Source organism: Bubalus bubalis, chromosome 8 (genome assembly GCF_019923935.1).
Source record: "Bubalus bubalis isolate 160015118507 breed Murrah chromosome 8, NDDB_SH_1, whole genome shotgun sequence".
Classification (NCBI taxonomy): Eukaryota; Metazoa; Chordata; class Mammalia; order Artiodactyla; family Bovidae; genus Bubalus; species Bubalus bubalis.
Genome location: NC_059164.1, coordinates 49,446,637 through 49,672,389, shown reverse-complemented (window position 1 = coordinate 49,672,389; position 225,753 = coordinate 49,446,637). Strand labels below are relative to the sequence as shown.

The 225,753-nt window shown below is 38.6% G+C and overlaps 1 protein-coding gene, 1 long non-coding RNA gene, 2 other non-coding genes and 1 pseudogene across 10 annotated transcripts; 3 read left to right on the top strand and 2 right to left on the bottom strand.

The window, feature by feature from the left end:
* Positions 1 to 6,279: 6,279 nt before the first annotated feature.
* Positions 6,280 to 67,134, bottom strand: STARD3NL (STARD3 N-terminal like). 5 transcript variants are annotated; one of them, XM_044946622.2, is made up of 11 exons: positions 66,950 to 67,132; positions 62,295 to 62,356; positions 62,068 to 62,199; positions 30,101 to 30,383; positions 22,094 to 22,171; positions 19,396 to 19,473; positions 17,430 to 17,483; positions 17,210 to 17,327; positions 14,520 to 14,615; positions 7,953 to 8,028; positions 6,280 to 6,774 (listed from the first exon to the last, which is right to left on the bottom strand). In XM_044946622.2, exons 4-10 carry the CDS (start codon positions 30,323 to 30,325, stop codon positions 7,970 to 7,972), a joined length of 708 nt encoding a protein of 235 aa, XP_044802557.1. In that variant the 5' UTR covers positions 30,326 to 30,383; positions 62,068 to 62,199; positions 62,295 to 62,356; positions 66,950 to 67,132; the 3' UTR covers positions 6,280 to 6,774; positions 7,953 to 7,969. The 5 variants fall into 5 exon arrangements, with proteins under 5 accessions (XP_044802557.1, XP_025146910.1, XP_006071545.1 ...); XM_025291125.3 differs by lacking the exon at positions 62,068 to 62,199; XM_006071483.4 differs by lacking the exons at positions 62,068 to 62,199; positions 62,295 to 62,356 and having other exon boundaries at positions 66,950 to 67,131.
* TRNAS-GGA lies at positions 54,256 to 54,328 on the bottom strand. The gene has a single exon. It is a non-coding gene; the product is annotated as a tRNA-Ser (tRNA).
* On the top strand, positions 67,115 to 208,381 carry LOC112586485. 3 transcript variants are annotated; one of them, XR_006552752.2, is made up of 5 exons: positions 67,121 to 67,243; positions 71,235 to 71,366; positions 153,869 to 153,942; positions 167,612 to 167,658; positions 206,825 to 208,381. It is a non-coding gene; the product is annotated as an uncharacterized LOC112586485 (long non-coding RNA). The 3 variants fall into 3 exon arrangements; XR_006641312.1 differs by lacking the exon at positions 206,825 to 208,381 and adding an exon at positions 178,799 to 178,931; XR_006641313.1 differs by lacking the exon at positions 71,235 to 71,366 and having other exon boundaries at positions 67,115 to 67,243.
* On the top strand, positions 192,215 to 193,513 carry LOC123334702 (annotated as a pseudogene).
* Positions 208,382 to 215,069: 6,688 nt separating the features above from the next.
* On the top strand, positions 215,070 to 215,141 carry TRNAS-GGA. The gene has a single exon. It is a non-coding gene; the product is annotated as a tRNA-Ser (tRNA).
* The last annotated feature ends 10,612 nt before the right edge of the window (positions 215,142 to 225,753 follow it).

Below are 225,753 nucleotides of genomic sequence, written 5' to 3'. Positions count from 1 at the left end.
CTGCTCCCTCTGTTACCAACACTATGGATATCAACTATCAACACTATGTTATCAACACCATGGAAACTCTGCCTGACTCTGTGAGTGTGAGTCGTAGTAACTGCTCTTTCAGGAGTATAATGAACTGGACTGAGAGTCTCAGACCAAGCAAGACAGTGGATGGTACTCTGAACATCCTGACACCCCAGCTCCTGCCCTAGACTCAGCAGACGCCAGGGTCCTCAGAATCCATGTGGAAGCCTGTTAGGTGCCCAGGTGCATTTCTGAGGTGGGAGGAAGGCATACATCAGTTTGGTCCAGTCCTTTTCCACTATAGCACAGCTACCATGTGGTATAGGGGAACACTGGACCAGAGGGCCACCATGCTCCTCAAGAGTTAGAACTTTCACTTCCTGGTCTGTTCTAACCAACTGTATCGTGTCTCCTTGACCACATCATGTTGCCTAAGTTTACCCATATTTAGAATCAGGTGTTCAAATTAAGTCATTTCAGATTTCCATAGCAATTTACAAATTCAGTGATTAGTAACCCAATGAAGTAATAACAGCAAAGGCTTTCTGCTTCTTGTCTTAGCATCTGTTAACTTACTGAACTCTCAGAAGACATATGCAATGATCTCTGTTTTATAAATGAGGAAACTGAGGCAGAGAGGAGATAAGGAGGGTTCCCAGAGTTAGACCCTCCTTGTCTCCTCTCTGCCTCAGCTTCCTCATTTATAGAACAGAGTCTAGAGAATCCCCTGGACAGAGGAGCCTGATGGGCTACAGTCTTTGCAACGGGAGTTGCAAAGAGTCAGACATGACTAAAGTGACTTAGCACACACGCACACACACACACACACACACCAGAGTTAAACAGCTAAGAAAGAGACTTAGGATTTGAACCCAAGCAGCCTGGTTACTGGAACTCTGCTCCTAACTTTTACATTAGTTGCTGCTAGAATAGATGTTTACTTTTACTTTCAATTGGAGGTTCATATTAGCAAGACAGAAATAGAGACACAGAAGTAGAGAACAAACATATGGATACCAAGGGGGAAAGGAAGGTGGGATGGATTAGGAGATTGCAATTGACAGACACGTACTATTGATATTATGTATAAGATAGATGACTAATGGGAACTTATTGTATGACTCTGGGGACTCTACTCAGTGCTCTGTGGTGACCTAAATGGGAACAAAATTCAAAAAGAAGGGATATATGTATACATAAAGCTTACTCACTTTGCTGTACAACAGAAACTAACACAACATTGTAAAGCAACTATATTCCAATAAAAACTAGAAAGATAATAAATCCACTTATCAAAAAAAAAAAAAAAAAAGGAAAATTTCCTTCCTCACTAGGCTAAGAGCAGGTGAAGAGAATTGCCTTTTATCTGTTTCTTCTCCTTGTGCCTAGGCTGGGTGTGCAATTAGAGGGTCATAGGTCAACCCATCCCCAAATTTTTCATGCTGGAAAGGCTTTTATACACTGAATTTCCATCTGGTAATAGGACCTCTGTGGCTAAAGTCCATGACCCTTGGTTGGATAAAATAAATATCTCAAGAGCAGTCTGCATCTGCAGGTGTGCAATGGAAAAGTGAGGCAAGGATGAGTACAGTTCCACATGAAAACCCTCATATCTCAATAGTCTTTACAGAATTGGAGCACTTTATACACTTCTCAAGAGTAAAAAAGGGAAACTCCAAGGCAATAATTCTCAAAGTCTTTCCCACTATGAATTCTCTCTACTATTTTGGAATGCTTTCCCTCGTGGACTTCAGTTTTTGAAAGCTCGTTGTCAATCAAGCGGGTCACGATTAAGTAATGCAGGATTTCCCACTTTATTCAAAGTCTTATATAACAGTCAATTAGAAATTGAGTAAAAAAAGATAACTAGAGATACTACCGGAGAAGGCAATGGCACCCCACTCCAGTACTTTTGCCTGGAAAATCCCATGGACAGAGGAGCCTGGTAGGCTGCAGTCGATGGGGTCGCTAGAGTTGGACATGACTGAGCGACTTCACTTTCACTTTTCACTTTAATGCATTGGAGAAGGAAATGGCAACCCAATCCAGTGTTCTTGCCTGGAGAATCCCAAGGATGGGGAAGCCTGGTGGGCTGCCGTTTATGGGGTTGCACAGAGTTGGACACGACTGAAGCGACTTAGCAGCAGCAACAGCAGAGATACTACACCAACCTGGTAAAACTCAGCCGACAAGCTAGAAATTCAGTTATTTCTATTCATCGTGAGAACCAATCTGGGTAAATGCATGCTCCCTGTACTGTGCTCTTGGTCCCTGTAATGTGCTCTTAGGCTACTTCCTGTATGTTTGCTTTCTTTAGTTTTCTTTGAATTACAGGAAGTACCTACCACTTAGTTAGCATCAGTTCTGCTGGGAAGTTTGCTTGCTTCACGTCTGATGTTTTCACTAAAATACAGATCAGGTATGACTCATTTCGCTGATGAGAACACCAGGTCCCAGAGAAACTAAGAAATGTACTCCAAGTTAACATGGAGCAGTGCCAGAGTCCACATGGGCCATGTCTGCCTGACCTAAGTCCTGCTGCTTTATCCATTATAATAGCTGATATCTTTGGGGGAACCTATGGTATGTGAATTATAACTCAAAATAAATGGAAGGAAGGAAGGACAGAGAAAAGGAAGGAAGAGAAGGAAGAACCACTGAGATCCAGACTTCATTACAGGCCAGGCATCATACTTTAAAAATTTTTCTTTCAGTAATTTGAATGTGCAGCTGGCTGAGGCAGCAAGTGGTTGAAACAGTTCCAACGTTGCCAGCTCAGATCTCAGGCAGCAAGGAACCATCATAGGGCTTATTATAGTGTAGAACTTGCTTCCCTGGAAAGTGTTCTGACCACTGACACATCAATTTCCTAAGGAAATAAAATATATGTACTAAGACCTAGGTGCCAAGATGTTGGTTCACTATAGCACCATTTACAGAAATCCAAATTAATCCAAATGCCCAATTAGAAACTAAAAAATAAAGGATGTCATATGACAGACTACTTATGCGTCTTCCCCGAAAATGTAAGTTATTTAAAGAAAAGGAAAATTAAGAAGTGTACTTGAAAACTATTATGCCTAGGAAACCCCAGTTAAATCATTAGATTATACCATCACATGAATCAAAATCAACAAACACTAAAAACTGCATTAAAATATCTTGCTTCAACCACTGTTATGTACCTCCCTACCTCTTACAGATTACACTTCTACTTCCTCTCCATCATTCTAGTTTTTATTTATTTAGCAAATTCAAATGAACATACAAATAGTAAATAAATAAAACACAAATGTATATGCATGAATACATACTCTAATTTCCTGCTTCATACACAAAGGTAGTAAACAATATACATTATTCTGCACCTCTTTGCATTTACACAGCATAGGGTTCTTTTATGTTAGTCTCTAGGGATACATAGAAAGCTGTGTGATATTTCACTGGTGAATATACAATACTTTACAAAATTCCCCCGTGATATATTATTGGCTTTTTTCCACTCTTTCGCTATTACAAAAAATGTTGAAATTATAACAGTGTTTTGTGTTATTTTGACTATGTGTATCGGGTCATTTTGACAGCAATGGCCAACTTTCCTATGATGGTTGCTGTTATTCAGTTGCTCAGTTGTGTCCAACTCTTTGCAACCCCATGAACTGCAGCACCCCAGGCCCATCACTATATCCCTGAGCTTGCCAAACTCATGTCTATTGAGTCAGTGATGCCATCTCATCTTCTGTCGCCCGCTTCACCTCTTGCCCTTAATCTTTCCCGGCATCAGGGTTTTTTCCACTGGGTCAGTTCTTTGCATCAGGTGGCCAAAGTATTGGAGTTTCAGCTTCAACATCAGTCCTTCCAATGAATATTCAGGGTTGATTTCCTTTAGGATGGCCTGTGATGGACACAGCACCAACCCACACCTATACCACAAGGTAGGTTAATGCCAGGAGAGTGGTGTCATAGGACAGGATTTTGCTGATTTGTCAGGTGAAAAATAATATCTCATTTATCTCACTGTGGTTTTAATTTGCTTTTCTCTTCCTGTGAGTGAGGATAAGCATCTCTTCATATATTTAAAGTCAATTCAGATTTCCTTTCCTCTGCAGTATTTATTCATGTCCTTTGATCACTTTTTCTATCGAGTAATAATAGTAACACATATTATAACCATGCTCATTTATACAAGTGTCTATTTCTATAGGTACAGACAAAACAAAAAGTTCACTGCATGGTGCGTGGGTGAAAAAAGTAAGTGATTCGAAAATCCTTTCAGTGTATTAGAAAAAGCATTGTCTCCTTTAAAATTGGGAAGGTGTTTTTGTTTGTTTGCTTACAATCTGCTTCAGCTTCCGTGAAACCAGTTCTTTTGAAAACCAAATAGAAGTTCAGATCTCGAAACAAAAGAAGAGCAACCAGATACAAGAAAGAAGAAATCTAATTTAGTCTTCTTGGTTCTGAAGAATGTGATCAGACATCCTTAGCCCAAATACCTGGCCATCCTCTTAGCAATCTGAAACTATTTCTGCATTGGGAGAGCACAGAAGGCAAGATGGAAAAACTGCAAATCACTGAAAGTTCTGTGCAGCTGATTTCCCTGCCGGGGCCCCAAGGACAGTGCTGGGTAGTTTCCAACTTCTCAGCAACTTCCTGCCTCTCTCGCCCTGGGCAGCCCTGGCCTGGGAGGTGCAGAAGAGGGAGGGCAGTGGGGGTGGGGAGACAGCCTGAGTGGCAGCAGGAGGGCGCTGGTGCGGTTGGTGGGGTTTCACCCTCTCAGGTTTCAATTTTGTTCACGTGCTCTGTCAAGTGTGGTTGATTCGTGGAAAACGCTCAAAGTCAAACTGGCCTTGACTGGCTGGATCTCTGCAAAGTGTAGCTGGGGTGTCACAAAAAAATAACAGTTAAACCACAACCAACTTTGCTCACTTTCAAAGGGTCACAGCTAATGGAATAAAAGGTCCTTCTGCAGTCTTGCGATTGTTATCACACATACTCTGGGCTGGGGGTTCAGGTTCCCCACTTTTATAGACAGAATTCATCCAATGAGCTCCTCTCAGGATGTTGAAATGCTGCACCTCAAGACCCTGAAGGAAAGGGCAGACATGACTCCTTGGAACACAGGACTCCTTCCACCAACCACCTGTGCTCTTCTATGATCTGTGAGGCTGATATGTCTTGGTTTTATTTTCTCAGTGTAGACCCGGTGACATGAGACCCAATCCCCGAACCCAGTGACATAGAAAGACTGCAGATGTGCTTTCTCCCTCACGAGAAACAAGATACAGAAGGCCCTGGGGTCACCTAGCTCTGCAACTGAGTATCATATATACTAGTCACCCAAGCCCCCTAAAGGGACAAAATGACTTCAGAGTCAATCTGAGCAAGGCTTTTCAGATGGTAAATCAGATGATAGTGTGAAAGGTGAATAGCAGAGGGCTGCTCAGCAACATGAGCATGAAGAGCAGGTGGCCTCCTTCCCAACCCAGCAGGTCCAGAGCAGGGGTCCAGGCCCTGCAGTCCATCCGTCCGGCTCCAGAGGGAAGCAGGGCTCTACGGCTGAGGTCAAGGCTTCAGCTGTCACAGTCTGAACTTGCAGCACAGTCAAGTCACATCCTTCCTTCCTCTTGTCTTTTCTCTGAGAGCCAACATCTGGGGTCCCTGCCCTCCCCAGGAGGACTGGCCACATCCTACTAGTCCACCCTGAGTGTAGGGGGAGAGCTCCTTCCTAGGTTAAAGTCACACACTGATGTCCGGCTCAGGCCCCGTTGCGGTCGTGGTGTAGACGCGGGTCCACTCCCGGGACAGGACGTTCTCACTGTGATGACACCATTGAAGTCTGCAGGTTTTAGTCCACAGCCTGACCCTGGAGCTCCCCCTTTCTCCACATAAGGTGCTCCTTCGGGTGAGGCCCCAGGCTCCCAGGGAGCTCCAGCTGCACTTCTGTTCTTAAATGACATAATGAATACTGACAGGAAACTGACAGACATGCTGCTTCCCATGAAGCACTGAGTTGAATATTTCTTTTTAACAAAAACAGCTCACAATAGAATTGAGTTCATTTTGATTCAAGCTAACTAAACACAAGGGGAAATAATTTCATAGAAAGGGTTTAAAGAAGGGTATTCAGACTATTTTAGATCATTCCTCTAAGAGAAAGATTCTATCTCTGGTGACCTTCTATATGTATTCACAATCCCTCAGGTTCCCCTTTTGTAATTCTAACACTTTAGGCCAAATACATAATGCAAACAGGAAAAATAAAACTAATCATTTTGATATGTTGGAGTTTATTACCTTTTAAAATTGTACAAATAGCGCATGTGCATGAGTTAAAAAACATAAGGGAAATGTAGGGAGTTAAAAAAGAAATACAAAAGAAATTCAAAACATGAGACAAAAAAATTCCATTCTGCAAATCAAAATAAAAAGATATTTTACATACTAAAAAAGTGTTATTCCAATATATTAAGAAGTCTTTTTGATTAGGAACACAGCACAAGACTTTCTGCAACTATTCATTGACAGGTCAGATCCAGTCTCACTGAATATAGGGTGGACCACGACATTATCTTACCAGCCACAGGCAGGTGACATAAATGGACGTGGGTATGGTACCATGTCTGTGAGGTATTACAATAAATAAATGCTTTACTAGCCGTTCAATAATGTCAGCAGTGGATGTCACCATTTCAACCTTCAATAGGGAGACCCCATCTCCAGTTCCTTTTTCTTTCTGGTGACTTTCAATGAAGGTTTTTCACACTTAGAAGAAGAGAGAACACAACAATGTTTGAGATGCAGTGTAAAAAGGCAAAATGCTACACTTGAAAAACCACGGGTGGGGCGACACAAGAACTTAAAGCCTTTTAGAAAAGGATCTACTATTCACATGCCCATGATTTTGTCTTAGGTCTGAACACTGTTGTAGGAAAAGGGCCCGAAGCACAGTGGATACCACTGACGCAGGGCCTTCAATACCAGGACTCCGGCTGCCTCTGCCGGCGTATCTGACTCTGTGCCAACTGCCCACCTTCTGTGAATCAGTGCACTGCTTCTTCCTGCTTTAAAATTTTATTTCATTATTTTTTATTGAGATATAATTGATAAATAACATTTTATTAGTTTAAGTTATATCACATAATGACTCTATATTTGTATATATTTTGAAATGGTCACCACAATAAGTCTACATAAGTTAACATCCTTCACTATACATAGTTAACAGATTATTTTTTTATCAGATGAAGTTTTAAGATCTATTCTTTTCCTTCTGTGGTTAAATACTTAAGCAGAAATACAGCTTTTACAATTGACTGTTTATTCGCTCATATTCGTGAGGTTGAAATGTTTCCTTTGATGATTTGAAGGGATTGAACAATGTGCCCTGACCTGGAGGCACGTGGAGCCCGACTGCTGTGACTGGACCACACCTGTCATCTCAGAAGCTCCAACACACTCCAGAGACGACCATCCTGTGCGGACCAGGGTGGATGGTGGTACAGACGGGGCGCCTGAGTCCTGGCTCTGCCCCTGCCAGCTGTGGGACTCTGGATCAGTCATTCACCCTCAGTCTTCCCTGCCAGTGGAGACAAGGACAGTACTACCTCCCGGGACTGCTGCCCTTGCCGCCCTCAGAAGTTAGGGTTTATCATTAAATCATGCCTGACATGGAGACACTCTGGCTACAATAAACAAAAATGAACTAAGTCACCCTTATTCAGAAATGTGGGACTCTTACGTAGTTTTCATCCTCTGCCAATTTATACCTAGAAAATGTTAAGAGATTTTACATAATAAAATGTGCCTGACAAATTCACGTAATTAGGAGAAATATAACTATAATCACTCTCACATTTTCTGAATTTAACTTTGAATCTACTTGAAGGAAGGCTCCATATTTAACTACTTCACTATTAACAGTTTCATTTTCAAAGACTTACTTTAACAAAAGTCTTACTCATAGTTCTAAAAGTGGTTTTTCACTGTCCTGCTTTTCTTCAGCTTCATTTTCAGATCCTAGATGGTAGAGAAGGGGAAGGAGAAAAAGTACCACATTCAATTACAGTAACAAATGATTTCTTTAACATTTAATATATGTGCATAAAATTTTAAATGAGAGCTACATGTGTTTAATCCACAAGAGATTTGAGTTAATGAAACTGTAAAATAGTTTTACGTTATATCTTATAGAAGGAAAACCTTTCAATATCATTCACACTAATCTGTGCAATGGATTTCATGTATGTTCTCCTAAAAATATTCATATAGACCAAGAACTATTATCCACTGCTCCTCCTTGTCTGCTTCTTTGCTGAAACGCTTACCTGGTTTTCTAGTGAAAATCTCTTTGGTATAAATAACTTAATATATGTATTTGACAAATGGCTGTATTCAGTGAGTGAGAGAGGGAGTCTAAAGTATGGGGCAAGCTGATAGTCACCACTGTGTGCTGTTTCAGCAACCATAGTTACAACCATTCTGAGTCAATGTTGCATGCTGCTGCTGCTGCTGCTAAGTCACTTCAGTTGTGTCTGACTCCGTGTGACCCCAGAGATGGCAGCTCACCAGGCTCCCCCGTCCCTGGGATTCTCCAGGCAAGAACACTGGAGTAGGTTGCCATTTCCTTCTCCAATGCATGAAAGTGAAAAGTGAAAGTGAAGTCGCTCAGTCATGTCTGACCCTCAGCGATCCCATGGACTGCAGCCTTCCAGGCTCCTCTGTCCATGGGATTTTCCAGGCAAGAGTACTGGAGTAGGGTGCCATTGCCTTCTCTTCTATTATTGTTTCTTTTAAGAACATACTTTATTTTTCAATTCTTATTTTTATTCATTTTTTGGCCACAACATGCAGGATGTGGGATCTTAGTTCCCCAACCAGGGACTGAAACCATGCCCTCTACATTGGAAGCATGGAGTCTTAACCACTGGATCACCAGGGAAGCTTCTACCTTCTACTATTCTTGAATTTGACCCAGTCATTATTCTGGGATGATATTCTTAGGATATATCCTTGAGGAAATAACACTTTTTTCCATTATGAGACTTTCCCCCTAAAAATGAGAAGAAAAATCTAATGTCTGAGTGTAGAAAATTATTATATTATTATATTTCATGGAAATATAATTCTATAGTACATAACAACATGGGAAATGTATATGCAATAAAAGTAAAAGCAAATATATAACAAGAAATACAGTATAAGATCATATTTGATAAAAACTTATAACTTTATATATTAGCATGAATCAGTAAGACTAGGGGAAAAAAAGACCAGGTGACTTGTGTACATTTCTGGATATTCCAAAATTTCTACAATAAACTTAAAGTAACTTTATAACTTTTTAAAAAGGATATAAATAATATAGACAGTATAGCCAACACACATTACGTAAATTACAAACACAAAAGTAGAAAGAAACAAACTGTCAATACTAATGTTGCTGAATAGTCTGAAGGACAGTCATCTTCTACTTTTGTTCTTTTCACATTTTTATAGCAATTACACATTCCCCTCATACTTAGGGAAGGGAACTAAAGACGGTGGTGAGGAGACCAAGGGGGCAGGCTAGGATGTTACCTACTCACCTACAAGAGAGCCTGCCTCACTGTCACTTTACTCTTATCACATAATACAGTTCAAAAAGGACACTTTCACCAGGAGGGAAATTGGGGGGCAGGATAAATCGGGAAAGTGGGACTGATACAGACACAATACTATATACAAAATAGATAACTTATAAGGACCTACTATATAGCATCCAGAACTCTACTCAGTACTCTATAATGACCTATAAGGGAAAAGAATCTTTAAAAGGGTGGATATTACATATGTGTATAATTGATGCACTTTGCTATGCAACTGAAACTAACACCACATTGTAAATCAACTATATTCCAATAATTTTATTTTTTTTTAAAAAGGGAACTTTTTGGAGAATGTCTGCCTGGATTATAGCCAAGAACAAATCTGGCACAGAAGAATGAACCCCCAAAGAAGCTTAAGAAAAGTCTGTGTCCCACACCTAAACCTCACAAATGTCATGTCGTTCAGATTAGGTTTGTGGTAAAACAAATACATAAAGATACAGTGGCAGGAAGGCTTCACTTCCCAGCTCATTACACTGCCGGAAATCTTAGAGACTCCAGGGTGGTTTAACTGCCATCTCACTTGCAAGGAGTCTAAGGAAGGTGGTCACATGGAGTCTTCCTGTTTCCGGGCTCACTTTCCACCTGTGAGGGTAACGGCATTCAAGCCACAATAAACTGACATGCTTTAGAACTATTGGGAAGTCCTGCTGCTGCTGCTGCTGCTAAGTCGCTTCAGTCATGTTCGACTCTGTGCGACCCCATAAACAGCAGCCCATTAGGCTCCACCGTCCCTGGGATTCTCCAGGCAAGAACACTGGAGTGGGTTGCCATTTCCTTCTCCAATGTATGAAAGTGAAAAGTGAAAGTGAAGTCGCTCAGTCTTGTCTGACTCTTAGCGACCCCACGGACTGCAGCCCACCAGGCTCCTCTGTCCATGGGATTTTCCAGGCAAGAGTACTGGAGTGGGGTGCCACTGCCTTCTCCATTGGGAAGTCCTAAATAGAGTCAAATTTTTAAAACACAATAATACATATGCTTTCCCTAATCTCAAAGTGAAAGCTGCTAAGGTGTTCTGGCTATTGTCAAAGAACGAGTTCAACCAGTCTTCTCCAAAAAGGGACTATAAAAACTAATGAACCAAACAGCAAATTCAGTGCTAGGGAGGCAACCTAAGGCTTGAAACTTTGTGAGAAGTGCTTGAAAAACTGCAGAACTGAGAGAACAATATTGTTCCTCCACCTCCCATCACTCAGCTTCATGGTATGAAGGTTCTTCCACGTATGGCAGGCTGTAAGGACTGGCAGCAGATTTACACAGTTGAAGGAGCTCCTTTCATTTGAGGTGAGGAGTGCAGTGGTGCAACAGTTGTGTGTGAGCATAAGGCCCAGAGTCTTTGCTGGTTTGAGGTGATGGTCAAGGCTGCAGCGAGCATATGCTTGCCTGAAGCTGGGTACAAACTCAACGGAAACCCAAGAGAACCCGTGCTAGACCAGGCGACTTTGAGGCTGTAAACATGTGCAGAGGAGATGCAAAAATATTCAGCAAAAAGCACAAGCAGAAGAAGACTCGAAAAGACCTGAAATTCAAATGTGCTATCCAATACATACAAATGGCCATCTGGCCGAGGATGCAAGTCTTAACCAAGGTGACTGATCACAAAACCTGTCCAATCACTGGTTAGCACTGTACTGTATGGACACAAGGGCAACTCCTAAGAACTCAGGCTTAAAAATGAAAGAATTTACAACAACTGAGAAGACACATCTGCAGCCACATCACAGGCGACATAATTTCACAGGCAGCCCACCTGCTGCTGCTGCTAAGTTGCTTCAGTCGTGTCCGACTCTGTGCGACCCCATAGACAGCAGCCCACCAGGCTCCCTCGTCCCTGGGATTCTCCAGGCAAGAACACTGGAGTGGGTTGCCATTTCCTTCTCTACCACACCAGCATGGATGGTGCTAAACAAGTCTAGATGGAGGCACTGAAAATTTAATTTTGGCATCAAATTAAATTTTCAGTGCCTCCATCTAGACTTGTTTAGCACAGATGACGGGATGCAACTGAGTTATTCTTTAAGTCAACCATTCAATGATTCAGGATGTGACAAATTACCTTTTATCCAACATCACAACTGGTTCATTTAAATTATCTGAGCACATAAGAACTTCACCCTGACCATCTGAGAGAGAACTGGGCTTCCTCCTTCTTTCAACTTAATACACAGGCAAACAGGATATGGCTAAAGCAGCAAGGAAATCTGTGAACAAACCACCTTATATCCTTTAAAATACATCCACTAAAATGTGCTAATTTTCCAAGGCTCTGTGACTCTAAAATTCAAGCCATTCCTTTACAAGGAAAAATGCTAACATTTAAATTTCTGGTGCCTCCAATTTCTTTCTTCCTCTCTTTATTCATTCCTTCAAAAGTTCTAAGTTTACTATGTACCAGGCACTCAACTTGGTACTAGAGAAAGACAGACAACAGGCAAGGCAGGCCCCAGCTGTCCTCTTAATGACTAGGGGCCAATCAGGAGGGTGCCAGGATAAAAAACTTATAACTTTTGATGCTGAAAACTATTTAATATTTGTCCAGTGACCTAACAAGAAAGTTTTAAAGTAAAATCTTTTCTGGGCACATTAATTCCAAGAATAGTTTTTAATCTTAATTCTTTCCTAAATTGAACACAGACAATGAAAATAAACAGTAAAGAAAGTCACCTTGAACACTCCTCTGCCCACTACTAATCTGGTCTTTGTCTTAAACAATGCAGCCACCCAGTGGAATGCTTACAGTGTTGTTTTTGTTTAGCTTCATAATTCTATAACGTTGTAATGCTTTCAAATGCCACTAGGGGGTGGTAAAAGTCAAAGGAGGAAGCCCATGGCTTGCTTGATGAAAAATGCCTGAGGAGGTATTCCTCACATTATTATCCTGCTTTTCTGAACTTCTGATTAAAAAAAAAAGTACACATAGGTGCTGAGAAATTCTACTAATCTCAGGAAAAAGGTACACAAAATGATGAACTTTAATGTAAAAAAAAAAAAAGATTGAGTCCTCTGACATACAAAAATCTCAAGGAAATCATCCTTATAACGAGGTAATGAAAAGTTTAATACTCATCCTAGTGTCTGTTGACTGAGAAATGGCTTTTCTGCTCAATCATATCTTTATTTCATCTGACTCTATGATTCTGTTGTTTTTTAAGATTTACTTATTTATTTTATTTTTTAGCTGGGCTGGGTCTTCGTTGCTACCTGCAGGCTTTACTGTTTGTTGCTGTACATGGGCTTCTCATTGCAGTGTCTGCTCTTGTTGCAGAGTGCAGGCTCTAGGTGCACGGGCTTCAGTAGTTGCAATGCATGGGCTCAGCAGTTGCAGCTCCTGGGCTTTAGAGCTCAGGCTCAGTAGTTGTGGCACATGGGCTTAGTTGCTATGTGGCATGTTGGATCTTCCTGGACCAGGGACCAAACCAGTGTCCTTTGCATTGAAAGGCAGATTCTTAATCACTGCACCACAAGGGAAGCCCTATGATTTTCTTTTATATTGCTTTTAAATTCAACACCAATAGTCCAGAGTATCAAGTTACTTCAAGTTCCCCTGACTCCCTATGTCACAATAGGATGTCTTTGATCTTCACATAGCTCTTTCTGCCTGGAGTTTGTTTTACTCTTTTGTGTGTGTGTGTATGTGTGTGTGTGTGTGTTTAAAATATTCACTATGTGTAATGTGAGAATAAAATAATGTAGTCTCTAACTCAAGTTTATATCCCAATAACAGAAACAGGCCAAGTCACTGCCAAAGTCAGTGCAGTCAACCCAGGATGCCAGTGCTGTGGAAGGGATCTTATGAACATGAGGCAAAAGATGCCCTACCTACGACTGATGGGATCAGGCGGCATGGTGCGGGTGGGGTTAGGAAGAAGGCTTCTCAACATCTGAGTGGACACTGGGACCACAGAGGTATATCAAGGATAGAACAAGCAAGATGCACAATGGCTTGGGGGCTCTGGTGTATTTTCAGAAATTTAAGACGGGCACATAGGAGCATAATGAGAGGAGAGTGTGGCCTGTGGTGGGTGGACATACAGGTGCTTTCTGCCAAGCTTAGGATCCAATCACTTTCTTAATCTTTTGTGTTACTGAAGGCTTTTAGGCAAGGGAATAATAACATGGTCAATTTTGCTAGTATTGAAAAATACATAAAATTTGCATATATTAGCTGTGATCATAGATGCTAGCCCTGGAGCTGGGGTTCAAGTCCAAGCTCCACTCTCTTACTCCTTTTGTAATATTGGATGAACTATCTCACCTCTCTGTGCCTCAACTTACTGATCTCTAAAACAGGGATAATGAGACTTTAACCTCCTTAGAGAGGTTATGAGGAACCCTTAGAACAATGCAGTCATTCTATCTAACATGGTATTATGGTGGCTGCTTTGGGAGAAGGCAACTGAGGAGGAGGCTGTTGCAGAAACAGAAGTGATGACAATTTAAATGAAATCAAGGAGGTAGCAACAAAGAGGTTCAAAATGGCATGGTGAACGATGGGCCGGGAGCCATAGGAAAGGGGTGGAGTCCCCAGTGAGGCTCTGGGGCTCATGAGCAACGGGGTGGGTGGTGCTCTCAGACATGGGAGATTCTGGAGGAAGGTCAATCAGGGGGTGACAGATAACAGAGAGCATCAGGACTCTCCCCTGTCCACATAGTGGTGTATAAGGCCCTCTATCATGTTTATCTTTGCATCTCTGCATCTCATCATGGGTTGCACATCAAGACCATGTCTTATTTATATTCACATCCTAACTGTCTGGTATGTTAAATGTTTGCTAAGCGTATTGAGAAGTACAGGGGGTTAGGTGAGGGGGGAAAGCTTTTGAATGATAGACAAAAACATAAATGATAAATCAAATTTTCTACCTGCTTCAGATTCAGGAGGAGAATAAAACTGACCATCAGAAAGACCCCCAGGAATCAGCGCCGCCCTCTCCGAGGCATCCTGAACTATCAAGAGTCCTGGAAGAGAAGAAATTCAGATGCTGGGAATGATGCCACTGTTCTGGTAGCTTTGTGGCCAGGTTAACCAAAATAAAAGTGTTATTATTACATTTTTAAAACTCTTAGTAGGAAAGGGTACTTTGAAAAATCTTTCAACCAAAAACTAAGTGTTAATAGAATCTTCCCATCTGGAAATACCTACTTTCCTATAGAAATCAACAACATCAAAACCAAAGCACAAAGCCAAACAAAAAAAAAGAACTCATGAGGTTGTACAAATGGCCTCCAGTCTACATCTGCCAGCAGATGAATGCAGAGAAATGCCAGCATAAAAGCAAAAAAACACTAGCAGAGAAGCTGTCGACAATGCATTCTTCTGGCTGAAGCTGAGTTACACCGAGATAAAGCTGGAGGAAGCACCAGGCCAAACAGCAGGTGCCAGGTGTGCATGTAACACTGGTGACAGTGAAAATAAATGCTGTTTTCAATGTTTTCACTGATTATGTGCTTTGCTTTATTAGTGACTTTAATCACATAGGCATGCAAGCCTCAGTCACACGAACAGTTGACATACTTTCACTAAAGTTCAGTCTGATGTTCATATACAACTGAAACAATTTTTATTTTTTTACTTTTGGTCAGGCCTGGCAGCACGAGGGATCTTAGTTCCCTAACTAGGGTCTGAACCCACACCCCCTGTAGTGGAAGCCCAGAGTCCCAACCACTGAACTACCATGGAATTCTTTTTAACAAGTGCGTTCGTTTAGCTTTACTTGTCCCTTTTCCACAATACAGTTTCATAAAAGAAGAGAGGGCACAGGATAGAAGATGGATCTTAGTCTGATTAATGTGTTTTAAAATCTATTCTTGAATGATAATTCTTTTCTCATCGATTTCATCTTTGTATATGAACTTTTGAAAAATAAAACCACTTACAAGGTTATTTTTCCTTCTACTATATCTTGAGGTTATAATCATGTTTAACTTTCTGTAAGACATAAGAAATTTTTTTTTTTGCCTATTAGGTGGGGCAAATCCAGCCAGATGACTGAGAGAACATAAAAACAGCAAGTTTTACAACTGTCTGAGTCTCTGCTTTGAACTTTGATTATATGTGTCTGAGGGGACAGGTGGAATGTGTGTGCTTCCACTAAGGCCATCACGCAGAGAATTCCCGTCTAAAGTTCAATCACTTGGATTTCCAGTGAACATGCCGTGATGCTCAAAGCCACACAAGGAGATGATAACAACTTTAACAGGATTCATGACCACACATTGCCAGCTCTCATCCTCTACTCAGAGGAGGATGAGAAGCCTGAGACGGGTGAACATTTCTCTGGCTGGCTAACTTCCTCCTCTCCTTTCCATCTCCATCAGCAACCCGTCAACAGTCCCCCTTCAGGCGCTCAGTTATTCACATGGCAGCCCAAAGGCACCGCCTGTGGGATGGACAGTGATAGGAGACTCTGGAGAATCAAGAACTTCTATGTAGCTAGAACTGCTACCTTGGCACCAAATGCTCCGTGACCTCTAGCTATTATCAACAGGGAGCAAAGGTCAACCTGTCTGAGGAGAAGGAGGCGTTGGCTACTGTTGTTGCTGCTGGAATGTCTTTTTCACCAGTATTCACACTTCCTTCCAGGGAAGTCTGCCCTAACAGCTGGAGTGAGGGGCCACATCCTGTTCCTGTCCCTTCATCCAACTTTTCCTGCAGTGTCTCCTGCAGCCTGCAGGATGGAGACCCCAGATCTGCCTGACTCCACCCACAGCTTCATGCAAAGCCAGATCTCAGAACCCTCCTACACTTTGGGTGGGAATGTAAATTGTCCCAGCCACGATGGAGAACAGTATGGAGTATAAAAAACTAAAAATAAAGCTACCATGTGGTCCAGCAATCCCACTCCTGGGCATGTATCTGGAGAACACCATAGTTCAAAAACATACATGGACCCCAGTGTTCACTGCAGCACTATTTACAACAGCCAGGACATAGAAGCAACCTAAATGTCCACTGACAGATGAATGAACAAAGAAGAATGGTACATATATACAATGAAATATTACTCAGCCTTAAAAGAAGTATGAAATAATGCCATTTGCTGCAACATGGCTGGACCTAGGGATCCTCATACTAAGTGAAACAAGTTAGACCAAGATAAATATGATAATTACTTATACATGGAATCTAAAAATCGATACAAATGAACTCATTAACAAAACAGAAATGGACTCATAGGCTTAGAAAACAAATTTATGGTTACCAAAAGGGAAAGGTGGGAGAGGAAGGGATGAATTAGGAAGTAATCCCAATTACATATATACACTAATATATATAAGATAAATCATCAACAAGGACCTACTGTATAGCATAGGGAACTCTATTCAATACTCTGTAACCTGTATGGGAAAAGAATCTGGAAAGAAATAAATATATGTATATGAACAACTAAATCACTTTGTTATACATGTGAAACTAACAAACACTGTAAATCAACTATACTCCAGTATAAAATAAAATTAAAAAACTAAAAAAAAAAAAAAAAAGCCAGAACTCTGCAGCCCCTCCCCGCTACCTGGCTACTCTCAGGAGGTAAACTCGGAGAGAAACTTACTGTTTTCTTCTTCTGCCTCTTGAGGTAACACTTTGAAGTCCAGGAACCATGTCTCGATCCAGGCAAGGATGAAGGAAATGATGGGCAGCACATAGCCAAAAGCCCCTTGTGAGAAAAGCTGGAAGAACAGACGTGACCAGGAGAGACACAGTTACTATGAGCTCATTCTAGAGAACAAGACATCAGTACAGTCATGGCACAAAAAAGCAGAAAGCCATACCTTTGAGAGGATCACTTTTGCTAATAAAAAGGCACTGGTCACTGCTGTTGTCAACTGAAAGACACATAATCCGGCAACATTCAAATTAGATATGTGACACTGGAAAGGCATCGCTGTCATGCAGGAGAACCATCTGAGTCAGAATCAGGTAACGCTTGAAAAGGCCCTGGCACGCCTGGCTTCCTCCCATGTCACTCTTCCTCTGTCCCCTAAACCAGATGGGGGCAAAGAGGACTTCTACATGGCACAGATGACCTGTGTGGCAGCTTGATGTTTCCCTTTACCCACAGGCTGGTATGTTGGGAAACTCAATTTTGTCCACTGGAGGGTACAAAATGTAAAGATGCTGTCTGCATAGAAGGGACCAGTGAAAATGAGGCAGGGCTCCCCCAGGGCTCAGGAAGCCCAGAGATTATTCCCACAGGACCTGGGCCTTGTGTCTTCATCCTCTAACTAATATATGCAGCAATAAGAAACCTAACCAACATGAATGCCAACAGGAGTCCTGACTGACAAAATGGAGGTCAAGAAATACCAGGTGTCATGCTTGGTCACTATTAACAAAGTTGCAGAGTCAGTTTTGTTAGCAAAACACAACACACACACACACACACTCATGTACATATACATGTTAATACATACACACACAGATACCCCAGCATTGGTAGAGGAGGCATCTTACATTCTGATACTAATTAATTTTACAGGCTGACACTAAGTACTTTTCAGGAACCAGCTGACTCCTTTCAGCTGCCTGGCCCCCTCTCTGTAAATATTTTTAGAAACAAGAATCAGAAACAATAAAATGGATGTGCTTAAAGTGATCCTTGGATAATTTCAAGCTAGAGATTGAAGAAGGTTTCTTAAAGCTCAGTGCACAGTCAACCACTTTCTGAAACAAACATTGAGACCGATTTTCTGAAAGATACCAGTGCACATCATGGAAACTGAACAGAATGTCCCAAATTGGGATGGCTGGAGAAAATGGACAAGCAACAACCATCACAGCTGTTTGGGATGAGCAAGAGCGTACATTCAGGAAAGGGAGCTGAGTCTGACTGAAACTGATGGCCTCCATCCATGAAATGTGAACTTGGGGTTCGATGGATGGTTTGACAGCAGCCCAGGGTTCTGTGGATGCTCAGAAGAGATGGTGCAGGCAGACAAGGCACATGGTGGATGCCCTCTTAGGACAGCACACAACTCCATGCCCAGCTGGACAAGCCCATGCCAGGCCCACACAGACCAAGGTCCCACACAGTTTAGTCCTGCCCAAGTCTTCCAGTCTGAGGAGCTTCCCCCATATACCTGTTTTGTTTAGAGCTCTCAACAAGGTGACTGTTCAGAGGCCCATGGAAATGGCAAAAATAATTCAGGCAGAATTGCTTATAATTCTTCTTTCAGCCAATGAGTATTTATTGAGAAGAGCTTGTGCCAAAGCTCTGGGCTGGATGCCAGGGAATGGAGGTGAGTAAAAGATGCCACTGCCTTCAAGAAATCTGAAGGCAGCAATAAAAGGGAACTTTTACCTTTAAGACTGGAGGGAGGCGGGTAACACAGGGAGGAAGGCAGGGATCAAAATCAGCAGAGACCAAATGGTGAAAAATCACCAAGAAGTTTCAACCCAAGAGGAAATGGTCCAAACTGCTTTGAGACAGAGGGACTGAACTCAGTTCTCATTTGCAAAATGAGGTAGAGGTTGGGCTGGTGCTTGGACCACAATCACTGCTAGGCCCCTGAAATCCTCATTTGCCTCAGTTTCTATAGCAATAAAGATAGTTACTCATCACCTCTGGAGAGAAGCCCTGGAGAACGAAACCTACTGAGGTGTGAAGGACAGGGATTCAGGAGAAGCCAGGGGGATTCAACTCATATGGAAGCCACCCGTGCCCCCAGCTCAGGCCTCTTGTGAGCAGGCCTTGGCCACCAGCACTGGAGGGGGGAACCACTCACCAGGCATACTCACCGCTATGGCCCACCAATGGCGCAGTCTGCACACTGCATATGCAAGTATTAACACTTTAAATCGAAAAACTGCCAAAAGCTGTATTAAAAAAAAAAATACAAGTTTTCAGGAATATACACAAAAGTATACATTAAGTTTTATGAAGAACCCACCAAAGTGTTTTCATTATTCTGATTTAGTTGAAAACTGTCACAGACAGGTACTGGTCTATAGATCAGTTTGGGATCTCTGCTCTAGAATTCGTGGAATATTGTGTAGACAGGGACTCAAATTAACTTCCCATTATCAACAAAAGAATATATAGTGAGGTGTTTCTTTTATCTTTCTATTTGAGTCCACAGAGATTCTGATATCCTTTTAAGGTTGGAGACAATGTTTTGAAAGTCGACTTTCCACTCCAAGCACCTTTCCGCTCACTTTTGATACTGGATTCTTAGTGAAGTCCTCTGGAAAGCTCTGAGTTACTGAGGTGTTGCTAGAGTTCTGCAATCCCAGGAGCTGCCCTCTGATTGTTCACCATGGTTTAGGGACTTTTGTGAAATGCTTTATGTGTATCACTGTCCCACATAATCCCCAACCCCAGCAATTCCATGAGTCAGCAACTATTATGATGGATACAGAAACTGTCCAAGGCCACACAGTATTAGGAGGAAGCCAGGATTGAACCCAGGTAGCCTGATTTCAAAGATCAGGCTCTTAGCCACTATTCCAATTGTCTTAGTAATTCTCATTTACTAAGGAATAGACATAGAATAAAATTTTACCTATTTTACTTGAAAAATACGCTTATTCTGAGTAGTAAGAAGTCAGGTAGGTGGCTCTTGAGTAATGCCTCAGGGTAGGGGTCTGCCAACTGTTCCTTACTAATCAAAACTGCTGAAGGGCTGCAAGCTGACAACTTCATTGCTATCATTGACTGTGTGACCTCACTCAAGACCCTTTCATGTAAATGAAGTTTGCAGCTATATTTGTTTTAATTTGCAACTTTCATTAAAAATGGGTTTACCAGTAATATGCTCATCATTTAGTTTCTTTATTTATCCTACTCCTATCTCTGCATTCTGGACTTGGCAAAAGCATAAATCTTTATTCCTTTATCTCAGTCTCCCAGATCCCAGGGTTTCCTGGAGGCTGTGTCCATTTCCAAGGCCAGGCGTGACAGTCTTTCCAAGCTGAGCTAATAGGTCCCACCTAATTGTCCAATATCATTAACTCTCTAAGCAGAGTTCAGACAACCCTTGGAGATCTGGCCAGAGGATTAACTTGGCTTCCTAAGAATTCCTGGCTCAGACTACTTAAGACAAATTCATCAGAGGAAATAAAAGGAAAGAGAGAAGTCAATTTTGTTATTAAATGTTAATAGCTTTACAGAAAAAAATTATCAAGAGATTTAGGATCTAACATGCTCTGCCACAAGTTCAGTGATGTGGGGTAGGTCAAAACACTGACCCATGAGACTCAATGTCTTTCTCTGGAAAATCAGATTAAATTATATCAGTGGTTTTCCAAATACTCTGTGGCAGCCAAACACTTTTTCAAAACAATCTTACTGGAACACTAACATACTGTACAGATGAAAATGGAATCTACTCAGATTGCAAGGGGGTGATGACAAGGAACCTGGATCTCTATTTACTGGGAATCCCATCTCTTTCCTGCTACCACTTCAGCAGGGTAACTCAGAAAAACAAAACAAAGCTAGACTTTTTAGAGCAGTTCAAAAGCCACTAGAAAATATAACCATTAATATTCTCAACCAAAACTAATGATGATGATAACAATGATTGGAGATAAATCTCTGAGCTTCTGAGACACCTTTCACTGGGCTAAGTGTTTTCTGGGTATTATTTTATTTATGTTTCAGAACTGTGATGATTTCATTTCACATAGGAGCAAACTAAAGTTTAGACTTAATATATACAAAGATATACAATTAGTGACTGTGTTGTGAATAAAACCCAGGTTTTGCTGACTGTAAGGGTCTTAATCGTTGTGCACACAGCTTCTCAGGATAGTGAATAAAGTAGTTAAAGTGAATTTGGGGAAATTTTTAATGAATTTTAATTGCCTATACTGTGTAACACAATGCTGAGACCTGACTTATTCACACTATCACCTGTAAAAACATACCATGGAGATCTATCAAACCCATTCAAAGTCACAGTGTATCCTAGAAAGATACTGCAAATATTCCTTTGAATAAAATGAACACCTCATCTACAAATAACTGCATCTATACAATTTTACAACTGACTAATGTTGCCCAAGATTGTCAATATATCAGTTTTCTCAAAAACTCCTATTATGGAAAAATGAAACAGAATTATTATTAAAAAATACTCTCAGAAATCTACCGCAAGACAGAAAAGGAATGGCATTTTCACTGTGCGATTATATAAACAGGTAAATTTTCCTTTTTAGTACCTGCTGATGGCTTCTATCTCAGCTACTTTTGAAAGAATAAAGGAAAATCTGAATAGCTTCTTCTTCTGTGCTCCCTTATTTTTCATTAATCTTTTCTTTCCTTGAAATGACCAAAGAGAGCACTGAATGGTCCAGGGATAAAGGTAAAGGAAAGATAATGTTTAAAAGAGGAAAAAAGAATTGCATAGAAAGGTCTACTGAGATGAAATTTGCCTTTTGGTTAGTTTCATTATGTCCAAAATATACAACAGAGAATATACAACAGAATACTTACAAATATATCAAAATAAGAAGAGTAGTAGTCATACTGCACCACCTCTTTCTCTAACGTGTTCTCAATACCTCCATTCACCTGGGATGGACAGGAAGAAATGAAAATGAGAGTGTTATGTGCGAAAATAAAACAGGAGAACGTACAAGTAAGGTTTTACAAACACTTTTCTATCTTCTTCAGAAGACAGAGAACAACCACCAGAAATTTTAAAACATGTAAGAACCCTCATATTTCGAACAGAAAAATGGTGAAGGGCATTTCCCACTTCAATTCTGAATTCAACAAATAGATAATGGCAAACAATGCCTTGTTATAGCTTATATTTTGGCACAATAAAATGTTAAACATGATTTTTTTCTCTTATAAGAGAATGTCTTTAATCATACAAACATGTATTTTTATGGAAGACAATTAACATTTATCCAGGGTTCCCCTCACTTTCTGATCACTCTTCACTATTTTAAGTCTTGGAAGGCCAAGCTGTCCCTTAATCACTTAGCAAACATCCGTGACAACAGTTATCATGACACAGAAGAGAAATGTAAAAAATCTCCCTGGTTGTTCCTATTTGCTCCTAGCATTTTAAAATTCTGTACTCGTGAACAGATAACAGACTGAAGGCTAAGCTAGACCTACAATCATATGTGACAGTTACAGCAGATGATATAAAGTAAACCTATTATGACAAATTTTCTGTCCTCTCCCAATTCTATCAAGATGAATTTTAAATGATCAAGTTTAAAATTCTGCATATCAAACTACAAAGAATACTACTTAAAGAATACTACTTTTTAAAAAGTAGTATTCTTTAAAAAAAAAAAAAATCAGAAAGGAACATATGTCTGATAGCTAGGAAAGGGCCTAAGCAGACCCTCTATAACTGTGAGGACCCGTGAAGTAGCTGATAATAGGGAACATGATGTACAATAGCAAATTCAAGTTTCCAATCTGTAGTACAGACACTGTTGGTCTTGACAAACCAGTGCACTTGTCTGAGGACAAATTAGAGGACAATTAACCAGAGATCTGGGTAAAAGAAAAAAGGGGAAAAAGTGAATAAGGAATACCTTTGTATGATTTACGTGTGTGTGTGTGTGAAAGTTGCTCAGTTGTGTCCGACTCTGCAACCCCATAGACTATAGCCCACCAGGCTCCTCTGTCCATAGGGATTCTCCAGGCAAGAATACTAGAGTGGGTTGCCATGCTCTCCTCCAGGGGATCTTTCCAACCCAAGGATTGAACCCAGGTCTCCTGCATTGCAGGCAGATTCTTTACCATCTGAGCCAACAGTGAAGCCCAAGAATACTGGAGTGGGTAGCCTATCCCTTCTCCAGCAGATCTTCTCAATCCAGGAATTGAATCAGGGTCTCCTGCACTGCAAGTGATTTCTTTACCAGCTGAGCTACCAGGGATTTACTACGATTTACTAATCGGTCGTATTAGAGTAAAAGTTGACACGAGGAAAGAATCCTCTTGGCTTAGATACCTTTTCAAGTACAGTTGACCCTTGAGCAACAGGGATTTGAACTGTACGGGTCCACTTACAGGTGGCTATATTTCAATTTTAAATATTATAGCCCTACATAGTCCACAGTTGATTGAATCCACGGGTGTGGGGGAATCATGGATATGGAGGGCTGGCTATAGATTATACAATATATCCCCTCCCCTGCACTGTCCAAGGTCAACTGCACCTGTTATAAAAATGGAAGATACAACGAACACTATTTTGTACCTTAAATCCTTAAGGAGGCTTAGATTTCTGTGTAATTTGTGCAGAAGAGCTACAGACTTGACTATAAGCCTTTACCAATGAATAGAATTAAAAACCTGAGAGCAAGGATAAATAATTGAAAGCCAACCAACCATCTAGTTTCACTGCTGTGTCTCTCTAGACCAAGGAAACTTAATATCCAAAATATTCTAAAAAATGATTATTCCAAGTAGACTATGGCAAAGAGGCATTCTCTACCACACAGAAACCAACCCTCCTGACTGTGAGAACAGGAATTAAGGCTGCTGATACAGTTCTGCAATAACAAGCCAGTAGAAAGAGGTTCTCCTCAGTATCCATAAACTTTAAAATAAACTGTCATTTCATGTTGCCTTTCAATAGAGAAAGGGCTTCCCCAGTGGCTCAGTGGTGAAGAATCCAACTGCCAATGCAGGAGACACAGGAGACGTGGGTCGGGAAGATCCCTTGGAGTAGGAAATGGCAACCCACTCCAGTATTCTTGCCTGGAATATTCCATGGACAGAGCCTGGTGGGCTACAGTCCATGGGGTCACAAAGAGTCAGACACAACTGAGCATGCGCACAAAAGAAGAACTTAAATAGAGTAAAATCTGTATCTCTAACCCCAACTTACACTCAAAATTACTTCAAAATCTTGGCCCCTAGTACAAGATGTCCCAAACAGATTCATCTTTAATTTCACATAGACCCCACCCCCCTTCCCAATCATGGTTCTGTCAGAACTGGTACTGTTATTCTAGATTCTGTCCTTAGAAATCCTAAGAGTCATCTTTGGATACTGGGGTGATAAAATCAGCTTATCAACAAATCATTATATTTCTTCCTTTAGTATGTCTCTCAAGTTAGCTGTTCATTTTCTACTTCCACAACCTTCCAAGGAGTTCCTCCAAAACTTCTGAGTTAACGTTCTTACTATCAATCTGCCTGGAATTTAAACTAATCTGCAAACCACTGCTATGAACTTGATCCATTCACCAAGTATTTGCTGAGCACCTAGTGAGTGCCAAGGACTATTCTACACACAGGAAATACTTCAGTCAAGAAATGAATATCTATGTCTTTGTGGAACTAACATGCTAGCAAGTGCAGAGAGACGACACATAAGAAAATCAGAAAAAAAGGAAAAAAGAAAATCAGTGCTACAAAAGACAGAAGCAGGACAGTGTGGCGGAATAACCGTTGACTCCTTTGTGGTGGGTGGTCATGGAAATCTTCCCTTGGTGACTGGTTCAAATGAGTTAAATCAGTTGAAATGACTGATACTAGCATAGTAAGACAAAATCTACATCAAGATGAAGGAAATGAACCAATTCATGTAGAAGAATGGGTCTAAGACAGAAGAGAGCTTGTTCCATTCTGTGAATAGAAGTCTGGCTGACCTGGGTGAGCCAGGAACAAAGGGTGGGAAAGGAAATTGGGGTTGGCTTCTTGGGGGCTTTGGATTTTAAGTGCTCTGATAGGTCAGTGAAAAGTTTTAAACAGAAAATGTTATCTGATTTATATTTCTACTTATTCTACTTTTAAAAGTCACTCTGGCTTCTATCAAGAGAATGGATTTGGGGAGGGCAAGAGTGGAATCCAGGACTTCCCTGGTGGCTCAAATGGTAAAGAATGTGCTTGCAAAGCAGGAGACCCAGGTTCGATCCCTGGGTTGGGAAGATCCCCTGGATAAGGGACTAGCTACCCACTCCAGTATTCTTGACTAGAGAATCCTATGGACAGAGGAGCTTGGTGAGCTACAGTCCATGGGTCACAAAGAGTTGGACATGACTGAGCCACTAACACACACACACACACAAGCATGGAAGCAGGTAAACCGGTCAGGCCCAGACAGGGTGCAGTAGTTTGGATGAGTGGCTTGGTCAAGGGTGGTATTAGTAGAAATGGAAAGAGGTCATGTTATGAGTGTGTTTTATAGGCGGATTTGACAGGCCTTACTTTTAAGGATAGGAGGCATGAGAAAGACAAAATAAACCAAGCAAATCAATCAAGGATGAGTCTTAACCTTTGGCCTGAGCATCTGGGTATCATTTCTTGATAAAAAACAAAGCGAAGGAAAGCAGGGATGTGTGTGTCATTGGGGAGCACATCACGTTAAGCATCCAAACAAAAATAGCAGGTAGGTCATGATGTGATGTGGAGTATGAGTCATTAGCTCTGGAAGATCTCAAAACTGTGTTCCAGTCTGCTCTAGAATCTATCTCAGCTCACAACTGCAGTAACTCCAACACTTCTCTGTAGCTGTTTTAAGATTTTCAATAGTCTGGAACCAACTTACCTAGGCAATTTTGTTTCCTATGGGAACCTTATTTCTAGCCAGGCTAATATTTTCTGTCTGCCCCTGTTCCCCCCGCAAACCATACACACACACACACACACACACACACACAAGCACACTCTTGCCTCAGTGCTTTTGTTCACCTCCTTCACCAAACTGTCTCCCCACTGGTCCCACCATCTGATCCTACATCATTCTTCTATCCCCAGTTCCTTCTACCCACACATAATTCCTTCCATACACAATTCAGTTCATCTCCTCCACTCACTCCTCAGATACTTCCAATCCACTGAACTCTACCGGTGAATTTCTGTTATCATTGGTGATCACAGTTTAACCACAGAACATAGTGACAGTGAAATAATAAAATCAGAATCAGTAGGATAATAAACACCTGAAACGTAAGTGTAACAGTAATGAGAGAATAATAAGCAACTTATTTCTGTTTCTGGGTACAACTTACTTTTAGTGTGTGTGGGCTCAGTCGTGTCCTGACTCTGCAATCCTATGGACCCTATGGCCTGATAGCCTTCTCTGTTCATGGAATTTTCCAGGCAAGAGTACTGGAGTGGATTGTCATTTACTACTTACAGGGGCTCTTCCTGACCCGAGGATCAAACCCATGTCTCTTGCATCTTCTGCACTGGCAGGCAGATTCTTTACCACTGTACAACCCAGAAAGCCCTAAAATTTACTTTAGCTAACAATAAATTACATAATCTATAGTTATATAGAGCTTCATAACTGCCAAGGGGCTGTGGTATATATCTTATTATTTGATTCTCACAAGAAGTCACAAGGAAGGCAAGACAGGTATCAGCTCAGTTACCTGACTGAGAAACCAAGGTTCAGAGAATTTAAATGGCTTGCCTGAGGCCACAGAGCTGGTCATGATGGCTCCAAGACAAACCAGAAGCATCCTGGTTCTTTCAAATACATCAGTTGGAAAATACAGTAAGACAGGCAATAAGCACTGATAATGGCCTTTCTTGATCTATAATCTTAACCCAGGTATCAAAAGCTGAGAAAGAAAAATGATTTCTCTTCTGCTGCCATTTTGATCCCTGTCCCTGTCAGTCTAAGAGTCTAGGGGAAAAGAGAAATAGAATCTTCAGGCAAACCAAGCCAATGGTGAATTCTAGATCTAATTTGAGAAATCAGTCTACTCAGGTATGTACCAAAAGGTCTGACACAGAACCAGAACCATCCCTTCAACTGGACCCAAAGAAATCAGCCACCCCAAGGTCTCTGAAGAGGAAAATTCACCACGGTGCTCTTAGGCTGCTCCAGCTCGCCCAGGCCGTGTGCTCCAGGCTGGGTTGGTGCCAGTCAGCTCCCTGGAGCCAGGAGGGAAGTGGCCAACTTGGAAATTGTATGTGAAGGCAAAGTATTTTGGTTATTGCTATGATTGCTTAGAATATCTGGGCCCCCATATTCCTTTGAAGGCCTAAGTTCCCTTTATGCTGTTTCTTTCCTCTTTTAAAGATTAACACCAGGAGGCAATATAAGATACCTGTTATATCTCCTCAGCTAAACTTTAAATCTGTAGCTTTCTGTGACGCCTGCAACACCTCAATCAGAATCTTGTGTCTTGGCACTCAGTAAATGTATAAGCATGTAAAAATAACAATGGACCTGAGTGATTAGAGGTTTATAGAAACAGACAACAAAAGAAAAGGGATGGTACAGTGTGTAATGAAAAACCCAGGTCAGGGCTGACAATTTTAAACAAACAGAACTAGAAAATTAAATGTGCCTTTAGAGAAAAAAAAAAAATAGCCTCGCTAAGCAAGTCAAGATATACTATTTTAGAGATCATATACTCTTTTATGATCTTTTTACAAATCAGGAAACTGGCAGTCAGAGGAAAAGTGAGGATAAAAACACACTTCTCAATTGCTAGGCCTGGTGATTTTTCATTTATAACAAGCTGCATGCAGATGGAAACAGGTCCCTCGTGATGAATGAAACAGGGTGCATCCCACTTACCTCACTTCCATTCTCATTTCCTCAAAGCAGGAAGGAAGGAAGTGAGAAGTGTAACCCCATGACCCACCACAGCCCCAAACCACAGCTTCTCTTACTTAAAACGCACTCAGTGTGGTCGTATCAGTGGCAAACCAACAAACGCCTTGATTTTGTGCTATCACTATAATAATGTTAAGTGTGCTTCCTTAAAACTGTCTTCTTTCTTTTTCATCTCTCATTCCACAGCTGACTGTTTTGAAAATATTCTTTTAATTATATCAATTGAAATATATTCTTTGATGCAACACATAGTAAAAAGAGACACTTGAAATCACTGTTGTCATATCACTGGCTTTTCTGGCTTTAAATAATAATAGGGCACACCCACAGAGTTAGATTAAAAGAAAGAAAATCTGTGAACAGAAACCTAACAGTAGATTCATATTGCACATGACCTTGATTCTAGAACCAATCTTCTCTTTTTTTTAAAAAAAAAAAAAAAAAAGCTTTTTATTTTCTAATATAAGTATATATCTGCTTTCAAAAAGAGCTTTATTCCTCTATTAGAATTTATGATGAAATTAAATTACTCCAATGATGCTAATTATTAAGAGTCTAAAATCTAAAACAAATTCATGGTATGAATCAGAATGCTAATCAGTTTAGATTAAGACACTCACTCTATTTATGAGGTAAAATTAAAAATAATTTCCCAACAGGAATCTGAGCATCCTTTCATATTCTCTATATTTTAATAAATTTCTTATAAAGCACCTAGCACCATGCCTGCAAAGAGTAATCTCTTAATAATAAACAATAGCTAATAACTATTGCTACCCAGGCTTTAGCAAATATTTCTTTGAAATAAATGAATCGCTGAAAGTAAAGGAAACGGACAATTTTTGCCTGAGAGGAAAGCATTCTGAAAGAGTTCACCCATGTGCTTCTAAGAAATATAAATGGTCAAAGGCATGGTTTTCAAGAAAACAGATATATTGGGTAAATAAAATATATTACTAAAGTGAGTATCACCTGTTTATTTTTACTTTTATGAAACGTAGCAACTAGAGAACTTAAAATTACATATAAGGCTTGCATTGTATTTCACTAGGACAATTGAAAAGACCCTGATGCTGGTTAGACTGAGGGCAAGAGGAGAAGGGGGCAACGCAGAGGATGAGACGGTTGGATGGCATCACTGACCGTGCACATGAGTCTGAGCAAACTCAAGGAGACAGTGAGAGACAGGGAACCTGGTGTGCTGCAGTTCATGGGGTCACAGAGAGTCAGACACGACTGAGCGCCCGAACGAGGACAGTACTGGTCTAGACAATTATTTGGCAATATAACCACAGAAAGCTGACAAATCAGACAAACCTCCACATGTCTCGAGGATTTCTTTTGGATAAAATATGAATAGTCTCTGAAAAAAGATAAAAAATAAGTGCATGCAAAAATCTTAAATGTAGGAACTACAAAGTAGATGTAACATTAAAACATATTCCAGAAGCATGCTACATTTTTTGAAGCAAGGACCAGCACTTGTTTTTTTCTTTAAAAGGCCAGGGGATAAAGAATTTTCCCTTTGTGGCCAAATGGACTTTGTCAAAACTAGTCAACTCAACCACTCAGTACAAAAGTCAGCCACAGAAAATATGTAAACAGATGGGCAGGGCTATGTTGTAATAAAACTTTATTTATAAAACCAGGCCACCTGAATTTGGTTCTCAGACTGCAGTTTGCCAACTCCTGTTATAAAATAAAACCCCATGAATTCAACTTTCATAACAACAAAATACATTTTAAACTAACCAGGTTTGTTTTAAACAATAACAGTAAAAAACAAGGAAAGTTCAAATCAACTGGAGAAGATCAAGAATGCCTCATTTGAAAGAAAGGTGGAATTCACGAAAGTGAGACAGAAATGATGAGAAAAATAAGAAACAACTTTGTCTCTGGAAACAATTCATATAATGTCACAGAAAACAAAAACAAAACTCACTTACATTTAACTCTATTATCCACAGTAATGTTACAAATAAGAGGTCAAAGGTGACAAACAAACAGAAAGTCCTCCTGACATCAGATATGCCCTTCTTCTCCCTTCCTTCATAGGACTCGATCCTGGCCATGAGCTGCGTGGGGTTGATGGAGTGGATGTCGCGCACAGAAGCGTGTGAGCTCTGACTCCCCGTGAGAGTATTCTCCATGTCTTCTGGCAGGGGGTTCATCCTGCAGGAGGGTTAAAGGAGCCTCTCTCCAACTTCACCATCCCTCAAGGGAAGAGATCTTTGGGGAACAGAAGAGAGACACCACATTAAATCAGAGCCCAGCTGATACTGCAATGTGACCCCCATCCCCATGCAACAGTCCATCTGTCTGAGCATCAGGGTGTCTGAACTGAAGACATTTCTGTCCTGATGAAGGCAGAGTGAGAAAATGAAATGAGAAGCAATTCTTGATGTTATCCATCAATACTACTCCAAAAAAACCTGTTATGGAAAAAACTGTCAATAAAGAAGAATACAATACAGTAAATGGCAAAGACAGGTTGTTAATCACAACAAAAATGTGTGCCTGGAACCTGGAGCATGCCTCTGGGTGAGCAAGCCAAGGCAGCTCCCTTGCTGCGCCAGGCAGAAAACTACAATTCTGTCAGTGTCATTCATTCCCTGTGGACCAGGAAACATTTACTGAACAGCTTCACTGAGAGCATGTAACTAAAACACGTAAATCAGCTATGAAAAAATGTACTTCCTATAGAGGAACTGCTTTCCACCACAGGTATCTAATTAACCAAATTTGCATTTCCATTACCTGTTAATAAGTCCGTTTCTGTACCTCTCCTTAGAAAAGAACTATGCCCACCCTAAGAAGTTTACCATATGCAAACACCCCACTGATAACTGCAACAATCACTGACCCAAATGGAGACACAGGATCCCTCCCCTCAAGGCCAGCACATGCTTCTTAAATAAATAAAAGATTGGGAATCTGATTGACCTGATCTCCCCAAGGATGGGGCAAAGTCAGCAAACAGGGAGTATTACGATGGATGGCATTTTTCTTTGCTAACTATTCTGGTTTCCTTTCCTACATTAGCTCTCCCTGAGGGAGGATTATACGCCCCTGGTTCTGCTGAACCTGGTGCCTTCCTTTGGCCAGTGTAATGCGTGTCATTTATGTCCAGAGCTTAACCAGCACAAGGCTCCCATGCTCTCCTTTCTGCCACAATGGGGTGACTGGCAAAGTCCAGAGAAAGAAGAACATTTTTCAGGTGGGCAAAATACCACTTCAAAACATTGCAGGAATTTCCCTAAAGTCTATCTTTACCCTTGGCTTTTCATTTCTCTCCTTCCCCACACTCAGGAACAAAAGTGCTTCCCACATTTTCATAAAGTATAGTGATTTAATGACAAAACATTTTTGAAAGCAATTTGGTTATATGAACTATGATACTTTAAAATATTTGTATTTCTTGATCCTGTAACCCTACTTCTGGTAATCTAAAGGAACTTAACTGTAGACCTTCAAGGCAAAAGTTGATCCGTGTCATTAGAGGCTGGGTCAGTGATTACTCCCAAGCAAAAGGAAGGAAAAAGTTACTAGAGGGCACAAGCGTGGTCTTGGTCTGAGTAGGGCTAATAGGGCTGTACTTGTTTTTTTAATAATTTATTGTCATATCATTGGCTCAAATCCACTAAACTGTACAGAAAATCTAAAGAAGTCACAATTCAAATAGAGGACTGTTTTTAGGAAGAAAACCATTTGCAAGGTAATTAGATCATTTTCTTAGTCTTACTCATTCTCCTTTCCCCTCATCAATGAAAAAGGACAGCAAACACCAATAGCCGAGAAACCTGAGGCTATTTCCAACTAAAAACTGACATCATTCAACGTTGTACACACCTGACTTGGGAAATGAGAATCATTACCTTATTTTTCATACATGTGTTTATATAACTGCTAATTAGCTAGAATGCTTAGATGCTATTTGCAATGGCTTTAGTAGTAAAGTTACCCACGGCACAGAATGCTCTGAGAAGCTTGACTCTTTATCAGATGGACCTCTGTCTGGGACAGATTGAAATTTTAAAAGGGAGCGAAAGCTTCCTTTTAATGAATAAAGTGGAAGATATTTCTAAAGCCTCTTTTCTGCTCTACAACTGCAGGACTTCACCTTAACCATGTCCTTCAGAAAGATTCAGTTCAAGTGTCAATTCCTTCAGGAAGACTTCTCTGAAGTACTTCCTACATTCCTATCCCCAGGCAAGGCCAAGTACATCTCCTCCCTTAAGCTTGTGGATATGCCACTTACGATAATGCTTACCACACTGCCTTAATTACCCACTTAACTCTTCCATCTCTCCTACTAGCTGGAGTGTTCCTTGAAGCCCTTCAATTTGATTTGCACACCCTTGTGTCCTTAGGGACCACCTCAGCACATGTGCAGCAGAAACAAAACAGATATTGACTGGATAAATCCTGCCTAGCATCTAGCCCACACAATAATGCAGAGTGGGCTCTCGGAAACCTCTACTTCTCATTTTTGAGGAAGAGCTTGGATATTTTCCCAGATACAATGCAGAAAGTATTAAACACCCAGTTCTTGTACTGAGTCCTCTCTGGAGTTGGCTTGAGGAAAGCTGCTGCTGCTGCTGCTAAGTCGGTTCAGTCATGTCCGACTCTGTGCGACCCCATAGACGGCAGCCCACCAGGCTCCCCAGTCCCTGGGATTCTCCAGGCAAGAACACTGGAGTGGGTTGCCATTTCCTTCTCCAATGCATGAAAGTGAAAAGTGAAAGTGAAGTCGCTCAGTTGCATACAACTCCTAGCGACCCCATGGTCTGCAGCCTACCAGGCTCCTCCGTCCATGGGATTTTCCAGGCAAGAGTACTGGAGTGGGTTGCCTCTCTAAAGAGGTGTTAAGTACTGATCAGCTGTACATATGGTGGCCTGAATCTACAAAGCAGGGTTTATTCCAACGATGGAAGGAGCACGGGAAAGGGGGCAGGTGAGGAAGAGCTGAGTGGAGGGTTATAAAGAAAAACATCACCTTATTTTTCTCTGGAATTTGTGTGAGGAGATGAGAATCCTCTTTTGTTGTTTTGGTTTTTGAAAAAGAGATTCATATCTTAATTGTTTTATCTGGATAGGTAAGGCTCCTCCTCTGTGTTGGCTATTTTGACAGTCAAGCTGTGTTCACAAACCACTCCCAAATTCTGAGGCTTAAAACAATCTACATTTATTCCCAGGTTCATGGGTCTAGTTCAGTTCACCTGGTCTAGTCTGAGCCCAGCTGGCAACTCTGCTTCAGGCGATGCGATGCGTAGAAGAGTTTGGCTTCAAACTATGTGTTGGGTCTAAGTCTGTCTTAGACTGTCCTGTCTGTCTTTCCCCTTGGTCCAAGACGACCTGGGGCATGTTCTCTTCATGGCAAATGGCAAGAGCACAGGAGACAAGCTCAACCATGTAAGCACAGTGGAATCTCTGTACACATCATGTTTGCTCATATTCTATCGGTTAAAGCCCAAAGGGCATGGAGCTGAGATGTATACACTCCATCCAAACAGGAGAAGAAGGTAAGTGAGTATTTGTTGACAAATATTCCAATCTATCACAGATGTCAATGTTCTAAACTAGGAGTCAACAAACTGTAGCCTGTAGGTCAAATGTGGCAGGCTACTTGTTTCTGAATGCAGAGGTTTTATTAGAATACCACCACACCCATTCCTGTGGTTGGTATCGATTGCTATGGATACTTTCACATGAAGAAAGAGGAAGGGAATAGCCGCAACCGAGATTATATGGTTCACAAAGCCTAAAATACTTCCTTTATTATTTGCAATTTTCTAAAAAGGGGGACTGTTGCTTCCATCACCTTCTCAAAGGGGAGCTAGCTGAAATTCAGAGTTACTGTGTTGTAATCAGCAAAAAGTAGGCTAATTGATGAATATTAATTTTTCCAATGCATGCTCTGATTCTTCAATGAGGAAAAACTTATAATTCCTTCTCTTTATTTTTCCATAGGTAGCCCTTGTGACACAGCACAGCTCAGGCACAGGTGGTCTTGTCTCATGCTGGCTTACCTGAGGGCCACTTCAGCAGTACTTTTAGCCCAATACTCGGCTCTCTGCCTTATTTTATTCCCTTAATCCCACATTACTAGAGCTGGAGAAAAATGCTGTCCCATCTATACTGGTAGCCTCCTAAACGATAATACCCTTCACACTTGGAGAAAAACAAAAATCTGAGATCCTTTTGCTTCCAGAAAGAAGAGCTTACATCTTCGAGCAGCTGTATCTTTGAGATGTCCCCAGGCTGGCTGTAAAACTGGCTGGCCAAAACTTCAGCTCCATCTGCGTCGACACAGAATTGATATACTACCCAGATGGCAAACAGCAGCTGCTCTGGGGCAGTAGCCACCACAGCAAGCATTTTGCACAAGTCCCACAGTCTCCTGGGAGAAAAGGAAAGGGCCTCTGGGCACCTAGCGGTGGCAGTCAAATCAAGTCTCTCAACCCAGGGTCCCAGCCTTCTTCTCTGTATTACTTCCGGCCACAGCAACACACCGTATGTTCTACTCCGAGAGAGAATGTGAGGATAACAGACACTAAAAACACTTAACTCAGCAAGACCTTAGTCATCAACTTATCCAGAGGCCTGGGGAGCAGATTTGGCTTACAGACATGTTTTGCTTGGTCTTGTACAGGATTTCTAAAGATTTTGAACTAATTGCTAACATTTTAAATAATGATCTTTCAAGTAAAATTCCAGATGTCTAGCTTCTCTGGAAAAGTTAAAAGACACAGAATGGCCAGGCCTGCATTCCCTTACCATGAGAACAAAGCCAAGAAACTGCTGAGCTCTTCAGATGGAGCCCACACTCTCCACTTGGCCTCAGCCTCGACCTTGCCTGGGGGCATCTGAGTCCACCACTCTGATCTACTCCCCCTCCCTTGCTTGACAGGCAGAGAGTCCTACAACTGAAGGTTGTGTCTCAAGGTGCTATTTCACAGCTTTCCTTATGCTTGTTATTGAAATTATTCTTGCCTAGAAAGGTTTGCTTACAGATGGAGCAAACAAAAAAGTAGCAGCTGAGGCCTACATGGATTATGAGGGTTCACCCATCCGAAAGATATTTCAAGACATATTTGAGGATTAAGACCTCCACTTCCTTCCTCTCTGTCAGATTCCTGGAAGGAAACAGGAGGGACATAAGGTGTTCAAACGGCCCTTGGGATACAGTGACTGGACTTGTCCCTAGAGACCAGAGCTGCTTCAGGGGTGCCCACTCTGTCCCAGGACTGAGTTTCTCAGGGGGCAGGAAGCACCTAGAGTTGGCTCTCCTCTTGCAAGGCCCACCACGTGTTATGAGACCCAGTAGATGATGGTTTTTTTAAAGTCCTGTTTAGAGCCGAAAGTTTCCAAAATGAAACAGCTAGAAGTGGAGAACGGGAATAACATGGGACTAACCTGACATTTACAAGCATAATGTGCCAGTATGAGAAAAAGGCATGATAGCTAAAAAAACACAGATGCTTTTAGAGTAAGCATGCACAGAGAAGACAGTGCTGTGGAAAGGAAGCTAATCCAGAGTATCAGAAAAACATAATAGACAACCTTCCTATTCTAAAGGTATCACTGTGAGATGAGGAAAGTTCTGCATGCCTAAGAAGACCTGGGGAGTCTACATGTCAGAATTCAACTAACTATTCAAACTTTCAAAAAATTAAAACTTCTATTTAGTGTCTGTTTAGATGAGCTGCTTATATTTTTAGAATATCCCAAAGTTGCTTTGCAGTAAAGACATTCTAAGCAACAACAACAACACATGATTCATTGTCCTGCGCTTCCTGATTCTAATGCTCTAGTATGTCCATTCTACCTTGGAAAGTAAAGAAAGACCTGGTAGAACTCTGATGACCGTGGCTTTACTAGAAAGTCTGGCTTCCCAGGTTAGGAAGCTAATGAATTTGTGTTACATTCCAGCTTCTGGGCTAGAGGATTATCACGATGAAGAACTACAGGAAGTTTAACAAAATCAAGATCAAACAAACCTGTCTTTGGCAAATATCCACTACCATTATGCTCACATTTCAAAACAGCCCTGGCTTACTTTATACCTTATATACTGCAAGTTAAATACAATGTCTAGAAATGCAGTACTAAAATCTAGACAATTGGATTGAAATTTAAAACACCTTCACATCACTTTCAAATTAGCAGCTGTAGTAATAGGAAATTACTGTACAGAGAAGTCTGGAAAATAAAGTTATTTTAAGTTAATAAGTAAAAAAAAAAAAATTTAAGCATCGAAATAAAATCACTCACCAACTGTTCGATATATATTTTAAAATCTTTCTAGAATCAAGGAGTCAAATTTTTCCAGCAGATCCCTATTAATTTTCCAACTGAAAATGAGTGAAATACTTAGAAGAAGAAAAAAAAAATCTATGTGCATGTATGAAACTCTACTGGGCGTTTTGTAGATTTGCCTATATCACCAGGACTATAACGGGACATTAAGATAATACTGTCCTCTGAAATTTAAACCATAAAATCAATACATAGTGAATCAGAGTAGATGTGCTCTGTCCTTAAAGACACAAAATGGCTCATGGGCCAAGAAACAAGAACAAGGTGACTGGACATATGTTCAAAGGTGGGAACACGCCCACCAGAAAGGGGGGTGGTCAGTCCGCAAAACAGGAGAAACAGGGTCACGAACAAATGGCAGCTGTGCCCAGCCTGGCACCCTTCAAATAGGGGCACCTTGTCTGTTGGATTTTAAGTCTTCAACACACTGACTAGATGATTCCTACGATTACTATGATGGCATAGGGCATCATTAGTGTCTTTTGTTACTGAACAGTTTAATAATTCCCGACATACCTCCTACAACCTGTCATACTTCTGTGCTCCTTATTAAGGTATGACAGGGCAACAGCACACCAGTTAGCCTGAGATTAAACAGCCTACACGGCAGTTATGTTGTTAACTGCAGATTCTGAGATGTGAGTTTACCTGTGTGAGGAAGTGCCCCTTCTCACAGGGCTCTGGACACAGAGGCTGACAAAATCAAGTTTCGCAGTCAACAAGAAAGACGGCTGGACTCAAAGCTAACAAAGTCATGAATTTGATACCACTGAAAAGCTTTTTTGGGGAGGTAAATGTCAAGATGTCTCCTGATGACCCTCAGTGGTATCATCATGCAAAACTGCTCTTGAGTGGCTCCTAGAGATATCACCCAGAGACCATGTTAGTGATGGTTAGCCACCATAAAAATTAGCATATCCTATATATAGTATGCAAGTGGGAATATTGCAAAAGAGAATTATAGAAAGGTTGTATCATCACTCCAGTATTCTGCCAATATCTCTTCATAAGCTTACATGTAATAATCATTTTCTTAATAATCATTTAATAAGTAGACTTATTAAATGAATGAGTTACCAAGCTCAACCCAAAGCTGTAATAACTGAACTTGACTATATGATGGTGATACCATATTTGCTTATTCTCAATCTGACTTGCATTTAGGTATGATTACAAATTCATACTCAATAAAAAGCCAAGGAGGGTATATAGTTCAGTTAGAGATTTTTAATAAGTACACAAAAACTTAAAAAACTCAAGATGCATAAAGTTCTGAAGATACTCTGAAGTTACATACTCTTAACCTAAGCAACTAGGAGAAGGCAATGGCACCCCACTCCAGTACTACTGCCTGGAAAATCCATGGACGGAGGAGCCTGGTAGGCTGCAGTCCATGAGGTCCCTAACAGTCAGACACTACTGGGCAACTTCACTTTCACTTTTCACTTTCATGCATTGGAGAAGGAAATGGCAACCCACTCCAGTGTTCTTGTCTGGAGAATCCCAGGGACGGGGGAGCCTGGTGGGCTGCCATCTATGGGATCGCACAGAGTTGGACATGACTGAAGCGACTTAGCAGCAGCAACCTAAGCAGCTATAGCTACAATCTGATAGTAGTCTAATATATTTGAAGGGCTTCCCAGATGGCGCCAGTGGTAAAGTATCTGCCTGCCAATGCAGGAGACATGGGTTTGATCCTGGGGTCAGGAAGATGCCCTGGAGGAGAGCATGGCAACCTACTCTAGTATTCTTGACTGGAGAATTCCATGGACAGAGGAGCCTGATGGGCTACGGTCCTTAGAGTTGCAAAGAGCCAGACATGACTGAAGCAACTTAGCACACATGCTCACACACACAATATAATTGAAATCAGGTTTAAGACTTACCAATCAGTATCCATGTGCTTCTTATGAGAAAGAACAGAAATACAAAATGCATCTTTAAAAACTAAGAAAATGCGAAAGCTTACTTAGTGATAGATTATAATCAAAATGGGAAGTTTTAGTTTACTTTTTATATCTATTTAGTATGTTAAAGACACAAAGGGATATAGATTATTCAAACACTGTAAGTTTTAACACTGTAAGTTTATTAAACACTGTATTTTTTCAACCCTACAACCCTACATACATATATGCTATTTTAAGGATATAATATGCCATGTTCTAAATATTGATCATAAAGCTAGACTATTAAAAATATATAATTTGGCAAGCCTTGCAATTAGGTGCAAAATACAGAATAAATAATAAATAAGTTTTCTAAAATAACTACTGAGATAAAAATAGTTAAAAATTAAAACAGACTATTTAGAAAATACAGTGGTATGCTGTCAAAGTTAGGCTTATTATCAAATTCACTTCTTTAAAGTGCTCATGAAATTAAAAGACGCTTATTCCTTGGAAGGAAAGTTATGACCAACCTAGAGAGCATATTCAAAAGCAGAGACATTACTTTGCCAACAAAGGTCCGTCTAGTCAAGGCTATGGTTTTCCTGTGGTCAGGTATGGAAGTGAGAGTTGGACTGTGAAGAAAGCTGAGTGCCGAAGAATTGATGCTTTTGAATTGTTGTGTTGGAGAAGACTCTTGAGAGTCCCTTGTACTGCAAGGAAATCCAACCAGTCCATCCTAAAGGAGATCAGTCCTGGGTGTTCATTGGAAGGACTAATGCTGAAGCTGAAACTCCAATACTTTGGCCACCTCATGCAAAGAGCTGACTCCTTGGAAAAGATCCTGATGCTGGGAGGTATTGGGGGCAAGAGGAGAAGGGGATGACAGAGGATGAGATGGCTGGATGGCATCACTGACTCGATGGACATGAGTCTGAGTGAACTCCAGGAGTTGGTGATGGACAGGGAGGCCTGGTGTGCTGCGATTCATGGGGTCGCAAAGTCGGACATGACTGAGTGACTGAACTGAACTGAACTGAACTGAAAGTGCTCTAATTACTTTTTCAATATAGTATAAGATTAAAGAATTAGGCATTTAAACAATAAAGTTATAAAAGCTCTAAGTATCCATGGGGAAAAAATTTAAAAATGAAAAACAATGGTACAATTAATAAATAAATTCAAATGAAGAATGATAATTGCTCCAATCTGAGTGATGGCTACAATGTAATTCATTATATTAAACCCCCTACTTTCGTACATGAATGAATATTTCCACAAATTTAAATTACATACATAGCCACCCACCCCCCAAATCAAAATCTAGTTTGGGGAGAGGAGATTAAGAAAGGAATACACAGGTCATAATATAAATAGGAGAGGCTATTTTTCAAAGTGTAAGTGATACTTTATATGCATCACATTTAAATATCATAAATAAGTCAATACAAAAGAAATATATATGATGCATCAAGAAGACATAGATGGCTTGGATAAAATGAATCATCGTAAAAAAGAACAGTGAAAAAAAGTTGACACAGAATCACCTAGAGTCAGAGTATGTATGATAGAAGTTTCAAATTTTGAAATAAAAGATAAACAAACATTAAAAAGAAAGAAAAACTGTCTCATCATTAAACAAAGTTAGCACAATCCTAACATAATCTGACCAAAACACACAAGAACAAAAGAACACAAGTATAAACCTATCCCACCTATTAACTATCATTATATTATGTAAGAGTGGATGCCTTATATTAACATAATAAAATCCTTCCCTGAGACTGAGTCAGGCACAATTCTGAGTACTTAACACACATTATGCCATTTAAGTTTCACAACAGCTCCCACAAGTAGGTCCCACGTATTAGAATGTACTCCTGAAACATCACAAAAGTAAGTCAAAATTCATATGAAAGAAAAAAACAAAACCTAACTGGAAGGCACATATTTCTGTTTACACATTAAACTGTTTAACTGCATTTTGAAACCATGCATGCATACAACATAAATTTATGTGGGCTGAAGAACTTTGAAATTATGTATGTTTTGACTGGTTTCAAATCTTGGAGGGGGGGAACCCTTCCTTTCCACAAAGATATCCACCATCTTCCACTTTTTTTAAACTATGGCTCTCTCAAATCTCTTATTCTCCACGTTTTGAAACATATGTGATAATGAGAAAAGCTGAAGGAAAATCACTGTAAGCTGAAGGAAAATCAGTGTAAGCAACTGACAATCAGTGTCAGGAGACAAGGAAAAACTTGTAAATGAGAGACATGTGTGCCCAGTCTTACAGGGTCAAACGTGTGGAAATAGAGGTCACAAGATTATTCATCAGTAGAAGCCAGAAACATGGACTCTAAGAGCAAATTTCTCAAATATTAAGCATTAGTTCAATTAAATCAATGATAAGCATACTGATGGTCAAGGAAAACTCATTACAGACAAGCCACTGTGTGGCCTGTACTTCCCTAAGCTTTTCTGTAGGGAAAAACTGGCGTAAACCAAAAAATACCTACAGATGATAAAGATACCATCAAAATTTAGTTGCAAAAGAAAGCTATTAATCAGTTGTTCAAGTACATGGAGAAAGAAATCTATGCATCAAAATATATTGAAGACTTTACTAAAAAGTTAACAAAACAAAATCATTACTATGGTTTATGCAGCAGAAGAAATTGTGCTAAATAAACCATGATTTCGGGATGAGGAATTCCTTCTTAGAAAATCTACAATGGAAAACAGAACTGAATACATAAAAATCAAGTTTTTATTCAAAAACATTAGAAGCTAAACAAGAATATTGCAAGACAGGTTGTGAAATCTTAAAATTCAGCTTGAAAAATGGGCAAAGCACATCAAGGCACAAAAGAAAACTACATTTGTTAATAAACTAATATAAATCTCACCCAATACCTATTCAGTTTTTAGGGAAGCAAATTAAATTCACAAGATTATTTATTAAATTACCTTCCTGGGACCTTCAGATAGAGGTCAAATTTCTTAATCTTGCCTAACCTAACACATGGCTTACTTCCTCCAACCTCTCCAGAACCACTTCAGCACACCACAAATCACAAGCTTGCCTTCCCTAGAAGAATTACCTGGGTCACACAGCCTGTGGCATAAGCCTTCTTGGAGGAGGTCACCATTAACCCCACCACAGAGCCGCCTAGCAGACAACCCACGAACTGAAGAACAATTATACCAAAGAAATTCTCGTACTGTTAAGAAAGTTCTAGGACCCACAACAGATTTCCCAACCTTGGGATCTGGCAAAGGGACTGAGAACCCCCAGGGAATTTGTCTTTGGAGGCCAGGGGGATTTGGTTACAGAATTTACATAGGACTGGGGAAACACTCTTGGAGGGCACAAACAAAACCTTGTGCACACCAGGACTCAGGAGGAGGGAGCAGTGACCCCACAAGAGACTGACCCAGACTTGCCTGTGAGTGCCCAGGAGTTTCCAGCAGAGGCCGGGGTTGGCAGTGGCCTGCGGCAGGGTCTGGGGCACTGAGTGCAGCAGTGCATGCAGGAGACCTTTTGAAGGAGGTCACTGTTATCTTCATTACCTCCACCAAGGTTTGGTCTCAGATCAGACAACAGGGAGGGGACACAGTCCCGCCCATCAACAGAGAATTGGGTTAAAGATTTACTGAGTATGGCCTCACCCATCAGAACAAGACCCAGTTTGCCCCACAAGCAGTCTCTCCCATCAGGAAGTTTCCATAAGCCTCTTATCCTTATCCTTCAGAGGGCAGACAGACTGAAAACCAGAATCACAGAAAACTAATCAAACTAATCACATGGACCACAGCCTTGTCTAACTCAATGGAACTATGAGACATGCTGTGAAGGGCCACCCAAAACAGGTCATGGTGGAAAGTTCTGACAAAACGTGGCCCACTAGAGAAGGGAATGGCAAACCACATCAGTATTCTTGCCTTGAGAACCCCATGAACAGTAAGAAAAGGCAAAAAGATATGACACTGAAAGGTGAACTCCCCAGGTCGGTAGGTGCCCAATATGCTACTGGAGAAGAGTGGAGAAATAACTCCAGAAAGAATGAAGAAACAGAGCCAAAGCGAAAACAACTCCCAGTTGTGGATGTGACTGGTGTTAGAAGTTAAGTCCAATGCTGTAAACAATATTACATCAGTTCAGTTCAGTCCAGTCACTCAGTCATGTCCAACTCTTTGCGACCCCATGAATCGCAGCAGCCAGGCCTCCCTGTCCATCACCAACTCCCGGACTTCACTCAGACTCATGTCCATTGAGTCAGTGATGCCATCCAGCCATCTCATCCTCTGTTGTCCCCTTCTCCTCCTGCCCCCAATCCCTTCCAGCATCAGAGGCTTTTCCAATGAGTCAACTCTTTGCATGAGGTGGCCGAAGTACTGGAGTTTCAGCTTTAGCATCATTCCCTCCAAAGAAATCCCAGGGCTGATCTCCTTCAGAATGGACTGGTTGGATCGCCTTGCAGCCCAAGGGACTCTCAAGAGTCTTCTCCAACACCACAGTTCAAAAGCATCAATTATCGGCACTCAGCCTTCTTCACAGTCCAACTCTCACATCCATACATGATCACTGGAAAAACCAAGCCTTGACTAGATGGACCTTTGTTGGCAAAGTAATGTCTCTGCTTTTGAATATGCTCTCTAGGTTGGTCATAACTTTCCTTCCAAGGAGTAAGCGTCTTTTAATGTCATGGCTGCCACCATTTGCAGTGATTTTGGAGCCCAAAAAAAGAAAGTCTGACACTGTTTCCACTGTTTCCCCATCTATTTGCCATGAAGTGATGGGCCCAGATGCCATGATCTTCGTTTTCTGAATGTTGAGCTTTAAGCCAACTTTTCCCTCTCCTCTTTCACTTTCATCAAGACGCTTTTTAGTTCCTCTTCACTTTCTGCCATAAGGGTGGTGTCATCTGCATATCTCAGGTTATTGATATTTCTCCCGGCAATCTTGATTCCAGCTTGTGCTTCTTCCAGTCCAGCGTTTCTCATGATGTACTCTGCATAGAAGTTAAATAAGCAGGGTGACAATATACAGCCTTGACGGACTCCTTTTCCTATTTGGAACCAGTCTGTTGTTCCATGTCCAGTTCTAAGTGTTGCTTCCTGACCTGCATACAAATTTCTCAAGAGGCAGATCAGGTGGTCTGGTATTCCCATCTCTTTCAGAATTTTCCACAGTTTATTGTGATCCACACAGTCAAAGGCTTTGGCCGAGTCAATAAAGCAGAAATAGATGCTTTTCTGGAACTCTCTTGCTTTTTCCATGATCCAGCGGATGTTGGCAGTTTGATCTCTGGTTCCTCTGCCTTTTCTAAAACCAGCTTGAACATCAGGAAGTTCACGGTTCACATATTGCTGAAGCCTGGCTTGGAGAATTTTGAGCATTACTTTACTAGCGTGTGAGATGACTGCAATTGTGTGGTAGTTTGAGCATTCTTTGGCATTACCTTTCTTTGGGATTGGAATGCAAACTGACCTATTCCAGTCCTATGGCCACTGCTGAGTTTTCCAAATGTGCTGGCATATTGAGTGCAGCACTTTCACAGCATCATCTTTCAGGATTTGAAAGAGCTCAACTGGAATTCCATCACCTCCACTAGCTTTTTTTGCAGTGATGCTTTCTAAGGCCCACTTGACTTCACATTCCAGGATGTCTGGCTCTAGGTCAGTGATCACACCATCGTGATTATCTGGGTCATGAACATCTTTTTTGTACAGTTCTTCTGTGTATCCTTGCCACCTCTTCTTAGTATCTTCTGCTTTGGTTAGGTCCATACCATTTCTGTCCTTTATTGAGCCCATCTTTGCATGAAATGTTCCCTTGGTATCTCTAATTTTCTTGACGAGATCTCTAGTCTTTCCCATTCTGTTGTTTTCCTCTATTTCTTTGCATTGATCACTGAGGAAGGCTTTCTTATCTTTTCTTGCTATTCTTTGGAACTCTGCATTCAGATGCTTATATCTTTCCTTTTCTCCTTTGCTTTTCACTTCTCTTCTTTTCACAGCTATTTGTAAGGCCTCCCCAGACAGCCATCTTGCTTTTTTGCATTTCTTTTCCATGGGGATGGTCTTGATCCCTGTTTCCTGTACAATGTCACAAACCTCATTCCATAGTTCATCAGGCACTCTTACCTATCATATCTAGTCCCTTAAATCTTATTTTTCACTTCCACTGTATAATCATAAGGGATTTGATTTAGGTCACACCTGAATGGTCTAGTGGTTTTCCCTACTTGCATAGGAAACTGGAATGTTAGGTCCATGAATCAAGGTAAATTGGAACCGGTCAAACAGGAGATGGCAAGAGTGAACACTGACATTTTGAGAATCAGTGAACTAAAATGGACTGGAATGGGCGAATTAAATTCAGATGACCATTATATCTACGACTCTGGGCAAGAACCTCTTAGAAGAAATGGAGTAGACCTCATAGTAAACAAAAGAGTCTGAAATGCAGTACTTGGGTACAATCTCAAAAACGACAGAATGATCTCTGCTCGTTACCAAGTCAAATCGTTCAATATCACAGTAATCCAAGTCTATGCCCCAACCAGTAATGCTGAAGAAGCTGAAGTTGAATGGTTCTATGAAGATCTATAAGGCCTTCTAGAACTAACACCCCCAAAAGATGTCCTTTTCATTATAGGGGACTGGAATGCAAAAGTAGGAAGTCAAGAAATACCTGGAATAACAAGCAAATTTGGCCTTGGAGTACAAAATAAAGCAGGGCAAAGGCTACCATAGTTTGCCAAGAGATGCACTGGTCATAGCAAACACCCTCTTTGAACAACACAAGAGAAGACACTACATGTGGACATCACCAGATGGTTAATATCAAAATCAGACTGATTATATTCTTTGCAGCCAAAGATGGAGAAACTCTACACAGTCAGCAAAAACAAAACCAGGAGCTGACTGTGGCTCAGATCATGAACTTCTTATTGCAAAATTCAGACTTAAATTGAAGAAAGTAGGGAAAACCATTAGACCATTCAGGTATGACCTAAATCAAATCCATTATGATTATACAGTGGAAGTGAGAAATAGATTCAAGGGATTAGATCTGGTAGACACAGTGAATAAATAACTATGGATGGCGGTACATGACATTGTACAGGAGGCAGTGATCAACCATCCCCAAGAAAAAGAAATGCAAAAAGCCAAAATGGTTATCCTAGGAGGCCTTACAAATAGCTAAGAAAAGAAGAGAAGCTAAGGGCAAAGGAGAAAGGAAAGATTTACCCAACTGAATGCAGAGTTCCAAAGAATAGCAAGGAGAGATAAAAAAGCCTTTCTCGGTGATCAATGCAAATAGAGGAAAACAATAGAATGGGAAAGCCTACAAATCTCCTCAAGAAAATTAGAGATACCAAGGGAACAAAATATGGGCTCAATAAAGGAAAGAAATGGTATGGACTTAACAGAAGCAGAAGATATTAAGAAGAGGTGGCAAGAATACACAGAAGAATTATGCAAAAAAGATCTTCATGATTCAGATAACCACGATGGTGTGATCACTCACCTAGAGCCAGATATCCTGGAATGCAAAGTCAAGAGGGCCTTAGGAAGCATCACTAAGAATAAAGCTAGTGGAGGTGATAGAATTCCAGCAGAACTATTTCAAATCCTAAAGATAATGCTGTGAAAGTGCTACAGTACATATGCCAGCAAATTTGGAAAACTCAGCAGTAGCCACAGGACTGGAAAAGGTCAGTTTTCATTTCAATCCCAAAGAAAGGCAATGCCAAAGAATGTTCAAACTACTGCACAATTGCACTCATTTCATACTCTAGTAAAGTAATGCTCAAAATTCTCCAAGTCAGGCTTCAACAGTATGGGAACTATGAACTTCTGGATGTTCGAGCTGGATTAACAAAAGGCAGAGGAACCAGAGATCATCAAAAAAGCAAGAGAGTTCCAGCACAACATCTACTTCTGATTTATTGACTATGCCAAAGCCTTTGAGTGTGTGGATCACAACAAACTATGAAAAACTCTTAAAGACATGGGGATACCAGACCACCGTACCTGCCTCCTGAGAAATCTGTGTGCAGGTCAAGAAGCAACAGTTTAGAACTGGACATGGAACAACAGACCGATTTCAAATAGGGAACGGAGTACGTCAAGGTAGTGTACTGTAACCCTGCTTCTTTAACTTATATGCAGAGTACATCATGAGAAACGCTGGGCTGGATGAAGCACAAGCTGGAATCAAGATTGCCAGGAGAAATATCAATAACCTCAGATACACAGATGGCACCACCCTTATGGCAGAAAGTGAAGAGGAACTAAAAAGCCTCTTGATGAAAGTGAAAGAGGAGAGTGAAAAGGCTGGCTTAAAACTCAACATTCAGAAAACTAAGATCATGGTATCTAGTCCCATCACTTCATGACAAACAGATGGGGAAACAGTGAGAGACTTTACTTTTGGGGGCTTCAAAATCCCTGCAGATGGTGACTGCAGCCATGAAATTAAAAGATGCTTGCTCCTTGGAAGAAAAGCTATGACTAACCTAGACAGAATATTAAAAAGCAGAGATATTACTTTGCCAACAAAGGTCCATCTAGTCAAAGCTACAGTTTTTCCAGTAGTCATGTAGTCCAGTAGTTATCTGAACTGAATAGGAATCACATTCTCACCAACCTCAGCTTGTACTTTCCACCCTACCCTGAGAGCAACTTTCCTTTATCTCTAAGACTCTTCAGTTCAGTTCAGTTGCCCAGTTGTGTCTGACTCTTTGTGACCCCATGAACTGCAGCATGCCAGGCCTCCCTGTCCATCACCAACTCCTGGAGTTATCCAAACTCATGTCCATTGAGTCGGTGACACCATCCAACCATCTCATCCTCTGTCACCCACTTCTCCTCCTGCCTTCAATCTTTCCCAGTATCAGGGTCTTATCAAATGAGTCAGCTCTTCCCATCAGGTGGCCAAAGTATTGGAGTATCAGCTTCAACATCAGTCCTTCCAATGAATATTCAGGACTGATTTCCTTTAGGATGGACTGGTTGGATCTCCTTGCAGTCCACAGGACTCTCAAGAGTCTTCTCCAACACCACAGTTCAAAACATCAACTCTTCGCCACTCAGCTTTCTTTATAGTCCAACTTTCACGTCCATACATGACTACTGGAAAAACCACAGCCTTGAATAGTGGGCCTTGTTGGCAGAGTAATGTCTCTGCTTTTTAATATACTATCTAGATTGGTCATAACTTTTCTTCTAAGGAGTAAGCGTCTTTTAATTTCAAGGCTGCAATCACCATCTGCAGTGATTTTGGATCTCCAAAAAATAAAGTCTGTCACTGTTTCCACTGTTTCCCCATCTTTTTGCCATAAAGAGATGGGACCAGATGCCATTATCTTAGTTTTCTGAATGTTGCGCTTTAAGCCAACTTTTTCACTCTCCTCCTTCACTTTCATCCAGGGGCTCTTTAGTTCTTTGATTTCTGCCATAAGGGTGGTGTCATCTGCATATCTGCAGTTATTGATATTTCTCCCAGCAATCTTGATTCCAGCTTGTGCTTCATCCAGCCCAGCATTTCTCATGATGTACTCTGCATATGAGTTAAATAAGCAGGGTGACAATATACAGCCTTGACGTATTCCTTTCCCAATTGGGAACCAGTCTGTTGTTCCATGTCCAGTTCTAACTGTTGCTTCTTGACCTGCACACAGATTTCTCAGGAGGCAGGTAAGGCAGTCTGGTATCCCCATCTCTTTAAGAATTTTTCACAATTTGTTGTGATCCACACACTCAAAGGCTTTGACATAGTCAATAAAGCAGAAGTAGATGTTGTTCTGGAACTCTCTTGCTTTTTTGATGAGCCAATGGATGTTGGCAATTTGATCTCTGGTTCCTCTGCTTTTTCTAAAACCAGCTTGAACATCTGGAAGTTGTTCTGCTACTGTTGAAGCCTGACTGAGAATTTTAAGCATTACTTTACTAGAGTGTGAAATGAGTGCAATTGTGCAGTAGTTTGAACATTCTTTTGCATTGCCTTTCTTTGGGATTGGAATGAAAACTGACCTTTTCCAGTCCTGGGGGCACTCCTGAGTTTTCCAAATTTGCTGGCATATGGACTATAGCACTTTCACAGTATCATTTTTTAGGATTTGAAATAGTTTCACTGGAATTTCATCATCTCCATTAGCTTTGTTCATTGTGATGCTTTCTAAGGCCCTCTTGACTTCACATTCCAGGATGTCTGGCTCTAGGTGAGTGATCATACCATCGTAATTATCCAAGGAGCGGTGGCTGCACGGGCACAGGAGGGCCTAGAGGAGCTATTCCACATTCAAGGTTAGGAGGGGTGGTGGTGAGGAGATAACCCTCGTCCAAGGTAAGGAGCAGCGGCTGCGCTTTGCTGGAGCAGCCGTGAAGAGATACCCCACGTCCAAGGTAAGAGAAACCCAAGTAAGACGGTAGGTGTTGCAAGAGGGCATCAGAGGGCAGACACACTGAAACCATACTCACAGAAAACTAGTCAATCTAACCACACTAGGACCACAGCCTTGTCTAACTCAATGAAACTAAGCCATGCCCTGTGGGGCCACCCAAGATGGGCGGGTCATGGTGGACAGGTCTGACAGAATGTGGTCCACTGGAGAAGGGAATGGCAAACCACTTCAGTATTCTTGCCTTGAGATCCCCATGAACAGTATGAAACGGCAAAATGATAGGATACTGAAAGAGGAACTCCCCAGGTCAGTAGGTGCCCAATATGCTACTGGAGATCAGTGGAGAAATAACTCCAGAAAGAATGAAGGGATGGAGCCAAAGCAAAAACAATAACCAGCTGTGGATGTGACTGGTGATAGAAGCAAGGTCTGATGCTGTAAAGAGCAATATTGCATAGGAACCTGGAATGTTAGGTCCGTAAATCAAGGCAAACTGGAAGTGGTCAAACAGGAGATGGCAAGATTCTAGGAATCAACATTCTAGGAATCAACATTCTAGAATGTCAACATTCTAGGAATCAGTGAACTAAAATGGATTGGAATGGGTGAATTTAACTCAGATGACCATTATATCTACTACTGCAGGCAGGAATCCCTTAGAAGAAATGCAGTAGCCATCAAGGTCAACAAAAGAGTCCAAAATGCAGTACTTGGATGCAATCTCAAAAACGACAGAATAATCTCTGTTTGTTTCTAAGGCAAACCATTCAATATCACAGTAATCCAAGTCTATGCCCCAACCAGTAACACTGAAGAAGCTGAAGTTGAACGGTTCTATGAAGACCTACAAGACCTTTTAGAACTAACACCCAGAAGATGTCCTTTTCATTATAGGGGACTGGAATGCAAAAGTAGGAAGTCAAGAAACACCTAGAGTAACAGGCAAATTTGGCCTTGGAATACGGAATGAAGCAATGCAAAGTCTAACAGAGTTTTGCCAAGAAAATGCACTGGTCATAGCAAACACCCTCTTCCAACAACACAAGAGAAGACTCTACACATGGACATCACCAGATGGTCAACACCGAAATCAGACTGATTATATTCTTTGCAGCCAAAGATGGAGAAGCTCTACACAGTCAACAAAAACAAGACCAGGAGCTGACTGTGGCTCAGATCATGAACTCCTTATTGCCAAGTTTAGACTTAAGCTGAAGAAAGTAGGGAAAACCACTAGACCATTCAGGTATGACCTAAATCAAATCCCTTATGATTATACAGTGGAAGTGAGAAATAGATTTAAGGAACTAGATCTGATAGATAGAGTGCCTGATGAACTATGGACGGAGGTTTGTGACATTGTACAGGAGACTTTAGACAAAACAAACTAATAAAAAAGATTAGCTTATCAGGATGTTGTGATTCACCTGTTTACCAATCCTCCATTCTGGGCAGCTAGGAGTAGGAATAAATGAGGAGGGGCTACAGTGCAGTTAAAATGGCATCAAAAACATAAAACACTAAGAAAAAAACTTAAAATATATGCAAGCTCCCAACACTGAAAACTGTAAAACACTGTTGAAAAAAATCAAAGAAGATGAAAACAGACAGGCAGCTGATCAGGTTTACGGATTGGCAGGAATCATGGTTAATATTTCTATTCTTCCCAAATTGATCTAGAGATTCAACTCAATCTCAACCATAATCTTATCAAGCTTTTTTGGTAGAAACTGACAAGCTAAATTTAAAATGTATATAGAAATGCAAAGAAATGAGAATGTCCAAAGCAATCTTGAAAAAGAGCAAAACTGGAAAACACACTACTTAAAGACCTTCTGCAACACTTCAGTAATGAAGACAGTGTAGCACTAGCAAAAAGATCAACAGACAGACCAGTTGAACATAAGGGAGAGTCTAGAAAGAGATCTGCACTTCTGTGATCATTTTACTTTTGACAAAGATGTCAAAGCAATCCAACTGGAAAAAGAATGTATGATGCTGAGACAACCAGATATCAAAACTGAAAAAAAAAACAAAACAATGAACTTCAAACCCTAACAAACACTATGTAAAAAATAATTCAAGATGGATCATAGATCTAAACATAAAAACTAAAAAGATAAAGCTGTTATAAAAATTTGCAGGAGAATATTTTTAAAACCTCTTTGTAGGCAAGTTTTCTTAAAAGACACAAAAAGCCAAAATCATTTTTTTTTTTAATGTGTAGGCTGTCATGAGGTGTTTCCATTGGCCAGATGCAGTGACTTGAATATAAAAATGAATAATGACTGTAAAGTTGGAATTTATGTTGGAAAAATTAAGAAGTTTCATGAGTCTACAGTAATACTGCAAAAGAGGGAGAGGGTAGTTCTCTTTTACAAGAAACAAACGTTAGATTAAAACGCAGAAGAAATGATAAAATAAGATATATCAACAGTTTGTAATCCCCAGCTGGAGTAACTAATTCAGACAAGGATCTTTACTGGATGCCTAAAATTATTAAAACATTGTTGAAGAATAGATATTCAAAGTCTCAAAGTGTCTTAGATTATATAATAATTTCATTAGGAATATACCTTTATAGTAGAGAGATCTGGCAGTCTCCACCTGTACCAACTAATCAAACAGCATTACCAGTACTAGAGCAAGTTGACGCTATGTGCCTTTTAAAGTGATACAATCAGAAGTCTGTAACATCAATTATAATGTTCCTGTGCAAAAAAAGTTTAACCTAAATTCCATAAGGATACAATCAAACACAGTATGTGGGATATTCTACAAGACAGTTATCCTGAATCTTGAGCAAAGTCAACATGATGAAAAACAAAACAAAAACAAAAGGTAAGAAAGCGGTGTGGACACTCTTCAAACTTAAAAAGTAAAAAGAGCCACAACCATCAAAAGTAATGCACAAGCCTAGACTGAATCCTGAATAAAACAAAAACTAAAAACCCAAAAGATAAAGCTACAAAAAACAACTGAAAAACTGATTATAGTTTAGTATTCTGGTTATGAAATTCTTAACCTCTGAATAATTCAGAAAAACAAGGAGAGAAGGATGTTTTGGGATGGGGCTGCTCTATCAGTCCACCTAGTATATACAAACACAATGGCACCCCACTCCAGTACTTTTGCCTGGAAAATCCCACGGATGGAGGAGCCTGGTAGGCTGCAGCCCATGGGGTCCCTAAGAGTCGGACACGACTGAGCAACTTCACTTTCACTTTTCACTTTCATGCATTGGAGAAGGAAATTTCGGTAACCCATCCAGTGTTCTCGCTTGGAGAATCCCAGGGACGGGGGAGCCTGGTGGGCTGCCGCCTATGGGGTTGTACAGAGTCGGACACGACTAAAGCGACTTAGCACATACATATGTGTGTGTTCATATGTGAATAAAAGTAAATTCTCACTGTGAAAAATCATTAAATTAACTTTAAGTATGAGCTACCTCTGAGAGCAGAATAAGGAACTGGAATGATCCTAGAAAAGTTCTTAAATTGTTTTACAAAAGAGAACAAACACATGGAGATTTTGTAAACACATCTTTGTACCACAGGGTGGCTAAGAGTTGGACAGAACTGAAGCTACTGAGCACGCACACATACGACAACTTAGACCCATTAACAGACTCAAAGGAAAACCTACGTAAGATTTCTGGGCATCCAAGTCATTCTGCCCCTAATAAAAATACTGAATTTCCAAGACACAAACGGAGATGGCTGAAGACTTCTAAAATGCGTGTGACTGAAGATAGGAGTCATCCTATCTGGATTTTTGAGCCAATACCGAATATCTAATAATTGTCTTTTTTTTTAATCATCATCATCAACAAGGCTTTATTAAATGAAACAATAAAGTGCACATCACGCAGTGGTTTGGGGTCTAAAGTTTGATCTGATCTTTAGTGAAAATGTACACAAGCCATTACTCTATCGTAAGCTTTTAAAAAGTCAAATGTACCCTTCATTTGTTCCATCCATTAGTACTCACACTCTTCCCAGACACTGAGGAGAGACAGGTCTACCACAGCATCATGTACCACGTGTTTTACTCATGCAGCTGACTTATTCCACTGGGACCTACATTTCAACTGCACTTCCTTCTTTTTCTTACTTTTCTTCAAGAATTAGAAGTCCAACTCCATAGTAATATCCCTATATACTCACTCCACGGTTGTATTCTGAATACTGTACTTATGTTCCAGATGTCCTATTTTCTAGAGTTGTTAACACTGAGAAGTAAGAAAAGCTTTTATTCCATCCTGATAAGTCTGCTCACCATTTGCTGCTATGCGTTCTGCTCTCTTCCCCCTTCCACACATTCAAGGCTCTCCATTCAAATTCTGTGTCATTTCGTGCAGTCTCATCTCATTTAATAATTTCTTTTAATATCAACACATTAAAGTAATTGTGTATGTATAACGAGAATTTTACTTTTTGACAATCTGTTTCAAGACAAAAATTTATTTAGAATTTAGCATCAATGACTTGGAAAAAGTAAAGCAGAAAACAAGTATATTTTGAAGTTTTTAAGTCACTCCTCTCACTGATACTAACTGATCTCCCAAGAACAAACCTGTTCTTATGGCAATCACTTCCATACCAATATTAAAAATATCAGTGAACTTTTATTTGACATATAACACAGAAAGAAATATTAAGATTTAAAGACAGCTGGGCAAATATATATTGTTTTCATAATTTATGAGGCAAATCTAAAGCATTTATTAAGAAACTGAATCTGGATATATACTATAAGATTTAAGAGTTGTACCTGTTAAGTTTTGAAAATTCAGCGTCTGCCAAGAATATACCTCATCTACTTCATTTACTCCACAAGCACACTTTTAATACCAAAAATATGTCAAGTCCTCCTCTGAGCACTGGGGATGTGGCAATGAATAAAACTGAAAGAATGCTCTCCTCTAACAGAGTTTACTGTCTAGAGGGCAGGGACAGAGGATAAAGAAGCAGTAACCTGAACCCAACTGTAAACAGCTTGCTTGGTCAGGATGACGTCACTGAAGCCATTACAGGTGAACAAAGGTGGAGCAGAGACTAGTAAGAGATAAGGAAGAGATGCCACATAGGTATCAGGAAAAAGAGCAGGGCTACTGGAGGGAAGAGGATGGGTGAGGCCGTGAGGAGGGGCAGAGCTGGCCAGGCAGGAGTTCAGCCAGGTCATCAGCTTCCAGATTTGCAAGAACTGACAGGAGAGGAGCAGGAGGTGCTGAGAAGTTAACAACCTGGGGGAGCCTTGGAGGACCTCACAGGCCACAGTAAAGACAGTGAATGAGGTGGGAAAACACCAGAAGCTTTTCAGAAGAAGAGAGTTAAGTGAAGTGAAGTGAAGTGGCTCAGTCGTGTCCAACTCTTTGCAACCCCATGGACTGTAGCCTACCAGGCTCCTCCCTCCATGGGATTCTCCAGGCAAGAGTACTAGAGTGGGTTGCCATTTCCTTCTCCAGGGGATCTTCCTGACCCAGGGATCGAACCCGGGTCTCCTGCATTCCAGGCAGATGCTTTAACCTCTGAGCCACCAGGGAAGCCCAAAAGCCTGATGCAACTTAAGCTTTAGGAGGCTCTCTGAGAGAGGCAAAGAAGCAGGGAGCCTACTTAGGGGACTATGGTGGCTGTAATTCAGGAGACCGAAGATGTAGTGCCTTAGTAGACAAGGGTGGTGATGGTGGTTGGTTCCAAATACAGAGCCAAATTAGTAAAGGGATAGATTGGGCATGGGATACAGGACAAGGAGAGGACTAGAAGTCAGCTGCCAGACTTACAGCCTGAGAAGATGGAGGGAGGGACTCGCTATTTACTGCAAGGGAGAAGCTGGAGGAAGGGCGACTCTGAGGGAGAACATCACTGCAGTTTGGACACAGCAAGTATAAGATACTTATTCATATCTAAGTGAAAATAAAAGCAAGCAGTAAGGTATGAGTCAGGAGTTCAGGGGAGAGGTCTGAGTTAGAAATAGAAATTTGGGAGTCAACAGCATGTAGATGGAGGCTATTAACAGTCATGAGATGTAACAGAAATTAGAATAGTCTCCCTTCTCTCCATAAAAGAAGAGGGGGAGGGATAAAAAAAAAAAAAAAGAAAGTGCATGTATTTGTAGAACAGAAAATAATTATGAGGTGCTGCTAAGTCACTTCAGTCGTGTCTGACTCTGTGCAACCCCATAGATGGCAGCCCACCAGGCTCCCCCATCCCTGGGATTCTCCAGGCAAGAACACTGGAATGGGTTGCCATTTCCTTCTCCAATGCATGAAAGTGAAAAGTGAAAGTGAAGTCACTCAGTCATGTCTGACCCTCAGCGACCCCATGAGCTGCAGCCTTCCAGGCTCCTCCGTCCATGGGATTTTCCAGGTAAGAGTACTGGAGTGGGGTGCCATTGCCTTCTCCAAATTATGAGGTGGGCCCTATGTAAATCCTCTAGTTCAGTTCGGTCGCTCAGTTGTGTCTGACTCTTTGAGATCCCATGAACTGCAGCACACCAGGCTTTCCTGTCCATCACCAACTCCCGGAGCTTGCTCAAACTCATGTCCATCATGTCGGTGAAGCCATCCAACCATCTCATCCTCTTTTTAAATCCTCGTTTAAATTGTAATTTAAATCCTTTAAGAGTTCTCATTTTCTTAAATTATAATCATCGAACACCTACAAAATGTAAAACTCCCAAAAGGTAATGCAATTTTTCTCTGCTCTCAGAAAAAGTTCCAAATAGTCACAGAGTGCAGGTGTGCGTGCTGTCACTTCAGTCGTGTCTGACTCTTTGCTACCCTATGGACTAAAGCCCACCAGGGTCTTTTATCCGTGGGATTCTCCAGGCAAGAATATTGGAGTGGCTTGCCATGTCCTCCTCCAGGGGATCTTCCTGAGTCAGGGATTGAACCTGCATCTGTTATGTCTTCTGCGTTGCAGGTGGATTCTTTACCCACTGAGCCACCTGGGAAGCCCCAGTCAAGGAGGCAGATATATAAGTATTACAAGGGGGTGATCGAAGAGAAGGGAAAGAAATCAAGTATATACTCTTGATAATAAACATGTCACTAGGATGTTGCTTGGTCCATGGGAGGATGAGTCAGCTGGACAGAGGAAGGTCTTTGATGATGTGTATCTGTTCTACTACGGATCACAGGTTGACAAAGTTGCACTATTCCACACAGTAATCAAAGTCACGTTGGGTGGCCTATGTTGTCGGCTCACCAGCCTGCAGGGCTCAACAACTCAATAGTCAGTCACATCACCAGCACTGGCTGAGTCAGATGGCTGGAATGTTATAGCTATATCTCATCACTTTTCAAAGGTTGAGAGAGACAGAGAGAGAGAGAAACAAGAATATTATTTTATTTTTCTCTCATTTTTTTCAGAAGCTGCTATCAAGTGGCCCAGAATAACTGGAACAAAAAAGTCACCATAACCGCCTTCTTCCAGCTTCTACTGTCTCTCTTCAACATCTGGTTCTCCTCCTTATAAATCCCTGCTGGTGCTCAAACTGACTTTACAGCTTGTTCCCCTTTTTGAGATTGAGTTCTAACTTCTACATTTAAATATTTTTTCCAGAGCTGATCCAGAAACTCGTCTGTCTTAATCTTCCTAATTACAGAAGTTATACATAACCTCATTTTTCTTCATCAGTTAGTCATTTCCACAAGTCAAAATACTGCTGATTTTTTTTTTTTTTTGGTTGATGATTACCTATCATTTTCCAAAACTTTTTCTTCTCCCAAAAGAATTAAGTCTACTTTAACCTTTCCCCCCAAAATTACAATAGATCAGTTATAAAATATCTAATGATTATTATGGAGTTACCACTATTTTCCCCAATTTTGACCTCATTATTACTGTCAACCATCAATCACCAGCAGACTGTAATTCAGAGGAAACATGTTGCTCCTTAGTGCATATATTCTCAAAAATATATAAAGCTTCCTCTTAGGGATGTGTTGCCAGCTTTGGCAATAATGGAATCAACAGTCATATTACTGTCTAGACAAATGAAGGTCCTTCAGTTAAGAAACTTGAAATATACTGCAATGCATACAAGGACATTTTTGTGCTTTGTAATGCCACTTAAGTACTTATTATAAGCAATTTTCAAACAAATGCTTTCAGTTCTCAGAGTGGAACTCATGATCTTACTAATCTAGATCTGAAAATCAGTATCTCAAGGCACTGAGTTTACTGCTATCCTAGGAGTCATAGGAAGGCAGCTAAAGATATAAATTTGTTTTAGTAACCGTCTTTCTTAATCTCAAAGACTAGAATCAAAAATGTGTTCATCACACATTCTTCATAAGCCTTCTCAAAGGCAGAGAAAACAAAAGCTAAATTCCATGTAGCCAGCTGATGATCAGACAGCAAAGTCAAGGTGGATATTTAGAAGCAAGCTGCATTTCCTCTTTACTCAATGACACAAGACTCCTCTGGAAGGGTAAGGGTTCCCACAGGTGTCACTCTAGCTTTCAGAGCCATCTTCTACTCACTGCTCCTGTAGTGGCTACAGCTGGTAGAAATGACACACTAACAGCAATACTAGGAAAGATGTAACAGCCACTGTCCCTGGAGTTATCCAAGGCCAACTTCCCATCTCACAAACTATACCAAGTCAATAAAAGGCAGTGCCGCTTATAAGCTTGCCCAGGAATATCTACCAATAGGCAGAAGTTACATACGTTATTTCCTATACTTTGATACACGGGTAAACATAGTTCTTTAAAAAATTACTCATCTCTGCTATAAGTCAAGATCTGAGGTTCAAAGCTTGGGTGCATGTGACTTATAAGGACATTCAATCTCAAATCTTGATAGCGAGATTTAAAAAAACACCAGCAGCCTTTCCTCTTTCTTCATCAGACTTTTTAGGAGGTCACAAAGGAAAATAGAGCCTTAAGAGATCAGCATCAGATGACTTTATCAACCTAGCCCATGCTTCAGAAAACAGGATCACATAAACAAAGACCACTAATTATAAGACTCAATACAACAACTAGCTGATACAGCAATAAAACAATTTGAACTGCAGCCTAATGGTAAGAGTGGGCTGGGAGCATATGTTACAGAGAGAGAGGACATCACTAAAGTAAGACCTCTTTAAGCTCACAAGGTTCTCAATAAAGGTCTGAAACTACCATGTCTCAAAACAAAATTTGCTCTCAAATAATTTAAAAAGATAAACAATTACAAAATCAAAAAGAAAAATTTAAGAATGACTTAAAAATATTGATATTGATGTATAATATATATACACATTATATATATTATACATATGTATATATATGTACATATATACATATATATACACATCTTATACATTACATGTATATATTATATATATAATGTATATGTATAATATATATATTATACACACACACACACCTGTAAATACAAAAAAAATGCTTAAGGTAAGAAAAATTCAGTAAGATCTCATACTTAAGCTTTCATAATTAAGAGACCGTGTTAAACTTGATTCTTCTGCTGGCTCCATCTTTCAAACATTACATTCTTAACTGATGACCATGTCATTCCCCCCAATAGCTCTCATCAGTCTATTCCATGGTTTTCCCAGTCAGCGTTTATCCACATTACTCCAGTAATTCAGTCTACTTGTCTCCAAAACATTCTCTATACTGGGATCATGCTAGTTTTTCTAAAACGAAAGCCTGAAGGAACCACTTCCTCCCTCTGCTCAAAACTCCATTTCCTCACACCCAGAGCTCTAGACGGACTAACTGATGGGTGGTTTCCCTGTACACGAGGTGGTTCGCACTATCACTGTCTTTGTCCTAATACTCCAGCCTGGAGTGCCTTTTCCTGCAACTGCCAAACAATCAACAGCAATGAAAGCCTACTCATTGTTCAAGGAAGCTTAAGTACCACTTCCTCAATGAAATCTTCTCTGATCCCACTGGGAGATTATCTGTCTTTACCAGTACTTCCAATCTTTCATACAATTTTACATATTGTTTACATGTCTTATTCTCAGTATTATACCAAAGGTCCCAGAAGACACTTCTGTATCCTTAGCACCTAGGGAAACACCTGGCCATGTGTTTGTTAGGCATTCGTTTGTTATTATAAATTTGTTTAATAATAAATATTATTATATTTAATAATATAAATTATATTTATATATTTTATAAATTATATTTATATAATTATAAATAAATAATAATAAATATTGCTGTATAAAAGGATGGAGTCTGGGTACTCGCTACCTAAAGTTAGCCAACTTTATACAGATGTCTGGAGTTCCAACATCAATAAACGAAGAATATTTCATCTCTGATTACTAGCATTGACAATGAAATTAATAAAAATGGTCCAATCTTCCCAAATTAATTTGGTCATCACTTCTTCGTTCCTACTTTGAATTCTATTTAGTGAAGTCACTCTAACAACACACTACATAAACTGATACAAATATACAGGGAAAAAAGGAAGAAATCACTATATGAGTGGGAACCTACCAGGACCCCGTGAATAAACTGAAATGTATGAAGCATCTACCCCATGGAAACACTCTGCTAGATGCTGTGGGGAAAAGTGAGATGGGAAAGGCTGATCCTCAAGGAAAATATAATTTTATAGAGGAGGTAAAGCGGTTATACAAATAATTAGAAATCAAAGTCTAAGATGGTTGTTAACACTAAAGGACAGAATTGTAGGTTCTTACGGCCAGAAAAAAACTTGATTAAAAACAAAAGCTGGCCTAAAAGAAAACGTATGGCTTCAAAAGAAATGAAAAGGTGACATCCAGCAAGGAAGAGGCAGACTAAATTAAAAACAGAGGAGAAGCAGGAACACGTCCAGGAGACTGGGCTGCCCACAGCCTCAGGGGCCCACGTGAGGAGGCGCAGGGCAGATCCCAAGGCCACGCACAGACAGTGTGAGAGCGGGAGGCCGCTTTCACACCTAGAGCAGGGGTACGAAGGCACACGGGCTCACGGAAAAGGCTACAAAACGTAGAGAAGTCCACCTGTTACTGACACAGGTAGAGAGCCTGGTCTTTTCCTACAGGGTTAAACTGGACTCCATTGGTTACTGGCTGTCAAAAGACTGAGGTATGGCTGTGGTTCACTTCTCCAAGATATTGAATTCCAGAATTTATGTCTCCTGGTTGTCCTATATGATATTGCCTTTAGCACCAGTACAGGCAGAGGTCATAAAAAAAAAAAGTTATTGGTGACGCTGCTGAAGGACAAAATACAGAACTTTCAAACTGAGTCTCTGCTGAGCAGCAGAGCATTAAAATTTCAAAGTGTGATGGATAGTCAGCCTAATTCTCACACTTTTTTGGCTTAAAAAAAAAGACAACTACCTCTAGTCTAGAAGCACCACCCCACCAATCTATTTCCAGAGACTTCCAAGAAGTGAAAACTTTTGCCCTCCACATAGAATCTATACCTGTGCTTTTAATCAAATGAATATACAATTCTCTGTGATTATCACAATGCTGCAAAGTCTCCACAAAAAGGACTACAATCTGATGGCCTGGGACCAAACCTTGTCCCAGTAAGTGATACTGCTTGTCTGTCTACTGGCTTGCATGGTGTTTTTAGTCACTAGATTAATTGCCAATATTAAAAGATAAACATTTTTCACACAACTAAAATCCAGATCTCTAGCTTCTCCTGAAAAAGAGGCAATTCTGGCAATGCTCCCCAGTTCACTCAGGCACCTCACTGATAGCCCTGTTTGATCCTGCTGGCTTTTGTTTTGTCCCCTGATTTACCTCCAATACTTTGGCCACCTGATACAAAGAAGTGACTCATCTGAAAAGACCCTGATGCCAGGAAAGATTGAAGGCGGGAGGACAAGGGGATGACAGAGGATGAGATAGTTGGATGCATCACTGACTCAATGGACATGAGTTTGAGTAAACTCTGGGAGTTGGTGATGGACAGGGAGGCCTGGCATGCTACAGTGCATGGGGTTGCAAAGAGTCAGACACGACTGAGTGACTGAACTGAACTTACATAGTCTTTGGGTCCCTAACAGTTTGTGGCCAGTCTGCTGGCTACACAGGGCCAGAGTTTACAAAGAACACTGGCAAGTTTCACATCCAGTATGACTGCTTACTACTTGTGTAATCCCAAACAAGTCACTTAACCCTCTCCACGCCTCAGATTCTCCTTGCACAAAATGAAGATAATACGACCCATCTTAAAGGGCTGTTGAGAGGAATAAGTAGGTTTAGTAAAGCAGTGATTCGTTACGTGTCTATGGAGGGAAGGACTCTGCTCATGCACTCCAGGACATGTGGCAAAGACTGGAGACATTTTTGGTTGTCACAACTGGGGGGAGTGGGGAATGGTATCCAGGGAGGGTAGAGCCTAGGTATGCTGCTAAACCCCTTACAACTCATAGGACAGTCCCCACCACAAAAAATTATCCAACCTAAAATGTCAACAGTACTCAGGATACCAAATCCTAACATAAAGCATTTAAAAGGAATGCTTAACACAGAGGAAGCCCTCTCAGTTATTAACAGTAATAACAGAAGCAAGCCCTAGCTGGTGCTCCCACCTCAGCTGGAGAAAACTCTTAATTTCTCAAGAGCTCCTTCTGCTACCTTGGAGGAATTTAACAAATAGGGAAATGTACTTGAAATTCCCTGGTTCTATGTCATTCATTCAGCAGGTCATTAATCAATTAAAGAACCATGAGAATATATTTTCCTAAAACAAAAAGCAAACAAGAACATCCTCTAGTGAGCAACAATGCACAGTGTCAGAAAAGTAAACTGTCCTGGAAAACATGGGACACAGAAACTGGTGATTACTGCAACTTAGAAGGCACCAGACTGAATTTCCTCCAGCTCCTAGTTTAATACAGAGGATGCCCATTAATCCCAAGATATTTTTTAGAAAACTGTGATGAGAGGGGAAGTAAAAGAGAAAGGTTTTGCTCTTTCATTTTATTAATTAATTTTTACCTTTTTTGGCTGCCCTGAGCAGCATGTGGGATCTTAGTTCCCCAACCAGGGATTGAACCCATGTCTCCTACCAGTGAAGCTCCAAGTCTTGACCACTGGATCACCAGGAAAGCCCCAAGAAATAGGCTTTAAACTAAAGAGCCTACCAAACCGGATACCAGTCACCGCTTGCCCAGGAAGATCCCGTGGGCTTAAACAGCTCAGTTGGGGATCCTTGGGGAGAGTTCCTGCTTTGAGTTGGAGTCACAACAAGAGGTGTCTTCCAGATGTACGGCAGCTCAGTAGCAAGCAAGTCAAACAATCTGGAAAGGCCTCAGCCATGCTAAAATACACTTAAGAGGCTACCAGGAATTCTGCAGCAGGACATCAGAACGAGTGCCAGCCCCTGCTGCCGTGAACCAGGAGTGCTGATCAAGCTCCGTAGCCCAGCACTGCAGAAATCTCTGACTCGTCCTCTGGCTTCAGTTTTCTCAGTCACTATTAAAAAGTGGAACGGCTGTTATTTTTTTCCCAAAACCATAAACACAGAGAACACTGATTTTTATTTGCAACAATGTGCCTTCAATACTTACAGCACAAACATCTGAGTTCCTCTCAAGGGACCCCTTGGTAACTGTAGCAGTCAGACCCTTAACTGTAACAGGAAAGAAGTTCTGCTGAATCAAGGCCAAGAAAAGCATTAAAGATGCTTCTAGCAAAGGTGAGGTAATAACAGTTCTACAAATGTAAAAAGGCTAAACTAAAGGGCTCTATCATTTATTTAAAAAAAAAAAAAAACACTTTTCAAGTCTAAAACAAATTGTTAAATCTCTTTTAAGCTCAAGTTAACATATATTTGAACACCCACGTACAATATAGTATGCTACCAAAGATATCCAGATTGGCAAACTGCATCACAGAGCAAGACTACCAGAAGTGCTGTCAAAGAGAAGGCTTCCACTAAAGAGACAGAGGAAACAGCTCATTGAGAAAGGGGCAAAGACGGACACAGTGGCACTGGTAGAACTTTGGCTGCAACTGTTTATGTAGAACACATTTCAGGCTGCAGGCAGAGCACAAGCAATGGCACTAAAGCTGGAACGGCCAGGAATCCAGTTTGGGGCACTGGGTTCATGGTGGAAGGACAGCACTGTAATCTGAGGCCAAATCATGACAGCTTGGACCTTCAGAAGGTGTAAGTCCGCTGCACAAACTAATTCCAGTAACATTATTCTGATTTGACTAATAGAAAAGTTGATCACCATTAAGTTATTGTGCTATGCTTAGTCACTCAGTCATGTCCAACTCTTTGTGATCCCAAAGTCACTCAGTCATGTCCAACTCCTGGCTCCTCTGTCCATAGGATTCTCCAGGCAAGAATACTGGAGTGGGTTGCCATGCCCTCCTCCAGGGGGTCTTCCCAACTCAGGGATCGAACTCAGGTCTCCATCATTGCAGGCAGATTTTTTACCATCTGAGTCACTTACAGGAGAGTCAAAAAGCTATCAGAAAGTAAATTCAGCTATTTGTTAATTTACTATAATTCATCAATATCTCAATCATAATTAATAAAATAAGCAAATGTTAGAAATAAAGAAGAAGGAAGAAGGAAATGGCAACCCACTCCAGTGTTCTTGCCTGGAGAATCCCAGGGACGGGGGAGCCTGGTGGGCTGCCGTCTATGGGGTCGCACAGAGTCAGACACGGCTGAAGCGACTTAGCAGCAGAAATAAAGAATGGGTATTTTTAAATTGTAGAAGGAAAGTGACCCCCTTTTCAATAATACAATTTAGAAATGAATTTTGACTCATTTTCAAAAATGATAATGCATTACTAAGAAGGAGAAGTTGTCTCCCTGAGCTGGCTCAACAGCTTCCTCAATTATAGGAAGAAACCATACTTGCCAACAGAAACTATGAACCAGCAAATGCTCAGCGATGTTCCCGTACTTGTAAGGAAATGGTTAAAGCTGGGACAACAACACATTGTAAACTCCCTAAAAAGATTTGTGAAGTTGAAATGTAAATTTTAAAGTCATTTTGAAGCCACTTTCTACTAAGAAAACCAAGGTTCACAAAGAAAGTTTACATTTGCTCACTGCTGTAAAGAGAATTAAAATACAGTACAGGGCTGTTTTGGGGCTTCCCTCAGAGCTCAGTCGGTAAAGAATCTGCCTTCAATTCCTGGGTTCAGAAGATCCCCTTGAGAAGGAAATGGCAACCCACTCCAGTATTCTTGCCTGGAGAATCCCATGGACAGAGGAGCCTGGTGGGCTACAGTCCACGGGGTCTCAAGAGTCAGACATGACTTAGCGACTAAACCACCATCATCACCACCAAGGGGCTATTTTAGCCCAAGTAGCAGCACTGTCTCATCTTTTTAAAAGATGCCTTGTATGAGTTTATTTAAAACTGCCTTGTATGAGTTTATGGACAATAAATTCATGATGTTGAAATATTATATTTCTCTATATACCAAAACCCCTTGTGATGGACCATCCATGAAGTTTAAGTAAGCAGAAAAAACATTAGGCTGAAAATTAGTAGGATGAGAATCTGATGCCAGTTCTGTCTCGAAAAGCACTGAAGAGGCTTCCCCAGTCTCACCTTTAAACTACGAGGATTGAATCATGATGTCTAAAGTGCTATTTCATAAAATATTAGTTTCATAGTACAGAGTTGTTGTAATACACTCAGGGAGGTAGTGTATCACGGATCAAGCTTCAGTGACAGACTAACTGGAGTGTTCAAACCTGGGCTTCCTCAGTACCAGGTGGTAGCCTTATGCAGAAGTTTCCTCTTCTATCAAGAAAGGATAACATTTACCTTTGCAACAGGAAAGAAGAATCAGAAAGTATATAATGCATCTGGTATACTGCAGGCGCTAAATAAAGGCAGTCATTAAGTCTCTGGCCAGTAAGATAAGTTCTAATGGAGAAGAAGAATCCACTTGACAAAGCAGTTTCCTAGAACTCAGCCTGGAGAACAGCAGGGACTGAATGCCTGGCACATAAATACTGGGGAGGACTCACAGTTAGGAGTGCTGCTGCTGCTGCTGCTAAGTCGCTTTAGTCGTGTCCGACTCTGTGCGACCCCATAGATGGCAGCCCACCAGGCTCCCCCGTCCCTGGGATTCTCCAGGCAAGAACACTGGAATGGGGTGCCATTTCCTTCTCCAATGCATGAAAGTAAAAAGGGAAAGTGAAGTCGCTCAGTCGTGTCCGCCTCTTAGCGACCCCATGGACTGCAGCCTACCAGGCTCTTCCATCCATGGGATTTTCCAGGCAAGAGTACTGGAGTGGGGTGCCAATGCCTTCTCCGACAGTTGGGAGTAAGAAGGATCAAAGCAGGAAGTAGAAGATAAGCAAAGGCTCAGAGTACTGCAGATAGTAACAACGAACAGGAAAGAAACAGCGTGGGACACAGTGCTTGAGGGAAGAAGACATTTTTTCCATTAAGAATGAGGACCACTGGTAAAAAAACATATATAGTGATTTACTACAATGATTTCATAACCAATATAAAGCAGAAAGCGGGGTTAGCATTATAAGAATGTCACTAAGAAAAATGAAGAGAGCTTTGACAATTCTTTGCCTGCAATTCCCACACGGATTGAGATGATCGCAATCCTGCCCACCTCTGAGTGCCACTTCCCCCACTACTGTCTTCCCACCTCACTCTCCCCTAGGTATACCCCACTCCAGCCACACAGCTTCTCTTCTATCTCTGGAACATATCAAGCTTCTTTTTGCTTTAGCTCCTTTGCATTGTTACTTCTGCTTGGAAACTTCCAGCAGATCTTCCCATGGCTGACTCATTCTAAACATTCAGATTTCCTCCAAACTTCCTCAAGGAAATCTTTCCTGACCACCCATATCTAAATTTCCCCCCACATCCCAGTTATGCTCCAGCCCCTGGTAATGTCTATTCTAGCATTTATCATTATCTAAAATTGTCATTCTTGTTTATATATTTATAGCATCTCCATCAAAATGGAAGGTCTTGAGGGCAAGACTATTATTTAAATGTTCCACATTCAATCATCAACATCTAAAATAAAGCATGAGATGAGGCAGAGATGAGGCGATCATCAGAAAAATTTGTTCAAAGACTAAAGTCAAATGATAATAACCATCCTTCTGTGAACCTTAGTAAGGAAAAGTCCCCGGAAGCGGTTTTAATTTCATTTCTGTAATGCAGTTTTATGCAATAATGCAGTCTTAAAGGTCAATGTCTGAGACAGATTTAAAAAGAATGAATTCTTCATGACAATACAAAACATTATATATGGATACATATATTATACAGTACACATTTTTACTTTATGAGCATGAATTATGCCCCACCTTATTAGAACCCATAAATAAAGCATCTTAGGTATCCCAAGATGTTTTGTTTCATGAGGATGTATGGGTAGATGGAATATATATATGTGAATTATCTTTCAGAACTCTTCTCCACAAAGAATTCTGAGATAAACTGAACTAATTCCAGTATTAGTATGGAAAGGTTTGACCTGTTATTTTGTTACCTAGCTAAGCTTATCCAAACTATTACTGAGTCAAGTGATGAATTCAGTAACTCCAGCTATGAAACAGAAGAAAAATCAATTGGCACTTTAAGAGAATAAGAAAAGTTTCACAATGTTAACTCATGTTTGAATTTAAAAAAATCCCTCTCTAATCCTAAACCAAAAAATAAGCATGCTACTGAGATTTCAAAATATGACCATGAGTGAGCAAAGCAGTGAACTGAAACCAGAGCCAGGACATTCGTGATTTGTGCTTTAATTTTTAAATTTTGGTTGGAACACAGCTTTCCTTGATGGGGAGTTGGGGGGGGGGGGGAGGTCAGTAAGCGACCTTGTTCCTATAACCCACGCATCAACCTAGTCACCATTCTTGGTCACTATGGAGGGCCCAAGGGGCCAGCAGAGGGCTTGATTTCACCGAGGGCTCCGCAGGATGAAGGAATGGAGACCTCTCTACTAGCATCCATCCCCTGAATGCCCACTCAAACCTTGGATGAAAAGGGGCGCCGCAATCTGCAACTTCACTTCTGTACCCATCATAAACAAGCCCGCCAAGCCCCTCCTCCTCTCCAGAGGGCGGCGAGGGCCGTACAAACAAGCCGGGATGCTCGGTTCTGGCCTCCGTTCGCGGGTCTCCAGTGAGCCCCGGGCAAATCATCTGATCCCGATGACTCAGTTTTCCAATCTGTCAAATAGGGTGACTAGAAACCCAGCCTACCTCATCGGGTGGTTCCGGGCCGGCCGCCCCAGGCTGGCCGGGAGACCGCGGATCTGTGGCTGCGCCCGCGGCAGTCTCCGCCGGCGGAGGGGCGGGGCTCGGCGGGGCGGGACCAGGAATCTAGTCCTGCAGAAGTCGCGCAGCCCACCGCCCGCGTACTATCGCCCCAGGACCTCCTAGAGTACCCGGCCTATGACGTCAGCACGCTGACGTCGACGCACAGAGGTCGCATCTCGCCCCAGGGACCAAAGACCCGGTAAGGGCCAGAGAGCCCCTATAGCAGAGCGGCGATTGGTGAGTGACTCTGTCAGTCATATACTGTCCAGTAAGCGTTGCGGGAAGGAGCGAGGGGCGGTCCGGCCGGCCCTTGAGGCGAGAGTGGGAGTATGAAACTCCGGCTGACTTAATTTTCGCGAATCCGGTTCCGCACGGTTTTCTGGTGCGTTCCTTCGCTCTCCTGATAGATTCTTCTGGCGGAATTCCCCCAGTCTTTTGGTGGCAATTTAGGGTCCAACTCTGGGAAATAATCATGGGACTGGATTTCAGGGCCCTTGGGCGCTCCAGAAGTGAAAACGTAGTACATTCAATTTCCCTGTTCAAGAGTTACCTCAGCTTTTGAATTCTCATCGGCCCCAGCCCCACCTCCACCCTGACTTAGGATACTCTCTCAGCGCTCTTAGCGCATAACACTTCAGTTTTAATAGTGGTGGTGGTGGTGGTTTAGTTGCTAAGTCGTGTCCGACTCTTGCGACACCATGGACTGTAGCCCGCCAGGCCCCTCTGTCAGTAGGATTTTCCAGCAAGAATGATGAAGTGGGTTGCCATTTCCAGGGGATCTTCCCAATCAGTTTTAATAGCAGTCAACTTTTTTTTTTTTTGTATAGGTTTTCGCTCGAAATTGACCTCCTTTATTTGACTTCAGATTATATTTTAATGAAACTACTTTTCCTATAGATCCTACAGTTAGACCGTTCAAATATATGAAGGACTAGAGAGTTACATCGGAGAAGGCAATGGCAATCCACTCCAGGACTCTTGCCTGGAAAATCCCAGAGACGGAGGGGCCTGGTGGGCTGCAGTCCTTGGGGTCACTAGGAGTCGGACACGACTGAGCGACTTCACTTTATTTTTTCACTTTCATGCATTAGGGAAGGAAATGGCAACCCATTCCAGTGTTCTTGCCTGGAGAATCCCAGGGACGTGGGAGCCTGGTGGGCTGCCGTCTATGGGGTCGTACAGAGTCAGACATGACTGAACCGACTTAGCAGCAGCAGCAGCGAGTTACATAGAGGGAATTCCGCTTCCAGGTCCTCAGGCACTCGGTTCGCCTATTGAAGTCAATAATTTGAGTGTTGCTGATTTTTGGGGTATCCTTCCAAAGATATAAGTGCTATTATTCATGTTAAATTACATATAACCATAAATTTAAACGTCACACATTAGCTAATCGTTTTCAGGGAGTAATTAAAAACCAGTCACTATATGGTGACTTCCGGGCTTCCCTTGTGGCTCAGCTGGTACAGAATCCGCCTGCAATGCGGGAGACCAGGGTTCGATCCCTGGGTTGGGAAGATCCCCTGGGGAAGGGAACGGATACGCACTCGAGTATTCTGGCCTGAAGAATTTAATGGCCTGTATAGTTCGTGGTGAAGAAGGCTGAGCGCCGAAGAATTGATGCTTTTGAACTGTGGTGTTGGAGAAGACTCTTGAGAGTCCCTTGGACTGCAAGGAGATCCAACCAGTCCATTCTGAAGGAGATCAGCCCTGGGATTTCTTTGGAAGGAATGATGCTAAAGCTGAAACTCCAGTACTTTGGCCACCTCATGCGAAGAGTTGACTCATTGGAAAAGACTTTGATGCTGGGAGGGATTGGGGGCAGGAGGAGAAGGGGACGACAGAGGATGAGATGGCTGGATGGCATCACTGACTCGATGGACGTGAGTCTGAGTCAACTCGGAGAGTTGGTGATGGACAGGGAGGCCTGGCGTGCTGCGATTCATGGGGTCGCAAAGAATCGGACACGACTGAGCGACTGAACTGAACTGATAGTTTGTGGTGTCGCAAAGACTGGGACACGACTGAATGACTTTCACATGTGGTGACTTCTAGTTCTCTGCATTTACATACCTGTAGATGTTTGTTTTCCCCCCAGTCATCCTTGAGATCTTTCTATACACACACACACACACACACACACACACACACACACACACACATTTACCTCTTTCTTTTAAAATACTACATGGTAGTTCTCAGAACCAATAGATTTAACTTATGATTCCCTTTCCCTCGGACATGTTTGTTTCTTTTCTGGTTTTTTAGTTAGAAATGTTGCAACCTTCAACGTGTGTTTGTGCCTTTTTGCACGTATATCCAAGTGTTCTCTAGGGAAAGATACTAATATGTGGAAGTGCTGGATGGAGCACATTTTAAATCTCAGTAGTAGATTCCTTCCTTGTACTCCTTTAAGTAGCTGCTACAACTGACATTTGTACACTAAATATACGAGTACCCCTTGCACTATGCCTTTGCCAAAAATTAATGAAATACAATTTAAAAAATTTTCTTAATGGATGTGTGTGAAAAATTGTTAAGAGATGGCATATGTACAAAAGTGCAATAATCCCTAGTGTGTATCTTGGTAACAAAATGAATGAACTTGTGTTACCATCTCCTACATCAAGATTTTTAGATGTTTACCATAAATATAAAAGATCTTATACTCCATATGAATCATCAGAACCCACACAACAGTTGCCACTATTTTGAATTTTATAACCAGAATTAGCTTTGCCTGCTTTTGAATGGTTATAAATGACCACACATAGTATATTCCCTTGTGTGGCTCTTTTCACTCAATAAAAATTTGTAAGATTGATACATATTAAAGAATATAGTAGTAGTTTATTCATTTTTATGTAATTCCAAAAATTTATTTGTCTAGTCTAATATTGCTTAACATTGAGTTGTTTAAAGTTTGGAGTGAGTAAAAATGATGCTGCTAAGAATATTTTTGTACCTTTAGATGCACATAGTTATACATTTGATTTTGATATATACCTAGTATATACCAGAAAATGTATGTATATTCAGTACTAGTAGCCACAGGATGTACATATATTCAGTATTAGTAGATACTGCCAAATAGATTTCTGGTCTTAGCAATTTATAGTCCACTAGCAGTGAATGAAAATTCCAGTTTCTTCATGTATTTGCCACCACTTGAAATTCTCAGTTTTGCATTCATCTTTTTTTATTTTTTTAAACTTTACTGAAACAATATACAAAAGTTGCAAGTATTTAATGTATACATTTTAATGATTTTGGACCCTGTGATACCATTACCACAAACAAGGTAATAAACATATCCATTGACAAACCTCTGATTTGAAAAGATCCATATGCTTATATGTTCCTAGCAGCTCTATTTACAATAGCCAAGATACAAAAATTACCCAGAAGTCCATTGACAGATGAAGGACAAAGATGTGGCACATATTTACAATGGAATACTACTTAGCCATAAAAAAGAAAGAATGCCATTTGCAGCAACACAGATGGACCTAAAAATTATCATACTAAGTGAAGTAAATCGAAGAGAAAGACAGAATAGCATATAATACCACTTATATGTGGAATCTAAAATATGATAGAACTCAACTTATCTATGAAACAGAAATTACTCACAGACATAAAGAACAGATTTGTAGTTGCCAAGGCACAGAGGAGGGGGGAAGGATGGATTGGGAGTCTGGGATTAGCAGATGTAGACTATTTTATATGGAATGGATAAACAACAAGGCCCTACTGTATAGCACAGGGAACTATATTCAATATCTTATAATAAACCATAATAGAAAAGAATATTAAACAGAATTTATATATATAACTAAATCACTTTCTGTACACCAGAAACCAACACAACATTGTAAATCAACTATACTTAAATAAAGTAAAATTAAAAAAAATACTCATCACCACTAAAAGATTTCTTGTGTCCCCTTGCACTTTTTTTAATGGTAAGAACACGTAGCAAGAGAACTACTGTCTTTAAGTGAACAACTTATGTTAACTATGTGCCCTATGTTGTACAGCTAATCTCTAGAGTTTATTAATCTTATATATAACTGTAACTTTATAACCACTGAAAAATCCCTAGTTTTATCCTCCCCCATCTTCTGGCAACCACCATTCTGTTGTTGGCATCTGTGAGTTTAACTATACTAAATACTTCATTTAAATGGAATCGTGCAATATTTGTAATTTATGACTGACTTATTTCCAGACATAATATTTTCCATGGCAATGCTGCATCTCCAGCTCTTCCCTATGAACTTCATGTGAGCCATGAGCTAAGCTGGACATTGATGTCTACCTTTCAGATGGTTGGTGCCATAAAAGGAACACATGCATGCAGGTAGGAAATGCTGCTACAACTGTAGATTGCCCTCTCCCCTCCCCCAAGTACAGTTCAAATTAGCCCTCACCTCACACTCCTCCAGACCAAGGTACCTGAGCCACAAAACTTCTCTGCCCCTTCCAAGTTTGGGTTCTGGGACCACACAACTGCTGAAATAGCCCATGAGAGGTATTAGGTCTGAATTTTGTATTCCAGAAATCTCTGAGAATTGACTAGAAAAAACAGATGCTATAAAGAAAAAGTGATGATTGAACCAAATGAAGCAATGTCGGAGTAAGAAGGTGTCTCTGGTTGCGTAGCTGATTTATATAACGTGCCTTTTAAGCAATTAGAACTAGATGATGCAATTATTTGTTACCTGATTGTATTTAAAAGGCAAGAAATACATGGAGTAGCACTTTAGCTTTTGCTTCAGTCAAAAAAAAAAAAAAAAAAAAAAACAGCTGTTACTTAGATAAAAGAGCATTTAAAATGAAAAATGAATTTTTTTTATAAAAAAGTAGAGATATAGATGGACTTCCTGGTGGCTCAGTGGTAAAGAATCCACCTGCAATACAGAAACCACAGAAAATGTGGATTTGGTCCTGGGGTCAGGAAGATCCCCTGAAGGAGGGCATGGCAACCCACTCCAGTATTCTTGCCTGGAGAATCCCAAGGACAGAAGAGCCTGACATTCTACAGTCCATGGGGTCGAAAAGAGTTGGACATGGCTAAAGCAACTTAGCACACACAAAAATATACATAATATTTACTCCTGGGCCCATCCGTGATATCCCAAATGGTAGGATTTCCTTTTATAAAAATGCTGAATAACATTCCATTGTGTGCATATTCCACATTTTCTTTATCCATTCATCTGTTGTTGGAAGTGTGGGTTGTTTCCAGATCTTGACTGTTGTAAATTATGCTGCAATAAACATGGTAAATGAGCTTCCCCCATGAGTTAGAGAGTAAAGAATCCGCCTGCAATGCAGGAGACACGGGTTTGATCTCTGGGTCAGGAAGATCCCCTGGAGGAGGGCATGGCAACCCACTCCAGTATTCTTGCCTGGAGAATCCCAAGGACAGAGGAGCCTGACATTCTACAGTCCATGGGGTCGAAAAGAGTTGGACATGGCTAAAGCAACTTAGCACACACAAAAATATACATAATATTTACTCCTGGGCCCATCCGTGATATCCCAAATGGTAGGATTTCCTTTTATAAAAATGCTGAATAACATTCCATTGTGTGCATATTCCACATTTTCTTTATCCATTCATCTGTTGTTGGAAGTGTGGGTTGTTTCCAGATCTTGACTGTTGTAAATTATGCTGCAATAAACATGGTAAATGAGCTTCCCCCATGAGTTAGAGAGTAAAGAATCCGCCTGCAATGCAGGAGACACGGGTTTGATCTCTGGGTCAGGAAGATCCCCTGGAGGAGGGCATGGCAACCCACTCCAGTATTCTTGCCTGGAGAACCCCATTGAGAGAGGAGCCTGGCAGGCTACTGTCCATGGGGTTGCAAAAAGTCAGGTACTACTGAAGCAACTGAGAATGCACACAAAACATGGTAATGAAGATATATGTTTAAGATCCTGATTTCACTTCTTTTGAATATATATCCAGGAGTAGAATTACTGGATCAAATGGTAAAAGTTATAGAAAATATAAACAGACTAATAACAAATTAGGAAATTGAATTAGTAGTCAAAAATCTTCAAACAAGAAAAGCCAGGACTAGATGGCTTCACTGGTGAATTCTACTAAACATTTAAGGAAGAATCAGCACCAGTCTTTCTCAGACTTCTCCAAAAATTCAAAGAGGAGGCAGCATTTCCAAATCCATTTTATCAGGCCTCTATTGCCTTGATAACAAAACCATAAAAACGCATTTCAAGAAAAGAAAATTGCAGCTCCATATCCCTGGTGAATGTATACCCAAAAATTTATAACAAAAATTCTAGCAAACAGAATTCAAGAGTATATGGACTTCTCAGATGACTCAGTAGTAAAGATCCACCTGCCAATGTAGAAGCCTGAGGAGATGCAGGTTTGTTCCCTGTGTCGGGAAGATCTCTTGGAGGAGGAAATGGCAGCCCACTCCAGTATCCTTGCCATGATAATCCTCTGGACTCAGAAGCTACAGTCCACAGGGTAACAAAGAGTCAGACATGACTGAGTGACTGAGAACACACGTCTATGCCATAATCAAATGGAATTTATTTATGGAATGGCAGGATGGTTCAACATAATCAAATAAATCAGTATGATTCACTACATTAGCAAATGAAGGATGAAAATCATATGATCATCTCAACAGATGCAGAGAAAACATTTGACAATATTAAACTTTCCTTCCTGATAAAAGCTCTTAGCAAATTAAGTATAGACAGAAGGCACCTCAACACAATAAAGATCAGATATGAGAAGCCCACAGTTAACGTATTCAATGGTGAAAAATTGAAAGCTTTCCTTCTAAGATCAGGAACAAAGCAAGGGTACCCACTCTTACCATTTATGTGCAACTTATAGGCAGTCCTAGACAGAGCAGCTAGTCAAGAAAAATAAATAAAAAGCCATCCAAGGTATTTCCTGGCAGTCCAGTGGTTAGTCCAAGCCTGCACTGCTGAGGGCCTAGGTTCAGTCCCTGTCTGGGGAACTAAGATCCCACAGGTTATGTGGCATAGCCAAAAAAAGAAAAGTATTAAATAATCTTTAAAAAATTTTAAGGCATCCATATTGAAAAGGAAAGAAAATTGTCCCTATTTGTAGATGACATGATCTCATATATAGACAACTCTAAAGATGGCATCACCGACTCAATGGACATGGGTTTAGGTGAACTCCGGGAGTTGGTGATGGACAGGGAGGCCTGGCGTGCTACGATTTGTGGGATCACAAAGAGTCGGACATGACTGAGTGACTGAATTGAACTGAAAGATTATACACACACACAATCCTATCCAGTTAGTTCAGTCACTCAGTCATGTCCGACTCTTTGTGACCCCATGGACTGCAGCATCCCAGGCTTCACTGTCCATCACCAACTACCAGAGCCTCCTCAAACTTATGTACATCACATAGGTGATGCCATCCAACCATTTCATCCTCTGTCGTCCCCTTCTCCCGCCTTCAATCTTTCCCAGCATCAGGGTCTTTTCCATTGAGTCAGTTCTTCACATCAGGTGGCCAAAGTATTAGAGTTTCAGCTTCAGCATCAGGCCTTCCAACAAGTATAATAGGACTGATCTCCTTCAGAATGGACTGGTTGGATCTCCTTGCAGGCCAAGGAACTCTCAAGAGTCTTCTCCAACACCACAGTTCAAAAACATCAATTCTTCAGCACTCATACTCTCACATCCATACATGACTACTGGAAAAACCATAGCTTTGACTAGATGGACCTTTGTTGACAAAGTAATGTCTCTGCTTTTTAATATGCTGTCTAGGTTGGTCATAGCTTGTTTTCCAAGTAGCAAGCGTCTTTTCGTTTCATGGCTGCAGTCACCATCTGCAGTGATTTTGGAGCCCCAAAAAGTAAAACTTGTCACTGTTTCCATTGTTTCCCCATCTGTTTGTCATGAAGTGATGGGACTGGATGCCATGATCTTAGTTTTCTGAATGTTGACTTTTAAGCCAACTTTTTCACCCTCCTCTTTCACTTTCATCAAGAGGCTCTTTAGTTCTTCACTTTCTGCCATAAGGGTGGTGTCATCTGAGTATCTGAGGTTATTGATATTTTTTCCAGCAATCTTGATTCGAGCTTGTGCTTCATCCAGCCCGGTGTTTCACATGATGTACTCGGCATATTAGTTACATAAGCAGGGTGACAATATATAGCCTTGACGTACTCCTTTCCTGATTTGGAATCAGTCTGTTGTTCCATGTTCAGTTCTAACTATGCCAGCAAATCTGGAAAACTCAGCAGTGGCCGTAGGACTGGAAAAGGTCAGTTTTCATTTCAATCCCAAAGAAAGGCAATGCCAAAGAATGCTCAAACTACCACAAAATTGCACTCATCTCACACGCTAGCAAAGTAATGCTCAAAATTCTCCAAGCCAGGCTTCAATAGTACATGAATAGTGCACTTCCAGATGTTCAAGCTGGATTTAGAAAAGGCAGAGGAACCAGAGGTCAAATTACTAACATCTGCCAGATCATTGAAAAAGCAAGAGAGTTCCAGAAAAATATCTACTTTTGTTTTATTGACTACACCAAAGCCTTTGAGTGTGCGGATTACAACAAACTCTGAAAAACTCTTAAAGAATTGGAAATACCAGATCACCTTACCTGTGTCCTAAGAAATCTGTGTGCAGGCCAAGAAGCAACAGATAGAACTGGACATGGAACAATCCTATTAGAACTAATAAACAATCCGGGAAAGTTTCAGGATACAAAATCAATATACAAAATTCAGTTGCATTTTCATACACTAATAATGAACCACCAAAGAAAAGAAATGGTAAGACAGTCTCATTTTCAATAGCATCAAAATCAATAGAATGTTTAAGGATAAGTTTAACAATGAACATGAAACTGCAATACACTGATGAAAGATATTAAAACACAAATAAATGGAAAGACATCTTGTGTTCATAGATTGGAAGACTTAATATTATTAAAATGTTCAGACTACCAAAAGGAATGTATATATTCAATGCTGTTTCCATTAAAATTCCACTGGCATTTTTAAAACAAATATGAAATAATTCTAAAATTCATATAGAACACTAAAAGCCCCAGAATACCCAAAGTGACCTTAAGAAAGAAGAACAAATCTGAGAACATCACACTTCCTGATTTCAAATATATTACAAAGCTGCCATAATTAAGGCAGTGTGATAATGGGATAAAGATAGACATACAGACCAATAGGACAGAATAAAGAGCCCAGAAATAAACCCCCACACATATAGGCAGCTGATTGTCAACAAGGGTGCCAAGAATACACAGTGGGGAAAGGATCATCTCTTCAGGAAATGGTGTTTGGAACACTGAATATTCACATGTAAAGGAATGAAAATAAACCCCTATCTTAGAACATATACAAAAATCGTTCAAAATGGATTAAAGATTTAAACCTAAGACCTGAAACTGTAAAACCCAAACCCCTAGAAAAAAAATGGGAAAAGCTTCATGAGAGTAGTCTTGGCAATGATTTCATGGATGTGACACCAAAAATACAGGCAGCAAAAGCAAAAAATAGACAAGTGGGACTACATCAAACCATAAGGTTCTGCACAGTAAATGAAAAAATCAACAGAGGGAACAGGAAACCTAAAAATAGAAGAAAGCATTTGCAAACTGTGAATTTAACAAAGCATAACTTCCTAAAAAATATAAGGAACTCCTACAATTCTTTAGCAAAAAAAAAACAAAAAATAAAACTAAAAAAATGGGTGAAGGATTTAGACATTCTCCAAAGAAGACATACAAATGACCAACAGATGAATGAAAAAGTGCTTTATGTCACTGATTATCAGAGAAATGCAAATCAAACCACCGTAAGATATCACTTCACATTAGTTAAGAAGGATATTAACAAAATAACAGGTGTTAGCAAGGATATGGAAAAATTGGAACCCTTGTACCCTATTGGTCGGAATGTAAAATGGTGCAGCCATTATGGAAAACAGCATGGTGGATTTTTGGTAATGTTATACATTCTGATGCATCTGTAGGTTATCACATTATGGATTTAATATGCATTTTGTGAATGACAAAAAATTTTAGCATCTTTTCACATGTTTGTATATCATTTGGATATTATCTTGTGAAATGCCTATTCAAGTATTTTGCCCTTTTTAAAATTAGATTATCTGTGTTTTTCTTACTGATTTTTAGTTAGTTTGCTGTATTCTAGATATGATTCTTTGTCAGATAATTGTTTTATAGATATTTTATATTTTATAGATAGTTGCAGGATATAAAATCAACACACAGAAATCCCTTGCATTCCTGTACACTAATAATGAGAAAACAGAAAGAGAAATTAAGGAAACAATTCGATTCACCATTGCAACGGAAAGAATAAAATACTTAGGAATATATCTACCTAAAGAAACTAAAGACCTATATATAGAAAACTATAAAACACTGGTGAAAGAAATCAAAGAGGACACTAACAGATGGAGAAATATACCATGTTCATGGATTGGAAGAATCAATATGGTGAAAATGAGTATACTACCCAAAGCAATTTATAGATTCAATGCAATCCCTATCAAGCTACCAACAGTATTCTTCACAGAGCTAGAACAAATAATTTCGCAATTTGTATGGAAATACAAAAAACCTCGAATAGCCAAAGCGATCTTGAGAAAGAAGAATGGAACTGGAGGAATCAACCTACCTGACTTCAGGCTCTACTACAAAGCCACAGTTATCAAGACAGTATGGTACTGGCACAAAGACAGAAAGATAGATCAATGGAACAAAATAGAAAGCCCAGAGATAAATCCACACACATATGGACACCTTATCTTTGACAAAGGAGGCAAGAATATACAATGGATTAAAGACAATCTCTTTAACAAGTGGTGCTGGGAAATCCGGTCAACCACTTGTAAAAGAATGAAACCAGAACACTTTCTAACACCATACACAAAAATAAACTCAAAATGGATTAAAGATCTCAACGTAAGACCAGAAACTATAAAACTCCTAGAGGAGAACATAGGCAAAACACTCTCTGACATACATCACAGCAGGATCCTCTATGACCCACCTCCCAGAATATTGGAAATAAAAGCAAAAATAACAAATGGGACCTAATTAACCTTAAAAGCTTCTGCACATCAAAGGAAACTATTAGCAAGGTGAAAAGACAGCCTTCAGAATGGGAGAAGATAATAGCAAATGAAGCAACTGACAAACAACTAATCTCGAGAATATACAAGCAACTCCTACAGCTCAACTCCAGAAAAATAAATGACCCAATCAAAAAATGGACCAAAGAACTAAATAGACATTTCTCCAAAGAAGACATACAGATGGCTAACAAACACATGAAAAGATGCTCAACATCACTCATTATCAGAGAAATGCAAATCAAAACCACTATGAGGTACCATTTCACACCAGTCAGAATGGCTGCGATCCAAAAATCTACAAGTAATAACTGCTAGAGAGGGTGTGGAGAAAAGGGAACCCTCTTACACTGTTGGTGGGAATGCAAACTAGTACAGCCACTATGGAGAACAGTGTGGAGATTCCTTAAAAAACTGGAAATAGAACTGCCTTATGATCCAGCAATCCCACTGCTGGGCATACACACTGAGGAAACCAGAAGGGAAAGAGACACGTGTACCCCAATGTTCATCGCAGCACTGTTTATAACAGCCAGGACATGGAAGCAACCTAGATGTCCATCAGCAGATGAATGGATAAGAGAGCTGTGGTACATATACACAATGGAGTATTACTCAGCCATTAAAAAGAATGCATTTGAATCAGTTCTGATGAGGTGGATGAAACTGGAGCCTATTATACAGAGTGAAGTAAGCCAGAAAGAAAAACACCAATACAGTATACTAACGCATATATATGGAATTTAGAAAGATGGTAACAATAACCCTGTGTACAAGACAGCAAGGGAGACACTGATGTATAGAACAGTCTTGTGGACTCTGTGAGAGAGGGAGAGGGTGGGAAGATTTGGGAGAATGGCATTGAAACATGTAAAATATCATGTATGAAACGAGTTGCCAGTCCAGGTTCGATGCACGATACTGGATGCTTGGGGCTGGTGCACTGGGCCGACCCAGAGGGATGGAATGGGGATGGAGGAGGGAGGAGGGTTCAGGATGGGGAACACATGTATACCTGTGGCGGATTCATTTTGATATTTTGCAAAACTAATACAATTATGTAAAGTTTAAAAATAAAATTAAAAAAAAATATCCATGGGGAAAAAAATAAATAAAATAAAATAAAATAAAATAAAGTCAGAACTGTAGATACCCAAAAAAATAAATAAATAAATAAAATAAAATTAGATTATCTGTGTTTTTCTTACTGATTTTTAGTTAGTTTGCTATATTCTAGATATGATTCTTTGTCAGATAATTGTTTTATAGATATTTTTCTTATTCTTTGACTTTTTCATTACAAAATGAATCTTTGACTTATTAGACTCTTCTGCAAATTAATACTTTTATTTAGCTTCTGCATAATGCAAGGACTTTGAAACTTTAATTTCATTTACTCAATTTCCAATTCTTATACAGTTGGTGCTTAGTTTAATTGTATTTAATCATTTTAAAACCCAACAAAATATTATTTATTTTAAATGGACAATATTAGTTTAGATCTATAGTGTCTTATTTTGCTTTCATTGTGTGTGTGTGCTAAGTCACTTCAATTGTGTCTGACTCTTTGTGACCCTATGGACTGTTGCCCTCTCGGCTCGTCTGTCTATTGAATTCTCTAGGCAAGAATACTAGTGTGGGTTGCCATGCCCTCCTCCAGAGGATCTTCCTGACCCAGGGATTGAACCCACATCTCTTAGGTCTCCTGCATTGGCAGGCAGGTTCTTTACCATTAGCACCACCTGGGAAGTGCTTGCTTTTCATTACTTTTTGCTTTTCTGAGATTAAATTTGAAATAATTTCTTTCTTTATTAAGTTTTAGAGTATATCTCCTGGTGACAAAATTTTACTACCAGGCTATCTAAGATGAGGTACTTAAGCTAGCTTTCCTAACTGCTTTCCATACTCTCAAATGCAACTGTTTCCTTTTCATACTTCATCCAACATTGAACTTATTCATGGTGAGAAGTTGGTCTGATACCATATACTCAATTATAGCTCAAAAAGAATTGAGCATGTTGATTGGTGTCATTAATATTTTAGTGTCCCTTAGCCTAGTATAGTGCTGTCCTCCACAAGAAAAATGTTTTAGAATGTCAGTGGTGAAAACAGTAGAGTAGGCACCTTCAGTGGTCTATTCCCCTACAGAACAATTGAAAAATTAAGCAGAAACAGTCAGAATAAAATTTGCTGGAGTCAGGAAAGCAGATAAAGTTTCAAACAACCAAGCACGTGCTGAATCAAGACAAGGCAACTTTATAATGGTAGAAGTATTTGGGGTGTTTTGACTTGCCCTTGACCAGCCCCCTCCAAGATACTGCAGCCATCTTAAAAATATGAGAATATTTACTTAAAAAGATAAATTGTACTTTGGAATTTTAAGGATGTAAGTTATATAAAGCAGTAAGAAAGTAAGTGGAAGATGAAGGACAAGAATTATAGGAAAAGCAATGGTGGTAATAATGTTTTAATAACCTCGGGGGTAGCCATGATTGAATGGTGAATACATGAAACTATAGGCCCCTGAATTATCTTAACTGATAAATCATTTTAGATTCTGAGAGGACCTGTGATTGGTCATATGATGAAAGAAGAGGTTAACACATTTTTCCTAACATTTTTCTTATATTAACATTCCCTTTATTACTAGTTTGCAACTAAAATAATCTTAGAAGTTTGTCTAAAAGGGACAGTCCTTTTAGTAATTTAATAATTAGACATATTGTTACCAAACCAAACTTGAATCTCTTTGCCCAATGCACAGCAAAGCTGATGCTTTGACACTAGGTTGTAGTGAAGGAAAATGCAATATTTATTGCAAGGAAAATGTGCAGCTTGTGCTAAAAAATTGGAACTCCCCAGTGGCTTTCAGAGAAGGGTTTTTAAAGATAGCATGAGGGAAAGGATTGCAGTATGTGATCAACTTGACCACAATTCTCTGATTGGTTGATGATAAGATAACAAAATACTGTTTGGGGAACTGAAATCATCTACCTCTGATTCCAGCTGGTCTAGTTTTGACATGTTGCTGGTCAGCACACAGTTAACTTCTCCTGGCTGGTGCGGATTTTAGTATCTGTAAAACAACTCAAGGATATGGCTCAGGATATTACCTATCTATTATCAACCTAGACAGCATATTAAAAAGCAGAGACATTACTTTGCCAACAAAGGTCCGTCTAGTCAAGGCTATGGTTTTTCCAGTGGTCATGTATGGATGTGAGAGTTGGACTATAAAGAAAGCTGAGTGCTGAAGGATTGATGCTTTTGAACTGTGGTGTTGGAGAAGACTCTTGAGAGTCCCTTGGGCTGCAAGGAGATCCAACCAGTCCATCCTAAAGGAGATCAGTCCTAGGTGTTCATTGTAATGGTGTTGAAGCTGAAACTCCAATACTTTGGACACCTGATGTGAAGAGCTGACTCATTGGAAAGACCCTGATGCTGGGAAAGATTGAGGGCAGGAGGAAAAGGGGACGACAGAGGATGAGATGGCTGGATGGCATCACCGACTTGATGGACATGGGTTTGGGTGGACTCCGGGAGTTGGTGATGGACAGGGAGGCCTGGCGTGCTGCAGTTCATGGGGTCGCAAAGAGTCGGACATGACTGAGGGACTAAACTGAACTGAACTAATTATCTATGGCCTTTAAGGAGGAATGAAAGGTCTTTGATCTTGTTTTATGGGTAAACTATAATTATTTTGTCTTGCTTGACTGTCTTTGTTTGTTCATTTGTTTCAGCGTTTTCTCACCTCTCTGGTTAAATTTGCCCTTTAGAACTTGATAAAGGCCTAGGAAGCTAAAGCTTTTCTATGGACGGGAGGTGGGGTACAGGTAGGGATCTGTCCTCAAGAAAGCCCAGCAAGGTCCTGCTTGGTTCCAAAATCACTGATGTACATTGCAATTTAGTTCCCAGTAAGTATTACTATTAAATATATAAATAATGATTTTTTTTAATTTAAATTTATTTATTTTAATTGGAGGCTAATTACTTTACAATATTGTATTGGTTCTGCCACATATCAACATGAATCCGCCACAGGCGTACACATGTTCCCCATCCTGAACCCCCCTCCCACCTCCCTCCCCGTACCATCCCTTCAGGTCATCCCAGTGCACCAGCCCCAAGGATCCTGTATCAAACCTGGACTGGCAATTTTGACTTAAAAAAAGAAAAACACACCAACCCTGGAGAAGAATAAAATAATGGATACCTGTTAGGAAGAGTAGTATCCATACCATCTAAAAAGACATGAGTTCTGAGACAAGTTGGGATATTTGGGTCTGATCCAAGATAGACTTTAAATACTAATTTACTCTTAAACAGAATATAAATTTCTATAGAATTTATTGAAGATACAACTTCAGTTGCAGCAGTTTAAGTATTAGAAGTCTAAAAGACTAAGTAAAACTTGACTTATGGGACCAGAGCTAATGTTAGAACTTCGTAGAAGTTTGCCAACCCAAAACATCAGTGAATTTGGTCATTCTCATCCTGTTCTCTCCTAATTTGAGGGATTTAGTTGCATTTTGGTGAGTCTGTTTAGCTCACCATGGTCTCTCACGTAATACAGGACCACAATCCCAATGAGCATCCCCTTCTGCTCCAGAGTGAGTCAAGACAGCCAGGAAGGAGGTTTTCTTCTGCCACTGTGACTCACAGAGCATGAGACTGAGTTGGTGCTCTGGAGTAGGGAACCACTGCACCCTCCCCTGCATGTGGACCTGTTGTTAGCCAAGGCTGGTCAAACCACCAAATCCACATATCAAATTAGGCCTCCATATTGCAAAGTTGCTAAGAAGTCATACAGAGGTCATTGGTCTATTCTTCCCAGCTATGTTTGTAAAGTTTCACACAATGCTTATGTTGGCAGGAGGCAGCTCCTATAAGATTCTAGTGGTAACATGTGAGGAAGGGCCAAAATAATGGCAGAATATCCAGGAAAACAATGTTTGTCATTATCATTAGTTATTTTCAAAGAAAGTTTTCCACATCTCTTTTTTGACTTTTTGGGGTTTTGTTAGTCTTTTTGTAAGCCTCTGTAGTCTGATGTTCTTTCTATGTTAAAAAAGGAATTCAAGTAAAAAGCACTGTTAGTAATCCTTAACTTTTGGAAGCACTATGTGCTTGATGTAAGATTTCTCCATAAAACTATGCTATCCATAAAAACTTTTTTGTTGTTTTTTTTTTAAGTAAAAGAATACAGGCAGCACTATAACACTGTGTTTAGTCTTGGTGAACTCGTTCACTATTACCAGGAACTGATAGAGTTTGTGAGTTATTTTTTCTGTTTAGAAAATTAGTTTGTTTAAAATTTATAATTTTAATTTTGACCCTGCTGGAATTGGAGCTAAAGGGGTGGGGAATGGGGAAGAAGGAGAGATGGAATGGAATACAAGTAGGAAAGGGGTAGAGAATGGAGAAGAAAGAGAGAGAGGATGGGAGGCAGGTAGGAAATGTAACTTACATTATATTACATTAATTGTAATTTTGTAAGATGGTGCTGTGATTTCTGGGCCTGGAAGTTTTGTATGATTTTAACTGTTTTTTAAAAACATGTAAGACAAAAATTACTTTCTTAACTATTTTTAATTATAGTCGTAACTATATGCACATTGCTATGAATGTTAATTATATTCAGTAGTGTTAACTATATTCACACTGTTGTACAGCTCTTTGCTGCTGCTGCTGCTGCTGCTAAGTCGCTTCAGTCGTGTCCGACTCTGTTCAACCCCATAGGTGGCAGCCAACCAGGCTCCGCCATCCCTGGAATTCTCCAGGCAAGAACACTGGAGTGGGTTGCCATTTCCTTCTGCAATGCATGAAAGTGAAAAGTGAAGGTGAAGTCACTCAGTCATGTTTGACTCTCAGTGATCCCATGGACTGCAGCCTACCAGGCTTCTCTGTCCATGGAATTTTCCAGGCAAGAGTACAGCTCTCTAGAGCTTTTTTATCTTGCAGAACTATAACTCTGTACCCATGGAACAACAGCTCCCTATCTCCCCCTCGCTCCAAATCATGGCATCTACTATTCTAATTTGTTTCTATGTATTTTACTACTTTAGATACCTCATATAAGTGGAATCATATACTATTTGTCTTTTTGTGAATAACTTATTTCGTTTCACTTAACATGATGTCCTTAAGATTCATCCATGTTATAGCATATGACAGGATTTCCTTCTTTTTTAAGGATGAATAATATTCCATTGTACATATTTACCACATTTTCTTTTATCTATTCATTTTTCCATGGGCATTTAGATTGCTTCCACCTCTTGGGTATTAGGCATAATACTAAAATAAATATGGTGATGCAAAATATCTTCCATCCTACTTTCAATTTTTTTGGTTGAATACCCAAAAGTGGGATTGCTGGATCATATAATAATTCTATGTTTATGGTTTTGAGAAACCTCCATATAGTTTTCCATAGTGATACATCATTTTGCATTCTCACCAACAGTGCACAAATTTCAAGTTTCTCCACATCCTCACCAATACTTGCCATTTTCTAAGTCTATCTGTGTCTATCTGTGTGTGTCTATGTGTGTGTGATATCTCATTGCATTTTTCTAATGATTAGTAATGATAAACCATCTTTTCATATGCTTTTTGGCTGTTTGTATATTTTCTACTCAAGTCCTTTGCACATTTTAAAATTGGTTTTTTATTGTTGCTGAGTTTAGTTCACTATTTTGGACATTAACCCTTTATCATATATATGATTTTGCAGATATTTTCTCCTATTCTGTAGGTTGCTTTTTCACTTATTGATTATCTTCTTTGATGTGCAGAGGTTTTTAAGTTTGTCTCTTTCAATGCCAAATCCATTTTCATGAAGCTCTTTTCCTGTTTTCTTTTCCAGATTTAGATCTTATGTGTAGGCCTTTAACTGTTACCATTTTGTGTTATTTTTTGTATATGGTGTAAGATAAAGCTCCAACTTCATTCTTTTGCATGTCAATACCCAGTTTTGCCAGCTCCATTTGTTGAAGATACTGTCCTTTTCCCATTTTGTGAGCTTAATACCTTTGTCCAAGATCATATAACCATATGTGTGAGTGTTTATTTCTGTTCTGTTCAGTTAGTCTATATGTCTATCTTTATGCAGTACCACACTGTTATAATTACTGTATCTGTAATGATTTGAAATCAAGTTTGAGGCCTCCAACTTTGTCTTTTCTCAAGATTTATTTGGGATCTCTTGAGATTCCATATGAATTGTAGAATGACTTTTCAATTTCTCCAAAAATATCTTTGGGTTTTTCATAGTAAGTGTTAAGTGCTAGTTGCTTAGTCGTGCCCAACTCTTTGCGATCCAATGGCCTACAGCCCACCAGGCTCCTCTGTCCATGAGATTTTCCAGGCAAAGATACTGGAGTGGGTTGCCATTTCCTTCTCTAGGGGATTCTCCCAACCCAGGGTTCAAACCCAGGTCTCCTGCACTGCAGGCAGATTCTTTACCGACCAAGCTACAAGGGAAACCCCCCCTGTTTCATAGGGTTTGTATTAAATGTATAGATTGGTTTGAATAGTATGGACATTTCAGCAATATAAAATTTTCCAGTCCATGAACATAGGGTGTCTTTTCATTTATTTGCATTGTCTTTATTTCATATAGCAGGGTTTTATAGTTTTTAGTATAGAAGTCTTGTTCCTTCTTAAGTGAATTTATTCCTAAGTATTTTGTTCCTTTTAATGTTATTGTAAATTAAATTGTTTCCTTAATTTCCTTTTAAGAAACACAACTGATTTCTACCTTTTGTTTTTGTATCCTGAAACTTGCTGAATTTATTAGTTCTGACAGTTGTGTGTGGGTTAAGGTGTGTAATGTTTAGTTGTGTTTGTATAAGAATATGTCATCTGAGAACAGAGGTAATCTTTCTTTCTTTCCAAATTGGATCCCTGTTTTTCTTAACTAATTGCTCTGGTTAAGACTTCCAGTATTATTTAAATAGAAGTGATGAGTGGGCATCCTTGCCTTATTCCTGATCGAAGAGGAAAAGATTTCAGTTTTTCTATGTTGAGTATAATGTTAGCTGCAGGCTTTTCATATATAGTCTTAATTATGTTGAACTGTTTTTCTTCTATTCCTAGTTTGTTGCATGTTTTTATCATGAAAAGTTATTGAATTTTGTTAATGTTTTTTCTGCATCAGTTGAGATAATTATTTAATTTTTGTTCTTTATTCTGTTAATGTGGTGTGTGAAATTGATTGCTTTTCATGCATTCAACCATCCTTGTATCCCAGGAATAAAACTCATTTGGTCATGCTGGGATGCTTTTAAGATGCTATTGAATTTAGTTTTTATTATTTTGATGAATATTTTTATATCACTATTCACCAGAAGTATTTGTCTGTAATTTTCTTTTATTGCAGCATATTTTTCTAGCTGTGGGATCATGGTAATACTGGCCTCATAAAATGTGATTGGGAATGTGCTTCTTCTTTAATATTTTGGAAGAATTTAAAGAGAATTGGTAACTTCCTCTTTAACATGTTAGTAGAATTATCCAGAGAAGCAATCTGGTCCTAGGTTTTCTTTGCTGTGAAGTTTTTGATTACTGATTCAGTTTCCTCACTGATTATAGATCTGTTTAGATTTTTAATTTCCTCATGATTCAGTCTTGTTAGGTTCTATGCTTCTAGAAATTTGTCTGTTTCTTATAGATTATGTAGTTTATTGTGTAAAATTGTTCATAATAGTCTCTTTTTTATTTTTATTTTTTACATAGCAGTCTCTTATAATCCTTTCTGTTTCTGCAAAATCAGTTGTAATAGCTCCTCTTTCACTTTAAGGGCCCTCTCTTTTTTTCTGATTTTATTTATATGTGTTCTCTCTTTTTTTTTCTTAGTCTAACTAAGGATTTGTCAATTTTGTTGATTAAAAAAAAATTCATAAGTTTTGTTGACTTTTTTTCTATTCTTTGCTTCATTTATTTTTGCTTTATTATTTTCTTCCTTCTGCTAAATTTATACTTAGTTTGTTATTTTCTATATCTTTGAGATATAAAGCTAGGTTATTAATGTGAACCCTTCCTTGTTTTTTCAGTGTTTACTGCCATAAACTCCCTTTTAGTACTGCTTTCACTGTATTCCATAAGTTTTGGTATGTTGGGTTTTTTTCATCTTTATTTTCCTGAAGATATTGTTTGTTTCTTTTTTGACTCATTTATTCTTTAAGAGTGTGTTGTTTGAATTCTACATATTTGTGAATATTCCAGTTTTCCTTTTGCTATTGATTTCCAGTTTCATCCCACTGTGGCCAGAAAAGATACTTGGTATGATTTCAATCTTCTTAAATTTGTTAAAACTTAATTTTGTGATCTAACATGTGGTCTATCTTGGAAAATGTTCCATGTACAGTTAAAAAGAATGTGTATTCTGCTCTGTTAGATGGAATGTTCTCTATGTCTGTTAAGTCTAATTGGTTTATAGCATTGTTCAACTCTTCTGTTTCCTTACTGAACTTCTGTCTAGTTGTTCTATCCATTATTAAAACTGGACTATTGAAATCTCTTACTATTGTTGGGTTGCTGTATATTTCAGTCTTCAGTTCTGTAATTCTATCAATATTTGCTTCATATATTGGGATTTCTGATATTAGGTGCCTATATATTTATAATTGTTATATCTCTGTGGTTAATTGACACTTTTATCATTATAAAATATCCTTTGTCTCTTGTGACAGATTTTGACTTAAAGACTGTTTTGTCTATTATAATTATGGCCACACCTGCTGTATTTCAGTTATTACTTGCATGGTGTGTCTTTTTTCATTCTTTCACTTTCAGCATACATATGCTCTTAATTTAGTCTCTTACAGATAGCATATGGATGGATCTGTTTGGGTTTTTCTCTAATATATTTAACAAATCTTTGGGAATTTTGATCTATTTACATTTTAAAGTAATTATTTATAGAGGAGGACCTACTATTGCCATTTATTAATAGTTTTCCATATGTCTTGCAGCTATTCTGTCTCTTTTTCTCTCTTGCTACCTTCCTTGTAAGTAATATACTTTGACGCTTATGGCAGAAAGTGAAGAAGAACTAAAGAGCCTCTTGATGAAAGTGAAAGAGGAGAGTGAAAAAGTTGGCTTAAAGCTCAACATTCAGAAAACTAAGATCATGGCATCCGGTCCCGTCACTTCATGGCAAATAGATGGGGAAACAGTGGAAACAGTGGCTGACTTTATTTTGGGGGCTCCAAAACCACTGCAGATGGTGATTGCAGCCATGAAATTAAAAGACACTTACTCCTTGGAAGGAAAGTTATGACCAACCTAGACAGCATGTTAAAAAGCAGAGACATTACTTGGTCAACAAAGGTCTGTCTAATCAAGGCTATGGTTTTTCCAGTAGTCATGTATGGATATGAGAGTTGGACTATAAAGAAAGCTGAGCACTGAAGAATTGATGCTTTTGAACTGTGGTGTTGGAGAAGACTCTTGAGAGTCCCTTGGACTGCAAGGAGATCCAACCAGTCCCTCCTAAAGGAGATCAGTCCTGGGTGTTCATTGGAAGGACTGATGTTGAAGCTGAAACTCCAATACTTTGGCCACCTGATGCGAAGAGCTGACTCATTGGAAAAGACCCTGATGCTGGGAAAGACTGAGGGCAGGAGGAAAAAGGGATGACAGAGGACGAGATGGTTGGATGGCATCACCGACTCAATGGACATGAGTTTGGGTAAACTCCGGGAGTTGGTGATGGATAGGGAGGCCTGGCATGCTGTTGTTCATGGGGTTGCAAAGAGTCGGATACGGCTGAGTGACTGAACCGAACTTTGACTCCTTTCTCATTTCCTCTTATACATCTTCTATATGTCTTATTTGTGGTTACTACTGAGATTACATAAAATATTTTAAAGTTATAGCGATCTGTTTTAGACTGATAACAAATTGCATATTAAAATGCTGCTTCTTTACCCTTACCTACCCCCCAGCTTTATTTTATTGATGTCACAAATTACATGTTTTATATTGTGTATCTAGTAACATAGATTTATAGTTATTTAAAATTCTTTTGCTACTTAAATTATATTCCAGGACTAATAGTGATTCATGTGCTAACATTATAAATACTTGAGTATTTTATAATTGTCTGTATATTTACCTTTTCCAGAGAGTTTTCTATTTTCATTTCATTTTTGTATACTTTCATGTTACTGTCTAGCATCTTTTCTGTCGAAATACAGTTAATGTTGTGTTAGTTTTAAGTGTACAGCAAAGTGATTAAGTTTTATTTATTCTTTTACAGATTATTTTCCATTATAGATTATTATAAGATATTGAGTATAGTTCCCCATGCTATATAGTAGGTACTTGTTGTTTACCTATTTCAAACAAAGTAGTGTATATATATATATATATATATATATATGCTAATCTCAAACTTCTAACATGTCTCTCCTTCTGCCCCTATTATCCCCTTTGGTAACTGTGAATTTGTTTTCTATTTCTGTGAGTCTATTTCTGTTTTGTAAAGAAGTTCATTTGTATCATTTTTTTTTTAGATTCCGCATATAAGTGATAGCATAGAATGTTTGTCTTTTTCTATCTGACTTATTTAACTCAATATGATAATATCTTATTTCCTAAATTTGTTTTTCTGGTATTTTTGTATTAGTGTATAGAAATGCAACAGATTTCTGTATATTAATTTTGTATCTAGCAACTTTACCAAGTTCATTGATAGGCTCTAGTAGTTTTCTGGTAGCATCTTTAGGATTTTCTATATAGCATCATGTCATCTGTAAACAGTGACAGTTCTACCTCTTTTTTTAATGAATTTTTTTCCCCTAATTGCTGTGGCTAAGATTCTAAAGCTGTGTTGAGTAAAAATGGTGAGAGTGGCATGCTTATCTTGTTCCTGATCTTAGACATAATGCTTTCCCTCTGAGTATGATCTTGGCTTGGTTTGTTAGCTAGATTTGTCATATATGGCTTTTATAATGTTCCCCCTATGCTCACTTTCTGAAGAGTTTTAATCATGAATGGATGTTAAATTTTATGTAAAACGTTTTCTTCATCTATTGAGATAATCATATGGTTTTTATTTTATAATTTGTTAATGTGGTATATCACAGTGATTGATTTACAGATATTGAAAAAGCCTTGCATCCCTGGAATAAATCCCACTTGATCATGATGTATGATCATTTTACTGTGTTGTTGGAGTCAGTTTGCTAATGTTTTGTTAAGGAATTTTACATCTATGTTCATCAGTGCTGTTGGCCTGTAATTTTCTTTCTTTGTGATATTTTTGTCTGGTTTTGGTATCTCAGTGATGGTGGCCTTGTAAAATGAGTTCAAAAGTTCCTTCACCTGAGAAGCCATCTGGTCCTGGACTTTTGCTTATTGGGAGTTTTTAAATTGCTCATTCAATTTCAGTACTACTAATTGGTCTGTTCATATTTTCTGTCTTCCTGGTTCAGTCTTGAGAGATTGTACCTTTCTTATAATTTGACCGTTCCTTCTAGGTTGTCCATTTTATTGGCCTATATTTGCTTGTGGTAGTCTCTTATGACCCTTTGTATTTCTGTGAGGTTGGTTGTAACTTCTTTTTCATTTCTGATTTTGTTGATTTGGGACCTTTCTCTTTTTCTTCCTTAAGGAATCTGGTTAAAAGTTTATCAATTTTGTTTATCTTTCCAAAGAACCAGCTTTTAATTTCATAAACTTTTCTATTGTTTTTAGTCTCTATTTCAGCTCTGAACTTTATGATTTCTTTCCTTCTACTATGTTTTGTTTGTCCCCTCTCTAGTTGCTTTAGGTTGTTTATTTGAGATTTTTCTTGTTTCCTGAAGTAAGCTTGATTTGCTGTAATCTTCCCTCTGAGAACTGTTTTGATGATTTGCATAGGTTTTGGATTGTTGTGTTTTCATTTTCATTTATCTGTAGGTATTTTTTTATTTCCTTTTTGATTTCTTCAGTGATCCATTGGTCATTTCGTAGTAAATTGTTTAACCTCCGCATGTTTGTGTGTTTTTTTTTTTCTTTCTTTCTTGTAGTTGATTTCTAGTTTCATAGCTTTGTGGTCAGAAAAGATGCTTGATATGATTTCAGTTTTCTGAAATTTATCAATGCCTGCTTTATGGCTCAGCATGGATCTATCCTGGAGAGTGTTTCACGTATATTTGAAAAGAATGTGTATTCTGCTTTCAGATGGAATCCTCTATAAATATCAATTAAGTTCATATGGTCTAATGTGTCGTTTAAGGCCTTTGTTTCCTTTTTGAGTTGCTATCTGAATGATCTGTCTGTTGATGTAAGTGGAGTGTTAAACTCCCCTACTATTATTGTGTTATTGTCAGTTTCTTGTTTTATGCCTGTTGCAGATGACACCACCCTTTTGGCAGAAAGTGAAGAAGAACTAAAGAGCCTCTTGATGAAAGTGAAAGAGGAGAGTGAAAAAGTTGGCTTAAAGCTCTACATTCAGAAAACTAAGATCATGGCATCCGGTCCCATCACTTCATGGCAAATAGATGGGGAAACAGTGGAAACAGTGGCTGACTTTATTTTGGGGGGCTCCAAAACCACTGCAGATGGTGATTGCAGCCATGAAATTAAAGGACCCTTACTCCTTGGAAGGAAAGTTATGACCAACCTAGACAGCATATTAAAAAGCAGAGACATTACTTTGTTAACAAAGGTCCGTCTAGTCAAGGCTATGGTTTTTCCAGTAGTCATGTATGGATGTGAGAGTTGGACTATAAAGAAAGCTGAATGCCGAAGAATTGATGCTTTTGAACTATGGTGTTGGAGAAGACTCTTGAGAGTCCCTTGGACTGCAAGGAGATCCAACCAGTCCCTCCTAAAGGAGATCAGTCCTGGGTGTTCATTGGAAGGACTGATGTTGAAGCTGAAACTCCAATACTTTGGCCACCTGATGCGAAGAACTGAATCATTGGAAAAGACCCTGATGCCTGGAAAGATTGAGGGCAGGAGGAGAAAGGGATGACAGAGGATGAGATGGTTGGATGGCATCACCAACTCAATGGACATGAGTTTGGGTAAACTCTGGGAGTTGGTGATGGACAGGGAGGCCTGGTGTGCTGTGGTTCACGGGGTCGCAAAGAGTTGGACACAACTGAGCGACTAAACTGTACTGAACTGAACATTTGCCTTGTATGTTGGGGTGCTCCTATGTTGAATGAATATATATTTACAATTTTATATCTTCCTCTTGGATTGATCCTTTGATCATTATGTAGTGTCCTTCTTTGTCTCTTTTGCATTCTTTATTTTAAAGTTTATTTTGTCTGATATAAGAATTGCAACTCCAACTTCCTTTTGATTTCCATTTGCATGGAATACCTTTTGCCATCTCATCACTTTCAGTCTGTATATGTCTCTAGATCTGAAATGACTCTTGTAGACAGCAAATACACAGCTCTTGTTTTTGTATCCATTCAGTCAGTATGTATTTTGGTTGGAGCATTTAGTCTGATTAGCAAAGTAAAAGAAAAATATGTTGATACATGGTTAGTCACTGTTGTAATATTTTATAGGACTTAGAATTTGTCTGAGTAGAACAAGACAAGAGTAGAACTTATTTCTGCTGTGGAATTTGTTAGATAATTGGAGGACAAAATCATGTGGAAATTGTAGAAAGAATATTTTAACAAGTATATGTCTAGTATATATACAAATGTGAGCTTTTAACCCAAATTCCATTAGTTAATGGGTGTTCTGAGGTGTGTAATGGGAAGTAAGCATAGTCACTACTAATACTAAGAAATTGTCTATAACAATTTGTCTATAACATTTCTGGAAAGAAAGTGACAAGAAGACTGTCTTAGTTTTAGGGCTTCTTTCACTGTGTACCACAAACTAAGTGACTTTAAACAACAGAAACGTATGGTCTCACGTTTCTAGAGGTTAGGAGTGTCAGCAGGACTACGTTGTCTCTGAAAGCTTTAGCAGATATTTTTCTTTCCCTTTATATAGCTTCTGATGGTGGCCACAATCCCTGCCAGTTCTTGGCTTGTAGCTGCATCACTCCATTCTCGGCCTCTGTCATCACATGGTGTTCTCTGTGTGTGTCTGTCCTTGTCCTTGGTTGTCTTCCTTTTGTTATAAGGGCACTAGTCAGATTAAGTGCCTGTCCTACTCATCTAATTACATCTGCAACAACCCTGTTCCCAAATAAAATCACATTTGAAAGTGATACATTTGCGGTATCGGGGGTTATGACTTCAGTGTATTTCTGTAAGGTACACAATTCAACCAATAACATTGACTAAACCCAGTTGAAGTGGTACTAGAATAGTAGTGATCAGATTACCTAGAAATGTTATAAAGAACAAAGAATAAGACAGAAGTTCAGTAATGAGAATCAGAACAAAGGTCAGAATGTAACTAAGATCAATGAAACTAAGAAACTAACTTACTGCCAAAGCAGTCTATTAGCAAAAAGAAATAAGGAATTATAACTAAGGTTAAGATTTCTTCTTGAACTATAATATTGGGGTCAGATGTAGAGAGGGGGGTTATGGAAATTGGAAGTCAGATAAGTACAGATAATCATTAACATCTGTATTTCACATTTAGTGCTGTGAATTAATTTGAATAGCCCTTTAAAGTTTTTCAAATCATCTTTTATGTACCACGTCCTCTGCCAAGTCGCTAGACACGTACAGTGATAGTAGATACAGTGTCTCCTTTAGGGCTATCTAGTATTTTGCCCATATACACATATGGCATTGACAGTTAACCCTTGAATAATGTAGGGGTCAGTGGTACTGACCCCAGTGCAGTAAAAAAATTCATGTATAAATCCAGTCTGCTCTCCATATCTGAAGTTCCGTATCTGTGGATTCAACAAACAGTGGATTATGTAGTATTGTAGTGTGTATTTATTGGAAAAAATCCATATATAAGTGGACCTGCACAGTTCAAGCCCATGTTATTCAAAGGTCAACTGTATACACATATGTTACTGATATGAGGCAATCAGGTTGAAATTGATGCATAAAGTGGGTTATTAAATGGAGGGAAGACATGAATTGATTTTGACAAAGAGGATATATGTTTCTGTCCATCAGCCCACCACTCCTTTTCCCCATCTGCTTTTGGTTTCTGCCTTCCTCACTTCTTTCTATGTTGATCTGATCTTTGCAAGCGCATCTTCCAACCTTACTGACATTGCTATAGACCAAATATCTGTGTCCTCCCCAAAATTCATGTTGAAACCTAATGCCCAATATGATGGTATTAGGAGGTAAGACCTTTGGGAGATGCTTTCATCATGACAGTGGAGCCCTCACTGAGTGTGATTAGTGTCCTTATAAATAACATCCCATCAACCTCCCTGGTACCTTCTGCCATGTAAGGTTATAGTAAGAAGATGACTATCTATGAGGAAGGAGCTGTCACCATATATCAAATCTGCTGGTGCCTTGATCTTGGACTTCTAGTCTCCAGAACTGAGAGACAGAAATTTCTGTCATTTATAAGTCATCTAGTCTATGGTATTTTGTTTTAGCAGTCCATGTGTACTAAGACAGCTTCTTTCAGTCTTTATTTCTGCTTTGGTGTTTGATAGATAGAAGGAAAGAAAGAAGGAAGGTGGCAAGGAAGAACAGAGATCCTCAGTGTACCAGAGAGAAAGTGGGTGGGGAGGAAATTATTTGGAAAACACACAGATTAATGCTGAAATATAAAGTGAAAGTGAAAGTCACTCAGTCGTATCTGACTCTTTGTGACCCCATGGACTGTAGCCTGCCAGGCTCCTCTGTCCATGGAATTCTCCAGGCCAGAATATTGGAGTGGGTAGCTGTTCCCTTCTCCAGGGGATCTTTCCAACCCAGGGACTGAACCTGGGTCTCCCACATTGAAGGCAGATATTTTACTGTCTGAGCCACCAGGGAAGCCCACTGAAATATAATCCTGGCTCGAAAAGGCTGTTCAGCAAAATCACCTTCTCACCCTTGACTATAATTAACTTTTTAGTCCTTCAGGTTACTAACCAGCCGCTAACTCTGAGAGAAAAATGATTGAATTTAAGCATGTTATGACTTAGGAAAAAATATAATTTTAGTGGTTGACTTGCATGTATATACTTTTTCCCTATCAGTAAAGTGGATAGATCAGCTGATGCACCTTTTTCTATACTTGTCTTATCATAAGAACCACCTGAGGCAATAGTTGAATGTCCAGATTTCTGCCCCAGCCCCTATGCATCAGCCTCTCCAGGGGAGGGGCTCTGAACATCTATTCTTAAGAAAAGCCTCTTGATCAGGCAAGTTTGGAACCATTTAGCAAATATGGGGAAATATTTCTGAGAAGGAAAACAATAGAGCACTGATAACTATCATAACATATATTTGGAAATAACTACCCAATTGACTAAATACACTTTTTAAGCGAGGAATAGCCAAGTGAGATCACAAGTCTTTTCAGAGTTTGAGGAGAATGATTTTTCAGATTTACAACCCTGAGACTTCACCTCTGCCTCATCTTCTATAATAATAACATCATCACAATGAATTGCCCAATCAGCATCTTTTAACTAAATGAGAATTCTAAGTAATTGCTTATGAAACACTGTGTTATTTGTTTTTAAAAAACAGTTCTATAGAAATAAAAGAAAAATTAACCTGCCTCTTATAGAAGGGAGGAAATGGTATTGTTTTGAGCACTTATCAAGAATTTTATGCCATTGTGCCATACAATTTTTCAAATCTGAACACAGTTTCTATTTTACTTATGAAGAAGTAGATTTAGAAAAGCAGAGAGGCTTTCCCATGACCACAGAGTATACAGTGGGCCAGTATAACAATCCAGATAATTTCTTAGGAAAGCTAGATCAGTAACTAAGCAGAGATAAAAAGTTTGAGAATTCATGTTGTATTTCAAAAATAAATATTCCATAACCCATAGAAGAAAGGAAAAGCTTATAAGTGCTTATTTTAACTCCAAGAAAATGCACACTGCTTTTGCATTGGCAGTTGTATTGTTTATAGAACATTGGTGAAGTCACAGGCAGTGGATTGAATTCCATCATCCACAAGGGTGATGAGTAAGTTTTAACTATAGCAAACAAATAATGAATCAACACCGTTCCCACAAAATAATACAAAAAGCAAATCTGTAGGAAAATTTCTTGAGAAACAAACTCTCAATTTTTTATGTCAAAATATAGTATAAAGGGACTTAAATATTCTTCAGTGGTTTATCTGGTCCAAGCTTGTTTGGTGCTTGCCAGTAGGATTCACTTCTTCACCAGCCTCTGGTGGTTGGCTAAAGGTCACACCCAGTTCCTTGTCATGTGGGTCTCTCAGACATGTCGTTTAGGCTCACAATAGAGTCTAGCAACAATACAGAAGTCACAATTTTATAACCTAATCAATGGAAGTATTTTACTCATTAGATCCAAATCATTAGGCCCAACCCACACTCAAGGGGAGAACATTACACAGGGTGTGGCACCAACCTAATTCTTAGCAGAAATCCTCACCACTTATTCTTTTTTTTTTTTTTTAATTGTTTCTCACCACTCAGTCTTGCTAGGCACAGATACTACTGCTGCCTGCTCAAATGGTGTAGATCCATCTCCATGAGTTACTGGGGCTGGGTCCCTAAGGAAGTGCAAATGCCTCTCAGAATTATCCTTCCAGCGAGCAGTAGTAGAAGTGATCATCCATCAGTTCCTGACCCCCATTAGTTCAGAGTTCCCCGACTGGTTACTAAAGCTCCAGAGCTTCTGAGCTGCAAATGCAGGCATGCAGAGTTGTTGTGTCCTGTGCTATAGCAACAAGAAGCTTTGGATAGAAGATGTAGGCACTTGAAGTGTTAGTTATGTTAGTAAGACACAATACAAAGTCTTTAGAGGCTTTTGCCACAGCCACAGAAGCAAGAATAAGACTGAGATGGTCTGTTCAGTTCAGTTCAGTTGCTCAGTCATGTCCGACTCTTTGCTACCCCATGAATTGCAGCATGCCAGGCCTCCCTGTCCATCACCAACTCCCGGAGTTCACTCAAACTCATGTCCGTTAAGTCAGTGATGCCATCCACCCATCTCATCTTCTGTCGTCCCTTCTCCTCCTGCCCCCAATCTCTCCCTGAGACAGGTACTAATGGCATGTGATACAGAAAAGGAGGTAGGAAGTTTCAGACAAAAGATGTTAGACAGACTCCTTCCAGAGTCATGATCCCTATGAGACATAAGAGAAACTTAATAAAAGGAAAGACAGATCCAACTTGAAGTTACCTGTTATCTGGTTCTACAAAGACAATGACATATTCAAGTGAACCCCAGTTCAGTTCACTTCAGTCACTCAGTTGTGTCTGACTCTTTGCAACCCCATGGACTGCAGCACACCAGGCTTCCCTGTCCATCAACAACTCCCAGAGCTTGCTCAAACTCATGTCCATCAAGTCAGTGATGCCATTCAACCATCTCATCCCCTGTTGTCCCCTTCTCTTCCCACCTTCAATCTTTCCTAGCATCAGGGTCTTTTTTAATGAGTCAGTTCTTCACATCAGGTGGCCAAAGTATTGGCACTTTGGCTTCAGCATCAGTCCTAATGAATATTTAGGATTGAAAATGAGCCCCAGGTGACACCAGCTCCTCACAACACTTCAGACTTGGTTGAAAGAATATGTTTAGATCAAGATGTATAAACATTACCCCAAACCCTCTTCCCATTGCCACTTTTTGACATTGGCTCCTAATTTCACAATGCACCCAACACTGTAATCATTCACAACATGGCAGTGGGAAAGTAGACCATCAGAGGCTGATGTGAGGGTCACTAGTAGCACATGCTACTACAGCAGAGATGTTTGTCCTTGGAAATCTGCCATAGTTTCCTTTAGTTCTTTACTCCTTGTAATTTTTATCATCTTTCCACAAATAATAAAGGATCTGGACTTTACCAGACATCTCAGAACAGCTGAACAACTTCATTTTCTAGAAAAAGATAACAGAGTAAAAGAGGGATTGTATATAATTGAATCCTGGAGGACAAAATTAAGGAAAGTTATCAGAGGAGACTTACTTCTCATTCCTACTATTTATTAAAAGCTTCCACAATCACAATTTCTACCAGATACTCCCCCTATAAACCTTTCATTTCAAAAACAAAAAAGGAAAAAGATATCACATGAACAAAGGCAACAAGGGGAGAAACAGTTTCAAGAATCTGGGAAAGACCATCTGTTTGATGTTGCCGTAGTGATATCAAGTTTGAGGCAGGGGATCATGACATTTATAACTGAAGGGGTAGTGAGTGTTAGATCATGAAGAAGTAACATAATTAGTTGCCCAGGCATTACTCTATAGATAACAATCGGTGGGTATTAAACATAAGCATGATGTAACCAGTGTTAAATCTAAGAAAAGTGATTGTAAGCTTTGTGGAGAATGAATTCAGAGGGACAAAAATCACATCAGAGAATTTATGTAATCATCTTCTGTATCTCCAAGAGGGTTATGACGACACCCTGATGCCTGGAAGTTTTAGTGCAGATGAAGAAGAAGGTTCCAGAAACCAGAACATTTGAGATATAACCAATGATTAAGTTAAGGGTATGATACAAAACAGTGAGGGAGTAGGGAGCTAAAGTAAGTAAGTAATTCTTTGTGACCCCATGGACTGTAGCCTGCCAGGCTCCTCTGTCCATGGGATTCTCCAGGCATGAATACTGGAGTGGGATGCCACTTTCTCCTCCAAGGGATCTTTGTGACCCAAGGATCGAACCCATGTTTCTTGCATCTTGTGCATTGCAGGCAGATTCTTTACCCCCTGAGTCACCTGGGAAGCAAATTCGAAGGGTTTGGGTTACTGTGAACCCGGAACTGCAGTTGAGTTCAGTAGCTCAGTTGTGTCTGACTCTTTGTGACCCTATGGACTGCAGCACACCAGGCCTCCCTGTCCATCACCAACTTCCATTAGCTAACAAGAGTGCAGATAGGAGGTGCCCAGGTCTTATGAAACCATGCCTCAAAGTGTGATTTCATCAATTTGCAGACTTGTGTGCCTCAGCCCCTGCGACAAGTAGGAGAAAAGGTGGATTATTCCTTGTCTTTTATCCAGAGGTCAGGGAACATGCATACTGGGTATAGCAGGAGGATAGAGTGTAAGTAAACTGAGGTGCTGGTGAGAAGGTAGAGAGCAGACCAAGCCTGAGGTTTGGAGTAGGTAGTCAAGTTGCTGGTGTGAGGGCACATACACTTGAGAGAGGGGAGATGAGGAACTAAGGAGGGAGGTCTGTGGGATAAAGGCGAGGAGATCTTTGGAAAAGTGGAAGGTCAGGAGGTTGTGGTGAGGGTCTGGAATATTGGAATCTATGTTTCGGAGGCCTAAACACATTCTTGAGGCCAAAATGGAACCACACTCGTCTTTGGGCTTAAGGACAGAAGATGAAGACCCAAAGGATTACTTCTATCACATATAACTATCTCTTCATCAATGCCCCACATCATTACTAGGGTAAAAAGCAGCACAGTGGTTATTAATTCACAATTTTTCTGACTCCCGCCCCTTTTATCTTATTATTTAAGGGAAATCTGATTAAAAGCAGCTATCTCTGGGAGCCTGGGGTGAGCTGACTATGCAGAAAAATGGGAAAGCTAATCTATTAGACAGGCCCTCAATTACCATTCAAACATATGTGATGATGCGCAACCACTGGTGGAGATATTTGCAAGGTGGGAATATTGTACCACAGGAAATATCATATTATATACTTGCTTCAGTATATTTTAACAAAATGCTATGTGATGGAATAATCTGATACTAGGTGCAGTGTTTAAAGATACGTCAAAGAGAGGATGACTTAGCTTAGAGGTTTTGAAGCACTATGGAAAAAATGGAAATCTTGGCCTATTCTAATTAGCTACTGTGGATAACCACTGTATTTCCCAATCTGCCAAGTATGCAAATTGTGGAATATTCATGAAAAGGTCTTTGGAAAGTGGCAATAAGAAAACAGATAAATGATTTTTCTTCTAGAGCGGACTATTAGAGCTTACCTTGGTTTTCCATTGTAGCCTTAAATATTATTACCTACAACTCTCCCAGAAGCTAGAGTACACTGTACTTGGTTTCTGTTTTGGTTACATGTCTGTTATCTTTGAAACCTTTATGAACTTTTTTCAACCCTAAAAGCATGTGACCTTTGGATCCCAAAAGAGTAGGAGTTATGGTAGTGTTCTTTTATTCTTGGATCACTTTATAATATCATTAGGATTTTCTAGGCTTTTCCTTCAGGACTGATGCTCTAAACTTAGGGTAAAATAAGGTGAAAGTTTAACTGAAACAAGATCCATTGCCAGTCTAAGTGATTTTTTAACATATCTTGAACTGGGCTGGTGAAGTTCAATAATAGCATCATAAACACATCATTTTCTTTGCTGGCTTAGAGTGTTAATGTACTCTATGCATCTAAGTAAGCTTTTAAAAAAGTCAACCTTATACTTAAATTTTCTATCCTATTGGCAAAGTTTAGCTGATTTGGACCTAAAATATGCCTTCTGATAGAATGAGGCATCCTCCAAATTATTGACACCAAACTCTGTCGCTCAAATCAATGGTGTGTACTTTTAGAGAAACGATACTATGTGACCAGTCAGATGTAAATGTTTAATAATTCAGAAACAAAAAGCACAGCTTGCTTTGATTTTTTCCACAACTTTTCAGCTCCAACAAGACCTCAGGCAACTATGTAATAGAAATTCTAGCCAAATTAAATATTTGTGTGTTTTTTTTAAGAATAAGGGAAAATAAAGATTGAAAATTTTAAAGTTAAGTTGAAATCCTTCTCAGCATCTTAACCATCTCAGGATCACAGAATGATGGAAAGACAACCAGTAGAATGGTGACAAGATGAACCCAAACCAACAGGGTGGTAACAGGAATTGACTGGAATGCTGGGATAAACTTTTAGAACTCTTGTCTGCGTATGTTAGTTAACTCCACACACAATAAATTCCTTTATTTTGATTTTTCTGATTCCAGAATTCTAGTTTTGCTCAGTTTATTTTTTCTAGTTTTCAAAGGACACCTTCATTTTATATTCTGTACCACACCTTGAAGTCACTTAGGCTAAGTCTGAATACCTCTCTGCCCATTCAGTTCCCACAACCAAAGATAACTTGATAATACAGTTACCATTCAAAGAAGGGAGGACATTCAATGAAAGAAGCTATAAAATGTACATTTCCCCAGTTCTGAAACTCAGTCAGGTGTCTTCCTAGTAAAATCCCATGCGCAATTCATCCAGTGAGACAGAGCTATTGGGCATAGTGAGCACTGAGGCAGAAATGTTTGTTTCTGAAGGAAAGTCCTCTCCTCAGACTAATTCAGAAAGAGAGGGAGAGCTCTAATGTTTCTCTGTGGTTTTGTTCTGCTTTACTGCACTTTGTAATAAGCACTCTGGCCAAAAGACCAAGTTCTGATGAAGTGGCACAAAACTGCGTGTCATCCCACAGCCTCAGAAAGGAGGTCTCTCTGTTTTTATTTGAAGTATACCATAACATGGGATCCCATCACAGTCTTTGAGAACTGAAATATAACAACACACAACTGATATTTGGATTGCCTCTAAACCACAAGAGAATAGCCACAATTCCAGCAACTTTCCTTCTAAGCTCCAGCCAAGTGTTCTAAAAGCTGTATCCTGGAATTATAATGTGGAATATCATTGGGTTTCTGTGGTGGGGGGATGGGGGTGGAGGGGTGGTTTTAAAAGACAGTGACTGATTAGTTCTAATTCAATATGGGGTAACAGAAAGTGCCTTAGATAGGAATTTTAGCTTTTTTTTTTTTTTTCTCTCACCCAAGTAACTAACTCTTCAATTGAGGTCAAATCACTTGGAGCCCTTCATTTAACAGATGAGAGGATTAATGTTGAATGCAATGAGCTTCCTTATATGTAAGTAAAAATACCAAAAGCTTGAATCTCATGACCTGTAGACCTTTCTATAATTCTAAACTTTTCCTTTTTGCTTTGGAATGGATTCCATCATTGATGTAAAAAATATTACTTACTTAACACCTTCTATTTTAAAGATAAATAGCCTCTCACGAAATCATATTTTTTAATTAATAGAGAAATTAATTGATATTGTACTAATTTAAAAACTGCTTTCCTGGCTAATTACCTCTAGGACTGATTGACAATAAAGGATATGCAATTCTACCTCCTGGAAGATTTTAGACACTAAAATACAGGCACTTTTCAATCACCCTGGGATAGAGTAAATCAAATCCCTAACTAGCTACGGTAACAATGCAACAGGACTCAGAAGTTAGGTAATGGCTGTTATTTGTTGCCACTGATGTTCACTAGAACACCCTTCCCACTCCCATAGAGGGCCAGAGCAGCCATGGCAGGTTTAGATGAATCAGAACCAACCCAGGGAAGGCTGCTTACAGGATGGTGGAAGTCAGGCCATTGGGAAGCAATAGAAGATGATGCTTAGTTTATTTCACCTTATCTGGGTTATTTGTGAATTTCTCTCTTCTCTGGTTGCTTGAGAGTTGACTGCATGTCTATAATACTATATGACCAGAACTTAATGGACAATTTTTCAGTGTCATTTCTTGTGCGATCATGTCATAATCCTCAAATACATCTTCAACATTCTCTTGATGTTTATTCTTCATCTCAAATCTCTACTTAAAGATATAGAAAATTAAAAAGAACATTGGTATACAGTAGAATTAAAAGACAAATTTTTTACTGAATTGGAAACTTTGGATATCATTTGTTGTTCAGTTGCGTGCATCCCTAGCATAATAATGACACCAGTTATTTTCTAGCAAGAAGGGATTTGGAGGATCCATTGTCTTGATGTGAGCTGCTGAGTATGCGTCACACAGTCGGTCCACATCCAAGTGTCTGAAACCAAAATGTTCTGCCCTAATCCTACAGAGTAATCTAATCCATTCAGAGTAATTCTCTGAGTGTAGAAAGATTTTCAGGGATTTACAATGTAGCTTGCTTTTGTGGCAAGGTTAGGTGTTATCATGCATGCTCAATTGCTCAGTCATGTCCGACTCTTTGTGACCCCATGGACTGTAGTTTGTCAGGCTTATCTGTCCTTGGCATTCTCCAGGCAAGAGTACTGAAGTTATCATAAAGGGTATTCTTCATTGAATAAAAATGGAGATGGTCATTGAGTCAGAAATGGAGAGGAAGTTCTTACACATTAGAGATTGGTTAAAGAAAATGGGAGGGAAGAGGGGTAATTCTGAGCAATTACATGGCCGAGACTGAAAATCCTTCTAAATTCAACTACTCTGGGGATTAAGCATGGATCTTGTAAAAATGGCTTTAATTGTAGACTCAAATAATCTCTTGAAAGTGAAAGACACTCAGTTGTGTCTGACTCTTTGTGACCCCATGGACTATACAGTCCATGGAATTCTGCAGGCCAGAATACTGGAGTGGGTAGCCTTTCCCCTCTCCAGGGGATCTTCCCAACCCAGGGATCAAACCCAAGTCTCCCACATTGCAAGCACATTCTTTTCCAGTTAGACCAGTTTTGTGAGGGGTTCACGCCTGCATAGAACTATCACAGTTGACAGTGACACTAAGGAGAGATTCCTTCTTCCTGTGGAGAAACTGCTGACAGATAAACGATGAATGGCGGCAGTGCTTGTAGGTCACCAAGATTTTCTGCAGTGGTCACCAGACGCAGTATTGGCCTGAGGCTCAGTGTGCAGCAGGGACTCTACCTGGGTGGCTGTGTTCCCTGTGTTTCAACAGCGACACCGTGTGGCAGCAACTGTGAAAAAGAAAGGCCTTCACCACTGAGGAAGCAGGTTTTCTGGTTCTCTGTGGATGAACTAAGCAGCGCTGGGAGATTAGGGGTCTTAGAGGAAGGAGAATCCTTCAAAGAGAAGAGCAAGGATGACTGCAATCTGTATTAACCAAGGCACTGTCTGAGAGGGAACCAGTACTTCCCTTCTGGTCACAATGGAGAAGGAGGAGATGTGCTCATCTACTGTCTCCAGGCAGGAGTTATCTTCTCACTCAACAGGGAAAATTAGGACTAGTCAGCTTGAGGGCTCAGGAAGATTTGATAAGAGCTGGCAAAGCAAACCTAACTACATCTCAAGCCAGTCACCAAATAATCTTTCTGCAGCAAGAGCCTTATTAGAGTAGATGGTAAAATCTTGGACTTTGCCTTGAACTCCCTAGAGTTAAACACAGTCATGCCACTTACTGTCTGTGACTTCAGAACTTATTCAACTCTGGGTCTCACTTTTCTTGTCTTTGTGTAATAGGAGGGAAGCAACACACCTCATAGAATGATTTTGAGAATTTAATGCATGAATCTGCAGAGAGTGTTTAATCCACTGGTAGACCCAGTCAGCTGACATTTGCTGGGCATTTTTTTTTTTTTAATCTCTTTATACTATCTTGCTGCTTATCTTGCTCTAAGGCTCCTTTATTTCATTACTTCAAGAATTTGTTCTATAATACAGAAACCAGATCCTGATTCCTGTTGTATTTCTTCTCTTTTAACTTTACATCTATATTTCTAAAATACATTTAAGTGTTAAATTATATTTTTCCAACTGAAACAAAAAATACAGCTTTATAATGTGAAATTCTGTAATCTTAAACATTAACCAGTAATAGAAAATTTGGAAAACATGATTAGCCAATCAAAACACATGTGGGCCAGAGTCAGACCCTCTCAGTTTGCAACCTCTCTGTCACCATCCTCCTGCTAAGCTGCTGCTAAGTCGCTTCAGTCGTGTCTGACTCTGTGTGACCCCATAGATGGAAGCCCACCAGGCTCCCCTGTCCCTGGGATTCTCCAGGCAAGAACACTGGAGTGGGTTGCCGTTTCTTTCTCCAATGCATGAAAGTGAAAAGTGAAAGGGAAGTCGCTCAGTCATGTCCGACTCTTAGCGACCCCATGGACTGCAGCCCACCAGGCTCCTGCGTCCATGGGATTTTCCAGGCAAGAGTACTGGAGTGGGGTGCCATTGCTGTCACCATCCTGGGTAGATACAATTTAAGATGTGTGCCACCTAGTGGTACAAATTACAATTAAGTAATAATAAACTACTTTGCATACTATTTTAGTTTATGATTATAATATTAAAGTATAAAAGGTGATTGGTATCTTTTAATCATTTCCTATATAATTATTCATAAATGCTAGTGGGATCAGTTATTTTGAGAAAGCTAAGCAGTGATCCCATACTCTTATCTCACTCTCATAGCAAAAGTGGCTACAGAAGAATTGCTCCAATAATGTAGCTATAACATCACTTCCATTCCATCCTGCAGTTTCCAGGGATTCTATTCTCATAAACTCTGGATCATCTGCTATCTGAAATCACTCTTTCAAGCCTAGGTTTTAATTTTTACCTTGTCTAGAAGAAGTATAAGGTGGAATGAGGGGTAAACGAAGTATGGGTTAATGATGGATAATAAAAAAATCAAATTATCTACCATCTTTGTCCAATTCCTTCTCTATTTTTTCTGAATACCTATTCAAGCTTCTGAGATTGACTTTTCCTGCAAAATCATGATGTCCTGATTTATCATTGTATCTTATTTATTTGCACATCGATTAGGCCCATGATTATGACCTTTCAATAGAACAAAAATCAGCAAACTATGGCCTGTTGGTCAAATATAGCATGCCAACTATTTCTGTGAATAAAGTTTTCTTACAGTGTATATATGTGTATTTGTTTACATATTATCTGTGATAGCTTTCTTGCTACAATGACAGAATTCAGTAGCTGTGACATATTTCCCCAAATATATATTTTCTGGCCCTTTACAGAAAGATTTTGCTGAAAGTGAAAGTCACTCAGTCATGTCCAAGTCTTTATGACCCTGTGAACTATACAGTCCATGGGATTCTCCAGGCCAGAATACTGGAGTGGGGAGCCTTTCCCTTTTGCAGGGGATCTTCCAAACCCAGGGATCAAACCCAGGTCTTCTGCATTGCAGGTGGATTCTTCACCAGCCTAGCCACCAGGGAAGCCCAAGAATACTGGAGTGGGTAGCCTATCCCTTTTCCAGCAGATCTCCCGACCCAGGAATCGAACTGGGGCCTCCTGCATTGCAAGTGGATTCTTTACAAACTGAGCTATCAGGGAAGCCCTGACCACTGCAATAAAACATTTTTCAGATTATGGCATGTGTAGGAAATATTTTACTTTCCATTGGCTTGTAATCTTTCTGTATGCTTATGTTTTAAGTATGTCTTTTTAAAACAGAGTATTGCTGCATTTTACTTAAACCAAGCTTAATTTTTAATTTACTCTCAGATTCAGTTAAACTGATGCATTCATCATCCATTTTTGCCATCCTGTCTTGTGACTTTTGTTTATCCTGTTTTTTCCCATACCCCATTTTCCCCCTCCATTCAAACTTTTAGTAGATTGAGTTTTATTTAAAAATCCTATTGCTCCAATAATATTTTGAAAGTTTTGTGTTCTCATTCTTTTCTTTAAACAGTCTTAAATTTTAAAAACACACATTACTTTGAAAAGTCCAGTGTTAATCAATATGCTTATTCATCACCTGAAACATACAAATTCTTAAAATACTTAAATATCATATTTCCTCAGATCTAATGTTTCCCTCTTTAGTTCTAACTTATTTATATATGCTTCAAATAAGTTTTAAATAACAATTATAATATTTTATGTAATAAATTCTTATTTGTTTGTACCCTGATGTTTGTCATTTGTCAGTTCCTTTAGCTATCACTGTGTCTTGTTTTGCAATTTTTCCTTTAGGTTGCATTTCAGTTTCTGGAAGCACACCTTTTAAAACATGTTTCAGTGAAGGTCTACTATATAAAAAATTGGGGTTCCCACAAGGGAAGAAGACAGAGAATGGGTCAATTTGGGGAGAAATGACAAATTTGTAAAGTGTTAAACTTTCCAGTCCATTAACATGGTATACTCTTAAATTGGGCTTCCCAGGTGGCCCTACTGGTAAAGAACCTGCCTGCCAATGCAGGAGATGTAAGAGATGCAGGTTCAATCCCTGAGTTGGGAAGATCCTCCGGAGGAGGGCATGGCAACCCATTCCAGTATTCTTGCCTGAAGAATCCCATGGACAGAGGAGCCTGGCAGGCTACAGTCCACAGGGTTGCACAGAGCAGACATGATTGAAGCAACTTAGCACTCATGCACTCTTAATTTATGTCTTATCTGTTTTCTCTAAATAATGTGTTTCTCTGTAGAGATGTTGCACATCGTTCATTATTTTTAGACATTTGATATTTTAAATTGTATGTTTTCAAAAACTTCATCTTCTATTTGTTGGTATATGGCAACAGTTTTTTGTTTTTTTGTGTTTTTAAAGGGGATGGGACATAATCACATTTGATATTTAGAACAAAATTTGTTGACCATAGAGAAGAGCATTAGAAGAGGATCAAGCTTGGGGAACAAGACAATTTAGTAGGCTTATGCATAGTACATGTGCTATTGCCTAAAATTGTGGCTATGGCCAAAAAAAAAAAAGATATAAAATAGTCTTGTATGTATTCTGAGAGAAAGGAAAGAATTAGTGATTACTTTGACATCTGGAGGCATTATAGTATTGTTCACAAAGACAGAGAAAGAAAGAGTGGGGCTTCGATGAAGAAAGCCAAGCCTAAAGCTGAACTCATTCTGTCAGATACAGAACCATGGATATATCAATATTTAAGAGATACCCAGATAAGTTTGAGTTGAAGGCTAAGGGATAGGATAAAGCAGTAAGAAGAAATCTAAAAAGAAAAATATAAGCCAAGTGAGTAAAGATCAGAGGCAAATGTTGCAGAAATCTAGTTTCAGAAGAGTTGAAAAGCTTAAAAAGTCTTTTGAGTTATAACCAAGAAGTCATCATGACCTGGGAGAACATTTCTAGTATCTTAGACAGGAAAGCCTTTCTAAAGATGGTGATTTTTAGTCTTTTCTGCAACCCACTATGAACAATGCCTTCAAAGAACTTTTTTGTGAAAGGGCAAAGAAAGATGGAATAAAAACAGAGAGGGGAAGAGTCACAAGTTATTTTGAACAAGTGAGTAGTAAGCATGCAGAAAAGATAGCATATCACACTGGTTCTCAAAATTTATCATGCAATAAGTATTGTCGAATACATTCAGATAAGGAAGACTCCTGAGTTGTGCCTTACAGAGCTACTGATTAGGGTAGGTTTGAGTGGATCTGTGTTTACCAAGTTCCCCAGGTGAATGTAAGGTAGGTAATGCAAAGACCACAGTTTAGAAATACTGCAGTAAGCAAGAGGAAATAAGCAAGGATAAAACTGAGAAAACCTGGCCCATAAAAGTAGGGAGGCTATGGGGTCTAGAGAATAGGTGGTAGAATGAGTATTATAAAGGAAGAATACACTTGCCCTACTCTACCCTTAGAAGAAATGGAGTAGCCATCATGGTCAACAAAAGAGTCCGAAATGCAGTACTTGGATGCAATCTCAAAAACAACAGAATGATCTCTGTTCATTTCCAAGGCAACCCATTCAATATCACAGTAATCCAAGTCTATGCCCCAACCAGTAACACTGAAGAAACTTAAGTTGAACAGTTCTATGAAGACCTATAAGACCTTTTAGAACTAACACCCAAAAAAGATATCCTTTTCATTATAGGGGACTGGAATGCAAAAGTAGGAAGTCAAGAAACACCTGGAGTAATAGGCAAATTTGACCTAGCAATACGGAATGAAGCAGGGCAAAGGCTAATAGAGTTTTGCCAAGAAAATGCACTGGTCATAGCAAACACCCTCTTCCAACAACACAAGAGAAGACTCTACACATGGACATCACCAGATGGTCAACACTGAAATCAGATTGATTATATTCTTTGCAGCCAAAGATGGAGAAGCTCTATGCAGTCAGCAAAAACAAGACCAGGAGCTGACTGTGGCTCAGACCATGAGCTCCTTATTGCCAAATTCAGACTTAAATTGAAGAAAGTAGGGAAAACCACTAGACCATTCAGGTATGACCTAAATCAAATCCCTTATGATTATACAGTGGAAGTGAGAAATAAGATTTAAGGGACTAGATCTGATAGACCTGATGAACTATGATGTACCTGATGAACTATGGACGGAGATTCGTGACATTGTACAGGAGACAGGGATCAAGACCATCCCCATGGAAAAGAAATGCAAAAAAGCAAAATGGCTGTCTGGGGAGGCCTTACAAATAGCTGTGAAAAGAAGAGAAGTGAAAAGCAAAGGAGAAAAGGAAAGATATAAGCATCTGCATTCAGAGTTCCAAAGAATAGCAAGAAGAGATAAGAAAGCCTTCCTCAATGATCAATGCAAAGAAATAGAGGAAAACAACAGAATGGGAAAGACTAGAGATCTCTTCAAGAAAATTAGAGATACCAAGGGAACATTTCATGCAAAGATGGGCTCGATAAAGGACAGAAATGGTATGGACCTAACCAAAGCAGAAGATATTAAGAAGAGGTGGCAAGAATACACAGAACTGTACAAAAAAGATCTTCACAACCAAGATAATCACGATGGTGTGATCACTGACCTAGAGCCAGACATCCTGGAATGTGAAGTCAAGTGGGCCTTAGAAAGCATCACTACGAACAAAGCTAGTGGAGGTGATGGAATTCCAGTTGAGCTCTTTCAAATCCTGAAAGATGATGCTGTGAAAGTGCTGCACTCAATATGCCAGCACATTTGGAAAACTCAGCAGTGGCCACAGGACTGGAAAAGGACAGTTTTCATTCCAATCCCAAAGAAAGGCAATGCCAAAGAATGCTCAAACTACCACACAATTGCACTCATCCCACACGCTAGTAAAGTAATGCTCAAAATTCTCCAAGCCAGGCTTCAGCAATACGTGAACCATGAACTTCCAGATGTTCAAGCTGGTTTTAGAAAAGGCCGAGGAACCAGGGATCAAATTTCCAACATCTGCTGGACCATGGATAAAGCAAGAGAGTTCCAGAAAAACATCTATTTCTGCTTTATTGACTATGCCAAAGCCTTTGACTGTGTGGATCACAATAAACTGTGGACAATTCTTCAAGAGATGGGAATACCAGACCACCTGACCTGCCTCTTGAGAAACCTATATGCAGGTCAGGAAGCAACAGTTAGAACTGGACATGGAACAACAGACTGGTTCCAAATAGGAAAAGGAGTCCGTCAAGGCTGTATATTGTCACCCTGCTTATTTAATTTCTATGCAGAATACATCATGAGAAACGCTGGGCTGGAAGAAGCACAAGCTGGAATCAAGATTGGTGGGAGAAATCTCAATAACCTCAGATATGCAGATGACACCACCCTTATGGCAGAAAGTGAAGAGGAACTAAAAAGCCTCTTGATGAAAGTGAAAGTGGAGAGTGAAAAAGTTGGCTTAAAGCTCAACATTCAGAAAACAAAGATCATGGCATCTGGTCCCATCACTTCATGGCAAATAGAAGGGGAAACAGTGGAAACAGTGTCAGACTTTCTTTTTTTGGGTTCCAAAATCACTGCAGATGGTGATTACGGCCATGAAATTAAAAGACGCTTACCCCTTGGAAGGAAAGTTATGACCAACCTAGAGAGCATATTCAAAAGCAGAGACATTACTTTGCCAACAAAGGTCCGTCTAGTCAAGACTGTGGTTTTTTCAGTAGTCATGTATGAATGTGCGAATTGGACTGTGAAGAAAGCTGAGTACCGAAGAATTGATGCTTTTGAACTGTGGTGTTGGAGAAGACTCTTGAGAGTCCCTTGGACTGCATGGAGATCCAACCAGTCCATTCTAAAGGAGATCAGTCCTGGATGTTCTTTGGAAGGAATGATGCTAAAGCTGAAATTTCAATACTTTGGCCACCTCTTGCGAAGAGTTGACTCATTAGAAAAGACTCTGATGCTGGAAGGGATTGGGGGGCAGGAGGAGAAGGGGACAACAGAGGATGAGATGGCCGGAGGGCATCACCAACTCGATGGACGTGAGTTTGAGTGAACTCTGGGAGTTGGTGATGGACAGGGAGGGAGGCCTGGCATGCTGCAGTTCATGGGGTTGCAAAGAATTGGACATGACTGAGTGACTTAACTAACTAACTAACTCTGATAGGAGGGAAGGGGCTCTAGGTGAACATATATTTGTAGTAGTTACACAAAAATGAATGAGTTTTATTCTAAAGGTTTCTTTTATTCTCTTTAAAATAAGCAGCAAAATAATTTGCTAAAAATATACTAAAGAGTAGAGAACTGAAGAAATAATTTTTAAATGGATATTTTTAGGGAATGTAGAATAGGTAGATGGTCTTGAACATGACAGTATTATTGTATAGCTAAGGACCAGGTGAAACGAGATACTATTAATCTGAGGTGACAATGACCTATGAAGCAGTGATTTTCCTCCCTCTCTTCCAGCAATCTTTTTGTGCTGGGTGTTGGATATCTCTAAAGTTAGAGTTTTTGTTACAGTTGTAGGAGAAAAGGGGGGTAAGTTAATTATAGTGTGTGTGTGTGTGTGTGTGCATGCTCAGTTGTATCTGACTCTTTGCGACCCTATGAATGGTAGCCTGCAAGTCTCCTCTGTTCATGGAATTTTCCAGGGCAGAATGCTAGAGTGGGTTGCCATTTCCTACTCTAGGGGATCTTCCAGACCCAGGATTTGAACCTGCATCTCTTGCGTCTCCTGCATTGGCAGGTGGATTCTTTACCACTGTGCCACCTGGGAAGCCAAGTTAATTATGCCAGTTGTCAATTGTCTCTCAACTCCAAATCCACCCTTCTTTCCCTGCTTTGCAGTACTGGAGATGGACCTTGTAAACATTTCTTCTAGCCAGTTGACACAATATTAAGACTTGTCAGTAGAGAGTGCTGGAGGGACACTGTAAGAGGAGAGGACTTCTTTTCCTTGTGGTGGTGCTTTTCTTCTTGATTCTGTGGTGCATCTGCCAGAGGCTGGCTTCCTTGTTGGGAAGCTGTGCTGGGGAGTAGTGATGTGAACCTCAGTGGGTGGCCTTCTGGCAGGTCTAGTCAGTACTTATGCAGGCATGCTTTTCCTAGTCTGTACCTTTCTTGAGTGTTCTCTCACAACCTGCTGCCCCTTACATCCACTTATTCCTTAGCATTCTCTTTACTTCTCTTTGTGTTTTATCCCATTAGTCATTAGTAGTTCTGTTACCGAGTCCAAGCTTAGTCTGCTTGATGCACAACAGGCCATTTAACCAAGAGATGATGTGTTGAGGCAAGGACTACAACTTTATTTGGAAAGCTGGCTGACCAAGAAGATGGCAGACTGATGTCTCAAAATAACCTTTTTGTCTGGATGCCAGATTCTTTTACAGGACAGAGAAGGGGAGGAGTTGAGGAAGAATTAAGAAATTAAGAGGGGGAAAAGTTGATTATCTTGCAAATCTCCTGGAATAGCCAACCTCAGGGGATGTGGGTTCAATCCCTGGTCAGGGAACAAGATCCCATGTGCCTCAGAGCAACTAAGCCTGAATGCCACAACTACTGAGCCCACATACCACAACTAGGAAGTCCATCTGCCACAGAGAGGATCCTGTGTGCTGCAACTAAGACCCGAGGCAGCCAAATAAATAAATACATATTTTAGAAAATAATAAAAGAAGATCATTACCTTTAAAAAAGAAACTGATGATAGGAGTCCTACACTAGTGACAAATATGCTACTTCTCATTTCCTTTTGTGGACATGCATTGGAAGAGTTAAAGGAAAGGCTCATCAATAATTATAGTGATTTTGTGGTTATTTCTAATGCCATAACTGGGCAACTATACCTCTGAACATTTTAGTCAACAATATTCTAAGTCTCATTAAAAAGTAATGTGAGTCTTTATTTCTTGACAACCTTCCATCAACTTTCTGATAGGCTTTTTAATGTCAGCACCAAAACTTAAAGAGCACATGTCAGGAACTTGGAAGAAAAGCCTGGAGATAGGAGGGGAGCACTCTTTTAAATATCTGATGTGACTGCATCTCCTGATGCCCCCAAGGTAGTATCATGGGGGAACACTTGGGCATCAACACCTCTGATTCATAAAAATTGAACTCTGGGAAGAAATTTTAGACTATTAAGCCCCTAATATTTTACTAACTTTTTCTTTTAATAAAAGCATGATAGTTATATAATAAAAATCTAGGTCTATATATGTCTAAAAGAGCTCTTTGAATGACTATAAAATAAAGACATAAGATGACTCAGTTGGCAACTTTTTCCTTCTGATGATATATAAAACAATGATACATTTTACAATCAATAATATTATAAATGTGGTTCATAAAATTTGCCACATAAAGTGGCAACTTAAAAAGTATGAAGTGTTTTTTCTTTGCTATGGATTTGGAAGCTATTAACATGTTACTAAACATCAATTAACTTGCAATCTTTGGGAAAAATCAGGTATTATTTTACTGAGGACTTAGTGGTAAATTCTGGAGAAGGAAATGGCAACCCACTCCAGTATTCTTGACTGGAGAACCCCATGGACAGAGGAGCCTAGTAGGCTGCCGTCTATGGGGTCGCACAGAGTTGGACACGACTGAAGCGACTTAGCAGCAGCAGCAGCAACAGTGATAAATTCCTCTATTTCCAACCTCTCATTTCTGCAAGCATGTGAGTTCCACATACATCGTCTTATAAGCAGAGCAGCTGGACTGAGACTATAGTGCTGAAAGATTAAAAAAATTCTATAATTTACATTGTTGGTTGACTATTCTGGAATTTCTGGTAAATTTGTCATACTTCTATGCAATAACCTCTATTAAATTCTGCCATATGTCTCATTCCTTGAGTAGGGAGTAAGGATTGAGAAGAGAGAGAGAGTCTCTTGCAGACTGTGCCAGAATAGGATTAAGTCAGTTCATAATAATGTAGCTCTCCCACTTTAAAGTGGCAAGAAGAAAGATTTCAATGATGCTTACAGGATATCTGATATAATGAATACCTGTATTTGCAGTGCTAGAGAGGTTGTGTAGAAGACCAGTTCCTTTGGACCCAGCAGTATGGCTGTCATAGAAGAATAGATCAGGTTATAAACCTAACAGTTTTGGTTTTCTATAGTTCTAAACCAATGTTTCATTCTTCTGTCCTTGTTTATTTTACCCTCATTAGGTTCACCCAGAGTTTAAATTTATTCCCCACCCAAAAACCCACAGGAATCAAGCAAATGTGTTTTGATGGATTTCTGTAGTTTCCTTTCAGACCCAGATGTTGGACAGCAGCCATCTTAGTAAAAACACTTGCTAGATGAGGCAGGTTAAAAAGGAAAGGAAATCTGAAAAAGAAATCAATTGGGAAAAGATATCTTCAGCATATCCATAAGTAAGAAATCTAGTTTACCTCAAAGATTTGAAGTCTGTAATCCCTGGAAATAGCATGGACTTTCACTCACTAAGGCCAACCTGGCTACAGCCAATGCTGAGTGCCCAACTGACCAGTTTGATAAACTACCAGTTAGTTTCCTTAGGTTGCCATAACATATTATCACAAACTGCTTGGCTTAAAAACAGTAGAAGTGTATCCTCTCACAGTTATTAAGGCCAGAAGTTTGAAATAAATGTGTTAGCAGGGTCACATTCCTTCACATTCCCCTCTTAAGACTCTAGGGTAGAATTCTAGTTTGCTCTTTAGCTTCTGGAGGCTGCAGGCATTCCTTGGCTGGTAGCAGTTTCAATCTCTGCTTTTTTCTTCACATGACATTCTTCTTTCTGTGTGTCCGAGTCCTCTTCTTGCAAAGACACTCATCATTAGATTTAGAGCCCACTGATCTCAGCCTTCACTTAATTACATCTGCAAAGACTTTTTTTTTCCAAATAAGGTTCTCGATAATTCATTCAAGAACCCAAATATTCGTGCGTTCTCAAGGTTAAGGTTTAGACATATAATTTTAGGGGCTAGCATGAAAGATGATGAGTTATCTTTCATAACTCAGAATCCTTTCTAACTGATTTAGTGTTCACTAAAATTTCACATATTTGGAATTTTGAGAAACATAGAGTGGGGTGTAGTTTTGCAGTCAAACTGCTATGTAGCTATAAGAGAAGAAAAGAACAAAGATCATAATTTCCATGCCATACTTTTGTTGGAAAACACTTTGGTTATATCCTACTGAGGCAAAACAAAAGCAAAAACTTGTGTGGTAGATTGTAAAGTTGGCTATCAGTGATTACTCCCATACCTTAAAAAGTCTCTTTTTCTTCCCCTTGAGACTCACTTTGATCAGCCAAATGTGGTTGAAATTATTTTATATGACTCAAGGAAATAGGTCTTAGGTTTTTGAAGCATCCATTTTTACCCTTTTGGCACCCCACTCCAATACCCTTTGCCTGGAAAATCCCATGGACGGAGGAGCCTGGTAGGCTCCAGTCCATGGGGTCGCTAAGAGTCGGACACGACTGAGTGACTTCCCTTTCACTTTTCACTTTCATGAATTGGAGAAGGAAATGGCAACCACTCCAGTGTTCTTGCCTGGAGAATCCCAGGGACAGAGGAGCCTGGTGAGCTGCCGTCTATGGGGTCGCACAGAGTCGGACATGACTGAAGCGACTTAGCAGTAGCAGCAGTATCTTGTAAGAAAAAGTCAAGTATACTGTAAAAGAAAGAAGCCATGTTGACAGAAAGAGGCACTGGAAGAAGAGTGATTACAAACATAAAAAGGGAAAGATGGTGCCCTTCTAACCACCCTAGTTGGAATCATGTGACTTATACTCTGGCTAAGCTACCGTTGTCAAAATTACATGGAACCAAGAGGAGATATCACTGCCAAGCTCTGCTCAAGTTGAAAAATTATAATCAAATAAATTATTGCTTTTAACTCACAAAGCTTTTTGAGGAGGGGTCTTTGTTATGCAGCAGTAAATAATTGAAATGGCTATTTTAAATTTAAACAATCAATACATAGTTCTTAATGAAACTAGTATTTCTTAGTGAGGGTATAGAGAAAAAGAAAATTTCTTTTATTGTAAGAAAATTCATCCTGCTTTTTATTGTTAATAATTTTTCCGTAAGTATGAAAATATATGCCTTCTGATTTTCTAGTCATTTCTATCAAAGTTGTTTTGCCATGAGCTGAAGTGATAAGATTTGAAAGGGTCAGAAGATAACTTGGTGGGAAGGAGGAAACAGGGAGGTTGTTATTATTTATTTCTACCTTTTTGCTTTTGCTAGGAATGGCTAAGAGACTGTAAATGTGTTGCAGATAAAGAAATACATGAAAATAAAGTTGTAAGGACATTGAGCCTAGTTTAGAACATTGAATTTCAATCCAAGGATTTTTAACTAAGGAGTAAAGACAGATTTTCACAATATGTTAGAAAAATTGAGTCTTTCACCATCTTTTATCTTTCAGTTAATGTCTTCCCACTACCCACCAATTAATCTATTTACATCAGACTGCTCTAAATATCTGTGTCAAGGAATGGAGGTGAGAGTACCTAGTGGGAGGCTGTCTCTGTGGTCAAATATGAAGATGGACACTAGAGATACAATGGCAGTAAAGAACCAATGAACTATACCTTCTTGCTCATTTTCTCATTAAAATGGGTTTCCTATTGCTTGTAGGCATCATGAGCAGCAAACCTTGATGGTAATGGAGAATAGCAATGGAGGCTGCAGATGCTAGTAAGCCAGTTCAGGAACAGCTATAAAGGCTAGTTTTGATCTTATTGAATTTAATGTGGCATCTAAATATTAGCAAGTGATTATGGAAGGAAAAAGGCAAAAGATATATGTATATAGTTCGAGGTCTGTATTGTGTTTAATGAGCTTCCCTGGTGGTTCAGATGGTAAAGAATCTTCCTGCAATGCAGAAGACATGGGTTCGATCCCTGGGTTGGGAGGATCCACTGGAAAAGGGAATGGCAACCCGTTCCAGTATTCTTGCCTAGGAAATCCCATGGATAGAGGCGCCTCATGGTCTATGATCCATAGTGTCACAAAGAGTAAGGCATGCCTGTTTAATATAGCAGGATGGTTTAGAAAATGAGATCTGGGAATTCCTTGGCAGTCCAGTGATTAGGACTTGGCTCTTTCACTGTCAAGGACCCAGGTTCAATGCCTGGTCAGGGAACTAAGATTTCACAGCTGAGCAGCACAGCCAAAAGAGAGAAAGAGAAAAAATGAGATCTGAAAGATAACCAGGTTTTAAATGGCTCTAATATTTAGTAAGTGTGAGAAATTAAAAGAATTAGTATTTGTTATTTCAATCAGCTTTCTTCCATTTTCTTTGCCATGAAGTGATGAGACCAGAGGAAGAAGGGGAAAAGGTGGAAACAGTGATGGACTTTCTCTTCTTGGGCTCCAAAATCACTGCAGATGTTGACTGCAGCTATGAAATTAGAAGACACTTGCGTCTTGGAAGGAAAGCTGTGACAAACCTAGATAGTGTATTAAAAAGCAGAGACATCACTTTGGCAACAAAGTGTGGTTGTAATCAAAGCTGTGGTTTTTCCAGTAGTCATGTATGGATGTGAGAGCTGGACCATAAAGAAAGCTGAGCGCTGAAGAATTGATGCTTTGAAATTGTGATGCCAGAGAAGACTCTTGAGAGCCCCCTGGACAGCACAGAGATCAAATTAGTCAATCCTAAAGGAAATCAACCCTGAATACTCATTGGAAGGACTGATGCTAAAGCTGAAGCTCTGATACTTTGGCTACCTGATGCAAAGAGCTGACTCAATGGAAAAGACCCGACTCATTGAAAAAGACCCTGATGCTGGGAAAGATTGAAGGCCAAAGGAGAAGAGGGTAGCAGAAGATGAAATGGTTGGATAGCATTATCGATTCAATGGACATGAACTTGGACAAGCTCCAGGAGATAATGAGGGACAGGGAGGCCTGGCATGCTGCAGTCCATGGGCTCAGAAAGAGTAGGACACAATTTAGTGACTGAACAACAACAACACAGCTTTCTCATCTGTTCAATGGAGATAATAAAGGCACTTATTCTCTAAGATTTTCATGATTAAACAAACTCTTATTAATATATATATATATATGGAATTTATAATAGTATCTGGTACATAATACCTGCTATATAAATGCTAACAAGGTAACAAATGCCAGTTACCTTGCTGATTTTTCACTGTGTCCTTCTTTCTTAGTAACAGAAACCTTCAGTTGTTAGGGATGGCAATGTTCTCAGCTGAAAGAAAAACTACATTTCCAAATCTCCCTAATTGATGTGGCTGGCAAATGATCTATAAATGTAAGTTTTTAGATATAGTTTATGAGAGTTCTTTGAAAGGGATGATTTGGCTAGTTGGAATGCTTTTTCTTTTCTTTTCCTCCTTCTCCTTTCATAGAATAAAGTCATCATGACTGGAGCTACAGGAACCCTCATGGATCCTGAGGGAAAGAGCAAAAGTAGAGAAGACCCCTTGATTCTGATATATTTGAGTTACTGAATCATGCCAGAAAACATTGCAAACCTTGTTAGACTTCTCATCACACATACACAAAAATAAATAAACATAAGCCTTTATGTGTTTAAGCCACTGCAAACAGATCTTCATTATTGTCTAGCATAATTCTTAATTGATAATATTCTATTATTGTTGTGAATGAAATTTCCAATTAATAAACAGTTGCTATTAGAGAAAGAAAATAAATAGATTGAAAAGCACTTTATAATGAATGCCAAAAAAGGACAATATTTCCAAAAGGAGGGATTTGTCTTAAAAAACTTCTAGTACCCTAGGGAAACAATGAAGAAAATAGCTAAAAATATACACAGAAAGAGAAATGAGAGATCAAAAGAATAAGAAAAAGATCTAATGTAAAATAAGGCACCATTGGCGGATTTAATCACAAAAAGATATAAGACATATAGATCATAAATAGCAAAATAACAGTCCTTTGTCTATAATCACTCTGAATGCAAATAGATTAAACTCACCAATTAAAAGACAGCGATTAAAAGAATAAATTAAAAAAAATAATTTTTGTGGATGGAGATACAAAATGTACTGTTTACAGAGATTCACTTTAGATCCAATGACATAAGTAAGTTGAAAATTAAAGGGTGTAAAAATGTATCTCATACAAATAGTACCCAAAAGAAAGCTATGGTATGCTAATAACAGGGGAAAAGACTTTAAATAAAAATTGTTACAAGAGATAAAGATATTATCAATTAACTAAAAGTTCATTTCATCAAGAAGACATAAAATTATATATGCACCAAACAATAAGGTCTCAAAATACATAAAGAAAAATGTGATTATTGAAGGGAGAAACAGTTCTACAATATTAGTTGGAGACTCCTTACCTCATTTCCAATAATGGATAGAAATAGTGGACAGAAATGTACAGTTACCAAAACTAACATAATAAGAAAGAAATAAAAATCTGGAAAGACCAATATCAAGCAAACAGACTGAAGGAGTAATCAAAACTTTGAAACAAAGAAAAGCCCAGGATTAGCTGGTTTCACTGGTGACTTCTACCAAACATTTAAAGAATTAACACCTTCTCAAAATTAAATCCTTCTGAAACTCTTCCAAAATATAGAAGAGAAAGAACACCTCCTAACTTGTTCTGTGAGGCCAAAATTATTCTAAAACTAAACTCAAAGATATTACAAAAAAGAAAGTACAAAGTACCAATGATCCTTATGAATATAGATGGCAAAATCAAATATAGATTCCAAATTACTATACTAACAGATTGAATTCAACAGCATATTGAAAGAAACCATAGCCAAGGGGGACTTATTCCGGGAATGCAAAGACATACCAATATAAGGAAATCAGTGTAATGTATACCTACATAAATATAACAAAGAGGAAAAACTAGATGATCATTTCAATTGATGCATAAAAATATTTGACACAATTCAACACCTTTTCATGATTAAAAAACAAAACAGAGAACTAGGAATAAAAAGGAAATTCTTCATTGCAATAAAGAGCACTTACGAAAAACCCACAGCTGACATCATACTTTATGGTGAAAGACTGAAAATTTTCTCCTAAGATCAAGAACAGGAAAAGAATGCCTACTTTCACCATTGCTATTCACAATTGTACATGGAGTTCTAGCCAGAAAAATTGGGCAAGAAAAGAAATAAAAGTCATCCAAATTGGAAAGGAAGCAGTAAAACTATATTTGTAAGTGACAAGACATGCACAAAATACTAGAGCTAATTAAAGAATTCAGGAAAATTGCAGCCTAAAGGATCAACATTAAAATCAGTTTTATTTCTATAAGCTACAAGTGAAAAATCTGAAAAGGAAATTAAGAAAACAATTCTATTTACAATGGCATCGAAGAGAATAAATTCTTAGGAATAAATTTAACTAAGGAGGTGAAAGTCTCGTACACTAAAAACTACAACATTGCTGAAGGAAATTGAAAACACAAATTAAAGGAAATATATCCCTTGTTCATTTACTGACAGACTTAATATTGGTAAGATGGCAATAATATGCAAAGCCGCCTATAAAGTCAGTGCAAAAATTATCAAAATTCCAATGGTCTTCTTTTGCAGAAATGGCAAAGTCCAAACTCAGATTCATATGTAATTTCAAGGAGCCCTCAATAACCAAGACATTATTGAAAAAGAAGGGATTATATTTCACAATTTCAAAACTTGCTACAAAACTTCAGTAATCAAGACAGTGTGGTACTGGCAGAGTGCGTGCTCTCTTGTGTCCGACTCTTTGTGACCCCATGTACTGTAACCTTCCAGGCTCCTCTGTCCATGGGATTCTCCAGGAATGAATACCAGAGTGGATTGCCATTTCCTCCTCCAGGGGATCTTCCTGACCCAGGGATTGAACCCACATCTCTTAAGTCTCCTGCATTGGCAAGTGGATTCTTTACCACTAGTGCCATCTGGGAAGCCCAAGCCTATGGAGTTGGACATGACTGAGCAACTGAGCATGCACACTCAGATGACATTGCAGTGCACATTTTTAAATGGTTAATTTTAAAATCAGAATTTCACCTCAATTTTAAAACCAAATAAATAATTTTTTTGATTAGAGATAGAGCCACTAGGGAAGCCCTAAAAATATCAACTGCTGCTGCTGCTGCTAAGTCGCTTCAGTCGTGTCTGACTCTGTGCGACCCCATAGACGGCAGCCCACCAAGCTCCCCCATCCCTGGGATTCTCCAGGCAAGAACACTAGAGTGGGTTGCCACTCTTCTCCAGTCCTTCTCCAATGCATGAAAGTGAAAAGTGAAAATGAAGTCGCTCAGTCGTGTCCGACCCTCAGTGACCCCATGGACTGCAGCCTTCCAGGCTCCTCCGTCCATGGGATTTTCCAGGCAAGAGTACTGGAGTGGGGTGCCATTGCCATCTCCGAAGAATATCAGCTAGGGGGCTACAAAAAATAATAAATTCAAGTAGCTGGAATGACTTCATTTTAAAAATGTATAGTAATGATTTCATCTTTGTTGCCCGTTCTAATATGCTATTCAGTTCAGTTCAGTTCAGTGGCTCAGTCGCGTCCAACTCTTTGCGACCCCATGAATTGCAGCACGCTAGGCCTCCTGTCCATCACCAATTCCCGGAGTTCACTCAAACTCACGTCCATCAAGTCGGTGATGCCATCCAGCCATCTCATCCTCTGTCGTCCCCTTCTCCTCCTGCCCCCAGTCCCTCCTAGCATCAGGGTCTTTTCCAATGAGTCAACTCTTCTCAAGAGGTGGCCAAAGTACTGGAGTTTCAGCTATCGCATCATTCCTTCCAAAGAACACCCAGGACTGATCTCCTTTAGAATGGACTGGTTGGATCTCCTTGCAGTCCAAGGGACTCTCAAGAGTCTTCTCCAACACCACAGTTCAAAAGCATCAATTCTTTGGTGCTCAGCTTTCTTCACAGTCCAAGTCTCACATCCATACATGACCACTGGAAAAACCATAGCCTTGACAGACCTTTGTTGGCAAAGTAATGTCTCTGCTTTTGAATATGCTATCTAGGTTGGTCATAACTTTCCTTCCAAGGAGTAAGCGTCTTTTAATTTCATGGCTGTAATCACCATCTGCAGTGATTTTGGAGCCCAAAAAAAGAAAGTCTGACACTGTTTCCACTGTTTCCTCATCTATTTCCCATGAAGTGATGGGACCAGATGCCATGATCTGTGTCTTCTGAATGCTGAGCTTTAAGCCAACTTGTTCACTCTCCTCTTTCACTTTCATCAAGAGGCTTTTTAGTTCCTCTTCACTTTCTGCCATAAGGGTGGTGTCATCTGCATGTCTGAGGTTATTGATATTTCTCCCAGCAATCTTGATTCCAGCTTGTGCTTCTTAGAGCACAGCGTTTCTCATGATGTACTCTGCACAGAAGTTAAATAAGCAGGGTGACAATATACAGCCTTGACGGACTCCTCTTCCTATTTGGAACCAGTCTGTTGTTCCATGTCCAGTTCTAAATGTTGCTTCCTGTCCTGCATATAGGTTTCTCAAGAGGCAGGTCAGGTGGTCTGGTATTCCCATCTCTTGAAGAATTGTCCACAGTTTATTGTGATCCACACAGTCAAAGGCTTTGGCATAGTCAATAAAGCAGAAATAGATGTTTTTCTGGAACTCTCTTGCTTTTTCCATGATCCAACGGATGTTGGCAAGTTGATCCCTGGTTCCTCGGCCTTTTCTAAAACCAGCTTGAACATCTGGAAGTTCACGGTTCATGTTTTGCTGAAGTCTGGCTTGGAGAATTTTGAGCATTACTTTACTAGCGTGTGGGATGAGTGCAATTGTGTGGTAGTTTGAGCATTCTTTGGCATTGCCTTTCTTTGGGATTGGAATGAAAACTGTCCTTTTCCAGTCCTGTGGCCACTGCTGAGTTTTCCAAATTTGCTGGCATATTGAGTGCAGCACTTTCACAGCATCATCTTTCAGGATTTGAAAGAGCTCAACTGGAATTCCATCACCTCCACTAGCTTTGTCATAATATGCTATCAGATTACTATAATATGTTATTAGATACATATAAATAATGCTTGCCTTGAACTGAAGGGGAATGAGTGAAAAGGAAATAGAATCAGAGGATTCTTTTCTAAAACCAGACAAGAACCCCAAGTTTTCCCCAAGACACTTCTACAAGCACAAACCTACAATGTGTATTAAAAGAAGCGTATCTGATCTTGTACTGACAATCCACACGTATTATCTTTTCTCAATTCCAAAGATACCACCTCAAATTGTTATGATTTTCATTGCTTGTAGTTCATTCTCTAACATACTAGTTAAATAGTGTAAGTATTTAGAAGAAGTATCTGTACTTCTTCATAAGTACAGAAGCATATCAGAAAACTTAATTTTTATGTGTGAAGTTGCCTTGATGCTGTGGTAATGTCCAAGTTACTATCAGGCTACTCCAGAGTCTCATAGGCTAGATTAAGATGCTTGAATCATTCAGTTTACTAAACCAATTTAAAATACACAAAAAGAGGAAAAAGTAGTAAGTTACTACATTACGTATAATTATAAGCAGAGCATAAGTACCACACTACCTAGATCCTCATTTAAGAAATGTTTATATGGCTTGCCTCTCCCTTTGCTTCATTAGCAGTCCTTGTTGATCCTGGAATTATGAGGATCTGAATAAAGGTTAAACAAAGGGATTAAGCAGATGGAAGATGCCCAGATTAAACAGTGTTAATTCACATCATTACCTAATGGCCTTACTTCTCTAACACAGGATCTGATACTATCCAAATTCTCTGGCAAGTAATCTGGGGAGTCTTCAGAGTGTCCCAGATGCACTCACAATCAGCCTACTTCGTATTTGTACTGTACTCTACTTGTATTTCAGGAGTAGAATATACATACCTTCCAGGTGGCTCCAGAGGTAAAGAACCCACCTGCCAATGCAGGAGACATAAGAGACGTGGTTTCAATCCAGTATTTCCAATATTCTTGCCTGGAAAATCCCATGGACAGAGAAGCCTGGTGGGCTACAGTCCATAGGGTTGCAAAGAGTCGGACACGACTGAAGCAACTTAGCATGCTAGAAGATACATGGGACAGCAGAAACTTATTTCCTGTTGTCATTTAGAGTTTATTTTGAATTTTCTTCCTTCATCTCAGAGATTATTTCTGAGATTTGAGTTCAATATGGGAGCTATGTTTCAGTGATTCTAAATGATTAGAAAATTGTAGTGGTCTTGAGTCTGCCCTATGGGATCACGTTCATTATTTTTGAAGCATCCTTTAAGAATCTTTTAAGGCACTGTGGTCCTGCTTCAGTGGGTTTCTTGTGGTCCTATCCCACATATTCATCAGGAGCAATCATACATACATGTAAGTCTCTGACTCAAGCCAAGATGCCCCACACCCACACATATATCACTCATTTATTTTTCCAAATCTTTTTAACAAATTTGAATGACAGGTACCATCACAGTGGAAGAACTTGAGATTCCATAGAGGTAAAGCAGCTTACCCAAAGATAACAGTCCCTGCCTTGGCCTGTCACGCTTAATTGCTCTTAGGTTTTGTCATAACTGTAGGTGACTGTTCATATGCTTATATTGTCTCATGATGACTAAGGATAGAGAGGATTTGTCATTATTAACATCAAAGCTAGATGACCGTTGTGGGGAAATAAGTTAACCCTGCTGGTTAACTATAGGTGTTGGGGCTTTTACTGAGGTGTAATTATACACGTCTTATTTCTTTATGCTGATGGTACCAGTACAAGTTGTTATTAGGTTAGTGAGTGAAAACTGTACAGATGATCAATCTAATATTAGTCTCATGGATTCTCCTCCATGTCTTCTATGAACCTGGGCAATAAAGGACATGGAAATTATTTCAAGGTCTTATAAATATTGCATTTTCTGTCCTATCATTCCAAATTACAATCTGGTGATTGGAATGTTATACTCAAAGACCATGTCTCTGAGTAACAGAAATCTTAGGGTTACAGGAGGAACTCTTAAACAGCAGCCCCTTCATGAAAATTTAGCCACTTGGGTCTGGTATTTTGGAGGCTGAAAGCTTATCTACTTTCTTTAAGGAAAAATTTGGACCAAGAGGCAATATTTAAGCAGATCCCTGGAACTCAAAGTCAATGGCATATTTCAAAACAATCAAATTTAATATGGTTTGAGGTTTTGCAATAAAATCTCATATGATCCTAAGCAAGAATGAAACTCCCTTTCCAGAGCCCAGGAAAAAAAACTTAAACTGATGATACTAAAAAATAGGTTAAACCAAACCAAAGGAAACAGACGGTAGAATGGAAGGCTCTGCCAACACAGGGTGGACTGGAACAGATAGTCACATACATTATCATTTTCCAAAACATCCTTTCTCCTGGAAGCCAGTGTTACCACTTGGCCTGCCAAAGGCCATGTGACCAGCCATTAATAACAAACTCAGATCAACCATATCCTATGAAATGCTTAACCCTTTAATCTTATAACAGTACTGTTTTGAAGATGCATTGGTATATTTCTGAGTTGAAGGAATTTGAATATTTGAGGTATCCCAAAAGAAGATGCCTAATGGGACATTTTTCTCTCAGAAGTTACTTAGTGTGTTCTTTTGCTAAGGATTGTAAAAGATGACAGTTAAAATTGTGCCTAACATTTTAATCCAATCACAACAATTTATAGGAAATTATTTTGTGTTTGTCCCTGGCAACCACCATTCAACTCTGTGATTTTTAATACTCTAGGTATCTCATGTAAGTGAAAGCAGATAGTATTTGTCTTCTTGTGACTGGTTTATTTCACTTAGCATAATGTCCTCAGGGTTCATCTATGTTGTAGTTCGTGCCAGAAATTCCTTCCTTTTTATTTTATTTTTTTTCCTTCCTTTTTAAAGTTGAATAATATTCCATTGTGGGCATACATGACATGTTGTTTTTATAGTCATCTCTGTGCAGATACTTGTTTTGCTTCCTTGTTTTAGATACATGGTAGTTTGGCTATCTCTTCAACACCACACTTTCAGTTCTTTTGGGTATATGCCCAAAAGTGAAATTGTTGGATGGAATAGTAATTCTAGGGCTTCCTCAGTGGCTCAGTGGTAGAAGAATCAGCCTACAGTGCAGGAGATGCAGAAGAAGCTGCAGGTTCGATCCCTGGTTGAAGAAGATCCCCGGAGAGGGAAATGGCAACCCACTCCAGTATTTTTGCCTGGAAAATCCCATGGACAGAGGAGCCTGGTGGGCTGTAGTCCATGGGGTCGAAAAGAGTCAGACATGACTTAGTGACTAAACAACAATTACAATAGTAATTCTAACTTTAATTTTTTAAAGAAGCACCATATTCTTTTTCACAGCAGCTGTACAGTTTTGTGCATGGGTTCCAGTTTTTCCACATTCTTGCCAACATCAGTTGTTTTCTCTTTTTTGATAGTAACCATCTTAATAGATAGATAGCATATTCAAAAACAGAGGCATTACTTTGCCAACAAAAGTCCGTCTACTCAAGGCTATGGTTTTTCCTGTGGTCATGTATGGATGTGAGAGTTGGACTGTGAAGAAGGCTGAGCGCCGAAGAATTGATGCTTTTGAACTGTGGTGTTGGAGAAGACTCTTGAGAGTCTCTTGGACTGCAAGGAGATCTAACCAGTCCATTCTGAAGGAGATCAGCCCTGGGATTTCTTTGGAAGGAATGATGCTGAAACTCCAGTACTTTGGCCACCTCATGCGAAGGGTTGACTCATTGGAAAAGACTGTGATGCTGGGAAGGACTGGGGGCAGGAGGAGAAGGGGACAACAGAGGATGAGATGGCTGGATGGCATCACTGACTTGATGGACGTGAGTCTGAGTGAACTCCAAGAGTTGGTGATGGACAGGGAGGCCTGGCGTGCTGCGATTCATGGGGTTGCAAGGAGTCGGATACGATTGAGCGACTGATCTAATCTGATCTGATCTGATCTTAATGGGTGGGAGATGGTATCACACTGTGGTTACAATTTACATTTTCCTAGTTATTAGTAACAGAGCATGTTTTCATAGATACTTGAAAATAGACTTGGTCATGATGTACAATTATTTTAATATAATGCTGAATTAAGTTTCCTAATATTTTGTTGAAGATTCTTTTTGTTTCCAGTAAAATTTTATTTCAATTTTGTTGACTAGGAAGGGACATATTTGCATAGTATTCACTGTTTAAACAAGTTTCAGTACGGTTGATTTTGTCTCTGTATTGAGTAGAAATAATTTAAAAAACACCTTCCTTCACTTACACAGGAAATCCAAGTGAACTCTTGGAGTTCACTCAGACTCACGTCCATCAAGTCAGTGATGCCATCCAGCCATCTCATCCTCTGTCGTCCCCTTCTCCTCCTGCCCCCAATCCCTCCCAGCATCACAGTCCTTTCCAATGAGTCAACTCTTCACATGACGTGGCCAAAGTATTGGAGTTTCAGCTTCAGCATCAGTCCTTTCAAAGAACACCCAGGACTGATCTCCTTTAGAATGGACTGGTTGGGTCTCCTTGCAGTCCAAGGGACTCTCAAGAGTCTTCTCCAACACCACAGTTCAAAAGCATCAATTCTTCGGCGCTCAGCTTTCTTCACAGTCCAACTCTCACATCCATACATGACCACTGGAAAAACCATAGCCTTGACTAGATGGACCTTTGTTGGCAAAGTAATGTCTCTGTTTTTCAATATGCTCTCTAGGTTGGTCATAACTTTCCTTCCAAGGAGTAAGAGTGTTTTAATTTCATGGCTGCAATCACCATCTGCAGTGATTTTTGGAGCCCCCCAAAATAAAGTCTGACACTGTTTGCACTGTTTCCCCATCTATTTCCCATGAAGTGATGGGACCAGATGCCATGATCTTCATTTTCTGAATGTTTAGCCCAACTTTTTCACTCTCCTCTTTCACTTTCATCAAGAGGCTCTTTAGTTCCTCTTCACTTTCTGCCATAAGGGTGGTGTCATCTGCATATCTGAGGTTATTGATATTTCTCCCGACAATCTTGATTCCAGCTTGTGCTTCTTCCAGCACAGCATTTCTCATGATGTACTCTGCACAGAAGTTAAATAAGCAGGGTGACAATATACAGCCTAAACGGACTCCTTTTCCTATTTGGAACCAGTCTGTTGTTCCATGTCCAGTTCTAACTGTTGCTTCCTGATCTGCATATAGGTTTCTCAAGAGGCAGGTCAGGTGGTCTGGTATTCCCATCTCTTGAAGAATTGTCCACAGTTTATTATGATCCACACAGTCAAAGGCTTTGGCATAGTCAATAAAGCAGAAATAGATATTTTTCTGGAACTCTCTTGCTTTTTGATGATCCAGCGGATGTTGGCAAGTTGATCTCTGGTTCCTCTGCCTTTTCTAAAACCGGCTTGAACATCAGGAAGTTCACAGTTCACGTTTTGCTGAAGCCTGGCTTGGAGAATTTGAGCATTACTTTACTAGCGTGTGGGATGAGTGCAATTGTGTGGTAGTTTGAGCATTCTTTGGCATTGCCTTTCCTTGGGATTGGAATGATATACATCCCCACTTTTTTGGATTTCCTTTCCATTGTGGTCTTATTGTGGTTCAGCCACTCATTGTGTCCAACTCTTTGCGACCCCATGGACTGCAGAACGCCAGGCTTCCCTGTCCTTCAGTATCTCCTAGAATTTGCTCAAACTCATGTCCGTTGCTTCGATGATGCCTTCCAACCGTCTCATCCTCTGTCACTCCTTCTCCTTGTGCCTTCAATCTTTCCCAGCATCAGAGTCTTTTCCAATGAAGTGGCCCTTTGCATCATGTGGCCAAAGTATTGGAGCTTCAGTTTCAGCATCATTTCTTCCCATGCATATTCAGGGTTGATTTCCTTTAGGACTGACTGGTTGGATCTCCTGGCAGTCTAAGGGACTCTCAAGAGTCTTCTCCAACACTACAGTTTGAAAGCATCAATTCTTTGGCACTCAGCCTTCTTTACGGTCCAACTCTCACATCCATACATGACTATTGGAAAAACCATAGCTTTGACTAGACGGAGCTTTGTTGGCAAAATGATGTCTCTGCTTTTTAATACACTGTCTAGTTTGTCATAGCTTTTCTTCCAAGAAGCAAGCATCTTTTAATTCCATGGCTGCAATCACCATATGCAGTGATTTTGGAGCCCTAGAAAATATTTTTTCCCCATCTATTTGCCATGAAGTGATGGGGCCAGGTGCCATTATCTTCGTTTTTTGAATGTTGAGTTTTAAGTCAGCTTTCTTACTCTCCTCTTTCACCTTCATCAAAAAGCTCTTTAGTTCATCTTTGCTTTCTGCCATTAGGTTGGTGTCATCTGCATATCTGAGGTTATTGATATTTCTCCCAGCAATATTGATTCCAGCTTGAGCTTCTTCCAGCCCAACATTTCCCGTGATGTACTCTGCATAGAAGTTAAATAAGCAGGGTGATAATACGCAGCCTTGATGTACTTCTTTCCCAATTTTGAGCCAGTTTGATGTTCGTTCCATGTCCAGTTCTAACTGCTAATTCTTGATCTGTATACAGGTTTCTCAGGAGGCAGGTAAGGGGGTCTGGTATTTCCATCTCTTTAAGAATTTTCCACAGTTTGTTGTGATCCACACAAAAGCTTTAGCATAATCAGTGAAGCAGAAGTAGATTTTCTCTGAAATTCCCTTAGTTTGTCTGTGATCCAGCAGATGTTGGCAATTTGATCTCTGGTTCCTCTGCCTTTTCTAAATTCAGGTTGAACATCTGGAAGTTCTCTGTTTACGTACCGTTGAAGCCTAGCTTGAAGGATTTTGAGCATTACCTTGCCCCAGTTTCATTTCTGATTTTAGTACCTTGAGTTTTCTTTTTTTTTCCATAGTCAGTCTAACTGAAGTTTGACAATTTGGTTGATCTTTCTGAAGATCATTGATTTCCTCTATTTTGTTCCTGTTTTCTATTTTATTTATTTCTTCTCTAATGTTTATTATTCCCTTCCTTCTGCTAGACCAGAACTTGATTTATTTTTTCTTTTACTGGGGCCTTAGTTTGTACATTTAGGTTGATGATTTAGGATCTTTCTTCTTTTTTTAAATGCCAACATTTATAGCTGTAAATTTCCTATTAGCACTGCTTTCACTGAATTCTATGTTTTGGTATGTTAGCTTTCATTTTTATTAATATCTTAGTATTTTCAAATTTCCCTTGTGATTTCTTCTTTTATTCATTTTTTTTTAGAATGTGTTATTTAATTTTGACAAATTTGTGAAATTTTAAGTTTTCCTTCTGTTTCTGATCCTTGTAATTGGAGAAGATATTTTATATGATCTCTACCTTTCAAAACTTACTGAGATTTAATTTGTGTCCTAATATATGGTCTATCCTGGGAATGTTCTGTGTAGAACTGAGAAGAATGTGTTGTTGATAGAGTTTGGTATATGTCTGTTAGATCTAATTGGTTTATTGTATTCAGATTATCTCTTTCCTTATCTTTGTCTGATTTTTCTATCCATTATTGATAGTGGGATATTCAGTTATTATTGTAGAAATATTTATTTCTTCTATTTATCCCTTCGGTTCTATCAATTTTTATTTTATACATTTGTTAGTTTGTATTGGGTGTATAAATGTTTAATATTGTGATACTTTCTGAATTGAAGTTGTTTTTTAAATATATTATGTCCTTCTTTGTCTTTTATAAACTGTTTTGATTTAAAGCTTGCCTTGTCTGACACTAGTATATGACCACATACTTTATTTTTTAATGTGTATTATAAATGTTTGAAAATGTATAAACATAAACATAATAATTTACATATGTAATTAAAATTTGAAAATTACAAATATAGTATATATATACAGTAGTTTTAGTAGTTATACAGTGTTTTGTTTCTAGAAAGTTTACAGCTATTTCTACTGCCATCATCAATATTTTTTCAATTATTTATCTTTTCTTTGTTAGAGCTCATTTTCTAAAATATTGTAGCTATTAATCTTTGAAATGTCATTATATGACTTTTAAAATCTTATCTTTGGTTTTATGGTCATAAAATTGTAATATTGAAAGTGCAAATATGTATTCTTAATAGTTTCTGGGTTTCCAATATTTAACTCCAATAGGGGAGTTCAGATCTCCCCTGCCTTAGATTGAACACATAGTCTCAATTGTACAGTTGTACATAATTGTATTGTAAAGCAATTACTATTGTATTTATTTTTACTGCATCTAGAAGATTTCTTTTAATGGTTAAGAGTAGGATCCAATTTTATTTTCTCCTATTTTGATAGCTAGGAGGGACTTCCAGGTGCCACTAGTGGTAAAGAACCACCTGTGAATGTAGGAGATGTAAGAGATGAAAGTTCACACCCTGGGTTGGGAAGATCCCCTGGAGGATTGGCAACCCACTCCAGTATTCTTGCTTGGAGGATCCCATGGACAAAGGGTCCTGGCAGGCTATATTCCATAGGGTTGCAAAGAGTTGTGTGCAACTGAAGTGACTTAGCACACATGCACGCAGTAATAGCACCTGCATTAAATTACTTGCCTTTTTACACTTGTAAAACCAAAATTTTAGCCAAGTATTAAAACTATCTTATTTACTAGAATCTATTTCTGTACTCTGTGACCTGCTCCATTGAGTAAAGTCATGCCATAGCTATGCCAATATCATATTTTTTTCCCCAGTCTCTTTGTGATAAGTTCTGATAACCTGAGAAGCAAGTCTCCCCTTCTTTGTTCTTTTTTTTATAACTGTCATGACTATTCTATATGAACCTTTTTTCCACATAAAAAAGGTTTTTTTCCTTAAGCTAACTTAATCTAATTCCAACAGGAAATTATTAGAATTCTAATGAAAATTTGGTACATTTCATATTTAACGAGATTAGCATTTCTATGATGGCAGTTCTTCCATTCCGAGAATATATTCATATGCTCAAATCTTGACATGTCTTTTACTAATATACTATGGTTTTCTGCATATTGATTGCATCACTTTTTATTATGTTTGTTTTTAACATTTTTATAGTTATTTCTGTTAAAAGTGGAATATTTCTCCCTGGTTTCATTTATAGGTGCTAATTGCTAAAATAGAGTAAATCTAATGATAAAATATACTTAGCTTTCATTTAGCTATGTTGTTAATATTCTCACAGACCTTTTTTTTTCTATTGTAACTATAAGGTCCTTGAAAATTCTAGTTGTATAATCATATTATTTGAAAATTTAATAGTTTTATCACTTTATTTCAAATAACAGAACCAGTCATTTAAATTTTATGTTATTACATTCACTACCCCTAACTAGATACTGATTTTTAAATAAAATATTTTCATGTTTTGCTAATGGATTTTCGGTAAAGAGTTCATCATATTTAAGTTTTTCCATGCATCCTAATTTTACACAGAGTTTCTATGAGAAATGACTGTTGAATGTTACTATTTTCACCATCAGTTATTATATTATAATATAATATATTATATTGGTTATTATGTTCACATCAGTTATTATAGTCACATGATCTTTCCCTTTTAACCTGTTAATATAATAAAATATATTGATCAAAATCTAGCAATGTATCAAAATAATAGTAAATGTAAATTAAGTACAATTTATTTTAGGACTACGCTGGTAGTTCCATGTTAAAAAAGACTTATTTTTTAATATATGGTGCAATTTATGTATCTATCTAAATAAGTGAAATCAATCTATATCTTTTTTTGGATACTGTATCAGGTTTTAAGGTTATCCTGGGTTCATAAAATTATTTGGAAACTGTTCCAATTTTACATTGGCCTGTAATAATAGATATTTTTAAAATACATAGTACAGTTCTAAAGCAAGAAATGAAAAATTTTAGGTGCCTGAACCAAAAATGGAAACACAAAGTTAGAGTGATGAGTAGGAGTTTAAGCCAGAACTGAATTTCCTACATAAACATGAGGTTCATGCTGGCCATCTCTTTCAAGTGCTAAGGTTTAGAAGAATTTTACCTTATTTAACCTGAGAAACTGCAATATTCTTATCAGCTTCCCAAAGCCTTGAAAACAAGTAAAAGTGTTAGTCGCTCCGTTGTACGACTGACTAAAACGTCTTTGCGACCCTTTGGACTGTAGCCTGCCAGGTCCATGGAATTCTCCAGGCAAGGATACTGGAGTGGGTAGCCATTCCTTTCTCCAGAGGATCTTCCTGACCCAGGGATTGACCCTGGGTCTCCTGCACTGCATGCAGATTCTTTACCATCTGAGCCACTAGGGAAGGCCGTGGAATAAACATTCACCTTAAGACAATAAAACACCAAATCTGTGCCATGCTAGGGTGTTGAGTACAAAAATACTTTACCTATATAAACTCAAACCAAAAAGTTAACATTGAAATACACTAAAACTATTTGACCTATTGTTATTGTTCTTTAGTTGCTAAGTGTGTCTGACTCTTCTGCACTTGACCTACAGGGGATCCCAATAAAAACAATGACTTTTGAGAGTACCTCCAAAACCTATGGAACAACCTCTGCTGGAGAGGTTCTCAGTCCAAAATTAGAAACTACATTTGGAAACACATCACCATGAAGGAGATTCAATAAATGCAACAGGAGAATGAACAATTGAAAACTAAAATTCCAAAATACAGTAATTGAAATAAAAATATTCAGTGGAATAATTAAATAGATGAGACAAGCTAAAGAGAATTGATACACTGGAAGACTGATTAATAGCAAACATAAAAAGGATATGAATAAATACAAATAATGGAATAGGAGGCATCAGTTCAGTCGCTCAGTCATGTCCAACTCTTTGCGACCCCATGAACCACAGCACGCCAGGCCTCCCTGTCCATCACCAACTCCCGGAGTCTACCGAAACCCATGTCCATTGAGTCGGTGATGCCAACCAACCATCTCATCCTCTGTCATCCCTTTCTCCTCCTGCCCTCAATCTTTCCCAACATCAGGGTCTTTTCCAATGAGTCAGCTCTTCGCATCAGGTGGCCAGAGTATTTCATGAGGAAAGAATAGGAAGGATGCTATACCCTGTATACAAAAGGTTATTTAAGGAGAAATTTCCAGAATAAAGGCATGAATTTTTGGAATAAAAGATTTTGCTGAGGCTCAAATGTGACAAAACAAACCACAACTGGGTAAATCATATTAAAGCAAAACTGACATTCAGAGTTTAAAAATCATTTAAAAACATTTTTCAATAGTATAACTTCTCCATATATTGTGTCCTTAACCTTCATACATACCTCTTCCACCAACCACTCCATTCCTTCCTTGCCTTAACTAAATCTTTCTCTCACCTCAGAACTCTGCTTCAGCAAACATTTCATTCCAGATCCCAAAAGATTTGGGTGATCTAGTTTCATAAGAACACCTAAAAACTATTGTTTTTCCTTTTTTTTTTTTTTGGTAAAAATCCATTCTCTGAGATTTTTGCCTCTTATTATAGCATACTTTCTCCCTCTCACCACTGTTGTCATTGATTTTCCTGGTTATTTATCATTAATTTATAGATTCATGGACAGGAAGTTCAATGAAATGGAAAAATTTTCTAACTCTGAAGAATAGTCTCTTATGATGTTCATCTAGATGGTCAACTGACATTAGTCTGTTTCAGTCACAATCTGGCCATCTGTCACTTACCCCATATTGCTATATATTTTGAAACACATCTAATTCAGTAGTACATATCAGACTTCATAATCTGTTACATAAATTACCTTGCTAACATTTTCAGTTACCTCACTTACTAATCCTTTTTCTCCAAAATCTGTACTTTAGGTCAACACAAATGTCTACAATTGGTAATTATATACTTAGACTAATGACTCTACCTGTTTAAAAATAATCCATACAGAGTAGTGCTCAGTTCAGGGTCTCTGTGGTCATCTGGGGTCTCAATATTGTCTGCCATTTCTTCCACATTTATCCAGTTAATTATTTCTTCTCATATTCACAATAATTATTTTATATGCTCACCTTTGAGTTTTTTTACTCATTAAGTTCAGTTCAGTTCAGTTCAGTTCAGTAGCTCAGTCATGTCCGACTCTGCGACCCCATGAATTGCAGCACACCAGGCCTCCCTGTCCATCACAAACTCCCGGAGTTCACTCAGACTCACATCCATCGAGTCAGTGATGCCATCCAGCCATCTCATCCTCTGTCGTTCCCTTCTCCTCCTGCCCCCAATCCCTCCCAGCATCACAGTCTTTTCCAATGAGTCAACTCTTCTCATGAGGTGGCTAAAGTACTGGAGTTTCAGCTTTAGCATAATTCCCTCCAAAGAAATCCCAGGGCTGATCTCCTTCAGAATGGACTGGTTGAATCTCCTTGCAGTCCAAGGGACTCTCAAGAGTCTTCTCCAACACCACAGTTCAAAAGCATCAATTCTTCGGCGCTCAGCCTTCTTCACAGTCCAACTCTCACATCCATACATGACCACTGGAAAAACCATAGCCTTGACTAGACGGACCTTTGTTGACAAAGTAATGTCTCTGCTTTTGAGTATGCTATCTAGGTTGGTCATAACTTTCCTTCCAAGGAGTAAGCATCTTTAGGCTCTATGTTTATCCATTATTTCATAGAAAATAGATACTCAGATGAGTTGACTATATGAAATGTTCTTCATATGGAAGAAGAGCACATTGAAAACTAAAATGTAAATGAAACTGGAAAAAAATTTGTAATATTCATAAGACAATTTCTTATGTGTAATATAAAGGAAACAGACATAAATAATAAAAAGATAAATATTATTGTTTAAAAACAGACAAGGAACATGGACATCCATAGGACTGGCTAGATAAGATGTCATGTTTTCATCCATCAATCTACCCAACACTGGGCATGGACGGGACCTGCTTAACAAGTATGCAAGAAAATTGCTATTATCTTGAAGAGGTGGGAAGCAACAGGTTATACCAGCCAATTATACCAATTTAGTTACATATTACCAGAATTTAAATTTTGATTCCACTCTTTGAAACCCATCCAAATTTTGGAACTGACTTTTTCTCCTAATGTTGTAAGAAAAAGTTTTGTTCTTCAGTCACTAAGTCATGTCTGACTCTTTGTGACCCCATGGACCGAAGCATACCAGTCTTCCCTGTCCTTCACTATCTCCTAAAGTTTGCTCAAACTCATGTCCATTGAGTCAGTGATGTCATCCAGCCATCTCATCCTCTGCTGTCCTCTTCTCCTTTTGCCTTCAATCTTTCCCAGCATCAGCATCTTTTCCAATGAGTTGGCTCTTTGCATCAGGTGGCCGAAGCATTGGAGCTTCAACTTCAGCATCAGTCCTTCCAGTGAATATTCAAGGTTAATTTCCTTTAGGATTGACTGGTTTGATCTCCTTGCTATCCAAGGGACTCTCAAGTGTCTTCTCTAGGACCACAGTTTGAAAGCATCAAGACTAAAGTTTGAGTGATAACTATTTATAGGGTCTGAAATAAATGAAACGAGCCAGTCAAGAGAGAAAAGAGACTTTCAGAGAAGTAGAAGGATAACTAGAAGGTATAATATCAATAAAATCAGAGAGGAAATGAAATTCCAGCAAGATGTCAACTCTGTCAACTTCCACAGAGAATCAATGAACATAATTTTCAAATGGATGAAATGGGCTGACCCCTTTGAAAGCTGATATTAAAATACTGTAGAGAACTTGTTTCACAATTAATATCATTTTTGGATATTGTAAAATACACCTATTGCTCAGCAACTGGTTATACCTCCAAGAGAAGTAAATATATAGACACATTCACTGTTGTTGCCTTTAAAAAATCTCTTGTATTCAAGTCAAAACCAAAAGACATAGACATAGAGTTTGAATCCCAGGCTTTTCACGAGACAATGTTGCATTATTTTGCTCTACACCATCAAAATAAAAACTATTCAAGAAGTCAGCAGCTGCTATAAAAGTCATCTGGAAAGTCCAGGGAAGGGCCCTTAGCTGCTGCTGGGAAAGGGAAATTGTCCTCTGGCCCGTGAGCTGGCGTGTTTGTCTGCTGAGTGGCTTTAGCGGTTTCATCTGTTGCTGAAAGAGCCAAGAGAAAGGGGTAAAACAGGACTGTAATCCACACCACAATGAGTGGGACCAGCAGCCAAGTGAATGTTTTGTTTTTGTGCTGCCTCTTCTGGCACACCGAATCGTTGCACAGATTGCATGGGCTTTTAAATATAAGTGATCGAACCTTGGCATTAATTGTCTTTCTATACAGCTTGCTGATCACCCAAAGGTGCTAGCACATACCACTCCAAGTTATGATTTTTCAAAACATAGTGATACCATGATAAGAAGCGTAAATGCCTCCCATAGTCTTATATTCAGTGCACATTCTTTGGGTGTTCACAGAGAGAAAAGACTATATAGAAAAACCTAGAAATTGATTTTTGCATTCATTCAGACAATCTCTGATTGAACACGGCATCCATTTCAAACCACAAAAATAGGTTTCAGGCAAATTTCTTTTTGGATCTCTGAGATTCAGATTGTTAGTTCAACACTGGGTGTTGAACAGTCTCTCTTCTTTTTTGAGTCCTTTTCTCCTTGATTCTGAAATGCTGAGGAAGAAAGCCAAAAAAAAAATTATAACAATATTCCATTAATGTTATAAAAATTTTAAGCAAAGATGGAAAAAGAACAAAATGCAATCTTTATGGAAATCTTAAAAGGAAATATGAAGTAAATGTCTTCTATTTAATAAGAGAAAATTGTCCCAAGTCTTCTGGATGAAAATAGGACCCAAATCCTTAATTCTTTATTGACTTAGCAACTGTGCTCATAGGATTTTGTCCTCAGGATCTATTAAGAGTCTAAGTATCTACATATAAGGATAGTTGTATTATAGCTTATTCTGCAAAGTTTTAAATAGCCTAAATGTTCAGCGGTGAGCGAATTGTATTCCATTTTACAGATGTTGATTTAATCAGTCCTTAAAAATATTGTGAAAGCATATTTGACACAGAAACGTGTTATGTAGTCTTTTATCTCAGTAACACTTTAATATGAAAAAGTTTCAAACGTACAGAAAAGTTAAGCAAATTGTACAGATAACACACATGTAACTACTACTGGGTGCTATAATTTACATTTCACTATGCTTTCTTTATAACTCATCTATTCACCTATCCCTCCTTGTTTCCAACTGTCTTTTTTTTAAATTAATTTCAAAGTAAGATGCAGACACCAGTTCACTTCCCCCAAATACTTTAGCATGCACACTATTAACTAGAGTTTGATACTTGCTATTCTTAAGATTTGTGTAAAATGAAATGTATGTAATCTTAAGTGGACCATTTGATGAGTTTTGACACATGCATACACCTGTGTAACTCAAATTCCTATCAAGAAGTAGAACATTACAACCACCCTCATTCTTATCCCTTCCTTACTACCTGCCTCAAGTTTTGTCAAGGCAACCACTTTTCTGATTTTTTTCCTCTTAAGTGAGCTTTGCCTGTTCTAAAACGTCATATGATATTTGGCAAAACTAATACAATTATGTAAAGTTTAAAAATAAAATAAAACGTCATATGAATCAGTTCAGTTCAGTCACTCAGTCGTGTCTGACGCTTTGTGACCCCATGAATCACAGCACGCCAGGCCTCCCTGTCTATCACCAACTTCCAGAGTTCACCCAGACTCACGTCCATCGAGTCAGTGATGCCATCCAGCCATCTCATCCTCTGTCGTCCCCTTCTCCTCCTGCCCCCAATCCCTCCCAGCATCAGAGTCTTTTCCAATGAGTCAACTCTTTGCATGAGGTGGCCAAAGTACTGGAGTTTCAGCTTCAGCATCATTCCTTCCAAAGAACACACAGGGCTGATCTCCTTCAGAATGGACTGGTTGGATCTCCTTGCAGTCCAAGGGACTCTCAAGAGTCTTCTCCAACACCGCAGTTCAAAAGCATCAATTCTTCAGCCCTCAGCTTTCTTCACAGTCCAACTCACATCCATACATGACCACTGGAAAAACCATAGCCTTGACTAGACAGACCTTTGTTGGCAAAGTAATGTCTCTGCTTTTGACTCATACAATACATACTGCTTTGGGTAAAGCTTCTTTCATCCAGTATTATTTTTGAGATTCATTCATATTTTTATGTGTATACATGGTTCATTCCTTTTTTATTGCTGAATACTATTCCATTCTGTAAGTGCACCATAGTTTATCTTGTCTCATGTTTTATGGTCACCTGAGTTAGGAAACATATGATGTTCTCTCAAACAAACAAACCTGCAAAACAAAGTAGTTCATATGGTTTCGTATTTGTAAAAAATGTAGACACTCAAAAAATACATATATATACACATATATGTCACAAAGATATATCACAGTATGGATCTCTGAGATTATGTTGTTGGTTATATATACATAACCACTTTTAATATATTTCTATAAACACTTTATAGTATATATGTTCTTTATATTGATATGTACACACACACATATGAAGGCTACCTTGGTGATTCAGACAATAAAGAATCTGCCTGCAATGCAGCAGACTTGGGTTCAATACCTATGTCAGGAAGATCCTCTGGAGAAGAGAATGGCTACCCACTCCAGTATTCTTGCCTGGAGAATTTCATGGACAGAGAACCTGGCTGGCTATAGTCCATGGGGTCACAAAGAGTTGGACACATCTGAGCAATTAACACTTTCACTTTCACACACACACACACACATACAGTAAATATAACCACTAAGTACTAGCTACATAGAAATTTATCTAAGTGGGTAGTCACCAACAGTGTAACAGTCTGTGGCAGAATTTGGATGATTAACTTTTTACACATTCATAGTTTCTGGCTGCTATATAATCAACATTCAAGAACTAAAAATTTACCCTTTTTTATTATTAGACTGCATGTGATGGGACTGTAAGGAGCTGAGATTGAAAAGAAAACACTGAGCTATAACATGAACCTCCTTCCCTGAAATCAAAGGGAAGAACAGAAATGTAACTGTTTGGCTGGAAGAGCCAGGACGTGATTGTCTCCCCACAGAGATTGGTTACAGAGAGGTTTGGTTACTGTAAAGTGACCAAAGTGCCGTCTGTGGAGAAATAGCCTGTGAAAAACTCCTCTCTAAACAAAGACTCAGACTGGAGTCCTGTGCCTGGATTAGAAAGCCACCTCGTAAAATCCCCCAAAGTTATTTTTTCTCTACTTTACAAAGATTCTGAATTAACCTCTTATTGTTTCCAAGGGAGAACAGGGTAAAGAAAAGTGGAATATTTTACTAAAGGCAATTGAGAATAAAGAGTGCTGAGAGAGGAAAAACCTGAGTTTATGTGAAACGATAACTAACTAAATGCCGCATGTCATAGCATCTTTAAAGTCACATGAAATATACTGGATAAATTTTAGTTTCACTGGAATAATTAAGTGACATGACTGCAAAAATCATGAAAGTGGTAGTTTAGAACCCTTGTTCAGTTCAGTTCAGTTGCTCAGTCATGTCTGACTCTTTGCGACCCCATGGACTTCAGCACGCCAGGCTTCCTTGTCCACCATCAACTCCCGGAGCCTATTCAAACTCATCTCCATCGTGTTGGTTATGCCATCCAACCATCTCATCCTCTGTTGATCCCCTTCTCCTGCCTTAAGTCTTTCCCAGCATCAGGGTCTTTTCCAGTGACTCAGTTCTTCGCATCAGGTGGCCAAAGTATTGGAGTTTCAGCTTCAGCATCAGTCCTTCCAATGAATATTCAGGACTGATTTCCTTTAGGATTGACAGGTTTGATCTCCTTGCAGTCCAAGGGACTCTCAAAAGTCTTCTCAAACACCACACTTCAAAAGCATCAATCCTTTGGCACTCAGCTTTTTTTATAGTCCAGCTCTCACATCCATACTGGAAAAAGCATAGCTTTGACCACACAAACCTTTGTTGATAAAGTAATGTCTCTGCTTTTTAATAAGCTATCTAGGTTGGTCATAACTTTCCTTCCAAGGAGCAAGCGTCTTTTAATTTCATGGCTGCAGTCACCATCTGCAATGACTTTGGAGCCCCCCAAAATAAAGTCTCTCACTGTTTCCATTGTTTCCACATCTATTTGCCATGAATTGATGGGACTGGGTGCCATGATCTTTGTTTTCTGAATGTTGAGCTTTAAGCCAACTTTTTCACTCTCTTCTTTCACTTTCATCAAGAGGCTCTTTAGTTCTTCTTTGCTTTCTGCCATAAGGGTGGTGTCATCTGCGTATCTGAGGTCATTGATCTTTCTCCCAGGAATCTTGATTCCAGCTTATGCTTTATCCAGCCCAGCATTTCGCATGATGTACTCTGCATAGAAGTTAAATAAGCAGGGTGACAATATACAGGCTTGACGTACTCCTTTTCCTATTTGCCAGTCTGTTGTTCCATATCCAGTTCTAACTGTTGCTTCCTGACCTGCATACAGATTTCTCAGGAGGCAGGTCAGGTGGTCTGGTATCCCAATCTCTTGAAGAATTTTCCACAGTTTGTTGTGATCCATACAGTCAAAGGCTTTGGCGTGGTCAATAAAGCAAAAGTAGATGTTTTTCTGGTATTCTCTTGTTTTTTTGATGATCCAGTGGATGTTGGCATTTTGATCTCTGGTTCCTCTGCCTTTTCTAAATCCAACTTGAACATCTGGAAGTTCACAGTTAGCATACTGTTGAAGCCTGGCTTGGAGAATTTTGAGCATTACTTTGCTAGCGTGTGAGATGAGTGCAATTGTGAGGTAGTTTGAACTTCATGGGGTTCTCAAGGCAAGAATACTGAAGTGGTTTGCCATTCCCTTCTCCAGAACCCTTGTACTCCTATTCATAAACCAAACCTCTCCCTATTATTTCTGTTGAAGACCCTTAACAGTTACTGTATTTAAAACATTTTTGAAAAGTTATATCTTAATTCTAAGTGTGGTGGGATTTGTTATTAAGACCAAAAGGTGAAGTGAAAAGTGAAAGTGAAGTCATTCAGTCTTGTCCGACTCTTTGTGACCCCATGGACTGTAGCCCACCAGGCTCATCCATCCATGGGATTTTCTAGGCAAGAATACTGGAGTGGGTTGCCATTTCCTTCCCCAGGGAATCTTCCCAATCCAGGGATTGAACCCGGGTCTCCCACATTGCGGGCAGATGCTTTACTGTCTGAGCCACCAGTAATCCCCCAAAAGGTGAAGAAGTGTTCTGAATAGACAACTACCTCTTTGGTCTTCAGGAGGATCCCAAGAGGAGAAAGAGCACCTCACCTGCTGTGCTCAGGCCTTCCTGAGGGAACCCATGTAGTTCAGCTCCTGGTTCTTAGAAAACAGGATTGGAGACTAAGAGCCAGCCCTAATTTTTCTCTCCCTTTTTGTACACAGAAGGGAAGTGATTCAATAGCACAGGATTCTTGGTGACACGGGAAGAGAACCTAGCCTTGACAATTTTTGATTTGAGAGTCAAGCTATTAATGAATAAAGCTAGGCAGGGCCATCTGAGGGCCAGCAAACACCTCGGTTCCATGGGTATCACACATCTCCCTCCGCATTTATTCTTGGCTGTGCAAAAAAAATCCAGTGAGGTCCCTTGCTGATCCACTCATATGACAGCCTCAGAGAACTTTTGCAGCTACAAGAGGACCAAGTGATCCAATTGTGCAGTTCCAAGGGTGAGTAGAAAGATCACTTGGCAAGGTAGGCAGTGACCTGAATATGGAGTCAGATAATTTTGAATCCTGGCTCCAACCAAAAAGTCAGGGTTCTTAAACTCTCTTTTCCTAATGTGGGTGGAAAATGTATTAAATAAAATACTTAACATATTGAAGCACTTTACTTAACATCCCCAATTAGAATAATGAACTTGGATTTTTTTTTTTATTAATCATTCATTTATTTAATGCTGTTTTAAGCACTGATGACTGTGTAAAGACAATTTCATGATTTAATGATTGGAAGCCTAGACTTCAGAATTACATTAACTCAATTTGAATTTCTGTTCCATAGCTGACTACTGGCAAGATATTCGAAGGTTATTTAACCTCTCTGCTCAGTTTTCTCCTCTCCAAAAGGAGAATGATAAAAGTATCTTCCTCACAGGGTTACTGCGAGCATTAAATAACTTAATATAACCAGCTAAGAATATTACTTCCCAAAGAAATATAAGGAAGCTACTAATCTGTTTATGCTTACTGGTCTTAGCTGATACAGTGTCCTGTGGTGGAATATGATTGACTAGGGCTATGGAGTTCCTAAAATGATCTCTTCAATTCTGACAGTCAATACTAGTAGCAGTTTGAGGGGAGTGGGCTGGGGAAGGGTCACAAGGAAGGGGCTGTTAGCTCTTTACGGGTAACTCTGGGGCAAACTTATTGAGCCCAGTCCAGCTGTCTGTATAATCCTCCCTCTTCTCAGAAGCATAGCAGTCTGTGCTGACCTTTTCCATTGCACCTCCCTATCCTTTCCCCCAGATTTATTTCTCCCAAGGGAGAGATTAGGAAGAATAAAATAATTGCACAACATTTCCCCTTTCTGCCTTTGCTAAAATTATACTGATGTACTGGCCACAAAACACCAGCAGCTCTAAAATAGGAGTCTGACAGGAGTTGTTGCTGAGATAGAGAACACACACTAGGACCAGTTCGAAAGGCAGGTCAAAAATAAGAAGGCCAGTCAGAGTCAGAGACCAGCTGTCAGTACAGAAATTGCTAGGAGCTGCTGGGATGAATATGTGAAATCAGAGACAAGAAGAACAGAGGAAGGGAAGTAAAAGCAGTAATGAGCAGAGGCAAAAGGTGGTAGTGGAAGGATTACTGAATTATTTCTATGTAATATTTTAAAGAAATAGAATCATCTTTTTGAAAAATAGAGTCAGGCTACATTCACAGTTATCCTGTGGGATGTCTTAAAGACACCAATTAGCTGAGTTTCACAGAAAGTTTTTTTACACTACTTACTTTTGGGAGGAAAGTTATATAGACTCCCAAGAAAGAATTAAAAAACAAGCTGGTATTCTCAAGGGAGATAGAAATGCTCAGATTTGTTTGTTTGTTTGACCTAAATGCAGTTAACCACTTATACAGCAAAAATAGTCCATGTAGAGAAACCCAAGGAACCATGAGTTGAATCAAGAAGCTTGGTGAGGTGATGGATGTCTGGAGGCAGTATGAAAGATCTTCTGTAGATGGAGCATGGAGTTTCATCTCTCTCTTGGCTCAGATGTACATCTGGAGCTCATTCTTTTTAGCATCACACATGTACAATTGCAGAGGTGTTCCTCTCCCAACATCCTCTGTTCTTGATGTCAAGGATTCAGCCTCTTCTTAAAGAGTCTTATGGCTGTCTTGAACCATCTAAAAGAGGGAAGTCCTACTGAGGACACTTCAGTTAAGACTGTATCAACTCAGAGCACAGACACTTCTTCCTGCTGAAGGATCAACAGGTGATAGGCAGGCATCTCCAAACGGAAGGTTTCCATGTATGATAACCAGGAGAACAACCAATGTACTCAATTAGAATGGTGTGTACAGCTGTCTCAAATGTAGTGGGCTCTGTAGTTGTTGGCTCAGCCCAAGATAAATGATGATTTCTTTTTACACAGGCCAGGCCAGCTCTTAACTCATATGCATCTTCTGTTCCCCTTCAGGTGCCTCCTCTAAGCAGGGCTCTACTGTCCTCCTCCTGGGTCATGTTTTCTCCTATTCTTGGCCATATTTCCTCATGGGAAGTTCTGGTTTTTCATATATTCCCCTTTTAAGTTCTTTCACAATCTTTATCCTTGATCCCTCCAGAGCTTAGTTCTTTTTACTCTCTAAGTTCATGTTGACAGTGTTCTTTAAAAAAAAAAAAAAAAAAAAAAAAACTTGATTTTTTTTTTTTTTGCTATTTGTCAAGCTGGCTGACTGATACTTTCACTTCATCTTCATTTCTGTTCTTCAATCCAATACCCACATCCCCCCTGCCATGAATTCCAGATATATCAGAACTTGTGCTGCTTTTGGTTTTTTTCATGCATCTCACCTTGCACACATACACTGAGGTCTGATAAAAATGACCTCCTATCAGAAGTTCAGGTATAGCCTTCCTAGAAAATAGCTCCTGGGGACAGACAACCATATAAAGTTCAATCAAGTTCCACATGCTTAGAATTCAAATTTTTGGATTTACAATTATTTTAAATATATATATATATATAGCATACCCAAATATTTCAGCCTCTGTCTCAATGTCACCAAAGTCATATCTTTGCCTTTTCTTATTTCCAGCCCCAATTCAAAAGAAGTAAGGCAAACTCTCCTACCACAGATCCCCAAACTGCCATGGCACTCCCAACTTCTGATAGAGTCAACATTTGAGGATTTAAAGAAGTTAGGAAGTAGAGAATAAAATGAAAAGGTAAACAAGGAGACTTCAAAAGGACTTGTTGCTACTTAGAGGATGAACAAACAGGATTATCAATAGAAGTCCACACATCAGCCGTCTTAAATCTGTGCTGGAGTGAGTGTGAACATGGGGAACAGAAGAAAAGGCATCCTTCTGGTTTTCGGGCCATTGCCTCTCTCTTACTGCTCATTCTCCCTTTCATCAGCTTAAGTATCCTCAATGACCTCCTTCATGTAGGCAAATAAGAATCTTAAAGTTCCTTCTTCATGTTTGGAGGCCCTGACACTGGCTTATCCACTAAGAAACTGAACAGGGTAGAAAGTTCTTTAATTCCTCACATCTAGGGCCTATGCAGATATTTCAAGTCCCAGCTTTATTATGTAAACTTCTGCTCTCAGAGAATATTTTTAAAGGATTCAACTGCTATGGATGATTATGGCTTGGTGCATGTCAGATCCTTGCTCTAACTGCTCTGGGATACGGCCAGAGGCCTCAGTCAGAAAAAGCCCAAAAGCCCATGTTTTTTTAGGTTCATTCCAGGGCCCACTTAGAAACATAGTAGTTGTGATTTGTCAAATCATTTTATAAACATGTTTTTTTTTCTTTTTTAAAAAATTTTAGCTAAGCATTAAATGCACTACATATGAGAGACCCTGATCTGTGAACTCAATGGATATATGCTTTTCCCAAAGCAGTGGGAAAAATTCTTTAGCACATACCTCCTTTTGATGTTGACCCAATGTGAGCATGATATAACACATCCCATATTTAGACCAGTGATGTTTATATAAGCTACTGACTATTTACCAAGTTTAGTTACTCAGTTAAGAGAAGAGTCCAGATTCAAGTGAGGGTACTTGTTTTAGCACTTTAAACACCAGGGTAACAATGTGTTTACATTCCCATTATAAACTATTGCTCAAGCAAACATTTGGAGTTTCACATCTGTAAATTAAGGTGTACCTAGAAAAGGAATAAAGGCATTCCCAAATTTTGGAATGGAAGGGAAACTTCTAAATAAAGAAACTGAACCATAAAACAAGGTTAGACTAAAAGATTCACCATCATATGTATCAAATAACAGAACACATTCTGATTTCTATTTTTCCCTCTGTAAGTTATGAAATCTTTTGAATACATAAAAATGTAGAACATGATTCATAATTCTTGATATAAAGTTTTACCATATTTTAGTCAACAACTATTTAATCTGAATTTTAAAACTCTGTACACTCTTCACTGATCCTACTTCTGTCTCCTTCCTCAGAGTTATCCATTCTTCTCATTTGCTATTCACCATTTCCATGTTTTAATGTTTTAAAATTGTGTTTAATTATCCCAAGTGTATGTGTAATATACTTTGTACATTCAAGCTTTTTTGTTGTAATTTTTATCTTTGTATTTTCTGCAATGTTGGAATTCAGTATTATGAAGAACATGAAAAATAATGCTGAAGACCAGCCACAGACTAAGAGAAAATATTTGCCAAAGACACATCTGATGAAGCACTATTATTCAAAATATACGAAGAACCGTTAAAATTCAACAATAAAGCAAACAACTTGGCTTGAAAATGGGCCAAGGTCATCGACAGACATCTCTCCAAAGAATATGTACAGATGTCAAGTTAGCAAATGAAAAGATGCTCTACATCATATGCCATCAGGGAAATGCAAAGTAAAACAATGAGATACTGCCGCATAAGCACAGCTGCCTACCATGGTCAATGTCCAGAACACTGACAACGTGCTGGTGATGATGTAGAGCAACAGGAACTCTTCTTAATTGCTGGAGGAATTGCAAAATGGTATGACATCTTTGAAAGACAGTTTGGTGGTTTCTTATAAAACTAAACATACTCTTACCATAGGATCCAATAATCACACTTATTGGTATTTACCTAAAGGAGTTGAAGACTTAATGTCCACATAAAAATCTACACACAAATGTTTATAGAAGCTTAATTTATAATTGTCAAAACTTGGAAACAAGATGTCCTTCTGTACCTCGATACATAAATAAATGTGGTATAGTCAGACATTGGAAATTATTCAATACTTAAAAATAAATGCACTATCAGGCCATGAAAAGATATAGAGGAACTTTAAATGCATATTATTAACTGAAAGAGGCCAATTTGAAAATGCTACATACTGTGTGATTTCAACTATATGACATGATTGAAAAGGTAAAACTATGGAGACAGTAAAAAGATCAGTGTTTGGCAGGGTTTGGCAGGTAGGAGGGTGCATAGGCAGAGCACAGGAGATTTTTGGAGCAGTGAAAATATTGTGTATGATACTATAATGATGGATATTTGTCATTATAAATTTGTTCAAATCCATAGAGTATAAAACACCAAAAGTGAAACATAAGGTAAATGATGGACTTTGGGTGATTATAATGTGTCAGTGTAGCTCATCAGTTGTAACAAGTGGGCCAATCTGGTGAGGAATGTTGATGGAAGGCTATACATGTGGAGGGGCAAAGTGTATATGGAAGTTTTCTTACCTTCCTCTTGATGTTGCTTTGATCCTAAAATGACTCTAAAAATTTAAAGTCTTAATTTTTTAAGTCTTTTAAAAAGTTAAGCTTGATTAGCAAAAAGAAAATACTAATAATCAAACTGATATTGTATATTTATATTGAAGTATTAATGATGTATAAGTCACTTATCACTTTTATTTTCTAGCATGAGCCACTAGGTAGATAAGATGTAAGATATGGTCCTAAGATACGAGATTTACAAAAAGTGAATGTGAATATCAACATTTAAGAGATGGATGGAACAGATTACAAAAAAGAACAGAAAGACAGAAGGAAAATGGAAGAATATGATGTTATCATAGAGCATCATCAAAGTATTGGAGTAGTTAGCAGTGTTAAAGGAGAAGGCAATGGCAACCCACTCCAGTACTCTTGCCTGGAAAATCCCATGGACGGAGGGGCCTGGTAGGCTGAAGTCCATGGGGTCGCTAAGAGTCGGACACAACTGAGCGACTTCACTTTCACTTTTCACTTTCATGCACTGGAGAAGGAAATGGCAACCCACTCCAGTGTTCTTGCCTGGAGAATCCCAGGGACGGAGAGCCTGGTGGGCTGCCGTCTATGGGGTCGCACTGAGTCGGATACAACTGAAGCGACTTAGCAGCAGCAGCAGTGTTAAAAGTGACAGACACTGTTTTAGGGACTATTATGAGAACACTGAGTTTTTACAAAGGAAGGAATGAAGGGAACAGAAGAATTTATTTTACCACAAGTCATGCAAGTGTTCAACCCTTTGTTTAGCCCACAGTCCTGAAGTTAAGTTTTTTCATTTAGGGAAACTTATGTGAGAGTATCTAGAATAAAATAATTTCAGATTTTATAATTTTTCACATAAGGAATAATCTCTATAAAATGGTTCAGAGTACAGTTTTTCTTGATTTTATTTCTTCTATGAGAATATCACTTGAAAACATTGTTTATCAAAACTGACACTGTAAAATTCTTACCCAATTTGTTACCTTTCCTTCTCCAAAAGAAACTTGAAATTTTGAGTTTTGAGCCCTTTGGAATGCCCTCATCAGCACTTATCAGCAGTGTATCATTGGCCAAATCACTTAACCAACATAAGCTTCAGTTTTCTTTTTCTTAAGTAGAAGTTATTGGGTTTTTTTCAGGATATGTTAGATATTGCATGTGGTAAGTGCTTATCAAGCTACATTAATACTAAGACTTTCATGTGTGTGTGCTCAGTCATTCCTCTGTGACTCCATGGACTGTAGCCCACCAGGCTCCTCTGTCCGTGGGATTTTCCAGTCAAGAATACTGGAGTGCGTTGCTGTTTCCTACTTCAGCAGATCTTGCTGACCCAGGAATCGAACCTGTGTCTCCTACATTGGCAAGGAGATTATTTAGCACTGCACCACCTGGGAATCCCATGGCTCTCACAACATATTATAAAATGCCTTCACTTTGCTTTGGTAACTCTTCCTCTCAGGTCTTTTGTCTTTGAAAAATACCTTGTAACTTATTCTCTGATCTACCTACTCTCATTTATAAGTGCTATTGTATAAGCAATGTGACGTTCGTTGACAAAATTGAGCTCCTGGCCTTCACAGAATGTTTTAATATTTAATCCTCAGCACTCAGTGGTATTTGGCTGCTAGTAATATGTTACATTAACTAACTGAAGGACAAAATCATGACAATTTCAACAGATGCAGTAAAAATGTACATAATGATGAAAACATACATCATTCATTTATGATAAAAAATACTCAGCAAATGGGGTTCGAACAGGCAATTCAGTAATCTAATAATGAATATCTACAACAAACAAAATGACAAAACATCAGCAAATACTTAGTGATGAAACAATGAAATTATTTTCTTTGAAATTGGGAATAAGGCAAAGATGTCATCCCTCTTATTCAACAGTTGCTCAAGTTCATAGTAAATACAGCAGGTAACCAAAAAAGACAGAAAAGGTCTAATGTTTAGAAATAAAAAATAAACATAAACTTCTATTTTCAGATACTGTGAAATATATAAACATTTAAAAAATAATTCATAGTTAAATCATAAGACTTAAAGAAATTTTTGCAAGATTTCTGTGCATGAAACCAATATTTAAAAATCAGTTCATTTTTATATATCAAAAAAGGTTAGGAAACAAAATTTAGTATATACTTTTATAATAGCATCATAATGTTATGTACCTAGGAATGAATCTAAATAAAATCCTGCTAGACTTCTATACAAAAAAAACGTGGCAAACATTAAGAGAAATTAAGAAAGCCTAAATCTAAGTTGGGAGAAGGAAATGGCAACCCACTCCAGTATTCTTGCCTGGAGAATCCCAGGGATAGGGGAGCCTGGTGGGCTGCCATCTATGGGGTCACACAGAGTCAGACATGACTGAAGCGACTTAGCAGCAAATCTAAATTGTGTTATGAAATTTGAATGGATTGGAAAACTCAATCTTATTGTCTATGAAATGCTGCAATCTAAACTCTTACGGATTTTTTTTTTTTAATTTGACAAGCTGATAGTAAAGTTTATAAGGAAATGCAAAGGACTTAAGATTGCCAAGACTTTCTTAAAGAAGAAATGTGAGATGAGAAGACTTATTCTCAGATGCCAGAACTTATAAAGCTACATTAATTGAGATAGTGTAGTGTTGGTCATGAATAGGCAAATAGACAAATGTAGATCTGAAAGAGACCAAGGGAATCAGAAATCATCTGCTGCATATGGGAACAGTTGCTGCTGCAAAATGTAGCTCTAAGATCTGCCAGGACTGCACTTTGCATGGACAGATTCTTGATCAGGGGCTCTGGGGGCCAGGGGAAGCTGTGCTGTGATAACACCACACTTCTGGGTAATGTGGCCACCTAGTTTCCATTAAGTTTTAGTGCCTTTCTCTAGAAACTTAATTTATTATAGCTCATCTGACACTTGTTTCAGACGTTTTGGGGGTGAAAACCAAACTAGAACTGGGGACAAATGCCAAGATTCTCAAAGAGAGAAAGGGGACCAAAGTATGTTGTGTTTAGACACAACAGCCCAACAACAAAAAGCTGTTGGATCTTTAGAGGTGCTTTTTATGGGCAATCATGTAAGTTGAATCTGTCTACTAAACCCCTAATTTCAAATGGTAGGGCTTTAGGAATAAAGAGAGGTAATGTGATACATGCAGTAGATAGATTCCCTGTAGCTCCCAGTCCTGGTAGCCGAGTACTAGGAACGTAAGCCAACCAATTTGTAAGAATGATTAAAGTCATCACAGGCAGTTGAAATAGCAAAGGGAGAAAAAAAAATAGCAAAGGGAGGACAAAACTGTGGTCCAAGTGTCACAAGTGGAAGTTCCACCTCTGGGAACCTGCCTAGTAGCATGATAACATTGGGAAGAAGGAAGGTCTGAACCTCTCTCAAGTGCCTACCAGACTAGCAGTGGTGACTTTTCAATTAGAAATTAAATCATCTTTCTCTGGGCTTTCTATTTTGTTCCATTGATCTATATTTCTGTCTTTGTGCCAGTACCATACTGTCTTGATGACTGTGGCTTTGTAGTAGAGCCTGAAGTCAGGCAGGTTGATTCCTCCAGTTCCATTCTTCTTTCTCAAGATTGCTTTGGCTATTCGAGGTTTGGGGAGGGAGGAGGGCAGAGGGTTCAGGATGGGGAACACGTGTATACCTGTGGCGGATTCATGTTGATATATGGCAAAACCAATACAATATTGTAAAGTTAAAAAACAAAAAAAAAAATAAAAAAAGAAATTAAATCAGTGCCAGAAGTATGGATGCAGAAAGATGAGAGAATGGAGCTTCCCTGACCCAATTCTGTGTGGAAGGGGCTAAAAATACAGAGGCTGAATACAAGTTAAGCAGAATTTATAGTGCCTATGTTAAAGCTCTTAATTTAGAAAAATTCTGCTTTTACATGCAGGTTAATCATTTTTATTCTTACAAATAGCTCTTCTGCCTTCTGAAAACAGCTAGACCAGTAGCTAGAAAGTCTACTGTATTCTGTATTCAGGATACAGTGTACTACTGTATTCTGAGTTCTTTGAGTTTTTTCTCAAAAATTATATTAAAATGATAAGATCTCAAATAATTTTATGCTTGGAAAGATACTTTTAAAGTAGAGCATTAAGGATATGTAATAGAGACATAGGTCATTTATTAGTTAATTATAAAAAAATTATTTGGGACCTATTTTTTTAAGGAAAATATTACTCTGTTGGCTGAGAGCTGAGGAAAAACAATGGAGGGAGATATGCTGGGGGGAAAATGGACTTAAAAAAGTTTTCCACTAAACAGTATAGATAGCAGCTTCAGGTATAGCTGGATTGTGATGACCAGAAAACTATCTGTATTGATCTTTTATTTCTGAGTTTCTTTGCATTATCTTCATTCTTTGAAAGACTCTTCCCACCTAGGGGTAAAGATGGACAGAAATAACTCAGTCCTCATGCTTATCACCTTCATAACTCTACCCAAAGGAAATGCATACCTTTTCTGATGGCATTATTCAAAATCTTTGGATCAACTCTAGTCCAGAGTTGGGGACTAGAATTGGGGTTGGAGCCAGTCTAACCTAAGTCACACAGACAAAAATGTGGAAGGGAGTTTCCCCAAAGTGGTACCGTGTTGATGAAAATTTTTTTCACTGCCAAATCTATTGCTTAGGAAGTATTTGCCATGCTTCTGACATCACTGGTCTTGCTAATATGCCTGCCTAGCTTTTAGAAGACAGTCAGGTTGTCTTTACTAGTGAAGTCTGCTTCCTTTTAGCTGTTCACACTTCCAGGTGGGCAGAGACCACTGGACCCTGTGGTATACCATGTTTTTTCCCCATAGGAATTTTAGTGATTTAAAAGCAGTGGTATTTTTCAAGTCATTGTTTTTCCATTTAACAAAGTACTTAATATATATGAGGGAGAAGGCAATGGCACCCCACTCCAGTACTGTTGCCCAGAAAATCCCATGGATGGAGGAGCCTGGTAGGCTGCAGTCCATGGGGTCGCTAAGAGTCAGACACGACAGAGTGACTTCACTTTCACTTTCCACTTTCATGCATTGGAGAAGGAAATGGCAACCCACTCCAGTGTTCTTGCTTGGAGAATCCCAGGGACGGAGAAGCCTGGTAGGCTGCAGTCCATGGGGTCACACAGAGTCGGACATGGCTGAAGTGACTTAGCAGCAGCAGCAGCAATATATATGAATTTAAAAGATGTGGTCTATAATTATTTGGCTCATATTTTGAGACACTTCTATCCCCACCAGTATTCTTAATGAGATATCTAAATTCCAAAAGTAAACTTCCTCCCACTAAGTCATTCAACAGCCATTTATTACGTGCCTGCCGGTTATACTCTATTTAGGCATGTGTGTGATATGCACGTGTGCTCAGTTGTGTCTGACTCTTTTGCAACCCCATGGACTGTAGCCCACCAGCCTCCTCTGTCCACGGGATTTTCCAGGCAAGAATACTGGAGTGGGTTGCCATTTCCTGCTCCAGGGGATCTTCCCGTTTCAGGGATTGAACCCGTGTCTCCTGTGTCTCCTATATTGGCAGGCAGATTCTTTACCACTGAGCCACCTGGAAAGCCCCATTTAGGCACAAGGAATATCAGTTAACAAGTAAATTAGGATCTCTGTCCACAAGATCCAGCATAATGAATCTAATTTGCCCAAATTTAAATCTCTTCTCTCTCTAATCTGAGCTTAGACTTGCCCTATGTAACAAACTACATTTTTTTCAACAAAAGCTTGATATTTCATGTAAAGCAAAGCTATATTTGAAGGGATATTCCAATAAGTGTTGTTTGGTACAAATGATGCCATTCATAGCAAATAGTAACAAGCCAGCTGCAGTTTGAGTCATGTTTCAGTAAATAAAATATGCGTATGAACTCTGACCCTCAGGCAAGGTTTCTGCAAAAAATAAAATAGGAATGTGATAAACTTCTGAAAACTAGCTTATATGTCAGAAGCTCTAGCCAAAGTGGTATTGCCAGACAGTGTTCTTGAAGCAACATATAATAAAAGAAAAACTTTTTTTTTTCTCTTATCCCTCTTTTTTAGGAAAAAACTAAAGGAGATTTAGTGAATTGAGGAGACAACTGCAGGTGATTTAAAAGGAAGGAGTGCAAAGAAAGGTAAGTAGAAATTGTAGGAAATAGCTTTATTTTCTCCCTTGGTCCCTGGTGTCACTGGCTTAGGCTTTTGGTGGCAGCCATTGTAGTTTAGTTATCTGAAGGGCAAGAAAGCTCGAAGACAAACTGGAAGAATCCAAGTCACATAATCTGAAATATAGAGTTGTGATCATAAATACCAACACAGTCAAGACCTCCTCCAAGTGCTGGCATTTCTGAAAGCAATTGCAGCCATGTGCCAAGCCTGGCAGGGGGCATGTGGGTGACAGCCCAGACTGACCTCTGTGCGGGTGGTCAGTTCTGTCCACTGATGCACATCTTACTTCAAGGATGAGATTTCCTTTGAGGACTCTGGGTGAACTCTTGGAGCTGCCTAACTGGCTGACCTGGGAAACCCACACCAAGTGCCAAAGGCACCAGAGGGGATCAGGTTTAGACTTTTGGCCATCTGCATGCAATCTCCGCCTCGTTCTGGGAAGCAGGCAAAAGGCTCATCCCTTTGCAAAGCTGAGAGAAGATTTTCCAAGGAAACACAAAAGCCAAGGTCAATTTAGATTCAGAAAGTCACTGCACCAAAGATTCCATGAACCTCTCCCTGCAAAATGAGAGGCGGTTCTGGGTCAAGCTAGATCTTAACACATGTGCAAAATGGACCACCCAAGAGGTTGCTCTTCCTGAGAAAAATGGCTTGCCTTCCTTCTGCCTTCCTGTGTTTGCAACAGTGAGCCCAGGAGCAAGCTGATGACACCAGTCTAGGGACATAGAGGACCATTCCTAGTCACTGTGAACATCAAAGACAGCAGGAGAGAAAACTATTCCAAGCCTTCAACAGTGGCTATTACATGCAGAACACTTCCAATGGAAAAGTGTAGGAAAGGGTTTAACAAATGAAAACAGCCAACTCTATAATGGATTTTTTACTCACCTTCCTTTCACACTTGCACAATATGACAAATTCAGGCAGAGGTGCCCTGGGGATATCTTAGAATAATTCATAACCAACTGGTTTTGCTATTATATCACTACTCCTGATGGCCCACAGTCTAAGCCTCCCTTTTCATATAATATCCTTTGTATTGTTTATTCTTTCTATTATGTGATTTGCCTTTTCAGCTCTCTTTTCCAAATAAGACAGTTTAGCTTAGGCTTTGACATCTACTAATACACAAGATCTTCTTCAGGTAGTAGTATACTTATTAGTGTTTTCACTTAGATGTGAAGTTTTGTATCCTATCCTATCAGCTGGTTATATGAAAGAATCTTTAAAGGCTGGGCCCAAAATAACCTCAGCCAAGTTCACCAATTTGCAGACTCCAGACTAAATCTGGCCTGCAGATATTTTGTTTGGCTGGGCCAGTGATTTTTGTTTTGTCTTGGTTTTGTTTGGTCTTGTTTTGTAATTGAATTTGAATGACTTTTGGCAGAAGCTTGTCTTTCAAATTCCATAGATCCCTCCTTTCTCTGTCATCATAACCCTTATAGGCATTTGGATTTGTGATGCCTGCTCTATACAGTAAGTGGTGATAGTAAGCATCCATGTCTCATTCCCAATCCTATGATAAAAGCTTGAAATTTTACCTCTAAATTTGAAATGATTTTTTTGTATTTGTACTATTTGTATTCTTTTGAGATGCTTATCATTAGATAAATATCTTTCTATTTCTAGAGTATTTTAAGTTATTATCATGAACAAGTATTGAATTTTACCAAATGCTTTTCCTGCCTCTATTGTAAGCCATATTTTTTTTCCTTTTCTCTGTTAATTACTAAATTACATTGCCCGATTACCAAATGTTAATTCAACATCATATTCTCAGAATAAATCCTTCTTGGTTGTGATATATGATCCTTTCTGTATAGAGCTTGAATTATGTTTGCAATTATTTTCTTTAGAATTTTTACCTAGTTTGAAGAGAGAGTTTAGTTTCTAGCTTTCCTTTTTGGAAAAGGAAATGCCCTTGCTGAGTTGTGGAGGTCAAGGAAGTGCTCAGCTCATTATAGAAGTCAGCAGGGATTTCCTCTTCTCTAATCTTTGGAAGACCTTGAGTAAAATGTATGTTATTTAAAGTTCCGGGGAGGTTGGAATTTCAAGTTCAATTTCTTTAATAGATGTAGAACTATTCATATCTTCTTTTTCTTTAAGTGGCACTTTGGTAATTTGAGATTTTCTAGAAATCTGACCTTTTTTACAAATAAGTTTTCAAGGTAATTATTGTAATGTTCTAAATCAGGGGTCCCCAACCTTCAGGCTGTGGACCAGTACATCCTGTCAGATCAGTGGTGGCATTAGATTAGGGCTTCCCAGGTGCTGCAGTGGTAAAGAATCTGCCTGCCAGTACAGAAGAAACAGGAGATGTGGGTTTGACCCCTGGGCTGGGAAGATCTCCTGGATTATGAAACTCACTCCAGTATTCTTGCCTGGGAAGTCCCATGGACAGAGGAGCCTGGTGGGCTACAGTCCACGGGGTTGTAAAGAGTCAGACAGGACTGAGCGACTGAGCACACAGGCATAATAAATTTAATGAGTTTGAGTCATCATGAAGCCATCACCCCCGTTTCTTAATCCATGGAAAACTGTCTGGTCCTTGGTTGCCAAAAAGATTGGGAACCACAGTTCTAAATAGTATCTTATTATTACCTTCTCAATGCCTGTGTAATTTCTAGTGATGTCTCCTTTTTTCATTTCTGATATTGGTAGTTTGAGACTTTTCTCTTTTTCATTAATCTTGCTAGGAGTTTATTTATTTTATTAATCTTTTTTCATAGCTAACTTTTGGCTTTATTTGTTTTCTTTATAGCAACTGAACAATAATAACAGTTATAAGTTTGTTTTAGTTTAATTAGTTTTAATTCTTAACAACTCAGATATGACTGTATCATCAGACAATCAAGTATCCCAGTGTTGGCAACTAGGTGTAGAATCTATGTGAATGTGATAGCTATAGACTCTAACAGTCCAGGTATGTTATATAGGTGGCCCAAATATCATTAGCAGCATTACTCTCAGGGATGTGGTTTTCTGAGATGGTGAATGCCTCACGGAATCATTCTAATCAAGTCAAATACCTCCTCAATTTACAGTCTTTATTACAATATTCAATGTATATTAGAACAGCACATAATTTTTTTGTGTTCTCTATAAAAGGAATTAGGCTCTAGATAGATTATTTCTTCTTCTATATAAATATCCAGTGAGACAATTGGGGAGTTGTGCAGGTGTAAGACAAATATTTAATTGCAGGACACTATGTATCCCTGAACCTTCTTACTGAATACCCATAAGGTTTCCCAATTAGTGTGACAAAAAGTGGAGAAGTCTCCTAAAATTTCCAAAATGCCTGGCTAGGTGGCTCTACCATTCCCTTTAAGATATGACCACTGTAATAGGGGAGAAGTCATATAACAGATGACCTTCACTTTTTTGTTGTCACAAGTGCTTCTTTCTTTCCACCTCCATCATCATTCAGAATTGACTACCAGACTCAGATTCCACTTTTCCTTTCCTGCTCAGAGAGGTTGTGGCTTCCTGGGACTTGCCCTAACAAAGGCTTCCTCTAGGCTGAATTGAGTCTATTCCTATTATTAATATGTAATAGTGTTCACTCACCACCACTACACTGATGCTAGTGCAAGATCTGTCCCCAACCTGTGTGGCAGCAGTTTTGGTCTTTCTAAAGTCCTGTGTATATACTTCAACTTCTTTACTTGGGCTGTTCTGGACTCACTTCTAGTACTGACCACTCATTTCCAGTGAGTGGTCACCTCAGCATAAGGCTCCCTCCCAGTCCCTTGGACTTCAAGGAGATCCAACCAGTCCATCCTAAAGGAAATCAGTCCTGGATATTCATTGGAAGGGATGATGCTGAAGCTGAAACTCCAATACTTTGGCCACCTGATGCAAAGAACTGACTCATTAGAAAAGACCCTGATGCTGGGAAAGATTGAAGGTGGGAGGAAAAGGGGATGACAGAGGATGAGATGGTTGGATGGCATCACCGACTTGATGGCCATGAGTTTGCGTAAGCTCCGGGAGTTGGTGATGGACTTCCTAGAGGAAGCCTGGCATGCTGCAGTCCATGGGGTTGCAAAGAGTTGGACACGACTGAGTGACTGAACTGAACTAGAGGTCCCAGGGGATTTTCCAGATGCAAAATTGGCATCAAGGCTGATTGAAGGTCCTGATTGGGTCTGGAACTCCAGTTCACTACATATTTTAGGAGCACTGCCTGGATTATCTGTCAGTTTCAAATTCCTCATCCATGCTTTTATCTAGTTGTCACTTCTGCCCCTTAACTACCTCCTTTCTTGAACCAACATGGTGTTGTGTACCAGTTACAAAACTGGCAGTCTCTAGTCTAGTAGAGAATTCTGTGATGACATTAACCCAACAAATTATGGGGGCTGCAGCCTCCAGTCCCATAGCTAGCTGGGATTTCCCTGACTAATGGATTCGCTATATGCTTGATACTGGGGCCCTCACCTTGAGGCCTTGTGACACTGTATGCATTGAGATAGCTTCCCCGCTCCTAGTACTACACCTACCATGTTATACATCAAATCTCTTCCTACTTTTTCTTTGGTATGAGTTGCTGCTTACCTACTAAGCTAGAAGTGAGGCTGTGGGTCATGGACAGTGTGACCAGTGGCTCTCTGTTGCAAAGGCTGCTTAGGTAACTGACCTTACTTGATGAAAATCCTCATTGTGTTGAAACTCCTTCTCCTGGTGAAACTCCTACTAACTATCCCTGTAGACCTGGAGGCTTCCACTGCCAAGCAAACCATGTCTCCAGCTGCTCACCAGTACACTGCCAAATCAGGGTAGAAAAGGAGCCTGATTTTTTGTTCTGTTTTGTTTATTGTTCTACTTATGCTTTCCTGTTTCTTACTATGACCTGGCAGTAATTGTAAGAGTGACATATGCAACTAATTTTAACACAACTAACAAATGGGACATACTCAAACCAATTTGAACACAATTTGCACATGGTCAACAAGTGGTTGGTCAAACTTTCCCCGAGCATAGGTGTGGTATTAATATAACAAGACAGGGCAAACCTAGGGAAAGCACTTTTTTTTTTTCTTTTAATAAAGGGTACCATTTATCTAAGCAGTTGTACTGATCCCAGATCTTGATTGCACTTCCATGTACATCAACCTTATTCATGAATGTTTCTTCATTTCTGGTTCTGTCCTTACTTTCCTATGTCCAAACATTTTTCTGTTCTCTGGATTCAAGTCTTAAGCAACCTTTTGACTTGCCAGGATTAGCAGTATTCATCTTCTATCAAATGCAGACAAACCCACGACGTGAGCAGAGATGCATAAATGAGTGATCTGTTGGGAAGGTTGGCTTCATTCTTATTTTGGCCACAAGCTGACTCCTCTTGTGTGCAGAATGCTCCTAAATTAGGTGCTTGAGGTAGGTAGTGCTAACAGTGTGTTATAAAATGAGAACATTCACAGAATGGACCCTGAGGGGATATCAATGTGTATAAGCACATAGACACTGACTAAAACTTTTCTTTGTAAATATTTTCTTTATAGTTAGTCACTAAAAATTACAGAGCTTCAGTCACCAAAATGTATTTCTTATGCATAATCATTGAAACCAGAAATGTAACCCAATTCTGCATTTGAAACAGGACATTTTATTCTGGTTTTGTTCATGGGAAATGGCTGACTTTAAAAGAGTAGAAAATTGAAATTTAGAAGCTTATGAATAAGAATCATAATGCACAAAACACTTTGATAAGTCAGATTTTATCTATAAAATTAAAAGTGGCCAAAGAATATTATAGTATTGACTTTGTAAGGAACTAAGCTATATCTAAGTTCAACTTTTAACTGTTCAAAAACTTTCTAAAATACCTGTTTAAATGGATTTATTCTAAAACTCAGGGATAGTTCCAACTGAACCTATGGGGCCGCAGTTCCAGATCACATACGTCTCCTTGTGATGCCTTTGTACATTACTTGGCTTGATCAACAATGGTCAGATCAGATATCTGAGAAAATTTTTTCTCATTTGACAGCAAGCCTGTTGCAGAGGGATTGCAAACAAAAATAAATAAATAAATAAGTAAATAAACCTATTACTATCCACCTTCTGTGGCCTTTTTCCATTAACATGCTGTGTTGCTAACAGAAAAGTATGCCATGGAAAGTGAATAAGCTACTTTCTTTAAGAAGCACAAACTGGGAGATTAGGAAGAAGAACTCAAAACATACTAAAATTCCACTTCTGGGAATTTTTATACATTATATTTCCTTAGTATAAAGATCTATATCCAAGACATATATATATATAAAAGAAAAAGAGAAAAAAAAAAGCAACAGAAAATTGGTTAAGTATATGTCCTCCATATTACAAAATGCTGTGTTATTACAGTTCTTAATGTTGATCTGTATTAAATATCATTGAAAATATTTGCAAAAGAATATCAAAAGTTTTGTGGAAAAATAAGTTATGAAACATACCTAGTTGGCCAAATATTTGTAAAATTAAATTTTTCTTGTGTTCATACAAAATCTGGATAGAGATGCATAAGTCTATAATAATGGTAATTACTTTGGAATGGGAGATATTAGGTTTTTTTTTTTAACTTTACTATGTCTAATCTTTCTGCAATGGATTTGGATTGATTATATAATAAATATATAATATTTAAAATAAATTATTTTATTTTAATAAAATATTAATAAAAAATAAATTAAAATAAATTTAAAAATATGCTCAGTACAATAAAAAATATAGTATTTCCCAGAGTCTCAGTCTCTAGGTAATGATGTAACTAGTAGGAATTAAAGTAGGCCCATAGCATTATAGAGTGGCTTCATGGCCTTTCTAACTGTTGCTTAAACTACCAGCTCTCTTGCTTTGTAAACTTCTGTCCTACATTAAATGACACATAAGTTGATAGAAAACACTTGCTAGTCTTAGCTTTTGCTGTAAGTGAAAGGGACTTATTTTATCATGTAGTTTGAATGAAATTTACAATATAGATGTGGCTGATTATAAGCATATCATGAAGTTATGTGCATTAAAATTGCATCAAAATAGTTTATATATCTTAATTATTGACTGCTGTTTTTAATAAGACAAGACAAGAGACCAGGAAGATAGGCCATGTCGCAGCTCAAACTACAAATGGCTGAAGTATAGCATATTTAGTCTTCAGTTTCCATTTTGACTCAGGCAGAGCTATGTTTTCTCCAATTGTGTAATCCACTACACACTTTTGCATCTTTCTTAGTATTAGTTATCACAGTATTAGAAGATTAAAACTAGTATTGCACTTGAGTCTTATTGCACACTGTTATCCAAAAGTCTTTAACTTTTAAGAAACATTGTTTTACCATAAGAGAAAAATGAATCTGTGAGCATTGACTCATTTCAAGTTTTTCTTCAGAAGAGATTGATCTAATAGCATCAGACAGCACCTAGTAGTGGTGTTTATAAAAAGAGAAAGATGTCATACTGAAAGATGCCTTTACTCAAAGGCAAGTGGCAGAATTCACTGATTATAAGAGAGCAAATCTGAAAATGACAATTCTTCCACATATTGAAGCTATGGGTGAGGTGCTTTATGCATTATCTCTAAACCTTACTACAAAACATCCTGTTTTACAGATGAGGGAACCAAAATAAACTTTCCAACCCAACAAGCTGAGAAATGGCAGAGTCAATATTTTAGATAATTTTGTTTTATTTCAGTCTTATATTCCATGAAATTGCAATAACCCTGTAACTACCATGCTTTTCACAGTGCCACATATAATACATACTGTAGATTGTAAACTGATAGGACAGTCAAAAGAAGTGTTTATCATATTCACATTTATGGCTAATGAAAAATTTTGTAATATAGAAAAACTCTAAGAGACATTCAATTTTTGTTACTATGTTATAAATCCTGTCTTTTCTTTCCTGAAAGGTATACAAAACATTTAAAATTGCTTATGGAGAATAAAAAAGTCTTTTACTCGGTTTTGATCCAATTCCAAACCAAAGGAACTCTTGTGCTGGGGTTTGAAACAAAGTGCTGAAATGATAAATGTCCTATGCTAGACTGTAAACCACAGTCCCTCTATTCAGATGACCTCAAGGCTTGACCAGAGAATATTCAGCTGCTTCTTCCGGTTACCTTTTCATGCTGGCTTGTCCTTAACATAGCTAATGCTCCCCAGATGTATCAGCTGCTTGTTCTCTTTAACCCTCGCTGGTCTCCCATGCAGCACTGGCTGCTTTTTTCAGACACAGCAGAAAAGAAATAACTCCTTAATGGAGAAAATTGCAAATAATTCAAGTGTCTTCAGGGCATGACAATGCCATGCAGGTTTTTATTTTAAATGTTTTATTTTTGAGCATTTACCCCCCAAAATATAGGGAACAATGTAGTAAACTCCCCATGTGCCATTATCCAGCTTTAACAAAATACCCTTACCCTATATTCATCTTGCCAAATTATTTTGTGACAAATTCCAGATAGCATTTTATTTTATGAACAAATATTTCAGTATGTAACTCTAAAAGAAAAGGACTTTTTTATATAACACAATATCATGATATTTTTTAAATTAGTAATTCCTGAATATTATCAAATATTCAGTGTTCAAATTTCCAATTATTGGTTTAATGTTACAAATTTTTCTAGTTTGAATCAGGATCCAAACAAGGCTCACATGTGATTGGTTAATATATTCATTTTAAGTTGTTTTTCATCTATTGGTTTCTGACTCCGTCTTTTTTTTTTCTCTTTGTAATGTGTTTGCTGAAGAAACTTGATTGTATGTCCTATAGGATTTTGCTGATTACATCCCCAAAGTATAATTTAATGTGTTCCTCTTCCTTCTGAATTTTTTATAAATTAGTCTTTGAACCTGGAGGACTGACCAGATTCAGACTTGATTTTCTGAAAATACTTTTTTTTTTAGGAGGCACTTTTTTCCTCCATCAGGAGACACCTATCTGGTTATCTTGCTCTTTCTGATATTAGCAGTAACTGTATGCCTAGATCCATTAATTCAGGAGACCCCAACCTCCCAGCCATCCACAGGTACCTCCTGTCAGATCAGCAGCAGCATTAGATTAGAAATAAAGTGCACAATATATGTAATGCACTTGAATCATGCCCAAACCTTCCCACCCCATCCCTGGTATGTGGAAAATTGTCTACGCGAAATTGGTCCCTGGTGCCAAAAAGCCTGAGGACCCCTGCTTTCATTTTGGGTTACAGTGATATTCTATCAGTTGTTTTTATTTATTTGCTAAAATACCAAAATAAAGAAAATCTTATTCTTCTATTTCATTATCCAGTTGTTCTTTGTTTATAAGTTTTCAAGATAATGAGTTGGTTCACTAGTGTCTTTAAATTGCTGATAAATTTTTAATTATCATTATGAACTCCTGGATTTAAACTTATTTGATATATTTCAATCTTTTGAAGTATTTTTTCCTCTCATTGGTCTTTGTATTGTCTCATCTTTGACAATCTCTGCAAGTTGGTTCCCAAATCTTTGACATAAACCTAGTAATATTTGATAGCTTCCTTATTATTTGATGTGACAAGAGCATACAACATGATCTGTACATTTCCTGTCCCGGTCCTGGAATTAGCTATTTCTCCAAGGAGCTCTGGCTCCTTTCAGAAAGAAAGAAAGTAGATTTCAGCACTAAATTCTAGGTTCTGGAGGTACTCGTTGTTAATGGGTGCATCAGTATTTATGGGAATTTTCAGTTGAAAAATTTAGAAAATAGTTTTTTTCAAGTTAAAAATATCATTGATTTATATTGATACTTCAAATTCAGGACTAAAAGGTCTTTACTCAATCTCTTCTTTCTGACATCTGTTTTTCCTTTCTCCCTTGCCAAGAATCTTGCTTGTGAAGGACACTGAATTACAGAATTATAAGATCATAGAATTATACTTTATATACATACCATTTTTGAATTGCAATACAATCACTACTACCTATAAAATGACTGAAAAAACATATATACGTGCATGCTCAGTTGTGTCCAACTCTTTGTGACCCAAAGGACTGCAGCCTGCCAGGCTCCTCTGTCCATGGAATTTTCCAGGCAAGAATGCTGGAGTGGGTTGCCATTTCCTCCTCCAGGGGATCTTCCCCACCCAGGGATTGAACCAGCATCTCCTGTGTCCCCTACATCTCCTGCACTGGCAGGCAAATTCTTTACCTCTGACTCACCTAAAAAAACTGTTTAAATTTTTCCAACAATTTTTGTCATTTAGGGCATATACCGTTAGGGATGTACAGCCCAAAACTTTTTTTAAGTTATTTTGATTAGTTTCTGTGTTATTATGCCAGCAACTAGTTACCCATTTAGATTCATTTATCTCATTTTAACTTCAATGTTTAGAGATTTAACTTTTTTTGTCTGACTCTTTTTGACCCCATGGACTGTAGCCCACCAGACTCCTCTGTCCATGAGAGTTCTCCAAGCAAAAATACTGGAGTGGATTACCATGCCCTCCTCCAGGGGATCTTCCCAACCCAGGGATCGAACCCAGGTCTCCCTCATTGCAGGTGGATTCTTTTCCATCTGAGCCACCAGGGAAGCCCATAAAATGCTTGCATAGTTTCAAAGTCAGTTCTATAAAACAAAATATGTTTAAAGCAGTCTGTGTTCTATCCCTGTTCCTTCTTGCCATTTACTCTATACCCCTGGGGAAGATGTCACCTTTAGAATTGGTACATTATGTAGTAGAGCTTCCCTTGTAGCTCATTTGGTAGAGAATCTTCCTGAAATGCAGGAGACCTGGATTCAATTCATGGGTCAGGAAGATCCCCTGGAGAAGGAAATGGCAACCCACTCCAGTGTTCTTGCCCGGAGAATCCCATGGACAGAGGAGCCTGGGAGGCTACAGTTCATGGGGTCACAAGAGTCGGACACAACTTAGCAACTAAACCACCACTACCTTTAAGATCATTAATTACTGAGTCCTATTCAAGAGCAAGCATTATGTACTTTCTTTTTAATCATTGTTTATTCATAGTGCTACAATTAACTATATGCTAATGCTCACTACCAGTCCTTATATATTACCAGTCCTTTTAGTTGTCTGAAAGTTTATTTTCTAGTAGATACCTCAGGACTAACTCATGGGATATTGAAAAGAGTTTGACTTTACACTTGGAAAACAGTTTATCTGAATATAAAATACTTGGCTGAGATTTTCATTTTTGGTTTACCCCAGAAGGCATAAAATTTTGCTATTGGATTCTTAACAATTTGCTTTTCTTTCATTTTTACATGATTTAGACTTTTAATCCAGATGTCAAAAGAATGTACTCACTTTCTTGAATGACCTATAATTTTGTTAGATTTTCTCAGTGTTCTCAGTCTATTTTCCCAGGCACATAATGTGCCCTTTCAATGTGTATGTTCAGAGCATATTTATATATGTATATCCTAAATTTTAGGAAAGTTTGTCAATTTTTATATCTAATTTTATTGTTTTGGTTTTCTTCTTTGGGGATTTTTTTTTAATACATATTTTATTTCTTCTTTACCTACCTTCCATAACGCTAGATGTAGCAGAGATTTTCAGAGGGCTGATATCTGAATTACACCTATAAAAGCCCAACTTTGAGGAAGAAGTATAATTTTAGGGCACATAGTCCAAGAATAAAAGTGATTAACAACTGGGTGAGTTGAATGCCTGTTCTCTATGATTCAGACGATCAATAGGCTTCCAGGTTCCTACTAATATTATGCTCTCTTATTTTATTAAATGGCCAAAATAAGAAATTGTATGAAATTTACTATTGAATTTAAGATTATGCAGCTTCCAAAGTAAAGTTTACAAAGTAGTCCCAGAGGGAACTGTTTATGCTTTATTACTAGGCATAACTTCATTTTCCCTAAGAGCTATGTTTCATTTTTTTTTATAGAAGAATCATCATAGCTAGGGTTTCTATTTTCTCCTGGCTCCTAAGAATCTAGGCCAAATTGTGCTCATTCATGCAATGATAAACATAATCACTCAGAGATCCTTATTGCATGCATAATTTCTTTAACTTGATCCCAACTTTTACTTTAAAAATTTTAAACTTTCATGTCAAAGTACAAGCTTGCAGAGAAATTGTATACAAAATTTAGTTTGAATATTCAATTTTTCTTGGAAAGTCAGAACACTTCATCAGATGCTTATTCTAAAAGAGTATATGTGATATTAAAACTATTGTTCTTGAATTAATTATTTTATTTATAAAACTGAAGCTTCCATTCCAATTTAATTTTAAAATCTCAGTGACTATCAAAATGAATGGTTTACTTAGGGGATCATTCTATGCTTTTTAAAAAAAAAATCTAGACAAAATATAATTAATAATGAACTGATGAATTTACAGTGCAGATGCCAATCACTGAAATCAAGTCATGCCATTTACAAGTCTAGATCATGTAATACAGGGGAAGGAAAAAAGCTAAATCTTTTCCTAAAAATTCCTCCACTGGGTTCACTAACTTTTATAAGAAAGTTGGCATAATATATGATCATTCTAAATAGCTTCCTCTTTAAAGTAGGTCAAGACACAAACCACTTCAGTAAAGTCACTTATTATTTCTACGTAAGCTAGTTTCACTTTACTCTCTACGTTTCTCTTCCTCCTATCTTTGCATTCTGTTTTCTTAAATTTACATGGGTAAATGTCTTGCGGTCTTTTGGTGTACGTTTATCAAGTTGGTCATAGTCATATTACCATACCTCAGATGCCTCTGAAGAAATGCTTCCATCTACTTAGTCAAGAATTAAGGTCTACAAATAGTTCCCTTACTTGAAAAGTAAAGACAAAAGATATTGTAAGATAAAGTATGTTATAGAATTAAAACAAATACTAAAATTTCATTAATATGATATTTATATATTCCAGTAGAGTAAAAAGGTAGAACCAGGAAGGCATGCACTACTTGTTAAGTCAAAGTTGACCAAACTCGGGAAGAAAAAATTAAACTTATGTTTGGAAATCTAACATGTTTCAATTAAGTGTAAAATTGAATGGAATCACTTATCTAGAATGCATACATTTTGTATGTTATTAATATCAATGATTTGTTTTTAAATATTTGTATCAATTATCTAAGTCTTTTCTAGAATACAGTAAGTTTGTAATTCTATGAATAGATTGGCATTTAAACAAAAGAATTTGGTTCACTTGAAAAATAAAATTAACTTCTGATTTTGAACCTATTGGAAATTGTTGAAATTTACATTTTCCTTTCAACAGTCTAAGAATTAAGCTCTGAATAATTTCATCCTATTTTTCTTTTCTTAGTGTAATTAAACACTTTAAAATTTAGAAAGTTTAGGTTTGACTTGACATTTCAAACTGTTTAGAAAGTGGCTGATGACTAAATATTGAATAATGGTAATATACATAATTTTTCATGACATGAATAAAAACATCTAGGTGAAATTTTGCAAATCACTTGCACTTTAAGGTAATGATTACATATTTTTGGTCTGTTGAGTTATTCAACCAACCAGAATTAGTACTTAACTTGCAATTTGATGGACTGAGGTGAGGAAAAAAATATTTGAGGTTGGAATTTGTTTATATGAATGGCTTTATAAGTTGTAGAATCAGCTTAAATGCCTAAAGTAGATTCTGACATTGACACTTTTCTCCCTTCTGATTCAATTCACAGAGCCAATGACACTTAAGTGGCCAAGTAGTTTACAAGCAGTCATTAAGGTAAGCAAACCCTCACCCAGAGATTATGGTCAGACATGTGATTTTAATTATGGGATAGGTAGATAAACATTGATGTTCTGGTTAGATAGAGGCTAGGATGCCTTTTCTAAGCCCTCTAGAGCTTATAGCTTGCTAGTTTACACATACATATACACAAGGGGCAGAGAAGGCAATGGCACCCCACTCCAGTACTCTTGCCTGGAAAATCCCATGGATGGAGGAGCCTGGTAGGCTGTAGTCCATGGGGTCGCTGAGTCGGACACGACTGAGCGACTTCCTTTTCACTTTTCACTTTCATGCATTGGAGAAGGAAATGGCAACCCACTCCAGTGTTCTTGCCTGGAGAATCCCAGGGGCAGGGGAGCCTAGTGGGTTTCCGTCTATGGGGTCACACAGAGTTGGACATGACTGAAGCAACTTAGCAGCAGCAGCAGCATACACAAGGGGTCTGGAATAAAGACTAGTTTCTGTGTTCTTGTTTCTGTGTTTTTGTATTTTACTGATAACCTTCTGCAGGAATAAATGTAACCCTAGATTTAAAAAGCAAAAAATACAGAAAAAAAAAAAGATAGCTTTCAAATCATATTCTCTCAAACCCACCCTCAAATCCCAACCCCTTGGTCTCACTGGGGTCATATTACTAAGTTATTTACCCATAAATCACACAATTTCATTTCTCTACATTTCTTACTTCCTTAATGCCACTCTAATCCCTGCTGAAAATAAAAGACCAAAACAACATTAAAGACAACATCACAAAGATTTTGTTTAACTTCCCTTCCCTATATCAAGTGAATTCCTTAGAAGTCATATTATGATTAATAATGCTAGTTTTCAGTCGAATCATTCCACTAATTTTACAAAAATCTGAATCATAAAGGTAGAAGATTGAATATTTGTCTACATGTTCTTATTTCTTTTGAATTTTATGCTGTGGTCCTAAAAAACAAAAATTGATTTTTAATAATGTCACCACTACACATGAAGCACAGAGAAAATTTACATAAATAAACAACTCATTTTACAGTAGCCTCACCCAGTTTATTATTGATGTTATCTTTCAATAATTTTCCCCTCAACTGCCATAACTGCAACTTAGATTTATGTGCTTACTAAATAGAGTTTGGGTGACTTTTTTCTCTATTTTCTACTCTTCCATATTTTCTTTGCATAGTCCTACTATGCAAAGATAAGTCAGTAAAAGGTTTTGAAAGTTTTTGTGATATTGATCACATCCTTGAACTGAGGAACTAGCCAGGAAATATACTCCATGCTCCACTGCTTCTGAGTAACCACATGCACAACCCACTGTCACTTAAGGAAGACTCAGGATCTTGGCAACAATAGGTCACATGTGGCTACAAGCACCGTTTTAAAGATCAGACCAGCTCTGAGTTGCCATGGGCAAGCTATTTAAAGTAAATTTGTTCTACAAATTATACCTGCAGTATAGGATTGTGCAAAATAAATCAGTGGCAAACAACTAAATTCCTATTACAATAGCTAAAGTCAATCAAACAAACAAGCAAACACTTGCCAATATAATACATGTTTATTCCCATCTTGGCATCGTTCCTTGGAGGACTTTTATGGTTACAGTACACTTAAAAGGGGAAATTTTACTGAATATAAATTATAGCTCGAAAAAAAGTGTAATATATGGCATATAGAAGCAGTTCCATAAATGCTAATTTTTAGTAATTCTCATTAGTCAGCACTCAAAAATCAGAAGCATTACTCCTATGCAAAAATGACAATTTGTTGTTGTTTGCTGTTGCTAAGTCACTTCAGTCGTGTCCGACTCTGTGCGACCCCATAGACGGCAGCCCACCAGGCTCCCCCGTCCCTGGGATTCTCCAGGCAAGAACACTGGAGTGGGTTGCCATTTCCTTCTCCAATGCATGAAAGTGAAAAGTGAAAGTGAAGTCGTTCAGTCGTATCCGACCCTCAGCGAACCCATGGACTGCAGCCTACCAGGCTCCTCCGTCCATGGAATTTTTCCAGGCAAGAGTACTGGAGTGGGGTGCCATTGCCTTCTCCTACTGTTGTTGTTTAGTGAGTGTCCAACTCTTGCAACCCCATGGTTTGTAGCCTGCCAGGCTCCTCTATCCATGGGATTTCTCAGGCAAAAAGACTGGAGTGGGTTGTCATTTCCTTATCCAGAGGATTTTCCTGACCCAAGAAGTGAACCCATCTGCAGGTGGATTCTTCACTGCTGAGCCACCAGGGAAACCCAAAATGACAATAAACATGATCAAATGGAAATGAACATGATTTAACTTTAATGGCTTTAGTCAAGTAGTTGCTTAAGAATTTTAGTACTACAAATGAATTAATTTTAAGCACTCTTTGGCCAAAATAGGGAACTAAGTTAAGGATTTCCACTTAGGACTCAGTACATTGGTGAATTTAGTGAGGTTATTGGTTTAAAATAAATTCTTTAAATAAATAAGCTTGTTTAGAAAACCGTTCAGATATCCACAGTCTCAGATTTGCCCATTTTCAAATTTTAGAATTAGTGCATTTGTGTTGTAATATGTAAGTCAACACAATGCAATTCAAAAATTGGCAGATCTAATAATCACACACTCCAGCACCTCACATCCTATTAATCCACCCCAACCCAAGATCAGACCCTAAAGGTATTATTGTGTATCATTTTTTGCTCATACGAGCATACATGACCATTGATACATCCACATAGAAGTGTGGTTTATTCCCTTTATCCTGAAATAGGATCATAAGATACTCATTACAAGATACTTTTTCTACTTAGTGTACCATGAACAATAAGTCATTGGTAGAAAATCACCTTATTCTTCCACTTTCTGTAAACATACATATGCACATATGCTGCTGCTGCTGCTGCTGCTAAGTCGCTTCAATCGTGTCTGACTCTGTGCGACCGCATAGACGGCAGCCCACCAGGCTCCCCCGTCCCTGGGATTCTCCTGGCAAGAACACTGAAGTGGGTTGCCATTTCCTTCTCCAATGCATGAAAGTGAAAAGTGAAAGTGAAGTCGCTCAGTCGTGTCCAACTCCTGGTGACCCCATGGACTGCAGCCTACCAGGCTTCTCTGTCCATGGGATATTCCAGGCACGAGTACTGGAGTGGGGTGCCATCACCTTATCCATAATTTCATACAAAATGAAATTTCATATTACAGTCTTTTCCCAGCTTTTATTTTCTGCTTACCTCACTTTCCCATTCCACTCATCTCTATCATTTAATGCCCCATGTTATGTATTGTTTTGTAATTTCATGTACACACACAGACACACACACACACACATACACTACACACTGCTTTATAAAAATGGAATATTAAATCCTCTTCCTCATAGACCATTTTCCTCATTTAACGCTTTTTAGAATACCCTCATGTCCCAAGTCACTTTTACATAGCTTAATTATTCTTTACTAATAGTTTCTAATATTGCATAATATTCCACAAACGGACCATTTTCCATTTGATCAGCATTAATCTTGCTTACACTTTATTTTTTGACACTTTAAACTATGTTGCAATAATTTTACTCCCTGCCCTCACTATACTCTAAGAGCACTTTTCTTTAAAGGTTTATTGCAAGGGAAATGCAAGAAAAAAATGTTGGCAACACCAGGATTATTTTTCGGTCAGTAAAGATGACAAAATCCTCCAGTAAGTCATTGCAGTGGAGGGGTTGGGCTATAGCAGGGTATGGAGTTTTGGTGCTAAGGCTTTACTTGCTGCAAAAGTGTTAGAAAGTTGGACTCACCAAATTCTTACAGCCTATATTTGAAAGGGTGGCGCACCCCCACTAATCTCACATAGCTTGATCACTGCTAATTTCACCACTGAAAACATTTCTAATCAATAAATGCAATGGTGGGGATTTAGACCTTGCAATTTAAAATACTTTAAAAATTTGCTTCTAGAGCATGGAAACCAGAAATTGTCCTAACTGAAATATTTTAAAGTAAATGAAGTTATGTAGCAGGTGTAAGACAGTAGCTTGGCTTTGTTGCTTTTCCAAATAGCAAGTGACAACAAAAGGGAAAACACATTTCTCTGTTTTACCAAATGTGCTTCAGTGATTTAAAGGCATCAGTGATGGGACCTCCATTAGCCAAAGATGCAAGAGGAGATGAGAAAGTCATAATGTTCGATGTTATCATTCCAGGTCTTCCTAATGGTCAAAGCAGCTGTTCATTTAGCAATCTAAGTACCCAAGGCTGCAGTATAAGTGATAACAAATAGATTGAGACAAATTATTTTTCCACAGCCCATGTCACATTCTTATTTCTTCAAGGGAGGTTCTGAAAACATAGTAACAAAGTTGGAAATAGTTACTATTTTTCAAAGTATGGAAAAGTGTTCAAAACGCACATGGATATAATCATGGAATTTAAATCATAAGCCTAATATGATCAGCATTTTCAGGTATGCAGGGATGCTTTCCCAAAGATCATGGAATCACTTTGAGTAACAGCTATTTGATTGCCTTGTTTCAACACAGGGGTGGGAGTGTGTTATGGTCCCTGCAGTTTGATAAATGACCTTCCCATCATTTTCATTTTGTGGGTTTAGGCCAGACACCCGTATTGTGACTTGGTTGGTGTGGAGGCTGGTGTTCTACTGTATTTTTAGAATATTTAGTCTATTTAGAAAGTTTACATAATTTTGGTTACAGTGACTAAAGTGACTAGGACTAAAAATAAGATTGGCTTTTATGAAAACAAACTTTTCTAGCATTAAAAGATGGCATGTGTACCAGTGTTCAAAGTTCTTATGATTCTGGGTTTGGTGCTTCAGATTTCAAATAAGGGTGCTCATCAATGAGGGAAAATATATTGTTTATATTATTTGTATGAACAAATGTTCCTGAAGGCTAAAATTAAAAATGTCTATTTTATTATGCTTCTTGGTCTAGAGTAGAGATGGCAAATAAGTGTCATTTATTTTGCCAACTCTGAAGAATTAACAGTGGCTGTCTGGACCACTATGTGGAGGAGAATTGGAATAGAAAATTAATGTTCTGCTGAAAAAGATGCTAAATGTTGGTGATAACACCAAGGATTCAGTGTGAGGGGAAAGGCAGGATATGGTAACATATTTAATATTTCCAGACTAATGCAAAGTGAGAGGGATATGGTTAAATCCTCCATTTCTAGTTGATATTTCCTAGGCGGTTACTACCATAATTCCTACTGGTTGAGAAATTCCCCATCGGCTAATTTTAAAAATAAATTCTACCATTTATAATGTTTAAACATATAAAATGCATGCTCACAGCTATTACATGTATATACATATGTGTATATGTATGTGTGTTTATATATATAGTGCTTCTTAAGCATAATGAATTTTAATATCTTTCAAGAACTGTGCTTGAAGATCTAGTTGAGATGAAACCAATTTTTGCTTGCTAGTTATAATATTGAATATGTTAAGACTATATTTAAGATAAAATTTTCATGAGGATTGAAGTCACCGGAAAGATTAAAGAAATGTACATAGATGAGCAAAAGGCATGAGTGCTCTACATCTCCTGGATAAATGTGTATATCTAGGTGGTATACATTTTTAGACAACTTTTATTTTATTATAAAATGTTTTTTTAAAGATTTCTATTTATGTTATAAAAGATACTTGCTCATGTCTTTTGTTTCAAAAAAAGAAGTTTTTGTTTTTCTTACTGATCTGTAGGGTTTCTACATATTCTGGATACTACTCTATTGTAGTATTGTAGCTGTGTGAATTTAAAATATATTTTTCTAGTCTGTGAATTACTTTTTTATTTTGTTTATGGTGACTTTTGAGGACAATAAGTTCTTAATGTTAATACAATCAAATGTATTAATCTTTTCTTTTGCAGTTTATGCTTTTTTGTGTCTTATTTAGAAAATCCTTCTCTATCTTGATGTCAGAAAGATATTCTCCTATTTTGATAACTAAAGGTTTTACAGTTTTGTCTTCTATATATGTCACTAATCCAGTTGGATTTTCTTTCTACCTATAGTATGAAACAGCAAATTCTAGCAACACAATTACTAAACATTTCGTCTTTCTTTCGATGATCTGTTAGACTCATTCTCATGATTCAACTTTTCATGTATGTTTCAGCCTATGTCTAGTTTTCTATTCTTCATTATTATTTATCTGCTTCTATAGCAAAATTATGGAGAAGGCAATGGCACCCCACTCCAGTACTCTTGCCTGGAAGGTTGCGGTCCATGGGGTCGCTGAGGGTCGGACACGACTGAGCAACTTCACTTTCACTTTTCACTTTCATGCATTGGAGAAGGAAATGGCAACCCACTCTAGTGTTCTTACCTGGAGAATCCCAAGGATGGGGCATCCTGGTGGGCTGCCGTCTATGGGGTCGCACAGAGTCGAACACGACTGAAGTGACTCAGCAGCAGCAGCATAGCAAAATTATACTGTCCCATTTCCTACATCTTTATAATAAGTCTTGACGTCTGATAGTGCAGAGAACACCACCAACGATGCCCATTTCCCACCTTTGTTCTTCTTCTTAGCAATTTCTTGACTATTCTTGAATTTTTCTCTTTCATATAAATTTTAAGATCAGATTCTCAAATGCCATAGTAAAACTTTGTCTTGGCTTAAGTTCCCTGAGATACAGACTCAGATGGGGATTCATATGCAGCAGTTTATGCCCTTTATGCAGTTTATGCAGTCAGCACCTGAGAAAGGAGTGAGACAAGCAAGATGGAACAGAAGGAGACATTTAGCTATGATGCAATTTTATTAGAGGCCTCAATAGATATCATGAGGAGCTTTGAAGCTACATGGACTCTTCAGAGATGTCCTAAATTGAGTTAAAGGAGCCAGACCATTTAACCCCCACATCAGTCAAATGTTCCATGTAGACTGCTTCTCCAAGGGGAACAGAATGTTGGAGTAAGGCAATTCCTTTCAGCTGTCTTTGCTACAGAGAGAGTTGACTATAACTTGTCAGTAGTCAACAGTCCAGGCAGCTTGAGGAAGGAGTGCCATGGTAGATTCAGGTGGTATACTATAGCATCCACCACAGTTGAGATCCTTCAGGATTCAGTTTATTCTCTTTTGGGGGTAAATTTATAAGAGGAAGGCTAACTGAATTAACTGCCCATCATACCTATTTATGCAATTAACTTATTATTCAATTTATTCAAAGGTACAACTTGTAATTCCACTGCTCCAACACCCTTTGTAGACTCTCCTCACCCTTCACCAGCACCTCTACTGGTCCAGATGACTTACACAGAGCATGACCAGACCCTCATCCTTAAATGTTTGAGACTCTCTGCCCTTCTCAGGACATGGCTCCTGCACTTGTCTATTTACTGTCACCATTGAGCAAGGGAGTGGCAAGAAATAACACAGAGGATCGCCTATGTGCCAAAGATGGTACAACATGTAGACACATGTCCAATGGAACCCATGGATCTATCACAAAATATACTATCCAGACTATACTGGCCTAATACAACAATTGAATGGCCTTTCAAAGGTACTGATGAGGCATCAACTTGAAGATGATGCCCTGAAAAGATGGGATGCCATCTTCCAGGATATATCTCTGCAACCTGTAGGTATAGAGCTCCTGGTTCCCAGAGAATAAGTGTTTTCACTGAGAAAATAGCTGGAGTTTTATATCCTGCAACTTTACTATATTCATTGATTAGCTGTAGTAATTTTCTGGTGGAGTCTTTAGGGTTTTCTATGTAGAGGATCATGTCATCTGCAAACAGTGAGAGTTTTACTTCTTCTTTTCCAATTTGGATTCCTTTTATTTCTTTTTCTGCTCTGATTGCTGTGGCCAAAACTTCCAAAACTATGTTGAATAGTAGTGGTGAAAGTGGGCACCCTTGTCTTGTTTCTGACTTTAGGGGAAAATGCTTTCAATTTTTCACCATTGAAGAATGTAAAGCTATGGCTATTACCCAGTCCCTGAAGACCTCTGTTTTGGGACCCTTGGTCCATGGCAGTGTTAAGTAGCATGCTGTGTTCTGTGTTGGTGAATCCCTGTAAGCTTTCAGTTGTGCTGACCAAGGTCCTACAGGCAGGAAATGCGAACCATACCCATAATACGTATCAGTTTTAGATGAAATAAATCCCTTGCCAAGGGTGAAACGTCTTGTATTAGTTTTTAGGGCTGCAGTAACAAATGGCCTCAAATTGAATGGCTTAAAACAGAAAATTATTTTCTCACAATTTCACAGGCTAGAAATCTAGAATCAAGGTGATGGCAGGACCATGCTCTTTCTCCTGGCTTCTTGTGGTTGTCAGCAGTGCTTCCTGTTCTATAGTTTATAGTTACATAGTTCCCATCTCTGTCTCTGTGGTCACATGATTGCCATATCTCCAGTTCTGTGTCTTCACATGTCATTCTTCTCTATGTGTCTATCTCTGTGTCTCTTCTCCTCTTCTAAGGATACAAGTCAGATTAAGGGCCAACCCACTGTATGCCACCTTATCTTAACTTATATCTTAAATACATCTTCAAAGACCTATTTCCAAACAAGTTCGCATTCAAAGATACCAGGACTTCAGCATATCTTTCGGGGTGGGGGGCGGGGGGACACAGTTCAATCATTAAGAGGTCCTGTGTAATCAACCTGCCACCAAGTGGCTGCTTGCTCTTCTTGAGAGTTATGTTAAACTGGGTTGTCTAGAATTGGTTTCCAGAAGACTGAATATCTAGTATCAGCAGTAGCTAGATTAGCTTTGGTGAGTTGGAACACTTGTCAGGTGCATCCACAGCTACTTCATATTTAAGCCCATTGTGTTAATACTGAGGAGACCATGGCAGGGGCTGGCTGAGGTCAGCTGTTTATACTATATTCTCTATTGACTGTTTAACATTTCTTTTTTTTTTTTAATTTTATTTTATTTTTAAACTTTACATAATTGTATTAGTTTTGCCAAATATCAAAATGAATCCGCCACAGGTATACATGTGTTCCCCATCCTGAACCCTCCTCCCTCCTCCCTCCCCATTCCATCCCTCTGGGTCGTCCCAGTGCACCAGCCCCAAGCATAACATTTCTTGTATGGTGAATTTTTACTGATGGGTGTTATCATGTGGATTCAAAATACCATGTACCTAAAGCTGTGATAATTTGCTCTAGAAAGATACCTCAACTGGCATAGCAACAGTATTCTTGGGTTTAATTTGCAGTAGACTATTATCCACCAGGATCTATCTAATTTCTGAAGGAGCCACACAAGTGAAGTAAATGGGTATATGCTAGAGACTACCACTCCTGCACACTTTAAGACCTTAATGGTAGCACTCATCTTTGGCAATCCACCCTCCTCACTCCAAGGTGCAATATTCTTTGTAACTTACTATTTTAGCTGCATGAAGGAGAGAAGTTTCAGAGTCTTTAACCTGGCTTTCCCTATTGGGATAGATGTTATTTTACAGATCAAGAGATGAACGTGAAGGTTATGCCATCTACCAAGTATACTGTTTACATTTTAAATTCAGGGTTGAGAGAAATGGCCACTTACTGGATTCACAGACTCAGTGGACACTCTGTGAGCTAGACCTGGGTCAAAATTCCTTTTATTTATTAATTTCCTTCTACATGCCCTCATCCTAAGTAAGGCGTACCATTTGCTACTTTAGCCCCTATGGCCAACAGTTCTCAATATATTTCGATTTTCCCTTTCCCTTCTGATAATAGCTTTTACATCCATTGAGGAAAGACTAGGAAAATTACTAGAGTGCTCTGATGTGGTGATGTTCTAAGATCCTACCTCCTAATCACACAGTTTCTGCTTAAACCCAGTGGGTCTGGATCATTAAAGTGTCCATCTCTTGGGCCACTTGGAAGATTGCATTCTGTTAAATATCTCCATGGTTGCTCCTGGCTGCTATTCTAATTTGTTATTGTTTGTGATAACTGTGCCCACTTCTATTCTAATGGTTAAGCCACACGTCTTAGCCTCTAGTACGTTGGGATGACCCCCAATTGCTGTCTGTGAGCCCAGTTCTGTAATGACAGTCCCAAGTTAAAGGGCTTCTCAGTGATGTTGGTGCCTGTCTCACCAGAACATTATTTATTGTTCTAATAAATGGAAGCTCTTTCAGGCCTTCCTGTAGAATATAGTCAGATGACAGCTTTTTGCTTTATGTACTATATCCACTTTGGAATGTCCACTTCTGTGAACTGTTGATCCTCTCCTGGCTGTTGCAGTTCTAGCACTTATACTTCACTTAGTGAGTGCTATGCATTTTCCCAGGCATCTAAGAGCTATCCTTGGGACTTCCCTGGTGGCTCAGTGGTAAAGAATCTGCTGCCAATGCAGAAAATGCAGGGTTGACCCCTTGCAGGAAATGCAAGGGTTGAGAAGATCCCTTGGAGAAGGAAATGGCAGCTCACTCCAGTATTCTTGCCTGGGAAATCCCATGGACAGAGAAGCCTGGCAGGTTACAATACATGGGGTCACAAAGAGTTGCACACAGCTTAGTGACTAAACAACAACAAAGAGCTGTCCTAGCAGTGTGATAACATTGTCTCCTGGCATCCTTGCTAAGGGATTAAATCATATAGTGTAGAAATGTGCTTCCAAATCAAAAAACTCTCTCTTATCCAATTTTATGATATGACCCAGTTGATCCAGGACCTTCAGAATCTAGTTCCCTGTATTCTCTACCACCTCCTGCTGATACATGTTACCAGGCCCCGAAGCACTGCAGTGCTCTCTACAACCATTTGAGAATTTTTATTGTAAATCACTTAATCTATGGCTTAATAGGGGCAAAATTGAGTCTTTGCAAGAACAGGTTATTTCTCTTGTTTAATCATCTTTGATGATTTTTATCAAAATTTCTTAATTTGCTCCATTAAGGGCTTGCCTGACTTTTGATAGAATTATTCCTAAGTATTTTTATATTTTTAGTTGCCATTGAAAATGTCCTTATTTAAAACTGCTTTGTAATGGCTATCCCTGATGTATAAATATAACTGATTTTTATATCAAGACTTTCCAAACTTTCTTATTAAATGTCTTAATTTTTCTAAAATTTCTTTTAGATTTTTTTTTTTACATTAAGATGAAAATTATATCATCTGTAAAAAATGAGTCTTTTGGTTCTTCTTTTGCTTTCTTATTTCCTTTGTTTCTTTTCTTCCTACTAGGTTGCATCAGCTAGATCCCATAGTCAGTGGTTGACTAGAAGTGATGGTAACAGCCATCTTGATCTCTTTCCTGACCTTAATGGAAATGCCTTCAACATTACCTCATTAGGTTTATGTTTAATATATATTTTTGTTTGACTGTTTATGTTTGCCTTTTATAAAATTAGTGAAGTTTCATGCTTACCTAATTTGCTAAGATTTCTTTTAAATCATATATGAATATTGAATTTAAAAAATGCTTTTTCTGCATCTATTAAGATAATCATCTGCCTTTCTTCCTTTAATAATATGAAAAGTTATATTAAATGATTTTCTGTTGTTATCAACTTTCCAGTCCTGGGATAAACTTATCTCACTGATGATGTATTAACTTATATATTACTTTATGCCAACTGCTAATATTTTATTTAATTACTTATGTTTGGAGGAGGGCATTGCCACATACTCCGTTATTCTTGCCTGGAGAATCCCACGGACAGAGAAGCCTGGTGGGCTACAGTCTATAGGGTCACAGAGTCGGGCACGACTGGAGCGACTTAGGATGCACGCATTTATATTTTATATATTTGTTCAATAGTGTGATTGTTGCATAATTTTTATTTATTTGACTGTTCTGGTCAGGTTTAAACATCAAAATGCTGGACTTATAAAATGAGACTGGGCATATTCTCTCTCTCTATCCTCTTGGAAGAGTTTTGTAAAAACCGGAAATTATTTTTTTCCTTGAATATGTGGTAGAACTACTCTATAAAGTTTTTTGGGTCTGATGTTTTCTTTGTGGGAAAATTTTTATTGACTTTGAATCATCTAATATGCATTTCATGGTATTTTCTGAGGCACTAATTCACTGGCAGGTGAATCATAGTACTTTTACTTTACCAAATTATATAGCATTATTATCTATGAGAAAGAATGTACTTACTGAATTTCTACCAACAGTGGCTGGAGATTGCTAAATATTTCTGTTTATGTGATAGAATTCTTGGTATCTCATTAGAAATCACTTCACAATGTATATCTAAGTAACAAAAAATCAATTGTTGATAATGTCTATATGTTTTACAAATCTAGATCTCGAAAGTAGTGGTTAGGATAGCTTAGCAATCATGGATAAATTTCCTGAATGGCAGCGTGGTACTAATTCTGAGTCAGACCAGTTTTCAGATTTTTAAATAATCTTTATTTGCTGATGATTTTATTTTCCTTTCACTATTATTTGGATATGATTTTTCAAGTGAGTTAACTACAGCTGAAGTTCATTTCTTGAAGTAGTCTGTATCAGGTAGTCTGTATCAGGACTACTGTTCTCTCTCTAAACCAGATATATTAATAAATCTGTCTTTCTGACTTCCAGTTTCTGGCCTGATATATAAAGAGATTGGAACAAGTCATCACTCTTGTTCTCAAAACAAGAAAAATGCTGAACAAACTGAAAAATCAACAACTCTTTCTAGATCCATCTGAGAATTGAGGTCACATGACAAACTGGTGCCACAAAATCTAGAAAGAGGTAGAAACTGAGAATCACAGAATATGGGAGCAGAAGCCCAGGAACAGAAGGTTATAGACAGGAATACTTAAAACTGTCATTGATAGATTGTTGGAGGTTCAGTGTGGATAAACTTCACATTTTATAAGTTTTACCTCAAGGACCTAATCAGGTTCTTAGGGTGAATATCAGAGGAAACCCCATCCCACCTTGCCTCCAGTGCTTCTGGCAGGGGGAAGGGAAAGTAATCATTTTGAGATGCATTCAGAACTCTTGGCCCTCCTTAACAAAGGCCTGCCCTCAAGGTTAACCATTTACCAGAGCCTAAGTGACTGGGGAGAAGGGGAATATCTTCTTCCAGCCCCCTCTAGTCTTACTGTCACACCAATGGACAGGACTGGAACAGGGACCTAAGAAGTATTTGTGAAAGTCAGTTTAGGGCATAGGCTCCCTGAAGACTAAGACTTAATCACAGCACTAGAGCATTTCCCTTCCTCCACTTCTTACCACCACAGGGATAGGGCTCCAACATAACAACAGTGAATTATAGCTAAAAGAACTGCAAAGCTCAGACCCTACTTGAGAAAGAATCTCTATGGAAACTTAAAGTCAACAGGGGTCACCAAAGTAAACAAAGACAGTAAAGGAATTTTAGTCTCTGACAGCTATGGCTACAACAAAGAGTAAGCAACCTCTAAGCAACCTCTAAGATAAATCTGTCATTTTAATGCTCAAAACTATCCAAGCCAGGCTTCAACAGTACATGAACTCTGAACTTCCAGATGTTCAAACTGGATTTAGAAAAGCCAGAGTAACCAGAGATCAAATTGCCATCATCCGTTGGATCATTGAAAAAGCAGGAGAATACCAGAAAAACATCTACTTCTGCTTTATTGACTACCCCAAAGCCTTTGACAGTGTAGATCACAACAAACTGTGGAAAATTCTTCAAGAGATGGGAATACCAAACCACCTGACCTGCCTCCTGAGAAATCTGTATGCAGGTCAAGAAGCAACAGTTAGAATTGGACATGGAACAACAGACTGGTTAGAACTGGACATGGAACAGATTGGTTCCAAATAGGAAAAGGAGTATGTCAAGCCTGTATATTGTCACCCTGTTAATTTAACTTCTATGCAGAATACATCTTGAGAAATGCCAGGCTGGATGAAGCACAAGCTGGAATCAAGATTACTGGGAGAAATATCAGTAACCTCAGATGACACCACCCTTATGGCAGAAAGCAAAGAAGAACTAAACAGCATCTTGATGAAAGTGAAAGAGAAGAGTGAAAAAGTTTGCTTAAAACTCAACATTCAGAAAACAGATCATGGCATCTGGTCCCATCACCATGGCAAATAAATGGGGAAACAATGGAAACAGTGACAGACTTTATTTTGGGGGGCTGCAAAATCACTGCAGATGGTGACTACAGCCATGAAATTAAAAGATGCTTGTTTCTTGAAAAAAAAAAGCTATGACCAACCTAGACAGCATATTAAAAAATAGAGACATTACTTTGCCAACAAAGGTCTGTCTAGTCAAAGCTATGGTTTTTCAAGTAGTCATGTATGGATGTGAGAATTGGACTGTAAAGAAAGCTGAGCACTGAAGAATTGATGTTTTTGAACTGTGGTGTTGGAGAAGACTCTTGGGAGTCCCTTGGACTGCAAGGAGATCCAACCAGTCCATCCTAAAGGAAATCAGTCCTGAATATTCATTGGAAGGACTGATGCTGAAGCTGAAACTCCAGTACTTTGGCTACCTGATGTGAAGAACTGACTCGCTGGAAAAGACCCTGATGCTGGGAAAAATTGAAGGTGGGAGAAGGGGATGACAGAAGATGAGATGGTTGGATGGCATCACTGACTTGATGGACATGAGTTTGAGTGAACTCCAGGAGTTGGTGATGGACAGGGAAGCCTGGTGTGCTGTGATTCATGGGGTCACAAAGAGTGGGACATGATTGAATGACTGAACTGAACTGAAGCAGCTCTGGAAACTCCTCTCCAAGCTCAATCAAGCTCACTAATGATCTTCTCACCTACTCATCTGTAGTTGCTGCTGCTAAGTTGCTTCAGTCGTGTCCAACTCTGTGCGACCCCATAGACGGCCTCCTACTAGGCTCCTCTGTCCCTGGGATTCTCCAGGCAAGAACACTGGAGTGGGTTGCCATTTCCTTCTCCAATGCATGAAAGTGAAAAGTGAGAGTGAAGTCGCTCAGTCGTGTCCGACATCTGTAGTTACCCTTGATTAATGATAGGAACTTTCTATCAGAAAGACTCTGTCTAATAAAAAGGCTTGTTGAAATTCATATATATTGGGACAGGGTCAGTAGAGTATATAATTATCAATTTACAATAGAAAAGATGGCATAAATTTAGTATAGCAAACTGGATTGATTTCAGCATTTGGCAACTTCAGTTTTTGAAAAACAACTTCTGAAAATATGATGCTAATATGATGATACTCAAAAGCCTTTAAATACATTAAGACCTTCTGTAAGATCCTCTGGAGTCTTAGGTGCAATATTATATTTTGAAACATATTAATATGATTTTTCCCCCTTGCTTTTCCTTATTCACGAACTTCCCCTATTCCATCTGTTACCTGTGAGAACATTAGGATGTTTGGAACCTATGGAACATTCATAGAAAACAGTGCTCAGCACTGACTTCCAGAATAGGATCCTAAAGCTGCCTGAAAGCATATAATGTTTGATCAGAAACAGTTGGTAGAATATATAGGTTGGGAGATAAAGAATGTAGACAGGTAGGACGGAGGAGTGGGAGAGACCTTCTGTGCTTGGAGGAGAGGAGCAGGCTCAATATGCAAAGTCTGCTCTTATTTTTTCTTATTTATGGTAGCACCATGCAGCACCCCAAAGCCTTGTGGGACCTGAGCCAGTGATGCTCAGAGGCCATCCCTTTTATTCCAAGTGAGCACCCATTGCAGGTGCCTGTATGCCCTCTGATTGTTCAACAGGAGAGTGCTCTGCTATGCCTGAAGAATGTTGGCTTGTCTGAGTTACCATATGTTGGCATCCAACCCATAGGCCTGGAGTGTTCCTAAGCCTTTGAAAATATAGGATGGAGCTCAGGACACCCAAGGAGACAGTGGTGATATGGAAAGCTTTGGATGGTTTTGTTCATTCCATATTAAGAACTGTATTTCCTGTTTCACCTGCCCCATTCTCCTAGTCCCAAGGGTGGGGGAGGGCAGGTTTTAACCTGCCCCATCCCCTAAAGAAGCAGTGGTGATGCCTTAAGCCATAACACAGGAATCAACACCCACTATCAAAGGGCACAGACTTTATCTCCATGGTGTCTATTTTACTACAATTCTGTTGTAAAATAAATTTTCAAAAATATCTAATGTAATTCAAATGGAAAAGAGTGGCAGAATATCTAATACCAGAGAGGAAATATAATTTGGTAGGAGCAGCATTATTTAATATTTATGAGTACACATCTTGAAGCCAGAATGAAAAACTTCAGTTTTCTGACTTGCAGCAAACTACTTATCTGAACCAGCTGCTATTTTCTCATTTGTGAGGTGAAGATAATAATTTTCTCAATTATTATGAGACTTAAATAGGATAATACAGACACACACCCACACACATATCCACACAAGAAAACCTGGTCACATTATTCTTACCTGTTGGCACTGCTTTCATCTGAATTTACTGAGCACATATTACCATTGGCTGCTGTAAATTGACTCCAATAAAGACAAATCTAAGAGACCATGGAGAATCCCATGGACAGAGGGGCCTCGTGGGCTACAGTCCATAGGATCACAAATAGTCAAACTTGACTGAAGTGACTTAGCACAAGAGACCAGAAAGCAGGGGAATGCCTTAATGATCCTGGATCCTTATATTCACATACCCAAAAGTAGGACAGTAAAGGGATGGAGATGATCAACTGCTGGTCTCACATCTAGATATCAGTATTAAAAGGATATACAAAGGATCTTCAGACCCAAAATATCAGTATGGAATCCCAAGCAAAAATATTGTCATCTTGGTCTCAAGTTTTGGATGAGTAAGATCAAGAGATTTTGTACAAAATATTTTGTGAAAATTATTTGATTATGTATTTTTCTCATTTATTCATTTATGTGATAAAGAAGGTCTATTGTTTAACATGTAACTTAATGTGCATTAGGTACTTTGTATACCAAGAGATAGAAGCCACAAACATGCCCTTTGCTCTTTGGAATCCTACAGTACAGTGAGAGACACTTATCCATTACTTTCCAAACACAGAGCCAGCACTGGAGAAACATGAGGCAAAGAGATTTAAATTATTATTTGGTGCTTAATTCTTCCTGACAAATATCTTAAATCCAAATTGCCATTTTCAAAAAGACACAATCTGAAAATGTCCTTTCCTTACTATATTTTCAAGGATGTTGCAAAAAAGGTAGAAAGAAAATGTATAAAGAAGAGTAACTAGAGCAGAGGAAACAGAGCTCAGGCATCTATAACTTCTTCACCACGTGGTTGGTCAAAACCACAACTTTGAGGGAAGAGGCAAAGAGGAAGAAAGCTCTAATTTTACCAGAGCTAAAATCATGAAAGGGTCTCCTTTTGAAGGAAAAAAAAAGAAAGGAAGGAAGGAAGGAAGGACGGGGGAAAGGGTGGCATTATATTTTACTTGCTAATTTGTAAGTGCAATTAAGGTTAAAGTTATACTTCCCTTCACAAGAAAACATGACCGAAAGCATTATGAGCAAGAGAGCTTTGTTTGTAAAGAACTTTTCAAGATGCTGTTTTTCTCCTGGAAAATGTGGTTTATCTAATTGATGGCTGGGGAAAACCATCTTTTTAAACTTCCCACTCAGTGAGTCAGCCTGGGGTGTGTCTGCCTTGTAGCATCCTGTGAGATCCAGTAATCTAAAGTGGCATGACGGACGCAGCTCCAACCTCATGCGTCAAGCAGAGCTACCGGCGCTGGGAAACCAGAGGGAGCCCAGTTTTCTAAACAGAGTGGTTAACAAAATTGCATGTTATGAAGTGGGGTTTCATCCTCTGAAGGATCATTACCTATTTTTAAAAAGAACCTGCCGAATGTGTTCTATCAACACCCAAAAGTCTGCAGTCAGTAAAGACCAGGTAATTATTTCAACTGAAGGGCAAGTATTACCACCTTAGAGTTTCTTCATGTTTACCTTGAAGAGAATTTCCACGCCGTCACCAGTTACATTAAGTGGAGGTAAAATGGAGAATTTGGACAAGTTCTTTTCCAAACACAGCTTGATACATTGACAAAGCATCAGGAATATAGAGTCAGGCAGCCAATGAAACACTAAATACCAAGGAGAGAATTTCAGTGGTCCTCTGAGTCTTACTATCAGTACAAACTCGCCCTGTACCATAACTCTTTTTCCAAAAGAAGAGATGTGTGTGAATAGATGACTTATGGGTGTTTGGGAAGAAAAGAGATAAGACAAATGGAAATAACATAGTCATCTTTGTTGAAAAGAATTGTCTACCTTCTTTATTATAGATAGCTCAGAGTAGGCATTTAGCTAAATATGATGAAAGAATATAACAGGATACTATTTGGGATTCTTTAAGTGTATCTCTTGAAATTTCCAGAGTTAGTTCTTTGAACCAATATGTAGAGGCTGCAAAATGAGGCAACAAAATGAAAGTTCTACCTCAGTCTGAAGATAGTCTACTCAAATCTTCAGGGATTAATATTATTAATAATGAAGTGAAAGTTGTTCAATCATGTCCAACTCTTTGTGACCCCATGGATATACAGTCCATGGAATTCTCCAGGCCAGAATATTGGAGTGGGTTGCCATCCCTCCTGCAGGGGATATTCCCAACCCAGGGATCAAACCAGGTCATTATTAATAGTACATGAGGTAATTAAGGTTTTTGGAAGAATGGATGTGACACCAGATAGGTTATTTCACTGAAAGTATGTAGGATTGTATAGGATTTTTATTTTGGAGAAGCACTGATGTGTAGAGATTACATTATTTTTTTCTGCTTTTTAAAAAAAAAATGGGGTATGGTTGCTTTACAATGTTGTGTTAGTTTCTGCTATATAGTGAAGTGAATCAGCTATATGTATTTCACATAGTGCTTTATTAACTAGCCAAAGCCTTTGACTGTCTGGATCACAATAAACTGTGGAAAATTCTGAAAGAGATGGGGATACCAGACCACCTGACCTGCCTCTTGAGAAACCTATATGCAGGTCAGGAAGCAACAGTTAGAACTGGACATGGAACAACAGACTGGTTCCAAATAGGAAAAGGAGTCCATCAAGGCTGTATATTGTCACCCTGCTTATTTAATTTCTATGCAGAGTACATCATGAGAAACGCTGTGCTGGAAGAAGCACAAGCTGGAATCAAGATTGCCGGGAGAAATATCAATAACCTCAGATATGCAGATGACACCACCCTTATGGCAGAAAGTGAAGAGGAACTCAAAAGCCTCTTGATGAAAGTGAAAGAGGAGAGTGAACAAGTTGGCTTAAAGCTCAACATTCAGAAGACGCAGATCATGGCATCTGGTCCCATCACTTCATGGGAAATAGATGGGGAAACAGTGGAAACAGTGTCAGACTTTCTTTTTTGGGGCTCCAAAATCACTGCAGATGGTGATTGCAGCCATGAAATTAAAAGACGCTTGCTCCTTTGAAGGAAAGCTGTGACCAACCTAGATAGCATATTGAAAAGCAGAGACATTACTTTGCCAACAAAGGTCCATCTAGTCAAGGCTATGGTTTATCCAGTGGTCATGTATGGATGTGAGAGTTGGACTGTGAAGAAAGCTGAGCACCAAAGAATTGATGCTTTTAAACTGTGGTGTTGGAGAAGACTCTTGAGAGTCCCTTGGACTGCAAGGAGATTCAACCAGTCTATCCTAAAGAAGATCAGTCCTGGGTGTTCTTTGAAAGGACTGATGCTAAAGCTGAAACTCCAGTACTTTGGCCACCTCATGCAAAGAGTTGACTCATTGGAAAAGACTCTGATGCTGGGAGGGATTGGGGGCAGGAGGAAAAGGGAACAACAGAGTATGAGATGGCTGGATGGCATCACTGACTTGATGGACGTGAGTCTGGGTGAACTCCGGGAGGTGGTGATGGACAGGGAGGCCTGGCATGCTGCGATTCATGGGGTCGCAAAGAGTCAGGCACAACTGAGTGACTGAACTGAACTGAACTGATTCACATATCCCCTCTTTTTTGGATTTCATTCCCATTTAGGTCACCACAGAGCATTAAGTAGAGTTCCCTGTGCTATACAGAAGGTTCTCATTAGTTATCTATTTTATACATACTAGTGTATATATATCAGTCCCAGTCTCTCAATTCACCTCAACCCCCCTTTCCCCCTTAGTGTTCATTAGAGATTCACTAACTTCTTTAACTTTTCTTACATGATTAAGATAAAAGTGAATTAGACTCTGGGTAACACAAAGTTAGAGAAGAAGTGAGCTGAAAATACAACATTTTATTTTATTTTTTATTTATTTTATTTTTTTTAATTTTATTTTATTTTTAAATTTTACATAATTGTATTAGTTTTGCCAAATATCAAAATGAATCCTAAAAGAGGTATGACTGGAAAAGATTGTAACATTGGAAGGGATTAATAAGATCATCACAACTTTAGATTTCTAGAAACTTTATCAAGATATGCAAGCCATGTGCCTCTAGCCACTTTTGGCAGAAGTTTCAACCTATGAGAGTTTAGAACGATCACCACATTGTCCATCCAGGAGGAATCTACAGAGGTTTGAGCCTGAGAAAACATATGTTTCTTGGTTGTCTGATCTTTTCCTGACTGCTTATTAGCAACAGTGTAATTTTCACTGTTCTGCAGTCTGAGAAACATCACAATTATATCCCCAGATCACAATGATCAACTCTGGACAGCTCTAGATGGAAAAAGTCATGGCTACCCTTGAAAGACTGTCTCTCTTCACTCATAGTTGGCTGCTGGAATTGAAGACAAAAGCCCAACACATCACCCTGTTCTACTTTGCAGCTGTGAATATCTAATGAATCCTTTACACTTGTTATTTTACCTCTTCCTTAATGTTTCCAAAAAGCACTCCCATTGCAGATTCTCTGATTTTCTTTTTTATCTTTTAAAAATATTTCTGCTTCATTGAGGTGTAATTCATATATAAAACCATAAAATATTTAATATGTGCCTTGTGGTCATAGAAGTATCCCCCATCTAGTTAATTAACACATCCATCACCTCATATATTTATAATTTTTGCATATGAGAGAACATTCAAGTTTTACTCTCTTAGCAACTTTAATTTGTACAACACAGTATTATCAACTACAGTCATCATATTTTATATTAGGTACTCAGAATTTATTCGTCTCAGAGCTGAAGGTTTGTATACTCTTACCAGCCTCTTTCTGTTTCCCCCACTGCCCAGTCCCTGTCAACCACTCTTCTGCACTCTATTTCTATGAGCTTGACATTTTATTTAGTTTCAACAGATAAGTGAAACCATGTTGTTTTTGTCTTTTTCTGTCTGACTTATTGCATGTGGCATAATATCTCATAGGCCATTCATGTTGTTGCAAATGGCAGAAATTCCTTGTTTCTCATGACTTCAAAATTCCATTGTGTATGTAAACAACATCTTCATCCATTCATCTGCTAACAGACACTTAAAAGGTGTTTCTGTATTTGACTATTGTGAATAGTACTACAATAAATAATGTGGCTGCAGGTATCTTTTAACTCTTATTTTTACTTCCTTGAATATAGATCCAGAAGTGAGATTTCTAGAACACATGGTAGTTCTATTTTTAATTTTTTGAGAAACCTCCATACTGTTATCCATAAGTGACAATTAATTTACATTCCCATCAATAGTGCACAAGGACTCCCTTTTCCCCACATCTCCACGAGCATTTATTATCACTTGTCTTCTTGATAATAGCCATTCTAACAAGTGTGAGGTGGTATCTCATTATAGTTTTGATTTGCATTTCCATGATGATTAGTGATGTTGAGCACCTTTTTTATGGATCTGTTGGCCATTTGGATATCTTCTTTGGAAAAATGTCTATTCAGTTTCCTTGCCATATTCTTTTTTTTAATAAATTTATTTGTTTTAATTGGAGGCAATTACTTTACAATATTGTAGTGGTTTTGCCATACATCAACATGAATCAGCCATGAGTGTACATGTGCCCCACCATCCTGAACCACCCTCCCACCTCCTTTCCCACGCAATCCCTCTGGGTTGTCCCAGAGCAACAACTTTGGGTGCCCTGCTTCATGCATTGAACTTGCATTGGTCATCTATTTTACATATGACAATATACATGTTTCAATGCTATTCTCTCATATCGTCCCACCCTCAGCTTCTCCCACATAGTCCAAAAGTCTGTTCTTTACATCTGTGTCTTTTTTGCTGTCTTGCATGTAGGGCCATTGTTACCGTCTTTCCAAATTCCATATATATTCATTAATATACTGTACTGGTGTTTCTCTTTCTGACTTACTTCCCTCTGTATAATGGCTCAGTTTAATCCACCTCATTAGAACTGACTCAAATGTGTTCTTTTTTTAATAGCTGAGTAATATTCCATTGGATAATTTTGAGCATTACTTTACTAGCATGTGAGATGAGTGCAATTGTACGGTAGTTTGAGCATTCTTGGCATTGCCTTTCTTTGGGATTGGAATAAAAACTGACCTTTTCCAGTCCTGTGGCCACTGCTGAGTTTTCCAAACTTGCTGGCATATTGAGTGCAGCACTTTCACAGCATCATCTTTCAGGATTTGAAATAGCTCAACTGGAATTCCATCACCTCCACTAGCTTTGTTTGTAGTGATGCTTTCTAAGGCCCACTTGACTTCACATTCCAGGATGTCTGGCTCTAGGTCAGTGATCACACCATCATGATGATCTGGGTCATGAAGATCTTTTTTGTACAGTTCTTCTGTGTATTCTTGCCACCTCTTCTTAATATCTTCTGCTTCTGTTAGGTCCATACCATTTCTGTCCTTTATCGAGCCCATCTTTGCATGAAATGTTCCCTTGGTATCTCTAATTTTCTTGAAGAGGTCTCTAGTCTTCCCCATTGTGTTGTTTTTCTCTATTTCTTTGCATTGATCGCTGAGGAAGGCTTTCTTATCTCTTCTTGACTGTGAAGAAAGCTGAGCACCGAAGAATTGATGCTTTTGAACTGTGGTGTTGGAGAAGACTCTTGAGAGTCCCTTGGACTGCAAGGAGATCCAACCAGTCCATTCTGAAGGAGATCAGCCCTGGGATTTCTTTGGAAGGAATGATGCTAAAGCTGAAACTCCAGTACTTTGGCCACCTCATGCGAAGAGTTGACTCATTGGAAGAGATTCTGATGCTGGGAGGGATTGGGGGCAGGAGGAGAAGGGGACGACAGAGGATGAGATGGCTGGATGGCATCACTGACTCAATGGACGTAAGTCTGAGTGAACTCTGGGAGTTGGTGATGGACAGGGAGGCCTGGCATGCTGTGATCCACGGGGTCACGAAGAGTCGGACACGACTGAGCGACTGAACTGAACTGAGCTTCAAATAGAAGATATTTGAAGATAATTCAAATAGATATTTGTTTCTTTCCATGGGTTAAGGAAATTTTCATTTATTATTTCTTTGAATAAGCTTTCTGCCCCTTTTTCTCTATCTCCTCCTCCTGAGACCCCTACAATATATATATTGGGCTGCTTGATGCTTTCCCATAATTTCCTTGATCTGTCTTTACTCTTTTCATTCCTTTTTTCTTTTTCCTCTTCTGATTGGATGGATTCTACCACCTTATCTTCAGGTTCACTGATTCTTTCTTTTGCTTTGTCAGCTTCCCTGGTGGCTCAGACGGTAAAGCGTCTGCCTGCAATGTGGGAGACCCAGGTTTGATTTCTGGGTCAGGAAGATCCCCTGGAGAAGGAAATGGCAATCCACTCCAGCACTCTTGCCTGGAAAATCCCATGGACGAAGGAGCCTGATAGGCTACAGCCCATGGGTTCCCAAAGAGTGGGACACGACTGAGCGACTTCACTTTCACTTTTCAGTATACTGATGAGCTCCTCAATTTAAATTTTTCAGTTCAGTTATTGTATTCTTCATCTTTGTAGGGTTTTTTTTTTAGTACTTTCTTATATTTTTATCTCTGCTGATATTCTTACTTTGTTGATGTATTGTTCTTCTGACAGTAGTGAGAATCTTTATGACCATTATTTTGAACTCTTTAACAGCTAAATTACTTACCTGTTTCATTAACATCTGCTTCTGGAGTTTTATTTTGTTCTTTAGATTGGAAAATATTCTTATGTTTCTTCATTTTGCTTGACTCTCTGTGTCCATCTGGCCTATTTACCAAACATGAGAAATGTTCTCATCAATTTCAAGTGTGATGTAATGAGATCATATGGCCAGAGAAGATGACAATGGTGCAGTCATTTATTGTACCAATATACGCTATGAGATAAGGAATACAATTTCTAGCAAGTAGGTAGGGAGATACCAAGTGACCCACTGACTTAGACACAAGCACATACCTCACCAGAACAGTGCTGCTCAAGTCAGAACCTGGTTAATTAAAGGCTATCTCTAAAAAGGTAACAATATTAATGGAAATTTGGTGTCCTGGTGCTAGTTCACTGATCTGAGAAAGATTATACATACAAATCTGTCTTAACTGGAGTAGAAATATACAGAAAAAGCCTGAGTAGCAGAAGCATTAAAAGATCAAACATAACTTTCCCCGTCTCAGTTACCATAGCTGATAATCATGTTGTGGGGATATCATTGTGATGTTTTTTTATCTGTAAAGCAGTGAAAATTACATTGTTGTTAACAGTCATGAAAACACTGAAAAACCGAAGGACATAAGTTTTCTCAGACTCAAACCTTTGGAGTGTCCTCTTAAGTCATCATTGTGGTCATCATTATTTTAGGTCATATCTTTAAAGACAGAATAGCTCTGTCCGCCATCTTTCCGTGCCACCAGAATGGTGTGCATGAATGTCCTGGCTGATGATCTCAAGAGTATCAACAATGCTGAAAAGAGAGGCAAACACCAGGTCCTTATTAGGTCGTGCTCCAAAGTTATTGTCAGGTTTCTAACAGTGATGATGAAGCATGGTTACATTGGCGAATTTGAAATCATTAATGATCACAGGGCTAGGAAAATTGTTGTGAACCTCACAGGCAGGCTAAATAAGCGTGGAATGATTGGCCCCAGATTTGATGTGCAACTCAAAGATCTAGAAAAATGGCAGAATAACCTGTTCCCATCCCGTCAGTTTCATTGTACTGACAACCTCAGCTGGTATCACGTACCATGAAGAAGCAAGATGAAAACACACAGGAGGGAAAATCCTTAGATTCTTTTTCTAAGGATGTAATACATACAAATAAAATGCCTCAGAGGACTGTGATGCTTCCTTAAAAAAAATAAAGATAGAATAGCAACAATAACAAGCCCACAGAGAGTGTTAGAGCAAGGAAGTGGGAATAGGATGGTATATCAACCCTTAGCTGGCTAGTAGGGACTGGACTGGGCTTCCCCAGTGGCTCAGTGGTAGAGAATCCACATGCAATGCAAGATTTGCAGGAGATGGAGGTTCAGTCCCTGGGCCAGGAAGATCCCCTAGAGGAGGTCGTGGCAACCCACTACAGTATTCTTGCCTGGAGAATCCCATGAGCAGAGGAGCCTGGTGAGCTACAGTGTTGTGAAGAGTCAGATATGACTTAAGTGACTTAGCATGCATGCATGCAGGGACTGGACAAGAAGTTTTGAAATCTTGTTGTTTGACTGTAGACATGAAGAAGAGATTCAGGTCTACCTTCAGTTTTGGCTTTGACATATAAAGAGCATGGAAGTCACCACTTCCCTTTTCAGGACAAGAAAAAAAACTCAAGTAAACTGATTCATTGACTTTCATTAGACTCATCAGAGAAAGAACGTCAGAGGACAAACTGCCACTCTGAAATCTGGAGAGACAGGTGAATATAAAGAATCCCAAATACCAATTCATTAGGAACAGAAACTGCTGAAGCTGTGTACTCATTGGAAGATTAAATTTTTAATTTTAATGAATTGATAGAGGCTGAGTGTGGACCAATTTGAGAGTTGAAAAATCTTGGTAGTCCAGTCTTAGTGGCTGCCCTCACAGTTTCCTGAGGTTTTACTCTAGGATCCCTGCCCCCAGGTTCATATGATGAAGATTGTATAAGCAGAAAAATTATATAATTGTATTAATAAAAAAAGCACTTGACAAAATCAAGATTGAATAATTCATTTTTAAAATATTCAGCAAACTAGTAATAGACAGGAATTTTCTCAACTTGGTAATGAGCATCTACCAAAAAACCTAAAACTAACATATTTAATGGTGAGAAGTTAGATGCTTTGCCAGGAAGTCAGGAACAAGGTAAAAATATCCTCTCTTACCACCTATATTCGTTATTATACTAGAAGTCCTAGATGGTTCAATAAGACAAAGAAATTAAAAGTATACATATTAAGAAGGAAGAAATGAAATTATCTTTTGTTCACAGCTGACATGATCTTCTCTATAGAAAAACTTTCAAAAGTTCTGAAACTATAGCTGATTAGAGCAAGTTTGCAAGATGCTAGTTAGTTTGCCAGAGTCAGTTGTTTTCTTCCATGCCAGCAATGAACAATTGGATTTTGAAATTGAAAACACAATACAATTAATGATAGCACCCCCAAAATAAAACTTAAATCTAAGAAAATATGTATAGGATCTCTATGTGGAAAAGTATAAAATTCTAATGGAAGAAATCAAAGAAGATCTTAATAAGTATAAAGATAGTCATGGATTGGAAGACTCAATATTGTTGATACATTGATTTTTTTCTCAACTCAATCTATATATTTGTTGTAACCATATCAAAATTCCATCACGCTATTTTGTGGATATCAATGAAACCATTCTAAAGTCTATGTGAACAAGCAAAAGGTTGAGAATAGCTAACACAATACAAAAGAACAAAGTCAGAGGACTGACACTACCCAACTTCAGGACTTTTTACAAAGCTTAAATAGTTAAGTCAGATGAAAGAACAAATACATAAATTAGACCCACACAGAGGCAGTCAACTGATCTTTGGCAAAAGAGTAAAGACAATTCAATGGAGAAAGGATAATCTTTTCAAGAAAATATGCTGAAACAATTCCATATCCATAAGCAAAAATAAATAAATCTAGACACAAACCTTATACCTTTAACAAAAAAATACTAAAAATGTATTTAGATCTAAATTTAAATCACAATATTATAGAACTTTTAGAAGAAAACATAGAGGGAAATCTCAGACTTTGGGCTTGATGATGAGTTTTTAGAAACAATATAAAAACCACAATATGAAATAAAATGTTGTCTTTATTGAAATTTAAAACTTCTGCTTTGTGAAAGATACTTTTAAGAGAATCAAAAGACAAACCACAGAAAAGGAGAAAATATTTGTAAAACACATATCTGATAAAGGACTTGTTTCCAAAATATACAAAGAACTCTTAAAACTCAACAATAAGAACACAAACAACCCACTTAAGAAATGGGCAAAGGATCTGAAAAAACAACACACCAAAGAAGACTTACAAATGGCAAGTATTTATAAAAAGATATTCAATTAGGGAACTTCAAATTAAAATGACAATGAAATACCACTACATACATATTAGAAGTTAAAATTTAAACAGATAATACCAAATACTGACAATGTTGGTTAGAGTGCAGAGCAAAAGGAACTCTCATCTCTTCCTGTTGGGAATGGAAAATGCTACAGTTGCTTTGAAAGACAATTTGGCAGTTTCATGCAATGCTATAAGTAGTCTCATAATCCAGTTCAGCAGTCACACTCCTAGGTATTTACCTAGGTTACACCCAGTTGAGTTGAAAACTTACAAACCTGCACACTTATGTTAATAGCAGCCTATTCATAATCACCAAAAACTGGAAGAAATCCCTCAATAGGTGAATGGCTAAACTGGAGTACATTTGTACAATGGAATATTATTCAGGAATATTATTCAGCAATAAAACAAAATGAGCTACCAAGTAGCAAAAATACAGACTGTATAATCCAATTATATAACATTCTATAAAAGACAAAACTGTAGAGGAAATAAAAGAGCAGTAGTTGTCAAGGGTTCTAAGATAAGATCAGGCACAAGGGATTTTTAGGCAGCAAAACTTTTCTGTATGTAATCGTGACACATGAACATGCACTTGTCAAAATCTGTGGAACTTTATAGCACAACGAGTGAACATCAATGTATATAATATTTAAAACAATCATGTAGGAGGTTTGGGGATACCAGGAAAGAATTTAGACTATGATAAGAACATCTGAAATAACATAAAACAACCTCTCTGCAGGGGTTGAGGGGAAAGGGGCTGATCTAAGTAACTATGGTAATAAGTGGAGACTGTAAGAGTAAAGGCAAAAGGAGCCCCACATTAAGAACTGTATTCTAGTTGATGATAAAGAACCCACCTGCCAGTGAAGGAGATTTAAGAGACATGGGTTCAATCCCTGGGTCAGGAAGATCCCCTGAAGGAGGACATGGCAACCCACTCCAGTACTCTTGCCTGGAGAATCCCATAGACAGCACAGCCTGGCAGGCTACAGTCCACAGGGTCGCATAGGGTCAGACTGGACTAAAGTGACTTAGCACAGCACGGCACTAGTTGATAAAGCTGTTACCTACTGCGTTATAAGTCAGTAATTCTGCTGCTATCCAAGTATACTGGAACTGAACAATTGAGTAAATGGATAGCAGACTGCTGGGATACAGCTTTGGTCTACAGAGACAAAAATTGCACTTCATTTTACTATAATCCCTTTAAAAAATCAGTGTATATATAAATTTAGTAATATGATATCCATTATTTGTAAATATTGTTCTATCTAGTTCTGATGAAGTGAAATTACTCCATCTTTTTTTCAGCATTAACATCCTCCAAAAGATATTTAACTTCAAAATGCTTCACTTGGGCGTGTTTATGTGTGTGTATGTGCATATGTGCCTGTGTATGTATGTGCACGTGTGTGGTTTAATTTATAATTCTTTCATTCTGGATATATTAGGTAATAGAAATATTAGAAATATGAGATAATAGAAGATGAGGTGTCCTATTTTGAAAGGCTGAGAAAGTATCTTCAGTTCAGTTCATTCACAGTCGTGTCCAATTCTTTGCAACCCCGTGGACTGTGGCACACCAGCCTTCTCTGTCCATCACCAACTCCTGGAGCTTGCTCAAACTCGTCCCCATTGAGTCAGGGATGCCATCCAACCATCTTATCCTCTGTCATCCCCTTCTCTTCTGCCTTCAGTATTTCTCAGCATCAGGGTCTTTTCCAATGAGTCAGTTCTTTGCACCAGGTGGCCAAAGTATTAGAGCTTCAGCTTCAGCATCAGTCTTCCAATGAATAATCAGGACCAATTTCGTTTAGGAATCGACTGATTGGATCTCCTTGCAGTCCAAGGGACTTTCAAGAGTCTTCTCCAAAACCAGAGTTCAAAAGCATCAATTCTTCGTCACTCAGCTTTCTTTATGGTCCAACTCTCACATTCATGCATGACCACTGAAAAAACCATAGCTTTGACTAGATGGACCTTTGTTGGCAAAGTAATGTCTCTACTTTTTAATATGCAGTCTAGATTGGTCATAGCTTAAGAAAGTATCTTAAGATTCATTTTGAGACCATTAGAATTATTTTAAATCTAATGATAGATTTTAAATTGTTAAATTCAAGTGTGAAATGAGTATTTCTCAAAAGAAACCATTGGAATATGCACATCTGTAGGAGTAAAATACCCATAAGTTAAAATATTTTTTCCTTAACTTTGCTCAGATTTTTTAATGAAAAAAATAATGCCTTTATTCATAAAAAAATGTGTCATGCTTTCTACAGTTCTATAATATGTATATTTTACTGTAAATTCTGGGTACATTCTATTCTTTAACCAATTTTTAATAAGACTATTTATCACAACTATCCACATTAACTCAATTTACAGTGAGTTCAAATGTTTTCTAATATTTTCCAAAATGTTCATTCCAGTTATAGACTCCTTGTGGTATTGAGGTTTTCTGCATTCAAATAGATCATTAAACACCAACAATAGAATGATAATTTAAAAAATCTCAGCATTGGGGGTCATTACATTACATTACATTTTGTTTGCTTTTACGTTATATTTTTAATACTATCATTTTCAGTAGTCTCAGACTACGTGCAAAATCAAAACTTAACACTGCATCTATATGATTACCAAATGTGTTATGACTAATGAAATTCTTTCACAAGGGTCAATACCAACCAAGGTCTGACTTGCCACATGAAAAACATGTTTTGTTTATTTTTTTAACACCAGAATTAAACATTATTAGTTTGTTAATATTAACTGTTGGCATTTAATATTGAAGAATGTGTTATGATTTAGTAATGAAGAATACTTCATACCCCCTTTAGTCCTCTTCTTGTATTGTCAGGGCTGGAAGGCCTAGGAGGGAGCTTACTATACTTCTTTCCTAGATGCCCTTGCCTAGGTTTTGAATTTGTTCAGTGTTCTACCAATGACATATACTCTTACAAGGCAGAAGAAACAAAAGACATATTCTTTCTCCTATGACAGTAGGTGGGAGTGTAGACTTCCTAGATATGAGTTTTTGCAGATTCTGCTTTCTAACGCCATCCACCTTTCTGGATGCTAGGAAGGAGTTCCGAAAGCGTCAGCAGATTTCTGCAGATTGCTGACTCTGGATGTCTGCAACTATGTCTCTCTGTAGTACTAAATCTAAAATTAGGGACTTTTGCTACTTCAGGCTTGCAAAAGTTTTGTAAGCACCTGATTCTGACCAGGGATAGTTTTTTTCTTATTAAACTCTAGCATAAATGAAAAAGTACTAAGTATTGAGTAACTCATTTAGCATCAGAGAAGTAGACCATCTAGAATGGCAGATTGAGCTAAAGTAGAGAGAAGTTAGCAGAAAGGTAGAGTTTAAAGTTGAGAAAGCTCAGCAAAAGTTAGGATAATGAGCAAGGTCAGTCAACACTGGTCTTTGTAGAGGTGGTTAGTTCTCCATCCATTTTATACTCCTTGCAGTATGTGAGTAGCTCTTGACTATAGAAAATAAATGCCAACTTTATTCCATGAATGAAAAAAATGCTTAATTATCCTCCTACTTCCATTAGTTCCCAGTGTATTTCCACTCAATAGGCCAATCACACCCCCCTATCCATCTAGTTAACATTTGTCACTTAGTAGACAAGTCACTTAACCTGAAAATAATTCCCACTCTCCAACCAAGGAGTTGTGGTTATTAAGTGATTTCTGATATATAAAAGTATCCAGCAGAAAACAGAAGCAAGGATATTTTCTCAGGAAAGCTAAGCAAATAAGCTACTTTAGTTAGCCCGAGTAATGAATGCTGGCTTCTGATGAGTATTCTATTGGTGTGTGGAACTAGGTAATCCATATCTGGCTCTTGTCACCAGTTACCATGCAGGAGGCAAACATTTGACTAGTTTTAGCACCCAGTACTAAAATATCAACTTTTACTTGCAACTAAATTTGACATGCAATCTTGTTGACTTTATTCATTATTCTTGCTTTTATGCTGTCATGTTATTCATTTATTTTAAAAATATTGGACTAAGGCAAAATCAATATGTTTCAACCTATCACTCTAGCTTAATGGACCCATAAAACCTTTACATAATGCCTGGAGCAGCTATTTGAAGATTCTGAAAGTAAAAAACAGCAGACAGATTGAAGAAGACCATCATTTGAAATACTACAGATCCAGTAATGGGTTTAACATTTTTTGACTCCAGGATCCTCCAGCCTGGACTCAAGCCAGCCTGAAACCCAGAAGTGGATATTGACACTTCAGTATCAATATTGAATTGATATTGACTTCTGTCAAAGAGAGAGCTACTGGAGAAGTCCTCTAGTTCTGACCTGACATGAGAAAGGGATCTCTGAGTTTTTAGAGAGAGTGGAGAAAATCTCTTCCTTTTTTCTTTCTTTTTGTCTTATTTTTTGGTTTTCTTTCATCCCAGCTCCATGGCTGTGGCTATAGGACAGCAGCACCAAAGGCATGCAGGTGACTTTAATTCTGCAGGATGGGACTATTTCTCTCCAATCAGAGGACCTGTAATTTCAAAAGAGTGGAGTGAACTCTGGTTGCTCTTTTATTCCCTGTTCTCCTTCCTCTTAATTGAAACATAGATATAGCTGTGGACTGTGTACAGCAGAGTAGGGTAGATAAAACACTGGATTTCTGTCCAGAGGACTGAAAGGAGAGCCATAGGGACCAAAAAGTAACAGATAAGGAAGAAGGAAGCACTTGGTTAAGTGACTTCTGTAAATCTGCTTGTGAGCTCCTGGGCTTACTCCCAAGTTGCACATACATGGATCTGATCTTAAATAACAAGTGAACAGTTGTTCAGGTAAGAACTAAATGAAGAGAGAGACCACTGCCCAGGTCCCAGACTGGCCACTGGGTGGCATACATTCTGGACAGATCTAAATGGCTTTACAAAGGCTTTAAAAATGGAACTGACATCAAAATCACCATCCACAGAAATCTACTTGGACCTTGCAACATGAATCCAATTGATCAAATGCCTAGTAAAACAAAATATTAACATTCTCCATAGAACTTAATTAAGACTCAGAGTTTTATGATATAATTTTCAAAATGTTCAGGATACACTCCAAAATTATTCAGCATATGAATAAACAAGAAAATCTCAACTCAGATGGGAAAACAGTAAATGCCAGTGCTGGGATGACACAGATATTGGAACTAACTGACAGACACTTTAAGGCAGATATTATTTTTTTTAATGCTCCAGAAAGTAAGAACAAATTAGAATTAATGAACAAGTTGGAATGAATGGGAAGATAGAAACTCTCAGAAAATAAGTAGAAGATATAAAAGAAAACCAAAGGGAAATTTTAGAATTAAAAGTATAATAATTAAAACTCACTGGATGAACTCAGTCAAGTGGAGATGACAGAGGATCAAGACAATGAGCTTGAAGGTAGAAAAACTGGAATTATCCAGGTTGAACAAGGAGAAAAAATTGAAAAGAAAAAATTTGCAGACCTTCAAAGACATGAGTGACAATAGAGAATAGTCTAACATTTATGTCACTGAAGAACCAGAAGGAGGAGAGAAAAATGCAGTACAAAGGAAAAGTTTCTGAAGAAAATGTATTTGAGGAAAACTTTGCATATTCAGTGAAAGACATAAATGTACAAATTCAAAAAGCTAAGCAAATTACAAACAGGATAAACCCCAAAATCATAATCAACATAATCAAATTTATATAAATTAAAGACCAAAAAAAATCTTTAAAATAGCCAGAGACAAATGGTTTGTCATAAAAAAAGAAACAACAATTTTAATAACTATATTTCTCATCAGAAACCACAAAGAAAATGGCACAACAAATTTCAAGTACTGAAAGGAAAAAAAAAACACCTCAAATCCAGAATTCTATATGCAACAAAAATATCTTTCAGAAACAGACATGAAGTAAAACATCTCTGCTGAGAGAAAACTAAGAAAATTTCTTCCCAGCAGACCTACACTAAAAAAAATTACTAAATATAGCTCTTAAGAAAGAAGGAAAATAATACTACAAGGAAACTTGAAAGTTTGGGAATGAGCAACAGAAATGGTAAATATCTGGATGCTTCTGATAGACAATTTCCCTCCCTTTGAATTTATTAAAGTATGATTGAGAGCAAAATTTATAACATTGTCTGATGGAGCTTTCAGTGTATGTGGACATAATACATAAGACAACTACAACATAAAGGGAGGAGGGAGAAGACTACAATACTGTTACTGTTTTCCACTTGTGGTAAAATACTGATTTAAGTAGATTGTAGAAAATTAAGCATGTATACTATAATTCCTAGATTAGCCTATAAAAAGTTCTATGTAGAGATATAGTAGAAAACACAAGTAAAATTTAATATCAAAAGAATATTCACATAATCCAAAAGAAAGTAAACAGAGGAAACAATAATTTGAGGAAAAAAAAAAAGAGGTAACAAACAAATAATAAAATGACAGGTCTAAATCCAAAAACACCATCATTATATTAAATGTAAATGGTCTGAACACACAGAAGAGACTGCCAAAGTGGATAAAAATATATGACTCAACAATACACTGTCTATAAGAAACTCAATTCAAATATAATTATATAGATAAGTTAAAGTAAAAATATGGAAATTATATAACATGCAAACAACCCTATCCTTAATGAGAAAATACTGTATCTAATAAACAATATTCTTCTAAATGCCTAGGGATAAGAAGATGGAAATGGCAGGAACTCTAGATGTTAAATGGTTGGTGAGGGCAACCCTGGAAGCTGGGATCCCATAAAATTATGAATCATCCCCTTTTACTCCCAATATATGGTCAAATGAGGCTGGAAGCTGGCTGATATAGATGGTTTAGCCATGGTCTCCCAAAAGGGTAAACCAATATGGACTTTTTCCCACCACCTATTTTCAAAAAACATCATCCTTGAAAATTAAACATCCCTTTTTTCAAAATTTAAAAACTAGTACGTATATCCATGGGAAAAAATGCTGCTACACCCAGATCACTTTATCCTAGCCAGCTGAGAGTCTATTATGTTTGCTTGCCAAAAGCATTTCATTTTAATATAGTCTGCCTCTGCAGAGGGGACCTCTTTTCTGAAGTTTGTTGTTGCCATGCTTTTGCTTCATTCCCTTTAGTATTTTTTTACCCTCATATTTACACCTCTATCTTCGAAGGAGAAAGGCTACTTTCACTTAATGAGAGAGGATGGTATCCTCTTCTATCCTTTTCCTTTTCCTCCTCAAAAGGTCTCAATGCGATTCTTACCTGGTTCAAGTATTAGGAATGATAACCTGTTTTGCCAAAAGTTTTACTTTCATCTTAGGTTCAAAGGATTTGTTAAGAAAAGAAACCACTTGTCACACACAATTAACAATTTCAATATTTAATAGAGGATTAATTGACTTAATTTCATTAAGTCATTAAAAGAAAATATACAGTCATTAAAAGAAAAGAAGTAAAAACAAAAGAAAAAACTAACAGTACACCTACATCACCAAATTGAGCTGACCAACATCCAGACTAAACAGTGCTGAGAAGTCCCTCCTTAACAGCAATCTGGAGTCCCTATTGGGGTGAGACCTCAAATTGCAGTTTTGGAGGCTCCCACCTATAATCCCAGGCCACAAACTGATATCATTATCAGTTCATGTACAAAAATGTACCTCTGTTTTGTTTTTTAAATTTTATAATGCTGTTTGTTTCACCTTGTGAGTCATAGGATTTCTTTAGACCCCTGAGGCTTGGTCCCTCAGGGCCTTAGAATTCCAAGACCCACTCCCTTTCTTATCTGAAGTGCCTACTGTGACTTGCTGTGCTTACAGGAAGGTCAGAGGCCTACTCTCCTGCTTCTGAAACCTGAACAAACTTCCTCCATTTTAATTTCCTAACAGTCAGCCTGAGGATTGTTTAGGCTGAAGAGCACAGGAATAAGGCAAAATTACATAAGCAGCTTTCTTAATTCTATACAAGAATTCCAAATAGTCAAAAGAAACAGAATAATCAAAGAGACAAAGGATTAAACAAAGCAGAAAACAATTTTTGAGCAGTAAGGGATTTAGTAAAGAAAAAGCCCCACCATGAATGAGAAGTATGTTTTTATACATCAACTCCTGCAATAGTAGTAACAACAGAATGTTCTATCAAGGTAGCATTGCATTTATCTATGAAATTTTGTAAATCTTTGGTTCCTTGCAAAACCTTACATAAGGGTTCTAAGGGGAAGCTAATATGGGATCAGAAAGAGTAAGGAGTAACATTTGTGTCCACAATACCTGAGTTCTCCTGGGGGGGAAAGTAATAGGTGGTCCCCTTCCAATATAAGATTGTCACGCGAGTGTATGTTCCTTGGTTCTTTGTCTCGTCACAACAAAGATTTGGAGCAACGGACATTAAAGCCCTCGGCGCATCACAGCTCTCGGGTCTTGGACAAACCGTGTTACAGCTCTTAGGCAAATCAGTGTTACAGCTCTATTTTATTTAGAAGATAGCAGGAGAATCCAAGACTCGAAGAGAAGGGAGTGGAGAAGTGCGTGGGGAGGGAGAAAGAGAGAAAGAGAGAGAGAGAGAGAGAGAGCACACGCGCATTCACGCGGGAGAGAGAGAGTCTGAGAGAAAGCGCTTTGGCTCCTCCTTTTATATGTTTTTTCTTCCACCTGGGCCTGCCCTATGCAAATTGGGCTTAGCCAAAAGTGCTGTCTGTTCTGCCTGAAGTTCCCACTCTGGTCCTCGGACCTTCCCTTGACCTTCCTTGTCTTTTAGCCACCACCATTTTGGACTCCTTTTCCCTATTCTACCTACCTAACAAGATCAACATGTGTTAGGCATCGGAAAAAAAGGGGTTCCATACATAGAAATAGTTTCTACATAATTGGTTACAATACATACAAATTGAGGGGGGTTGTTTTAAAAAAACATAGGATTTAAGAGAGATAGTCCTTTCACAATAGTTAATGGAGTTCTCCAATAAGTAGGATTCCCAAATGCAAGAAGTTGGTCCACATAGCAGTCCCTTGGTAGCCTTAACTCAATCTATCAGTTAGTGGGTGTGGTTATCAAAGTCCAAATAATTACTGATGAAATGAGGGAACAATATTCTTCTCTAAATACAATAGGTAACACATGAAATTGGCACATGATACTTGTGTTAACTACACTATAGTGATAACGTTCCTTGGCACAAGGTGTCAGGGCACTTTGTAAGCCATTAGAGATGACTGTTAGGAATCTATTCTCTAAATAATTTTTTACGTGTGTATACATTCAGTTCAGTTCAGTTCAGTCGCTCAGTCGTGTCCGACTCTTTGCGACCCCATAAATCGCAGCATACCAGGCCTCCCTGTCCATCACCAACTCCCGGAGTTCACTCAGACTCACGCACGTCCATCGAGTCAGTGATGCCATCCTGCCATCTTATCCTCTGTCATCCCCTTCTCCTCCTGCCCCCAATCCCTCCCAGCATCAGAGTCTTTTCCAATGAGTCAACTCTTCGCATGAGGTGGCCGAAGTACTGGAGTTTCAGCTATCGCATCATTCCTTCCAAAGAAATCCCAGGGCTGATCTCCTTCAGAATGGACTGGTTGGATCTCCTTGCAGTCCAAGGGACTCTCAAGAGTCTTCTCCAACACCACAGTTCAAAAGCATCAATTCTTTGGTGCTCAGCTTTCTTCACAGTCCAACTCTCACATCCAAACATGACCATTGGAAAAACCATAGCCTTGACTAGACGGACCTTTGTTGGCAAAGTAATGTCTCTGCTCTTCAATATGCTCTCTAGATTGGTCATAACTTTCCTTCCAAGGAGTAAGCGTCTTTTAATTTCATGGCTGCAATCACCATCTGCAGTGATTTTGGAGCCCAAAAAAAGAAAGTCTGACACTTGTTTCCACTGTTTCCCCATCTATTTCCCATGAAGTGATGGGACCAGATGCCATGATCTGTGTCTTCTGAATGTTGAGCTTTAAGCCAACTTTTTCACTCTCCACTTTCACTTTCATCAAGAGGCTTTTTAGTTCCTCTTCACTTTCTGCCATAAGGGTGGTGTCATCTGCATATCTGAGGTTATTGATATTTCGCCCGGCAATCTTGATTCCAGCTTGTGCTTCCTCCAGCCCAGCGTTTCTCATGATGTACTCTGCATAGAAATTAAATAAGCAGGATGACAATATACAGCCTTGACGTATTCCTTTTCCTATTTGGAACCAGTCTGTTGTTCCATGCCAGTTCTAACTGTTGCTTCCTGACCTGCATATAGGTTTCTCAAGACGCAGGTCAAGTGGTCTAGTATTCCCATCTCTTTCAGAATTTTCCACAGTTTATTGTGATCCACACAGTCAAAAGCTTTGGCATAGTCAATAGAGCAGAAATAGATGTTTTTCTGGAACTCTCTTGCTATTCTGATGATCCAGTGGATGTTGGCAATTTGATTTCTGCTTCCTTTACTTTTTCTAAAACCAGCTTGAACATCTGGAAGTTCACAGTTCACGTATTGCTGAAGCCTGGCTTGGAGAATTTCGAGCATTACTTTACTAGTGTGTGAGATGAGTGCAATTATGAGGTAGTTTGAGCATTCTTCGGCATTGCCTTTCTTTGGGATTGGAATGAAAACTGACCTTTTCCAGTCCTGTGGCCACTGCTGAGTTTTCCAAATGTGCTGGCATATTGAGTGCAGCACTTTCACAGCATCATCTTTCAGGATTTGAAATAGGTCAACTGGAATTCCATCACCTCCACTAGCTTTGTTCGTAGTGATGCTTTCTAAGGCCCACTTGACTTCTCATTAGCAGACATTAAAAATGCCTTGGGCCTTATCCTTTTGAGCAAGATAATATAATACCTGCATAGAGTAAACAGTCCAATCAAATATGTCAGTTAAGGATTTAGTTTGGTGTAGATGAAATATTACTGAGGCATTAAACAATTGCAGAAAGTTTTTGTCATACGTTAAGCTAAGTTCATGTGGTTTAAGTGTTGTAGGCATCCACTTGCATTAATGGTCAAGGCTTGAACTATATCTCTACCAGTGCTATGTAATCTATCAAACAGATAAATTCTGTCCAAACAATGTCCAAGTTAAGAAAGAACAGGGCTTGTTTGCTGGGCAGGTGAAGTTATCCTGAGTTCAGGTCTGACTCATATTTCTCCAGCTAAAGATTACCCAGTAGCTTTCTTCATATTTTCCTTTTACTGTAACATATCCTTGAAGGTTGAGGTATGAATGACAATCCACATTACAGTCAGTCTTCCAAGAATAGTCTATTTATGAGAATGTTGTTGTTGTTCAGTCGCTAAGTCATGTCCAACTCTTTGTGACCCCAAGGACTGCCACACACCAGGCTTCCCTGTCCTTCATTATCTCCTGGAGCATGCTCAAACTCCTGTCCATTGAGTCAGTAATACCATCCAACCACCTCATCCTCTGACACCCTCTTCTCCTCCTGCCCTCAATCTTTCCCAGCATCAGGGTCTTTTCCAGTGAGTCAGTCCTTCACATCAGGTGGCCTAACTATTGGAGCTTCAGCTTCAGCATCAGTCCTTCCAATGGTTATTCAGGGTTTATTTCCTTTAGGATTGACTGGTTTTATCTCCTTGCTGTCCAAGGGACTCTCAAGAGTCTTCTCCAGCACTGCAATTCAAAAGCATCAATTCTTCAGCACTCAGCCTTCTTTATGGTCAAACTCTCACATCCATACATGACTACTGGAAAAACCATAGCTTTGACTATGTGGACCTTTGTTGACAAAGTGATGTCTCTGCTTTTTAGTATATTGTCTAGGTTTGTCATAGCTTTCCTTCCAAGGAACAAGCATCTTTTAATTTAATTTACCATAAAAACAATATGTTAATGGCACATATTTCCATCTTTCCTGTCCAGGAATCATCACTAATATGGTATTATCCTTCCCATGTGCAATCACATGAGCAAGTATAGGAGGACCATGAGGCTGCTTCATTCACCCAGACTCCAATTGCATGTATTTCATTTGTGTATACAAATCTTCCATCACCTCTAACTGTTAATAAGGTAAGAGGTTCTCTTTTTGTACTTTGCCAATTACATATGGAACAATCAGCCATTGAGTAATTTGATCATGTTTATTATAAACAGATCACCCTTTCCCTCATTTTGTAATATTACTTGGATTTCTCCATGGTAGTTTGGGTCTATAACTCTCCTACAGACACAAATTAAAGTGGAGGAAGTCTTGTTCAGGCTTCAGACGCAGGAGAGCAGGCTTCTAACCTGCTTCTGACCTGCCTGGAGACTGCTTGGATTCCATGTCTGCCTGCAAGCACAGCAAGTTAGGTGGCACTTTAGATAAGAAAGAGAGTGTGTCTTGGAATTCTTGAGCCCCTGAGGGTCTGGCCAAGCCCCTGGAGTCTAAAGAAATCCTATGACTTACCAAATGAAACAATCAGCATTGTAATAGTTAAAATAAAAACAAAACAGAGCTGCATTTTTGCATGCAAACTGATGATATCAGCTTGTGGCCTGAGATTATAAGTGGGTGTTCCCAAAACTACAGTTTGAAGTATCAACCATGAGATGGATGCACTGCTGGGGACCTTTTCCTAATTGGGACTCCAGATTGCCGTTAACAAGGGACTTCTCAGCACTGTTTAAGTCTGGATGTTGGTCAGCCCAATTTGGTGATGTATATATATGCTGTTACTTTTCTCTATTATTTCTTTCTTTTCTTTTAATGACTGTATACTGAAATTAAGTCAATTAATTCTCTCTTAAATATTGAAATTGTTTATTGTTCATGATAAGTGGTTTCTTTTGTTAATCTTTCAAACCTAAAACAAAAATTAAACTTTCAGCCAAACATAGGCGTTTTAGGTAGTTTAGGATAGAAGATGTAAGTAAACAGCTATGTTTACCTTCTCCTACTCTTACAGGACAACCATCCCTGAAAGCATTAGAAATAAAACACAAAACAAGCCTCCTGAGGAGGAGAGATACTTCAGCAAGAATATTTTAGTTCTGACACTCTTCATAAGATCCAGAAGCCTAGAGACACAAAGTTTAGGTTTGATGAGAATAAAAGAATGGGCAACTACTAAGAAACTATGGTACTTAAAAAATGCTTTTACTAAACATTTGGCCACCTGTTAGGAATTCTTAAGAGTTGAGCTTGAATGAAATTTTGTCAGAGATACTGGTAGAAATTATAGTGATGAAAAACTAACATCAAAACTAACAACAACAACAAAAATAAGCATTAGTATGGGCTATTCAACAATAGTTTTTCTAAAAGTGTTGGCATTTAGATGTGGAAAGTTAACTACCTGCCACGTATAGCTACTTATACCAGAACTACCCCTATTAGGGGCTTCCCTGGTGGCTTGGATGGTAACAAATCTGCCTGCAATGCAGGAGAACTGAGTTTTATGCCCAGGTCGGGAAGATCTCCTGAAGAAGGGTATGGCCACCCATTCCAATCAGTATTCTTGCCTGGAGAATCACATGGACAAAGAAATCTGGTGGGCTACCATCCATGGAGTTGTAAAGAGTTGGACATGACTGAGCAACTAACACTTTCACTTTTCACTTTCACCCTCCAGGCTCTGTCATGTATTAAGATCCTGGTTTGAATTTTTGCAGTTGTAGGGCTGCATATTTGGAAGGGAGTGAGGAAGAAAGTCATGAGCTGTACACATGGTCTCAAAGTTAGATTTCTTAAGAATCATTAATTCCTTGCTCAATCTCCTACTTAGACTTCCCATTGAACTCAAGAGAAAGCCTATATACTTTAAACTGGATTTCTCCCAAAGGAAACTGGTTTCACAGTCTTTTGAGGAGGTCCTTCTCATTTGGAACCTTGTTCTTTGTTTCTCCTGCTGTTCCCCTCAGCTAAAATAATCTGATTTTCTTTTGCCACTCTCCAAATCTTATCCATTCTTCTTCTCTGAACAGTTGTCCTCTTCGACACTGGGTTACAATAATTTTTCTCTCATTTTTTTAAAGCACTGATGTATACCTGCCAAAATAAGAGGCATAGACAGTTCAAAGCTTATTACCTATTGTCTGTGTATATCTTGGGTCTACAAGTGGATTTAAATCCTTAGAAGCCATGGATTATTAGAACTCTGGCTTACATTTGTTTTCCTATTACTAAAGCAAAACAGTTGAAATTTATCTTGACAAAGTTCAAAAGTAAATTTCATCTTACTTGTGAATATTTCCCAGATCCATTAATCAGAGGATTTTTTTTTTTGCATATGTACATTTATGCCACTGGCATTCTTATACCTTGATCAAAACATATGTTCCATGTACAGAGTAAAAGCAATGATTTTCTTGTTATACCATGGAAAGTTGAAATATGGCAGTACCATGGCTAATATTTGTTTTAAATGGAAATTACAAGTATAAATAAAGAGTCTTGATGAATAAGTTTTTTATTATTAACAGATATTAATCCTCTCTTGGATTGGTAATAAAATTTTCTGTATTCTTAAAGGCATTTTAGTGGTGGTGGTTTAGTCACTAAGTCATGTCCAACTCTTGTGACCCCATAGATTACAGTCAGGCTCCTCTGTCCACAGGATTCTCCAGGTAAGAATACTGGAGTGGGTTCTTGCCTGGAGAATCCTGTAGGTGTGGCATTTTAGGTGACAGTTAAAATGCAGCATACTCATGCCTGACTTGCATCAGATTTCTGTTGTTACTTTGAAGTGTCCATTGATTGCACTCAGATCCAGTTTTTTGTTTCAGGTGAACATTTGATTTTTTAATAAAAGTAGATGCTTTAAATAAAATGCTAATTGTAAAATATTAGACATTATAGACATCTTACATTTACATGTAAAGAGTAAAAATTCTCTTTCCCCTCAATGCTATCCTCAGGGGTAACTACTATGAACAGTTTTTAGTACAGGGGTTGGCAAACTACAGCCTGTCACCTGGTTTTGTAAATAAATTTTACTGGAGGATAGCCAAACCCATTCATTTATGTATCATCTAGACATGAGTTTGAGTAGGCTCCGGGAGTTGATGATGCACAGGGAAGCCTGGCTTACTGCAGTTTATGGGGTTGCAAGGAGTCAGACACGACTAAACAACTGAACTGACTGACTGATTGAAGGATGCTTTTGCACTGCAACAGTGGAATTGAGTAGTTGTGGTAGAGATTGTGTAACCAACAAAACCTAAAATATTTACTCTCTGGACCTTTATAGAAAGAGTTTACTGACTTTTAATTAATGTAGCATATATACTTCCAGATTTTCTACATATATACAAGTGTACATGTGCTTTTTAAAAATCATACTGATGTCACATGTGTACAAAATTTACCCAAATGTAACTGTATAGCTTGATGAATTTTCTCAAAGTGAATATCCCCAAGTAATTAGAACTCAGTTCAGGAAATAGAACATTACCAGCATCTCAAAAGCCTCTCTCATGCTCCTTTCCTACCATCTCTTAAAGGTAACTGTTTCCTGCTTTCTCACCCTATAGGGTTATCATTTTTCTGTTTTTTTAAGTGATATAAAGTGGAGTATACATTGTTTTGGGGTCTGGCTTCAATATTATGTTTTAAGAACCAGCCATATTGTTGCATATGGCAACAGTGTTCATTCCCATTATGTAAAGAATTTCACTAGGTAAATATGCCATCTTTTACTTATTCATTCTAAGTGAGTGGACATTTGTGGCATTTTCAGTTTGGGGCTATTTTACATTTTCAGAAATGAACATTTTAACATGTCTTTTGATGAGCATATGCAGGCATTTCTCACATGTGGTTTTTTTGAAACTGCTGAATATAGATCATATTCTGTAACAACTTTCCAAGTAAGGCTGACTTATTTTGTTATGACTGCATAGTATTTAACTGTATGATGTTCTATACCCTATTCTGTTGTTGGTCAGCAAGTCATGTGGCAGAGACTGGTGTATGTTTCCTGAGATCCAGTCTCCCTTTCTTCTATATAATAGTGCCTCCACATTTTTAGCTAGATACTTGGCTGCCCAGAATGCAGTTTGTATTTTCCAGTCTCCCTTTCAGCTAGGCATTGCCATATGACTAAGTCCTGGACAATAGACTGTAGGTAGAGTATCAAATAACAGATTCCAAGATTCTTCCCAAGAAACAGAATGACTACCCCCTCTGCCTTTTTACTTCCTTTCCTCATTCTGCTGCCTATAAGCACATGTTTGTATCTTGAGATTAAGGCCCACAGAGTGGAAGCACAAGACATAGGGAATCTGGGCCCTGATTGATCAAGTTTTATACCTACCCTAGACTCCCTCTTTGGAATTTTACATGGATAAGAAATTAATATCCATCTTATTTGAGCTAAAATTTTCCCCCGCCACTCATAGATGAAATGAATTATGACTAATACAAGTTAGCATCCAAATTTTATCACACAGTGTGGCAGAGAGCATCTTTCTGTACATCTTTATATTTTTTTAATTTCTACTTTGCAGAAAAAAGTTACTACAGGTAGAATTTTTGGGTCAAAAATTAAGAATATTTTAAACTGTAGATACTGTAAAATATTCTTCTAAATGTATCAATTACATTACCACTTATATTATGAGTGACATTTTCTCTTTAAGTACATTGAATGTCAATTTGCCAAACCTCTTTTATTAAAAAATGAATCAAAATTTTCTTTTTCATGTCTTTGTTGAGGGAAGTTGAGCAAATTTTCATTTAATAATTTTTAAATGAGATATAATTGACATATAACAGTATTAGTTTTAGGTGTAGAATTCGTGAATATACTGTGCATTTATATATGATAAAGTAGTTGTAGAATTGGTATAGAATTTAAAGGATCAAGAAACAGTTTTGTATGACAGGTTAACCTGGGATATCCTCTAATGCACATTAATGAAGTCTCTTTTATGTATGGTCTGGAAGGTCCACTGGAGGAAGAAATGGCAACCCACTCCAGTATTCTTGGCTAGAGAATCCCGTGGACTGAGAAACCTGGTGGGCTACAGTCTAAGGGTTGCAAAAAGTCAAACACAATAAATATTACATATATATTTCAAAATTATTACCACAATAAGTTTAGTTAACATTCATCACCGCACAGTTACAAAATTTTTTTCCTTATGATGAGAACTCAGCCTTATGTAATCTTTTATCTATCCCCTTAACTTATTATTTTTTCATTTTCTGAAAAACATATCAATTAGAAAATAATTTATGTTCAATTCTAATATACAATATACCTTAGTTTTTCTTGTCATATTGCTTTGGGAATAAAATCAGAACAATATTGGATAATAGTTAAAGTAATCATAATCTTTTTTTTTAACCAATGAGAATTCCTTTAATAGTTCACCATTAAGTATGACATTTAAAGTAGGCTTTTAATCAATTTTTAAAATCTAATTAAAAGCAAGTTTTTAATATTTGGTCTCATTTTAACACATTATTTTTAAAATATAAACAAAAAATGATTTTTCTTTAGTAGTAACAGGAGAATTTCTTGCACTTAAGGTTGCTAAGTAAGAGAAGAGACCTTTAAAAAACCTGAAGGTGAGAGAACACTTTCATTGGCTCTGAGTTTTAGAATGCTTGGTAAGTGACTTAATTTCAGAATTCTTTAGTTTTGAGATCCAGCAGGAAATAATTCTGGACTGTACACTTGCTGTAAAATTTACCATGTCTGTTTTGAGAGAGAGTGCTTACATTACAATATTGTTTGACAACAGTTTTACTATATGAAAGATAGTTTAAAAATAAACCTAAGACCTGGCTGGAGCATGTTAACAATACATTATTTCTTAGCATGAGACCATCCAAAGCTAAATCATCCACATTACATCATTCATCTTATTATTAGTCCAGTTACCCAGAAGACTTAGTCAACTTTGTTTCCTTTCCCCCTACAACCAACATTCAGAATGTCATCAAGTTATCTTATTATTTTCTTAACTCCACTCCTAGCACCTTAATTAAAACTTTTATGTCTTGACCATGCTGGCCACAAAGACCAATTAAAATAAGGTAGAAAATAGACATAAGCTCCCATGTCTGGCCTCTGGGAAGTGAGGTCGCTCAGTTGGGTCTGACTCTTTGCAACCCCATGGACTACAGCCCACAAGGCTCCTCCATCCATGGAATTTTCCAGGAAAGAGTACTGGAGTGAGTTGCCATTTCCTTCTCCAGAGGATCTTCCCTACCCAGGGATCGAACCCAGGTCTTCTGCATTGCAAGCAGATATTTTTACCATCTGAGCCACGAGGGAAGCTCCCACCAGAATCTAATTCAAAAGGCCTATTATAATGCTATCAATTGGTAGAGTGTTTAGACCATCTTGAAAGAGCCTAACCAAAATCTTGAGACAGAAATTAGATGTGATTATACTGGGATTATACAATTCAATAGTCTAGGAAGATCTACAACAGAACAAATGTGACTTGGAAATTGTTTCACAGTCATAAAGAGAAAATTTGGCCACTCCAAGGGATGTTCCATACACTAGTTTGAGTCTTATCCTAGATACATAACCCTTTCAGGTCAGCAGAAAGGTCAAAAAACTGGCCAGAGTTCCAAATGAACTGCTTTTGAAATCTGTGAGTAGGAGAATTCAAATCTAAAATCTGCAAGAGCAGTCTTTAGACATTCTGGCCATAATTCATTTGTTATTGATACCATATGATTGCAATGACATTCAATGGTGTAAGAGCAATACTTGCTGCCAAGAAAGAAAATCTTGTATGATATCAAGCTTTATACTTTTGGCCACACTTGTAACAAAGATGTATTTTTTTGTGTTATTTTCATTTTTTTTATCCCCCCAAAGGCCTTGCTGTTCCTCTCTTTAATCTCCAACTATTCTATGCCAAAATGGACAAGATAGATTTTTTTTAGATTTTCATAGACTAACTCCTTGAATATTAGAAGAAGATTAGAAGAAACAAATTGGCCTCTAATTTATATCTCAGATGAAACATTACTTCTTTCTCTTTTCTATGGAGTACCACCAGAATGCAATCTTAAAGTCCTAGTGTGGTTAAGAGATTTGTGTATAGAAATTGCTTTCTGCTTATATTGTGGAACCCCCATCCTAAACCAGCTCAATCCATTCCAGACATGGTAAATGACTTTTCCCCCAGAAATTGGAAGAGTAAGCAAGACTCACTTACTTAGGGAAAATAAAGTATTTAGAGTTGTCTAGTTGTGATGATTTATTGAATTCGATTAGGTGAAATAAGCAACTCCTGGAACTTGCATTTATGTCAGCAATTGGCTTATTCCTTGATGCTAATATCTTGGCTTTGCTTGGTGAACTGGTGGTCAAAATGATCCTTGCTTCTTATTCAGACTATTTTTTATCCTTCTGCAGGCCACAACTATCTGGCTGGCTCATTTCATTTTTGTCAGAAAAATCGTAAATCTTGAGGTATATCAGTTGAAGCACAAAACTAGGAAAATGAAATGGGGGAAAATGAAAGGTGGTCCACAGTTGGACCATCAAGTGGGCTGTATTGAATTTAGATGGGTATCTCCCAGAATTAACCATTTAGCTACAAAGAAGAAGATTTCTACATGTAGGCAGTATTTGGTAAGTACGGGAAATTATCATATCACATGTTATTATAGTTTGGGGGCTACTTTAAAGAGGTTGCTTAGTACAGTGCTTTAATAAGTAGCATGCTGCCAGTGTTCTTTATATGGATGAGATAGGAGAACAATTAATGCATAACAGTCTCTCCTTACTCATTTCCAAGGACATGAAATTTGGCAGCACCCCAGACCCTTCCTTCTCCCATCCATACCTAATCAACCAACTTGTCCTTACGGACTACACAAGTTACCATATGCATTGTATAAGTGTTAGAAAGTATAGACAAGAAAAGATAAATTCACTTATCTTACCGCTCAGTTTTAAGAATCAAGTATTTCTGTTCCAGTTACTTTTGCTGCATTAAATTTTATAAAAATAACAATTGTATTCACAGGTTCTGTGAGTAAGGAATTTAGTCTAGACCCAGGGCAGACTTCTTATGTATTTTAACAGGCATGGGGTATTAGCTGGAAAGATTGAAAGACTGAGATGAAGATAGGGATCATCTGAATGCATCTTCCCTCACATACCGACAGTTGACACTGATTATTGGCTGGACTACTGGTTAAAGGGCTTCCCTGGTGGCTCAGAGGTTAAAGCGTCTGCCTGGAATGCAGGAGACCCAGGTTCGATCCCTGGGTCGGGAAGATCCCCTGGAGAAGGAAATGGCAACCCACTCTAGTACTCTTGCCTGGAGAATCCCATGGAGGGAGGAGCCTGGTAGGCTACAGTCCATGGGGTCACAAAGAGTCGGACACAACCGAGCAACTTCACTTTCTTTCTTTCACTTTCACTGGTTAAATTACCTATTCATGGCTTCTTTATGTGGGCTAGTTTGAGTATCCTTACAGCCTACATAGCAGCTGAGTTCTACAAATAAGTGTCCTAAGAAGTGCAAAAGGCAAAAGTGCAAGGTGTTCTTATCATTTAACCCCAGAAGGCTTGTGCCATTACTTCTGTTATACTGTGATGGTCAAGGTGGTCACAGGAGTCTGCCCAGCTTGATTCTATGGGTTTTCCTTTGGGGGCTCAGAATAAGAAGAAAGGAAATTATATTCACCTTTTATTCTTTAGAGGATGCTTTATGGTAAATAAAAAGAAAAACTCAGAGATATTGTCCTATTTCCTAGAAACTAAAAGAGAGACTGTGAAGGAGGCATTGACATCTCACTGTAGCAGTCCCAAGGAGAGGGGTACTCCTGAGTAAATAACCAAGGCAAGATCACCATTCCCAGACTCTGATTTGAGAGATAACAGATAAAATATCAGGCATAAGTGTTTGTATTGCTCTTACCTACAAAGCTACAAGTTTGAGATATCTAACCATGTGTTCCTGACTTCAAAGTTCAACAGTTACTCTTACAGACCTGCATGTATTTGGAGAGCAATTCTTGTGGAGCAGCTTAGGGAAATAAAAGGGACAGTTCTTCAAATCTGCCGCACTAGGGTATCACCCAGATATAACACCCAGAAAGTCCAGTTTTAACAAAATACCTAAGTCTTCCTATAGAACTAACTTCCTACAGAAGAGTAACAGCAGCGGCAACAAGAACAAAGCAGCTTCAGTTTCCTAATCCTGCAGCAGGATTCAGAAAAACCTATTACTCTCCTTGGCTTAATAGAGGTGAAACTGCAAACTGTAAGTACAGGTGCTCAGAGCAACTAGGAGGATGGTTATAATTACATTACAACTGTGTTGGTGAAACTTTGGGTGAGATTCTGAGGTCAAGTGGTTAAATGGAGAAGGCAATGGCAACCCACTCCAGTACTCTTGCCTGGAAAATCCCATGGACGGAGAAGCGTTGGTAGGCTGCAGTTCATGGGGTCGCTTGGAGGCGGACATGACTGAGCGACTTCACTTTCACTTTTCACTTTCATGCACTAGAAGAGGAAATGGCAACCCACTCCAATGTTCTTGCCTGGAGAATCCCAGGGACGGGGGAGCCTGGTAGGCTGCCATCTATGGGGTCGCACAGAGTCGGGCACGACTGAAGCAACTTAGCAGCAGCAGCAAGTGGTTAAATGATGAATAAGGCAATATCAATCCTAGAGGGAAATTTGGACCAGGGAATGTCAGATGGATTAGAGACACTATGGATAAAAAGAAAAGCCAGAAAGTTATCCTAGTTACAATCGGGTCATCCTTGCTTTACATGGTTACAATAATATACAGATTGCAGTTACCACAGTTTAGTTGCTGCTGCTGCTAAGTCACTCCAGTCGTGTCTGACTCTGTGGTAATATTGGAGATGATGGTAGGTGTGTCTAGCAGCTATAAAAATAAGCACAAAAATATTATTAGAAGAAAATAGGGAAGAACGTCTCTATGTGGAGACAGATTCCAAAAGAAGCTTGGTGTAGAAAAAAAAGTTGTGAGGTTTGGAAGCAGCATAATTATTTAGGAAAGGTTCAGTTATGTCAAATATCAGATATTACATAAAAATTTGACCATTTGTAATTCAATTGGGAGGATAGGCATACTAACTATTGTTGGTACCAGTAAAAGGAATACTTTCCATTCCCATACCATTTAATGTACCAGTTACCATTTATTTAGTGGGACAAATGTATCTTTTGAAGTCTACATTTAAAAACAAAGTAGAAGAGCTTCTGAATTTTCTAAATCTGGCTGGTTTGGGCATGATTTTTTAAGATAAGTGTTTTAAAAAGAAATCCTTATGAGAATTTGCCTCTTAGATGACGATTCTCATCTTTCTATATTTAAAAGAGATATCATTTCAGAATTAAGACCAGCAAAGTCAGTGAGAAGAACACATGTCGGGGTGTCCTAGGGATCAGAGAAAAGAACTCATTGTAGTGGAGGAGTTATAAAGAAGAATTAGACAGTTGAGATAGAAGACTCTGCCCAGCAGGAGGAAATTGGAACTGATAGATTTCTGTCCTTCCAACTAGGAAGGCTATTGTTCTGTTGGGTGAAGAACAGTCATCATTCACCACAGTTGGTTGACATGATTTATTAAGTTGAATCAAGTACAAAAAAGAAAGGTTGTTTATGATAGGCCAGATTCCATGAGTGGGAATTTCTTGGAGTCAAATAGGAGAGAATACGCCCCTGTGTTAAAGACTTCCAGAGGCCTCTTCCACTCCACTTTCCACCCCTCCCAAGGTCACTTGCCAAAGAAATACTTTGCTGGACACAGAAGTGGCTACAGCTGTGGTCATAAGGAAACCTCAGAGTATGAAATGAATCATTCTCTCTTTTAGTTAACTTTTTTGGAAGTATGCAGACAGGGTAAAGGACAGGTGCTGGTTAAGACAATAAACATCATTAAAGTGTTTGGAAACGCTGCCAGTTTCCATGAACAAAATCTTGCCAAAGAGCTGTAATTATTTGTTAGGTCAATGAACTAAAATTTTCCCAGTATCAGTATTAAGCAAAAAGGTCATTAATGCTTTGTGCGTGTGTGTGTGCTAAGTTGCTTCAGTCTTGTCCGACTCTCTGCGACCCCATGAACTGTAGCCCACCAGGCTCCTCTGTCCATGGGAATTCTGTAAGCAAGAATACTGGAATGAGTTGCCATGCCTTCCTCCAGGTAGTCTTCCTGACCCCGGGATAGAACCTGCTTTCTTATGTCTCCTGCATTGGCAGGTGGGTTCTTTATCACTAGCACCACCTGGGAAGCTTCATTAATGCTTTAGGGGACTATAGTGAGTTTGAAAGAGGGTTGACTTGATCCTCCCCTTCCACAGTCCTCTGTTAGATCACCCAGTGATCTTCCTCAACCACCAGACTCCTGGATGGCTGAAGCAGGGCCAGCAACTGACTCCATGACCATCCATGCAGGGTTTGCTGTTATCCTCCACCCAAACTGGCAAGGTCTTCTATGACTTATGTAGACTGATCCCCAGATGAGGATCACCACCTCCCTACCCTTCCTTCAAAAAGCAGTCTGGGATCAGTTCTCTACCATGGCTATGAAAATGGAGAAATTAACTACAGTGTTTTATTCTGTCAGTGTTGGACAAAATCTGCAACTCCATGCAAGTGTCCCAAACATCTAGGATTGCAAGTATGGAGACAGGCCCTTCAGTCATAACAAAATCCCAGTTTTGTCCATGAAGAAGGGGGAGAGGACAGACCCATAGATAATATAGGTGCTTGAACTCATGTGTTATCCCCAAAGTTGGAGTTGTTTTCTAATTCTAAAGGGCTAGCTTTTGTGACCCTTTTTCCATAGATGCCATCTCTAAGAGGCCTGACAATAGACTACAGTGTTCTAAACTTGTAATATATCCAGGATATGTGTGTGGGGGTATATTTTTTAAATCCCACCACCTACAATGTAGATATTATTTTTGTTGCACAAATATGATAAATGAGATTTACTGATTTTCTCAAAAATATCTACTTAAGCTTGGCTAACTGCCAAGAGTTCCAGGCAATAAGAATTCATTTCCTTATCTTTCACTCATCATCCTCCAAAGCAAATCATCGCCTAGTAACATATTGATCGTGCTGCTTTTTGAGCCCTTCCTCATGAGATTCTAAAAATCTACTTTTCCCCATATCCTGAGCTTTTCCCCACAGTAATTTCAGGGATCACCTCCCCATTTCAGTCCATCTTACATGTCACACACAATCTTTCATGAAAATAAATGCCTACTTGCAAATAATCCCTTTCAGTTGATTTGTAGATTAATATTAACACCACCCAAAATTTAGCTGTTTTTTTTTTTGTGATTAGACCTAGTGCTCATACAGTAGTCTTTATCCATTGTAATTTTTATTTTCAATAACAATATATATAAACTGATGTTAAAATAAACTGATATTAAAAATAATTGTGCTGTCCTTTTAAGAATTTAAGTTCAAGTATAAAGAACATATAAACTTGTAAAGGAAGTTTATTATGTAAGAAATTCATTATGAAAGAGTTTACTGATTACAATTATCAATGAGTTTCTGCATTTCATGAAGGAATGGTGACATAATCCAAATACATATTGTTAAGTTAAATATCATTTCCACCACAAGAAAAATATCCACACACCCCTACTTTTCTCCTAATATAAAATTCTTGATGTGGCTTCCACAGCTGCTGTTGGCTCTTAAATCTTCAGCTGACCACACTCAGGGTTCCAAACACACACTCTACCTCACACCCCATACAGAGTTACCGCCTCTGCATCCACATAGCTGATCTCCAAGGGTTGTATTAACAGTCACAGGATCTAATTCCCACATCTTGTCCTGAGAGCTGATTTATGATCCCAATAAAGATTTCAACAAAAATATGAGGGTAAATTACTCATAGGAATTTTATTTAAAATGTTGCCCTGAAATTCCCCATTCACTACCCCATCTATCATGGATCAAATTAAAAGCACACATGAGCTAATATTACAGAGTCTAACAGGGTGAAAACGTTTTGGAATTAGTAACAATCCCTTCCTAACAATGTATTATCTCTGAAATTCCTTTCTGGAACAATGATCTTGATTTGCACTTTTTAAAAAAATAACAGGCAAAACTGTTAATAAAACAAATAATGAGTGGCTAAGGACACTCTGAAAATAGACATCAAGGACTTCAACTTTTGAGAAGAGAGACTTACTTTGAATCATTTTAGCAAAGAAGAAAGCCTTACAATATTAATAAATTTCAGTTTCTGGTATAAAAGGTGACTGGTTCATCCCTGACAGAGCCTCGCCCAACTTGCCATTGGAACATCCATGAAGATGCAGGCAAGGGTGAAAGTGTACATCACTACTCAACTACCAATAATGGAACCCAACTTGGTGTCAGAACTGGAAAAGATTTCCACCCGTAGGCCGTTCAGGCTCAACTGAGAAACACGATCAGTGGCTCAAGCATAGATACAAAGTAAATCTAACGGCCTGAAAAAGGGTCAAAGATATTTTGTCTTGTCCCTCATTTCTGAAGAATATTGGACTGCTTTTTATCTAGTCCATGGCATTGTTTTAGAGATGACGAAATGACGTCTCTGTTCTTTTTGATTCCCCACTTCAAGTCCTGAAAATCATAAGACCTGCCTCATGCGTTAATGTCCTGCTCTTTACCCTTCCATAACAGTTTTAAAAGGCTAATTATGAAAGTACTATCTGCTTATTAGGGAAAATTTGGAGAGTCAGGAAAGTTGCAAAACAATCACCAGAGATAGCTGGCATGGATATTTTAGCCAACTGTATATACTTTTATGTAGCTAAGCCTTTTAACAGCTCTTGGTGCTGCCTGTCAAATCTGGTAACATTCACTCACCTATCCTCTTAGAGGTTTTGTATTCTCTTCTCTTTCCTTAATATACTTCCCTGGTAGCTCAGACTGTAAAGTGTCTGCCTACAATGTGGGAGATCAATCCCTGGGTCAGGAAGATCTCCTGGAGAAGGAAATGACAACCCACTCCAGCACTCTTGCCTGGAAAATCCCATGGATGGAGGAGCCTGGTAGGCTACAGTCCATGCGGTCACAAAGATTCGGACATGACTGAGTGACTTCACTTCACTTCTTCTCTTTCCTTAAACCTCAACATTCCCTCTTTGCTTCCAACCTCAACTGAAGACTCTGATTCTTATACAGAAGCAATCAAAACAGATGTTTCTACAAAATGCAGCAGGCACAAGCATTGTCCATGCCCTTTGCCTTTTCATTTATTTACTTATTTATTTATTTTATTTTATTTTTAAAATTTACAATATTGTATTAATTTTGCCAAATATCGAAATGCCTTTCAAACCTTCCATTTTGCACTGGATCCCATTTCTCTCTTCTTAAAAACTTTGCTTCTGTAATTATTTCCATCCCTGTCTCACCATTCCCCTCCCTTCCTTAATGAGTCATTACCAAAGGGAAAAATATGCCATAATACCTCCATTTTAGAAAAGCCTTGTCTTGACCCCATATCTCTCTCAGCTCCTGCTCAGTTTTAAGCTTTCCCCTGGACAGAAAAAGTGCTTGCAAAAGTTGCCCATGCTCAGTGTTTGTTCTTATCCTTTTATCTTCTCTCTACAACCCAGTTCAACCTGGGCAACAATCACAACCAAGTTACTAAATCCAGTAATCAGAGTTCAGGCCAAAGATAACTTGACTGTGCAGCATCTTTTGAAACTGTTGATCACTCTGTTCATCTTCATATACTTTCTTTACTTAGTTTTTTTTTTTTTTAAAGAAAACATTTTTAATCTTATAGTACAGTACCTTGAAAATTACAGTAACACAGTACAACAGCTGATGATTCTTAGCTGTGCCAGCCACATCACTGTTCTTTTTATGTTTTTCTTTTATTTTTTAATTACTTTATTTTAATTGGAGGATAATTACTTTACAATATCTTAGTGGTTTTTGCCATACATCGATGTGAATCAGCCATGGGTGCACATGTGTCCCCCTATCCTGAACCCCCCTCCCACCACCCTCCCCACCCCATCCCTCTGGGTTGTCCCAAAGCACTGACTTTGAGTGCCCTGCTTCATGCATTGAATTTAGATTGGTCATCTATTTAACATATGGTAATATACATGTTTCAGTGTTATTCTCTCAAATCATCCCACCCTCGCCTTCTCCTACATAGTCCAGAAGTCCGTTCTTAACATCTGTGTCTCTTTTGCATACAGGGTCATTGTTACTATCTTTCTAACTTCCATATATATGAGTTAATATACTGTATTGGTGTTTCTCTTTCTGACTTACTTCACTCTGTATAATAGGCTCCAGTTTCATCCACCTCATTAGAACAGACTCAAATCCATCCTTTTTAATAGCTGAGTAATAGTCCATGGTGTATGTGTATCACAGCTTCCTTATCCATTAGTCTGCCAGTGGACGTCTAGGTTGCTTCCATGTCCTAACTACTGTAAACAGTGCTGCAATGAACATTGGGGTACATGTGTCTCTTTCAATTCTGGTTTCCTCAGTGTGCATGCCCAGTAGTGGATTACTGGGTCATATGGCAGTTCTGTTTCCAGTTTTTTAAGGAATCTCTACACTGTTCTTCATGTACCAATTTGCATTCCCACCAACAGTGTAAGAGGGTTCCCTTTTCTCTACACTCTCTCCAGAATTTATTGTTTGTAGAATTTCTGCTGGTGGCCATTCTGACTGGCGTGAAATGGTACCTCATTGCAGTTTTGATTTGCATTTCTCTAATAATGAGTGATGTTGAGCATTTTTTCATATATTTATTATCCATCTGTGTGTCTTCTTTGGAGAAATGTCTGTTTAATTATTTGGCCCAATTTTTGATTGGGTTGTTTGTTTTTCTGGTATTGAGCTGCATGAGCTGCTTGTATATTTTGGAGATTAATTCTTTGTCAGTTGTTTTATTGGCTATTACTTTCTCCTATTCTGAAGTCTGCCTTTTAATCTTGCTTATAGTTTCCTTTGTTTTGCAAAAGCTTTTAAGTTTGATTAGGTCCCATTTTTTATTTTTGTTTTTATTTCCATTACTCAGGGGGGTGGGTCATAGAGGATCTTGGTGTGATTTATGTCAGAGAGTGTTCTGTATAGTTTCTGGTCTATACATTTTGATCTTTAATCCATTTTGAGTTTATTTTTGTGTATGGTGTTAGAAAGTTTTCTAGTTTCATTCTTTTACAGGTGGTTGACCAGTTTTCCCAGCATCACTTGTTAAAGAGATTGTCTTTTCTCCATTGTATATTTTTGCCTCCTTTGTCAAAGATAAGGTGTCCATAGGTGTGTGTGGATTTATCTCTGGGTTTTCTATTTTGTTCCATTGATCTATAATTCTGTCTTTTTGCCAGTACCATACTGTCTTGATGACTGTAGCTTTGTAGTATAGTCTGAAGTCAGGAAGGTTGATTTCTCCAGTTCCATTCTTCTTTCTCAAGGTTGCTTTGGCTATTTGAGGTTTTTTTTTTTGTTTCCATAAAAGTTATTAAATTATTGGTTCTAGTTCTGTGAAAAATACCATTGGTAGCTTGATAGGGATTGCGTTGAATTTATAGATTGCTTTGGGTAGTATACTCATTTTCACTGTATTGATTCTTCAAATCCATGAACATGGTATATATCTCCATCTATTTGTGTCATCTTTGATTTTTTTTATCAGTGTTTTGTAGGTTTCTTGTTTCTTGAGGTAAACTTATTCCCAAGTATTTTATTCTTTTCACTGCAATGGTGAATGGGATTGTTTGCTTAATTTCTCTTTCTGTGTTTTCATTGTTAGTATATAGGAATGCAAGGGATTTCTGTGTACTTTACTTAATTTTTATGACAACACTAACACACTCACTTTGTTTTCAGTTTACTTCATTGCCCCTTGACTATGCTTAATCCTTATATTCCCAATCAGGGCTTGCCACATTATTTGAAGTATACAGTAAAAAATGAAAATTCAGAGTCCTTATTCAAAAATTGTTAGGAATTTCAGGACAGTGAGAACATATCATTAAACCAAGCAGGGGCCTTTTAAACACAAGGTCCTATGTGACCACATAAGTTGTATACTCATGAAGCTGGCCCTATTCCCATTCTTACAATGCTTCAGTGCCCATGGCTCAGTGCTCCTCTGTTCACACTCACTCCTTAAATGATCTCATCCAATCCAGTTGGCTTTAGATGCCACATACAGCAACAAGCCCCATTTTATCTTTGACCTTAATCTCTCCATTTACCTCCAAATTCAAGCAGGAAAATGTAGAATAGATCTAGAAACATACATGAATAATAATCAGTATACTGTTTGTCCTCTTACTCTGTTCTTTTTAATGCAGACTGGTGTTTTATTATAGAGATATATATATGCATGGATATATGCTCCTTCATGGGAAAAATCCCATCTTTTTTATTTATTGCCATATCACTAGTTCTTAGAACAGTGACTGGCACATAGTAGGCACTCAAAAAATATTTTTGTGAAAGAATGAATGAAGATTTAATGCTGTATTCACAATTCTTTCATCTTTTACTTTTCATTCTACACAATAGCTTTTGGGTCTCTTTTTATGTGACTAAAGTATTTTTTCTAAAGGGAACAAGGTTTATTTGAGGAATCTAATATAATAAATATACAGGAAAGTAAAGATACTACTGAATTCTATTGGTTAAGCAAGATATTTAGAGAGTACTAGTGATTTGTGGTAACTAATTATTCACATGGCTTAATTGGTCAAAAAATATAAAGGCGATAGTGACAACTAGAGCTATTAGAAAAGGCATTTGGTACCTAGGTAGCAAAGAAGCTTCAGAAAATTCAGATAAATTGCATATTCAAAAATACAAAGCAGAAATGAGTTGTGGTGGAAGAAGGGAAATTTCAAAAGGGAAGAAAGGCCCTACTGAACCCCTTTAGCTGGGAAATAAGTATATATACAGAGTGGGTAGGTAAAAGACTTAGTGTTTTAAGAGAATAAAAAGTAAATCTTCATTATGTGAATACATTTAAAACATAGTAGTTTGAGATACTAAATGGTTTTTAGTTATTTTTCTTTGTCAAATACAAATTGTTCATTCCTGAAGATGAAACTCAAATAAACCATCGAGCAAATAACTTCCAAAACAAGCTGATGTAAATTTATAGACCGTTAAGTGAATAATATTAATACTTAACATATTTTATACAAACTAAGCACATGCAAAGGTATGTGTTTATAATGACTATATTTTACTTATTATATGCAGTTATATTTATTATAGAAAGCTTAGAAAATGGCTATAAAAAAGGAAAATGTAAATCAAAGCAAAAACACCCACTGTAACATTTTGTTATGTTTTATTTCTCGAAGTTCTATCCTAAGCATTTAGGGAAGAAAAGCAAACAAGAGACATCCAAATCAAAAAGGTAAAAATAAAATTGTCTCTGGTTGCAGATAACATAATCTTACACATAGAAAATCTTAAAGACTCCACCAAAAATGTTAGAAATAATAAATTAAGTGATACTACAGGATACAAAAATCAGTGTATAAAAATAAGTTGCACTTCTGTATGCTAACAATGAACTATCTGAAAAAGAAAGAATGAAAACAACCTCATTCACAATAGTATCAGAAACAATAAAATATCTAAGAATTAATTTAACCAAGAAGGTAAAAGATCTGTACACTGAAAACTGTAAGACTTTGATGAAAACAATTCAAGAAGACATAAACCAGTGGAAATACATCCCATGTTCATGGATCAGAAGAATTAATATTGTTAAAATATCCATACTCATGCCATCAAATCATCTGGAGATTAAATGCAATCTTTATCAAAATCACAATGGCATTTTTCACAGAAACAGAAAAAAATCACCAAATTTATTGAAAACCACAAAAGAC

Coding starts and splice junctions, on each gene's coding strand:
- STARD3NL (XM_044946622.2), bottom strand. CDS start 30,325: ATGAACCCCCTGCCAGAAGACATGGAGAATACTCTCACGGGGAGTCAG. Junction 22,172..30,100: donor TGTGGATAATAGAGTTAAAT/GTAAGTGAGTTT, acceptor TGTCCATCCCAG/GTGAATGGAGGTATTGAGAA. Junction 14,616..17,209: donor AGAGGCAGAAGAAGAAAACA/GTAAGTTTCTCT, acceptor CTTCTCTTCCAG/GACTCTTGATAGTTCAGGAT.